Here is a 288,358-nt window from a genome sequence, read left to right on the forward strand (position 1 = left end):
TGCCACCTTCTATTCCTTGTCCTCCTGAATACAGCTTGTATTTTCTTGTGTCAGGAGGCATTGGAACCCAGACAAAGAACAAAATCCTCACCCTGATAAGTTTAAGGGAAATCTTACCATTGACTTGAATGACACAAAGATTTGATACAGAATTTCTAAGGCCTTGTGTAAAAAACAAAAAGATGGATCAGTTTCCTTCAGCTGGTAAAACTGCCCTGTATGGAAACAGGTGGTTTTTTAGTTAGAATAACTTGGAGGGATTTATATTAAAGTGATGCCAATGTGTTTCAGTCCTATAACTAGAGACGAATGTGGACAAATGACAGCGCCACTAGAAGCCTTTTAACTGAGCTAGCTCAACATCCTTCTAAAGTAAAGTAAAACTGCTTAGGTGACCTTACAAATGAAACTGAAAATATCTGGTACACCACTGCTACAGCACATACTGAAAGCTGATCAATAGTTCTGAGCGGGAGAAATCCTGTTCAGCTCCAGTGGGAATGAAAAGACATTGGGAGAAAAAAAACATGGATCTTGATGAAGTTCTGGTTATGGGGAATTTTCCAGGTAGGGACACAACCCCAGAAACATTTGTTTTAATGTTTTACCTCATTCAGTTATGCCAGCAGTGGATAGCTAAGGCTACCCAGGCAAAGTGCTACAGAAGCACCTTCCCCAGGCGATGGCAACACAAGCTCCCACCAGCTAGCAATGCTTATTTCACCCTGCTCGTCAGTAGGGAAATCCTACTGCAGACCAGGTGCTGTAGATAGTTTCTGGATCTACCATTCTCTCTGTATAGCCTTTTCTGCACCACTGTTGCAGGGGCAGAACAATGGCAGCTACTGTTAACCATTCGTGCATCGAGGTCACAGTGTGAGACTTGTGAATACACTGGAAAAGACACAAATAACCAGTGCAACCAGTGCAGAAGTGTTATTTTAAAATCTAATCTGCTTTGCTCTAATTGCTTCCTCTCCTCCTTTTACACCCTATTCCATGTTACTGCTACTGCAAATATGTTTATGTATAACAAACCTCTTCTGTTTCATTACCACTTGGGAGGCTTACTTTCTGCGGTACTATAGAAATGATCCTCAACCAAATCTGAGCTGGTTTTGCAGCAAGGTACATTAAAAGGGCATTGGATCAGAAGTCCACCCAATAAAAAACTACAGCACAATGTTTATTAACAGTAGCAAATAGTTTCCCACAAACCAACCCACAGAATTTTACTCACATCAGGAAGTCCGTTTCAGAAAATGCTGCCACATATTCCACAAAATACCTCTCAAGAGTTACTGAAAGAGTTGGATTTTTTTTTTTTGTCAGGGATGCATGCTAGAAGGGGATTTCATTTTAAACAGATTTGTGCTTCTGAAAGACTCTGAGAAAGAGCAATATTCACTGTAACAGAGTGATGGCTGTTTTCCATGACACAATGGAAACTTTATTATCGGTTCTTGCCAGCACAAGATTTTTGACAGTGAAATCAGTGTATCTGTAATAATAATGCATTGAAAAAGGCAATAGAATTTGTAAATGCTCTAGTGGGAAAAAGATATATCTTTGGAACGTAAAGTATCTGGGAAGTTCTGTGTTTATTGAACAGCCCTCACTGAAATACCAACCCCAGCATGAGTTATTTGAGAGTCGTGTATAAGGAAAGATTGCTGAGGAGAGAGCTGTGCATGTTCAGTGAATGGCACATCTGGATCCTGGTCTTGAATCCATTTATCTGAAAACTATGAGTGGAAAAAGAAACTGCTGCAAACTCTTCCTTAGTCGATGTACAACATTTCTCTGCCTTTCTAGGACTCCCCATGATTTTCTTCTACATTATTTATTGGTGATACAAAACAGTTTCTCTGATAAAGGTACAGAAATACACACAGTGGTCAGATCTATAACAGACCACTCAAAACTGATCACACATGTGCAATACAAGTCTGAGTCTGTCTGTAATCAGGAAGTCAAACTCCATCTACGCATTAATTTTTATTTTTTTTTTCTGAGATATCTTTTGCCATCAGAGGTAGTATTTTCCCAGACCTGAAGGTGGAACTCTTGTTCCTTTGATGATTGTTACATGAGTGACATGGCATTTTGCATTGTCATTTTTTCCTTGAGGAAATTTGGACTTCTCTGAAGTCACTGCTGGGTTGTCTGGGAGACCACATTAGCAGTGGTAGTAGAACTGGACAGTCAGGCATGAACGTTGTGTTCACAATGAAATGTGCCAGGAGCTCTTCAGATATTGACTGCTAGAACTCAGATAAACTCTCCAACCCTTTCTTTTTGGGAATATCCTTGGGATCCTATTCCTTCTTTTGCTGCTGTGTATGTAGACTTCTTGGTCTTCTTCTGAAGTCATCAAGTTTAAGGAAAAGAAAGACTGAGTATAATATCATAATGGTACCACCTCCATATCAGACCACACAGAACCTCTGCCAATGCATTCTGCATCAAAATTGCAGCTGTGTATGCTTGAGCTACAGTATACCTCAAAAAAAAATCTCAGTTTCATAAACTGAAAATTCTGTACTGTTTCAAAACAGATTCATAGACAATTTAATCCTACAGCCAATTAAGATATGCCATATTTCTAATATATATTTATATATATGTATATATATTTAGTTTTGCTTCTTTTGTAGTTTTCTGAAAGCCAACACTGCCTCTACTCCTCAAGTATCTCTAACCCAGACAAGTACTAGTATGCTTATGGCAAACATACCTCTCCACCTGCATTGGATTGTGCTTTTTAAATATCTCACATTAACACCCGTTTTCCACACCTTTCATAACTTTCTTCTGGACTCTTCCCAATATTTAACATCCTGTTGAAGTGTAAGTGCCCAAACATTGAATGCATTATTTTGATAATGGTTTTATTAGTTCTATAAACAAGAGTAGTGCCCATTCCAGTTGTATTTGATGTTCTTCTGGTTTTGCTATAGCATATGCCTAGCAAAAGCTTTGTTCTGAAAGCTCATGTGCAGCTGAAAATGTACCATAATGTCCAGGTCCTCTTTAGCCCTGCCTCATGGCAGTCATCCTCCCTCAGACTCCAGGTGTGGCTTTGAGGCTTTATCTTGAATGTACAACCTCCACTTTGACTGTCTTCAGAGGAGTACTTTTACAAGAGAGATCTTACAAAGCAATTCAAAGGAGTTTATTTAAGTGATCTGTCCTTATCTTTATTTACAACAGCAAAGTAATGATTCAGTATTTTTGTCTAGGTCACTTCTAGGCCAAGAATAACACCATCCAAAAAACAAACTTCTGACACATCTTCAGTTACAATTCCTTCTTTTCAGAACTGTCAGTGAATCACTTACTGTGAGCTATGCAGATAGTGCAGGGGGGCTGGACTAGCTGATCACCAGAGTGTTATCAATATTCTAGCCAATTTTGGTTTAAAGTATAAATTTTATTAAACACGATAGCAGAGGTTCCTCCCAAACCTAATGGCTCTGTCATTCTGTATTCCAAGAATCTAAATTCTACCCTCTTTCAGCTTAAATACATTCCCCCTTATCCCATTGCTATATGTCTTTGTAAAAGGTCCCTTTACAGATTTCCTGTAGGCCCCCTCTAGGTACTGGAAGCCTGCCATAAGGTCACCCCAGAGCCTTCTCTTCTCCAGGCTGAACAAGCCCAACTCTCTCTGCCTGTTTTCATAGGAGAGGTGCTCCAGCCCCTCTGATCATCTTCGTGGCCTCCTCTGGACTTGCTCAAGCAGGTCCATGTCCTTCTTATGTTGGGGGCCCCAGAGCTCAGGTGCAGGACCTTGCTGTTAGAAACAGTGAAGGTTACAGAGGGGAAAAAGAAGCCTCACTGCCACAGGCTGGTCAGTGTTTGTCCTTTACACATCGATGCCCTTTATCCCCAGGGCCTCACCTAACAATTTGGTATTGCCTACATTATGTGTCAAGGCAAGCAAAATGTTGGTAGCAGGGAGGACCTTAACAGAAGTTCTTTAAATGATGGTGGGAACATTTGACCCTCCTTTAGAAGACGAAATCTAACTTTTCACCCCCGAAGACCCCTTATCCCAGACACCAGGTACTCCCCCCCTGCCCAAGTCAGCCTCTTCTTCTCTTCCTCTCCCTCCTCCCCTTCCCGCCCCTCACCGAGAGTCACGGAGGGAAATAAACATGAGTCAAACCGCCCCGAGCGCGGCGGCTGTGTGCGGCGGGCGGGGGTTGGGCCGCTTCCCGCTGAGGGGAAGCCCTGCTCGCCGGCTACCGCACAGCGTCCCGCGGTCGTCGTCCCGGCCGCTGCCGCCACACGGTGAGAGGCCGCGGGCGGTCGCGGGGGACGGGAGCACACGCGGGCGGGGACTGGAGCAGCAGGGAACGGAGGGAGCGGGCAACTGGCAGGGCGGGCAGCAGGGCTTGGTGGCTGCCGGGCCGCCACCGGTGGCCGCCCGGCTGATTTCGCTTTCGCTTCTCCCGTCGGGGAGGCGAGAGGGGCGCCCGGGCCTGGCGGGCGACCGGCGTACCCTGGACTTTGTTACTGTGGACGTGACCGCCGGTAGGAACCCACAGCGCGGCCCGTGGCGGCGAGCGGAGCGCCGGTTCCTTGTCCCGGGCTCCGGCCTCTCAGCAAGGGCCGCGGCGGGGCCGCCGCCGGCTCACCTCGGCCTTGCGGGCCGCGGCAGGGTCCTCATGGCGCTGACAGGCCCGCGTCCCTCGGCCGAGGGCTGGCTGGCGCGGTGGTGGTGGTGGTGGTGGTGGGGTCGCTCCGCTCCCCGGTCCTGCTTGGGGAGGGTGGCTTCTCTCCCGCCCGGCGCCTGGGCGCCCGGGGCCGGTGAGCTCGGCGCGGTGGCTGGTGCTGTCCCGGCCGTGTGGGTGCCCCCGAGAGCGGCTGGGGGCGTCGGTCTGATCATGGGGAGGCCCAGGCTGAGGTGCCACCGGAGGGCTGACCCGAACCAGAACCTGACACACCGGCTTGGGTTATTCTTTCTCCTTAGTAAAAGCACAGTGTGAGGAGTTGTTTAGCCCAGCATTCCCCAAGCTTTTTAAATTGTAAGTCAGGAAAAAGAAACTAGAAACTAGTACAGTCCACTTGAAATCTTGATATAAGACTTAAAACCTTTATTATTCTTATGTGTCTACTCTGTGCACACACCCTTTGCTTTTCAGGGGAGAGACAGTGGAAGGGCAGGCCTCCATAACCTTCTCGTTGCTGGAGTGAGACCAGAGGCATAATTCAGTAATATAGAAGAATTGCTATTAGGGCTCTGATTGCGGGTTGAACTGTGTTGCAGCCACTTGATTGCAGGTGTCAGTCTGCTACATACTCATTCCACCGGTTCAGGTTTGTTCAGACAATGTTGATGTGTCAGTCATTAGGTATTTTCTGCCCTCCTGCAGCTGGTTTAAACGTATAATACCAACACAAAATGCCTGTCGTATGCTCTGGTTTCTCAAAGTGCAGTTGTGTGCTCCTGCCTTGGCTGGATCAACTTTGTCTTGCTGGGTGATCCCCAGCACACAGATCTGCTAGGAGCCACAGCCTGCTACCTACAGCTGCTAATTCTGTTTCTGAGCCCCGATGTGCAGTTTTTCATCCTACTGAGTAGTTTCATGTCACTTTGCATACACACTAGGGCTGGTGACAGCACCTTATTTCAGCCTAACAAAACTGTTTTCCTTTGGTTCCTCTTACAGCTAAAGGAGAAAGAGTAATTCAGACCCAAAGCACAGTTTGGCTGTAGCCTGCCACAGGAGCATGCTCCTCACTAACTACAGACCTCGGCCAAGTGAGCAATAGTAAATATTCAGTCACTGCAATTTTCGGGCCAGTACTACTCTAAGAAGTGTTTCACAATATGTTAGTGAGAAACCTATTCTAAGCCTACATTCTAGCACCCATATTCTGATTTTATTTACAAGGAGAAAAGGAAAAAGCTTTTTTGCCTTACAGCCGTTAAAAACAAGGCATCTATGTTGGAAGTACTTTTTCTAGTGTTAGTGCTTGTCTAAAGTGTTGTAAGTGAATTGAAATAAAAAATACATGTTGCATCGTGTTTCCCTGGGCAAGCACAACTCTTCAGGTTTATTTTTCATTTTTCCCACCTTATTTGAATGGAGGATACTCAGCAGTTTAACCAGCGTTCATGAGTATTACCTTTGATGTGCATTAACAGCATTTACTGAAATTTATAACAAGCTACAATTTAAATTTTGATGGACTACAACTACGTGACTATGTGCTTTCTTCTCACCACTACGTAGTAAGTGGAGACTTTGTGTTAGTGTCTGAATTAAATTAAACTCACAGTTCACCATTTTGAATTGGATGCCCTAAGATTCGTTTAAACCTTAGAATTATTTGATATTTGAAACAATGAAATAAGATAGTACAGGCTGGTTGGACCTCAAAAACTGAAAGAGGATGTGATTTGTTTTTGAAGAATTTTGTTTGCTTTACGTCCCCATTTATTTGTTAAAGCAAAGGTCCAAATAGTGGAACTCCTCATATTATTTTGCTCTGTTGCTTACTAACGAGAGCATGTGGACTAATCCTTTATGGAAAATACATTTAAATAATTTCAAGGACACGGGGTGAACAAACTGGATAAGGGTAGTAAGAATCAGGTTATTTTCATATCAAGTGCAAATGTCAGGTTAGTGGCATTCTTATATGCTAATTTTACTTCACAATTACAGTTTCAGTTTGGGGCCAGTCTCCGTAAGGCATAAATAATTAGGAAGGGAGAGATAGATAATTTTTATAACTATCTATCTAATACTTTGGTAATGCTGCTAAAGTATGCTTTGGATAGGTCTTCTGTTTTTAATAACACAGTTGACAGGAAATTATTCTGCATCTGCATCTTCATCTCTTCTGGATGAGTGTTACTTCTGTCACTGAAATATAATTGAATTTTGGTGCATGAATTTTGAGTATTAAGTTGATAGTATTTTACTTAGAAGATAACCTCTAACAGGCCTGTACCATCAGCATTTAAAAAGACCGATTTCTTTGTTTTTTCCACAATGCCACAATTTCTTTGTTTTTCCAAAGTACCTTGCACACTGAATATAGTCAAGGACAGCTAACTATAAATGGTTTCGTCTAACTTTTTTAGTTACCTAGTTGACAACACACTTCATCCACTGTTGGTGCCTCTTCATCCCTCCAGTAGACCAGTGCCAATGAGATGGCATATGATAGTGGTGCACTCCGTGTAAATTTCCGCCACATGGGTTGTGTACATTTGACTTCATCTGGATCTATGGATGCATTCCTGGCATCCAGCCTATGATAGATCACCTCTAGAATGGCTAATTCCCTCAGGTACTGGAGGCCTTTCTCAATGGTGGCCCACTTGCCTGGCTGATGTAGAACATCGTCTTCATAGGGATACCTTTCCTTCACAGCTGCCAAGAGCCGCTTCCAAAGGCTGAGGACTCGTTTCTCTTTTGCAATTGCTCTGTCAATTCCCCCTTCCCTAGCAAGTGATCCCAGCATTTTGGCTTGCAGACCTTCTAGTTTGTAAATGTCGGCCCCCTTGTCCCAGCACCGGAGCAACCAGGTGATAATGTGCTCACCTGGAAGACGGGTGAAATCTTTTCGCATATTCCGCAACTCAGTCAGTGACAGGAATTGAGAAGTCTCGTCCTCCTCGTCCTCCTCGTCTTCCTCATCTTCCTCGTCTTCCTCGTCTTCCTCGTCTTCCTCGTCTTCCTCTTGTTCAGATGTTGCCCCCTCTAGTAATGGCATTAAGTCTTCATCTTCCCTCACTACACGAGTTGCTTTTTTTTTGCATCTCCTCCTGATTATAGAGGCAACTGATGCTAGCACGGATTGGTCCTTTGGTTCAGCTGCAGTGCCTTCTGCTGGCGTTGGAGTGGCTGCAGTGTCTTTCGGTGGGGTTGCAGTCGCCGCAGTGTCTTTCGGTGGGGTTGGAGTGATTTCTGGGGATGGAGCAGTCGTGTTGTCTGTTGCTTTGCCATCAGATCCAGAGACATCTCTTTCCTGCTCCTTACAGAGCAGGGCTCTGTAGGCATAGGCCAAGCCCCAGCACGTTGCAGTGATTTGTTCCTCTCTGGTATTGCCAGGACGACAGCACACCTCGTTTAAGTGTTCTACTAATTTTTCTGGATTTTGCAGTTGTTCAGCAGTGAAGTTCCAATGCACAGGAGGGGCCAACTGGCTTAAGTGCTTGCCCATACAATACCACACACCCTGCCACTCATGACTGTCCAGTCTCGGGGAAGATCTCTTGGTGGTATTCTTAGATAGCTGTTTAACCTTAGACAAGACCTGAGCCTGACCCTGCTTAGCTTCTGAGATTGGACAAGATCGAGTGCTTTCAGGGTGGCGTGGCCATGGGTAAAACATACGCAGCAACAAGCTGATCCCCAGCACAAGCAGCAGGCAGGTTTCAAGGGTACTCAGAAGACATCCAAAACCTTTAAAATTCTCAAATGCCATTGTAAATAGCCTAGTGGGGGAGTGGGAGGTGCGAGAGAATATCTCCTTCGTAGGTTGGCCCCCTGTGGGGGGGAAAAAAGAAGTGTAATTATTAATTCCATTACATGCCTCCCAAAGTATAGAGGTGATGGCCATGCTGAGAATGCATACCAGATCAGTTTCATGATCAATAATTCTATTGTATCACAAGCCATTATCATAAAGTACAGTGAAACAATGACCTTAGTTCAGGCCCCAAAACTGATAAACACTAAAACAGCAAGTACTGGCTGTAAGTAAGGTACTACATGCTGAAACTCCGAGATCAAGTGCAACAACTATGACAGCAAATAAGTCAACATTGTGATGAGTGATTGTTAATCTGAAACAACGAATGCTTGTCACAAATATGATTAGACACACTCTGGTCAGATCTGTCGTTATCTCAACCCTTCATGCCCCACTGTTGTGGTTTAAGCCCAGATGGTAACTCAGAATCACGCAGCTGCTAGCTCACCCCACCTTTTTCCTCCCCTTGCTCCTGGAGGGACGAAAGAATGTAACTCCCACGGGTTGAGATAAGAGCGGTCCAGTAACTAAGGTATAACACAAAACTTCTACTGCTACCACCAATAATAATAATAATGATAAGGGAAATAACAAGGGGAGAGAATACAAAACTAAAAAGGGAAGGGGAAAGAAAACAGCAAACAAAAGTGATGCACAATGCAATTGCTCACCCTCTGCTGACCGATATCCAGCCCGACCTGAGCACCGAACTGAGCCTTCCGGGTGACACCCACCAGTTTATATACTGAGCATGACGTGCTGTGGTATGAAATATCCCTTTGGCTAGTTTGGGTCAGGTGTCCTGTCTCTGCTTCTTCCCGTCCTCCCATGCCGCTCCTCACTGGCAGAGCATGAGACTGAGAAGTCCTTGATCAGGCTAAGTGCTACTGAGCAACAGCTAAAACATTGGTGTGTTATCAGTATTGTTCTCAGACTAAAGCCAAAACACAGCACTGCAGCAGCTACTAGGAAGGAGAAAAATAACTGAGAGCTGAATGCAGGACATCTTCTTAAGCTAAAGCTGAGAACAGGTTTTTTTTTTCACTTACTTGAGGAGAGTATTTAATAGTCTGGACAGGGCTGCTACTCAGAGGCATCTTGACAACATGGAGAAATGAGCTGATAGGAACTTCATAAATTCCAGCAAAGGCAACAAGAAACTGCTGCAGCTGGGATGGAATTGCCTGATGACTGGGACAGGCTGTGGGAAGACTTGATGGAGAGCAGCTGTGTAGAAAAGGACCTGTGTGTTGTAGTGGACCACATGTTGAATATGAGCCTGACTGTGTTGTTGCAGAGAAGGACAACTGCATTATGTTTTATGCATTTGCAAATGTGGCTGAGGGACAGTAGGTTGACAAAGTGACTTTTCCCTTCCATTTGGCACCTGTGAGACTGGCAAGGCAGTTAGGGGGCTGGAATACATGATATTCAAGGAGAAACAGAGGTGGTTTGTTCAGCTTTAAGGTGATGGAAGGTGACATCTTACTGCTGTGGGGGGAGAAGGTATAGAGCCAGGCTTCTCTTGGGGGTGCGTGACAATGGGATGAGAGGCAGTGGACACATGGTGGTTTAGCTACAAGGAAGGTATTTTTGGTTTTGATTTGGGTTTGTTCTTAACCTGGAGAATAGTCAAACAAAGAAGGAAGGGTCTAGTGAGTGTGTGGAGCACGCATCCATGGAGGTGTTGGAACTTGACTGGACAAGGGCCTGTGCAACCACATCGAATGCAGCTGGTACTGGATGGCCTGTGAAAATCACTCTCAACTGAAACTGTCATGTTATTCTGTGATTACTCAAAACCCAGGCATTATAGCTCTAGAAATTGAAGTTATGCTTAGGAAAACACAAACCAAATAAAGTATTCAAGAAACCTTAGATTTCCTTGAAATTGTATCTGGAATGAACATATGGTGACAAAAACTTGTGATGTTAATTTTATTTACATATTATATGAACTTAAAAAAAGTAAGACCTTGCATATTTTCTTACTGGTAATATATGGCTTAGAATTTTTGTTACAAAAGCTACTGTACTGTTTGAGAGAACATGAAGCAGGAGACCTGATGAGAATATGAGGAGTTTTTGTATTTTTTTCTTAGTTTCTCACACTTACTGTGCAGTGAATTTTAAGCAGTAGTGCCTTAAAGAGGTTTGTAGACATTGTCATGAAAGGTAGTTTACTGTCTGGGAATTTTTCAGTAGAAGAAAATGACTATCCAGAGCCCTGCATGCAACCAAATCTTTGAATTTAAAACTGTTGTTTACTCAGATCACCTACTCAAGACATGGCTGTTGGTCATATTAACTCTGCTTCCACTGTGGTCCAGTTTATGTGTCATCTGAACTGCCACTTTTGACTTATCAATCTCTAGGTGTCATTAAAGATTTGTGACAAACTTAAGACTTAGCTTAATCTCTGCTGTATTTGTTCAAAGACAGAATGAGCTGTGGGTTTCTGTGAGTTCATGTGCGGTAAGTTTAAAGAATTTGTGTCATTGCTTGTTCAAGGTGATTCAGTGTTAAAGAAGAGCAAGACATGGCTACTCAGTATCTTTAAGGAACCATTTTTTGATTAATTCTAGCTCATAAACTAGTGGATTAGTGTATAAGCTGTCAGGAGATGAAATGTGTGTTCTAAGAGGAGGTACTGCAGTTTGGAGTATGCTGCTTTTTATCTTTTGCTCATAGCAAAAAGAGTCTGTTCTAGGCTGAGAATGAGGTTCAATTTTGAGATACAAGTGGCTCTTTCAAAAGTGTTAGGGACTGTAGTGACCAAGGTGTAATAGAAGAACCAATGTATTTTTTTATCATCTTGCATGTAAGCTACTGTTTTTAGACTGGTGGAAAGAGCAAATCAATACAAAGGGATTAAAGTTCTTTTTACATAGTGAAAAATGCAAGGCTACCCACTGCATGTTTGCTTGAAGGTCTGAAAAAAGAACTATTAATATTAAATGCTTTTGGTTAGAATGGGATTTGTAAGACTGCTTGATAGTATGTCATTATATTTTGAAGCAGGGATGATTTAGCAGTGGCTGGAAAGTCAGTTGATGAAATGATGCTTTCAAAAAGTAAAAGGTGTGTCAGTGAAACCCTAAAGATTGACTTCCCCTAACTTGGTCTACTCTCACTAAATACTCAGTTTTCCACAATTTTCAGTCTTTTTGCTGGGTGGGATTGATAAAGGAGAAGACTCTTCTATTAGCATTCTGTTCTTCAGAAAAAATACAATGTTGTTTTATTTGCAGTTGTGTGGGGAAAGGTGAGTAATCTGGAATTGTTTTCCTGTTTTCCTCTAGAAACAAAGATTCCCTTTGCCAGAAGTGCTTTCAGCATTCTTACTGGCCTGATGGAACATGCTTACCCCTTGGATCCTTTGAAGGTAAGTGAGATTTGTGCATATCCTCCTTCCAGCCTACAGGTGAGGGCTGTGACTGAACTTTGAGGGGTTCAGAGACCTAGTGCCAATCAGCTGGTGTCTGCCTTCAAATTCTTTCTGCCTGCAGGAATCACATGTCTCAGAAAAACTTGAACACTTTCCCCTGTGCTTTCACACCATAGATTGAAGCAAGAAAAATAATTAATTTGAAGTTTTTTCCAAAGGCTTCCATCTATCATTATGCTGCAAAGCATATTTGTGTCTGCCTTAATTTATTAGCTTTTTTTTGTTGATGTAAAGTTTCATCTATGAAAATGATCCCCAAAGCCTGCAAATGAATGGAAATAATACATTTAAATGCAAATACAGTGTCCAGATTTTAAGTAGTTAATACTGCAAAGACTGATTTACCTTATTTGGCTTTCTTTTTAAAAAATATGCTAAAATACTACATTTTTGTAATCCTGTAATTAATGTATTTTTTTAGGGCTTTCTACCCTGGTGAAAGTACACTGAGCAAGTGTTGACTTGAGAGCTGCTTTTAGGATGTCTGAAGATGATGAAAAAGTTAAACTTCGTCGAATTGAACCTGCCATTCAGAAATTCATTAAAGTGGCAATTCCAACAGATTTGGAAAGGTTAAGAAAACACCAAATAAATATTGAGAAGGTTAGTGTTCGTCTTTTACTAATACAGTTATTTTTACAATATAGAAGCAATCATGCTGGAAGATTATATAGAGAGATTTCAATGAGAAGTTGATTATGAAATGCTTTAATTCTAATTTAGCTAAAAATGAAACCTGTATTGTCTGGTAATTTAGTGTATACAAGGGCCTTTATGTTTATAGTAACTAGTTAGTCTACAGAGTGAGAAAGAGAAACATTACTATTTTGTGCTAAGAAGTTGTTGTAAGGAAAGCAGCCCAATAGGCTTGCTTTATTTTTTAAGTCACAGTGGTTTGCTGCCAACTGTTCTGGTAGTTTACTGTGAATACCTATCTTTTTCTCAATATATTTTAAACGGAATTGGGAGAAATAGATTTAATTATTTAAGTAAATAGAAATAGAATTGTATCAAAATTGTAGCATGTGTATATGCTTCTTGTTGACAATAGCTCACAGTTGGCAGTGAAACTGAATACGCTTCTGTCGTGGTTTAAGCCCGGCCAGTAACTCAGAACCACGCAGCAGTTCACTCACTCCCCCACTTCCTCTTGTCAGCTCCTGGAGAGATGGGGAGGAGAATTGAAAGAATGTAACTCCTACGAGTTGAGATAAGAACAGTCCAGTAACTAAGGTATAACACAAACCACTGCTGCTACCACCAATAATAATAGTGGTAAGGGAAATAATAAAGGGAGAGAATATAAAACTAGAAGGGATAAAGGAAAATAATAACCAATAAGCACAAGTGATGCACAATACAATTGCTCAACAACCCCCAAACAACACCCAGCCTGACCCAAGCAGGGATCTGCCCCTTCCAGTTAACTCTTTCCAGTTTATATATGGGCATGATATGCTGTGGTGTGGAATACCCATTTGGGTCAGGTGTCCTGTCTCTGTTCCCCTCTGGCTTCTTGTGCCCCTCCTCACTGCAGAGCATGAGACTGAAAAGTCCTTGATCGGAGTAAGCATTACTTAGCAACAACTCAGAACATAAGTGTTATCAGTGTTCTCAGGCTAAACTCAAAAACACAGCACTGCACCAGCTACTAAGGAGAAAAATTACTGCTATAGCTGAACCCGGAACAGTTTCCAAGTTAAATTCTTGCATAGACTGTGGCAGTGCCTGTACTGCTAAAATAAAAGTGCCCAGGACAGTTGTCTGGCATGAAATGCCCAATGTCCGTATTATTGAATCCTCATATTCTGCAAGACAGGGTGGCTGCGTTCACATTGCTAATGGGGAATAGCCTCTGTTCTAAGTCCTTAGCTATTCTCAGGAATTTTCTCTGTGAGAGATCTGTTTATCATGGCCAGGGTCAGTTCTGACATTTTAACAGCACAGATGACCAGATTTCAGACTTGAAACATTTTCAGTCCATGTTTATTGGTATAGATGTAGCCTGTGGAAACAGAAAAATTGGTTTGTTGAGGAAAGTGGTAAGGGATTTACTGAAACAGGTGGCACACATAAAAAGCAGGAAGAAAGTGATTCAGAAACAGACAGTCATAATATCAATGTAGTGATGGAAGTTTTGAAATCACCATACAGGACATATCTGTCACCACAGAAGAATCAGTGACAGTGAGTGCCTGTTGTTCTGTTCAGTTCTGCACATGATTCTGAAAAACATTACATGGTATTAATTTGATTAGGCTTATTCACAATGTGTAAAATCAAGTGTATATGTAAATCTGGATGGTGTAGGACAACCGTCTACATTTTTTGGCACCTTGTGAAGGAAGGAAGTGTAAGAAAATAGGTAAACATGATTTGGATTTCCTAAAAGTTATGGTCCGAAGGGTGTGTGGGTGTGTATTGTTGAAACTGTTTTGCACTTTGCTGCTGTCATTCGTTCACAACTTCTGCCATAACTTTACTGTAACTTCAGTAAGTGGGTAACCTTTTGGATGAGATTTTCCATGCCGGGTTTTTGCCTCAAGTAGTTTGGGGCTGTGGGAGGAGGAAAATAAATCCATGTATTTTTTTCTGAGAACGCAGTCAGGAAATAATGTGTTGTTCAAGTGATAGATATTTCTTTTAGTAAGAAATGCTTAGTCTAAGTGTTAGTGATTGATAGCTTAGAGATAATTCCTTTTCAAAGAACACACTGACGTTGTGTTGGAACACTTGAGATGTTTCTGTGCTGTCGTCTTTATCTGGGCTGTACGTTTTGCTGTGCCTCTAAAAATCTGCTGTTCTTTTGGCCAAGAGGTATGATTCTGAAAAAAAACAAGTGGTTTACAAGTGCTCAGTAGATACTGGTTGAATTCTGCCAGCTGAAGATTGTTAAATCTTCTTGGTAAAAACACCAAGACATGCTCTTGTACTTAGAAATTAGCAGAACTCATTCCTGGAGTTGCTAATTTGATTGGTCCTGAATCTGAGAATGGAAACAGGGAGGTGAGTTTTCTGTGTTCCCACTGTTTCTTCCTCTTACTCTCACTTACTTGTGTGCAAGAGGAAACTCTTCCTTACTCAAGTAAATAAAGGGTAAAGAGTTGGGTGGGAGGAGCTTGTGAGTAAGTACCTCAGATGGAAGGTGAAAGTGCAGAATGGTGTCTGACCATGGGACAAGAATAAAACTGGGATAGAGAAAGACTTGGGGCTGCAAGGTCTAATGGAGGGAAATAATCATTTGACTCTTTCCTGGTGAGGGTTAAGGATACAATAAGGATATGAATTGCAATATTCACCAACTGAAAAGTATATTCTTTGCCTGAAGCAATAACTTCTAAATGAGATGATCTAATTTTTTTTTTTCAGTCACAGCATGTTATTTACTCTTTTATTATTACATATTTGTATAATTCATTACCTAAATGCCAGCTGATTCAGCAGTATTTTTGCCTTGGAATCAGCCAATTTGCAGCAGCCCTGTTCTGTAGTAGCCAGGAGTGGCTTTTTGTTCTCCAGCTCTTTCCACAAAGAGCAGTTAATTGACTTATTTTGCGTTGTAGCTAGAGTACCGAGGAGTCAGTATTACACCTACAGTTGCCCTGGAGCGGTGGGCAGCCTCCAGGAAACAGTGTGTACGTCTCGCAGTGTGCATGGACCATACCTAGCAGGGGCTATAGAGATAGCAAACTATCAAGTTTATGCCCTTAAGGGCAACTGGTGAAGAATAATGTGAAATAGGACAGGGTTCACAGGAGCCTAGAGGAGAGCATCATAATAATAGCTTTTCCATGCAGGCTCTTTGGTTCAAATAGAGGCAGTCTTGGTAGCTAGGTTGTTCCCTTCTTTCTCTAACCAGAAGTTGCACAACTGCTCGTGGAGGCAATATGCATTTGCTGTGATCTACCAAGAGGGATTTCTTGGTTGCAGAAAGGTAGAGTTTTTGGTCCATAGTTGTCTTATGTTAAAATTATATTTAAAATTGCATCTTCAGGGCAGCACTCCAGTTAACACCAACAGCATCAATGAGTGTGGAGCAGTGAGGTGTACCATTCTTCAGAGTGTTGAGGAAGGCATCCAGAAATAAAGGCATGTAGTAATAAATACCCACAAAAGGGTGGCATAAAAAAAAAGCTACTGTCTTGCGTGAGAGGAACAAACTGATGGTCACTGGAAAAAGCTAGTCTGTTGAGCAGGAGCTGACCTGCCAGTGCAGAGTAGGAAGTGATTAGCAAGGGCACATTAGTGATACACAAATGGTTTTATTGCACACTGAAGGTAAAGAAAAGCTTTTGATGTGTGTAAGGTAGTAGTTAGGGAGAGACAACTGAGGAATAGGCATAAGAGTTACACTGCTTGTATTTTTTTCCCAGTAGTGTAACTTTGTACCATAGATTCTTTGCTAAGTATTGTCCATATATGTAAAACCTCTCTCATTTATGTTATATAAACACCTTATCAAGAGTCTTCAAAAGGCATTGGGTGCTGCAATGAGAAACAGAGACATGATCAGTTATTAACCTGTCTAGTACTTATCCAGTGTGAGACATGATTTTGGGAACTGCTGTTTTGCAGAACCTGGTGGTTACTCTTTGATCCTGCTGGAAATCTTCTACCTAATTAAACAAAGAATGATTAAAGCTGTGTCTAGCCAGATAGTGTTGCCATGGTGCCAGGAAAGGGGCGAAATACGTCCATTTAAGTCAGCCACGTGTTGGACAACTGAAATCTTTATTGGCCCAGCATCTCATTTGCATCAGGCATTCCTGTTTTGCTGACAGAAAAGGAGATCATTGCAAGGATGGTTTTCTGTGTTTTAAAGAACATGTGGAAAATATTAGCACTCAAGATAAAATGAGTCTTTAGGTTAGTTCTGATCTAACACTTTGTTTAAAGCATTGTCAGAGAAACTCATGCTTAGCCAGAGTTTAATTATGGGCAGTACAGACTGTAGTGTTTCTGTAGTGGTGCTCAGTGACACCAAATACCAAGATGCTTTTACTGAGTAGTTGAATTTTATATTTTGAATGTAAATTTGATGCAATCTAAAAGTATCTGGTTTGGACATATCTTGAGATTTTCAGGTTCTTGGTGGTACCAGTGTGAATGATGCGTTCAGTCAACATCATAAAATTTGCATATCAGAAAAATCTGTAAGTAATTGTAAATATAGTTCTTAAAGTGTCAACAGTGCTTCCTCTAGATCACTTTTATGAAAGCAAGAAGTGGTAACAACAGCTAATATAGATTTGTCTTTGTGAATTCAGAATGCTGTTAAAAATTGCTGCATCTCTAGACAGTGTAAATCCTGGCAGGTTTGATATTTGAATTATTAATTCAAAGAAATATTAGAAGCAAGTAACTATGAATAAAACCTGTAAATAAACAATTGGTAACTATACCAGAAAGTATTGAAGACTTCAGAATTTCTCTGTGTTGATAAAAAATAGAAGACGCAAACATTTATGAGAAGCAATACATTTGAGTATAAAATAGTACCTAAATGTCTGATTTTTACAAAGTCCACACTCAGTGTAATCTTAAAATTTTAAAGCTTCTATTGCTTTTTTTCTTTTTTTAAAATAATTTTCTGTCTTGAAGAACTATACATATTCCAAAATTTACTGTATTGGTAGGTTTATGAGACAGTAAGAATAGAAATATGGCAATGGGAATTTGAAATCTGTCTCTAGATAATTTTAGATTATCAGAACACTAGCAGTGGTTTAGTTGAAATGCTTCCATGATAATTTGTATTTTATATCTTTTACATGCATTTTAGCTATAACAAATGTGTTACAGTACTGAGCTGTCAGCATCAGTGCCTTAAATGGTGCTCTCTAAAATACTTTTTGTAAAATTAACTTTCAGCCATGTAAACCAAACATCCCAGAGATAAAAGGATAATTTTGTAAAATCTCATCCTGTTTATTTTACAGGCTACTTTTAAGCAAAAAACACTAATTATGTCAAATTGCTTAGAGCAGCAACATTATTTACTTATGATGAAGCCAATATCTCTAACCTCATTTCATGAATATTGATTTAAACCTTTGGTTCCAGAGATAGTCCAAACAATTAATCTACTAAATCACTGTTTGAAGAAACTATAAAATCAATATATAATGAAATTTGACCTTGAGTACACCTGTTCAGAGAAAGTGGCTACCATAAATCCATTGTCATTGCTTCTCAACTATTTGAGTGTCCAACTTTTGTACAACATTTTCTGAAGACTTAAAAATTACATTCTTAAAATAATCATTTCTCTATACTTGGTTTGTTTTTTTTTTTTCTTTCCATGTTTCCCCCAGAGGTTTTTTTGTTTTCTAAAGCACATTCCATGGATTGAATGGCCTTTCACTCCCAAAGAGGGAATAAGATGTATGCTTATCCAAAAGAGCTACAACTTTGTTAGCTTCTGTTAGGTGAAAGCAATTGTCATCATACTACAGGAAGGAAGGGTTTTGGCACGCTGCCCTAAACTTCTTTGGTGATATACAACAATCCTTAAAAAGAAGTACTGTAAGACATGGCATCCTTATCTCTGTTGCTTTCAGTTTTAACTTCATTTCCTGTGATTACACCATGGTTAAAGGATGTTGTCCAAAATACCTTTGTCTGGGGACCATTGTTGTGGTGGGAAGATATGTGAAAGTGACACAAAATGAGAAATTAAGGTATCTGAATCTTACTGCAGTCCTCATCAGAGTGTATACATTCATAAAAGGCATTTACTGTAGAGCTTTTAGAAATGCAGGTGAGCTCTACCTGCTGCAGATATTAATGCAGAGGATTTTATGAAAAGCTGTGAGTTTTCTTCATGTACACTGGATACTTTCAAGGAGAAATGGAAGGGATCCAAAGCATAAGCGTGAAGGTTTCTTTCTAAACAGACCTCTCGAAAGAGAATGGGACAAAGAGGAAAATAGATAGAGTGTCTAAGAGTAACCTTGGGTTTTGTATTTCTGATGTGGAATACAAACTATTTGGCTGTAGCACAATTATGATTAAATATCAAATCTTGGAACCACAGTTGTTGGGCTGGAAGGTACCTTTAAAGACCACCTAGTCCAGCCTCTCTGGCATGGCAGGGTCACCTTCCACTAGACCAGGTTGCTTAGAGCCCCATACAACTTGGCCTTGAACACTGCCAGGGATGAGGCAGCCGCAACACCTCTGGGCAACCTGTTCCAGTGCCTCACCACCCTCATCATGAAAAAAATAACTCGTATACAGTCTGAACTTACCCTCTTTCAGTTTAAAAGTGTTGCCCTTTCTCCTATCACTACAGGCCTTAGAAAAAGAATATTTCTTCTAAGCCGCTTTTATATTTTGAAAGGCTGCAGTAAGGTCTCCTCAGAACCTTCTCTTCTCCAGGCTGAACAACCCCAAGTCTCTCAGCTTTTCTTGACAGGACAGGTGTTCCAGCCTCTGATCATTTTTGTGGCCATTCTCTGGACCTGCTCTAACAGGTTCAGATTCCATAGGTGATTTTATTTCATGGACGTCCCTTAGCTTTACATGTACTTGTTAATGATAAATAATGCCAATACCATCTCTTCTCAAGGTTTGCTATCCGAGTCCCACAGGATGAACATTGCATAGAAGTATGGCATACTGTATGCTGGATGACAAAAAGAAGTCAATAAGGAGGAATTATCCGGCCACATAAATGTCAGTGCTCTGGGTGTATTAAGTCATTGGATTCTCTGAGGTCATCAATAGCATACTAGGGATTTTTAAGCAAAGTAATAAAACTTCTAAATATATAAAGTACATAAATGTGCTGAGCATTTCTAGTAGAAATTATAAATAGCAGTAAAGGTTTCCTGAGGAATTCTTCTTGTTCTTGACTGGAAAACAGGTTTCTTTATTACACAGTATGTGGACAATGTATTAGTCAGTTGAAATTGAAAAGGTTGTTTTTCCCCAAACCTCTTCTGTTCCAAACTCAGAAATTCCTGTTTGAGTACACTTTCGGGGATTACAGAATTAGAAGATCTAATGCTGGTACAGATTTTTTTGTCCATTTTATTTTAAAGAACAATGGCAGTAATTTTAATGGCATAATAATTTATGCAAAATCTGATAATTTTGTAGAAAAATCACTTTGATGTGACTTCATTGAACAGTAAAACTTTTCCGTAGCACAACAAAATCCTAACATAAAAGGACTTTTTTTTTTTCTCTGAAAAGAAGAAGTGACTTCAGATTTCTCATTGTCTTTTAGAAAGCTGAGTAATTTGTGATCCTTGTTGCAGTGGCCTCTAAAATGTTTAATAGAATTAAGGAAAAATGTAGGCTGTAGATAAAGTATTTTGTTGGCAAGAAAGCATTTTAAGAAAATCAGGAATTAAACTTTATGTAAAAATACCTTACAGATCATGGTAGCAGTTTTGTCTTGTTATTTAAACAATTCATAAGAATGTTCTCATAATTTCTAGAATAGTAAATGCAATCTTTAATGGTTTAAGCACATATTCAGGAATCATGGCTTCTACTTACATTATTTTACTATAATTTTTCACGATAATGTCTCTGTTATTTATATCAACTGGCAATAGAATGGATTGATTTATTTTGATGATGGAAAGGTTTATTTCTAATGATAAGCAGTTTTTTGCAAAACCTGCTTTCTGCTAATGGAGTTATTACCCTGATCTCTGTCCCATGGAAAGTGCTGTCTGGGTAGTTGAAGTTAGTAGAGCCTCATGCAGGTGCCACATCTGGCTTGATGGTTCTCCTAACTGTGTTTATACCTGTGTAGGAATGGTAAGTGTAAATACAGACAGTAGTGTTGCATAATGACTGCCATTTTCATCGTAAATAATATCAGAAACCTTGTTGTGCTGCTTATCAGCTATTCCATTCCTTTTTCCACCTTCTGCCCTTCGTTTTACTGACCACCAAGTGATTTATCCCACAGGACTATCCGGATGCTGCAATATGTCTCTGTTGTTAAAAGCTGATGCTGAAACCCTGGTTATTTGCAATTCAGTAAAATACATTGTACAAAATTATTCACAACATACATTGCCCTTTACCTCTCTAATTTTGCAGTGGAAATGCCTATGATTCAGCTTCTTTAATGTCAATCTTGGAAAATTAAAGTGATTATTTATTAAAGGTACCTTTTTCCTGCATAGCCGGTTGGTAAAAATAACTATTATATAGAGTGTTTTCCTTTATTTTAGTATCAGAGATGCAGGCTCTGGGACAGATTGCACGAAGAACACATTAACGCAGGACGAACAGTTCAGGTAAGGGTATTAAAATTACTTGTGAGATTAATGGAATTAAATCACATAGATGGTACTGGTTGCCTCAGGGATGGATCTTCACAGAGACATATATTTGACAGCTAGATTTGACAAGTACAAGGTGTTGCTTTAGTTCACGTAAAAGGTAGGGATTTCCTCATTGTGTCCTTTCAGGCAAATACAGTCAGAAATGTTTCAGGATTCTTGAATAAACAAAAGTTTGGAGACTGGTCTTTTGAAACTGTCCTCTTACATTATTAAATTAGAAGACAGGAACTGCAATAAGGAATGATGTTAATTTTAAAGCATAGTTTTAGACCAACCACATAACATCTGGGCTACTGCTTTGGTGTGCAAATATCTTAGATGCATAGTATCATCAAAGGAGGAAATACCAGATGCATTCGTCAACATGGCATCATCCCAGTGACTTCATGCATAGTCACCCATAACAGAACATACTGGGAATCTTACATCCTTTTCTGAAAAAAATGCAGGTGTTGATGAAAACAGTGCAAAAGCTAATGTCAGACATCAACTTTCACACTGCTGAATGGCACACAGCTGAAGAAAATTATCAATAGAAAACCCTGCAGAGACCACATCTGCACTGTAAAGTTTGCTGATGCATATAACATCTGTGATTATATAGCAGATATAGCAAGACAGGTTATAACATGTGGTACTGGCAAAGTCTGCGGACAGCAGGAGAGGCATTTTTTGTTGTTTTCATAGATGTTGTTCGGAGGAGGGACATGACTTTGTCACTAGAACAAACCTTTAGTGACTGCATCTGTATTTCAGAATTCTGATACTGTAAGTTCCTGTGTTTGTTGCAATGCCTTATTAACTCCTGTGGGAAATTAGACCAGACTGAAAATAAAAAACCCCCAACCCAGGCCTCAGAAAGAACTTAATCCTGATTGAGCAAAGATATTAGACAGGGGGCAGAACTGGAGTTTGGTGTCTTTTTTTTAGGAATGGAAGGTGCTAATGAGCTTTTTTAGTGTAGGTGTTAGGAAGTTAAATAAGAAATCCACTTGATATTTCTCTTATTTGGAAGTTTGAATGTTTGGGGGGTTTTATTTTTTCACCAAGTATCGTTGAAGTTTGAATATCATTTTATTCTTAATATAGAAAGAGTCTTCCAAAGGTGGAAGTCCTGCTAAAGCAATGGCATTCCAACAGGTGTGGTGTTGTAAGCATGTGTTTGCTTACAAATGCTTATGTCTGTGCTCTAATCTGTTTTCACATCCAAGTGATGCAAAATGCCTCTCGTGGAACTCTTTGTTATCAGAATAATTTGTTTAGCAAGAAAATATCTGTCACTAATTAGAGAAAAAGTAGTCATGTTGAAGATGATGTTTTAAAATGTTAAGTGCTTTGGTAAAAAAACCTCGTATTTGTCTATTTCTGTTTGTCTTGAACCTCAAGCCTGCCATTTTCTCTTTCAGCCCAAATAAATTTTCTCACATTTTCTTAATGCTTATTGCTTTTAGATCTGGATACAAGTTATGCCTTAAAGTGGTTCACATTCTGATACTCAGAGATCAGAATAAGAATCTGGGTCCATGGAAGAAGAGTAGATTAGCTCTTTGTTTTAATTAAATAGTTAGGAGTCTGGAGTACTTGATAATAAATTATATGACATGTAGAATGTGTTTGCTGTAAGCTGTTTAAATGTTTACCAATGGACTTGTGATCTGTTTGTTTGCTAAGAAATCAGATTAATTATTGTGATACCAAATGTTCTCTGCAGCACACACTTTGCTCTCAGAATTAGATGTTGTAAAAATACATTAGGAATCCCTAAGTCAATATTGACCCAAGGCATCCGCCACAGGTTTTAGACAAATATATGCGCAGCCACTCTACATTTAATCCATGTGCACATAATTAGCCCTTTTTCTGAATTTTCAGTTTACCCAGAATAATTACTTCTGTTGTACTTTTGATGATGGTCAAAATGACAGTAGAAGTATAGATGAGCATAAATGTATACCACTTTTTTATAGTGACTGGAGCCACATTAAAGACTGCTAAAAAGGAAGGAGAAGAAGCCAGGGAAATCTTTGCATAGGGCATGATGAGACCCTTTCAGAAATACTGAGAAAATTGTTCTGTATACCATGTATTAGTTTTCACAAATGTGCTCTTGTAGATTCTCATTTTTAGGGATGGTCCATATTTTCCTTAAAATGTTAGGGCCTGAATAAATATGCAATTTTTCTAGGCTTTGCCCACATAGATGCTGACTGTACCGTAAAATTAGTTAATTATTGCAAGATTTAAGAACATTTCAATGAAATGGCAGGATTTTGTTGTAACACCTAAGGTCTGCCCTGATCATATTCATAGTGAGAGGAAGAAAAATGCTGCAGTTACTCCAGAGGATATGGGGCATTGAACAAAAAAAAAGGAGTAGTGTATGGATGAATGATTTTGCTTTAGTCTATGTTCAGGCCGCAGAAGTAGGCTGCTCTGCAAAACATACCCGGGCAGATAGTGTCTCCACTCTGTTGCTCCAGCCTGCAAAGTTACTTGAAAAATGGTAATCTATTTTTTATCTTTTTCACTTTTACAATTTCCATTTCAGGTGAAAATGGTTTACAAGTAGAAGATGGTTTTCAGGCAGCTCTCATTTGCATAAATCTTCAAAGCTTAGTTGTATGGCTCGTGCCTTCTGTACTGTCTTTAAAGTTATGCAGTCTTCAAATTAAGTATCTTTCTGGAATCCTATGCAGATACACTGGGAGAGCATAAGAAGCAGGGAAGACGAGTTTGTTGCTGCAGGAGATCGTTTATGGTATCAGTGAAGCATCATGTAAAATGAGCTCACTACTGCAGCCTGTGGCCATCTGTAGGGTAAACGTATCTTTAAATTCAGGAGTTTGTTTGACCTATGCCAAGAAATTTGTTACATGTATCCTTCATTACATTACTTTGAACAAAGTCTAGAGAAGGTAAATGAAGGCAACATTACATTTGCACAGCTAAGCTACTTCAATGCTTCCTTAAAAATCATATTTACGTTTGAGAGGATTTAAGGTGGTGGGTTTCGTTTACGGCGTGATTTACATCTTAATGTAAAACAATGGAGGGAGAATTGATAGCGATTAACACACAGAAGACAGGAGTTAGGGACTGATTTGTTGGATTTGACAGATCCTGTGTCATCTATGTATTATTTCAGCATAAAGAGTTCAAAGTGAAAACTATTGGAAAATGGTAATAAACCAAGAAGAAAGAAAAAGAGAATGATAGTGGCAGAGATTGAGTGTGATAATGGCATGATCACCATGATTCAGTTAGCCTTTTAAGACCAGGTTAGATAAACAACTGTCAGAAATAAGATAGAGATGGCAGATCGTGCTTTGAAGGAATGATCTCCCAGGGTTTTTGTCAGCTTTATTTTCCTACAGTTTTTGTGAGAAAGCCTTTTGAAACAAAGACTGTTATGTGGTTTTGGAAGTTAACACATGAAAACTGCAAATATTATGAAGAAAAAATCTATGTCTTTTGGGCTGAATTTGGTGAGTTTGAAACTCAGGAATTCCCCTAACTGAAAACAGAATTTTGTGTTACCTTCCTCTCTAAGTAAGCTTGATTTTAGAAGTGGAAACAGTTGGGAAGAAGGTGATACACTTTTATGCTCTACCCAGAAATTAAACTCTATCCCATTAAAATGATTGTGAGATGAAGTCACAGTCATTTGCATATCCATAACATTTATCATGTTACACCCTGGTGAGCTCCTATGATGTGTCTTCCTCACAGCAGGGCTTAGCTTTCTTGCTAGGCTGAATCTGTTTAGCTTCTTTTTCATTGACAGTAAATGGAACAAGAGTATTCTTGCCAAGACCACAAAAGAAGAGGTGGTAAAATTACATTTCGCCAGATAGGCAAATATAGAATCATAGAATAGTTTGGGTTGGAAAGGACCTTCAAAGGTCATCTAGTCCAACCCCCAGTATATTATCAGATCTCATCTGATTTCTCCATTGTCTTCCTCACAAATAATTCTCTCTGATCAGCAAGCTAACAATGAACAGTGAAAGTGAGGATCAGATCGAGCCATTCCTAGGGTGAGTAGTTCGTATCTCTTGAAGCTTCTGCTCAGGGTTTTTGCAATCCCCAGCAGCAAGTTGGTGCCTGTGTTGGTCACTGCACAGTAACAGTCTTTGTTATACTCATGCGTTGGGTACACTGATAATTGCTGCAGCTGCAGTGGTGCAGCTCTCTAGCAGAGCTGTGTTTTAACTCAATTTCAGCTAGGAGATTTTCCTTTTTTATTTGAAGAAGCTGCTTTGAAGCATTATTAGCTCATCCCAAACTCACTATTGTTACTGTTTCACAACATGGTTTTGTTTGGTTTGTCTTTTTTTGTTCCCATTACGGCTAAAGACAGGATAATAATAATAATTCTGTTCCCTGAAACAAAACAGCAGGATCAGCTTCATTGAGTCTCCTGCATATAATTCTCACAAAGTAGATAATGAAATGTTGTGTCTAGATAGTCCCGTTTTGTCTTTAAATGAAACTCCAAGATTTTATAAACTGAGAATTTTGGCATGTGGTGGGCTACGACAGAGATGACATTCTCCTTTTATCAGTACTTTTGGGCAGACCATGGGAGGAAGATACAAGAAGAGCAGAGTACATTAATATGAGAAATGTATGAGGAAAAGTATTGGATACCATGTTTCTAGTCCAGCTCAATATCTAATTTTTTGTATCTCCCTCTTTATTGTTAATCAGTGACTTAAATAGTGCAGCCTAGAATGACGAGTAGTACATAGCGTACAACAGAATATACTTAGTAATTTGACAAATGAATTTTACAAATCAGTAGTTCTTTCTTTGATTGCCAAATATGTATCATGCAGTGTTATCTCAATTTGTTGTGGAATTAATTTCCCTTTTCTCTGCTTATATTTCTACTGTCTTTTTCATACATAAAAAAATACTTCTAGTGTATACAGTTCTTGCTTTTCCAGGTAAGCAATGTTGCCATTCTAAGGCATTACCTGTACCTGGTTTGTATTATTGAAGAAAACCTTTCTGTTTCCAATGACTCACTGATGTCAATCCATTCTCTTGTTCTGTTGTGAGAAGAATACCCAAACCAACTGGTAAACAGTGCAAGAAGTAATATAATTTATAATATCACCTTATAATGTAATGCAATTAATATTATTTTTATTACTGTCTTTTTTTTTATAATAAGATGAAATCTCTGTCCTAAAATGCTAAGTGGTATAATTTAAACTATAAATTTCTTTGTTTGTAGAAAAAGAGAAGTTGTGTTCATTTTTAGATTTTTAAAAGCCTAGGCAATAAGAAAGAGACTATTTTTGCTGCAGACAGAAATTTATCTCACAGGAGATGCCTGCACACAGACTCTTCTTGCTAGTTGTAAATAGTTTGTATCTTCTCCAAACTCTTGTAACTAAAGAAATCTTTCTGGTTTATTATATTTGACATTCCAGTCAAATATATTTGATTTTCTTATGGAAAAAGAATATAAATATTGGGGGAAAGGTAATTTTTATCCCCTGTCCCTGAAGTTGTCTTAGTTGTCTTTATCTATGGATAAATTAGTTTGCCAGAGAGAATAATAGGTAACATCTGTTCCTTGATCTTTGGTTCTTATGCTTCTGGGACAGATAGCTTAGTTTCTCTTACGGGAAGTAGTCCAAAAAGACTCAACAGCATGTCCCAGTGATGCCTCACTGCACTGTTTAGGGGCTGCTGTGTTGAGAGCTGCCTTCCCCATTTATGTTTTGTTATAGATAGCGAACTGAGAGAACTCACAAGCACCAGCAAATACTAAAAATACAACAGTCTTAGTGACCGGTTATGAGGTAATGGCACATCCAAGTGAGAAGTGCTTGAAAGTGCAGATGCCTTCCCTTGCGGACAGTGTTGAGCTCTGGTTGAGGTGACTAAATCACTGTCTCGCCCAGTATCACTGTTGGCTACAGGACTGTCATCTGCCTTAGGAGGAATGAGAAAGAGGAAGATCATTTTCTTGGAAGGGATCATCTTTAGGTTGGGCTATCTTAAGTGAGGACAAACTCCCTCTCTGCAGAGCACTGTATCTTTTGTAGAGTGACTGTTTTGCAAGAGCATCAAAAAAAGACCAGGGAATAGCATGGGGACACAAGATAACAGAGCCTGGAAGACCCAGGATGGATTCAAGAAGAGAATTCACTGTTATCAGAGGCATGGGCTTTTACAGCATTTGGGGACCTCTTTGACAGGCAAATGAGCTGCAGTCAAACAACGCAGTCTGGAAAAGGGATGTAGAGGAGAGGTTGTTTAAAACCTGGGACTTGAGGGTTGGTTTTTTTTGTGTCTTAGTTTATTAAAACTTAGCACTTTAAATGAACATTTAAACATACCGAGTTGGTAGTTGCTTCCTAACCACTGAAAGTGTCTGGTGCTCTTACATAGTAAGCTACAAAATAAGTCTTTAAAATGGTTACAGCAACTCCGCTCCAATATGAGAGAAATGGAGAAACTCTGCTTGCGAGTCCGGAAGGAAGACATCCTGGTGTTGCAGAGAATGATAAATCCCGTTAAAGAGGAAGCTTCACTTGCCATAAAAGACTTCCTGCAGCTCCATTCTCAATCTGCAGAAGAACTTAAAAGGCAACTCGAAGGACAGGAGGATGCTTCTTTAACCAGATCTGCAACTGTAGGAGGAGGTAGGAGAATTTGATTTCTTTATCTATTATATGTATATTGTTGAATCCAGTCTGCCTTTTATTTGACGAGATATAAATGAAGTAAACAAATGAGATTTCAGTTGAATAATAGTTAATCAAGAAACAGATTGCTTTTCCTACACCTCACTTTTCTCAAGACCTGTGACTGAGTTTTGATAAGTGGAGAATTGCCTTCGATGACAAAGATCCTGTAGCCTTGGATCTTGAAATAGAAGACTGTTCATAGGTAGCAGATTAGCTGATCACACTTAATCATGTGTGAATAATCATTTAGGCCATTTTCACTGAATTAGTGCTTGCAACATCAAGAAGAAAACAATTTTTATATGACAGACAGTATAATAAGCCACTGCTGAAATATGTGGAAAAGAGGAGCAAGTCTCTCTATAAAGGAGAAGGTCTCTTCCTGTAGCATTTTAATTTGGCAGCTGACAGAAAAGCAGAAAACAGTATAAATCCATTTAAATAAAAGGTCTTGGAAACATGCTATAACATGCTACAGGTCAGCGTGTTTGCTGTTCTTCCGTCCTTTCTGTACAATTGTCCTTCATTCCTTGTTCTACCATTCTGTCTTCAGGGGAAGCCCTTACTATGCTGTGGTACTGGCCAGTGTTCTCTGCTATGAGAAAGTTGATACAGCAGGATTAAATCCTTCCACATAACAGTAGTTAGTTTGATTGCTGCAGTAGCAGCGTTGTTTAAATTTGTTTGAAGATTTCATGTGTCTTAACATCAAAATAGTATTTTCAGTCCATGACATTGTAGAAGAACCTGCCATCAAATTTGATTTCATGACCCTTCCTGTTGCTACATAAGGAACTACAAGAACTCTTTCAAAGTGTGATTAGCAAGCTAGTGAGTCTAACAGTCAAACAGGGAGAAAAGTAGATTTGAAAACTGGGCTTGCTTTCAAGAATGTCATGTGCAGTAGCATCAGAAAGACTTAAGAAGTCAAGATACATCAAATAAAGAACCATAGAATGGTTTGGATTGGAAGGGACTTTTGAAGACCATCTAATTTGACAAATCTGTAGATAGCTCATCTGAGAGGAGCTCATTGTTCTCAGTTTTATACTCAAGGTTTTAGATGTTTATGGACTGAATACCAGGTATTCAGTGACCCCCTTCATCAATACTAGTCACTGCTTTCAGGCTCTTTGTGAGCTCTTCTCTCTTATGATGAGAACTAAATTTAAAATATCTCTTCTTTTTTGGTAACATTCTGCAGTTGTTCTCAGTGCATTCCAGTATCTCATTGGAAAGGCCTTGTCCCAGCTTACTGCTTTTCTCATAGCTACATAGGTGGTAAATGGGAACTAGAGTTTAAATTCAAAGAACAGGCCTGCTTTTTTAATCTGAAACACCATTAACATATGGAGGACATTGAACTTGACAGTACTTCTGAAAGACAAGAAATTGATCAGAAAGATTGGGATGAGAAGAACAGAAAAATATTACTGGAATGACACACTCCTGTAAGTCTGCTCAAGAATATGGAAATTATTCACCCCATTTAAAGTGGAATACACAGACAGCCAGACAAGTAAATGCAATGAAACAGGTATTTTTTCTTCAAGTTTGCCAGCCCATGAAAGCAGCCCTGTTGAATTGCTAACACAGATGCTATATATTGCCTGTTCTTTTGTGCTTTGAGGCTGCAGTCCTGAAAGCAAATCTTGGCTGCTGATCTTAATCAAAGGAGCTTCAGCATGCCCATTCTTTGTAGCATGTTGCTTCCCACCTGGTAGAGAAGGAAGGAGTTTACAAATTCAAATCGCCCATTTAGAAGGCATGTCAGTGATATTATGTAGTCCCTTCCCCGCCTCACCACCCGTGGCTGAGGTCCAATAGAATAGGAATTTAATTGCATTTTAAACAAATATTAACAAAAGGTGAGACTTGACTCTTAAAAATCTTTTAAGCAACATATTGAATCTTCCAGAGCTTTAGATTTTTATCTTGAGTGTAATGAGGTGCGAAGCTGCTCTATGAAATCTGTTTTGTATTACTGCATTTCTGGGGAGATGCTGTAAATGAAGTGTTGGAGCCACTTCCATTCTCTAGTTCTATTAAAATTGGTTAGACCTGATAAGACGTGAACTTGTGAATATAAATTTCTTACTCATGCTTTCAGCCCAAGTGTGACTTCACCTTCTCTTACCCTTCCTGTTCTTTACCTTAGTATCTTGAAGCGAGTAAAGAATTTTCTTGAGACTTTTTTTCCCCACTAATTTTTAGTTATTAGGAAATGGTAACAGTGTAAACCTACTTAAGAGTTTTCAGTTCTCTTGAATGTGTGTCATTCAGAACTTCAGCATCAGTTATGTACTTCGGAGGATGTGCTTTTCTACAGTAGGTCAACAAAGATTGTTAAGGACAGACCGGAGTAGGGAAGACAATTTGTGAAGAGGCCATTTTGCTTAGTGAGCTTTTTTCCTGCTTTTGTATTTTGAATATTTTAATTTCAAGCAACTTAGCATGCATGTGAGTGATTAGGGAAGAGTGTGTTCTTCTTGGCAGAAGAAACTTGATTTTGAAATAGGATTGTAAGGATTTAAATGGAATAAAATACTCAAACCCCATGTTAAGCGTCAGAACATTTAGCAGAATTGGTTTCTCCAAAAATGGACACATTTGGATCTATGAATTATTCTGCTGAAAAGGGAAAAGCAACATTTGAGGACTGAGTCTATAACATTAATTAATCTGACGGTATAAATCAGAAATATGTTGTGGAAGAACAGGTGATGATTGTAGGAGGTGAAGGGCCTTCCATGTCTGGATTCTTAAAGGAAAAGGGGTAGAAATAATTAGAAAGAAAATCCCAAAATAAAACCCCAAATCACTTACTCCATTGCTGTTACTCTGCTGCTCTGCTGACTTAGTAGCTACAGCTGAACATCAGCTTCATTGATGTTAGACTTGTATTGATCTGAGAGTAGGAAGATTAGATTCTTAATGTATTTTGAGGTACTGGGATAAAAATGTTCAGAAATGGACAAATGGTTATGAAAATGTGTCATTTTTATTTTATCTTAAATTAATTCCATGAATAAGCATGCATTATTACTGTTTTTTAAATAAATATGATTATTTTTATTTGGTTTCCATTGTACGTATCTGTTGTAGTAACAGTTATAGAATATTATTACAGTACCTTGGCACATTCACTGTTTCTAAGGATTTTAATACAATATTTACACTTTAGTATTGTTAGACATGTCTAACCAGCCTTCCCCAGGTTAAGCTTTCTCTTAATACTGCTCTCCCAGGGAAGGAAACATTGGTGACCTACTAAAGCAGCCATTTTCCTTCAGAAACTGAAGTTGTTTAAATTAACACGTTCTTTGTTTACACACATACATTCTCCAGTCTGCCTTTCACACTCTCAAGCTATTCCCAAATCCTTGCTATGACAAGCCAAACTTGTTTGTTGTTATTCTTTATTACCACTTAATATCTTGCCTGTAATCACTCACATGTCCATTATATCCATAGTGGGTCGAGATCAGGATCTTTAACTGGAGAAGGTATGTGTGTGACTATTTATTGTATCTGCTCTCCCCCACGACACCTAGCTCTCTCTCTTTCCCCGTTTTTTAACACCATACTTCCTCCTAATGTCCTCTGCATCCAGTCCAGGTGATTTAGAAAGGAAGATATTTGAGAATACCTCCTTTGTACTGCTGAGCTGCAAGTGTTTGTCATCCTCACAGCACTGTTACCTAGCTGGATCCAGCACCGAATGCTGGGCAGTGTGTTACTTGGTTTTCACTGCTTTGAAAGATTTTTCCTCCAGCTTCTTTTAGTCCCAAATGGCTGAAAATCAAACTGGTAGGATCCTAATCACAAAATGAGTAACTGTCTGTTCAGTTTTGAAGTTCTTGTGTGTTGTATGTAAATGAAAAGCTTTTTGTTCCAGGCTCAGTTTTCCTATCTTGAGTGAAACAAAAGTAACTGACCTTAAATTCAGGACTATAATTTTAATGTTATTCTCAGAACTAATTGTGAAAGTGGGCTGATAGGAATTAATCCATTTCTTCAGCAATAACTTCCTTCTCAGAAAGTGTCTATTGCTGTAAGACTTTTCCCTATATGACCATTTTCAGGGATGTCACTTGGCTTGAATTAGTTAAGTATCAATTTATTCTTGAGAAACACTAAGAGTGAGAAACTTCGCACATCACCTGCATTCTGATTCAGTGCACTTATTTATAAGCTTCATGTTTCTCATTCAGAAACTTTACATAGCACAGACATGAAGGACGGCTCCCAGAGTTTAATCCAGATCTACTCCCCCCTTCCTGAAATACCTCAGCGAGAAAATGCAGCTGAGTCCTGGGAAACTTTAGAAGAGGTATGTTGGAACTCCCATACTGCCACGTTGATGCTCTTGGTCTTATTGCAAAATAACAGTTGGGTGTTTTTAATTGTAGGGCTTGATTGAGCTTAGCCAGTTGGTGACTGACTTCTCTCTCTTAGTCAACGTAAGTATTAATTTTGCATTCTATCCTAGATGGAGTCTTGTACAAAAGGACTGTCAATGAGTAATCCTAATGGGACTAAAGAAAAGATGAGCAATACTTGTGCCCATAGTCTGAACTCAGACTGAGCTGGTATCACCTGGTCAAAGTGACAGAATAGCAGAATAACTGAAACAGCTGAATTTATTCAGTCCAGTATTCAGGACTACAAAATCCTAGTCACTGTTAAGAACTTCAGGAAAATGCCAGGAGAGGCAGAGCTGTTTTCCCTTCAGTGTGCCAAGATGCCTGCACAAAGGTGCTATCTTTGCTACTTGGGACCTATGGTAGATACACCTATAGTTTCCATGCTGGTACATTAGATATTTTCCAGAGTTGTAGGTATTTACATCAATGTTGACATCAAATTGTCTAGCATTAGGGTGAAATGTTTTCTTTTGATTTTCAAGTGCCAACAGAAGAGGAATGTTCAAAAGCATTAGTTTAAGCCCTCAGCTCCTCCTTCCCTATATTAATGACTCATTGCAAAAGTTTTATTTGTGGCTCTCCTGTTGATTCAGGCTCTGTCAAAATAGTTTTATGAGGAGGCAACATTCTTTCATTTCAGCAGTAGTGCTGGTAATTGTGCCTAAGCTGTCGTCACTGGAGCACCTATCGATGTTGTGGCCAGTGCCCTTGGACACAAGCTAAACCTTCCCAGAAGCCCTACAGTGCTGATCGGGAGACTTGTACCCAGGTCCCATTTGTTTTTACCATTTCTAATTGTAATGGGGCTGACAGCCTTCACTGCACAGGGTGGGTGTTTCTCAGGTACTTCTCACTTAATCAGTACTAGAAAATTCTGAAGTTCCCCTCACTTTCATCCTGCCCTTTCTGTGCTCTCACAAAGCTGCCAAAAGGTCTTCATCATCCATACTGCCTTCCCAATGTTTAGTTCTTCCTGTGCCATGGGGAATTTAAATCCACAATTCTTATCTCCCAGTGGAGTTCTTTAATCTTCTGACAGTTGGGTTAGTTGAGATAAACCAGTTTTTAGCCTTTCTGCTGAGTATGTGCTGCTTCATGTATACAAACACCTCCCACCCCTAAGATTCATTAGGCTGGAGAGGGGCTGCAGAAATTGTTACTCAGTAGCCTAAATGTTAGCAGTTATAGCTAAAAAGGGGGACTTCCTGTTCCCAAGACTTTCTGGATTTTACATCTTACTGTCATTCGATATAATAGCAAGCATCTGATGTGTGTGGATTGGATTGTAGAGGAAGATACCAGTTCCCGTATTAGAAAGTGGGAAAAGAGTTCAGAATGCCTTTTCTTTTAAGCTGAACATTAGCCATCTCCTTATTTTGTGACACAGAACAGCCTGGGTACTGCTGAGATTAAAATAAGAACAAACCAACCCACAAACCCCTTTATCTTCTGCTCCACTGTTCTCTGAGGGGAGACTGCAGGGGAATTTGACTGCATTTGGAGAAAAGGAATGTGTTTTTAAGTCAGTACAGTGCAGAGCAACATCAAGTGTATTTTCAGTACTGTCACTACTCAATTTGTAAAGTTAAGTCAGCATTTTATACTGTCATAATTAAACACATATTTAGATTTCTTTGTGCAGCTCTGTGTGTTGGAGTTGGAACATGAAACTCAGCAGGAAGCAAAAAGGCTACTTGGTTTTATTTTTCCTTCTGGAATGTGAGCTCATCTATTCACAGAAAAGATTTGGAAATCATATGTTTGGGGTTTTTTTTCCCCCTCTAACTGCAGCAACACATTGTATAATACCCACCCCCTATTATTACTTAATTGTTAAGATATTTTTGAAGTAGTTTGTAGTTTCAGCACAGTTCATCAGATGCTATTAATGAACCACCATGAAGGCTGCACGGCTGTGGTGTGTAGCAGATGAAAAGCGGCTGTGGGGCCCTGATTACAGGCATTAAAATGGTGTGTATTGGCTCACTGCTGCTTCTCAGCAGGTTTCCTCACTCATAATTCCTTTGCATCTAGGCTCAGCAGGAGAAGATTGACAGGATTGAAGACCATGTCAACAGTGCTGCTGTGAATGTTGAAGAGGGAACCAAAAACTTGAGGAAGGTAGGGATCTGCTCCTGCTGGTGAATCAATGGTACTCTGCCTCCCAGCAATCCTTGGTATTAACCCAATTGATCTGCCGTCTTGAATGCTGAGGGAGCCAGCAATTAAGGAAATAAGGAAGAAATGACCCACAGGTAGCAGGGAAAAAAATAAATCAATCTCTCTTGTAATTTTCTATCACATCCAGGCTACCAAATACAATTTTCTTTTTTTTTTTTTTATGCTGTTCTGATGCTACTTTGGTTTATCGGCAAAGATGAGCACAGTCAGTGATTGGCTCATAAGAATCAAACAAGTATAAAATGACAGGCTGATGATAACATGCAATTTCACTCCCATTCTATGCAGATGTCAGTGATAGTTGCAAATAAGCCACAAACCTAGATTCAGGCATGTTACTGAAAAATCTGATCTTTTGCTCAGCTTCTTGTTTGATTTAATGATGGAGATCAGGAAATAAATCATAAAATGCTTTGGGTTGGAAGGGACCTTAAAGCTCATCCAGTTCCAACCCCCTGCCATGGGCAGGGACACCTTCCAATAGACCAGGTTGCTCAAAGCCTCGTCCAACCTAGCCTTGAACATTGGCAGGGATGGAGCAGCCACAACTTCTCTGGACAACCTGTTGCAATATGTGCATCATCAGCCAGATCCATGTAAAAGGGTCCTGTTCACATCTGTGTACATACATGAGACAGCTCAATTTTGACTCGGGTTTAGTACATTGTCATCCATGTGGGACAGTTGGTCACCTCTTTTGAAATATTAATTTGTAAAGTTTATTTATCACTGCATTCAAGTCATTGCCAAGAGCAATGAGGGGGAAAAGCACATCACCACAGGCAAGAATTCTAACTCTTTTGTGTTTGTCTCTTTTTTCTCTCCCTTTACAGGCTGCAAAATACAAGCTGGCAGCTCTGCCCGTGGCAGGTGCAGTCATTGGTGGAGTGGTGGGGGGTCCGATTGGTCTCCTTGCAGGGTTCAAAGTGGCAGGAATTGCAGCTGCAGTTGGTGGTGGGATTTTGGGTTTCACAGGTGGAAAATTGATACAGAGAAGAAAACAAAAAATGCTGGAGCAGGTCTCTTCCAGCTGTCCAGAGCTTTCTCACCAAAGTGCCAAAAAATCCAGCTGAAATCCAGCTTCATTGCTAGGAACGGAAGTGTGGTAGCCATGCTAATGACAGACTTGCAGCCTTACACTTTAAATACAAGGCTGAGCAGCGTGAATTTTGACAACAGTACTGTTACTTTGGGGGGGGGTGTGAAACAGTAACACCAGAATTTCTCTTTTCAGATGTGGCAACATCAGTCCTTTGAAAAGTACATTGTTAACTCTTCATTATGAAATCCTTAGGTGAGCTCTATGCACAGCTGTAGTGATAGCCAATGGGTGCTTCATGCCAAATTTGCACAAAGTGTCTTGCAGACAACAAGAGATATCTGGAAAAATCTAATGCTCTCCTGTGAAAGCCACCCAAGAGCTGGAACTTTTACTGCAGTGCTCCAAAGAAAAGGAAATAAGCTCCATCTATCCTTCATGGTCAGAGTACTTTAAATTTACTTTCATTTATCTGGATTCCCAAACTCCTCCTGTGTATACCCACAGGATATGACTGCCTATGCCTTCCAGTAGGCACAGGGATGCAGTAGCTGCCATAAGAAGAGGGGAAAATGGTGGGTGAGCAATGTGGAAAAAACCTTATGTATATCCCACATCTGCCTCCATCAGCCAAATCGCATCAGCATTACAAGCAGCTTTTCTCCTTTTTCAGGTACCTTTTAATTTATAAACTCATCTTGTTTAAAGTGTAGTTAAGAATTAATCAGTCCAAGGAGCAACTGTGCTGGGGAATAATAATTTTCCATGGCTGTTCAACTCCTTGGCTTGTCCTGAGAATACCAGACAGGATGAAGGGCTGAGCTCTGGCTTTCTGAGCCTGAAGCTGCACCTTACACAGCACTTACTGCTAGATGTTGCCCTTGCTTCTCATCTCCCATCAGTGACAGTGCTGTGGTGAGAGAACTAAATAGCTTTCCTGCCTGCTGGAGCCAGGCCTGCTCCCTTAGTAGTTTTCATTATCCCTCAAGGGCAGCATTAGCCACCAGGTCACAGCCTGGTGCTGCAGCATCGAGGCCTTTTAAGTGGTGCCAGCGTCAGCTGCCAGCCTCAGGGGATGGCTGTGTAAACCAGAGTAAGTAAACCATCCTTGTGTGGGTCTGAATCACACCTCTTGTATCCCCTTCAGTTCCAAAACTTGTGCTTCTACCCGCACTGCAGAGTAGCTTCTTGTCCTTTAGGAACATGCTGTGGAGCCTGTGTGGGGTGAGATGGTGATAGCGCTTTTGCTAGGTTTTTATGGCGGGTGCCTGTTGTGCTTACCCTCCTTTTACTGCTTAAGAAGCCTTTTGCTTCCGAACCTTACAATGTTAAATATGGAAGTGTTAACATGGTTTTATTGACACATAATCTACTGTTCAGCACATGGTCCTACCTCTGTCCTTCAGCACAGTTCCCACACTACTGCTGCTACTGTTTGGGGAACAGGAACTGAGGTTGGGAAGCTGCTTTTTAACGATTTTAGCTTGTTCAGTTCATCCCTAATTTTATTAGGTGAACACTGAAGTCAGTGCTCAGTGATAAGTCTTCCCTGACAGGGAACACTGTCAAAGTAAGCGTGCTACAGCTATAGTTCCCTTTTGCAACCAGTACTTTGATATCATCATTGGGAATAAATGCCTCCTCATGACAGATGAAGGGGTTTTGAGCCTGGAGACATAAGCAACTGTTAGTTACAGCACAAACATCTTTTTTCTGAATGCTTCTTCCATGTTACTTTTAAAATGTGAATGAAATTGCTGTCAGTCAGAGCACTGTGTCTCTCTTAAGTGGGTCTGAGGCTCAGGGAAGCAACATGTGCAACACTAGTTTTCACAAGTAATCACAAACACTGTCAGAAGTGCATGTGTTAAAGCCACAGTGCCTACATCTGTAAAATCAGCTGGAGTGGAAAACATGACCTAAGTCAGTCAGCTCATTTGCTCCTGTCAGGCAAAAAGCACTTTTTTCTTTAAATGCATTGACTTTGTATGCAAACACATTTAATAAGCTTGTAACAATTTCATACTAAGGCTGTTCATTCCTTTGGTACGGCATTTTTGTATCTAAAGGAAGAAACTAAGAAGTATACTTCATCAGAAACTGTGGTTGATTCTTTGTATGATTTTCAAAAGCTTTGTCTGCTTTCCTACTGTACTCTTCAAAGCCTTGTGCAGTGAAATGACAGCAGCCACAGCAGAGACATCATGGACTCCACCTTCTCCCCCCAACTGGACTAATGCCAAGACAATCTGAATTCATAAACCTGAATTCCTGATGCAGCTTATACAAACTGAGCTTGGTATGCATTCATTGTATGAAACATCCAGCATAAAAACTATTCTTCCTCCTTGCATCTGTAAGGAAGCAACTTCAAAACATTGTGTATACACTTGAGACTCGAGACACTTAAATAAGCTCCGATTTTTAAAAACCTGGTGGGTTATTTACATATGTGAAGAAACATGGGTATCTGAGTAACCAAACTAGCAGCTGAAGTGCTAGGTACATTAGAAGAAATGTAAGATATACATGATTCTTTCAGCCCAAATAAAACTTTCTGCCTATGAGACTGGTTGTAGCATTTACTGAGAACATCGGGGTTTATTTCTTGTAAGCACCTAAAAGATTAATCCTTTACAAATGTTATTAAAATACCTCCATTACTAAGATCTAAGAATCCTAGACTGAGTTACCAAACATGCTTCAGCTATTGAAATACATTGACTGAAATGAACACAAATTCTTAAAATGTCGCATGCATCTGGTAACTCGTGCACATGTGCTAGCTCAGAATTGGACTCCTTAAATTCAACTAAAAATGGGTTTGTTCCACCCACCCAGGGGTAAGACATTTTTGACAATTTCCCATGAAAGCCATAACAAGTGTTGAAGGGAATGGCTAGCTCAGCACCAAATGGTTACAACCTTTGATGCAGCTGATCAGAGCTGAAGGGCTCAATTTAAAACACTTGTTTTTTTTTGGCAAACTCTTGGTATCATCAGGTACTCAAAAGCTCAAGCCCTGTTTCAACATCATGTTAGGTAGGCAAGCAGCCCCTAGACTTTAGCTGTTAACCTTCTGCCTGCAAATAGCAAATCACTTGCCAGTTGTACAACCAGGTCAGTGGTCATCAAGAACCCAGGAGAATCGAGTCCAACTCCCAAGAAATACACAGTGGAAGCACTTGAGTGTGTAACTGTCATAAAACTATTACATCTTATTGTCTAGTGCTGGGATGCCACAGCTCTGGGAACAAGTCTTTACCCAGAAAGGCAAACCTGGATTAAAGAAATGGCAGGGGAAGTCATTCATCTCTTTCACTGTCTAGCTGAAAAGCACCAGCGCTGGACTGTTGGGTATATGATGAGCTCATACCTCTCTCCAGAAAGAGAAGTTTAGACTTCTTCCACCAAACAGCATTTATAAATAAGAATCCCAATATAAAACAGGAACTCAGAGGAGCAAAATGAGTACTTGTAGGTATCATGCAGGAATTAACTAAAATCTCAGGTACCTGAACATACTCCAGTTGTTCTGTAGCACCCCCTGCAGATAGTAAGTGGCAGCCTTAAAACCATACCCTGCTCACATCTTTATACGTCAAGTGGAAGGTGGTATATGACTCTGCTGCCAAAACCATTTGATTTGGCACAAGATGGAGAACGGACCAGGAGAAGAGCCGGCTTTCAAGCACCAAATGTGCACTCTAAAATGCAGATTCACAAAACTAACAAAAAAGTACACCTGGAAACCAAATCTTGGAACACTGTTTTAGCTACCAATTCTGCGCTGCTCAGTTAGCTGTAGCTCAGTGGTGGCTGGTCCTAGCAACTCTCTCCTCAATCACTCCCTAGAAAGCTCATGTTCTGTTGCTGCAGCAGGATCTCTTGGGATCCACTTTTGCTCCAGCTGCACCAGACCAGGTCAGTCTTAAGTCAGTAATTGAATAGGTGGCATCTAGCTGAAAGGAAGAAGGAATCCTCAACTGTTAACTTGCTGAAGTAAAAATGAACGCAGTGGTCCACCTGTCCAAAAGGACAAGCTTGCTTCTAAGGACAATAAATTTTGGGGGCACAGCCCATGGACCTACACTCTCTGCAGTAAGTGTACTGTACAAAACTAATTTCATCTCCAAATTGCACATCAAATTAGATATTTTTTCCATGTTACAGTTTCTGTATGTTCATCTCACCAAACAGCCTGAAGATTCATTGAGAGAAGCCCATATTCAGGTATTATGCACACCAGAAGAGCCCACAGTAGTAATTCCTTCTTGAGCAGAACTCAAATAATTTGCAATAAATAAGGCACAAGCCAGACAAAAAGAACAACAGGAAAACATGCAATGGTTGGTTGGGAAGTCTGCCAGGAGGGCAGGGACCCAAATTACAAAACCCCAAACCAACCAAATCTTAACACACATACAGGGATTAACTGAAGACTGACAAAGCTAAGATGGCATTCCAGTCCATGCCTACTCTAAAGGGTTTCCAACATTCATATGCTTCTAACACAACTGTGTAGATAATATAACAACCTTGGTAATTCCAGGGACTTGGGCCAACACAGCCCTTTCATTCCAAGCACAGCCATTATCATTAAAGCTTCTCCTTTCCTTGCCTGGTATTTTAACAGTCAGAATCGTTAAACTACTTAGACATTTACACCCAGTAAAGCACCACACGAGATTCTGTAAAACTTTAATTTATTCCCCTCCCAAGTATCCAGAATAGAAGACCCTCTAAGTTGGAGGAAAATGTGACAAAGAAATAGATTACCAGGATAGCTGTTACCATGAAGAAGAAAAAGAAAGAAGCACATACTACCAAGGTTACACAGAAAACAACCCAAAAGTCCTATTTAATGGGATAGTGCAAGTTAACAGCATGTCTCTGGCAAGGATACCTTCATTTGGATTATAAAAGTTTTACAGAACAGAGTTAGATCAAGAGTCTGGCTGGGTCTCCGCTATTTACTATAGCATTAAGAGCATACTGGTTGAAAGATGCTGTACAGAGTGACCCACCAAACAAATGTATTTACAAGCCTGGGGAGAAAAAAATTTTTCAGTTTATTCAAAATAAAAATACACATAGAATTATGAAAATATAGGTTTACTATTTCCACCACACAGAAGTCAATGCTGCTGTCTGAAAGGCTTGCAAGATTATTTCAAGTTTTTAAAGTTCATCTTTTTCCCTCAATAAGGTGTACCTATGTTCACTGGGTGCCAGTTTCTGGAATGAGCTCTCTGGTGGGCTGCTTGCTAAATCCTGGATTGGCTGGAAAACAGAGCAAACAGTACAATTGTGTGTTAGACTCAGTTTAGTAATCAGTAACCCCCATTAAATGAACTTCTCGCATTAATTGTGGGACTGCATGATGGCCAGCAGTCTCACAACTCGGGTCTTCTTGGAAGGCACACTTTAAGTCCCAAGGAGGTGGAACACACACACATTCATTAATTAGGCACCATCAGTTCAGGATATTTCTCTTGTTGGCATATCTCAAAGGTTAAGGCCATCACACAAGTTCCTGTACAAGTGACCTAGAAGTTTTTCAACTGCACCCCACTGCATCTTTAAGTCTCTCTACCACTTGCTTTGAAAGTTTGAGTTTGTGTGCTTGCTTCTGAGATGCACCAGGGCAAACATCACTACAACATCACTGCTGACATCTTCTAGAACTTTTCTATGGAAACTGAAGAAAGAAACTAAACAAGGATGCAATTCAAGGGACAGAGATGACCTAAGACAGCACCCTCCAGTTTAGTGAAGGCCTTGCATATGGATACACATCTTCCACCAAGATGGCATGATGCCATATGGAGATGAAGAAGTGAACATTCCTGGTCTTGTGTGCATTTGTCAAGGCAGGATGGAGAGAAGCACAAGTCTGCAGCTCTAGGCATCCAGCCTGTGCCCAGACAGGCAGCAGGATCCAGGGACTCAGCAGGCTTCCCACCTCCTTGACCAAGCCTCCTCCACATTACAATTGCCTTTAGTGGCTCATCCTTATGCACGCCTGTCAGACCAACTGCCTGGCTACTCCTCAGTCTCCAGCCCTATTTCTGCATCTTCTGTTGGTCTGAATTCTGGTTGCTCCGAATTCTGGTTGCTCCATGATTTCCTGAGAAACACAGGGAGTTACCAGTTGAATGAGTTACTATGAGACAATTCAGCCCACAAGTTTTCAGGGCCAGTCATGACAACATTCAAAAGCAGTCATACTCCTGGCCCAGGGCAAGCCTCCAGGGCTTAAATGCTTTTAAATCTTTTGACTTTGAGCAGGGCAACACAGATTATCACACAAATGACCTGGAAAATGGGCTTGCAACCATAAATCATTTCTGTCCCCCACTCATGGGTTCTGGAACAGCTCAAGGCACCCCAACACCATGGCACCAGGTCTCCTGTGGGACTAACATGGCTCCTGGAGCCACAGCACGTAACTTAAAGTGCTTAAAAACAGTTATTTCTTTAGAGAGTGCCCGAGTTATGAGAAGATTGCCTGACAGGCTGTTAACATTTGCACTTATCAGCATGACACCAGATGTATGAGCTGAATGGTACATTGAGAAGATCAAGACAGAAGACTGGGCAGAGCAGAGGGAATCGGGGCTGGTAATGTCCTTTCTTTTCTGCCTCTTGGATTAAACTAAACACTGAGGTGCTACTGTGTTTTGTCTGGAGAAAGCTGTGTTGCAGAAGAGATCCCAGGAGCAACTTCTAGGTACGTAATTGTATAGCATGACGACCTTTGAGCACAACAGTGAGGAATCCTAACTGACAGATGCAGCTGTGACCACAATTAATGCCACTGGTTAACTGCATTAATAGAATAAGCCCTATTACTGCTCATCAGTCTTTTGTTGATGATCTAATAATCTGCCTCCTGCTTGGATTGGTGACTACAAGTAAATATGTAAAATATTCCATCAATTGATGTTTCCCCTTAGAAGCACCCCTCATAGCATGTCATATGGGAAATAATGCACCTATCATCAGTTTCTGCACAGAAACCACATGGGAACATAAGAGCAGCTCTATGAACTCAGAACAGTCAACTAGCCCAAGATCTTCCATTTCAGTGGAGAAAAATGCGTATTCTTACACTCTTGACCTCTTGCCTTATTTGAGGCAAACAGGCACCATACTTTCCCCTAATGCTCTCCCTGCTTTTAACCCAAGGAAGTTAAAGGAAGAACCAAGCAGAAGCGGCAACATTATGCTTCTATACACAGATTTTTCTTTCAGAAGAGTGAGGTTAAAAGTACACTCACGTTAGAAAGCACAGCTCTGACAAGGAGTAAAAAAAGGTCTTAGTAAATGGCCAAATTAAACGTACTTGGTTGTAACCTTACCTGACCGGGTGCTACATCAGTTGGATCAGGGCCATGATGAAACTCTCTATGCAATTTTCCAGAATGCAAGTCTAGTACAAATTGCTTCAGTTTACCTGGAACTCTGGAATAAATCCAACAGAAATATGCACATATTTATTACAAGTTAAACCCAAACACAGAAGGTTTAAAGCGCACTGTTTACAGTGGCCAACTTCTGTTTATCTAGCACACTATGCCCACTTTTAGGTGACTAACAGAGGACAGGAAGCCAAATAGTTTGTTAAGGTATCCTACCAGCTTCTTTTTCTTTCCACTGTCTCTTGAGAACACAGCAAGTATTTCATCTTTCCAATAACTCCCACAGAGTTGTACTAGCCGATAACTTCATTGTATACTCACTCCAGCTCCCCACTAACCGTAATGTAAGAGGGAACAGCAGGTTCCAAATGCACAGTTTACAGATACAAACGACAGTTGGGTAGCAGTATTGACAAAACATCTTTGAAAGGCTCTCTAGTGCCTGAGCAACTGCATATACACTAGAGATAAGCACTAAGAGGATATCAATGTAAAACTAATCTGAGATCATCTACTGTCACCCACAGCAAATGTGCTAAACTACAGCATCCAATTTTATTTGTGAAACATCAAATGGACTAAAAAGCTTAAAATGAAGAGTTGAACTAATAGGTATTAAAGATGAGATTAAAAACTATGATGTGAGCACTATGCATGCAATCAAAAGGTAATATACAAAGAGACAGATTTTATAGGGAATCATTCATCAGACCAATTATTACATTTAGGAAAGAGGGACAAAGTGTGGCCAGATGCACTATCAGCAGCATTTCAGATCATAGAAAACTCCATGGATAAAATGTAGTATAATACAGAGTCACAGGATATCACTATAGCAACATCTGTAACTAATCAGTGTTACAGTGATACTTTGAGGAGTCTCTTGCCTTCCTACCTAAGATCAGGAACTGGCACTGATGGAGAGAATGGAGTTCATTCCAACCCAGTTGCAGGGACAGCAGAACCCCTGCTCTGCCTTGGGCTCCTGCCCTGTTCTAGGTCAGGTACACTGCTGGATACATTCTCCTCCAATCTCTTGTCGTCTCCTAACACAGCAAGGGCATTCAGTGCCTACAGCCTCTTGTAGCTCAGCCAGTTCCTGCTGTAAAGCTACAATTGATCTGTCGAACCCTGCTATCACTTCCAACCTGGAACAGCAGAATGAGTAGGGCCAGGTGGCCAAAGTATAAGGACAAAATATTGGGGGGTGGTCTCATTCGCCTATGAAGTGGCTATTCTCCAAAAGCACGACTTCCCTAAGGAGAGAGGAAATCTTTTAGTGGGCAGTTCTGAAAGTCCAATATCCAAACCCTGTTGGTTGGTGGCAGCACTGACATTACAAAACGGGGCCACTTTGTGAAAGGGTCCAGAAAGCATACTGTAGTGGCAGAAATCACTGCAGGTAGATGAAAGGCTCAGAATTAAGACTTTACCTACTACTAAAACAAAATAACCAACAAACAAAACACCACCAAAATAAAAACCCAAACCACACACACACAAGAATATCACCCCAGGGTACCTCCCACTCCAATCTCTCCTTGTTTCCAAACTGTTAGGTATTTCTAAGTATCAGCTCCATCTCCTAGACTAGGCGTGAATGATAGTTTCATTAAGCAAATGTCTACAACCCTGATGTCTCTCTCATTTGCATGTAACAACTGGTATAAAAACAAGCAAGTAGCTGTTCTGATTCTGAAAGCCTTTCACAGAAACAGGATGTTTAAGAAATGTAACATGAAAGTCTAAACTAAACATCTCTATTACCCCTAAGAGATACTCATTTATTTTAGGGCCATTTCAAACGTGACAATAAAGATTGCTTTGAAAATGCAAATATCCGTCTATGGTTTTTTTTTTAAAGTGCTGGCATGTGTGGTGAACACGTTCTTCCAAATAGAAAAACAGTCACTACCAGCGTTTCAACATTCACAGCTTTAGATATTTGAAAAGCATTACTTGAGATAAATCAGAGATCACATTTTAAGAATAATCCTGTGGATAAATATGGGGAGAAGCAAGGTTTGAGCCCTCCTTCCAAACATCAACATTTCAGGTAGTGAAATGTCTCCTGCAATGGCAGAATTAGACATGGGGTTACATTCACGTTGCATGCTAAGTCTGAACTTCAAATCCTTGGCTTTGAAAAAAATGAAATACCCCGAGTTTTTGGAAGTATGAATGGGCAGAAACTCAAATCGCAAAGCCTAGGCATCTAGCCAGGAGTTAGCAAGCAGTGTATATGCAGGTACCTCCTTTGAGACAGAAACTGGAGATGAGCACAAAACCTGAAGACAGAGTGCTTGTCTCACGCCGAAAGCCCCTGAAGATAATGTTTACACATCTTCACTCCTCAACGGAGCCATGTGAGACAGAACATCTGCTTCCAAGGCAGTACAACATAAAGAGATAGACTGATGTAAAGAGGATTATCACAGTGGAATTTCATCTAAGCACCCTGATACTTCCCTCACTTATTTTTATCCAGATAACATGCCAATGATCCAAGCTGCACGTCAAAATTTTGGAAAACGCACACAACAAGGATTTCTCTTCTAGGTTTAGACTAATGCAGGAAGGCTGGAACTGCACTGCAGGAAAAACCAAATCAGCAGGCTGGGAATTCTTACATGGTGCATTTTACATAATCATAATCAATGCATAACATAGCACTTAAACATTCCATGTAGTATTTTAAACCTTTTAAAGTTAATTGCTGTACCTAGATCACTAAAAATACCAAGCCAGGCTCCAAATGCCTAACTACTGTGGAAAATAGAAAAACTCTGACATCAAGGAAGAGTGGCATCTAGAGATTTAATGCGAGATTTTCTTCTTGCATAAAGCAATGCAACTGCATTTGACCTCACACCAATTCATACTGCTTTAAGGCTTTAAACTGAATCATACATCGTCAGCCTTACTTAGCCCAGATTTATTCATCTTCCTACCATAGTACTGATTAAAATACGAGCACGTCTTTTCCTTTGTTCTTTTCCAATTAAAATGCACAAAAAAACATACTTACGACAAGTCACTGAAGTCCGGAAAGACATACATGTGCCTAAAGCTATCGATGGCAATAACAGGGCAGTCTGCTGGAGTCTTCTGAATGTGGAGAAGTGGGTGCCTGAATTTATCACAGTCAGCATGGAGGAAGTTTATTGTACCTTAAAATTGGGATCAGGCAAAAATCCATGTTAAGATTATTTTTAATTGACTATTTTGAAATCCTAATCACTTTCGTAACTATTACACAGGTGGATATTGGACAGGTACAACATGCAAAACCTGACAACAGATTGAAATAACTAATATCACCAAAATAACAGACTTTCTTCAAGTGGTTTTGCCCACAATCCAAACTAAAGTTTTGTTGAATGCCCTGTCAAGCTGCATTGTCATTTACACAAGAAGGATTTCTGAAATAGTTTCTTACTAATAAATTGTGTACCTATTTTAATCATTTCCAGAGCAGTTGGTCCTCACTGTCTGAAGTACATAAAGCCCTTCAGTCTCAAGAGCTTTAAAACTAGGATTCTGTTTGGCCTTTGCTTCTACTCTACTGAGTTGGCCTGAAAAAAATTACACTGGTAAAAAGAAGTAGGGGTTACTACAAACCTTTTTCACTTATTAACTGTCGTGCAACTTCCTGTTGGAATTTCTCTAAACTCTCCAAGTCATCTTTCATATGGAAAAGTATGAGAAAAGGAAGGCCTTCTTCTGTCAGTTCCTGCACACAAAGCAAACAACAGAACTCACTTGCTTAAGTGCCCTTAACAAACGATTCTAGCAATTTTCATATTCAGTGAGATCTCTACTTTAAACACAGCTGAAAAAAAACCCAGGACTAAAGGCCTTAACTGCTGACCCTTCATCTAAGGGTTATACAGTTAACCATGTTTCCTTCCTCTGTCATAATCAACAGATAAAACACAAAGGTATTTCATTACCCACATTTCAGTAAGGGATACACTTGCACTGGAATACTTGCTCAAAAGAAATAGCCCAATTCTGAGAAAACACATCATATTCATAGAGACAGCAATATGGCCTAAACAGCACAGCATTAAATGCTGTAAAAAGCTCAGGGTGTACTCTAGACCCAGTCCTTGGTTCATGCAGTAAGTTGGAGTTTTCTTAGCATAACACAATGAATAAGTATTTTTAAGTAACTCCATCCTAAAAATAGAAAGAGAGGGAAATAAGAAAGCTAACGACAGCTGCATCAGTTATGATGAAGTACTGTTCTTTGGCATTAAGTGCATCCTGACTTGTCATCTGTATAACACAGTTATTAAATGCACGGGCTAGTATATTACTACAATTGATAAAGAAACAAAACCCTTTATTAAACAGGCAAGCTTCAGTTCCTCACAGAAATGCATTCTTGCAGCCCAAGTTCTATTTAAGTATCTCTGTTCAGGGACAGCTGAACGTAGGAAAACCCTGAATAATTTATTCAGGATGTTTCCCAAACAAAATATGAACGACACGCATTTGCTTGCTTCAATAGTGATTTTTAGGCACCTTTGAATATCAGCTCAACTCACTACAACCCAACTGAAGAAACAACCATTTATAATCTAATCAATGCCTACAGTCTTGCCTATCTTTCATTTGCACAACTGGTGTAAGAAGGGTTGCCACTTCTTTGATTCTAGCCAGTGTCAGAATAAAATCTATGTTTTTGGATAAATATAGCACTCATTTGTTCTGCCACCAAACAGAAGAGATTCTTCAGTTATTTTTTATATGCAGTAGGTTGGAAGAAATGCTTTTCATCTGTACCAGGAGCCAGCCAGTTACACAGTGTACATGAAATGGCTGTCATTCTCCCTTTAATGAAGTCTTTCAGGTAAGTTGAAGCTTGTTTTTTTAACAGCAGATTGCAAAGACCCTCATAACTTCAGTGCTCTTGATGAAATCCACGCTTCCCAATCCATCCCTAAACCAATCACTACTCATATTTGCTCATTCTCAGTTTTACACACGTGAATTTGCCTGGATCTCAGCCTCCTCTCTTTCGTACCACTATGATCACGGTCTGTTTCCTCACTCGTTTCAGCAGGCACATTTCTAAAGGGAGAACCCTCAGGCAGATCTGGGTATTCCAGCTCCAAACTCCCCTTGTGTTTGCAAGCAGCTAAAAGGACAACTTCAGTGAGTTATAGTCACAAGATCAAGTACCCCTAGCAGGCTGTTAGGATGGCTGGCTTGAGAGCCTTCCTAATTGTGCCCTTAACTGGTTTCTATAAAGTACCTGCATTTGTTTGCTTTTCCATTCCAGCTTTCATAGCATGTCTTACTGATCAAGCCATGGCAAAGTAGAAGAGCTATTTCATTTGCTTTGGACTGCTCTATCAAAAGCTACCATCTCATTTGGCACTGAAAATATCCAAAGATCTTTTCCTTAGATTTGAGCTTCCAACTTCTGTATGTCTTTGAGAAGCTTTTCACCCTTTCAAAAATTTACAATTCAGCACCATTGTTAGACCACATGGTTCACTGCATTCATAGAACGTGGAACTAAACCAGCCTGATTACAGGTTAAACAGTGATTTCTCCTGAATGATATTACTGATCCCAACAGCCTTTTTTTGTCATGTAAAGAGACTGTCTCAAGAATGGACAGTCTTCTCAAGCAGAAGACCTTGCTTCAGAGTTCAGCTGCTATGTATTGTCTAAAGTCACAATGATGAACTGTTCAGATTAGGCATCTTGCTGGCTAGCTTGTCCATGACACCAGATAATGAAAGCAATAAAGAAAATGAGGGAAAACCCTACCTGTGGTTTACAGAGGCTAATTCTGATTTTAAAAATTAATTTAAAGTCTGTGGTAAAAGTTTTGTCTGTCCCATTTATACAGTATTCTAGTGCCATAAACACAGCTCAACAGTCACAGCACTTCATATTTTTACCCTTTAATATTGTGCAGTATGCATTAAGAGCCCATTTAAGTACTGTACCATTTCAGCAGGCAGAAGTACCTCAATTTTGGCATGTTTAATTTTGTTTGGGTACTGGCGGCACTGGAAGTTTTAAACAAATGTTGCTAGGCAAATCCTCACACTGGAGTTGTAAGTATGCGCCCAAGTAAACAGGAATCAAGGGTTGAGAGAACAACCAGAAAAACCACAACACAACACCACTGATAAACCTTGGCTTCTAAGGCTCGGGATCCAACTTCACCATGGGAAAAGTACATTTAAAATCCACTGCACACTGCTGAAGACATTAACATGTGGCATTGTTAAGATACTGAGTTGCAAATGAAGAACTAAAATTTGTTCAAATAACAGAACCTTCCAATAAAAATTGGTGGGGTTGATTAGAAGATGTACTTAAACCATTTTGTGCATCCTCTGTGTCGCGTACCCTGATGTGTTCTGTGTACCCAGAACAGCAGCGTTACGTACACTGAAGGCTCAGGATAAAAAAGTGTGCAAACTGAGAATGAATCATGACTGATCTTTTGGTTTTTAATCCAGTGTGGACAGCATGCTACAATCTATCAATTATGTACCTCACCTGGGTTTCTGGCAGATGCTGTGGATATGTACAAATACTCCTCCTGAGGTACTATAAACTTGCTGATTTTCTAAAGATTTTTTTCCTGTTGGTTATTTTTACAAAAACATTTGTAATATGAGTTGGAAATAGATGAAAGAGGAGTAAGTTACAAAAGAAAAGCTTGGAAAGAAAATAAGGATAGCAAGAAAAGAAGTATCTAAAAGATCGATCCCAAATTCCATCTCATGAATTACAGCTAAAAGAAGAAATGTGAAGGAAAGAGCATGTGAAGCTAAAAAGATTAAGAAGGTACCAGTGCTTAATCACAGACTGACACACTGCTGCCACCCCCCTAATCACATGGTTTTTTATGACAATTCCCAGAAGACTGGCAATTCCATAGCTGTTTCATATGCTTATTAGATAATGCTTTGGAACTGTTTTTCCTACTACTAACTTCAATATTAAATTTTAAAAACTAATTATAACAAAAGGATAGTTAACAACTATTTTACTCTTTCAAACTGTCATGGACATGCTGACACAGGTATTTTCTACCCTGACTGAAGCATTTTTCAAGGTCATTGTCCTGGGTTCAGCAGTAGCATAGTAGCTGGTGCAGTGCTGTGTTTTTGACTTTCAGCCCAGGAACAGCACTGATAACACTGATGTTTTTAGTTGCCACTCAGTAATGTTTACTCTGACCAAGGACTTGGTGATTCTCATGCTCTGCCAGGGACGAGGGGAAGCCAGGAGGAAGCAGAGACAGGACACCTGACCCAAACTGACCAAAGAGGTATTCCATACCACAGCATGTCATGCCCAGGATGTAAACTGGGGGCAGTTACCCGGAAGGGCGACATCACTGCCAGGGTTGGGCTGGGTATCAGTCAGCAGGTGGTGAGTGGGTGTGTTCTCTCCCCGTGTTATTTCCCTTATCATCATTATTATTATTGGTGGCAGCAGCAGTGGTTTGTGTTAAACCTTAGTTACTGGACTGTTCTTATCTCAACCCTCAACCCGTGGGAGTTACATTCTTTCGATTCTCTTCCCCATCCCTCCAGGAGCTGGGGGGAGGAAGTGGGGGAGTGCGTGAACAGCTGCGTGGTTCTGAGTTACCAGCTGGGCTTAAACCATGACAGTCATAATAGGCACAAAAGCACTTAAATAACATTTCTGTCTGGATCTTAATTCAATATTTAGTCATAACATCTATATAAACAATATATACTTACTTTAGATGAATAATACATTCTACTCAGGGTTTAACACCCCTATACATACTTATAGAATCATAGAACACAATCATAGAATAGTTTGGGTTGGAAAGAACCTTAAGATTATCAAGTTCCAACCCCCCTGCCACGGGTAGGGACACCTCACACTAAACCATGTCACCCAAGACTCCATCCAGCCTGGCCTTGAACACTGCCAGGGATGAAGCATTCACCACTTCTTTGGGCAACCTGCTCCAGTCACAGTAAAGAACTTCTTCCTTATATCTAACCTGAACTTCCCCTGTTTAAGTTTGAATCCATTACCCCTTGGTTCTGTCACTACAGTTCCTGATGAAAAGCCCCTCCCCAGCATCCCTATAGGTCCCCATCAGATACTGGAAGGCTGCTATGAGGTCTCCACGCTGCCTTCTCTTCTCCAGGCTGAACAGCCCCAACTTTCTCAGCCTGTCTTCATACGGGAGGTGCCCCAGCCCCCTGATCATCCTCTGAACTTGCTTACAGACACATACATTCCAACACAAATACATTCTTAGCATCTAAGTGTCCACACTCTATAATCTCTTACTTTGGAAGCGTACAAAGCTACTATAAATCTGCCTCTGGTGAGTTTCAAGTCTAACAAAAAAGCTCCAAAAGAATGAAGAGACATTACCTAATAGATAATTTCTGCCAAAAGCAAAGCATGTAGAAAGGCCTTCGGCATGGATTAGAGACCTTGAAAGAGATCATTTGGTTTTGAGAAAGAAACCCTAAAAACAGAATAGTAGAAAAATTTCTTACCTCCCCATTTTCAAATGTAATTTCTCGAACAAGTGGCACACATTTATCTTGTGTCCACGCATAAATCAAATCAAAATTGGTTAGTGAGCCTAAATACACCATATCTGGAGCATTTTCCTGTTGAAGAGAAAAACATACTGGCTGAGAAACAGTAAAAATGACTTTCCTACCTTCAAAGAAGATTACCTACGCAATAAAGCAACGGTGTCCATGTAAATACTGAAAGCCAATCTTATACCAATATTCAACCTTTGTGCATGCAGAATTTCTATTAACTATGTCACAGAAGTACAACAGGAAAATAAGTATTATGTGATTATTTATGCAGTCAGCTTCATTTTTTAACACAAATTAAGAAGAAATGAAAAGATACTTTGCTTCCAAATTTGGAATTCTTCTAATTTTATTATTAGATTATTACTAGGCTATTAAGACTTCTGTTCATTGAGAAATAGTATCTCTGTACTTGAAACTGGTATTTTATACTTGCTTTGCCAAAGAGATACGAATAAATAGTTTTCCTTGATTTGCTAGTGGTTTCAACTCTGATTTCAGCGTTTCCATCTCTAAACGTAATTACAATTTTGGTTAGCATGAAGCAAAGCACGACTTTGCAAGCTGCGGCCATGATTAAGCACATCTTAATTCAGAAACACCACATAAATTAGTTAACCTAATACATTCCAGTTTTGCAGAAAAAGGTTTGAAACTCCCCTCCCCCTGGTCTTTTTTTATCTATTTCTCATTTGCAAGCAACTCTTTCCATACCTTAAATTTGAGAAGGGAGCAGATTTTCAGATATGTTTCTAAAAAGCAATTCTTGCAGATTTTCTTCTCTACTGAATTTTTCAAGTAAAATTATGCATATGAAGAGTTTGTTAACATATGATTAATTGTACTAATTCCATTTCTTTTAATGAAGAGAACAGCTCTTAACCTTTGGGGGCTAGTGACAGGCAAGTGACAGAAAAATACTTAGTAACTGTCACTTGCTTTGAAAACCATGTAGTGCACCAGCTGATGAACTTCACAGATTAAGACTTTTACAGAACACAAAGTATCTACACACATAATGAGTTTAGTGTGTTTCTATGGGAAAAAAAAATACTTCTGGACACTGACATTTAAAATTACAGGTTTTATGCATTTAACTGTCAACAAACGAAATAAAGATCTCAAACATTTAGAAACACTAGTTTCTATGATCCTATTTCTCACACTACTTAGTGATGAAACAAAATTAAGATTTGAGATGCAGTAACATACCGAGTTATCTGAATATAGTCTCCATTTGTTCATGCTCACATATAGTGACAAAAAGCAGAATAAAATACATAGTTACACTTACCCCTGGTGGCTTGTAGATTACATTGTCTCCGCTAAATCTCTCTGCTTTTGAAATAGCCCTACAACAAACCAACCAGTAAGCATGTCTCGGTACAGACAAATGAAATAACTGAGATACCAAATACCATATTTTAGTCTGCTATCTTCTTTTACTTCAAAATTTGAGAAATAAAATCCTTGATCTTTAAAGTAAACTGTAAAGTGACTCCACAGAAACTTGGCCTGGCTAGATACAAGGGCATTAAGGAAGTCAGCAAGATTAGAATTGTGGACTAAAGGAATCAAAGTGCAAGTGATGAATGCTGGTACATTTTTGGGTAAGAGACCGTCAGAAAAATGTTAATGAAATTAACAGAATCATGTAATATGAAAAAAAATAATCTAAATTAAAAAAAACCACAAACACCTATTGTTAAAGAAGGAAAGTTGATTCTTGTTTAATTTACTCTTCCTGTGCCATGTTTACCCTAGAAAGTTACATCTTATCTACTCTGATAAAGAAGGGCTTTGAGGTGCTCTACCAGAACATGCAGTGAGCAAATGGATAGCAAATAAGCCCACACTGTCCATTTTACTCTCAGAAGAGGTCAAGAGAGCACAAGTCACAGCATGCATCTTCTAGCCATTGATGATATGGTATGCGTGTACTTTGAGAACACATGCAATTCCTCCTTGGTATTCAGTTCACTATGTCACCTTACTAAGTGTCTTTCCTGCCTCTGGAGTATTTTGCAATTCCTTAATCCCAATCATAACACAGTGCCCTGAAAGCTGCCAGGCTGTACCCTCAAAATTATCATCTCTTATTCAAACAAATGGGAACAGCTATGCATCCAACAGGAGACAGAAGATCTCAACAAAAATAAAGCCTTTCGCCAGCTTCAGATATGTAAAGAGGCCTGCCCTCTTCTCTCCCATTCCTTGCTGTTCCAACATAACTCATGTTGGTAAGACAGAGCTGACTGGCTGCATATGCCACAAAACAGTAAAATGAACTACGTGTTTTTCCTTTTAGCATAGGTTAACAGAAAGCATACCCAACCTCTGGTAAAAGTTAGCTAAAAAAAAACCACAGTTTGAAAAAAAAACACATAATTTAAAAAAAAAACCCACATAATGTTTTAAAAAAAACCCCATCATAATGCTTAACTCAAAGTCTTTCACTGCTTAAGAAGAAAGTGACGATATAAGAGCCACCTGCCTAACCACTGCTTGGTAAACCGATAATTTATAACAAAATGTGTGCCCTAGGGGTAAGCCTGTGGTGGACCCCCAAAGGTCCTCCACATCAGTAGCTGCAGTTGTTACTGATTTGCCTTCCCCACTCAAAGCTAACAAACTGGAAACACTTCAGTCTGCACTTTGTCTCTTCTCAAAGTGGTAACGTAGGTGAACATCTTGGAAGCACATAACCCTCCTGCCCCATTACTTGCTTGCTAACATGCAATTAAAACAGTTCCTAGATTAGTCACACTCTTTCATGAGCTACCTACAGTCCATCATAGCACCTTAAGAGAAAAAAATGTTTTTTTCTGCTGCTTGCTTTGGTTTTCTGCATTTGGCTTCCTATACTCCAGCTCAATGGCACAAGGCCATTCTCTTCCATGTCTACTAACATATACCCCTCTCCAGTTCTACTTTTAAAATCATAGAATAGTTTGGGTTGGAAAGGACCTTAAGATCATCTAGTTTCAACCCCTATAGCATGGGCAGGAACACCTCACACTAAACCCTGTCACTCAAGACTCTGTTCAACCCAGCCTTTAACACTGCCAGGGATGAAGCATTCACAACTCCTTTGGGCAACCCATTCTAGTGCCTCACCACCCTCACAGTAAGGAACTTCCTTATATCCAATCTAAAATTCCTCTGTTTAAATTTGAACCCGTTACCCCTTTTCCTACCACTACAGTCCCTAATGACCTCTAATAATCTCTTCATCAGTATCTCTCTTATCTCCTGCTTAGAAGTCTTCCTTCACTAATCTTGCTCTGCACTCACCTAAGATCTTAACAGAACTGTAAAGAACAGTTGATTTAAAAAACATTCTAAGCATCAAAATGATCTGCAACTAAGTACCATTTTAATACAGTTTAAAAATATGCTACTGCAAATACCTAAAGCCAGAATAATTTTTGCATAGCAGGGAACAGTTCTGTCTTGACAGATGTTGATGTAACTTCTTCCTGTTAAACTGATTGGTTTATTTTAGCTCACTAGAAGTTTGGACGTGACAGCTCACGTTACCTTGCATCTTCCAAACCAGATACCTGTTGAACTTTGTCCATAGCAAAACCAAAAGCCCCTCCCAGGGGCTGTTAGGATGCTCAATCAGAAGTGTTCAACTCATCAGTGTCAGCTCCCCATGAAACATTTTGATATATATATTTGGAAATAATCTGAATAGAAAATACTGCTATATAGTCAGCATCTCCCTCGGAAGTCTTTTCCCATATTATTTTTAGGAAGCTCAAGAGCCACAGCAACTCAGACATGAAAACATTTAGCTTCCAACGTCACTGTCTGGAAGGCCACACTGTCAAACACTGCCAGCTCCAGGCTAGAAAGGGGATGGGAGTCTGCAGAAGAGAATAATGACAAGCTTGCAATCTGTAGTTACATGGTCAGGTTACAAATAATTAAATTCTGATTTGTTCCATTATGCTTGCTTGCTCCTTATGCCTAGAGAAAAAACAAAAACCCAGAAAACCCACAGTAACTACCCCAAGAATGGTGTCTGTCAAACAAATGCTAACACTGAGTGGTGGGAGACTATTTCTTGTTATACATGGTCGACAAACATTAAATCAAAGATGAACAGACTCAAACAACAGAAGAGAGAATATTAAAGTACTGTTATCTTACTAAGGATTTTTTAAAAGCATTCTTGAAAAGAATGAAAAATCATAAGGGTGGTGCAAAAGTAATTTAAAATTCTAGTAACAACTCAGACTGGCTGCCCTGAGAATAAGCATGGATAAACAGATCAGAAAACATCTGAGATAATGGCCACTCTTTGGGGATAAGACTGACAGACCTACAGGCCACAGAATTACAAAATCTGTGTACAGATACATTGTTCTCTCACAGCCAAGGCTGCTTACACAGTCACAGAATACCTAACTAGGAACTGAAGGAAAGCCACACGTACTCCTGCACATTACAAATACTTCTCCCACTCCCAACACAAGGTCTTCTCCCCTGACATCAAGAGGAAATGAGCAAGTAAATACTGAATTGTTCTTTACAGGAAAAAAAAAAAAAAAAAAGGGAAATAAGAGGAGGAGGAAAAAAAACCCCACACTATAAAAAAAGAGGAAAAAAGCTACAAAAATTTATTTAAAGAAAAAAAATACGAGGTTAAAAACAAAGGAAATTTCTCATTCTGCTAAGATGATAACATTTTTATCAAAATGTTTTCTAACTCTTCTTACTTATTCTCCTTTCCCTTCAAAGTAGTAGATTTCTGGGACACAACTGTCTAGCACTACCCCCTAAAACCTTCCCAGTTACATTTATATTATATTGCCAGAGTGAAAAAAATAGAAATGAGGCAAAAAAAGAAAGTTGGATTTCACAGTAGACATTAAGGCTAGGAAGAGCCTTCTCCTCCTATCCTTTCTGTGTATTTAGCTGTTTAAGGTCTAATCTCTTCAGTTACGCTACACTGAAAGTATTAAATAAGTCCAATTATTAACAATGTATTAACATAATTTCAATAATGAAGTCATGCAACCAACAAAATTTAGAACTTACCCAAAGGCAGACAGGAATATGCAATCATCATGCAAAATATTCGCTACTCTTTCAAAGGTTCTGTAATTGTCAGTGTCCTTTTGCTCAAAATATCCAACAATATTTCTTCTGCTGCGCTGTAAAAACAAAGGTTAAATTATAACTTACCTCAAATTACCAGAAATCATTACTCCCTAAGGATATTCAATGCAGAGATGCCATTCATTCAACAGTCAATAACTGTGCAGAAGTAATTTCTTTTCCGCTTTCTCAATATTCAGAAGCATCCCTGTGAGTATTTTTTCCAGAGAGAAATACTAGAAGTGTCTTGTCAAACACAAGATACTCTTTTCAAATGATTAAAAGTAAAATAAAGTCATTTGGTAGTGAAGTTACCGTAACAAAATGTGGTTGAAAGTGATTATATTTGAATAATTTGAAATACTGGAAATGATCCAGTTTTCTATTCAGCTTAAAAATAAGCTCTCACAGTATTTCTTAATGGGAAAAAAAAAAAGTAAATATATTCTTCAAATACATTGTGTTTCACCACTCACCATTAAAAAAATAAATGTATATTTATCTAAAAGGAATAAAAATGGTAAGACTTACATCCAGAGAACTAATTTCCTCCATATCCTGGACCTCCCGAATAGGGTTACTCTTCTGCTGCCTTATATAATCTGCTATTGCTGTCACAGATCTCTGGCCCCTGTATTCTCTCTTCATCATCATTCCATTCCGAAAGAGTTTCAGGGTTGGGTATTTGCTTATCCTGTATCTCTGAGCTATATCCGCTAAAAAGAAATAAAGAAAACAAAACTAAACCCCTACAAATACAGAAAACCACTGAATATCTTACACATGTATATGTGTGCCCACAAGTGGAATCCCTGAACCAGTACTTCTATATCTTTAAACAATAACAAACTAATAAACCGCCCGTCCTCAAACAAACAAAAACCCAAACATACACACACTGCTACAGTGGAGAAAACAGACAGCAGCTACAGTATTCCTCACATGTACTGATCTTCATAAAAAATCATGACCAAAATCTGCAGTAAGCAAAGACTTGACTTGGTCAGCTATACTCATTTGGTACGCTTCCTGTTAACAACTGGGAAGTCCAATTTAAGAGCGTAACAGGAACATAAGAATCTCAAAAGCTTGCCAAATCTCAGTGACTTAATCCACCTGAGAAAACTTAAACTAAAATAGGCGCTGATTTTATTAAACTCGCTATGATTTTATCTCAGTTACATTGCTGGAAATATAACTGTTATGTCTCAAACTTTAGAGAACATGAACCCTGCAAAGTATTTCTTGAAACTGATGAAGGCCAGAAAACTTCTGTTACAGTTCTGAGCTGCTCAAGTTTTGAATAAACACAGATTTTCAGGTTTCTAAATGAAGGCAAATACCTTGCTGACCAACCAGCGTCAGCATTTCCTTCAAGGCTGGCCTTCATTCACATCTATACATGCAGCCCTGCCTTCTTCTAGACTTGTACCACACAGAACTTCATACAACAAAATAATGCGTAGCTGTGGTCATTCAGTGTAAGAGCACTAGCTATTTTCACCTTTATGTAACAGGTCAGTTATTTAAGTCCAAGTTATTTGTTCCCAACACTTGCAAATATAAAAGATGAAAAAAAAAATAAAAATGGAGAGAGGTTTTACAGTAAAATTAGAAAAGCAGTAAAGAAAGGCAAGCAGAAGCGATAAAGCCCAGTTTTCCATGAAACATGCATCCTGTACCCCTTATCTTCAAACACAACTCAGGCAATAATCTGGTTCTTTAATACACCCAGAGTACTTCAAGCATCCGTTTGTCCTTCTTCCACTTTGGTTAACCTCTGGGACATAGCAAGTTGCACCAGGTTCTGCAGCTAGCTCCCAGCAACACACTTGACATGGTGTCAGCTGAACATGGGACACAAGTGGGAAGTGGTTCATGGCATACCAAGCAGGATCATCAGCCCTAGGTTTTCACAGAAACCTTTTCTACAGCACAGGAACCGGGTTTGTTCACCTCCTATATCCAGCAATTGCTTTAATCAAATTTTGTAAGTACTTAATAGCTTTGAGCGCTCCTCCCCCTTTCTGTAGCTGAAGTTCAGCAAAAAGCCTCAAGGAGTTTTTATGAGGAAGGACTGGAGAAACGTGGTAACCAGATGCGTTTTAGATTCTTAGGGAAGTAAGACTAAGACCAAACAATAGAAACAAAGTGTCAAGTAGGACACAAGCACTTCCTTTTTGCTTTAGCTTTAATTATGATGCCCTCCTGCTCACTCCTCCCCTAGAAATGTATCTAGAAACAAAAAATCTCCCAGCCCCTATGAAAATGGTGTCTTTTATTACAGAGTCAGATGCAGTTTACCTAAGCCTCAATCATGCTTGTACCTAAATCCAACTAAATCCCAAAATATGAGCAATCTGCTCACTTTCCAGAGCTGCTTAATCCTTTGAGGTGACCCATTCCAGTCAACCACACCTGCCCTGTTTCCCTTTCTTCCTTTCTCTCTCAAGGAATGAGATGGTAAACCTCTACAGAGAGATTTATCTTTGGAGATAAAGAGACATTTCATACAGTCAACAGAGAGAGGAAGGCATTGAAAGTGTAGGCTGAATGCTGTTCCTTTTCACTGACTCCTTAGGAAGAAGTCAAAGGGTACACTTCAGGTGACCTGGATTGGCCCAAAGCAGGAAGGCCACCAAATGAGGGTCCATCAGCATATCTGGCACAGTACTGAACAGCATAAAAACTAATTCTTTGTGACAAGTACTTTCTTCTCAATTACATACTTAGCACAAAGCCAATTTGTTTCTTATCTTACACTTACTCTAGAGAATGGAGACAGAAGCCCTGTGAAAGCTCTTATTTAGAGTTAGCTGGCATAAGCAAACTGCTGATACTGAGCAGCTAACACACACTGCTCGGTTGCAAACCAAAATTAAAACCCTGTGCCACTGGAAGTAAGTCATTCCCCTATGGAACTGCACCTGTAACTGTCCTCCATCATATAAAATTCACCACCACTTTTGGACAAAATAAATCTGAATTCCCTGTTGCCTGGAAAACTCTCAAGTGAAACCATTGTAGTTTTAATTGCTGCTAAAACACAACTAATCTCTTGCAGCTTTAGTTATTGAAAAGAATCTTTGAACCAGCTACACAACTTAAACCAAAACCATGCATAACAAAGGAATAAGAACCAGGTCCACTCCACAAAAATGTTAACATCCCTCAAACCAGTAAGCTTAAAAGCTTCACCAGCTAAGCTCAGTTCCCAAAAAACTTTGCATCACTATGAAATACCACAGAAACCAGCCTATTAATTTTGACTAAGTAACGACTTGACCTTTTTCCTGAATATCCCAGAAGAATTTCTTAATACACTAACTACATTTAAAATTAAGGGCAAGACATTTTACATCCCTAATTCAGAGTAATTTTCTTTCAAATACATATAGATTTCTCAAGCGAAGATGCCAATATATTCAACACTAACAAGTACCAGATCAATACTGTTTCTTCCTTTAAATTCCATCCCTTCTTTGTTGAACTACCTAAGAGATGGCTAAGAAGGTAGTAAGTGTAGCAGGGGAGGAATCACATTATATTTGCTCAGCAGAAGACAACATCAGCAAACTGGGCATTTGCTCCCCTTCTCTCCTGTTGAGAGAAGGACCTTTGGTCGGATGGTATGTCAGTCTATCAAAACTTGACAGGGGTCTGATAAGAGACAAGGAACACTATATATAAAGGTTTCACAGGAACACCTTGAGATCAAAGACTGTTACTGCTACAGAACTCAACAGCAAGAGATCACCAAGACTATGCTTTTTTTTGTCTCACAGCACAGACTTTTCCTTCAGGTTATTTTTGCAATTATAGGAGGATACTCAGGCTGCAGAATGGGCATTGAGGGGGTCCTGAAGTTTCTCCACAATGGAGATTGCAGTCCCTAGGTATGTGGATTTCCATCTGGTGTTGAAGTTGCATTAAAAAAAATGGTAATAAAATGCCCACTGTCAAGACTGAATCCAAAACCTATTTCATAAATCAGAACTTGGATGCTCTTTACAAATTACATTGAGATTCCATGAATGCTAGTATTTGAACTAACACAGAGAGACGACAGTCCTACACAAGTAAGTATTTGAAAACCATCTTTTTATAAAATATAAAATGCAAGTACATGAAAAATTGTTTGAATTCATTCAAAAGTCAAATAGAGTAAACCTTAAATGCTTCATTAAGCCCTGGCATTTGATACAGGTAGATTTAGCACAAGCAGAGCAACTACAAAATTATATTCCTTTTAAAATTGGAAATACACAAAGCAAATACATGGAATATTGTTTGAACTCATTCATAGATCACATTATAGTAAATCTTAAATTAAATTTTAAAATATTTCCAGACATTCTTACTGCTCATTTTCTGATTAAAAGAGGTATTTGAAACAGATAAGGGTAACTGACCTAAAGGGACACCACCACCCCCCGCCCCAGTACCTACAACTTTATGTTTTCTTCAGGTACTAAGGTACCTAAAAGGAATAAACCTTGAGTTTGTATTTTGTCAAATTAATCATTCAATTACAAGCCTAGCATCTATGCTACCAGAATAGTTTCACACTTAAAGACAGGAAGCAACTGACATACTTCATCTTCTTGTCTTCTACAAATCAGAAGTTTCATGAAGAGCAACGACTGATGAATTCAGATGATTCTCTCCTCCCTGTTTTGCATGTGCACCTGATGGCAATCAACCATTTCTCAACTGCCCAGGCTATTTTCTACTATTCATTACACAAACTTCAGCAGGAATGTCTTCATAATCACTTGGTTCTCTTCATAGATGCACTGTATTGATACTTCTCTTGAACTACTGAAGAGAAAGCAAAGCTGCTGTCAGCCATTTCTTCTGTCCGAGTATCATGTGCTCCTCTCCTCAAAGGAATGCCAAACCCCATTTTTATCAAAAAATCACTTTCTCCCTCACTGTTGTCCAACACCTTCCATCTCAAAAATAACATTCCTTCAGCTGTGTATCTGAAGCTGGGACTACTGAATGAGTATTTTGCTTGCTCAAGATCAACGACATCTTTTGAAGCACCTCAGGCTAGCTGCCAGGGCACACTACAGATGATAAATGAAATCTGTCTTTAATAGGTATCTTTTTACTTTTTATCCAGCAAGCTTTTTTCTCTCAAGTTCACTTAAAAATGCTTTTTTACCTCCTACTTCCCTACACTACATTCATCTTATTGTTAAGTATTTCATAATACAGCAGTTAAACTACTCCTAACACACACAATCATAAGAACTGGGAATATTCATAGGGAGCAGAATTAAAGGAACTTGGGAGATCATCTAAACCAGCCATTCTATCCCAATGATTGCAATACTGGTGACTTGTTTGATGGACCAAAATAGGTGTAAGAAAAGCAATCAATGTGCTACATCAAATCTGACTACTAAGAAGCTGAGTAACAAGAAAATCTAGACTACCTTCTGCTGCAAAGGAACATTCACAACAGCCATGCCTGCTCTTAGCCGGGCCTCATCAGTAGGCATCCCATAACCTTTTCTGACAGACTAACAAAATAGCTCTCCTGAGGAGAGTCATCAGCAACCTCTACAAATCGCTTCCACTTTTTATTTTACACAAAGATAACTCTGAAAGAGTGGTAGTTCCTTCTCAGGCAAAGTGTCAGGAATGCAATGAAATCCTCCTGTTTGTTTATAGTTTCATTTATAGTTCATTTACAAACCTTCGAATTTGTTATCATACCATGTTATTTTGCTTACCAGAGGCACAGCAGCAATACAATCTAAGTAATTGTGAAGACTAACACTGGTACGCATTACAGGAATGGCAAGACCCAGAGAGATCAGCAGCTCATAGTAATGAGTGAGAATACCACTTATGGACATTTTGAAAGACAGAACAAACAACAGTTCCCTAAACAGTCTGACTAGCAAGCCACCTCTCAATACCCCAATAGGTGAGAATTTGTTTTCTGTTTGGAAGCACAAAGATTTAGTCAAACTATTATTTTTTAGCTCAGAAACCAAAGGAAATAATGGTTCAGCAGAATTAACCCCCCAGTATATACTTTAACTTAAAAGAATTCTTCATCACAACTCCTAATATTGAATTCATAGAAACTGTTCAAAATGTAAAGTTTCCTCCAGAAGCATGAGGAGTTCTATACTGCAATATTCGCTCAGACAAGAGAAACATAGGAAATCCACGGTACCAAGTGAGTTTCCAACATTGCTGCTTAACAAAAGAATACAGCAAAGCAAAAGAAAGCAAAACCAAACCAGACACACAAAACAAACACACCACCAAATCAAAACCTTCCTAATAATGCATATGCAGAAAGATCACTTACAATTTCATACAGAAGGTGACTTTTACTAGGTATTACACCCAGAATACTCAAACACATCAAAACCACAAAAGACTAACAGCAAACAATGTACTGGAACTTACAAAAACCTAAGTTATAAAAGGATGAGGTCTTGGAAATTGAAAGAGTACATGCTTCATCAGATTTACCTTTTTGTGTATGTTCCACACCAGCTTAAAAACAGCCTGATGACTTAACTTACATATTTCAGTTTTAATTATCTCCCACAGTATTATAAACAGGTGTAAAAGATATAACACATACAGAGGCTCAATATAGTGTTAACATTCAGATTTTGTACTTAATCACATTGGGGCCTATCACTTTCCAGGGGAAAAAAAAACAACCCATCTTTATATTGGCTATAAGAGCAGACAGAATGATGGTTTTGTCATTAAGCATCAAACATTTGGCAGTGCATCAATAATTCTCTTTAATTTGCTTTACCGTCAGAAGCTGGTGTGAGCTATTGGGCCCTGCAGTGTGCTTCAATAATAGTACATTAAATGGAAAGCATCTATGCCTGGCTGACCATTCTGAAAGCTGTTTTTGAGTGGCCTGAAATCAGCTATTTGGATTCCCTACAGAGTCTTGGTTTCAAAAAGAAACAGATCATTTGTAATGCAAATGATCCACCATCTCTAGAACATCATTCTAATAGTGAACGACTACTGGTATGAAATCTGCAGGCATTAATAAACCCCAAAATATTGGCATAAACCTTCTAGTGCTGGCAAAATATGTAAATACATACAAAAGATATGAAAGGAAATGGGGGGGGGGGGGAGAGGGAGGGGGAAAGACAGCAATAACTTTGACTCCAACATTTAGTAAACTGCAACAGCAGGGACAAGATGGCTAATATGGCAACATTCACCCTTTTACTAAAAAGCTGCTATTACACACACTAAAATCAAAGTTAAAATTCTTAAAACTTCAGGAAGTACCAATTAACTGTGTGCCACGAAATGTACCATTGCTTATAACCCAGCAAATAAACACTGGAAACTGAGAATGACATACAGCTTTGCTATTTTAACTCAAAAAGGCAATGCAAATTGGGGGAAAAGACTTGGTCTGTCATTATAGGATTTTATTTTTAACTCGTATTTTACAGATTCTCCAGAAGAAATCACACTCATCTGCTTCTTAAATTAAGGACACAGAGTAAGCACAGAGAACTCGTGACATTACACTAAAAAAGAACAAAGCTCTTGGCTGCCTCATACTACTTAGCCCACTATCCCCCTGGGAATAGGCCCAGGGGAAGGAAGACAATCTCTCTGTAGCATCTCCTTCTCCATCCGGGATTTAGCTCTCTGTAACAACCTCTGATGAGCTCAATTCAGTATGAGAAAACTAAGCAACAATATTTCAACTACTGGGGAGGGGGCAGTCTTCTTAGGCACATAACTACTAACACAAGAACATCTCATGGCTAAACACTGTCCATGCAGCAGCCCAGAGACTCTCCAAGTTATCCGAGCAACTAAAGCTGCAGCAAACAAAGTAAGGACTTCAGTTGGTCATGTATACCTTAACCATAAAACTCAACAATACAGACTGGTTTTACTATAGTCTTTTGTGAGAAATTTATAGGAAGTTTCATTATCAGTATCTTGACTCAATGAAAAGATGAGCCAATAACCATAGAAATCAAGTAAACAGAGTATGAACGTCCTTAATCTTCCCTCACCTTGAATCAAGTTAATCTGAGAAACTATCACTGATGAAAGTGATATACACAGAAGGACATACAAAAGTAATTTCAAGTATGTAGAAAGACTGGTTTAATAACCTGATACAAAGCCGATCAGAATGCATGCTCTACAATTATATTTATTTTCTACAATTGCAGAGATAGAGGGCAGTTTATTTGTGTAGATACTGCAACAGATCTCAGACAAAAAAATAGTCAGTAAGAAAACTTCAGCAAAGACTGTATCTCAGGCTTTGCTTTCAATATACCCCTCCAAAGGATTTCATTGCCTTACCTGAAAACAGAGTTTTAGCGATAACAAATTTGAATATTTAATGCTACGTTTTTGGTTAACATCTGCCCAGCACACACCATACAGACTGATGATTGGAGGCAGAAAAGAACATCGGGTGTGAAAAAGAAAGAAGCTGAAATGTAGTTAAGTACTTGAGATCTGGGAAGGTATTCCAGATATTTCAGGTATTCAAACCAACCACCAGAAAACCCAGTCATTTCCCCAACACATCTCTATGACTTCAATGTAGGAAGGCAGCTGAATGCTTCAAAGCTGCTCACATACCCTAGGGGGATACTGCCCAGCTGCTTTTCCAGCTGAGGCTATAAAGGGGGTCCTATATCCCAGTGATTCAAAGATTTAATCCCAGAGGCATTTAAATTTCCTGTGGTCACTAACTGGTCTTGTGGATCTTTAGGAGGGGATAAAATGGAATCTCCTTGGCCACTCCCAACAGTCTGAAGAATCAGTTTATTCTACATTTATGATACTGAGTTTAAGCGCTTGCTCCCTTAAAAGTTGCAGGGTTTTTTCATTTTGTGTTGGGTTTTGTTCATTTGTTTGGTTTTTATGTTTGAGAACTCTCTGAAGATCGAAAGACAGGTGCCCTTACTGTTGGGTAACTGTGTGCATGCATACAAAATAGAGCCCAAAATGGTGCCAGTGAAAAAAGCTTTTTTGTAACAGAGCACTAAAGCACAACTATTAGGTCAATGGTAAGTATCAGGGATATGCTGCAGATACAGACTAATAACCCTGCACAGTGATTCCTCAAATTTCCAACTGTGAATCTTCTTACAAATTAACATTTTGTGAAGCCCAAATATTATAATCAGTATTGATGAGAACTGAATTTCTGTCTGTTAATACTCTTTGGGAATCACAAGCCACTGTAAAGAAATTATGTCTGCAAATGCTGTTTTTCCAAAAGCATAAAACAATACAGCTCCTATACTATAAAAAGCAACATAATAAAAATCTTAGTGCTATCCATTTGTCTTTCAATGTGCAGCAGATGCTTCTTACATTTTACTTATTACGGGGTTAAAAAGCAATCTTAGGGATTAACACCAGCATTAAATGAGTAAATTCTGGCATATCATTTTCACATATTTCTGCGTACAAGGAAAACTCAAACAGGCAACCATTTATTGGCATATGTACAAATAGCACAGCAGAAAATCTCTGATCCCCTCCCGGCTGTGTGTTAAAGGCAATTTACTATGAATCCTAACTGGAAGGAAGGCCTGAGCAGAACATATTCTTGATGCTGACCATGGAAGATTACCCCTTCCTCTTCTTGGTTGTGAGGACCTGCACCATTTGTTGCACTAATGCTTCTTGACACCTCAACAAGCCAATTCAATTTATAATCCCAGGCCTTTCTTCCCCTGAACTGATAAAAATGTATGTTTATGGATTCAATGAGAAAGCCACACCAGAGATTGCCCTGAAAAAAATGGAAAGAAGTTCACTGATGTATACAAACAACTCTGGTCTAAATAATGGGAGGATAGCACACAAATACCTAAATCGGGATTTACTTACAATGCTGATCACAGTCTACTCTAGCAAAGACCACTTGATTCTTATCTGGATATTCTTCTTTAATTACGTTAGAAGCTTCCTCAAAAATAGGATGCAGCATTTGGCTGAAGCGGCACCTGTGGATAGACACAAAATTGTAACTTCAAAATAATAATTTGAACTATTTTAACTGATGACTTAGGGAATATTTTCATCTTTGACAGAAAAAGAAAAAAAGAAAGAAAGAAAAGCTATTGGAAAAGTACACCTACTTGTAATCATCCAACTAACTGGCTGGATAAAAAACGGTTCAAAAGTAACTTGAATAATTCATGTGGGGAAAAAAAAAAACCAAACATTCTAAAAGAATATATAGCTCAAGATGTGCCCCTCTGTATTATCTGTGCAAAAAAAACACCATTAATCAATTATAAGCCTTCAGGAAATATTCTATTCAGAAAGACTGTTCTTCATTTTTTCTACCTGAACTATCCCTGGGAAGTAATTTTAAAAATAAAGTAAATAAAGTTACTTGGATTGTTGAGATTCAAATATTCACCATTGCCTTCACGAAATATCACAGAAATAATTTTCTAAGGGTCAATAATAGATGCTAGAAGTATTGCTTCTTATATTATGGCTCAAGATTGGTAGAATTTGAACAGACTCCCATTACAACACTATGAACAAATAGAATCACATAGGTTCCATCTTCCACTCATGCCAGGTTTTGAAGCAAATCCTTTCTTTCTGCCCATGGAATAGGCTGTAGGATTGTAAAGATGCAAAGGCCCATTATTAATACATCCACATTTTATGTTCCATTCTTCTAAACACAAAACAAGTAGAAGATGGATAATAGCACCTGTAGAACTTACCGGAATGAGACCTCATAGAGTAGACTTGCAAGAAAGCCTGGACTGAAGCCCTGCTTAAACTTTACAGTGGTAGCCTGGGGATGCTGTTATGTCTACAACAGCAAGCATTCAAGTGAAAAGGCAGGTTTTGATTTCAAAGTACAAACAGGGCTTAAGGCCATTTTCTGAAAGACACCTGATTCTCGGCAGCACAACTGTATGCTACACATTTATGCGGCACGTGTATGTTACACATGGCTTCCTTATCCATCGTTCTTCTCCACCCTTACAGCAGTGTCTACAACAGTGAACTGATCTGTTTTCATTCAAAGGTGATGCTACATCATTGGTTGGCAGGGCACTATATTGAGAGGTTATTGCTGAATGCCTGCATGTAATGATCTTAACTAAGGCTGTAATTTTTTAAAACTATGGCCTATAATAATATGAATCAACTTGCAAGCATATGCTACTCTTTAAATTCAAAACAAACCTATTCTACAGAGGATATGAATAACAATGGAGACTTGCAGAAAGAGCTGTGCTAATAATGTTCTAAACCAGGACCCTTGTTACTTGGCTATATCAATTTTTAAAATATTAGTACCTTCCCTTTATCACAAAAATATCAGAACATGGAGTTTTTGCCTCCCCCAGTTTATTTACTGGAATATCCAAAAATGATCTTACAATGGCAACATAGGCCCTAGATTTCAGTGCATTAAATTTACTCTCAATGGGTTTGCTTTCTTTGGTTATCTCTAATAAAACTTTTGAAGTAGTCCCTGATCCACCAGGTATCTACAGATCACTAACTGAAAATAAGCACCTTAAAAGTTTCACTTCCTTATTCTAAAAGGCAGCCTTTATAGCATAATTCTGTACAGAACAAATAAGAAATTAGACCTAGTTTCTTACTTAACCAGTTATTCAGTTGTACTACCATTATAAACAAAGACATTTCAAATGAATACCTTGGTAAATCAATGCACTCTCTCTAAAGAACAACTCTTGGTCTAAATGTGCCTAGAAACAATTTAATCTGTGGCAGAAAATTAACAGAAGCAAATTAACTGAACATAAAATTTGTCTATAAAATGACAGATATATACAAAGGTTATTAAACTGATTTAGACTGATGTAATGTCTACCTTTATGCAAAGTTTAAATGAAGGCATTAAAAACATCTTTACTGAGAATGTCATTCTCTACAGAAAGACTGGGTATGAATTTTTCAAAATCACTTAAAAGAAAAAAACAACAAACAATTAAAATTAGCCTGCTACCAGATGAATTATCATGTAAAGCTCTGGATGCTTGCTATTTCTAGGCCACACAAACCTACAGTCTTAGATGTATAGTGGCATGTGAAAGAGGTGAAAGGAATCAGAAGTCTAACCACCTACATGACCTTTGATGCTGAAGGCCAACATTTTATGCTCACAGAGCAAAACAGCAGGGAGAGGAATATTTATAGTATAGTACTTTGGTTTATATATGGCTTTACGTTATAAAGCTATTTACAGTCAAGATTACTTGAATCAAGGACAAAATTATTTATTTTCTAACCTCATTTTCTATGCTAATTCGCATGTTAAATCTTATTTTTTTCAGGATACTTTCCTGATTTCTTTCTTGTTAAAGATTCTTTTAAAAATATTAATGGTGAAGCAGAAAAGAACATCTAAAAATTATTTCTTACATAATAAAAAAGGGTATGGTGCTTAAATGAGTTCGAGCAATATTATATGCAAGCTTAAAAACAATAATTTCAAGTAAATATTTCTCTCCAAGTATGTCTTTTACAGTGTTTAACCAATCTGGCCACAAATTCTTTCCCTTTCCAGTTCACAGAATTCATCACTCCATTATAACTTCTATTGTTCTCCACTTGGAAAGTCTTCCAGATTAGAGAAGGTACCAATTTTTAACGTAATTTCAAGTCTTTCATGGGTCACACATGCATGGGACCAACACAGAAGAAAACAGAAAAATGGGAGCATTTTAGACTATCCTATGTTAAGGAACAAAAAGTTAATGAACTATATCTTGCTCAGAGGAAAAACAAAAACAAAAGGAAAAAAAATCAGTTGCATAGCATGTTATTCCATACTACTCTAGAAGCCTTTTTCCTCTGATAGGAGCCCTGAACAAAACCGAAGATGGTAGAACAGAAGGCAAAGTAATCAGGACTTAAACCCGGGAAAGAACTAGCATGAAAGCAACATGCCACTGTATTTTCAATTAGAAAACTAGAGCCAAACATGACAGTTCTCAAAAAACAGATGTTTAAACATAGGAAAAAAAAACTTGCACAACTTACCAATCAGCATAAAAATTAACTAAAGCAACATCTGCATTGTCTGAGAGGAAAGAAAAAGAAAAAATCCAATGTCATATTGTGAGGCAAACTTCTCAGTGCCTTTATCTGAGGTTATAAAAATATGCACAAAACTATAAAAGCAAATATTTCTAGATTATTTAGCATACAGCTTAGTCTGGTTGCTAGAAAACTGTAGGGTAAATCTTATCTGAAATACAGCCTATATCAAATGGCAAGGTGATGAAAGAGGCCTTCAGTCATGTATTTTATTGACTTTATCAACATAATGGACATTAAAACTGTTAATATATTAAGGTGCTAAAACATGAAAGAACTAATAGTTACATGAGACAAAAGGTAATTTTGAATTTAAAATTAAGGCACTGAAAGTCAGAAGTTGCACTCTAGTATCTCTTTTGAGCAGAATCATGATTATGCTTAACTTGAGAAAAGCAGAGCTGAACAAGCAAGATACTTTAAGGCCCATCACCACGGGTTTCAGTTGTTGCTATTTTTGAGGGAACTTGTAAAACGAGCTACTGACAGCTTTTGGTTATGTAATCAAGTATTCCCATCTGCAAACAAGATGCCAGGTATTCTACTTAGACACTTCAAATCCGCATTGCAATGACAATGTACTAACTTAATACTTCTATGCTATTTGCAATTCATAAATTCAAATCTAGGGTATGCATATTCATTTACTAACATTGTAAGTTTCACACAGATAAGTGACTATAGAGAATATAAAAAGTTCAAAGTACTCACTTAAAATGTCATCTATATTTCCACTATCTAGACTTGTTATTTCACTTCTGGTTGGATTAAAAAGCCAAGACACCTAAAAAGAGAAAGCAAATCAGTAAGGCATGTAAAGTTCAAGCAATAAAATAGTAATGTATTTATGATTTTAAACACTGTGGTTCAAAAACTGGAGAAGAACAGTAAAAGAACTATAATTCAGTCAATGCATTTCAGATGACTAGGAATGAATGACTACAAATACACAAATAAACACTATTTACAGATATACTTTCACATTTAAAGCAAAATTAGCTATCTCTTCATTTAATTCTCTATTATCTTGGCAGAAATTTACAGATTTTGTACCTTTAAGAATAACTTATAAATTCACTCTGAAGAAAGGAATGAAACCTTATTTTAGCCACCCAACAATCTCACACAGCCCAGAAGTGTGTAGGCAGAGAGGTTTCACCCAGAGACAAGTAAATCCTTCTGACACTTGCAAGGCTTGTCTGGCTAAAAAAGTTTTCCATGAAGTTTTCCATTATTGCTCTTTCAGAAAACAGTTTCAGTACATCTAATTCAACTAGCTACAGTATTTTATTTCCTTCTATATTTTTATTTCACACTGCTTCAGTCCCTGCATATCAGACTATAAAAACTGAAACACCACATCAGCCAGATCATTTAATTAAAAGCAGCACATGTATCTCTTAATGCAACTATCACAGCAATATGCAGTTTTATGGAAGAGCTCTCTCATACTCACAGCATTGGGCCCAGCTCTTTTATCTCAAAATGCAGCAGGGAATAAGAGGGTAGAGGTGCTGTTCTGTCCCAGCGAGAGAGATACCAGCAAGTTACAACTTATTTATGCTATGAGACAGATAGGAATGCAAGTTTTTGAGCAGGACAATACAGATTTTGGACATGAATGTTTCCATCCTGAACAACATGGTCAGAAAGTCAGTTGGTTCTTCTCTATGGAGGGCTAGGGCTTAGATCAGACACTCTACCGAAATGCCTTCCAACACCATATTTTAAATGACCCTATGGTTCCTCAGCTAACAGAGATGGCAGGAAAGGAAAAGGAAGGTTTTCAGTAACAAACTGAAAGAAACACACAGGTCAAAGAGCTAGGCAGAGACCGAGATTCACAATGATACCTGAAGGATTAGTTCTTGCACTGAGATGTGGTGGCACGTGACATTCGCACTATCAATGTTCTACACACTATTGATGTTCCTGGAGACTTAGTCTACACCTGGCAGGTGCAAAGAAAATCTGCTTATGGTTAAAAAGACAGTGATGACAAAAAACACCAAGAAAAAACTTAACTGGAAGCATAAAGAGCATCCAAAGAATGCCACACAGAGCAGCTGGATAAAAGGGTCCAGTGATACAAGGGTCTCTGTTCTTATGGAAAAGCCCAAGCCCTATACTAAAGCCCCAGACCTATACTGAAACCATGACTACAAGCAGCAAGTTTCCAGGACACACTTGTCTTTGACACTGTTTATAATTAACAAAAGACTAATCCAATGCAAAACGTCAGTTTTCTAACATTGTTGTAAGTGTATATAAAATACTGGCCTAAAAAGAAAAAATAAAGCAGACAAACTAGATGCCTGCTTTCGTTAAGATCAGCTTCAAAAATTGTGGGAGACTTCTGCAGCAAGACAGTGTCAACAGCTCTTAAAACATCACTGTAAATGACACACAGCTCAGATTTGCAGCAATTATTTTCAATTTATGGATCACTAACCACTTTCCAGTGAAGATACTGATCCTCTCATCTTTTGCATACAGAGGCTGCTAGGTAGCATATATATTCCATCTTACATGACAGGCTGAGAACACACCAGCTGTTGTAATACAAAATACATACCAGTGCTTCTCACATGATAATTGGACTAGATACTGATCTTGCATGCAAGTCTAAGATCCGTGGTGGAGTGTGAACAGCCTTCATGTGGCACTTGAACTGTGAAACACAAATGTCTGAACCGTGGCTGTAAAATGACTACAGAGAAACAAAACTAACAATTGAGCTGTGAAGTCCATAGTCAAAACTGCTTAACAGGGTCTGCCAAAAAATATCCAATTGAGTAAGCCATCCAATGAGCCCATCACCAGAAACCAGTACTGGGGAAGCTCCTTTGAAGATGCTGGTGTTGCTGACTGGTGAGCAGCAAGAAGGGAGGACTCCACCTTCAGTCTTTGCAAAGAGAAGCTCAGGTTCTGTTCCACATCAGTTAGATATTCCCAGATGAGTGACACCTGATGGCAGTCAGCACAGATACCTCATCATCCCTTGGGAGGCGCATGGGATGACAACTTCCATAGTGTTGCTACAGGGAGGTGCTGATAGCAGTAGTTACATTTGTAATAAGGGTCAGTTAAGCATGTGAATGAGCCAGCATAGTTTGTTTGTACGCACCTGTTTTGTTGCAAGCGTTAGGATAAATAAAACTTCTGTACAATTGAAGCTGTAGTTATGATTAACAGTAACAGCTGGAATATTGCCTTAGGCAATAAATGGCACTGTAACACAACATTAACTTCACTGGCCCTCATCTGATCCTACCACAGACAACTTTGCAAACTCACATGAGTCCCAAGGCTTCAGCTGCCGTGCAAGGTCTCAAAAACCTCTGATCATACCCTTGAAGACCACAGAGTTATTTAACCTGCTTATAATCTTGGACAACGCTTGTTGACACAGAAAACCCACACAAGCCCCTAAAAAGCAGGAACTTTTTAGCCGCTTTTCACAGCTCTACATCAGCATTCATACTCAGAAAAAATTTCTGCAGCAGGTCCTATTTTCACAAGAGCTCAGCAGTTTGACTTGTCTACACAAACCAAATGGGCAAGATACGTTTCTTAAACCCACGTGGCTTTTCCTAATACAATTCTACAGTAGCCACACAAATCTTATCTAATAGGAAAAAAATACATAGATTAAACATAAAATAGATAAGCATATTATTTGCAATTAGGAAACAAGCCATATTATTCAGCAGATAAATGGATCAGGAACTGTAGTTGCATTTGTAGATTGCTACGATACACCTTAACTTGCAATGCAATTATTTAACTGCCAAATCAAAACACATTGGTTTACTAACCAATAAAACCCTCTACTAGGCTGTTCTATGTGCAAAAAAAAAGTAAACTAAGGCTAATACTTTTTTATAGCATGAATAAAATTTGATTGCTTTCTTAACTCTTATTGCGGAAAAATGTGGTGCAAGCTGCAAGTACTGAAACAAAGACCCAAACATCTTCATACACTGAAAGTTAAATTAAGCTGTATATCCTATTGCCCCTTTATGTTAAACAGTAGTGGAAAAATACTGAAACCAAGAACATCTTTTACCAAAAGTTGCACAAAACCCAAGCTAATCGAAATACCTTTTCCATTAGAAACATAAAAATTTCTATTTTGTCAAAATATATTCATAATCACTTTCTTAAACATTTTGCACTGACTAAAAATTGTGGGTGCTAAAGTCTTCGGTATAAGTACATAAACTCGAGGGGGGAGCATTCCTTGAAGAAATGTCAATAGATATGTGAGACTCACTTCAGCTGAAGCTTTTATAAAGGTATAATACCTGCAAGGAAGAAAACACATCTTTCTGACCCAGTAATTTTGCTGTCCCTTGAGATGCAAGAGGGCTTATGATATTACTAGTATTAATATTTAACGTGAAGGATTACAAATTCTGATTTGAATTGCTAAGAAGCTAAACTGTTTTGAGAATGTTTTCTGACCTTTGATGAGGCCTGTGCTTGATACCCAAGGGCAGAAAGCAAGACTTCTTTTTGAGGAAATAATTTTTGAATGTCAGCTACACATTTTATAACACAGGTATTGAACACATGTTCTTGAAAAACGTACTGGCTAAAAGGAAAAGTCTTCAGATTTTTTTACTGTTAAATGCAAACTTTGCATTCCACTAGCCTACATCAGAAGGACAAAGGGTAACTGTTAATATTTGTAACTGGGGAAAGAAAAAAAATCCAACTGACCTCACAAGACCACAAACTCACTGAAGAAAGCATCTAGCAAAAATAATTCAAAAGGAAAATGAGTTATGTAAGTACACCTGGAAACAATCCAGGTCGCTGCCTTTATATTGGGTAAGTTTAACTATGTTTTTATATGCGTACTTTTTAAATGCTAAAACTACGAAAATCAGAAGGTTAAAGTAAGTAGTTATGAAAGAAAAAATTAAAAAATATATAGTAGAATATTAAAATGCTGAATACTTGAGCACGAAATTGCGCAAGTTATATGAGCATGTTTACAATCTACTTACACTCATGGTAACACTACAGAAAAATGATAAGTATAGACTAAAACAAATAACGCAGAAAACTTTGTACATGTACAGAATGCCTTTCTGAGGTGAAAAAGTCAGGAATTGAACACTGCATTCACAAAGATAAAATTGAGCTCGTATGTGGGGAGGGAAGAGGAGTGGTGGCACACGCATTTTTACTCCTCTGGTCCTCAGAAACACTGTCAAATAAAACAAGAATTTATCAGCTCAGGTTCCCGGAAGTTTCTGAAGGCAACGCTGCTCATTATTCTACTGGTAAGTAACTGATCCAGTTTTGATCCTCACTTGAAGTTAGCATATGACTTAGCCATTTCTGCCAGGAGCCAGCACTAGTTGCTTCCAAGGAGTAGCTACAAATTAGCTGACATTTATTCTCATTTTTTCAGATGAAAGACCTCAAAGCATTGCCTGAAATGGACAGTGCCTGAACATTATCCTCCTCTGACATGTAGCACAAGGCTACACAAGCAGCCTTACACGAAACAAAATGCCTGGACAAACTCCATTGCATTCAGCCCCAATGGCAGACATCTGCCAGGCTTCTTATTCCTTTTCCAAAGAGGAATTTTATTCCTTTTCCAAAGAGAAATTAAAAGTGCACCCAATCTCATAATCTGCTAGCAGTGCTGCCATTCAATTGCCACTCCACACATCCAACTAAAGTCCACTGGTTATTCAGGAGATTTAGGTGAAACTTTTATCAACATTTTACTCCTACCAGTTAGTACTGCTAATTCTTTAATTGCTAAATGGTCTATAGGTTTAGTGGTATTTATTTTCCAATTTTATCATACTTTGCACACCACTTTCTTGCAGAAGAGTTTAACAGATTAACTGTTCACTACCTTAAAATTACACGAAAAGCAAAAAAAACAGGCCTTCTGCATTTCAGTTCTTCACGTCTTTATTTTTTTTAATTCACATAACAAAACAGAAGTCCTCACTTCCAAAGCAATTTATCTGAAGAATAGAGAAAATCTGTTCTTGGAACATTATGATTTTTAATTAGCACTACACCTGCAAGGCAGTCAAAAAGAACAGCCTTCATTTTCACCAGCTGAACTTTCCATTTACCTTTTTGTCCTGCTAGGAAATCCTAAAGGCACAAAACTAAACCATCATTCTCCTCTACCACAAAATCATTTTATGTTTGGCAACCAGCTCTAGCCTGCATCTAATCCAAATTGACATGTTGAAGTTACTACCTGAAGTCCTAGCCCCACAGGACTCTGCGGCTGACTTTCAGTCCCGAGTACCTTTTTCTTTATGCACGCTGCTAATCTGCTGCTGCTCTGAGGTCTGCATTAAACTCCTGGACAACAGGAAGCAGATGGGTTTACAGCCTGCTGTAGGATGATACAAATTGAAAGCAATCCCTAGAGACAGCAATGCCAAAGCTGACAGATACTGTAAGAGCCCCTGAAGTCTGGCTTCAGAACCATCAATCAGGAGCATCTCGCTGGCGGTGCTCCCAGAAGCCCTATAATGAACCATGAAGTTCAGAGCAAAGAGAGATAACAGTAAATAGAGAATGGTAGGGAAAAATAAAAAGAACATTACTGACTCTCTCAGTGAGAGCAGTTCAACTCTTAATTGTCACCACCTGATTCCAGACTGTGCCTGAACATTTTCATAATTCAGATTAACTGCTGCCATCCCTGTTGATTAAGGGGTTATTATAAGGGGCTCATTATAAGATTGAGATAAAACTATTAGTTTAACAGACCAACTAATGATCACTTCTGAAGTATATTTAAGTTTTCAGAGCAATTTTCTAAATTGGTACCAAAAAAGTCCTTTTCCTATTTTTCTGTAAGAGACATAACTTAAATTTAATCAGAGAAGTTAAGAACACACAAAGGAAGCTTCTGAAAATAGATTTAAGTATTCAGTTACTAACCTCAATGAGAAGAACTAAAATCTAGCTAAGCTGTAATATAGATAATATATGTAGCAGAAAAGTAAACTTACTACTTTAGCATTGACAAACATTTCAATTTTATAATGATTTAGCCAAACAGTGCTATAACTGCACAGAGCTAGGTAGAGAGACCACCATATTAAAACAGGTGACACGATTCTTTCCCCTCCACATGTCTCATCATCCCATTTTAAGTGTCTGACAGGAATACTTGCTGTAGGTACATTTATTATTAATACTGAAGAGCTTTTTGCCAATGAAAGTGTTGGAAACAAAACCATTCAAAGGCTGTCTCTGAAATGCCAAATTAAATTGATTTGACACTCCAAATCAGGGGACGAAAAAACCTCACAGCTAACAGTTCCTACAACTTAATACACAAGCAAAGGAGTTGCAGGATTGTCATGTATGACTGGTAACGATTCATAGCCACAGCAGTATCCCAATGGCCTGTTACCACAGCACTACAGGTTCCCAGAAAAAATGGTAAACTAACCTCTCAGCAATTTGTGAACTATTTTTACAAGACACAAGATGTTCATTCATAAAGTTCACTGCACAGATGAAAATTAAACCTCATCGCAACATGCAGTTCAATACACTGCATTTTTTCCATAAAGCTATTAGTAGCAGAACCACGCACTCAAACACAACTTTAGGCTTAAGTCTGGGCACAAACATATGGCTCACTGTCTTTTATAAAAATGTTTAAGCCAGTCAAAAAATCACGAGGTGTGGCTGAAACAAAATCCCCAGAGATACGACCTTTCATTTATTTTCACTTGAACTTTTTTAGTTATTTCTCTTGGTCTGAAGGAAAAAAGCAATCCCTAGTCAGGCTGTAAACAGGTATCTGAACAACTGTATTACTTCATGAATTATGCTTAGAGTGCTCTGCACCCTCAGAAACATGAACCTACCTGAAAGCTTGTTTGAGAGTTTTAAAGCCACAAAGTCAGCTCCCTCCCCAGGAAACCACTGGAAACTCTGAATCTTTACATATTTTATTTACCAAGCTTCCTCTCTTACACAAGCAGCTAGAATTCCCCTGAAAAAAAGGTGTACTTTGTGCAGCTTTACATGAAGTTAAAAACCAAAAAACAAAGCAAAACCCCAATCCAACACAACTACATGATCTGATCACTCTTTTCTTTTACGTATCTACCAACTGCTCTGATTATCTGGCCACACTGCCAGGATTCAATTTCAAGAAGTAATCAAGCACATAAAATAATCTCAAAACTTATTAGCAGCTGTTGCTGTATATGAAAACCAGCACCCTGAAGTTTTTGAACTTGTTAAAGCTGTGACCCACCAATACAAAAAAAAAAAAAAAAGCATAGCTTGGTCTTGTCAAGACTTTGGTAAGACTAGCACAGTAGAACAGTTTGCTGCCCCTTACCACTAAGTCAAGGAGCAAGGCCTGTTCTTTATTTTGGCCACTGCTATTACACATAAAACCCAATACCAAAAACACATAGAAAGTTTAAATCTTGTAGGTGTTATACTTGTAACTCCATTCCTCATGTCACAGATCATATATGTAACCTTGAATCGTAAATAATTTCTCAATATTCTCCGAGTTTGGTTCTCAAATGGTTCTCAAAGCCATTTTTTCTCTATAAGTATTTCGGAAATTATTTTGACGTGTATCAATAAATAAGAAATTTAGAGAAATTTCTTATAAATAGCTGAGACTAAATAGAAAGCTTATTAGGAACTGCATTTTGAGAGCCACATGGATCGTTACAGAATGCAATATACTACCTGCTACTCAGTATGTTCTTTCACAGGGTTTCCTGGGCCCTTTATTCTAGTCTTTACAAACAGGGCCACCTCCGGACAAGAAACGAGACTCAAGACTTTTTTATATTATACATATATTCATATGTATGTTTTATTCATTCTTGGACTAGGAATGGAAATGGATATTAAAATAAAGCCAAAATTTTTAAGGTATTCTTGTGGAAGAAATGGCCACAGAATTTAGAATCTCTCCTTCAAAGCATAACCTTAGGGCAAGAAACTGAAAGTAGATGTAGTCTTTTCACAATTTGAAGGATTGAACATATAAGTACATAAATTAATTTTCCATACCTAAATGCTCAACTTCAACACCTACTGACTTTTAGCCGCTTATTTTTTTTTGTTAACCATATAATCTGGTTGCAATACTGAATATATTTTCAATCTTCTGCTCTAAAATATCAAGTTATCTATCTCTCTCTCTCTTTGCGGTATCAAGCAAGGTGGGACAAGCCTGTTCCATTTCAATCTTTGAGGCTAGAACTTGTGTTAAAAATAGGTATGGATTATTGAAGCCTACTGCTGAAATACAAATGTAAGCGCTATCATAAACACAAACTGGCCCTCCATGACAGAAATACCCAAGAATCAGTTCAGATAAAATAGCAAGCAGGTGGCACAATGAAATTGCAGTACTGGGAGAAATCTGCATTTCACATCTTTATCAGCATTTATAGATGAAATACCACAACCCTGTAATTCCAGAGGTGCAAGACCCATGCTGCTTTTAAATATGCAGCTGAGGCATTGGGTTAAAAAAGAAAAAGGCAGTAAGAGTGATAACTGGACAAACAAAATACTTAAGTGAAAAACAAAGCTAGGGTCATTCTCCTCACCAAGCCCACCCAAAGGGAAGCAAAACATACTGGTTTAACTGCCACTCTAAAAACAACATAAGGGAATATAAGTGGACAAAGCAGTCTTTGGTAACATTGTTTCAATTGCCTATTTGTACTTTCCAATAACTAAAGCAGTTTGAAAGCACAGAAGCACAGCCAACTTGATTTGGCTCATCCTTATCTGATGCTGAAGGCAAGGATGATTAGAACTAAACAACTGAGCCACACTCCCAGCACAGAATGACAAACGTACAATTGTACAACAAATGTACAAACAATTAGCAGTTCAAGTTAAATTCTTATTTTACAGTTTTAGCATTACATAGTTAAACAGCCTACAATCTCAACAATTTCTTAATCTCTACAAGCCACACCCTGCAATCTCACACACAAATACACATGCAACCACCCCCATTTATTAACTTCAGACCTAGAACTATTAGCAAAAATATATTCCAGACCCTCCTTGTGCTATAAATTACTTTTTTCTTCCTTTAGCATGTTTAGGATGCCATATTTCCTCAGATTACCTCCAAATATTTCAGCAGGAGGTTGTTTTGTGCATCTGAAAATTACTACAGTACTTTGTGACACAGCCACCTGCAGCATATGAAGTGTTTGTCCATACATTAAAAACGTTTGAGATTCAGTCCTCTGCTGCTGCTCCTCCCTCTTTCTGAGGAATAAAAATGAGGAAGAACACCTTAGGATTTCAAAATTATAAACTTTCTAAAACATAGTGGGGTTTTGTTGCCTCAGCTTCCTATTTCCTTACAATAAGAACTCCAACCTGTAGAAAAAATCCATTTAAAACATCTTCTAAATTTAGTGACTTTCCTTTCTTCATCCCAGGAAAATGCGTGATGCAGACTCTACAAACTTTCATTGTATACATGCAAATTACCAATCATATATACTAAAGGTAACTGGCAATCCATTAGCTTATCTCTAACAACTGCTTTGCCTCAATTTTTAAGTTAGTATTTATTATTTGCTACCTTAAAATAACACATTAGAAGAGAAGGAATAAGATATTTCTAGTACTACTTCTTTGGAAAGATGAATCCACAGCTGCTTTCTAACTGAATTTCAACTGGGGGGGGAATAATATATTTACAATTAATCCATTGGCTATCCTCTACAGAAAAAACATTGATTAAAGCAATGCTGCCTGAAGAGAAAAATTCACCTTCGGGACCATAGCAGCATGCAGCTTGAAGAATGAGTTGCTAATTTCAGACTCTACAAAAGCTATTTTCTTTGTGCCCTAAACAGCTGCTAAAGGCCTGCACATATGCAGTCAATTTATCCTGGATAACTCTGGACAGCAGAAGAGTAAATAATGCAGAGGACAGGACACATGCCACAGATATTTTGAAATGCACAAAAGAACATGATACATAGATACCCAACGCTGGTTTACCTCCCACAAGGACTATTAACCAGCTTCAGGCTGACTCCCACAGAAATATTCAAGTACTCAAGACTGGTCCTAAAAATAATAGGAACACACTCACATGGTGCAGTGCTTGTACTGGTAGCAAGTATCAGACACACTGTCTCTGCAGTTAACTAGCTTACTGATCTCAACACAGCTTACTACTGCAACCAAAATCCTCAGCTTAAACCATAACAGTTATCACAGCTACGTATTTGCTTATTTTAAACTAACGTTTGCTAGCTACACAACACTAATTATATGTACATATTTGGACTGGTTTAGCAAAGTCTGCTGTCCTATGTTGACAGGAAAAACAAAAAAGCCTCTCCCCCCCTGCTGCAATTATACATTCTTAACCAAAGCAGTTTGAAATGTCATTCAAAGGTAATTCCTGAGAGGGCCAGAAACTGAGCTCCCTTCACTAATTAACGGACCATTAGTAGGAAAGAGCCCCTAATTGTTCACCCTCTGCACCACAGACTCTTAATTACCTTTGTGAAGCAACCAATTTTTCTTTCATTCTGTCCAAAATCCCAAGTGAACTGACTCAACAGGGAAAAGAAAAAAGATAAAATAGTATTTTCATACACACATTTATGAAAATTCATAATTTTTATGACTGGCAAAGAATTTAGGGTCTAAGTGTTTCCAGCAAGATTTATGAAAGAATTTCAGTAAACTATAAGAGACAGAAGTGATAGACAGTGACTAAAGGACAGAAAAGCTCTTCTTGGGATTAAAATGTAGACACATAACTGAAAAGCTTTCCCTTTGTGAAGCTTTTGAGAAAGTTAATTATATCATCACTTCATAATCACGACAGCTATGACAAACAGCAAAAACACTATCACAGCTGTTGTTTTCCTTTTCAAGACCATTGGAACAGGCACCTATTCCTTGCCTTTCAAAATACTTCCTTGCAGAGTTCCTAATGAACAAGTTCTCTCCATGTTTATGCCCAATTGCCACACGAATCCACTTGGAGACAAATGTAAGCTTTACTGCCAATTATCTTACAACAGAGATTAAATTGCTTTTCTTCTCGCCACTTTTCACAAATCTATAAAAACAAAACCCCAAAAAACCCTGAAATCCTTACAGACTATTTTTCTTTTTGGATGCACCTCAATGAAACACACATAGGCAACAATCACTGATGCCAGGCAAGAGGAGACACGCTGCTTGCAAGAAGTATGCCAACGAACTAGGTCATTTATTATTGTTTGTAGGGCTCTACCTACTGCTCAGGTTCCTGTTTCATGAACACCATTCAGGCTACAAAGCTTCAGTGATTTCAGAAATCGATGCCATGGAGAAGTACCCTCCCTTGAAACTGAATGCAGCAAACCATACACCCAGAGTCTCCCCGTGGGTTAACACATCCTTAATTTTGATCCCAAAGTGCAGCAGCTGGGAGACCCCAACACATAAAATGTGGTTACTCATGACTTCCAGAAAACAAGCCATTGGGACCTCCAGTGTTTCATTTCCTCACCACTGTTAATTTAACTTTCAGATACAGGTTACCAATGGTTTGGGCTCACACTTAACTTCCATCTATAATCTATACAATACTTATTTAATAGAAAACCATATCTTGCAGAATCCTGAAAAAAGGCAGCAGGAACTGAACACATTCAGGCCTTAATAACAAATCAGTTCACTCATAGAACATAGCTCTGAAAATCAAAAGGGCCCATGAGCACCCACTGATCTTCAAGGCACAAAACCAATCTGCTCCATCGTGCAGGAAGCAGGCATGGCAGAACACCTGCATGGGTTAACACAAAATTCCTTAATGTCGTGGTTTAAACCCAGTCAGGTAGCTTGTTCACTCACTCCCAGTGAGTGGTGCCGAGCTGACAACAATCAAGGTCCGTGTCCGTCTCCCCCCCCTGCCTCCCCGCACCGGGGCTCTCCCCTTCCCCGCTCCCGGAGGAACGGGGAGGAGGATCGAGAGAGTGCAACTCCTACGGGTTGAGACAAAAACAGTCCAGCAACAAATCACCACCGCTACTATCAGCTACAACAATGATAAGGGAAAATAACAAGGGAAGAGAATACGATACCACCGGCCAAGAGAAACGAGCTCCACCCGGAAACCCCTGTCCTTCCGGGTCACTCCCAGTTACCCCTCACCCCGGGCATGACGTGCTGTGGTATGGAATACCTCCCCGGCTAGCCCGGGTCAGGCGCCCCGTCTCTGCTTCCTCACAGCCTCCCCTCCTCCCTGGCAGAGCATGAGCCTCACAGAGTCCTTGGTCAGGGTAAACATCACTTAGCAACAACCGAGAACATCGGCTTCACCAACACTGTTCTCAAACTGGAAGTCAAAACACAGCACTGTACCAGTTAACACAAAGGAAAAACATGACTGCTACTGCGGAACCCAGGACATTATCCACCCCTTATTCCATACCATTCACGTCGTGCTCAGATCCCACATTTTTCAATACACCATCGCTCTCCCACATATATACATCCATATACATACAGACCAAGAGGAAAAATCATTTTCTTAGTGCATGGACCAATCCCTATAATGCTGCCGAGTCCATTCGGTCCATGATGTTCAAAGTTCATTCTCTGTTGGGATGATGGCTGGAGGGAAGTCAGGGCCAGTCGCTGGTGACCTGGAGACATCTAGTTGATGGGCTATAAAAGCATTACACAGCAGGCAACAGCATACAATTGAGTTCACTGGCTGTTTTCCCCTAAAATCAAATCCCCTTGAGGTATACATCGGACTTCCCCATCTTCCCGCATTACCCACCAAGTATATCCAGGTCCCTGAGCAAAAGCAATCCCACGAGTGGGTTTGCCTTTACCTGAAGCAGGAATTACCCAGACTGTCTTTCCCAGCAAATTCTTCATATGCACCACGGGAACTTTGTCCCCCTCTACAATATGTAACAGTTCTGACTGGGCTGGGCCAGCCCTGTTGGCAGATCCTCTGGTGTTGACCAACCAGGTGGCCTTTGGTAAGTGTGTATCCCAATGCTTGAAAGTTCCCCCACCCATCGCTCTCAGTGTAGTTTTTAACAGTCCATTGTACCGTTCGATTTTCCCAGAGGCTGGTGCATGGTAGGGGATGTGATATACCCACTCAATGCCATGCTCTTTGGCCCAAATATCTATAAGGTTATTCCGGAAATGAGTCCCATTGTCTGACTCAATTCTCTCTGGGGTGCCGTGTCGCCACAAAATTTGTTTCTCAAGGCCCAGGATGGTGTTCCGGGCAGTGGCATGGGGCACGGCGTATGTTTCCAGCCACCCGGTGGTTGCTTCCACCATGGTAAGCACATGGCGCTTGCCTTGGCGGGTTGGTGGCAGTGTGATATAGTCAATCTGCCAGGCCTCCCCATATTTATACTTCAACCATCGTCCTCCATACCAAAGAGGCTTTAACCGCTTGGCTTGTTTAATTGCAGCACATGTTTCACACTCATGAATAACCTGGGCAATAGTGTCCATTGTTAAGTCCACCCCTCGGTCACGGGCCCATCTATATGTTGCATCTCTGCCCTGATGGCCTGAAGTGTCATGGGCCCACCGGGCCAAAAATAATTCACCTTTACGTTGCCAATCTAAGTCCATCTGAGCCACTTCAATCTTAGCCGCTTTATCCACTTGTTGGTTGTTCTGGTGTTCCTCAGTGGCCCGACTCTTGGGTACATGGGCATCTACATGACGTACCTTCACCACCAGGTTCTGCACCCTGGCAGCAATATCTTTCCACAGTGCAGCAGCCCAGATGGGTTTACCTCTGCGTTGCCAGTTGCTCTGCTTCCACTGCTTCAACCACCCCCACAGGGCATTTGCCACCATCCATGAGTCAGTATAGAGATAAAGTACTGGCCACTTTTCTCGTTCAGCAATGTCCAGGGCCAGCTGGATGGCTTTCACCTCGGCAAACTGACTCGATTCACCCTCTCCGTCAGCAGTTTCTGCAACTTGTCGTCCAGGACTCCATACAGCTGCCTTCCATCTCCGATGTTTTCCCACAATACGGCAAGAGCCATCAGTAAACAAGGCATACTGCTTTTCACTTTCTGACAGTTTATTATATGGTGGGGCCTCTTCAGCGCGCATCACCTCCTCCTCTGGTGACATTCCGAAATCTTTGCCCTCTGGCCAGTCCATGATGACTTCTAGAATGCCTGGACGACTGGGATTTCCTATTCGAGTTCGTTGTGTAATTAGTGCAGCCCATTTACTCCATGTAGCATCGGTTGCATGATGTGTAGAGGAGACCCTGCCTTTGAACATCCAGCCCAGCACGGGCAGCCGGGGTGCCAGAAGGAGCTGTGCTTCAGTGCCAATCACTTCCGAAGCAGCTCGAACCCCTTCATAGGCTGCCAGTATTTCTTTCTCAGTTGGGGTATAGCTGGCCTCAGATCCTTTATATCCCCGACTCCAAAAGCCGAGGGGTCGACCTCGAGTCTCCCCTGGAGCTTTCTGCCAGAGGCTCCAGGTAGGACCGTTCTCCCCAGCTGCAGTGTACAGTACATTTTTTACATCTGGTCCGGTCCGGACTGGTCCAAGGGCTACTGCATGAACTATCTCGCGTTTAATTTGCTCAAAGGCTTGTTGCTGCTCAGGGCCCCATTTAAAATCATTCTTCTTCCGGGTCACATGATAGAGAGGGCTTACAATCGAACTGTAATTTGGGATGTGCATTCTCCAGAACCCCACTGCACCCAAGAAAGCTTGCGTTTCTTTCTTATTAGTTGGCGGAGACATTGCTGTTATCTTGTTGATCACATCTGTGGGGATCTGTCTACGTCCATCTTGCCATTTTATTCCCAAAAATTGAATCTCCTGTGCAGGTCCCTTGACCTTACTCCGTTTTATGGCAAAACCGGCTTTCAGCAGGATTTGGATTATTTTCCTCCCTTTCTCAAAGACTTCTTCCGCTGTATCGCCCCACACAATAATGTCATCAATGTATTGCAGGTGTTCTGGAGCTTGCCCCTGTTCCAGTGCAGTCTGGATCAGTCCATGGCAGATGGTAGGGCTGTGTTTCCACCCCTGGGGCAGTCGGTTCCAAGTGAACTGGACACCCCTCCAAGTAAAAGCAAACTGTGGCCTGCACTCTGCTGCCAAAGGGATTGAGAAAAATGCATTGGCAATATCAATCGTGGCATACCACTTGGCTGCCTTTGACTCTAGTTCATACTGAAGTTCTAGCATGTCCGGTACGGCAGCACTCAATGGTGGTGTGACTTCATTCAGGCCACGATAGTCTACTGTTAGTCTCCATTCTCCATTAGACTTTCGCACTGGCCATATGGGGCTATTGAAGGGTGAGCGGGTCCTGCTGATCACCCCCTGACTCTCCAGTCTACGGATCAGCTGATGGATGGGAATCAGGGAGTCTCGGTTGGTGCGATATTGCCGCCGGTGCACTGTTGTGGTCGCAATTGGCACTTGTTGTTCTTCAACTTTCAGCAACCCCACAGCAGAGGGATCTTCTGAGAGACCAGGCAAGGTGGACAGCTGCTCAATTTCCTCAGTCTCCAAAGCAGCAATACCAAAAGCCCACCGGTACCCTTTTGGGTCTTTGAAGTACCCTCTCTTGAGGTAGTCTATGCCGAGAATGCATGGAGCCTCTGGACCAGTCACAATAGGGTGCTTTTGCCATTCCCTCCCAGTCAGGCTGATTTCAGCCTCCAGCACAGTCAACTCTTGGGATCCTCCTGTTACTCCAGAAATATAGATGGGTTCCACCCCTTGACAGCTTGATGGCATCAGGGTACACTGTGCACCGGTATCTACTAGAGCCTTATACTTCTGTGGGACTGATGTGCCAGGCCATCTGATCCACACAGTCCAGTAAATCCGATTGTCCCCTACCTCCACCTGGCTGGAGGCAGGGCCCCTCTAACAGTCGTCACAGCATTGGACACTTAAGTCGTGTTGAAAGGGATTATTCTTCTTTATCACAGGAGCTGGAGTAAAATCAGCTCTTCCACTCCATCTGGGAAACTGATCACCAGAGACTGAAGCCGTAGCTCTCATGGGACGATCAGTCTTGGCCCTTGCTCCCCTCTTCAGTTCACTCACCCGTTCCTCCAAAGCTGAAGTAGGTTTTCCATCCCACTTTGTCATGTCTTCTCCGTGATCCAGCAGGTAAAACCATAGGGTACCCCGTGGCGTATACCTCCTGTATCTCCTCTCTTGAACAATAGGACGCCTTTTGTTAATAGCTGAGACGTGTGTTGGTACACGTGAGGAGCCGGATAAATCAGATAGATTGTCCTTCAATTGTTCGATGTCCTGGGACAGTTTTTTCACAGCTGAGATGATGGAAGGGGTGAGATTGTCTTCGAACTCTCGGAGTTTATGAACCATTTCATCCACTGTTAGTGGTACTATGTCATTCCAGGTTACTGTTGCCAATGAATGGGCATATGATGACGGTGCATTCCGTGTAAGTTTTCGCCACATGGGTCGTGTACATTCAACTTCATCTGGATCTATAGGTGTATCCCCGTTATTCGGCTTGATGTGATAGATCATCTCTACGATGGCCGATTCCCTCAGAGACTGGATGCCTTTGTCTATAGTATTCCACTTGGCCGAACGACTCGTAACATCGTCCTTGTACGGAAACCTTTCTTTCACAGCTGCCAAGAGCCTCCTCCAAAGGCTGAGGGACTTTTTCTCTCTTGCAATTGCTTTGTCAATTCCCCCTTCTCTAGCAAGTGATCCCAGCTGCTTGGCTTCTGTACCTTCTAGTTCGTGACCATCAGCCCCATTGTCCCAGCATCGGAGTAACCAGGTGATGATGTGCTCCCCTGGTTGACGGGTAAAATCTTTTCGCATATTCCGCAGCTCGGTTGAGGTCCGAGGTCGAGAAGTTACCTCTTCTTCTTCTTCTTCGTCATGTGATGATGACTCCTGATCAGATTCTGGACCGGGTGGTGAATTCATTGGTTCTTCATCTCGCTTCACCCTTTTTGCCTCCTTTTTGCTTGTTCTCTTGCGTACAGGGGCAACTGATATTGGTACGAATTGGTCCTCTGGTTTGGCTGCAGTGATTATCACTGTGGTTTGAGTAGCAACTGTACTTGTTACTGGGGGTGGTGTAGCTACTGTGCTTGTCACTGGGGCTGGTGTAGCTGCTGTACTTGTCACTGGGGCTGGTGTAGCTGCTGTACTTGTCACTGGGGCTGGTGTAGCTGCTGTGCTTGCCGGCTCTCCCACCGCCAGCTTCTCTTTTCCTGAGTCCAGCTCTTCCTCCTCTGCCTTGCTGGGAAATGCTGCGTGGTCTCCGGCATCCTCCTGGGGCTCGGCGGGCGGCTTCCGGGAAATGCTCTCGGCCGTCGCGGGGCTGGGCACGGCCGCGGGGCTCGGCTCGGCCGCGGGGCTCGGCTCCTCCGCCGTCTTCTCCCGCTGCTCGGCAGCCGCCTCCTTCTGCTCCTCGACCGCCCCGACCTCCTCCACCCGCAGCCGTCCCCTCGCGGCCTCCGGCCCCGCTCCCGCCGTCGCTTGGTGCCCGGGGCCGCTCTCCCGGGCCGCTTCAGCAGCCGCCGGCTCCCGGGGCCGCTCCCCCTCGGCTCCCCGCGGCCTCACGAAGATGGAGAGTAGGGCGAGGGCCAGGCCGGTGAAGAGCAGCCGGACGGCCAGGTACAAGTCCACGGCCACGTCCGTCCCGCCCTGCTGCTGGAGCCCGCCCGTATTACAAGCCATTGCCATAAAGCACAGTGAGACAAGAACCTTAGCCCAGGCCCCATACTTGATAAACACTATCCCAGCAAATACCGGCTCTACGTAAGTTACAACATTCTGAAGCTGTGAGATCAAGCAAAACAACTCTGAGACCCAATAAATCAGCATTGTGACAAGTGACTATTAATCTGGTTAGATCTGTCGTTATCTCAACCCTTCGTGCCCCACGTTGGGCGCCAAAAAGAACTGTCGTGGTTTAAACCCAGTCAGGTAGCTTGTTCACTCACTCCCAGTGAGTGGTGCCGAGCTGACAACAATCAAGGTCCGTGTCCGTCTCCCCCCCTGCCTCCCCGCACCGGGGCTCTCCCCTTCCCCGCTCCCGGAGGAACGGGGAGGAGGATCGAGAGAGTGCAACTCCTACGGGTTGAGACAAAAACAGTCCAGCAACAAATCACCACCGCTACTATCAGCTACAACAATGATAAGGGAAAATAACAAGGGAAGAGAATACGATACCACCGGCCAAGAGAAACGAGCTCCACCCGGAAACCCCTGTCCTTCCGGGTCACTCCCAGTTACCCCTCACCCCGGGCATGACGTGCTGTGGTATGGAATACCTCCCCGGCTAGCCCGGGTCAGGCGCCCCGTCTCTGCTTCCTCACAGCCTCCCCTCCTCCCTGGCAGAGCATGAGCCTCACAGAGTCCTTGGTCAGGGTAAACATCACTTAGCAACAACCGAGAACATCGGCTTCACCAACACTGTTCTCAAACTGGAAGTCAAAACACAGCACTGTACCAGTTAACACAAAGGAAAAACATGACTGCTACTGCGGAACCCAGGACACTTAATAAGTTCTTGCTTAAAAAAAGCACACAGAAGGTAGAGGTTAGAAAATACACACATAAATACTTGGTAGGACTATAGAAACCCAGCTTGAGCAGGCAGGATGAAATTAGAACAGCCCCCCCCCCCCAAGAGAAAAAAAAATTAAATACCTGAAACCCAGTAAATTAAGAAAAAGAAAAAAGTTTATCAAACCCCTAAAATTTTGGTTATGACCATTTTTAGGAGTTAGTAATATTAAATGCTCAAACAACCTAAATTTTGAAAAAGAATATTACGTATGCTTCTAGCAATGGTTTGCATACTTCTCATGAATAAAGATAGAGAGGAAAGAAGCACAGAGAACTCTCAGAAGGAAATCTGATCTCAGTTCCCTTCCTAATCCTCTACAATGCATCTACTCTACTCTTTCCCAGAGGAGCTGTCTCGAGTTTAGAGTTCTGGCAGAAAACATTCTTTAGGTTCTGACATCTATACCCTATATTGCTTTTGCTTACATTCCCAAACGTTACTATGGTTCCTCCTCTAAATCACTAGAGTCCTCTCTCAAATGGGATAGCAGGGAGGAGAGGTATTACTAATGCATCCAAAACCACTCCATTATTGAAGAACTTGAAAAAATACATATATATATAATATATACTTGAATGTATCTCTAGACTCTCTTGATATCTATATATTTATATAGACTCTCTTCAATATATATATTGAATATGTATATTCAATATATATCGAATATGTATATTCAAAATATATATTGAATATGTATATTCAAAATATATATTGAATATGTATATTCAAAATATATATTGAATATGTATATTCAAAATATATATTAAATATATGCTTGAATATATCTCTAGACTCTCTTGAGCTTTTGAAGTAGCTTTGGTATAAAATTCACAGTGCATTTGTACACTTGCTTTTCATGTGAGAACTCCCTCCTTTCAAGCAAAGGAAGTATCTGGAAACTATAAAAGTGAGGCTTACATAAGAACCTGCAATGGGAACAATTGCTCCTCCTGAATATTAGCATATAAGCCTTAAGTCTTTCAAAAGAAATGTGATTAAAACACAAGGGATAACTTTTGGGCATGTATAAGAACAACCAGTGGTAGTTCTGCTTTCCCAAGATAGCAGCATGAGGACCAGCATTTTGCGTAAGCAAGCTGTCCTTCCAAAAAAGCCAAAAACAGATTATGGAGGAGAACAGCAAGTCTGTCAAAAGAAAAGTCAAGGAGTGTGTCACCACAGAATTCTTCAACTGCCAGCAACAAGATTTCTGATATCCTACTGTCAATAACTCATATTTTTCAGCATTGTCCAAGTTTTCTGTTTGAAGAATCAGTACAGTTTCTCCTCTCTTCCCTCCTGAGCACTCCAAACAGAAACTTGCCCAACACATGGCATAGCAAGAAGAATGCAACTCTTCATAGCAATGGTATAAGCTTCCCCCACTCCTCACCCCCCAGCCTAGAGAAAGATCCTCAGTTAACTACTGTTTCACTCTTTAGAGGTCATGACAGACAACGGACAACTCTGAAATGCCATGCTACTCTCACAGGCAATCTCTTTCATTGTATAAGGTTCAGTGGCCTAAAATTTGCCTGTATCTACAATCTCTGACTAATGCTCAAATGCAGATGATTTAACTTTTGAGCAGGATTCCAGGCTATAAAACTTGATACATACACAGAAAGAGGCAAATGCACACAAATATGCTCTCTACATAAAATATACAGAGTTCAATTTCTCTTTGACAACTTACTATTAACTACATCATTAAAAATTAAGATAAAACAAATTTTATTTCATGTTACTTTCATTATTTGGGTACTTGGTGTCATATTAACCAGACATGACAGGCAGTGGTAGTAGAAAAAGAAAAAAAATATTATCCTACAGTATTTTCCCAATGAAGAGTTTAATAGGGAATTCAAAAGTTTATTGACTACTGCCTCTTCTAAGTCAGTACTCCTAAAAGCTGCAATTACATCACTACGTATGTAGTATTTTGAAAGCTTCACTAAAAATATTAAACATAATAGTGCAAGATCAACTGTAACACTAAATATTATCTTGTCAATGATAAATTGCATTATAGGGAAGAGCATACAATCAACAGTAGGCTAACAAATCATAAACTGAACATACACCAGGCTTCAGTAATAACCCCAAGCAAAGAGAAAAGAGAAACTACTGCTTTATTAGATAAGTAGTTAAGCTTTGACTCAGAAAACACTCCAACATTTCACATCCTCAGAATACAAGAGGATAACTATACTCTTCCAAAAGGTGTTGCCAAATATATTAAGAAATAGGTGTTCTCAGTGTGCCCACAACACCTTTTCAAACAAGCCATAAGGAAAAGCTATAGTAGTGGCTTTTTGAAACCTAACAAACCTCCACAGCTCAAAGTGCAACAATCGGGAATTCCTTTTACAGTTGTTTGAGGAGAAAAAGAAAAGAAAAAGAAAAGAAAAAAACACCCACAGAGGATTTCCTCCTTTTTTTCCTTTGCTATCAGTTGGTGATTCCTCTCTACACGTCTATTGCTTAGGAACACTGCACATGAGCCTAAGAGTGAAGCACTGAGCACTATGAAAAATGTCTCTCTAAATGTATTTCAAGCATACGCAGAAGTAGCACGTGCAACAGAGTATCTTGTTCTGGAATTTCCTCTATAGGCAAAATATACACATCTGCAAGTAGAGGCAAACATACAGAATGACTGGTTAGAGCAAAACCAAAGAACCACACCTTGCCTTAGAGGAGAATGTGATTATTCACTGTCCTGTCAGCATTTATTCTACTGTCTTGGATTCATCTTAAAGATCTGTCCTACCCAGTATTAAGAAATATACCGACAGGGCAGAAACATCTTAATCTACAAGTACAAAGTGACACACAACATTATTACATACCTCTTACTCCAGTCTTGCAATCAGCTGTACACAATTCTCTACAGCCTCCACTCAGTTCCAGTGTTGCAGAGGCAGGGATCATGTCAGCCCGTGCTTCCCTCATCCTCTCTCCAGCCCCTTTTCATCTTTCAGAAGTCCAGTACAATGCTAGCACATGAGTTTGAAAAGTTGGAAGGGAAAAGAGTTGTGCTGGGACTGCTAGGTACCCCTGTAATGTTTTGTGCTACAGTCTCCAATCCTCAGTGACACCAGATAGAAAAGTATTAAAGCAAAACCCAAAGCCCTCTAAAATTTTAGTCAGCTCCTACTGTTAAACTTCTTTAGACAAAATAACTTATGTTGGCATAATGTTGTACCTTTTCTTCCTTTTGCAGCACTTTAAGTCCTCATGTAGAAAAGAAACATACTTATCCAAAAGTCTGAAAACAAAAATATTTTTTTAGCTTCATAGTTATTACTAAGCAAGACCTTCTTAGTAAGCTATTTTCACACCTACATACTGTATTCTGTTTTGGGAACCACCAAAATAACACTAATAAGCTCACTTATCCATGAAATAGGCCAACTGCCGTGCTCAAAGAGTCTCTGCTAGATGGCACATACTTTGGATGAAAAGCAGAAGGCTCTCCTAAACCTTACCAACTAGATAAAGGTTACGCTGCTCTTAAGCATTCATGGATGTTGGTAATAAGAAAAAGTTACCAGAATTTTAAAGCTTATTTGGTACACTTCACCAGATTATCTGAATGCCACAAGGAATCAAACACCAGACTTTGTAGGAGGTATTCAGCTGTTTTAAAGAAAAAGGATCCCCTCCCAGTCTGCTGAAGACAACTTTTCCAAAACTCTTAACAAATTCTCTAAAAGGAATGATTCACTGATTTGATCCAAGTATACAACTAGGCGCCTTACAACACAGGGCCACATCTGATACAGCTGAAGAGCTACACAGATAACATTATACATCATTGTATTAAACGCCCCCAAACAAACAAACAACTCTGATCTGTATTCTTAATGTTTTATATATATGGCTCTTTTTAATCCCATTAGAAATAGGTTTAAACGACTCACACAGAAAGAAACAGCAACTCAAACATGGGGAAGCTTCAGACGTTAGCCATTTCCTGGTTTTCAGCTGGCAAATATAGAACTGATGCATACTAAATTTGCATTGATCAACTGTACCATGAAGAAAGAAAAATGCTTTCACTAACTCACATCCACTTTTTCAAACTTGTACTTGCCCATTTAAATGGCATTTTAAAAGAGTATGCTCTGATTTTTTTCATTGGAGTCTGTACTAAGTGAAAGCCAGCCTAGTACATCAGCAACAGAGTTTTAATGCACACACAGATCTGGCTGGAAAATACTAGGTTCTTCACTTTAGTCTCTCATACAGTGAGCTAACACACTATAAATAGTCATAAACTTGTGTTATTTTCAAACTCTACCAATCACATATATTTACTAACCTTAAAACTACAGAAAGTTTGTAATAATTTAACCAGAGTTTACCCAGGCAGAAGTGCACATTTTAAAGGGATAACAAGTACTTGTTCTGTTTATTAAGTAATTCTCACATTTCTGACTATTTCATTCATTAATAGCGATATTACTATGTACTTCCCTTTGGATTTCCAAAGCTCTGTCTACCTTCATCTCCAATTATTTATGTTCTCACTAATTTTATTCTTCCATATATTTAAAATAGATTAAATTCATTAGCATCTTAATCCCAAATCCCATTAAACTTACTCACACAAGACCCCTGTAGCTCTGCAAGACGCTTAAGCTATGAAAAGCTGAGACTGTCCCAATGCAACTCTGTAAAAGTATGAATCACTAAATCTGCCTGTTTAAAAAAGAAACAGATGAAGTGCCACACAGACAACTTATCTCCACAAAACACAAACATCAGTGATTGCATTTGTGTACGTGCAAGGCCAGAAGGTGGCTTAAGTCATGCATGTAATGCCAGCCTAAAGAAAAAAAAAATAGCTGTAGCGCTGTAGCCTGACAACTAAAGATAAATCTGACGCCTGTGCAAGACAGCTCGGGAAGTTTTCCCAGCTCCTGCCGCCGAGCTGAGCTGGGGTTACCTCACCGCAGGCGTGCTCCCAGGAAGGACGCATAGGCAGCCCCGTCCTCGCTCGGCCACGGGAGCCCGCTCCCCTCTATTTAAGGGCAGCGGCACTGAAACACAGGCGACAAGCGGACTTCGGGGAGGCACAGTTCAGGCAGCGCTCTCCCGGCCCACTCCCTCCCCTCGCTTCCCCTCTCTGGCTCCTGAAGAGGGGAAGCACGACACTGGCCTCCACCATGCAAGCACCAAGGCGAGACCCCATCGCCTGCCAGGCCAATGCCCCGAGCCGGCTCCTGAGCCTCGGCCCACAGAGCGTCAGGCCCGGCCCCACCCCGCCGCCGGCCCGTTCCGGGTCCGCAGCCTATCAGCCTCAGCCACAACACCGCGCTCCGCCAACCGGGGCCGCTCCCGCAACCGCCGCTCGCCTCCCCCATCCCCCCCGTTCCCCGCCGAGCAGGTGCTGGCGGAGCTGCCCCGTCCCCCGGCGAGGCGAAGGCCACAACCCGGTTCCAGACACGTTCCCGGTGCGCACAAGCAGGGCGAGCAGGATAACTCTGGCGGCTGGGGGGGGGAAGAGCCCCACGGTCCATCGGCCACCCCCAGGCCGCCCAGCCCAGGCCGATGCTCCCACCGGCACAACCGGGCGGGAGAGCAGTGGGGAATCGACGCGGTGCCGGTTAGCTCACCAGGAGGAGGAGGAGGCAGCCAGGGTCAGGCAGGAGCGGGAAGATGGCGGGTCTCATGGTAGATCGGGCGCCCGGGAGGGGGGAGAAACGCGGCTCCCACTCTCCACGGCGACTCCTCACTTCCCCCGTCGCCAGGAAACACCCGGCCAAGTTCCACCGCGGAGGCCCGAGCTGCCCGCCTCCACTGCTCACTTCCGGGTTCCCGCGCCTCACGGGGGACGCCGGGAACTGTAGTTCCAGCCGCCTACCGCCTGGTCCGGTCACGGCGCCCGGGATGGGAGGGGAGGGGAAGGGATGGGATGAGATGGGATGGAGCGATCCCAGAACGCACCGGGGCTGCCCGCGCATGCAGCCCGGCCCCGCCCGGCCTCTGAGGGGTGGGACCTGGTGGCGGCGCGATGAGAAGGCGGGTGGGGTCGAGGTGAGTTACGGAGCGCATCTGAGAGGGGAGGGAAAGAGGGAGGCGGCGGCTCCTCTCACAGCTCAGGCGAGGCAGGGTTAACCCTTTCCTCCTTGATGGCCTGGGTGTCCTGTGGCACCGCAGCCTCTTCCGCTCTCGATCAGATGCTGGGTGCTTGTTACTGGTCCCCGTAGCCCGCGCTGGAGGAAGAAGAAGGTGTCCCTGCCGGCCCTCACAGCGGTGGCGGGAAGCGTTCGACAGCCCTTGCTGCTGAGGCGGCGGGGCCCGGGCGGGTTTGGAAAGTTGTTCGCGTTTCGTTTGGCGCCTTTGGGTCTCGCCTTGGCCCGTCAGCCGACGGGGCTGGGGGGAACGGCACTGGCTCTGGGGAGGACGAGGAGTTATGAAAGCTGCTTTCTGTGCGTAAGGCGAGGAGCGTAGCCTGAGTAAGAGAGCAGAGCGGCTGGGGGAGAGGGAGGTTCCAGCTGGAAAATAGGGTTAAAACGGAACGTCATCATTCAGTTTATATTCGACGCTTCAGCAGATTTGTGCGCTTTGTCACTTCCTCAGTTCTAAGTACTAAAAAGAAAGAACGCCTAAAATTCAGTGTTTCCTCTTCCAATAAAACTTCGCACCTTTGAGAGGTTTCAGAGCTGTCTCAAAAGGATCATGGAAAGCCGCGCTGTGTGTTCTTCACGTTTCCACTATGTACACAAGCGAAGGGGGTGAAATGGGGCGTAACGCCATTTAAAAAATCCTTCACATCAACTTTTTGCAAGTCAAACTCAATTTGGTGTCAGAGAAAGCCTTATGGGCTCAGACTTCATGTGTGACACTGCAAAAATCATTTGGCCTGTCAGTTTTGAGCTGAAAACGCCACTATATGTAGTGTATATATATGTGTGTGTGTATACACAAATCATGTAAATTTTTTGTAGTCTGAATTTTGACCTTAGCTTTTATCAGATCTGCTTGTATCTACCTTAAGAACCTGTGCTCTTCAATCTGTAGAATAGCCTGTCTTCTGAATTAATTCACAATTGAAAAATACTATTTCATAGCAGTCATTCTTTACTTGGAAATTGTATCAGTAAGATTTGACAGAGTGATCTTGTTTAAATTTTAACAACCGAGTTTTGCTGAATAGAAAAATGATGTAATTCTGATTATCTATATAATGCAAAGTAAACTTATCACAGTTTAGTATGACATTTCACACGCCTTGAAAGAGCTCTTGGTGTACTCATGGCTGTCCCTTCATTTCAGGTGACTTGACAAAGCTAATCTTCTTCTCTATGTTACCTTAAGGAAGAAAAAGTGAATTATTTACTTGCTTCCAATAATTCAGTGCATATTGCAGATAATGTCATTTATGTCACTTTTTATAAGCAGATCTTCTAGTTATCTATTGTTTTTTTCATCCCTTATGAATAAATGCCTCATTTTTTGATAATGAGAATCTTTATTAAAAAAGTCTTCCAGATACCAGTTCATCTGCTTGTCATATGCATGAGAGAAGTATCTGAGGGAAGTTACGTATTTTACTTTTAGAGTGCCTCATAATATTTCAGAATGTCCCTGCTGCAGAATTAGCTCTTTCAAATGAGTTATGATACTGTCCTGAGAATTGCTGTAGAAGCAATTGGTTGCTTCTCTCACTATGTGATTACTGACACTGTGTGGATGTGGTTCTTGTTTTCATCTGGAAATTACGAACATCTTTTGTTATTAATTCTCTTCTGTAAGCAGTCAGTTTTATGTAATTGTTGCTGTAGTTGGGATGCTTCTGGTGCTTTACTAAGTTTTTCAGTATTTGCTGAATTTTATGCTGCTGCCCCTGGATGGTTTATATTCTAGTTTGTTTGCAGAAGGGTAAAATGTACAAAAAAACGTAGCAAAAGATATCAGTGATAATTTTGTGGAATAAAATCAGTATCTCAAAATTGCAGTAAGTGAAATATTCCACTCAATAATGTAGAGTCCTAATGGCTTTCTTGTACCCAGAGGAAGCTTTTGTGGGAAAGGTGAAGTTAAATAAGTTAAAGACAAGATGTACTCCTGTATGCCAAATGCATGTTAAACTCATAATTTGTATGATAGATCTATCATAGATCTATCTCTGTGACCTTTTCTCTTCTTTTTTTTTACTCTTGTTCTTATTCCAGTTGAGTATTGTCGTTTCCTTTATATAGGAGGCAAATTTCTATGGCTGTAGGAGTAACTAAGCAGAAAAAAATTAATGGTTAAGTAGGGGGAAGAACTGTGACTCCTTGTAACTGACACTCAGTTTCATGTTGCCCCTTTTGGTTTCTCCAGATTTGCCTGAATTAGAAATGCCTCATCTGCTTTTATGCAGTATAATGTAGAGGAGGTAACAGAAGTCATAAACTATACTGCTAGGTCGGAGAAAAAGTTTGGCTTTCAATGAAACATCTCAGTTATACATCCAAAAAAGTCAAAAAGGCAGTTTTGTTGGAGTAGCAGAGGATACTTGGGAAGCAGAGAATGATGCAAGTGTTTTGAATGATGTGGATATTCTTTATTCTCCTTAAAAGAAAACAATGATTATAGGTAGCACTTGGAATGTTTGAAGGGCTGTTACGCTGAGATGAAAACATTCATGCTTTAAGTCTTAAAGTGTCTTTGGACTTGCTGGGCTTGCGTAAGCTCTGTTCATCCTCCATTGTCACGTCTGCACCTGCGTTTCTTTGGCTTTCTTAAGCACCAAGTCAAGTTGAGCTGTTCTGTAATTTGTCATGGTGTATGATGGCACCATGCCTTATGTGGCTCTAAGAATGGAAATGTTGTTAACCTCTTATCACATTAGGCTCTTTGAACTCCTTTCTCTTCTCTGCTTTTGGAAGTCAACAAAGCCATGAATCCATTAATGACACATTTCAGATTATGGGAAGGATCACATACTTGTGTGGTAAAACAAGTGTGTCAAAAAATGTTCGATCGCTTTTCTGAAACATAGAGAGGTTCACCAAACTCACTAAGGATGGAGGTATTTATGGCTTCCAAGAGAGGTTGAACGTCATAGTTTTCATACTATTCTGAGGCTCATGAAGAGGAGGAGAGTGGTGGGGTAGGATCGCATTGTTCCATAGGTTTCAGATGACCAGAAATGATTCCAGAGGAGATTAAAGATTAAATGATTAAAGAGGAGAAAATACTTTCATAAAGTTATGTGAGGAGCTTGCCCTCATGCTTTTGTGCAAGCACGGAGTACACCAGTGCTGGTGTAGAATCAACTATCTGTTGTGCTCTAATAACTGGTCACTTCAGACAGGTGGAGATGCCATACATGCTTGGTGTTGGCAAGTTGTTTGTTGGGTGACTAGGATAATTTCAGAAATAATGTTATAGGGGTGTCTGGAACAAAAGTTCGGTTTAGGGAAATTGCTTGCTTTGTGAAAATGTAGTGAGCCATTGCATGTTTCCATAACACGTGTTCTCTGAGGTGTGATAAAGTTAGGCAATACCATAGTTACTCCTGGTTCTGAAGTAACTCAGAGACAGCAAAGGGAGATCTGTAAACACAAGCAAGGAAACGTTCCAGTAGTGAGGAATTCTAGTTTTTTTACTTAAAGCAACTAGCATCTCATGCCTTTCTAGTCACACCATTACTAGTTTGTGTAGGGGAGAGAGGTTGGAAGGTAAGGTATATTTCTTAAAACACAGTGGACCTGCTTTCATGGCTCATGAAAGCTTAACTGGACAGAGTTCAGAGAAGGAGTGTTCAGTGATGTATTTAAACGTTGGAAAAAGTGGCACAGGGTGCACTTGGCTGTCTGAGGACAAGATGAAAAGGCAGTTATTTAGACACGAGTGTGTTAAAAGCTTTGTCCGTTGTTACCATGTGGTATACTTTAGCCAGTGTCTGAGATATACCTGAGTGTTCCTTGCAGAGTGAATGCAGTATATTGATGTGGTGTTGAGCAGGTTTGCACAGCCACATGGTTCTCTATTTGTGTTTATTCCAGGGATGTGTGTATTCCATATTTGTGTTTATTCCATGATATGGACTGATACCATGATTGTGCAGATGTTCTTTGAGTGAGTGATTAGATTAACCATGAAGTGTCCTGATTGATTTTCTTATCAGCTCTGTAAGGAAGTTTGGAACTTATGAAGAAGAGTCTACAACTATATTAAAGTATTAAATTGTATTTGATTTTTTTGTTATTATTGTTTGCAGGTAAAGGCCTTTGCTTTTATTACTTGATGCTTAAATATCTGCTGTAGAAATTTACACTTTCTTTTACATAAAAGTGAATTCTTTTTGGTATTTTAAAAACATTTTCCCCCAACGTTGATATAACTGCATCTGCAGTTATCTTAATAACAACAGATGGCTGTAGTGATATATGAGATTTATAGAACAGATAAAGCAAAGATGGTTGACAATAGCAATTGAAGCAAAATAGCTTCCTCTTGCTGATTTCCAAATGTGCCATGATATAAATGTGGGATACAACAAAACGAGTATATTTAAATTAACATTGAACAGAAGACTAGGTGAAACATCCCCAGAATTAAGTACACAGCCTCAGTGATACCGCCTGTTTTTTGTTTTGTTTTTTTTATCTGGTGTATGCAATTATTGTTTGCTTACCTCAGATTGTTTTCCGTTCCAAATATGAAGTATAAGGAGAGTTGAAAGTTGAAGTTTTAAGTATTTGATACTTTTGGAGAAAATGAACAAGTTTTCAGGTGTGCAGGCCTTTTTCATTTCTAAATTAGTGTGTGGCCCTGAGCTGATGATCATTATGAAGATCATGAGGCAGCTCAGCAAAGGTAGCAGTTCTGTTTCAGAACAGGCTAGGAAGGCAACTTCAGTGGTAGACATGATTTAGGAAAGAAATGAGAATGCCATTATACCACTGTATAAATCCATGTTTTACCCACATCTTGAATAACCAGTGGAGTTTTCTTTCTGTCCCAAAGGGGTTGGAACAGAACTGTCAAAAGTCCCCAAAAAAGGGCAATTAAAAGTCACACATACAAAAAAAAAAGTATTCTATTTTGCTGTTTTGTTTTTTTTTTTTTTAGGACTGAATTCCTGTAAAAAATGGTGGTGCAGATCTGACCTGTGGTAACACCTTGAAAGAGTATGAATATTTCAGCAAACTGCCTCTTCAGTGGCTCCTCGTTAGCATCTGAAGTGCATGCTGCTGCTGTTAATGGAGATAAGAATGCCCTCCAAAAGCTAATAGCAGGTAAATGTTTTTATTATACATGTGTTTGGATTCCTTCAGAACTGAAGCATTTTGGTTTTGACTTCCTGCTCTGATCTTGTCTTGGTTTTGGGTGGGATAGAGTTGATTTTCTTCCTAGTAGCTGGTGCAGTGCTGTGGGTTTTACCCTTTTCCAGTTCTCCTCCCCATCACACTGGTGCAGCAGAGAGAGAAAGTGAGCAGCTGCATGGGTTAGCCATGATACATCTTTAAAATATGTTTTCATTTTTTGATTATGTATTTCTAGAATAAACGTAGTCCTGAAAATATGGCTGATTTTTCTTACTTTTTATTACCCATTGCTTTTGATTCGTGCTTCTGCATGGAATAAAATGGAGAGTTGGTAAGTGATGACAACCAGAAGAGTTGTTCAGCACTCCTGTTTCAGGGAATTTCTGGAGAAGTGCTTTGGGCTGAAATATTTTGCCTGCAAACCCTTGGGTTTGGAATTGCTTTTGTATAAACTTATTTTACAGATCATTTATTATGGTTAATGAAGTCTCATCACTGTGTAGTGTGTATTTGTTAATTTCACAGCCAAAAGATGTATTTTGAAAACACAAAGGAACAAATACTTATGTGTACTGGTATATCTTGTCAAATACACCACAAAACAGCCATTAGAACCAGATAAGGAGATCACTATTCTTTTAGTGGTATCATGCAGCAACAATATAAAAATGCTGCATTTTTACCTGAGAAAGAAAACTGCATAATCCTTGCAGCCTTTGCTATAATAACAGCATTTGGCTTTTCTGCTTTGTCAAGTTTTGACAGGATATGAGACAGACTTTACTTTTGCCAGAGCAGGACCAAAAAAATCATTGCCTAGCAGAAGAAGAATGCATCAGAGTAATATTTTTAGCTGTTTACCAGGCACTGTTGAAAGTAGGACTTCATGCCAGAAGTAAATTGAGCAATTGGTGTTACTCACTGAACTTCATGACTGCACTTAGCAGCATCATCAAATTCAGGATAGTACTTCATTCAGCTTTATGTCGAATTCAGGACAGTACTTCAGCTTTATGTGTGTGTTATTCTAGCACAAGTCCAAGCTCTGCATCTTGATTATGTATCTAGAGATATATGCAGTAACATAAAGTCCCACTTTCTCATTCTTTCAGGGAGGGCCTTCTACCTCTAAATCTGTTGTTACTTCCTCTTTGAGTTTTCCCTACTCAGATATTATTGTAGGAGAGGGGTATAGAGGCTGGTTAAACAGTCTCTTAGAGCAGCCCCTCTAATCTGTTTGGTGCTCGTGTTTGGTGATTGTTTCGTTTCCCATCTGTAGCTGGATGGAGCCTGTGTGATTTTAGACAAACATATACATTGTATTTGCATATAATTCATGAGTATGGATGCATATGCAATCTGCTGCCCAAAAGCCTGTGATTTTAAAGGAGCAGGTGTTTCAAATAATACAGTGTGTTCTGGGTACTGTGTTACTTCTGACATCCTGTGCTAATAAGAGCAGAAATAGACAGAATCAAAGGTAAATAGAAAATTTATATAGAGAAAGAGGGCTTTGGAACAAAGTATCTCTGAATGATAACCACTGCTGATGCTTAATTACAGGACTTTCTGTACAGCCTATGGGTTAAATACCATAGAGTAAGATATATGTAAAGTGCTTATTGTATAACCAGTGCTCTGACAAAAGTGTGCTAATTGTTTGCATTGCATGAGTTGTGTGGTACTGTATCACATTGTTTTAGAACAAAGCATTTATTGTTAGGTTGAAATGTAAAACATTGATGGCTTCACTATATATATAACCTTTTAACTACTTTTTCTAATAGTAGAAGAAAGACTGATCTTGAAACTGCATCCAGTTTGCATTGAAATTTTAATATTCTGAAAGTCTAGCAAACGTTTTTACAAGTTAGGAAAATAAAAAAAAATCGTACTCCCTTGTTCAACTCTTAAGTTACATTTTGAATTATTACCTAATGGCCATGCAAATAATTTTAAAAGTTACAATTTTCTATATACTGCTTTTTAATGCACTTAGTAAATATTACAACTTGTCATACAAGTTGAAGTTGCATAGAAATCCAAAACAAGCATACATGTTTTTCTACGTACATGGAAGTCTTAAAAAAATTAGTAAAACTAGGATGTCATGTTTTAAATGATGCTGTTGATCATATGATGAGAATGTAAGATTTGTGGAGGGGAAAGTGTCAGTGTGGACAATGTTTGTTTCTGTATGCTTCCTATTCTGATATCTGTGGAAGCAATGTAATTGGGGGTATTGATACACATCTAAAAACCAAAGGAGAAAACAAATCTTGAATACAAATAAGATTAAGAAATGGCCATATAAATCAAGCTTAAACATCAACAATCCCCCCCCGCCCCAAAAAAAAAGAACCAAACCAAAACCCCAACAACATAAAAAAAAAGTATTTTTGCATTAATATGTATTTTTTATGTAAATATGTATTTTTATATAAATCTAGACATTTACAGGTCTAGATAAGAACTTACAGTAGTAACATTTTATTACTGTCCATCTGACCAGATGGTGGTGTGCATGACATGCTAAGGGAGATCAGAGTCTGAATTGACAGGAAACAGTTTTCATGAAGTTTACTTTTATATGCTTTGGGTGAATGGCTGTTGAGGACATGATCCTGAAAGTAAATTGTTAGAAATCATTAATGGGCTGGCAATGAAAATTCCAATGAATCCAGAACAGAAGCAGCCTTTGAGTTGCTCTTTGACTGCTGTGTGTAGTACCCGAATTAGTGTTACTAAATGAGATTTCCTAACTCTTGACCAGAGTATACATAATAAGCAACAGCAGCCAGCTGTACTCTGAAAATGGTGAAGGACATTAAGATCAAAAAATCTAAAGATGAGTCTAAAGAGTAAACTCCTTGCATGAAGTGTGAAGCAAATACAAAAGCACTTAACAAAAGAAATAGTTTAGGATAGTGTGCAGGTGGATATTAAAAAGCAAAAAGATGTTATTGAAAAAACAGCCTGAGGAAGGTGGATGCAGGTTAGAAGTAATTTTCTAGTGGCATAAAAATTAGCTAGAAAGCTTGTGGGTTGTCAAGGTGGAGGGGCAGTCAAGGAAGACAAGGCCATGGGTGAAGAACAAAAAGAATTCTTCTATATTTGTATTCACAGGAGAGTTCACAAAGGTTTCTGAGCTGTTTGTTACAGAGCAGAAAGCTTTTTCTCAATGCAAATCATAATTTCTAAGTAAGGGAAGGTGTTGCAGAATGAATCATGAGAACAATGTGCTGTTCATTCAACAGTTTTAAAGGAACTCTGAGATGGAGTGAGCAAGCAAATGCTTGCTCTAACTCGCAGTGTCCTGATATACAGTGTTTTTTGTGAGAGACTTGGTTGGTAGGGAATGAACTTTGGTTCTTGATATTCCCCTTGATTCACATTTAATCTGCTTGACTCTTCTGCTGGGTGAATCAATAGGACTTATAGTAAAGAATAAAATTACTAGATATTTAGATAACTATGCTATATGCTGGGGGAGAGTGAAGATTGTGTTTGTAAAGGAGAAGCATGCTTCTGCTGGAGATCTTTTGAAGCAACAACAAACATGCAGACAGGGGAATATTAAAAAAAAAAAAAAACCACAAAAAAAAGAAAAAAAAACCAAAAAAAAACAAACTCAAAAAAAACCTTACCTGTTAAAATTCAATGTTTCTTGAGTAATTGCAGACAACACTGCTACGTGGGAGATAGATTTAGTCGGGATGTGTAGTCAGTGGATACCCATGAATTTGTAGGTGCTAGTTTCTATGTGGTAACATAACAGAAATAAGAAACTTTGTAATGAAGGGTGCATACTGCTTTGTTTGGAGAAGTTTTTTGACTGTGAATAGGAATACAATGTTTTGATTTTTTTTAATAGGACCTCAGACTTCTTATTTAGCTTAATTGCTGCATTACTAACCTTACCAATTCAAGAAAACTGAAAGTATTGCAGTAGTTTCCATACTGCAAGGCACTATGAAGTAAATAATGGTATTGATGTAATATTGACATGTTTATGCTTTTTAAGCAAACATTGCTGTGAGTAGGCTTCGAAGCTTGTTTTAGTTACAGTATTTACAGGTTTCAGAAGGACTCTTTGGTAATGTGCTGTTGCTGGTTTTTAAAGTATTCTTTGCAGCCGTGATCTGTATAACTATTTTAAAATTACATAAATTATGCCACTGCAGAATGTTACTGGTGCTAATATTTGTGGAACTCATGTTTTCTGAATGTACTTTTTTTCTGTAAATATATTTGGAAATGTCCTGTAAAAGTCAGTAAAAACTGGTTGAAAAGTAGTAACTTTATCTTATACTTCATTATTTTGATCACCTTACCTGTGTAAGGTAGACAGGTATGGTACACAACACCTTTTAATTTATAATAAGATACCTTTTTAATAAAAAAGTATTACTTTTAGTTAGATACTCATAGACTTAACTGGTTTGTGTGATTTTGTTTTTTTAAAGGCAACTCTGAGCTGAAAGATAAAGAAGACCAGTTTGGAAGAACTCCGCTTATGTACTGTGTATTGGCTGACAGGCTGGACTGTGCAGAGGCACTGCTGAAGGCTGGAGCTGATGTTAATAGAGCTGATCGTAGCAGAAGAACCGCTCTCCATCTTGCTGCTCAAAAGGTAATTACATTACAAGTGCTCAGCTGTTGTATAAACTTGTTGCATTCACAACAAGTATGATGTGGTTTGCCCCTGTCTGGATGCAGGTGCCCACCAAAGCTCCTCTATCTCTCCCTTCCTCATCTTGATGGGGAGAGAAAATAGGACAAAAAGCTTGTTGGTCAAGATAAGGAGGGAGATCGCTCACCAGTTACCACCATGAAAAAAACAAACTTGCCTTGGGGAAATAGTTTAACTTACCTCCAATCAAATCAGTGTAGGATAATGAGAAATAAAATCTTAAAACCCAAAATTCTGTACCCCCTCCCCTTGCATGACACAGGAAGACAGGGAGATGTTTCAGTCATTGTAGGCAGAAGGCCATGTAGAAGTTATTTTTTTTCTTCTCGGGTTTATCTTCTGTTCCACTATTAAAGGCAGAATGTTTTGGTCTCTCTCGTTAAACGGAAAGGTCTCCCAAGAAATTTTGAAAGGGTGTACACTCCTTAAAAAAGGAGAGGTCACAGAATCATAGACTGGTTTGGTTTGGAAGGGATCTTAAACACCATCCAGTTTCAACTCCCTGCCATGGGCAGGGACGCCTTCAATTAGACCCCGTCCAGCCTGGTCATGAACGCTTCCATGGATGGGGCATCCACAACGTCTCTGGGCAAGCTGTGCCAGTGTTCCACCACCCCCACAATAAAGAATTTCTTCCTAATGTGTAATCTAAATCTCCCCTCTATCAGCTTAAAACCATTTCCCCTTGTCATGTCACTACATGTTCTTATGAAAAGTTCCTCTCCAGTGTTCTTATAGGCCCCCTTTAGGTACTGGAAGGCTGCTATAAGGTCTCCCTGGAGCCTTCTCCAGGCTGAACAAGCCCAAAACTCTGTCAGCCTTCATAAGGAGAGGTGCTCCAGCCTTCTGATCATCAGGTCAAGCCATTAACTTCAGAAAAATTTAAACAGTTAAACAAGAAGACCACAAAAGCCCAAACCCACCAGAAAATGATACAAATTACTTCAGGAATGCACCTGTAAATGTTGCCATAAGAGTTTCAGAGGCAAGTTGTGACTCCATGAACACAGATATGATTCACTGGGAACTGAAACAGTGACTGATTGCAACAGAAGTAAAATCATTAACATAATTTGCCAGTGACTTCACACTGCAGAATTATATTCCTGTGTGTATACGAATCATGTAAGTTGGTAAAACTTAAATTATTGTGAAATGACCATGCTGTGGAGACAGATAGAAATACTAGGATTGCAGTTTAACTACAGACATTTTCACTTGTAAGCATTCTGGTAGCAATTGCTTCTAGCCTTAAGCTGCAACTTGCTTAAACACCCACATATCATACTTATGAACAGATATGTTTCTACATACCCAAATTACCTGTATATGGGTTGGTAATATGGGTTATATATGTATATGGGTTTTGTTTTTTTTTTTTATTAAGTCATTCCAGTTTTATATAAGGAAAAATATAGGCCTGCCTCTTTCGGAGTTTCTCACAGAGGATGCTCACTTACTAGCAGTCTTTTTCCTCTGGGGAAGTAACAGTCTCTATGAATACCCTGAGCATAGCCTCTTGTGTTAATAGGGACAGAAGAAAAAATTCAATTAGCATTGTTGGATGCTAATAATATACACTTAAAATAATCTATCAGGTTGCTCAACGATCAGGAGAATATTATTTTTGGCTTTAGGAAGATTAATATTCCCCAGTGGGAAGCATTAAATATTCTGTGCTTATATTAATTCTTTGCTGACACAGTTCTTGATAAATAACAGCACATCCAGGATGCAGTTAGGGATTCTGTGGAAAGTAGATGGGTATATTTTAACAATCTTTAATTGTAATATTTTTGTAATTGTAATTGTAATTTTTCTTTTAAAATGGTTTTTCCTGTATACTCACCAGTAAACGTAAGTGTAAAGTAAGAGGTAAGAAAAGACAATCTCTGGAAAGCATAAGACATGGCAAAATATTAGAAACAGAAGGTAGTCTTTAAGTTCACTTATGAAAGCTTGTTCCCAAGTCTTACCTAATGAGTACAATTAAGGTAGTCCAACAGTCCCAAAAACAGAATGTTATTTTCCCCTTTTTGTCCTAGTAAAAGATGTTTGTATTAAACGCTCCTGAATAAAACTTGCCTGGGAGCAAGCGTATACAGTTTTTCCCTCAGTACTTTTTTCAGGATGTAGTTCCTGGAGCTATAGTCTCTCAAATCATTCATAAGGCATTGTTTGAACTGAGCAAATGAAAGAGCAAATATGCTTCTGCTTCTAACTTTGTTTCTCAGTCTACATAATGAAAATAAATCATGGAGCCTTTCAGAGACTGTGGTGAGAACTGCTGTTCTTTATTCCCTGGGCTGCTAACCTTTTGTGACGTTTCCCCTTATGTGAGAGCTCATACTGAGTAATAATAATTCTGTGCCTATAGGTTCATGAAGTGTGAATGAACTTTACGTTCATTCTGTCATACTTTCATGTGAACATACAATTTGACTCAATGTGAAAAATATGAACAAACCAAGGTAGGAAACAGGAATGCTGGCTGCCCAGCCAGAAAAGGTGATTTTTTTTTTTTTTTTTTATACCCAAGACTATTGTTTCTATTTAATTGAGCCACAGGCAACAACTTTTGTTTTGTGTAAACAACTTTGTTTACTTTCCTGAACAAAGGATTCTCTCTAGTGAACGCAGCCTGAAGATGCTCAAGGGCAGAAGGCACAGTTTCTCATATGTGATTTGTAGGCGTATTACATTACACATACAGATAAACTGATCTAGCTACCAAGGGGTTGTTCCTACTTATGGCCTTTCCCTGACCCCTTCTCACAACTGCGGAGCTGCTCACTGTGTTAACAGAAAATGAACTCTACAAAATAGCAATTCATTTTCTTCCCATTTAGTAGAAATCCTCATGCTCCCAAATGCTTTTCACTACTGGTTGTGCTGATACTACTGCTGATCTATGCTGTAAGTCTTACTGGAATGGTTAAAAATAAGTACAGGAAAAGTTGAGGAAGACAAAACTCACATTGTTATAGAGATCTGATTTACAGTCTAGCCTCCTAGAAAGTTGTGCTGTTACTGCTGAGGAAGAATAATAAAGCATCCAGAGACTTTGCAGGGCTGAACTTCCTAAATGAACTCTGACATAATGAAAAATATTCTTAAAACCTCAGATAAGAATTTAGCAGCTTTCCATTTGATTTGAGGACGGACAAGGGAGGCCTTTTGCAGGTTGTTTTGTGTGTGATGAAAGCAGCTGTGGCTTTCAGGATGTTGTATGTCTCAAATTCTACTTCAGACTGTTCCTTAGATTTCGTGAATACTTCCATTTGCCTCTGCATTAACCTGGCTTGATCAGTGAGCAAAATATTCAAGTATGAAGAGATGATCTTGAAATCGAAGTATTGGTCTCCTCTTGTGAAACTCAGCAGTCCATTGTAGCTCCAGAGCATCTTAAATTTCACTGTTTCTCCCCTGAAATGTACAAGGTGGCTTGGAACATGCTTATACACAAAAAAGTACTACAAGATAGAAGCATCTTGTGGAGACCAGTGTTAGTTAACCTTTTTTACATGTAGCTAGAGAGAGAAATGATTGTTCTGAAAAGGTTCTGGGAAATCAAGCAACATTATAGAATCATAGAGTAGTTAGGGTTGGAAAGGACCTTAAGATCATCAAGTTCCAGCCCCCCTGCCATGGGCAGGGACACCTCACACTAAACCATGTCACCCAAGGCTCTCTCCAGCCTGGCCTTGAACACTGCCAGGGATGAAGTATTCACAACATCCTTGGGCAACCCATTCCAGTGCCTCATCACCCTCACAGTAAAGAACTTCTTCCTTATATCCAGTCTAAACTTCCCCTGTTTAAGTTTTAACCCATTAGCCCTTGTCCTGTCACTACAGTCCCTAATGAAGAGGCCCTCCCCAGCATCCCTGTAGGCCCCCTTCAGATACTGGAAGGCTGCTAGGAGGTCTCCACGCAGCTTCTCTTCTCCAGGCTGAAGAGCCCCAACTTTCTCAGCCTGTCTTCGTACAGGAGGTGCTCCAGTCCCCTTATCATCCTCGTGGCCTCCTCTGGACTTGTTCCAACAGTCCCATGTCCTTTTGATGTCAGGCCAACACACGAATGCTTCTGTCCCTTTCAAAGCCGAGTCCCCTACTACTACGACCCGCCGCTTTTTCCTGGCAGCACCAGTGGAGATCTTCTTTCCCAGTGCCCTAGCCGGCTGTTCATGGTACGAGTGTGCTTCCTCATCAGCCCCCTGAAGGGGCAGCAAAGCAGTAACAGATTTAGGAGGAAGCCCCTTGCTTTTAATTGTCCTCTTCCTCCTTTTTTTGTCGTTCTTTTTTGTGACTATTTCCCAGCTCGCTGGGTGAGCGGCCTCCTTCTTTCCTCCACGAGCTACAGGGGACGCTTGAGGCCCCTGCACGGTTTGGGCCAGGAGCAAGCATTCCTGCTTCCTCTCAGCTTCCCTGACATCTTGCAGCCTATGAATAGCATCCCGCAGCTCAGCCCCTGCTGCAGGAGAACCTGCACCAGGGAGCGCTGAGTGCAGCCCTGCCCACTGTGCACCGTCCCCTCACCAGACCAGTGCAGGCACTCTCTACACCCCGAGCTTTGCACTGCAGCCTCCCCTCTCATCGGCTCTGTCTGGGTGCCAATGCTGGCCACCGCCGGGGCAGCGCTCCCAGACCGGTCCCTGCTCCTGAGGCGAGCGCTCGCCTGCCCGCACAAACGGCCTCGACCCCCCCCTGACCGCTCGCGATCCCTGAGGCAGGTTTGTAACCAATCAGGGCTGGTGCCACTCCTCCTGGCTCCGCCCCCTGTGAATCCCTGCTCGCCTCAGCGGGGCTGCCGGCTCCTGTCGAGCGCTCGACGCTCACCTCAGTGGCTCTCGCCGCTCTGAGTTGAGGCTTCTGGACGCTGATCTCCCCCCGCTCCGGTGTTGAAGGGTCCTCTCTCGAGCTGCTCACCTCAGCTACTGACCCAAAAAGGACCCAAGGCATGTTTTCCCTTCCTCCATGCCCCCGTTTTGCGGCTGCGCCTGCACGTCCTTCACACTGCTACCAGCAGTGTTCCGTTACCCTGACTGGTAGCTGCTAGTTCAAGGTGGGCTGGTGAACAGGGCTTTTGGTTCCAGTCTGTGGCCAGTCTGGGCTCTAGCAGTGAGCCTGCAACCAGGGATGCTCTGAGGAAGAGATAGGAGACGGTAAGCCAAGTTTATTTGCTCTTATTTCACTTGGGTGCTTTCCCTCTTTCCCCACCACGTTGCTGGCAAAGGTACCCGTTACCCCTTGTCCTATCACTACAGTCCCTAGCGAAGACTCCCTCCCCAGCATCCCTATGGCCCCCCTTCAGATACTGTAAGGCTTCTAGGAGGTCTCCATGCAGCCTTATCTTTTCCAGGCTGAACAGTCTCAACTTTCTCAGCCTGTCTTCACACGGGAGGTGCTCCAGTCCCCTGATCATCCTCATGGCCCTCCCCTGGACTTGTTCCAACAGTTCCATGTCCTTTTTATGTTGAGGACATCAGAACTGTACACAATACTCCAGGTGAAGTCTCACAAGTGCAGAGCAGAGGGGCAGGATCACCTCCTTCCACCTGCTGGTCACACTCCTTTTGATGCAGCCCAGGATATGGTTGGCTTTCTGGGTTGTGAGCACGCACTGCTGGCTCATGTTGATTTTCTCATCAACCAACACCCCCAGGTCCTTCTCTGCAGGGCTGCTCTGAATCTCTTCTCTGCCCAACCTGTAGCTGTGCCTGGGATTGCCTCGACCCAGGTGTAGGACCTTGCACTTGGCTTGGTTAAACTTCATAAGGATGGCATCAGCCCACCTTACAAGCGTGTCAAGGTGCTTCTGGGTGGAATTCCTTCTCTCCAGTGTATCGACCGAACCACACAGCTTGGTGTCATCGGCAAACCTGCTGGGGGCTCACTCAATCCCACTGTCCATGTCACCGACAAAGATGTTGAACAAGGCCAGTCCCAATGCCAATCCCTGAGGGACACCACTTGTTACTAGTCTTCAACTGGATATTGAGCCCTTGACCACAACTCTTTGTGTGTGGCCATCCAGCCAGTTCTTTATCCACTGAGTGGTCCACCTATTAAATTGATATCTCTCCAATTTAGAGACAAGGATGTCATGTGGGACAGTGTCGAATGCTTTGCACAAGTCCAGGTGGACAACATCAACTGCTCTGCCCCTGTCCATCAGTTCCGTAGCCCCATCATAGAAGGCCAGCAAATTGGTCAGGTAGGATTTGCCCTTAGTGAAGCCATGCTGGCTGTCACCAAGCACCTTGTTATTTTTCATGTGCCTTAGCATGCCTTCCAGGAGAATCTGCTCCAAGATTTTGCCAGGCACAGAGGCGAGACTGAATGGTCTGTAGTTCCGGGGGTCATCCATTAGATATTATGGGAATGAGCACAACACTGACACATATTTTTTTACTTCAGAAATTCTGGGTCTTGATTGATTAGTTCATCAGAGATGTGAATTAGAGGGAAGGCTTTCCAAGTCAATTATAGTAGATGTTACAGAGTAGCATCACTGAAACAGAAAGCTTGACCACAGTTTTGTTTGCATGGAGAGCTTGATTTGTTCACTACTTTGCAGGACGAATGTGATTCTCTTATTTTCAGGCAATACATTTTCAGCTTACACACTTTTGTCATGCCTTGTAACAAAGTTAGAACATGCACATTGTTCGTTGCTCATTAAGCGTTAAGTCACCAAAGTCATCTAGTATCCAGCAGTCATCTGTCTCTACCATCAAACTGTGAATTAAAATCCAGCCAGTTCTTATGGCTGCAGAAGGTGAAACTGTGGGAATACTGTTCTGCAAGTCAGATTTTGGTTCACAGCAAATACTAAGGCATCTGAATCTTATTTCTCAGTGCTTTTATGTTAGTATGAAATCATGTTTTAAAACGTTATGCAAAAATTTACATGCCAAAGTAGTTCTTTTGGCTTCAAGTTCAAGATCAGAATTTCTGAATAGCTAAAGATCAGGCTCTGTCTCTATACAGACTGTACTCATAAATATAATATCAATATCTATATGCTCTGGCACATGTAAAAGTGACTTTTACATTATTTTAGTAACTACTGGTTACTAAGCTTACTTACTCTAATAAAACATGTTTGAATATATTGCTTGCAAATTGTGGCTACCTCCCTGAATATAACTGCTTCCCAGCAGTGATTTTGAGCATCAAAGGAATTACAGCATGGCTAAACAAAAATTGTAATGTCTGTTATTGTCTTTAGGTAGGATTGGATTGAGAAACAAAACAAATAAAGCTGGCTGAGGCATTAAAATGCCAAACTATAAATATTTGACGGGTTTTCTCTATAGCCTGCTGTAGACAGAATGCTTCTATCTACTTCTGAAACACTTTTTTTCCCTGAATTTAGAATAGTAGCTGAAAGTGGATGAGGGAGGTTTAATAAGAAGTTTTGCAGCAGGAACTATTGCAAGAGTATTTAGACAAATACAGCATAGCAGAGTGTATTTGTGTGGAAAAAGATGGACTAAGTATAGTGCCATCTCTTTTACATGCAGCTCAATTGGTGATCTGCAGTTGCCTGGGGCAGTTGATGACTAGTAGCCATCGTTGTAGCATTCATATTTTGAGGGACTTTGTTTTAATTGTAAGATTTGAAAACCTAAGTAGCACAAAGAATAAATACGTCAAAGATCTATTTGTATGTGTATGTGAAGATGAATTGATTAGCTCTTGCTGTGTATAAAGGATGTTGAGGTATGATTCTCAGGGAGGCCCATCTCCTGAAACACAACTTGGAAAACATACTGCAATATCATTTCTTATTCTCACCTGTAATGGTGGGAAAGATTCACTCTTTTCAGGAATAGTTATCATAAATCAAATATTATAAATAAGTCTTGCAGAAGAAAACTCAGGAATAATAATAGGGGAGATAACTCATTGGATTAATAAGTCTAATACTTATATAAAGACATTTACAGATTTTACTGATATGATTAAACATTAAGAAGAATATTTTTTTTCCCTACTTGGCACCAGCTAGTTCTCTAGTATAACATTGGGCTTTTAGCCACCATTAAAGATTAAAAAAGAAAAAATAAAAGCTCTTAAAATAATAGAAGTTGAGAAAAGCCGAAATGAGAATATTTTTAATGAACTAGGTAAAGCCAAATTGGGAGAATGTATTCCATTCCTCTATAAACAAGGTGTATGTTAAAAGGAAGATAATCTGCTAAATAAGTAGTAGTGAGTATAACCTAGGGTAAGGAGGAGGTTTACAATATAAACACTAAGGGGATTTTCAATGCTGGGAAACCTGAACAGCTCCCAAGAGCGCTGTGGACTTGCTGGTGCAGAAATGTCTTTGTGTGAGTTAAGAGTTGGAGTGAGTTTGGAACGAGTTTGCTCAGTTCTTCCTGGTGCAGAGGGTTGGGCCACATGTGCCACTGCAGGACTCCTTTATCACAGGTGCTTCTGTGGGGGCTCAAGATTAGGAGTTTTGAACTAGTCTCACTTTGGGAAAAACAGAATTGTATTAAGAATGGGGTTTTATCACTATAAAAATGAAAATACATCTGCTAGATGGTGCACTGCATTATTTGAAAATATTTATCTCCTCTTTGCAGCGATTATTTATTATTATATTTAGAATACATTTTAGAGCAGGATGGTAATAATTTAAATTTATTCCTAGTAATATTATATACAATTTCAACTTTCCTGTGATATGGTTTGCTTGAGTTTTGTGAGACCCAACTTACCTAAATGGTCCTGTAAGTTCTTTGGGCAGTGGTAATCTTAAGAGATCTGTTTGCCAAACTGTTAATTTAAACATACATGTTTTCTGATAATACTGTACTGAAATGCCTATCTTTCTAAGAGTTTAATCATCTATGTGATTGAAAGGATTAATAAATACATGTTCATCCCCGAGAGGTTTTGTAAACTTAAGAAGCTAAAAGTCTGAGGACAAACACTGCACAATTTGCTAATTTTTTTTTTACTGAATATATCTTTTTATAGTGCTTAGATTTTTTTTTTTAACAGTATGTTGTACTTGCATGTAGTTTCCTATATCTGTATGAACTAGGTGTTACACAGGAAATTTTCCTCAGTTAAACTGTAGATTTTCCCAAAGTAGAGTATCAGATATTCATGTCTTACATCTTCTTTAACTAAAGAAGCTTTTATTTAAGTTTTAATGTATTTTGATGTAATGCTATTTTATCATTAGTAAGTAATTTCAGAACTGTAGGAATGCCTTGCTAGAAAATACATTATTTTTGGCATAGTTGAGAAATCAGCTGATTTATTGTGACAAGGCAATGCTAACTACTTCTAACTGTTTCAAGAACTTGTGTATTTTTACTCATATTATTCTTGTGATTCCACGATCTTAACAACATTCATGTGATTGTGGTGTTTGATTTTGTTGGGGTTATTTTTTACATTCGGTTCCTGCTGCTTGTATTAAACAGCCTCAGTTCAGGGACAGTGTCTCTGCTCTCACTGTTAATGTTTTTGGGTAGTGCCACTGTAAAATTCCATGTTGTTGCTGCTTTTCAGTTTGCCTTAAAGTGATGCGACTTGGGAGGTCTGTTTTACTAGATACTGCATATTGTCCTAGAAACAGACTTTTTCTTGAGAAATAATGGAAGAAAATTTATAATGATAAATTCAAATGCTGTAGTCCTGGTTTATATCTAAACTAAAAAGAAAGGACAATTTCATAGATATTACATGGAATCACAACCATAACCTTTTTCCATCGTGTAGCTTGGTATTGGGGTTCCTTTTGTAATGATGCAGATCCTTGGCTGATAAGAGCAGTTCAAGCTTGGTTTTCTGGGGTTAATTTTCCCAGAGTTTCTGCCTGGGTTTGCGAAGAGCTCTGTACAAAGGGAGTCAGTACAGCCTAGTGGAGAGCAGAGTCATGAGCATTTGCATCTCTGGAATGTTTTTATTGACAAACGGTAGTCTGCTATTGACATTTGTGTCCCTTGATGATACTTCTATCCTAGCTTATCTTTGCTGGTCAAATGCCTTAATTGTTCTGGCCTTTAATTCAGTCAAAGTTGGAGCACGAGTGGAAGCGAAAAGGGAAGGAACAGGTCTAACAGAGCATCAAGCTTGAGCTGTGAAGCTGCTGGCAACGATCAACCTGTCATAATGTTATGATTTGTTCATTTTTATACCATTTATTAGCCTTTACTTGTTGTGCCATTTGGCCTCCAGGGCAGATAAAGTGCTGTCTAATTTGGTAGGTTTGCTTCTGTCAGAGTGGCCTCCACAGAGAAGGTGTTAGCTGTAGTGACAAATAATCAATAGCTGTCGTTGTCATGAGGAACGTGAGTAGTTGGGCCTTTCATCTGGAGGATTAGAGGTCTAATTGGATTGAGAATAGGGAGGGTGAGCTGTTGGGTAACCCTGTCAGCTATGTTAAGCTGTCAAATGTCAGCCTTCCTGAAAGGAAGAAGGGATGGTTAGCTTTCAGAAACAAGGAAGAAGACATATGAAAGCTTTTTAAAAGGTAATAGATAGAAAAGTAGAATAGGCTAACGTATGCTTTAGCCCCCTCTTGTTTAATTATACATCTCTCCAGTTAATGAGGATGTGTGGTGTGTGCTCTCTCCATATCTCTCTCTCTCACACACACGGAGGCAGACAGACTGTGTGGAACAGATTTGGCAGCGTGATAGCAAATCACACTGGTTCTATGTTTTGAGAAAAGCCATTTAACTACTCAGAAGGGGAATATAAATGCAAAGGATTATGACATAGGAGAGGAAAAATATCCACCAGTGGAGGGAATCACTTAGCAGAAGCTGTAAAGAAATGGCATATTTTATTTTAAGATTTCATTGTAAAGATTTGGCAGTCCAATAGTACCAGTGTTTTCTGAAATATAGGCAGTTGTTTCAGTGTTGCTGTAAGAAGAACAAGTACTATGATCCAGTCCTGCATTGCTCTCTAAAATTGTCAGATTAATTTTGTCTATATTTTCTTACTGTTGCTTTTGATCTTTTGCTCTCTGCCTGTTTTGTGGAAAAAGATTTGTGTTGTTCTAAAGAAGTTAAATCCAGTAAAAGAGCCATTATGCTAGTAGAACAAATAATTATTTCACATTACTGTCTCAGAACGTTTGCAGTACTAGAATAAATAATAGGACTAGATTTGCAAGGAGGATTTGTTTGTTTATAAGATTACTAAAATAGTGGGGGCTTATTTGTCATCTTATTTTGTCACTCTTTTCAAAGCAAGTCTTGGCTGTAACCATACGTGTATATCTTTTCTTTAACACATTTCCCTGATATCTATAGTACTTGGCCAAAGTTGCCAATATAACTGGCCACCTTTTACTAGCACTCCTGCAGCGCCTTTTTTCTCAGGGTGCATCAGCAACTGCTGATGACCTTGATGTAGCAAAATTTTGAGGGGGGGAAGGCCCTTTCTATTCACTAATTAAGCAAAAGAAAATTTTATATTTTGTAGATTTTTTAAATCTCATAGATGAGTTTTTCAGGGTTCAATCAGTTGTTTTAAACTAGTGGGTGTTTCAGTTTGAATTGTTTCCCCTGCTGCTCCCCTCCCTTCTGCACCACCAATGGCCATTTGGACTCATGACATTGTATTTACTGATGGTCTGCTGTAAATACTGGCAAACCTATGCTTATTCTCACATTTATCTTTGTAGGTTAGGACAATGGTGAAAGTATTTCAGAAGCAGAAATCTTGAATGGATTGTCTGTTACCGTGTTTCAATGGCTTAAGTGTCAGAAAGGACAACCATTTTCACCTTTGAGATTGACTTCCATGCTCTCAAGTACCCATCTTTGTGTGAGAGTCTGATTCATGGGGCTTGAATACTTTTTGCTTTTGCAATTAGTTATTCTGTCAGGTATCGTACCTCTGTCATATTTTTTCTCATAATCCAGTTCTCCTGCCTCATCTTTTTGTCTATTCTGTTTCATTGCTTCCCCAGTTCTGACTTTATGATCTTGGTACTTATTTTTGACTCTGTATAATCTGACTTAATCACATTTAACCTTCTGATGTGAGCTACAGGAAGGACAGGTGAAGAACTAGTATCATGCTAGTGCTTCTCTTGAGCAGTCTTGATCTCAAGCATTTGAAATTTCATTAAAAATAAGACATCTCCAACTGAAGTGATTTTCTAAAAGATTTTGAAAATATGGATCAAGTGTAAGCCTTGGTGGCAGAACATGGAGAGACTATGTTTGTGTTATGTTTCTCAGTGAAAAGGAGCTAATTCTGCACAGCATATGGAATGATATCTTAAATATCTTACAGCCAGCTGGTAGAATTACTTTATTTTCATGTATCAAATTCACGCTTGTACTTTTGTGAGTAAAATTTGAAAGAACTTCTGGGCTGATGACTTACCCATTGTTACTTTTTCTGATATTTTCTAAGTTCTCTTCCGAAGCAATAACTCTTCAAGCTACTGTAAATTAATAAAACATTTTGTATTAGTTTATGAAGAGTATCAGTGAACAAGGATGAGAAGGTGAAGTGATTCTGTCCTAAAAAAAATTCTAAACTGAGGACTTAAAGTAATGGTGCAGAACTTCAACTCAGAGACTTTGTTGGGAAGATGGCCTAGAACTGAGCAGGATGAAGACATGCAGGACAATCAGGCAAAATTTTGCCTGGCAAAGGCAAGTACTTTGTGCAGTCACAAGCAGTGATTTTTCTACAGAACTTTATTCCACATTGCTTGATGTTTGGCTGTTTTAAGTTGACTTAGTTTTCCTGGTTTTCAACTGCTAGCTCTTTTGTACATACTGTTGTCAAATGGCTGTCCCCTCTTCTATTTGGCTTTGTTCAAAGGAGAATTGAATTTTTCTCTAGCATTTGAACTTAAGGTTGCATCTTAAAAATGGGATTCTTTTTAAGTATGGTACTTGCTATACTTCGAGTGTTACGGTTCAGATATGAACAGGTTTGTTTCACTTATTGCTGTGCCTTTAGCATGTTTAGCATTGTGGCATCCCTCTGTACACAAGAGACTTGCCCAGCTCTTCCCCAAGGCCGCTGATGTCTGCTGCCAAGTCTATACCTTAAAAATACCTTTACAGGCAAAGACATTTCCCTGTTTGAGTGTCCTTTCTAAAACATCATTCTTGTATTAATTGCCCCCCTGCAGCTGACCTCATGACTGATCTTCAGTGGTTTCAAAAAGGAATATTTTCGTTGGGACTGAGAAACCACTTAATTTTTTGTGCCCAGATCTGGCACTAACAAATTAAAAGAGGACTGTCACTGGTATTAGATCATCAGTTTGGGTTAGTTCAGCTTTGTGAGCCGTTTGGTGATTTTTGTTTGAATGAGGTGACTTTCTCAGGTATTCTGTAGTAAAAAGTGAAGGTATTTGTTTTCACTGATTATAAATGTTATTCTAATTTTAAGTGAATTAGTTTTGTGTTAAATGTTTCCACATGCACTTCAATAAATATAGTACCAGCAATAGATCATTTTGAAACAGGACACCTTTCTGCTGAATTCTCCAGAAATCTTCTATCAGGTGTCTGACACGTCCTTAATCTGATGCTCAGGCTTGTCATTTGAATCAATAGTATACTAGATAGGATGTCTTCAGCATGCAAGGCAATTGCTATAGAAGGTATTTGAAAAATAAATTCAGATCTCATGGCCAGCCACAAACTCCAAGAGCACTAATCTTTCATTTGTCTCTCTCTTTGTCTGTAAATGCTTGGTTAAATTGTTGATTAAAGAGAATTAGGTGAATCACCTCAAGTCAAAATGGGTATGTATAAACTAAATAAGCAAAGTCTGTTGTTTCCGGGAAAGCAACAGCCAGGGTCAGAATTTCATAAACTAAAAAAAATAATTTAACTAATTAATTTATTAAAATTACCACCTTTTTTTTTTGTTTCTTTTAGAGAAGTTTGGAGCCCTTCTTTGTTACTTTTTTTTTTCAATTAACGAAGAATGAAGAATTAGTGAATAATGCTACCTTTTTTTATTAATGAGGAATGATTTCTACTGAAATATTAAGTGATTTATGCTATGAATATTATCTGTATATGTTCAGTGTTATGGTGGAAACACTTAAAACATAAACATATATATACACATAGGATATGCTCTTTCAATGTTCTGTTAGTGCAGTATAGATTTGGGAAGACTTTAAGAAACACCAAGCCTGAATTGTAATTTTAACTGCCTGTAGTCTGATCAAAGAGAAATAAATCTCCTTTTATTATTCCTAGGATGTAGTTTGAGTAGCTTACTAAAGGCTTTATTTGCCAGTGCTATGAATAAATTCCAACTTCATTTTAAATCTCAAATATCACTGTAGTGTCTATAGAAGTTGTAAAATAGTACAATTTATAAAAGTAGCTGCAAGTGTCTCAATTATTACTATCAAGTATTTAAAGCAAGGGTAAACTTACCTTTATTGTAAGGTTATTTTCATTACAGGCTGTCTGTCTACTTCTGTAATAGTTCTGGAAACTTCACTGTGGCTGGAGAACTTTTCTGATTGATAGAACAGAATTTGGTATGTAGTTTATGTAGTTTATGTAGTTTAATTATTTCACACAGTGGTTTGTTATAGGGCTTAAGATGTTTGAAATACAGTTAAATCATAGAATCAACTATGTTGGAAAAGCACTTTAAGATCATCAAGTCCAACCCTTACCCTGGGACTGCCAAGTCCACTGGTAAACCGTATCACTAAGGGCCTCATCTACACGGTTTTTTAATACTTCAAGGCATGATGATTCCGCCACTGCAATTAAAAGATGGATTTATTTTCAGATAAAATAGCAGCTAAAATCAGAACAAAAAATTCTGGGAAGGTATGCTCAAAAATGAATACGTATGCAATGTTTTCATTTGGAAAGAATTGTTGCTTCCAGCAGTCTGTAAGGATATTTCCATGCACAAGCATGTAGAGAGGTGCAATTAAGAAGTCCAAGGCAATAATGATACAGTACTGGTCAGAGTACTGTCAAGACCTTTGAAATCACAGTGGTTTTTGAAATGTTTGTTTTTTTTTAAACTTAGTCTTTGATTATTCTTGAAGAGGTGGGCAGTGATCCTGTAAATATGGATGATGTGTCTCAGGTTTTTCATAAATCCCTAGAGGTTGTGTACTGTGAGTACTTCTGCATGAATGACTTCGGAAGGACACTATAGGAAAACAAGTTCAGTAACAGTAGAAGAGATCAACTGGAAATGAGAATGCTAATTGCATTTTTGTCCTTGAAGAGGTTTCTTTTTTTTATATAAGAGCCATTAATTTCTATAGGTAGACTATAAAATTTAGAGCTGAAGAGCTGAGAAGACTACACAGAAACAGCATGTCCAGACCATAAATAAATGAAATCAAATATGAGGTCAATGGGCACAAACACCTATTTTCCTTCAACTTATGCTGGGAAACAGTGTTACCTTGGCTTTTACAGCTCTGGTCAGTTGTCTTCTCTATTGTATTCTTTGACTGTATGCCAGTTGGTAGTTCTGTCTGTTCCTATGGAAACCTGGATACTAAGCCAGTTTTGCAAGAGGCTTTAGGGAAAAGTGATCCAAGTTCAGACACCTCCTTGCTTTCAGTCAAAATGTCTGATAGTCAGAACTGGCCTCAAATCGTACTGATGCTCTTGGCTGATGTGTTGCCTAAGCAGCTTTGCCAGACAGATGAACACGTTCAGAAGTAAGGTTTAGTAAATAAGGTCTCTATTCAGCTGTCTGAGCGTTTCTCTCCAGTTGAGTGTTTTACTTTCAAGTCAAGGATGCTGCTAACAAAGTTGCTAAAAGGGTACTTTGTAAGATTGAACCCAATGTAAAAATCAGCGATGTTTTTGCCATGGTTGACTTGAAAGGATTAGAAAACTTCACACATTTAAATCCACGAGTGGTTTGTTAGAAGACATAGCATCATCTGTGTCCACACAGAGGTAATAAATTACAGATTTTTTTGTTTCCAAAGCTATTGTTCAGTGGATAATTGATACGGGTTGTGTTTAAAACAATAATCCCGAAGATTTTCTTTTACTTACTTTTATTTTTCAGTTAAATTTTTAATTAAGGAGTTAACTGCTTAGTTTTGCTCGAATTAAAACTACCTAAATACTTGATTTCAAGTTTTCTTGAATTAAACTGGTAGCTGAAGTTGTTCTAGAGTTGGAAGAAATACTGTTCTGAATAAATACTAGTCTAACTCACTATAATTAATTTACACAGGGTACCAACCTCCCCAAAGGTTGAGGGGAATATTTTGTAAGTGCTTAGTTTGTTCCCTAAAAACCTACTAAAACTGGCAGATATTGGTGGCATTAAGTCCTTCATTAGCTCCATGCCATTCCAAGTTGTTTCTGATGTTCTGAGGACATATTTCCTCTCAAGGGGATATTAATAGATGAAACAACCTCTACAGAAACCATGCCACAGCCTTTTTTTTTTTTTCTTTAAATTGCCAAACTTATGAAAATTCTTGGGTTTTGGTCATTTGTGACCAAGTTGATCTGTCAGGTGAAGCATCCTCTCTTCAGCATCTACTTGCTGCAAAAAGAGAGTGTATGCTTGTGTATGCAGTAAGTTTATTTTAAGATTGATCAAAGATCAAAGACAGTTTCTACTCTGAACATAAGCAGGTTAAAATCTGTTGCCATTGTTGTTTTAAAGGGAAAGCTCATGGAGATGTTTATCTTTTGAAAGCTTTGCTAGCAGTTAAGGAGTTGAAGGTTTTTGGCTTTCACTGCATCTTGAAAGCATCTGACAGCAAAGAGCTGTTCTCAACTTCAGCTGTAGCATCTCTGCTAATCCATTGGCAGAGCGTGCTGATGTAGTGCAAAGTGGCTTGCATGGGTTTTAAGCTAAAATCTAAATGACTTTCATGTCGTTCATATTTTACCTCAGTCAGTGCCTGAGTGCACGGTACAGTTTCTTGTTTGTCATTTATGGATTTATATTGACTGTAGAAACTCATATGTCACGACTATAAATTATGTGTTTTGGACATCAGCAACGAGTAAATTTTAATTCCAATTTTTAACAAGTCCTGAGTTTAAAAGGTTTGATATCTAAATCTGACTGTTAAAAAATCATAGCAATCTATTTAACTTTTTTTGTTATCTTAGAATAAGAGCTAAGATATTTGGGGCAGAATGCGCTTCTCTGGAAAAGGAGATCAGTGGCCTGGTATGCTAGATTTCCATGCACCTTTCCTGTTCTAATTCTGCCCCACACTGGGTCTAAACTGAAGGAAGAGTGTACATGAATAAATACATAGGTAATAACCTATGATGCAGTTTGGTTTTCTGCTCTCAAACTGTTGTTATGCATCCAGCTATACTTTCTTGAATATTATTTATGAATTTAAAAAGGAAAATTGAAACTTGAGTAATATTTAAAGACAGTAAAAGTATAATCACTGCCCATACTACAATTGGTATAGCACTAGAAAAGCAGACTTGTTTTATGTTTGCAGTTAATTCAACTCTATTTGTGGTGTCCTGTATGGGAAAGAGTAAAATTAACTGAATTATATATTATATTCCTCTGAAGAGGAGTTATTGATTGTTAAATAGTCTCTCTTTTCACAAAAGAATACTGAGAAAACTGTGCTAAAACGTTTTACATAAGTGCTGCTTAATAATGAATATATTTCAAAAATCAAATTTTAATAAGCTAATAAATTATTAAACTATGGTGGGATGAATAATTATCAGATCTCTGAAATCCCTACTGTCATGGATGGTGGAGTTGCTGCACTGTTACTCCTTCTCTGTTGTCTTCAAACATACCCCTTTAAACAGGCTGACCTTCATGCTTCTGATTTTTGTGGGGCCTTTTATTTTACCACTTGCCTGCAATCAGAAGATTTTCTAGAAATAAATTCAATAATTGTCTTTTTTAAGCCTGTATGAAATATTTATTGTAGTGCTAGATGGAAAATTGCAAGTTAAATGGGAAATTAGGACACAAAATGATAATGAACTGAAAACAAATACAGTTGAAATATGAACTGTAAAACCAGGAGGAATATATTACAGTTTCTCACAGTTGCACTTGAATCTAGTATTAATATTTTTCATTAACAAAATTAGTACTTTTTCTAAGGATACTACAGAGTGACACAAGATTAGATGTTATTGTCAGTCAGTAGTCAGGATTCATACCAGAAGTATGACAATATTGAAAGTAATTGAAGTGGTTAGAAATACGATAGTCAAAAATCGGGGGGAGGGGAGGAAACAATTTATGCTTGTATGGATTATTAATTTGTTAATTGAAAATGACTGAGAAGGACATCAATGTGCTAAGTTATCGGAGAATGCATGTAATTGATAAGAGAAATGCAGGTTTTGGTGTATCTGACAAGATATTTGCGCTAGCAATAGACAAGTATCATTGCCGTTCAGTAGGTTGCTTAGTGGGACCTCTTCTGGTACTCTGTAATCTCTTGTGTTCAAATCCTGTGCTCAAAACAAGTGAGTTCAAGATAGAATAAGTGCAGAGACCTAATAATATTCTGGGGGTTTGTAGTGTTTATCCTTTGTTACTGCAATAAAAAGAGCAATGCTTGTGTAGATTTTAAAACCTGCACTGTACTTTCATGGGTGGAAAGAATGAAGTGTGTGCGTATCTTAGAGCAAGCAAAACCTAAAAACACAGCCCAAACCTGAAAAATATGGAGGGGAAAAAGTTCAAAACACCATAATTCCACTTAAATGAAATCTCTATGAATTTTTTTAAAAGGATTAGATGCCCTTACTCCCTGTGGTGCTGGAGGCTCAACCAACCTGATTGCCTTCTATGATGGGACAACTGGCTGGATTGGTGAGGGGAGAGCAGTGCATGTTGTCTACCTGGACTTAATCAAGACTTACAACACTGTCTCCCATGACATCCTCATAGGCAAGCTCAGGAACTGTGGGCTGCACTAGTGGGTGGTGAGGTGGATTGAGAACTGGATGAATGGCAGGTCTCTGAGGGTTGTGGTCAGTGGCACAGTCTGGTTGGAGACCTGTGACTGGTGGTGTCCTCCCTAGTTAGTCCCTGTAACTAGGGGTGTCCCCAGGACAAGAAACAGTGGGTATAAACTAAAGCACAGGAAGTTCCACCCGAACATGAGGAAGAACTTCTTTACTGGGAGGGTCACTGGGCATTGGAATAGTTGCCCAGAGAGGCTGTGAACTCACCTTCCCTGGCGAAACTCCAGAGCTGTCTGGACACAATCCTGAGTAATGTGCTTTAGGTGACCCTTCTTGAGCAGGGAGGTTGGACTAGATGAACTTCGGTGGTCCCTTTTAACCTCCAACATTCTGTGATTGGATTTAGTAACCTAGAGAATCAGTTTTAACCTTCAGTTCTAATTTGTGATTTATCTGTAAATATTTCTAAGACTTCCTATTCTACTGGAAGTATATGCCCTGACTACATCTCCAGTGCTCTGACTGTTGGCAATGAAGAGCCCTTAAGAAATATCTCTTTTGTAAGGATCACTTATAAATTGCTTTATGTTCTTTTGGTCTGTCTGTTCCTAGTACTGGGAAAGTAGGTGTGTAAATTTGAATTGTAGCCAGAGTAGCATCTTCACGGTTTAACAGGCTTGGCATTCTTTCTAATGAGCCCTGCTGTGTTTACTGTGAGGTTATATAGAGATGCTAGGCTGCCTTTTTCTTAGTGCTCTAGCAGCCCTCGCACTCAACTAAATCTTCACAAACCTGGTGGAGGTATTCTGAAAACCAAGTGTAGCTGTGCTGTAACAGTCAATCAATAGTCAGCTTATGTGAGCTACATTATAAATTACTACAAATCAGTCTTTCAAGTCATGTTAAATATTTCACATGGGTTAAAATTGCTATGCCTCTTGAAAATGCAGTCTCAGCAATGAATAGGGAAGTAAGCAGTTTTTTCTGTATGTTTTGCCTCCTCTTAACCAGCTGATGACAAGGTGTTGAAAGCCTATCAATGGATGTGCTTTTGATGCTTGGAGGAGGTGCACATATTCCTCTGATGCTTACCCTTACCTTGTGCAGCTCGGTTTCTCCCTTTATAAAATGGCATTATATTTATCTACATATGTAGTATGTTTTTCAAATCCAAAAATGAGAAGCGCAGCCTCAGAGGTATATCCACACTACAGGATAGAGAAGAAGTTTAGTTAGATTTAGTACATAGTTATGTAATGACCAAGTTAACTCACAAAGACATAAGTGGGATGAAAAGGTCTGTTGCACATCACCAGAATGTTTCTAGAACCCAGGTGAACTTGTCAAAGCAAACTCTGAAATGTATAAACATTTGGTATGCAAAATACTTAAGTGTCGTTCATCATTATGTACCCAGGAGAATTGTATTTGAGATTCTGCAAAATATTCCTAGTTGTTGGTGTGTAATGAATGTCAGTCTGGACTATAGAGAAACTGATATGCTGTCATTCACTTAGGATTTGGATTAAATAGTTCTATTGCCCACCTCCTTCAATCCTTCCATTTTCTTCGAGAACCACAGCTGGTAAGGGAGAGGGGTATTGATTTACTTGCGCTTTAGCCATATATAATGGAAGTAATATAAGGAGAAAAAATATTAACAGATTAAGAGGGCTGGTTCCTGTTCTATTAAGAAGTGTACTTGTCTACTGTCTTTTGGTGTTATCTTTAGTTTGGAAAAGTGTTAGGACCTTTATCTATTTAACAACTATCCAAGAGACATATATGATGAAACTTCGTTTCAATATATGTACACTTGGTGTTAAGATGATAATGACTCTTCCATTTCAGATGGCATTTTATTTTACATAACTACAGTCAGGTTTTTACATTTCTGTATTTTATATGATGCTACTTTGAATTGTCCCAATTGTCTCAATTGCTGTTACACTTTGTCTTTCATTTCACAGAAAGAAAATTTGATGCATTTTACAGGAACTGTACTCCATTTCTTTTCAATTCAGTATCAGAAAAACATTAGATTTTAGCCAACTAAGAGGAGAGGAAGTAAGATGTCATTAGTAAGCATTAATTGCCTTTGTTCTTTTATCTCCTGGTAGCTGAGCAGTGATGCCAGCTGCCATTGCTGGCATTGCTATGTTTCTACCAAATGTAAGAGAGCACTCTACGTGGCCTCTCTGCTGGCAAGTTAAGCTGTTCGGGTTGCAGAGGGATCATGCATGATATCTCACAGCTGAGGAGAGAATAACCTGTCACTTGTTAAGGAGGTTAACACTTGTATATGCTAAGAAATTTCTGGAAGAATTTTGCATACATGAAGACTAAAACCTTTCACAAGAAGCAGGATTAACTACAGCAATTTTTTTTTAGCTCTGTGTTAGTCTAAGATTCAGGCTTTAACAGTGTGTCGTGGAATGTATTACATTATCTACATGTATTGAAAAGGTAAATTAAAAAAAAAACATTAACAATTCTGAATCTTTCTTATAATGCTAGATATCATGTGAGGAACAGCAATGCCAAATCCTCTTTTTCATTTTGAGTGTTGAAATATTTACACAGCTGTATTTTTATGATAGTGTTTTCTATGTTAGGTTGGTTGGTCTGTTCTGCTACCTGTTACTGGAGAGCCAGCTAGTTGAGGTGGGTAACATTCAACCTTCCCAACAGTAATAAGAAAATATGTTCCAGTACAATTGAACTGGTTTGAACAGTGAACCAGTAGGAATGTGTGTCTGCCTATTTGTTTGGGGGAAGGCTGAAACCTGTCCCAAAAGGGCCTTAGATGCTAGAGTGGCTTTTTCAGTGATGATGGAATCCTTCTGTTTTTCTATAAACATATGCCAATGTTATTCAGCCACATACCGAATCTCCTGTTGTCCATCAGTTTGCTAGGGAAGGACTGCTACTGATCCAGGGAAAGGAAGAAGAAACATTCTTTCCTCTAATCTTCCTAATCCTGAGTGAAGGTACCATGGGTCAAGTTCTGATTAAGTGTTTGAAACAGAGGCACAAGGCAACTGGGCAACTCAGAGCAAGACTGTGCCAGCCTGTATAGAGTGGCATGATGTGAAGTGTCAGGCTAATGTTTTTGGAGCTTTAGTAATGCAACCATTGCTAATTTCAGTATCAGCCTACAGTTAGAATCGTAACAATACCGTTATCAGTACAGAACTTGTTTTTTCTTTAGTTTTTCACTTACGTGACTGTATGGGGTGGATTGACATTGGCATACTCCCAGTTGCCCACCCTCAACAGGCCAGGAAGAGAAAATAGACTGAAAAGCTGCTTCAGGTGGATGGAGAAATAAACACATTGTCTTGTAGGCCCAGAAATGCATAGGAAAGGGTTTACTAGCAATTTTCTACTGGAACCTGCTTCTGGCAGTAGAGTCATATTGAAAATATTAGGCACTCTGAGTGAATTTGCAATTTTGGGGTAAGTTTTTCAATTTCAGGAATAATCTGAATTCTGGCAAATTTGTTTATTCCAACTAACATGTTTCTCCCGTCCTCTTTTCTCTGTTGAAACACTGAGGAAAAGAAAGTTCTTCTGACTGCTCAGCAGTCAAGTGTAGGGTCCAGAACTTTCTTCACAGTCACTCCTTGATGGCAGAGCAATGATTGCTTATTGAACTGTCTCTCTACTAAAAATATGTTATACTCTATTGTGGTTAGTATATGTGGCTGAAATTTTGAAATAGCAGAAGTATCTCTTTTGATTATGCTGAAGCTAGTTGTCAGCTGTTCTCTAAAACTGCCGTAGTTTGCATACACAGTTAAGGCTTTTGGCTAAAAATAATTTTAATAGAATATAAAACAATCTTAAGAATCAGCATTGGAGTAGTAAATTTTGGCTACCAGGAATTGAGTTTTCTGTACCAGTATTTAATCCTGTTTGCTCATAATGTTTTCACAGTATAACAGAATCATTTTAGAGACTATTGATGTTGAGACCATGGGCTGATGCAAAGCTGCCCAGGAGTGTTTAAGCAAATTGAGTGCCTTTTCTATGGGAAAAAAACAGCAAACTCAAAGACTTGTTATGTACAAGAATTTTATAAAAATGAAGGAATTTGGTTAGTAACTGCTTTTCAGATTAGTGAAACCTAAATTAAATCTGCCTTCAAGACATGTTGATATACTGCGTGTTTACAAACTTAAGCAGTAGTCAATTGAAGGTGGGACATTTTTCCTTTGTCACTAATAGGGATGGTATTATTTTCTAACAAGTGAAAGGAACACAGCAACATTCACGCTGTTACTAAAGAAAAGAACAGCAATCAGAAGTAAGAGCATGAGTGAGATCATTGCAAGTAATCTAAGCACAGGTGTTTTTCTGTGGTGGTGTTTAAAAAAAAATCTTAAATTATTTGGAAGAAACAGAATCTTTTGTGTTTCAGAATAAGTGGATTTGTTACAGATTGATTTCCTAAGGAGAGGAATTGGTTGGTGGCTAAGCATGCAACAGAATGATATAGTAGTAACTGGTGGAAAAATGTGTAACAGCATAAATAAAATAAAGTATAGGGAAAGAAACTCTAATAATAAAAATGCATGTTTCCTTAGCTTTATGTATTTTTTAACTTTGACTCTTCAGCTGAATTAATTTCAGAAAACACAATACACTTGTAAATCTTCTAATAAGTAACCATCAACAAGAGAAAATAAATTTTTTACTTTCATGTGTATGCATGCGTATTGAGCATGAAATACTGAAAACAAACCAAATACATTATCCTCTGTGATGGAGAAGAACAGTTATATTTCTTCCAAGACTAATATTCTCTCAAGTTATTTAATGTTGTCTTCCCCCATTCTTAATTCCCAACCTCATTGTGATACATTGCAATTTTTTGCTTTTTTTTTTGATGAATTTTGCAAATTCTTGTATCTACCTATAAAATATCATGGCAATAATGAGGAGTTTTCTCATCCCTAATTTATTTATTCTCATTCCCAAATTTATCACATATTGATTTTGAGTGTGTTCTACATGGATTAGTAGTTGTTCAGGCTTACGCTGTTCTGCCTCTGTACTTCAGTGTATGCCTTGATGCATGCCTGTGTATTAAAGGGGCAAAATCCTAAGGTTATATTTTCCCTGACGCCTAGCAGAAGAAAGAGAATTAGTCACTACTTGCTGTGGATGCTGTTGAACAACGCAGTAGCTATGCTGTCACTAGCAAGGGAAATTTGCGTTTTCAGGCAGGTTTGTGGTAAGGTTTTTGGCAGACTTTTCTTGTAGGCTTTCATTGAAGAGCAAGAACCGATGACAATAAATTGTAGAAGCAGGAAGAGGTTATTTTGACTGAGCTCATTCATGATTTGCTTTCCCTGCTTTTTGTATTTTAAAATAAAATGGGGGGGGGAGAAATTGCATTAATTTATTTTAGGCATACTTGGTGAAATCCATTCTGCCCACATCATAGCTCAACTCTTCCATTTTTATGAGACAAAGAACAAAACAGTAATGTATGCAAAATTTGCCCTTCCAATGTTTATGGCTGCTATGAAAAAGAAAACTAGAATATGTTTATGCCCTGGCACTGGATACCATGGGGGACTCTGGAATCCTTTGGCCTATCTCCACCATACAGTTCTGCTGACAGTGATTCTCAGTTCTGAGTCTTACGATATGCAGAAGTGCCCCCATTCATTGGCACTGTTTATACTTGTCTACATAGTTACCAATTTTTATTGTTTTTCCAAAGACAGCCTAAAGGCATTGAGTTAACATACAGGATTTATAAAAGAATCGTTGCAGACTAAAAGGTGTTAATTTGCAGGTAGTTCCATAAGCAAAAGAATCCAAAGACATGACTTCTATTGATTGGGGTATCACCTTTCCTGCATATATTGTCTTCATCAAATGGTACAGCTTTTCCCTGAGTGGGGGGAATTGTTTTCATTATATTTATGGGTAACTGATACTTTATTTAAATTGTCAATATGTGAAATTGGCAAAAAATCTAATATTTTTGGAAACACTGGGGACAGTGAGCAAAACTGGGAGACAGCACACTCATTTTAGGAAAGGTTAAAAGTTACAGTGTGAAAAGTATAGGGATGTTTAAAACATGATCACACAAGCTAGATCCAGAAGTTTTGCTTTAAGGAGTTATTGCTCCAGCTGTTGCTGGTCCTTGGTTGAAATTTAACTGCTGAAGGTGGTTTGAAAAACCCAGCAGACTTTGTATTGAAGTGGAACCAGCAAAGTATCACAAGTAACATCTCTGACATATAGACAATAACCTCCAAGCAAGGGGCAATAGCAAGTTAAGGGTGGCTTTAGATTAAATCACTACAGCTTCTGCATTATTGCATGATTATATCTGTAATTTTTGACTGGCTTCATCAGTTATTTCTGAAATAAAACCAGATTATTTCCTTTGGGATCCACCCTCAGTCAGTAGTCATGGGAGCATTTCCACAGTATTTCTTCTGAAAACCTACTAAGTCCAGAGTGTTAAGTATTTTAAACATGTTGCAAACCTAGCTATCCCATCCATTTATCATGCATACAGTAGATCAAAATTCATATACAGTTCCCAATTTAAAAATGTAAGAAACTATCAGTTTTCTACGTATTTCCTGCTCATTCAGATAAGTACATTATATCTCTCTGAATCATTCCTTGTTATTTTTCTTACTTTCATTTTGAAAATTGTGATCTTTCTTTGTATTTAGTTTTATTTCTCATCTGATAACTGTTTACCTTGCTGAAACCAGCATGTAATGGTCGTATTTCAGTTTTCACATGATGTTTATTGAGGTTAAATTCTCAAAAAACTCTGACAATATTGCAGAATTTTGGATATTACTGAACCCTGCCTTACACAGTCTGGTAATGGAAGAAATGTATCTTATACCAAATAACAAAACAAGAGTTAATGTTTTTTTAACAAAAAATCTTTATTAGCTGTTTTCAAAGCTTGTCCCTTGTTTAGTGGAGATTTTTTAGGCACTGTAATAATACAATACTAAATATATCTAAACAGTATCATTGTTTGGTTTGATAAACTGGAATTTATCTATTTATTTATTTACTTGATCCAGGGAAATTACCGCTTCATGAAGCTTTTACTGGCTCGTAGAGGGAACTGGATGCAGAAGGATTTAGAGGATATGACACCATTACATTTAACTACACGTCACAAAAGCCCAAAATGTTTAGCTTTGTTGCTAAAGCATATGGCACCTGGAGAAGTGGATACCCAGGACAGAAACAAGGTAAAAAAAATGCTTATTTTAAGACAACATTTGTAACAACTTTAGAAATTGGTGTTACATGAAGCAGTTGTGTGTGATTTTTTTTTTTCTGTCATAACAAACTTTTTCTGAGTCTTCAAAATAGTGGCCAGCGCTGGTGTTACAATGATCGCATCTCTCACTCCTGTTCCTCGATGGAAGAGGGATGAAAGGTGGAGAAAATAGGTTCAAAAAACTCATGAGCTGAGATAATGCACTGGGATAAAGACAAGAAGATTGGTTACTTGTTACTGTCATGGGCTAAACTGACTCAGCTTAAACAAAATGAGTTTTATCTGATGCCAATTAAAATAGTTTTGCATATTGAGAAACAGACAAAATTTAGAACACCTTCAAACCACCACTACCCCTTTTTTCCTGGCTCAATTTTAGTCCTCCACTTCCATCCTCAAGGACAGTCCAAAGGTAAAAGTATCTACCCTTAGACTAAGTCTGTCAGGGTGACCGTCTTTTTTTCTGTATCTCTGTAATTAAAAAGGGACAATTTTTAGAGTCCCCTAGTCATACATGACTTTTTTACCTGGGATAGAATGTGATGCCATTTATCAGTAAGATTTTCTAAGAGGGTCAATAAAAAGTACCAAGTTATTGTTGTTATTATTGTATTAAAATGGACCTATTGGCAACAGAAGGTCTGCTCTCAATGCATATGCACTGTTGCTTCCATGAATGTATCATTTAGTGAGAGGGATGTGATGATGAAGTTGATCTGGCATGAGACATTCATTTGAAGCAGACCACCTGTTAGCCACTTTATTTTGTGAAACTGCCGACTTCCTCAGGAAAAAATGTAATCTTACTGTCTGCAGAGCTTTACATTACTACCTTCTTAGTATAAAGGCCTTCAGACTAATTTTCTGTATCGGTATTGACAACAGTTGCTTGAAAGGCCAGGAAATCTCGAACTGACTTTCCAGGTATATCATATAATACATATGTTGTCATGACTTGTGTCATGTCCCTTTGCAAAGTGAAGTCATGCTCTACCACATCAATAAAATAACCAGGCTGCTTCAGATGTTTGTTAAAAAGGACTAGCATTAAAATGACCATGCAGAAGAGATGTCAGATCTTAGAAGGAAAGTGATACAATTCTGAAAAGAGCTGATTTACTGTTACTTTTTATGCAGAGGGGTACTGCCAGTCCACAGTAATAGCACACTAACCCATTTTAAAAGAGGAAAGTTATTTAGCATATAGTAATTGTATTCTTTTTTAGGTGCTCAAATTAGGGTAGTTCTTAAGTTGGAGTGCTTAGCAATGCTTGCTTTAAAACTGATATGAAGTGGTTGCCTCTGTTAACATTATTAGTAGAGTATGAAGAGACATAGGATTTTCAGGCAGTCCAGACTGACATTCTAGGTAAAGCATTTCTTGTGTTTCCACATATGTTTTGAACTAAACAGATTGATCCTTCTTGATGGCATGCTTGTTGTGTGTCCTGTTTCGGAGATGATCACATTGCCTTTAGTAGACGCATCTTTAGTAATTATTGCAGACCTATTAATCTGGAAATATCTGGTTTAAATTTTGTCTGCTTGAGCAGTTTGTGTATTCTGAAATCTGAAAGAGACTTCTTTCAAAGATCCCAGAGATAGGAATGTTCTCTAAGGCAATTTTTTCCTGCAAGGATATGGTAACAAAATGTGGGACACTGAATGTGGATAGCAAAAGGAAAACCAAAAAGCAATTATGTAACTACCACTGGCAAAGTAGGTATGGTGTGGAGTGGAACTGGAACTGTTACTGTTGCTGGAGGCTTTTTGAGGGTTGGGCAGGTAGGTCCCTTGAAGTTTATAAGTGATCTTGGAGCTGGTGAGAAAACTCTCCCCACCAGCCTCTAATCTGTCACTGATTCAAATAGGAGTGTCCTGATGAAGTGTATTTGGAACCGCTGATAACCAGTGTACCGGCTTGACAAGGCTGGTGTTGGGTTTCCATTCTATCACAAGAGGTCACAGTAAGAGAAGGAGGCTGGACTCCTAGTGATGTAACTGCTTAAACTCTGAAACCCTTATCTGATTTTATCATCTAGGAAGCAGGATAAGACAGCTGCAAGCCCAGTTCCCAACAAATGAATCTTCTGTCCTCTCTGGACAATGGAGTTGAACCAGCCTGTGGCCTAGCACTCAGCTGTTTGCCTTCCAGGATATTCTAACATGTATCATGGAAACCCTGGCTATAATTACAATAGTCATTCTGGAGAGGTCATGCTGACTTCCTGACCATGTTAATTAATTGACAAAGGTAAATGGAAACCAGCCAAAACCTTTTAGGAACCTTGCCTGTTGTTTAGCAGATTTCCAAGGCAGTATTAAGGCATTGCCAGATCTCCCACAAAATGCAGAGCACTTTTATTCCATTTTGTGTCATGAGTAGTCACAGTAACAAAGGTGGAATTCAGGTTGATTAAAGGCGGTCTCAGGGACAGAGTCCAACAAGTTTGACCCTGTTAGGCACAAAGTTTTTTAGTTTCCGTTACTGCAACTTGCACATCAAGATTGTCAACTGTAATTCCTGAACGCGAGGGAGGTCTTTCACTTCCATGTAGGCAACTGGCTGAAAAGCAGATGTAGGTGAGAGAAGCCAGTAAACCAAGGCTACGTTGGCCTCCCGTTAATCAGAAGTTTTTGTTTTCACTGCAACTGTCAGTTTCTAGAAATACTTATTAGCTCTGCTTAAGAAATAGTATTTGTTAACTTACTGCAAATTTCTACTGCTAGAAGTTTTTTTCAGTTCAAATCCTGACAGGCTGTGATGGTTTGAACATGCTTTATGGTGCTATGCTGTATGTTGTTGTATGTGGTGTCAGCTGTCAGACCTTTCCTTGAAGCCCCTGCAGTTATGTCTTAGAATGAGCTCTTTTCCAGAAAACTACCAAGTAGACAAAAAAGTTGTGCTATCATATTATCTCACCATGGTACTAAACTAACAGCTTAAAGAAACAAACACAAAAAATGGGCTCCTTTTTGCCTTCTTCCTTTACAGAGATGTTAGGGATACCATAGTGAACTCATACGTTCTATCTCACTGTTCAAGGATGTTAATCCAGGGTATTGTAGGTTTATACACAGATGTCCTGCAGCAGTGCAGCAGTTATTTTCTGTTTTCAAATCAAAATAATTTGTAGGGATCAGGGGAGAAGAGAGGTGGGAAATAAAATTCATTCTGTATCTTACAACACCCTGTTACTTGGCAGTTGAGATAGATGTGCCTGATAAATGAAATGCTTGTTAATGTACCAACATTTTGCTGTTTAAAGGAACCCCACACATTGGTTTATTCACGTAATTATGAACACTGATAATGCCCATAAAAAGCCACTGGTAGTCAGGAATTGAAGAGAGATCTGCAAAGGGTTAACCTCAGAAAGAGAGAGTTCAGGGGTGATCTTACCAATGTGCATAATGGGAGGCAGTAAAGAAGATGGAGCCAGACTCTTCTGATTGGTCTCCAGTGAAAGACGAGAGGGCACAGGTTAAAATAGAATAAATTGTGTTTAAACCTGAGAAAATATTTTTTTTACTGTGAGGGAGGTCAAACACTAGAACAGGTTATCCAGAGGGGTTGTGGAGTCTCTGTGAAGATAACTAGAAATCTGACTGGACATTATCCTGATCAACCTGTTCTAGTTGACCCTGCTTTGGGCAGAGGAGTTGGACTAGGTGATCTTCTCTTTCATTCTGTAAAAACATAATTAAATCATATTTCAGGTTCTAACCAACTTTAACTTTCATCTTATACTCATTTTTCATCATGTTTGTAAAACTTGTGAATATTGTGTTCCAGCAAACTGCACTGCATTGGAGTGCCTACTACAATAACCCTGAGCATGTGAAACTTCTCATAAAACATGATTCAAATATTGGAATCCCTGATATTGAAGGAAAAATCCCACTTCACTGGGCAGCGAACAACAAGGACCCTAGTGCAATTCACACAGTGAAGTGTATTCTGGTAAGAAAGCCTATTATATATGTAACACTTTCTGTATTTATTACTGTACTCTGATAGAAGTCTATTTTTTTCTCTTGAAATTTCTTATTTTAGTCCACTGACTCCTTGATAATGAAATCATTTGCTTTTCCTAATCTCCAGAATTTTCTAAGAAATCATCTTAAATATTCTTGCTGTCTTGAGAGGGTTTTTCTTGAGTTCTGTGGGTGAATATCTTTGCTCTAACTTATGGATTATATATATACTGTCTTAATTAGTTTGATGTAACTATTCATTTTGGAGATAAGGAATGGAGGAAGGGGTTGCAAGTTCTAGTTAAAATGGCCAGTTGTATTACTCATCTTGGTTGCATCTTGCACACTGATTTCTTTCTTGTGTGGCTTTTCTTCATCATTTGAAAGTTTATTTCTAGTTAACTGTACTGAAAAGTCTTATTTGGTCCTTCAAGTCAGAATTCTGGGAAGTATTTGCTCAATTACCAGTCTGCCTATGATCAGTTTATTGAGAGACTTTCCAAATATTTTTGTGTACAGACTTAATATTTTTTTCTTGATGGCATATTTTCTCTCTCTTCAGTATTTCAGTTTCATTTTATACACTGACAGTTCTAATGAAATCACATGTTCAGCTTGATCTTTATGTTGATTTTTATTCTGTGGAAATCTCTGAACTTCACTAACATGGAAAGATGCAGAAGTTTCAATTGAATTTTTCTCTCATGTTACAACAATCTCTCTATATCTTTGTCTTTCAGAAGTAGGCAGATATTGATTGTAAGCCAACTACAATGACTTACACATCAGTTTGCCTGATTAGCTTGCAAGTTGTGAACTTGTGTGGCATATAAATATCTGTTTTGCTTTTCTCCAAATCACATTGATAATTTTACAATTACTGATAGTTTTCTAGTATGAAAATAGTTTTTGAGAAGTTTCTGGTGTTAAGGTTTTGGGGGGGGGGAGGGTTACTACTTTTGCTTATTCAAGATACTTGCAATTTGGACTGAGTTGTGAAATAATTTGTCACAAACAGAATTTTGTCACAAAGTTTCAGTTTGTATATACCATGTACTTTTCTGCCACACTAGAGAAAAAAATCTGCTGAAAAGTAGGTAAGGATTGCAGTATTCAAATACAGACTTTTTCAAATGTTACATAGTCCAGGTAAATGGTTTTAAAAGTTGTGGTTGGTTGACCCCAGCCAACAGTGTAACTTCTGCACAGCCACTCGCTCACTTCCCTCTTGCAACACTGGAAGAAAATAGGAAGAAGGCAAGAAGACTTGTGGATGAAGATAATGGCAGTTTAGTTTGCAAAGTAAAAGCTGTGTGCAAGAAAGGGAATTTATTCACTACTTTCCATCAGTAGACAGATGTTAGCCACTCACAGGAGAGCAGATAAAGAGCTTCAGCACTCTTAATTGTTGTTTGGGAAGACAAATGTTGTAGCCATGAGCATCCCCCAGAGATTTTTTTTCTTATGAGAATGATGTTATATGGTATGGAATATTGCTTGGGTCTGTTTTGATCATCTGTCCTAGCTGTGTCCCCTCACAGTCTCTCACCCACTCCCAGCCTACTTGCTGGTGGGAGCAGGGGAGCAGGACAGGACAGGGCAGGGCATGAAAAAGAGAAATCTTTGATGCTGTGCAAGCTCTATTCAGTAACAGCCAAAATAATGGATGTCTTATCAACAGTTGTAATCACAAAGCCCAGCACCATACCTGCTGCTGCAAGGAAAATTAACTCCATCCCAGCCATGTACTAAGAAGGTGAAAAATGTGTGTCTCCTTACTGAGGGTGTTCTTGAAGATTCTGTTTGAGTAACACAGGATCATGATCATGTCCATTTTTTTTTGTTTGTTTTTGATGATTTTTTTTTAATCTGACAGTTAAAAGAGTGTATTCTTTATTCCATCTAGTTTTTTTCATGCATGAACAAAATTTATATATTCCAAATTATATTTCATATAGTTATAACTATATATGCTTATTGATGGAGTGAGATAATAGCAAGTTTAAATGAAAAAGCAATTTAGCTTACAGAATATGCTGTAAAAGATGATGATACAGAAACATTATCAGTCTGTTGTTGAGTATAAATATACCTTTTGGTGGTGGTGATGATGCCTCTGAGTTTAATCCTTCAGTAAGATCTTATCTCCAAACCAAAGTGTTTTTCTTACTTGTCTTGATAGATGTCTACCTAGCAGAGTTCACAATCTTCCCCTCCTTTCTTAGCTACTTTTTTTTTCCATATTACCCAGTTCCTGATCTGTTGCCCAAGTATCATCTTTTATTTTCATTCCTCTTTAGGTCTTCACATCCAGGTTAACTTTATAGTTTTTCACATCCTTTCTGTATGATATTTCTAACATACATACCCATACAGTTAAAATTTTGGTCATCTTGTGTCTTAATTCACATAACTGCATTTCTAAGTTCATGAGAATATTGTCCAGTAGTGATAGCAGTACCTTTGCCTACAACTCTGTGTCATTGTTGCCTCTCCATTTTTTCAATTACCTCCAACACAAACCATTTGTCTTTGCTTTCATGATAAAGTGCTATAAGCAGTAAGCTATATGCTGTTGCTCAGATAGCAGTCAGACATGGATAATCTACCTCAGGTCAATCTGCACTGGCAACCTCTGTTGTCTGCTAAGTTACAAAAAACAACACTGCTGTTGTTTCTCTCATGTTATGTTTAAAACCCTGGAAGAATTGCCCACAAAATTATTTTTCTCTAGTGTCCTACTGAGAATTCTCTGGTGCTGCTTTACAAAAATTTGACAAAAGTTAAGCTGTTGGTTTTATTAAGACCACAGGCTATGATACTGAAAAATACTCTTGTTTTTCCATGCTTTGCCATCTGGATGTGTCCATTTGTTGTCTCCTGTTTATAAATTCATAAAATTAAGGGTCGTCTTTCTGTTTGATGTTTGTTAGCCCATTGGAATTGCCAAAATAATAATGAAAAGAGCTCAGCTGAATGTTGAACAAATAGGTTGGGTTTGCAGAGGTGACAGTCACACACAAATTTATTGTATCTAATAGTGAAATCCATGAAATACAGCAAAAATGGAAATCATGACATATTTGGAGAGTAAACATGTGAAGTAGAGGGAAACTCTAATCTGGAGAACCTCTCATGGTCAACTTCCTTTTCCACCTTTCCAGATTCAGCAATGCTTGGTTACATGAAAACGTTGGGAAGATGTAAGGAGAAAAGAACAGAATAAGGTTCCATTAATATGATGGAAGCAACTGCTTAGTACTCTCTGTCTATTTTGTATCTCTTCTCTTTATTTATTCTTCATGGTAAGAGACATGATATTTATTTATACAACACTTTCCATATTGCCTACAATTCCATTGTTCTAGTTACCACAGAAAAAATGTGTAGATTCTTTCTTCTGTGTATTGTGCTAAAAATATTAATATAGTATGACAGTTTAGTTATAGCTAGTTAGACACCAAAACCACTTAAAATCTAAAGGAATTATGCTCTTTAATAGGCAGAAAAAGGTTTAGAAAATTTTAGTTAAAGTGGCCAAAATTTCAGAACACGTGTACTTTTACAGTAGAATATAAGCAGTAGAAGTAGTAGCTTTGTCATTAAAAGATTCTTTATCGTTTTGCAAAAATAACAGTTTGGTTATGAGGAGATGTTCTGAGCAACATCAGTGTCTTTGAGACAGGAGTTTTAGGAATCATGTGTTTAATATGTTGTTGTGCTTTTAATAAAATTACCTGTCCAGATTACATCAGTAAATTGCAGGTGAAGTGAAGAAGTATTTATTTCCTTGTTTGTGCATTTTTTTCCAAACAGGTTTTCCAGTGGTTGAGTTGGAATTTCAGTAATAACTTCTGTGCATATCATCATTCATTTTTAGTCATTCTGAAAAAGTGATTCTCATAAAGATCCCTTCCAAATTTTTGTAGTCGGCTCTTTACTCCCCCTGCTGAGCTCTTTGGAGACATGGAGTAAGCATACTATCAGTTAGCTTTCTTTTGAGAATTATTAAAGCTAGGGAAGACAAAACTTTTCACTGTAATGACTCAGATAAATGCTTTTGAATGCTTATTCAAAGAACTTTTTTTCATGCTTTGATTATTGTGGTTTGTGCATGTAACAATGTTAAATTTACAGTTGTAGTCAAAAGATTCATATTTATTGTTTTTTTCTGGTTTTAATAGATTATCTGTTGTTGTACTACTGGCTAGATAGATATAATAATGACCTACAGTATGTTTCAAGTATATTAATTTTTTCTTCAGTGAAACATAGCTAGCTGCTAAAATCTAAAATTGGTGCATTTTTTTATATGTGAGGCAATTTAATTAGCATTTGCATACAGTGTGCAAAGTATGTGAGGTTTTAACTTTAGAAAACTTACATTAATCAACTATTAGAGGTTTAAATTGACACTGTTAGACAATGAGAATCAATGATTTGGGGTATTGCAGATTGAAGTTACTACTGCAGTATTAATTTAGCCATATTGTACTTAGGAAATACAGTTAAATGTATTTATGTTTTTATCTATTAAATAGAACATACAGAATGTACAACCCTGGTCAATTAATATTTGTATAGAAACCATAACTGTAATTTCCTGGCTTTCTGCTTCTTCATTTATCATTCTCAATGTTAGATGTTTGTTTTCTATGTAACAGTTACTGCATTTCAAATAATGCAAATACAGGTGATTTTATGGCCTGTATACCTTGTGAAAGTCAAAATTTCACTAAGTTTAATGAGAAAGGGATCAGGAACTTGCTTTAACTGTTAACAAGTTGCACTGATTACAATCTCTGTCTTCCTTCATAAGTATATTTTAAGATGCAGTGTGGCTCTGTATTTTCAGGAGGATTCTTGTCAGTTTTCATGATTTGAAATCCACTCTAGTGTTAGAAGTTAAGTATCTCAGGACTACATTCCTTTTTTCTTTTGCACAGGGTTCCTACAACTAAATTGCTGGAGATATACTCCCTAGAGTTTATTTAAGCTCCTGTTTCAACATTCTGCTTCTGCTCTAGATGATTGGTTTCCTGCATTCTGAGTTTCTATTGTTTTATTGTTTACCATATTCTTTAGATGCATCTCTTTTTTCAGGAAAGTGAAATTTAAAGTTTGTATTTCATGGCCTTTATGCCTTTATGATATTTGCCATTTGGAGATCTCTGCAATGCTAAGATGATATTCTTTTATTTGCACGTGTTCTTTTGCCAGAGAAAGAAAGACATGAAGAGAAACCTGTCTAGAAAAAAGTTGATGAGACAGGAAATTATCATAATATGAAACTATATAGCTAGGAGCCTATGTGAAAGTAATTTATTTTTTAAGAAAATGTGATTAAATGTCAAATTATATCTGTTAATGGCTATGTTATGCGATCAAATGACTAATCACAATACTTTAAAAGATTTTTATATTCAAAATTAAGCCCATTACAAGTAGATGCATTCATTAGAAGTGCTCCTTAACTTACTTCTGTCAGCTAGAGGCATTGACAAGTCCTTTAGAAATACTGATAGTTACATGGTTTAAAAATACTAGAAAAATATTATGATGAAAGCCATAAGATGAACTTGTCTGAAAAGGGGAGTACCCTAGGAGAAAAAATATGAAGATATATGTGTTGTGTTCAACTTAGAAAATCAATTAAGAAGATCTAATTATTTCCACAAGAGTCTGAATTAGTCTTTTAAAGATCTGTGCAAGGAGCCACTTGCACAACAGTGATAGAACTACAGGGTATGTACTGAAAATTAGGTCTGTACAGTAATTTAAGAATAAAATTTCATAAGAAATACTTGAAAATAGCTTGTACTGTGACAAAAGTCTTTGGTTGTAGAGCTATATTGTACCAAACAAGGACAGTTTATCTCTTTATTATAAGACACATGCACAAAAAAAAACTGTAAAGAGTATACAGCTTTTTCTTCAACTTAATTTTTTTTTTTTTTTTTTTTTAAGGAAGCTGCACCTACAGAATCTCTGCTTAACTGGCAAGATTATGAAGGACGAACTCCTCTTCATTTTGCTGTTGCTGATGGGAATGTAGCAGTTGTTGATGTCCTGACCTCTTACGAAGGCTGCAATGTGACATCTTATGACAACTTGTTTCGAACTCCCCTTCACTGGGCAGCCTTACTTGGTAAACTGGACAGTGCTAAAGTTATAGAATCACAGAATGGTTTTGGTTGGAAGGGACCTTAAAGATCATCTAGTTCTAAACCCCTGCCGTTGTCAGGAACATGTTCCACTAGATCAAGTTGCTCAAAGCACCGTCCAACCTGGCCTTGAACACTGCCAGGAATGGGGCAGCCACAACTTCTCTGGGCAACCTGTGCCAGTGCCTCACCACCCTCACAGTGAAGAATTTCTTCCTTAATGTCTAATCTTAATCTACCCTTGTTCAGTTGAAAGTCATTCCCCCTTGTCCTTGTAAAAAGTCCCTCCCCAGCTTCTTGTCAGCCTTCTTTAGGTACTGAAAGGCTGCTCTAAGGTCTCCCCTGGGCCTTCTCTTCTCCAGGCTGAAAAGCCCAACTCTTTCAACTTGTCCTCATAGGAGAGGTGCTCCAGCCCTCTGACTATCTTCGTGGCTCTCCTCTGGACTCAGTCTAGCAGTTCCATGTCCTTACGATGACTCCTGTTGGGGTCTCTTGAGTGTGGATTTACAGGGAAAGAATCACCTACCTCAACCTGCTGGCCACACTCCTTTTGATGCAGCCCAGCACACGGTTGGCTTTCTGGGCTGCGAGTGTACACTACTGACTCGCATTGAGCTTGTCAACCAACACCCCCAAGTCGTTCTCCTCAGAGCTGCTCTCAATCCATTCTTCACCCACCGGGTATTTGTATAATTTATAATTAATTGACTGTGGTGTTTAATCTGTCTGTCTGTTTTTTATTTAATTCCAGCCTGGCATTATGCGACTAATCTCTTAGTACAATAATAGTTTCTGCTAGGCCACAATTAGAAGTTTGTGTGTCGACTGGGTTTTTTTAAGCTTCAAATTCTCCAAAGCATTGTAAAGTACGTTACTTCCGTAGGCTATATGTGCTCATGATTTTCAGGCAATTAGAGCATACTGAGATGTTCTTGCATGTGTGACTTTATTTTTAGGTAAAAAAAACAAAACAAGTGGTACTTGAGAGCAGTAGTGTCTGAAGTGGAGTATGCACATCCCAGTGTGTATGCAAGACAGTCCATTGGAGTGCCTAAAGAAAATATCAGAACTTCTGTTTATATTATTTTTATCAGAAAAATAAGCAAACTTTACAAATGTTTAATATATGGATTGATACCAGCACACTCACTGGTGCATGTGTAAGATAGCCATAGGGTTTGCGAGGTGCCTGAGGGAAGTGAGTGCTTCATGATGTGAAGGGCTTGGCAGTGGCATCATCAGTCATTTCTTTGCTTTCAGCTTATTGTAATGTATTGCAGTTTATGTGTATCCAGTTAAGTGGATTTATGTATTGTATTATCTAGTTTTACCTAAATACCCTTCACAAAATAGACAAGTGACTTAAAAAGATTCCCAAAAAGAAACCACAAGTGAACAACCCAAGTTGCCAGCACAAGTGAACAAGAAAATGGCAGACCTGGCGCTTCTACTCCTACTACAAGCTCTCTGTCAGACACATTATGACAGTCTAATCAGATCTGACAGGAAGTTTTATTCAGATTAAGTTTTTTTCTGTTCAGATTGCTATCCAGAGACTTAGAGGCTGTGTAAATTACATATGTGAATTTTGCATGGTTGGGTTTTACAGGTTACAAAACTGCATCTGTGCGAAACGGGTAAAACCCTGATAAAATATAAATAATCTAAATACAGGGAAATGCAACTCAAAACAACAGGCACAAAAATAAAATTATTTGGAAAATTAATGTCCTATTTTTCATTCTCCTGTGTGCAGGAGGAAAAAAAAATAACCACCATGTACCACCATGGATAAAAAGAAAGAATCTTCAAACACTTTCTTTTTTAACAGGCTTCATCCCCATGACCCTTTGGGACTCTGTAGACAAAGAACGCCAATAAAAGAATCAAATTGCTCACTGGAGCGAGTTACTGTAACTCCGGTGACAATATACATGTAGTTTGATTATGTTTATTTAAAGGAAAAAAAAAAAAAGAGTGTGCTCAGATTTGCATTTGCATTCAAGGAGGGATATTGAATTTTTACGGAGAAATGGTGAAACATTTAAAGTGTCATAGGATCGTTCTTCCAAAGAAATAGTCATTATCACTTGGTTCAGTCCAAGAAGCAAAATTTATTGGTTTTTTTTGAAATTGATTGTATTTAAGAGAGAAGTTTTGTCTCTTGGAAAAATGGATTGTCTAATCAATGTGGAATAACGGGGGAAGATGTGCCAGGACCTCTAGAGTCCTTTGTGAACTTGATGAGGTCTCTAGGTGGCAAAGCCCATGGGGAACTTCTGATCAGTAAATCATGATTAATTTTCAGGGTTCTGTTTTTAGGTTAGATACTGAGTGCTCTACCTAGACCTCAAAGTCTGTTCATTTTCTTTTGGTTTGTTTTTTTTTTTTTTTTTTTGTTGTTTGTAGTTGTTGTTGGTTTATGTTTTGTTTTTCTTTTAATAGGGAAGTGTTTAACTTCAGGATTCAATACCTATGTGGTTTTATTATATTATTTCAGGTCATGCACAGATTGTCCATCTCTTATTAGAAAGAAATAAGTTTGGAACTATCCCATCTGATAGTCAAGGTGCAACACCCCTACATTATGCAGCACAGAGCAACTTTGCTGTAAGTATCACATACCCTAATGTGAAGTAAATATATTTCGCTGAAATACTTGCAAGGTAGCAAACTGTTTGAGTTGTTTCCTATAAACCCAGTGTTGTCTGCACAAGCTTATTCAGCGTTTTCCTATGTTATGTGATACAAATGTGGTTAATTTCAAACTATCAAAACCACATTTTAAAAACCTCAATTGCTGTAAAAAGAAAGACCCTTTGGTCTGTATATTTTCACCAGAACACGCAACAATCATTTAGGTACTTCAGTAGAAAGCAGAATGGCACCTACTATTTTATAGTGCTTTCACTTTTTAAGGCTCATTATAGCAAAATCTGTAAGTATCTAGAGTAAGATCACCCGTATGGGGAATTGCAGAGCTGCTTCAGTACCAGTCAAACCAGTCTTGTCTTCAAAGTGATTAACTTATGAGCCGTTGTCTCTCAAAGCAGAGTACCTGTTGTCACAGTTCTCCATGAAAAGGAGATGTTTTGAAAAGTTTTTTTTTAAATTTTTTAATATTTTTAAGATATTTTAAAAGGCAGACAACAAAGAAAATTGGTTTCTCAGACTAAATTCTTATATTTTCCTAGAATTGAGATTTTTTTTCCAAAGCTAAGTAGAAAACTCACCAGTTTAATGATTGCTGGTCATAGATGCTATTCAAGGAGTAGTTCTCAAGCACTGGAACTTACAAAGGCTTTTTTCGTGCTGCTCTGCCTCTCATAGTTGAGTTATGCTATGCATAACACTGGAACAGGCTGCCCAGGGAGGTTGTGGAGTCTCCTTCCCTGGAGACATTCAAAACCCACCTGGACACATTCCTGTGTAACATTATCTAGGTGTTCCTGCTCCGGCAGGGGGATTGGACTAGATGATCTTTCGAGGTCCCTTCCAATCTCTAGCATACTGTGATACTGTGATACTGTGATATGCATAGTAAGCTGAGGACTTGCATCTAAATTTTGTTATTCATAACCATTTACAAAAAGGGTTGTTTAGTGCCTAATTAATGTAGCTATGAAGCACATATTGCAGCATTTTCTTAACAGGAGTACTGATTTGGATCTTTCTTGCATACCCACGTGTTAATTTCTGTAAGACAAGTAATATTCCGATGCCCTTGGAATCATTCAAGTGAACAAATCCAGAAGTACTATTGAAAGAGAAAACTGACCAATGTATATTAATGCCACAGCTGTCAACTTCTTTTTCCTTGTGAGAGTGAGTTTTGGAGTTTTAATGGGGATTTTTCTGAAGTTGTCTTAGAAAGATCAAACAAATATTTTTTATATTGAACCTTTTATTGGAGCATATCTCTGTATATAATTTACACCTTTTTAGGGATTTTTTTAATTGATGCTGATTATTTCCCATTATGTGGTATGCACAGTTTAAGTCTGACTCACATGCCTAAAATTCTGATTTTTAAAAGCCCTTCTTTCTAGTTTGAGTCAGACTCATGGGAAAGACAGAATGTTTTTATTTAAAATCTGGTGATTATTTCCACATGCTTTTCTTATTTTTTTTTTTTTCTATATTGTTACATTCCTAAAAATGATTTTTCATGCTGGCTTTCTTTCTCTGGGCTTGATTCAGCTGTATGAAATATCTTCATTATGTTGCTACCTTTTGATCCTACAAGCCAACCAAACTACGATATCATTTAGGATTTTGTGGGGAAATAGAGTAGGTGATGGAATCAGACATTCTTTATAATCTTGTGAACTTACAATGAACATAGTGTTTCCCATCCTACATGAAGAATCAGGCAAGAGAGTCTCATTTGCATCTGCAGGCTTTTTTTAGCTGGTGATGTATCCAAAAGCCCCTGTTTATGTGTGCTCAAATTATGTCTCTGGCTGCTCTCTTTTCTTACTACTCTGATTGTTTCTGAGCATCACTAATTGCTTTTTTTTTTCTCAGTTACATACAAATCCTTGAGTAATTCCCACCACTGCATTCCATGTACATAGTCAAATAACGGAGTGGAGATACATCCATGTTTGTTTTGGCAGTAGCATTGATATATTTATTGTTTGAGAGTCAAATTGTTCTCTTCAGTCTACCCAAGTTTGCATAGGCAGTTTCTCAGTTAAAATGTGATGTTTCTTAGTCCCTAACAAGAAAAAGAAAGTTGTTCTTTTGTGTTTATTATAAATATTTGCTTTGCTTTCAGTTTTTCCTTAGCTCGATATCTTATTCTTTGCTCTGTTTTTTCTGTGGTTTACTTACTCAAATATGACATTTTAGGTGTTTAAAGACTGAGGAGACTTAGCCAGCACTTATTTATATGAGGAACTTGTTCACTAAGACTAACTTATCCCAAATTATTACCTAAGGAAAAGTATTTTTCAGAGTTTCTTAATAGTACAGAATGAAATGATCCATATTTACCTCTCTCCTTTACTGTTGTTTTTCAGCTTTATTGTTTTTGTTTTCTCCAGTTGTTTAATAGAAATAAAATACATGTATTTTTTTCATGACAGAATACATGTAGAATTAAACTGATTAATACTTCTGGTTTTCGATTTCTTAACCATCCTGTTCTACTTTATTTTCATTTTGTTTTCAAATTGTGATAACTTTATTTTTGAAAATAAATCACTGTGGGATTTTCTTTCACTTTCTCCCATTAAAAACTCTAGAAAGAAAGAGTGATTGAAAGAAATCTTGCTAAATCTTAGTGGAAAAATAAAATTACTTATTTATGTTTTTAGGGTGTGTACCTTAGTATTGAAAAGGTCCAGTCTTCATACATCTTTTCACTTGCAGCGTTTCAAGTAGTGCAGAGTACTGGTAGGGTGCTGAGTTGCTGGCCTAATGAGTAGCCATTTGTGTCTGAGGGATAGTGATGGTCAGTGTGAGTACACAAAGCTATATACACATGCTGGTTTGTTTGGAAGGCTTAATGTTTCCATTCCTCATTATTTCTGGCTGGACCTTTTTACAGTAAACGGGTAGTTAAGACGAGACTATTAGATAATTCAGACTTTATACCCAAATTCATGAAGCTGTTAGTATCTTAGATCACATTGATGTGAGGGAGAAATTTCCTGTTTCTTTCAAGGGATGAAATAAAAAATAGTAGTTAAAATAAAAATCCAAACTAGTCAGTAGGACTTGGACATTTAAACACCTTTGTGATTATAAGGATTTGATTCCTTAGAGCCAAGGAGTTCTCATCCTATCCAGAGCAGTGATAGCAATATTTTTGGGTCACACAGGGCAAAGGATAAAATAATGTTTATACCAAAATAGAAAAATAAAACAATGAAACCCACTTTTTTTCAGCTTTTGTTGGCAAGCCTATCAGTGGCTCTTAAGAGATGTTTACCAGCTGTTAACTACACAGCCTTTGTAGGGCATTAGACAGAAAAGGGAAAAACTTCCCCTAGTTCTTTTTCTAACAGTTGTGATTTCCTTTTCCTTCCCTTTCTGTGTGGCTTACTAAGAATTGAACAGCAGGTTAAACAAGTGGGCTAAGAGCTTCATCTGAATACAGCATTTGAAGAAGTAATTATTTTGCCTTGATTTAAATTTTAGATATTTTAGTGTAGCAGTTATAGTGGAAAACCTGGACTCTGATGTAAAGATTTTCTTTAAAAGAGAACATTTAAAAATTATTTTGATATTTCAGCAATTTGTAATATGTTGATATTATTAAATATAGGAAATATAGCTCTGTTGCCTCCAAAGTACATTATTATTATTATTATTGTTATTATTATTATTATTATTATTTAGTTTAGCAAACCAAAATATTTGTATGTGCAGTCATATTTAGAACTGGAGCAAAAGAATGTGTCAGGAGAACCATTATTTTAGCATCATAGTATTAGAGTAATGCTTTGATAAGCTGATAATATTTTTCCCATTACTTTCCTTGCAGTGACTGCAGTGTCTTTTACTTCCTTACGATGAACACATGGTATCTGACACTAAAGAGAAAAAAGTATGAAATAAAGTCATAGTTAAGCATGCATTATATCACTGATGAGGAAAACAGCATAGCAGACAATACAGTCCTCCTGTTGAGCTATTACTCTGTATAAGCATAAAAAGGAAAAATGAAGCTTTGATTTGCTTCATCAACAGCTAAATGAGAACAATAGTTTCTTGTTACAGATTCCTTTCAATGTTAATTTTGATATGTCTTTTCAGGAAACAGTTGAAGTATTTTTGAAACATCCTTCTGTAAAAGATGACTCAGATCTTGAGGGAAGAACATCCTTCATGTGGGCAGCTGGCAAAGGCAGTGATGATGTCATTAGGACTATGCTGACTTTAAAATTGGATATTGATATCAATATGACAGACAAATATGCTGGCACAGGTAAGATGTTTTACAGAAACAGGATGTTTTAAGTTAATGTGATTTCCACTGAATAAAAAACATTGTTAGAAACCATATTAATCTCTTCTGGATCTCTACCTTCATCCTAAAAATATTTCTGCATTAGTTTCATTATGTGTGTAAGTCGCTTCTTTGCTTTTTGGTGGGAAAGAAATAAACCAGTTAATTTGAAACATAGCAAGAAGAAATGTATCCCTATGCTCCTATTTAGTTAGACCTGTAATCATTGGAAAGGAAGAGCTGTCCGGTATTTTGGAGAATAAAATTAAATATAATTGTATAAAAAGCCCTTTCTGAAAATGCCTGTTAAAAAATGTATTTGTAAATAAATAAATACTTTGAAACAATATAGAGCAAACTAACTAGTGAAGTGACTAAATTATTGTAATGAGAATCATAGGTACCATAGTTATTTATAAAGGTAGTGTCATTATATTAGATTAGAGCTATTGCACTTCTGTTGTCCAGATGAGATTAAATTTGATATCTTCCAAATTTATTATCCCATTACCTGCTCTAAGGAAAAGATAGGTGTGCAGTGCAGTGCTTCAGAATTCAAGGTCATGAAACTCAAAACTTCCTGTAGCAACTGTGAATTTATCTTCTTTAATTTATTAAAGTTGTAAGAATTTCTGGTAGAAATATTGTACCTATGTAATACTTTCAACAAAAACAGAGTGACGGTTCTGCCAGAGACAAGTGTTGAAGGATATGCAACAGTGTTGGAAACACAGGTAAAAGTAGGGGAGCTGTATGATATGCTGATATCTGAATAAAAACCACACGAATGTGGATATACTGGGCATAAATTGGAGGGGTTTGGTAGCAGGGGTCTGCAAGAGTAAACTCTGAGGTTATGAACCACCCTATGCCAGTCACAGCCAGGTCACAAATTTAGAAGTTAACTGCAGAAACAAATACTTAGGTATAATAAGAAGTAAGGTGATAGCCAAGCTGCTAGAGCACACACCCATGAATAATACAGTAGAGGGCATTTCTCCTGTAAAGAAAACTGTTATTTTGAAGAAACAAGAATGTATATTTCAGTGTTTGTTTATATAAATTTTACTACATTTGTTTTAAGTATACTGAGCATTATCTTTTGGCTGGACATACACCCAAACTAGCCTAAGGTGCATGCTTAGATTTAGGAAACTTGCAGCGTATATCTACCCCAACCAAAAAACAAGAATACAAGTTTAACGACTTTTCTCTTTTCAGACCACACTTCAAATAACATACAAATGGTAAAGAAACACAATGTCTGGGTTGCATTGTTCAGGATTTGAAAGATAGTATGTATGAATATTACTTTCATATGGTGGATCTTTACACCAAAAGCCAAGTACAGTTACCATAAAATTCTATTTAACTATCTAAATTCTTGCTTTCATTACAAATTAACACACAAAAATACCATTTTTTCCAAGTTATGATAGTTTGTAATTCTTGAGGTTAAAAAAGTGCAACAAATAAAATCTCAATCTTCATGTCTGATGGTTTTACAGGCTACATACTCTTCAGGTTTAGTCTTATTTTGTCTTTTATCAGTTCCCTTTTAAATACCTCACAGTATTGTTTTCAGAACTTAAGGTGCTGTAATGTAGTCACTGTGCAAAACCTCCTCGCAAAGGGTTTTCTTCTTTGCACAGTATCACATACTGTGTTTCTGAAATTACTCAGGTGTAGATTTCATGCTTGAATGATTCAGGTGGTTGGGTTTATTATCTTTCAGTCTTAAACCTTTCATAGCAGTGATGTGTAATCACCTTTTAATCTTGATTTTCTTGTAGGGCTTTTAATCCAAGGAAATGAATGGATTTTTCATTACTTGAAACTGCTCTGGTACAGAACACACTAATAGTCTTAAAGTGGGGACCTATGCTTTTCATCGCCTGCTGTCAAGCAGTCTGAACTTTACCATTGTGCAAGCATGTGCAGTATCATGGGCTTTATTATAGTGAGCTGTAAAACTTGAAGCCCACCAGTAAATCACTCTCTGATTTCAGACCTGGCTTGTTTTTTGTTTTTTTTTTTCCCAAAGGTTCTTAATCATTTCCAAGTTTTGGTGAGGGAAAAAGTGTTGTATTCCGACGGGAAACTATGCATTAATAGAAAATAGCATAGATGCCACCCTGCCTGGGATACAGTTGCTGCGGAGAGTTCAAGGTTGTGTTTTTCTGACTTGTGTGTGCCAACTCAGTTAAGCTCAGTTATAATGTTGCGTTAACACAGCCTTTTGCATTTACTTAAAAAGAGCAAGCTCTCCATTCAGCTCTGCTAGAACATGGAGACTCTCTGTATTGTGTAGGAGAATGACACCAAGGGAAAGGAATTTCCTTCTTCTCCGAGATCAGCACTGCAGGAGCATTACAGGGGCAGCTTTATAGTTCTGCCGTCACTGCGTACAATGGAGAGGGCTCTGTCTGTCGGCTGAACAAAGGGCCTATTGTGACCAGCTGGCTGAAGAATCTCTTCAGTCACCGTGACTCCATCACAGAAAATTTGGCTTACAAGAAAATATTGAGCACAAAGTGCGAAACAAGATGCCTGCGTCAGAATGAGTGATGGGGGGAAGAACCGGCCAAGCTGACACAGCAGCTCTTTTTCTATTGCATTGTTATACACACCCCATGTGTCATCTGATGGAGTGGTTTACTGCCTTTGGTTTCATAAAAAATGCAGTTACAGAAAACAGAACCTAGAGTTTACTGTGAGGCCAGACCATGAAAACCAGGCACATCCAAATTTACGGCATGGCAGGGAGTCTCATTCTTGTCAAATTTCTACTGATAGCCACCCACTTGCATCACTACTGCAGATCTTGCTGCTTACAGATGTTTTTCATTAGTGTGATAAGTGCCCCTATGCTTTTTAACTGGATATATAACAGTTAAACATCAGTGTCATCTTAAAGGCATGATTTCAATTATTAAGGCAGCACTTCTCCACATGTCTCTGGCTGTGACCCCAGTTCTTGTAGGAAGTACCTCATTTGTCTGGATCACAATTCCAGGTACTATCACTAATTTTGAGAATGTGTGTTTTAAGGCAACACACTTCAGCTGGTTTTGATTCATGGACAGTGTGAACAACCTGTGCATTTTAGTAGTGCCTGTGTAACAGCTTATGCTGGGTTACTGTTTCAGAGGCTGTGTGAGGCTGATACCATTAGCTGGCAAATACAGAAAGCCTGTTTTGATATTCTGGACATGGTTCAAGAAGCAATTCCTTCTAGCATTGGCCTTCATGGTGTGCCTTTCTGTATAATGCCTCTGCTTCATTCTGACCCTGCCTATTTTAACATTAAACAAGTAGAGGCATGTAGTTACTGTTTACAGCCTCACATTTTGCTTGCTTAAGCAGGCTGAATTCTCAGCAAAGATTGATTTTTGTGAAATTTCATGGGGAAATTTGGATTCACTTTACTAAGTACACATATATGAATTGCATTGTTGTGTATTTTTATTCTGAATTATTTTGATTTTGTCATCTGTGAAATACTCTACACATAAGGCAGTATGAGAATGTAGATGATCGGATTCAATTGCTGACTACAGGAAATAATCCAAAGCATTTTAAAATCAAATTGTAAGTGAAGTCACCAATATATGTGTCCTCCATGGGTCTGAAATCTCATTGGTGTGTGTAATCCTCCTTTCCTCAAGAAAGAACCATGTACTGGTCAGACTGGCATTTCAACGTTTTCCTCAACTCCAGCTGACAGATGCTGTGTGATGCAATAATAACAACTTCAGTTGTAGGACACCACATCTTTGCCTCTGAGGTCTAAAGTATCTAAAATAGCTTTGTGTTATTTGTTGGTTTGGACTCATTGAAGTCTGGAAGTGACTGAGTCCAAACCAACAAATAACACAGAGCTACTTTAGATACTTTAGACTTCAGAGATAAAGTTATGAGAGGGCAAAGAAAACTATGGAAGAGTAGGAGTCTGCAGAATCAACTTGCATAGTTTTTATACAAAAAGGATTCATAAATTGTAGGGAAGAGACAAAATGCAGTATCTGGTTTTCCATCATCTGTTTCTTTTTCCTGAAGAAAAAAAAAGGAGCTACAGATACTGTGCGAGATGTGATGGCCTTGCTACATAATTTTGTGTAAAATTTTCTCTAAGTAATTCTGAAAACAGAAAAAAAGGGGGTGGGGCAGGAACAGCTGAAGCTATTGCTGAACCCAGGACATTAGTACTCTGCAGTTAGCTTCAATTGAGACAGCTTTGCTTATTTTAGAGAAATAAGAAAGGTATTTTTAGGAGAACATTAAATAATGAAAGCTTCCTTTCACTAGCAGTGAGCAGTTTCATCTTCATCAGGGTGATGTAAGAAATGACACAGAAGAGAGATAAAAGTAGGTCATGTTATGTTCTCTAAATCAGAAGCTGCTAACCTTCCACAAATCCTCTTTGTAAGCCACTCTTGGTGGTTTTAAAGTTAAAATGCATATTCGTGTAAGTCAGACACATGTTTCAGGGCTGGCAGTTCTGCTTATTGCTTATAAGGCAAGAAAATATGGTTAGTGATCCCTTGTTACAATTCTTCACTTTCGTGTGGTTGCAAAACACCTTTTCTACCAAAATGCTTGAAATTAATTTTGACTATTCTGGTTGTGAATATCCAGAGCTAATGGCATTGTGACTTGTTTTTCCTACTGCTTTATTCTTTCAGCCTTACATGCTGCTGCCCTTTCTGGCCATGTCAGCACAGTGAAATTGCTGTTGGAACATAATGCACAGGTGGATGCTTTGGATGTCATGAAACACACTCCGCTTTTCCGAGCCTGTGAGATGGGACACAAAGAAGTGATACAAACACTCATTAGAGGTCAGCTGTTAGGAATTTACAAACCTGTTCAGAATTCTGGTGCTACTTTCTGTGGGACTGAAAAATAAACTGTAGCTAAGCAAGAGACAGGGGTAGAAAATTACTTCCCTAAAGCAGGTTTTGTCTCTAAGTACCCTTTATGAAACAATGCTATAAAAGATTATCAGAGTGTTATGCAAAAAGGCTTGAAGTGTTAAAATATAAAACTCAAAGTTGGGATGGTTCTTTTCACAGCTCTTTTCTGCTCCAGCCTTTTCAAGTACATTCTAGTGTCTCAGACTGCCTCTTCCCCTAGCAAGTCATTGTTTTTCTGTCCTTTTTTTTTTTTTTCTCTCCAGTAAACAAAACCAAATTAAGCTTTCTTCTGTTTCATGAGAAAGCATTTTTAGGCTTCTTTGAAGACTTTTTGACCATTTAAATGAATCTTTCATTTTTTTTTAATGAAGGTAGTCATCAAAAAACCTTAGTCATTCCCTGGAAACATTCAAGGTCAGACTGGACAGCCCTAGTTGAACTACCTAATCTAGTTGAAGATGTCCCTACTCATTGCAGGGGGTTGGACTAGATGGCCTTAAAAGGTCTCTTCCAACTCAATTATATGATTTTAGAATTAATGTTTTCCTCTGGTTGCTTTTTATAGGTGGTATTTTATTTGTAGGCAAAAATAAGATTTAACAATATACACAGTTTGAGATAATTGTAGGAACTCTGCTGAAGTGTAAGAAGTATAGTGAAAGAACAGGGGCATCTTAGATGCAAAATAATGTCATTTTAGCTTCACAGAAATGTTCTGAGTAGCTGGAAGCAGTCTTCCTCCTCCCTCAGAATATTATCCCATTTAAGGACAGTTGAAGTATCCAGTCTAATAAGATACAAGTTTTCTATCCACCAACCTTTCTTGCTGAAAAGCTTCACTGGGCATATTTTAACCCCTTGTTGAGCTCTTCCTCTCACCCCCTGTGCCATTTAGCTTATGTAGATGAAAGAATTTCGATTATCAGAATCTGAGTTATATTTAATTACATGTTTTATGATACAGACAGTTGTTGCTGGTGGATTCTAGTTTTTGTATTACTGGAATTCTGTTTTGCATGGAGTTTTTTCGTCTTACAAGTACATGTAAAGAAATTAATTATCTGCATGGAAGAGTCTTGGCATGCTTGAATTTAAAAAAATCAAGCATTTTTCAAAAGCCATTCTTACACTGTATTTTGTCTGTTTTATAGACTTAAAATTTTTCATCTGAAGTCTAATCTTCAGAAGTGATTTTATAGATAATAGTTTCACTGAAAATTAATATAGGCTAGTTTTTTTCAAGGACATTTGACAGATCTGAAGATTCTAAAGCATCAGAGATGATGCTCAGAAGCTTGTAAGGAAGTTCGACGCCTGACCCTTACTGAAACTATGTTTGATTTTAAGTTTTAAGATTTGAGTAACAAAGTTGGAAGTTACTTTCAGAAATCTTTCTCTGAATTGTCAGTTTACCAGATAAGTTTAGTTGAACATAACTTAATTATTTTCTTTGCATTCAAAAGCATTTTCTTTTTATGTTCAAAAATGTATTTGTTGTTACAGGAGGAGCAAGAGTAGATTTGGTTGACCAAGATGGCCATTCGCCCCTTCACTGGGCAGCCCTGGGAGGAAATGCTGATGTGTGCCAAATCTTGATAGAAAATAAAATCAACCCTAACGTACAGGATTATGCAGGTAGAACACCTCTGCAGTGTGCTGCTTACGGAGGCTACATTAACTGCATGGTAGTCTTGCTGGAAAACAACGCAGATCCAAATATTCAGGATAAAGAGGTATGTTGTTATTTACTAAGCTGTTTAATTAACTTTAGGATAACCATAAATAAAAACATTTTGCTTTTCTTCATGGTAATTCTCTTTTCTGGGACATAGAAGCATCTTTGCTGCTGTTTGTCATAAAAGGAAATACATCCAAAAGGAAATACATCCTGTTGTAATTTTCCTTATGGCTTCACTTCTGAAGTCTTGAATGAAAAGAAGAATTTTAATATGCAGCAGGAATTTAAGATTCATATTTTTGCATCTCACTTTTGACTTTTCCTTATCAAAATGTGAGCTTATGAGGAATCAGTCATTTGATTTCTTAATTTCTATTGTTCCTTATTAACAGCTGATGTGGGAATGTGATTTTATACCCTGCAGTGTGTTTCTTCAGCATGGAGATAAAGGAAGTAAGATATTACCAGTAAAACTGCACAAGAACTGCTTCCATTACTTATCCACATAAGTATCCACATAGGTATCACTCTTTCAGGAGAAAAAAAACCAACGCTGATTAGTGTACGTGCTCTTTTGTGCCATTATTCAAGCAGTAAATGAAATTAGGAACCAGAATAATTGTGCAACATATAACAGATTTCTTTGTTATATGACATAATTTCTCAGAAGTCGGTAGAACTTTATCAGTCAAAATAATTTCACCCAATTTGTTAAACTTTTCTGTAGCTATTCATTGTAAGGCATGGATAATTCCAGGTAATGGAGAAGGATTTTTTTATCATGAGATCTACAGAGCATGCTGAGGTGATTTTGCTGCCAGCTGTGTATGGCATCAACTTGAGTACAGCTAAGCACACCAGCTCCACCTCTTCCACACAACACAGCAGCATGCTCTTCAGCCCTTGGGGCTCGAGGGGCAGCTTGCTAGCACTGAACTCAGAATGTCTTCATGTTCTTCTGCGGTACCACACCTTATTTCCTGCATTTGAAGTTCAGAAAAGCAAGATGCAGACAGGAGATATGGCCTGAAAGTGAAGTGAAATATCTATGTTTTGTTGATATTAACAGAACTTGAGGTAATCATCTTGTGGTTCTGTGATCCCAGTCCCAAGAGTGGTTACGTATGACCTGACTTATCAAGTGCAGCTTGAGAGTTGGACTTGCTTCATGTGAGAGAAACTAGACGTGTGAAATCAAGCTCGTTTTGAAAGCACAGCTGGAGCCATTTTCTCCTTAAGCTTCATCTGATTTTGAATTCTGTAGTAATTATTTTAGTTTTGTCACAGTATTTTGGAGCAGCTTAGAAAACAGTCTGAACTACAAGACTTGATGAGAGCTGCTTTAGACCTAGGTGGCATAGATGCAGAGAAACTGGCTCTAGAGCTAGTCTCCTAATCATGTTTTTCAGCTGCTTTATGTGGAAGAGCACGAGTGTCGTAATCTTGGGTTTTTTTTAAAAAAAAGATTACTTAATTTTTAAGTGTTGTATTCTTTTATTTTAACGGGAAAGTTTATTTAGAAGAATCACTTTGTCCTTCATGTCCAGAAAAGCATTGAATTACAGTATGATTTACAACTTTTATTGTGGCATGATGGAGTTTGGGGACAACATTTATTGTTGTTCTGCTGTGTTGTTTACAGGGAAGAACTGCTTTGCACTGGCTCTGTAACAATGGCTACCTTGATGCTATAAAGTTGCTGCTTGGTTTTGATGCTTTCCCTAATCATATGGAGAACAGCGAGGAGAGGTATTGCTTGTCTGATTGCATTATTTTGTAATTTAAAGTGCTGCGTACTGGTTTAAATGTTAAGTGTTCAGATATTACTAGAAAATCAGAATCTTGTGTCTAAAAGGAGTGCTGCAGTCTTCATTGTAAGCAGCTTTTCTAATGTGAAAATCTCTAAGTAAGACATTTCAACTTCAACTGTGTACACTTTCAAACCTTGAACTTAGATTTCTATGAGTATTTACTCATTCTAGTCTTGTTTGAAATATTAAAGATCTTTCTAAGATATATAAAGTTGACAGTGGATATGTGCAGAGAAAAGATGGATAAGGCATTTCTGCTGGTTTGGAGTAGACTGGAATTTTTCTATTTGGTAGGAATATAGTGAGGAGAAAGAAAACGTGAGAAATGTTACATTTTAAAATAGTAATTACAGATTACCTGGTGGTGAACTGTATGCTGAAGGCCTAGGTTTTTTTTAAAAAGAAGTCCTCCTATAATCATAAAGAGACAGTACATTTGCATCTCTTTTCTTTGTCTTTCATTGACATATAAATAATAGTTTTTTAAAAGTGATTTTGATTGTGGAGTTCAAATTAGTCACCTGACTGTGAAGGTAATTACTATTAGCAGAAATGTATAATGCCTTTTTTACAGTAGATGAACCCCTCATAATTATAAATAAAATTATGATCAGTATATGAATGTGAATATTTCAGTATATAAATGTGAATATTTCAACATTTTAAGCATTTTAAATAACTCAAGGATTTTAAACCCTTATATTTTAGTGCTAAATTTGAGTCTTCCATACTTATCCCAGTTTTAATTGCTTTCTTCCCTCATCATTTCTGTTTTGTTCTCTACTCTAAACCACTGAGATCTCTCTTCCTTTTCTATTCTTGTTTTTTTTTATTGAGAAACACAAACGAAAGTATAAGTAGTTCCTAATTATGTAGTGTCAATGGTCTCTTTAGTTATTTTTGATAGAAAATTAAATAAATAGTTGTAATTAAATTACTTTTCATAAGTAAGATTAAAGGCCACTATTTTGCCAGAAAGGAGGCTGCTATTTTCTTCACTTTGTACAAATGTTCTAATGACGTTCAAATGTCAGGGAAAAGACCTTAGCTGTGGTTTTACTGTAGTCATCCAGTTAGTATCTGTTTTTGTTTCCCTTATGGCATTAATATATATTTTTACGTATAAATTTACATTATTCAAGATATAACTAGCAGTATTCCAAATGTCAGTCCTTAAGCACTATTTCATGTGCAGAACAAAACAGATCCCAAATATTTCTAGATGAAAGAATTTTTAAATAGAATAAATGTATATATATTGTATGTCAGAAATGCACAGTTGACTTTTAATAAGCATCTACAAATTCTTGTTTTATTTTTAAGAGATTGGAAGCTTGGAAAATGGAAAAATCAAGATGAGTGTTGTAAGAGAGTAAAAATAACCTCATATATATGGTTCATCTGTAATTTAAGGAAATTGGTTTTTAATCAGTAACAATTTCACCAGATAGTAAAGTTTTTCAAGTGTAACTATAGAAAGAAGCTTCCCTTCTTCACTTTCTTAGAGTGCAACATGAAATACCAGTTCAAAATTCCAACATAGTAGTTAAAACTAAATAGTTTTCGGAAAAGATGGAGCTGAGATTGCATCTAGGATTTTAAGCAGCCCACTTGCTTGCAGGTACACAATCAAGTGCCAGTCCGTAGAGTGGTAGGTTTGTTGTTCTTGGCAAATTTATTTCATAATCCAACTTGACATCCAGGGCGCATGACAGGCTAGCTGCTGCTTGACCAACTACGTGCTAAATTACGTATATAACAGCTGTTGGCTGATGTCTTCTTTGCATGTTTTCCTGTCAACCAAGCTTGATTAAAAAGCTGTCTGCTTTAGAGATAACCAGTGGAAAAGAAAATTCATAACAGGCTTTGAACTGAGGCAGCAGAGAAATGGCTCATTGTAAAGAGCACATGTGAGCAGCCCTGAATGGGAGGTGTCCAGTCATACAAACCCGTACTCAGATTTGATTTGAGTAACTTTTTTGCTTTCAGAGTTAGCTACAATGGGGTTAGAGAATCTACATTTAAAAATACAGTCTTTATAAGTGATAAATGCTCCATCCCTGGCAGTGTTCAAGGCCAGGCTGGACAGAGTCTCAGGTGACATGGTCTAGTGTGAGATGTCCCTGCCCATGGCAGGGGGGTTGGAACTCGATGATCTTAAGGTCCTTTCCAGCCCTAACTGTTCTATGATTCTGTGACTGGGATCAGTAATATAATACATTGTCTTGGCACACACATGCTGAGTAACATGTGGGTAAAGTTTATTTTAGTATCTTTTGTGTCTTTAATTAAAATTTTCAAAACCGGTTATAATTTTAAAATGTGGTTTTCTGAAAGGGTGTCCCTTCTGAAGCTCCCATTCTTCAGTTATCAAAAATCTGTATCTCTTTAAATGCTATCAGCAGCACACCTTGACATACAAATCTTCATGTTATGTCATTGCCTTTATTCCTGCAGACACTTTAGTTCAGATACTGTTAATCCTTCCATCAAATCATTGCTGCGTGGCAAGTCCAATTCTGCTTTCTGTCTGGTTTTCTTTGCTTACCAGCATTGTGTCCTAGCAAGTTACCATCAAGAGGAGCCCTAATTTTCACAGTCGCATGCATTGACACTTGCTATTTAATAGTCTTGTATTATTTGGTCTCGGTTATGGTTTGTGAATGATGATTTTCAGTCAGTAAATGTCTTTGCCTAATGTTTCAGTGTTGGTGAGGGAGGTATGTAAATTTTTTTTCCTGTGGTGACAATGGGAAATTTGGGAATTATTTTTAAAAGGGGTTAGGCATCTTTGACACTATTAAAAACCAAAGTATTTAATATTTTTAGCACCTGTATCCATTTGAAAACAGACATAAGTCTTCCTAGTGGTCTTTCTGCTTGGTCAGTCATACTGTCCTTAGTCTTTCTTATAGAAGCTAAGCCAGATTTGACAGTAAATCTCTAGAACTGAAATTCATATAGGAGTAACACAAAAAATGTTTTAACTTGCATTTTGTTTAGTTTATATTTCTCTATGAGAACCTCAATAACACCTTTGTAAGACTGCTTGCCTAAAGCAGTTAATGCTATGTATTGGGCTTTGGAGGATTTTGATCCAATATAGCATGTAGTCTGCCTCCTCCCCTCCCCACTTTTTATATTAGGAGACTAAAGTACGTCTTAAAAATAGTCACAATGTGTAGAATGAGTAAGACAGGAAAAAAGTATTAAAAATTTAGTAAAACAGCCTGTGTTAAACAGATGAAGACGGATTCAAAAACCATTGTTTAATCTGTCTTCATACAAGAAGGTCCCTTATTATGAAATGTGGATTAAGTAAATGCACATTATGGTTAGAATGCTACTTCAATGATAATAGTTGTGGGTTTGTCTTGTTTTGCTTGTTTTCTAGATACACTCCACTTGATTATGCCTTGCTTGGTGAACACCATGAAGTGATTCAGTTCATGTTAGAACATGGGGCTCTGTCTATAGCTGCCATACAGGATATTGCTGCTTTCAAAATTCAAGCTGTCTACAAAGGATACAAAGTTAGAAAGGCTTTTCAAGAGAGGAAGAATCTTCTAATGAAACATGAACAGCTGAGAAAAGATGCTGCTGCCAAGTAAGTCTGAGACTTGAAATCTACTCTGGCAAATAGATATTTGTCATGAGTTTGTGTATATCAGTGTATGATTTTGTCTGTTACTCATCATCAGCTCTTATTCCTTTGAGTAAAATTCATGAAACTGTAGATGATAGATGGCGTATAATGGATTTTTTTTCCATACACCTATAGATGGAAATTATTTTCCAGATAATCCCATATTAAATAATAAGCTTTATATATTATAGAAGAACAGGGCAAAATATCAAAAGCTGAGAAATTAGCAAGTTAGCATCCACAAATCTTTACTTGATATTTTGTATGGTGATAAAAAGGCTTGGAAAACATTTGTCACTCTAAGGTAATGGAAATAATTATTGACCTATGAAGTATTTTATATTAATTTTGACAAGAAATTAATAATTAAATGAAGGAAAAAAAAAAAAAGAACAAGCAAGAAAAGCCCGGTTTAATAAGGCTTACCTTACTGTTTCACATGAGAGGTTGTGCTTTGCTAGCAAACTGAACTCCTGGATTTTATTTTCAACTTCTGTTTTGGCAGTATCATTCTCTGCACTTACAATTTCTGCTCTTGAATTAGAGAGTTACCATGAAATCATTGTATTAGATTCTAGATAACTAACATACACAATTGAAATAGTTACTTGTAAGAGTGTAGGTTCTGACTGAGTTTCTACCCTGTTTACATGAGCTGATAGTAGTAAAGTGGTGAAATTCTAAAATCAGAAGGTACATAAATGATCATCAAAATACTTCAGTTGCTCTGGTTTTATCCTTCAAGAATATTATATGAAGAAGAACAAATTAGCACCTGGTTTCTCATGATGAAATCTGATTCCAGAATAAAAAAACATAATCTGAAAATATTTCTGCATTATTTTGTAGTATTATTTCTGTAGAGAGGTCAAGTGAATAAGCACACAGCATAATCATTGCACCTAGAGATCTTTTTGTTGCATTTGTCTGTCATAGACAAAGTCAGCTTCACTGTGCTCTATTTCAATTTTTTGTATCTTGATGTTCTGCCTAACTGTCCAGTTTGACCTTCATTGGGTTTGAGTGCTACTACTGTACTGTTCAGTAGTTTTTAATGCCCAGAAAGAACCAAAACTAGAAATCTCATCTGAGTAACTGCTTGAAGAGTCTTTAGATGCTAAAGTTGTAACTTGCAGCCCTCCTACTATTTGTCTTTTTTGCTGAAGTCAGTAGAATTCAAACTCATGCATGGAGAAGCTGCCTTTGAAAATATCCCCAATATCTTATGTGTTTCTTTTTAGTTTGGAAAACTCTGTTTCTTGCTGTGTGGTCACAACTGACTACCAAATGAGGTAGCTTTATTCTTTATGATGACAGTAATTTGTAAAAGAATCTGTGCTACCCATTTAGAAGGTAAAATGAAGAAGGATTGCCTCATGGAAATTTGGAGGTGTTTTTACAATTATTTTCCTCTGTGAGTTTCTGATGTACTTTCTGAAACTTACTAAGCTGTTGTTATTTGTTTGAAAACAATAGAAACAAAGTCTGTGTACCAAATACCATAAAAATAGAATTAAAATACAATTGGAGTGTACAAGCAAATCAAGTTGTCACATAACAAATTTTATTTAATTGCAGTTTTATGATCTGTAATAAACTGAAGGGACATTATGTTGTCATCATTCTGCGTACCCATCTGTGCGTTCCACAGCTAAAATTGGCCAGGGTGTTGCTACATACAAAAACCTAATATCCCTACTGATGTTTAAAAATCTGCTCTCCAGATAAAAGTAGAAGATATGTGGGAATCCAGAATGCTGGTGAACTCCTAGATTGAGCACCCCCCACACACACTATTTCAGTGCATGTATTTAAAACTTGCTTTGTAATATGTTAGAGAGACTCACTGATATAAATCATTCCTAAGTCTGCATGGATTTAATCTGTTGGGCTTTCTTCCTTAACGAAAAGTCAACCAACATCACATACCTGTATTATTTTCTGGTAAAGTTACATTGACTGTGTTAAATGCTTGTGAAATATTTCTATACAAACATATTCACCCATGTTAAACAAACCTGTGTCAAAGAAATGGTAATTTATAAAATGAAGCTTGATTCAGAGCAAAACAGCATGCACACTATTATGTCATTGAGCAAACAGACATATCAGGAGACCGATTTGGGTAAGCAGGGGAGCCATGATAGAGCTCAGATGCAAAAGGGCAGTATACAGAAGGTGAAAGCAGGGATGGGCTGCAAAGGAAAAATGTGAAAACATTGCTTGGGCATGTAGGGATGGTGTCAGAAAAGCCAAAACTCAAATGGAGTTGAGGCTTTGAAGGGATGTCACAGGAAATAAGGTGAGCTTCTGCCCCTACATTAATATTAAAAGGTGAGCAAAGAAAATGTGGACCTGTTGCTTGAATGGTGCAAATGACTTAGTGACAACAGACAGGTATGGCAGAAATACTCAATGCTTTCTTTTTCTCAGTCTTCACCAAGAATGTCTCCTAGGCCTCTGGGCTTAGGGAAGTGGTTCAAGGAGAAGAGCTGTCTGCTGTAAATCAGGATTAAGTCAGGGATCACTTGAGAGAACTCAGCCCAGACAAGTCCATGGAACCAGATGGGTTGCATCCAGCCGAGCTGAGAGAACTAACGGATGTCCTTAAAAGGCCACTTTCCAACATCTTTGAAAGGTCACAGAAGCCAGGGAAGGGTCCTCAATGACTGGAGGAAAGCAGATGTTGCACCCAACTTCAAAAAGGGCCAAAACACACATCTTGTAAAAGGAAGAGCAAAGAAAGGGTTGCTCCATGACTGATACTAAGAAGTCTGAAGTGTTCTGTCTTTTTTGTTTCAGTCTTTGTTAAATGTCAAATGATGCCCATTAGCAAGTGAAATCACACTAGTAACAAACGGCAGCAATGCAGGATAAAATACTGAAACAGTTTAGAGATTAGTGGGTGAGTGAGGTGCTTTCAGATCAGCTTAGCCTGAGAAAGCTCATCGTGAGTTGTTTAGAAAATTGGGCGATATAATCTTAAAATGGTTACCCTTAAAAACTTTAGGAGGACTGATGGGATTGGAGAATCAAGGGCCAGTTAAAGCAGCTTGCCCAGGACCATGTCCAGTCATGTTTTGAGTGTCTATGCAAATGGAGACTCCACAACCTCTGTAGGCAACCTGTTCCAGTGTTTGACCACCCTCACAGTAAAAAAAATGTGTTTTCTTGTGTTCAGGTAGGATTTAATGAATTTTAATTTATGCTTACTGCCTGCTATGGGTGATATTGAGAACAGTCTGGCTCCACGTTCTTCGTTCCCTCTCATCAGATGATACTTATAGACATAGATGAGATTCCCCTCAGAGCCTTCTCTTGTCCAAGCTGAATAGTCCCAGCCTTCTCAGCCTCTTCTCATACGAAAGATGCTCCAGTTCCTTAGGGTGGAAAACATCAAAATGCAGAAGACTGTAAGCATATTGAAGACTAAATTAGAAATATGAATGGTGTTAAAATACATATGAGAAATGATTGAGGAAAAAACAGGTAGCTAGGTAAGGACAACGGAGTGCTCTACACGTTTGGGAAGATCAATCAACACAGGAATACTGGTCAGAAACTGTCTCTTAGTATTTTTATTAAGAATTATCTGTTAAAGATCGTAGTGGATCACAAGCTGAATGTGTCGTGATTCAAAAGTGTTATGCTTCTAAAAACAAGCATCATGCTAAATCGTATAGCCGAAGGCAGCTGTTTATCCAGCATGAAATATAACTCCTCTTGGTCCAGATAAAGCTTCAGCAATAGTAGGACCATACCTGGAGATCTATTTTCAGTTACAATTTTTGAAGTAACTGTTTCTTGCAAGGACAACTTCAAAAATGCTCTCCAGGCACGTGGAGATGTTCTAAATTTAAAACAGAGTAGATAGATACAGAAAGCACAGTGTTCTTAACAGAATAGAAGAGGTTGTCTTCCTTTTAGCAGGATCAAAATTCAGAGCATCTCTGTGTCTTCACAAGTGCGTGAGGCTGAAACTGTTCCTTTCCATCTGCTAAAGTCTCAGTTTCGATTCTCTCACTTTTGTAATGAAATACAAATTTATGACCATTCAGAACAAAATCCTGTTGCAATTATAGTGGAAAATGTTGGGCTGCCAGGTCTGTTATCACTATCAAGCTGTAGTTGTCTAATTTGAGAGCCCAGATTTGGATCTTGTTGTATGGCTAGAACCTCCCAAAAATGAATGAGAACCCTTAAAACAGGAATTTTTCTCCTCCTTCTCCATCAAACCTAGTCTCTCAAGTCAGACAACAACAAAACTTGGAAATTTTCATTTGAAAGGTATGTTTCATTGTGACACAAACTGAATTTCTGAGTAAATAAAAAACACAAGGGGAGGTTCGTAAGTATTCAGGAATCTGTTAATTGACTAAGCTGTTGTGTGACAATTACCATGATAGGCTATGAATAGGGAGCTTTGAAATCCCTTCCATTTATTATTTCTTCAGTATAATCTGAAAAACCAGCACACAAGGAAGACCTTTTTATAAGAAAAATCCCCTTTTGCTTCTTGTGAATTTCTGGTCCTGTGTCATTTCAATAACTTTACAGTCGGTGTGTCACTGAAGTTACTGTTTTGAGTTAATCTGCTCATCCTAAGAGTCAGGTCACTCTGGGCTGATTGTGTATTGCACAGCGCGTCTCACACTTTCTTTTCGAATACCCTACTGGAGCATACTGGTAACAGGCTGCTTGATTCTTGTAGGAAAAGACTATTCTGTGAATAGTAAGATCTGATTCATCAGCTCAAATGGCAGAGTAATGGCAGTGAGATCCATACTGTACACAATCCAGACATCCCCATGTAGCCCAGTTGTGGAATGCTGACATTATTTGAAACTAGCCACGTTTTTCCATGCCAGAGGGAATACTGAACCTCAGGCTGCTGGGAGAGTATATTTTAGATCAGTTAACAGCTTTTCAGGTGCAAAGTTCGATCAGCTGATTCTGCAGAGCGTACTTCGTAAGATAGTACTGACAGATAAAGTTAAGCCTTCTCCCTGGCAGCTCACGCTGAAATGACATATACTGGCATTGATACAACTCACAGGAACTGAGGATGGCATGCTGCATAACTAACCTGTCATATGCTGTGCTGTGAGCTAATGTGTCAACAGTCTGCAAACTGTGTTATAGCGTTGGAAGCAAGTTAAAATACCAGGCAGCGACATGATACGACATTTATCACCTGTCCATTCCAACAGGAAAAATGTCACTTCATCTTACAACCAGTGCTTAATTTGCAAAACTAAGTTCAGTGGTAGGTAGGTAACGTTTGCTATGTGCTATTGCGTTTATTCTGCTTTGTAGGAGAAGAATTTAAAAGCTAAAGTGCAATGATATCTCACTGTATTTAAAAATAGGCTGTAAAACTTCATTCAAGAGATGCGGCTTTCCTAACCTTGTCCAAAATTCTTCTTTTTATCTACACTATTTAAGGGATGCATGACTTCTTTCATTTTGAAAACCAAATATCGTAATTGTAATGGCATACTACGGGCACACAAGTTTTTAATTCACATCTCATACTTTCAGTATTTATCATTTGTATAATGTATAATCTGTTTATATGCATTAAGTTATCTGCCAATGATAAATACATAGTAGCAAGTTAGTATCAGTAGCTAGTTTGAAATTGGTTTATAATTATCTGAATTAATTATGACACAGATAAGTATGAAAAATAATTTTCAAAGAGATGTCTTTTACTGGTTTTCTGGTTTTCACATACAGTGCATTGCATAACTACGTATATGAAAGCATTGTTCATTACTAATGAAAAACATAGTTATTAGTATCATATTGCTTGTCTTCTGTCACCTTTTCAAAATCCTGCTTTAAGCTTTTGTATATTTATAAAAACACTAAATTTCATTGTTTTCAATAAGGGAGTGCTGTAAAATCAGCTTAAACCACTGCAAACTGAACAGGCAGCTGCCTAATAAGGACTTAAGCTTCATTAGGCTGTAGCTGCAGGTCAGTTGTTACTTCAGATCAAGTTAAGACACTTCAATACAACAGGTGTCCCTTTCTCACAAAAAAGGTGTTATCCTCAGGGTTTTGTTGTGGCAGTGTCAAGTTTCTAGAAAGCAATGTGTTCAAGTTAGATACATGCTCCCAAGATTTTGTCTTTGGAATTCTTATGGTATTGACTATAATTACAGGAAACGTGAAGAGGAAAGTAAAAGAAAAGAGGCCAAGCTACAGAATGGGATGCAGAACGTGGAAGAAAACAGGCTTCGAGTACAACAGAATGCTGTAAATCGAGAGAAGACTACCAGCAACTCACAGTTACCTAACAAACCCATTGATACACAGAGTAAGAGATCTCTGTCCCTCAGTGGTTCACAAATTCAACTAGGGAGAAACAGTAGAGGTTCACCTAAAGCTTGTCACAACAAAGGAACACCAAAGGAGAGTTGCCTGTCAGCCAAGCCTCAGAGTGAAGGTCATAAAATCAGGAAAGGTTTGTAAGCTTTTTAAATTGTCCTGATTATCCTTCTTGTCCCTGTGTGGGGTGTTTTATGCACAGGACTTGTTTCATCTTTCTAGCATTTCTTATTCTTTCATCATTTAAGCAATTCATATATGGTAGGAGTAAGATACAGATTCTTTTTATTGTGTGTGTTCAGTCATCTTAAGTAGTCAAAAATGCCAGTATATACAGTGTCTTTTAAATACCTAAAATATGTGAGAACAGGCTGTTGGGAGTTCTATTAGTTGTATTGTTAGGAGAAAATGAGATTAAAGATATTTTGGCATATCTATGGGATACTTGAAGAGTGCTAATGGAGAAATGGTAATTCTTGTTTTTAAATGAGGTTGAAATGAGGATAAAATTGTTCTAAGTGACATCTCTAGCGTACAGAGGGAGCTGTTCAGTCTGCTTCATTCTCCATGTCAGGGTTCTCCTATGATTAGTCTCTGAAGTCCCCTTGTTGAGAACACTCTAGGGTATTTTTTGAGAAGTGAAACTGTTTTTAGAAATTGTGCTATGAAGCAGTGTGTCAAAGGTGCCCTGCTGCACTCTTGTATTCTGTCTTTAAATGCATCATCAATTTATCGTCATTTCTTGTTATTTTTGTGAGATAGTGAACATAATGAGGAAAAATTGATAAGTATGGAAAAAAGGGAAATGGGAAAGAGAGATCTGGGGAGGTTTACAACAGTGAAGGGCAGGAAGAAAAGAAGGAGAAGTACAAAGAAGCTATAAAAGAGGAACAAGCAGCCTTTTCTTTTACTGACTCCATGTATCCATTCTTAGCCAGAATCTTCCACTGATTATGACAATGGAAACTTGCATCAGTCAGACTCTCACTGGTTCTGGACCAAATACAATAGTTTTGCAGAGAGAATGACCTGAGGAAGTAGGTAGTATGTAGTCCATGGGAAACAGGGGCTATAGAGTCAAACTGACTACAGAGATCAGGACAGAATTTGCCAAATTTTCTGTAAAGGATTCTATTATTGATACTTGTATTTGGAAAACTGCATTTATGTTCAGTTGGGTACGCTACCCTTTACAGTAACCTAGGGAATTCAAACCAGCAGCAAATGCCACCAGCGTCTAGCTTGGACTTTTGATTGAAGGCTGCCCTGAAGATGGAGATTTCCTGATGTAGCTATGCCAGAATAATTTTTCCATGGTGATGGTTCTGCAAGTAAAATTTTAAAATCATATAGGCTATTGCCTGGAGGTTTTTTTATTTTCAATATGTCTTTAAAAGCAGAATATAATTTCTGCAAGCAGTAGAATTTTAAGTAGAAAATTCTTTCTGTTATTTACTATCTTTCTTCACCATGTTGGATGTGACAGCAAAACTCTTCTTCTGAAATACATGTCTACTTCTCCTACAAGACCAGTTTACTTTCAGATTGTAAAGAAAGGCCCCTCTTGCCCAGTCCAAAAAGCCTATGTTTGAAATAAAATACTATGCCATTTTTAGGCATGCATTCTCTTTTTGCTATTGAAATGATGCCAAAAAAGCTGATGCAGCAAGGATCAAATCATGAAGTTCTTTAATCAGTTCTCATTAAGTGTTTTAATCAGTCCTCTTGTGACCAAAAATTTAATGGATTTCATTGGACATTTTATTGGAATTAAATATAAATTTAGATCCTGTGGGCTGTGGAAACTATGATTTAATTGGTGGGGTTTTCAGATCTGTTCTTCACAGAGAAATCCTCTTTCCTATTTATGTTATCTCATTTGCCTTAGCTGTAGTACAAACAGGTAAGTTCTTTTTTTTTGTGCTCTGTACTTGCTATTGCTTGGTCTTTCTATCTAAGAAAGTTTCTATCAACCTTAAAAGATGAGCTAGAACACTTAAATCATAGGCTTTTTCCATTATCGAGTTACCCAGTTGTTCAGGTTGAGAAGTTTTGCACATACTACTTCACTGTGTTAATGGTTAAAGTAAAAAAGCTTTCTACATGGTGCACGTGCAAACCAGGCAGCAGGTGTTGGTGAATTCAGAATGACAAGGCTTTTCTTTTAAAGCTGTGTCCTTTTTCCTTGTTGAGAGAACAACAGTGCTGTAAACTTCGTATGTTTGAGCTGACTGTCAGCCCTATGCCCGTTTTATTGATGGCACTGGCAGTTTCTGATTTGGCTTCTCTAGGAGTTGGATTATGCCCTCGGAAATCTTGGCATCAGAAGGCACATTGATTTTAAATTGTCTATTCCCCAGGTGTAATGCAAGAGAGAGTGAATTTCCTTCTCCATTCTGAGCAGTTACAACAATAGCTCAATATAGGAAAGAAAAAAATAATTACATTAATAATAGATTAAAATAATAGATTAGTTTTTTTCCCGTCCCAGAACATAGAGGGCTATCTACACATATGCTAATCATGTGTAAGTTAGAGTAGCCTTTCAGCCCACACTGACCTGTCACTATGATAAATCTTCTTTGTTGGAGACATCATTGATGATAATCTTTAGTTTCCTTTGTATAATCTGATAACGTGCCATATTGTGTTACCCAGTCAAAAGTATCCTGTCAGGCTGCAGTGGGGATAAATATAGCATGGTTTCTCCAGGTTTTGGATGATCCAGCAGATTTTCTGTGATTCTGGTATATCAGAGGTCTCTTTCTCTTCTTTTTTCTGTCTTACCTACCCCTGAACAACCATTCTGTCTGTTACGTTTCATCCTGCCTGGCCTGTTTTCTCATTCTCCTGTTAGTTTCCAAACAAAATGGAAGGTGTATGGTAGATGGGAGATTTTCAGTTTTGGACTGAAGTCTGGCTTCCGAATCATCCTCGCAAGGGCATTTAGAGGCGCTTATCTCACAGCAGCAAGGGAGAAATGGGAAGGACTGCCTAGTTTCATTTAGGATGTCAAGTACCGAGAAGCCAAGCAGTCTGGGTTTCCTGGGTCAGTGGGTTACCCAGTCTGTCACCACATGCCAGGATACAGGGTGGCTAGAGCAGAACTTCAGCAAATAAGCTTGAAACAGTGACAGTCTGTCACGGTATCTGCACTGGAATGAGCAGATGTGTTCATAGGGCTGCATTCCTGCACCACACTGTGAGCTGGTTTCTTTGGAGAACACCAGTATATTCAGGTAGGTGAAGAAACAGTTTTTCCCTGTGAACATTTTTTAGGCATCTAAGTCAAATGCATTGTAAGAAAGAAAAATACTTTGAGAACCAAAAGCAAATTAAGAAGTTTGGGACTGCACTGTTACAGGCAATCAGGTCCGCTCCTGATTCTTCCTGCTCACGTGTTTTTTCATTTTAGTAAATCCCAGTGTGCCTCAAAGGTAACTCAGCAAAAAGGGAAATAGAGAAAAAAACTACGTTTTGTTGGTTCAAAGGCTGAATGTTGGTTTCCATTTCTCTGTCTAAAGATTCACTGAGGAAACACACCAAAAGCAAGTCAAGTTGTGTCCATTTCCATTGTGACAAAGCAAAAGAGGAAACAAAAGTTGAAGTGAAACATCAGGTCACAGCTGCTACAGAACTGGATGGAGAAAAGCACAAATTGCACACTGTTGACACAACGGGTGCTTGTGTTCGGAGGAGCAGAAGGCATACTGCTGCTGCTTGTAGGACTGCCAGTGTTGGGGAAAAGCTAAGAGATCAAAGTCAGCCTTCATCTGGCAGCAGGGACCATTGTGAAGGAACGGCTGTGTTCTTCTGCAATGTCAGCTGTACTGGTGGAGTTGCGAGAAACTCGAAGCAATGTGAAGCTTCTTCCAAAAGCAAAAGGCATCAGCAGAAATGCAGAAATAAAGAGGTAAATGGTGAACGATGTTCACCAGCTGGCTCTAGTAGACCAGGAAGTGCCAAAACAGTATTTGTAAACACCAGAAATGACAGTGTGCATGCTGTAGAACAAACTATGGCAAATAACGAGTTAGCAAAAAAGGCCTCCCCTTTATTGTCTGCTAAGGCAGAACGTATGGGAGCTGTGCCAAGAAACCCAGCAGCGTGTTCTGCTCCTGATGACAGTTTGAACTTGGAAAATACAGGCATAATTGGATCCAGGAATGCAGATGATCAATCATGTTCTGTCGCATGGCAAAGTACAAATATTGAACTGATCCCTTTAGAGATTCGAATGCAGATTATAGAAAAAGAAAGAAAAAGAAAAGAGCTGTTTCGGAAGAAGAACTATGCTGCTACAGTCATCCAGAGGACATGGAGAAGGTAAGACTGCTGTTTCAGTAGCTAGAGAAGAGTAAGATGTAAAGTAAGTTAGCTTGTTGGCAAAGTGCTTTTATTTGGTCCTTTTGCTTACATTACCGGTGCTAAATAATGAATTTAATAATCTTTCACCAAACAAGTGAAAGCAGGTTTCAGTCGCCTGGAATTACATTAGTAAGCTCATAAAAAGAACAAGGTAAGTGATGACTTTTAATCATTGAGAAGTTATGAAACTTCTGTTTCAAGCACTGATATTTCTTCAGAGAGTGCAGATCAGAATTTGCCTAAGCCTGGAGTTCACTGCTCTTGTGTTCATTAGGAAACTTGCACATGGAGGGATACAGGGTTTTTCCTGAAAAGGTTTTTGTAGCCAGATCCTTCACCACCATTTACTGACACACTTGAAATTGTATTCTGACCTGACTTTCAACTGGGCAACCAAACTACAAAAGGTTTGGAAGCTTTGGAAGTTCATTGCCAAAACTTGAAGCTAACTTGAGTAACTTGATTGAGCAGGAATGACTGAAGAGGCAGACAGGAGAGAGTGAGATGTCCCAGCATTTGCTTTCCACAGCATTGTCCTGCTTTCATGCATGCTCTTTGTTTGCTATCTGTTCATCCAGCTCTGGGGTCCCCAGGACAAGAAAGACATGGACCTGTTGGAGCAACTCCAGAGAAGGGCCGTGAAAATGGTCAGAGAGCCGGAACATCTCTGCTATGAAAACAGGCTGAGTATGCTTGTTCAGCCTAAAGATAGAAAGCACAGGGGGGACCTGATTGTGCCTCCCTTGAAAGAGGGCTTATAAGAAAGATGGAATAAGACTTTTTCCCAAGGCTTGTAGTGACAGGACAAGGGGGGACAGTTTTAAACTGGCAGACGGTAGGGTTAGATTGGACATAAAGGAGGAAGTCTTTTCATGATGAGGGTGGTGAGGCACTGATACAGGTTGCCTGGAGAAGATGGGGCTGCCTGATCCCTGGCAGTGTTCAAGGCCAGGTTGGATGGGGCTTGGAGCAACCTGGTTTAGTGGAAGGTGTCCCTGCCTATGGCAGGGGGTCGGAACTAAATGGTCTCTAAAGGTCCCCAAACCATTCTGTGGTTCTGTGCTTGTGCCCCATTACTTATACCCACACTGACCTGCAAAGCAAAGCAGCCACTTGTTTTCCCAGTGATCCACCACTTCTGCCTTCAACCCTCTCTGCTGCTTCCAGACACTATGCAAGCAGCTCAGTGCTGGCAGTGTTTTCGTTGGCCTTTTCTCATGTAGATGCCAATTTCTTGTCTTATGTGTTAAGGTCTTTTTAGATACCAAAAGCTACAGTCAGGAGTAGGTTAGGAGAGTATATCCATAAGTGATACTGTTGCTTCTGAAGGCTATGCTGTTTTCACTGAACAGCAAATTAAAATCCCCATAGAGGAGTAGACACATACCATATCTCTCAGTCAAAGCGTCAAAATATGTAGTGAGTGCCTGTGCAAATTGCCTCACAAGATCTGGGATCTAAAACCCTGTATTGAGCTAGCTTGCCTGTATAGAAATCTTTGTATTCCATTTACAGTTTTGACTAAAGATTGTGGATAGATCTTTCTGAACTATCCATCTGCTGGAACAGCAGTGGTGCTTTCTATCACTGAGCATGCACTCACAGCACTTCAGAAATTATGGGGATTAAAGATTGTTTAAATGACATTTGCTATTGTGAGAATTAATAAAGAAAAATAAACATACTTGCTCTGTTTGCAAAACTCCTATCACAGTATGCTAGAGATTGGAAGGGACCTCAGAAGATCATCTAGTCCAATCCCATGTTCTATAGTATATAGAACATTAACATGGATCATAGATCTGCAAGACTGCAGGAGAGGTTAGTTTGGCTGTTCCTCCACTGCCATCTTGTTACATCTGTGGACAACGTACTGTTGCTAGACCTTTGCTGGAGTTCATCACATTTGCAGTGATATTAGAATGCATTTATTTCAGTGAATGTTTTGATGCAGAATGCAGAACAGTTTGATTGGCAGCAGTGCTGAGGTGAGGGCACACCACTGTTGTGAAGAGCTGTGCTTCCCTCCTGTCTTCTCTCTCCCAGGCCCACCAGTTCTGCTGTCTCTTCTGCTTACGCTTTAAGCTCAGCGTGAACTTTATTGCGTGAGTGTTTTGAAACCCACATGGATGATGGGAGCTGTGAAATCAGACCAGATTTCCTCCTCCCAATTTCCATGCTGTTATCGCATCAGTAGTTTTTATTTTTAAAAAGAAGATATTTCTGCTTCTCCCTCTGAAGCACAGTTCGTGTACATTTTTGCTATATTTTAGGATATGGATCCCAAGTCTGATGGTGGCATCTGCCTGCCAAGAAGTCATGGTTAAGCGTTTCCAGCTAGCTCACCCAGCATGTGCTGACTGTTACTATGATGTCAGTTATTCTGACTCTCCCTCTGAAATACCTGTTTTCCCACCCACTGTACACTGAATTATAGTTCTTACGCAGGTACTTACAGTGTGACTGTGGGTCCCACCCAGTCCTGTGTTTGTCTTTCAGGTCCAGGCTGGCACAGGTAAATAGCATGTACTTGTAGACAGCAATAGAATTACACATTGTTAATGTGTAATTCTGCATTAGAAACATGTAGAGGTACATGCTTGTGTTCTGGCATTTCTCTTAATTAGGATTAAATACATTTGTCTCACTGCAAATTTTATAGTCATGATTTACTTCTTGAAAGTTTATTGAGAGCTGTGGTGAGCTGTAACACAATGGTACTGCTCTGCTTAAGTGTATGAAACTTGCCTTTCTTGGGAAAATGTTTCAATTCCCACAGTCCACACACTTTATAAATGTAGTCCTCAAAAGCCTGTGTTTAGGTGTGTGGATTGCCAAAGGTTAATTGTTTCTCCTGCTCACTGAGCCTTACACATTCTGTGTCTAGCTTGCTCTCATGGGGGACACTGAGGCCTGTACCATTCTCCAGAGTCCACAGTGAGTTGACAGAAGCTGGAAGTAAGTTGGTTGCTGTTACGTTGCTCTCCTGTGGGAGTCATGCTATATTTTCTTGATGTTACTGCTATATGCATACTTTGAGCAGCAGTGGGTTTTAAGATTAGAGCTTCTATAACAATGAATCTGAGTACCATTTGCCAGCTTTGCCACTCTGCACATGTATTCCACATATCTGCTGTGCAGTAGTTTTATTGACTAAGCACTGGCTGTTTTGTTAAGGCCCCACATCAGATTCATAAAGCATCAAACTTGGAGCCACTCTTCTTTTTTCTCACTAGGGTCAGAACAATCAGTTACAGGAGAGCTGAATTCTGAGAATGTGCCCATGCTCTAAAGATAACTGCCTACGTCATCTTGGTGTCAGAGCCTCGCAGTTGTTTTCTCGTTGCTAAAAACTACGAGAAGTTCTTCACAAACATGAAATTACAGCTGGGTGCAAAGGTGGAGTGCCTGTGACTGGGTCACTTCACCTATCAGCAAAGGCTTCTGGCAGCAATTACTGAATTCCAAGAGAACAGCTTAGTAGTCTTTTCTGCTCAAGTATAGAACAGTTCCCCAATTGTTTTTCCTGCAGCAGTAGTCACGTAACCCATCCCTAGCTCCAGTTACGTTAGCAAGTCACTGTAACTGTGCCCCCCTTCACTTTCTCTTCCTCTCTTACCCCATTGAGCAGTTCTAATTGACGTGTTGCTTACCCAAACTGGATCCTTTTTTTCCCTTCTGTCTTAATAACGCTTCTGTTCTGAATCCATACAGTACTTTGCAGCTCACAGGCACTACAGGCCTTTATTGGTAAGCTGCAGTTGTTGCGTACTTTAACGAGCCGTATAACAGGACATGCCTGAATTCTGAAGCTCCACTAAATTAAGATTGAATATATTTGTCTCACCCAGCAAGTTTCACTGAGGGAATTTACTAAGCTTATTGAAAGTTTCAAATTACTGGGGCTCTGAGCATTATCATCCCCCTTTGGCATTCTGTTGCACTTTTATGTGCTCATTTTTCTATATACGGCTGGTGGTTCGTTTGAAGTGTACAGTTTTTGTTGGCTTGTATATTTACACATTTCGTATCTGGTTGTGCTGCCTTTTGTTTTAACTGAGAACTTGTTGCAGATGGAGCAAGAGAACAAAATCACCTCGTTCTCCCTCCTTCCTCATTCCTTCTAATGCGGCATCCAGTAGAAGCCTTTTCAAATGCCAGAGGGGATGATGCCCAATGTGTTTTGGCCAGTTACCCAACACTTACTTACAATTAATATTTTACAAGTGTTACTACTCCATGTTCATCTATGGCAGGTTTGTCCTGGGGAGATCCAGAGTTAATTGCTAGGCCAGTTAATGGACTCGCGAGTGTGAAATGCCAGTATCTGATTTAATACTTGTATCTGATTCAAGACAAAAAGCCAAACAACTCCTGGTCGCTGGTGCCATTAGGCATCAAAGTGGGAAGAAGGACAGATCATCTACTGCTGCCACGTGGAACAGGGCTGGGACTGTGTAAGATCAAAGCAGCCATGGCAAGGCTGGGTTGGGAGACAGAGCCTTTGAAGGGAAGGGGGAAAAGCAAAACTAGATTGCTGAAGAGATGAGGGGAGCACCTTTGGAGGAGGGAGGGAAAGCATCTCAGGTTTCCATAGAGGAAATGTGCAGTTGAACCTGTAAGTAGATCTGGTTTGTCTCTTGCACTGACTGACTGAGCAAGTGGTAAAGCACATGGGAAAATTTGGTGTTACAGTTGAAATGAGAAAACGGTATTGTATTGATTATACTCATAAATATGTATAGGTCTTGTCTTCTCCATGCTTTCTCTAAAGCAGTTGATACACTGATGTTGAGGTGCTGTAACTTTGGATACCTGTAATGCCAGATCTTTATTAACTGTGTGAATAACAGCTGTATCCAGAATTGAACCCAGCTCCTGCTTTTGCTTCTGAGCAAACATTTCTCATCCAAATGACTTCGCACATCAGTGGGAGTTCTGTTTTCCCAGTTAGCTCATGTAATCTACCATGTGAACTGATGTGTGGAAAGCACCAAAGTTAAAACAGGTCACCTAAAACAAGTGCTCTTCTCTTTTCTGCTTTCTAGTTACCAGCTAAGACAGGAGTTGTTCCAGCTTCTTAGTGCTAATCGGCAGTGCAAAGAAGATGAAGACAAATGGAGACAAGAGACAGCTGCCTTCTTCATTCGGGTTGCCTGGAAGAAACAGCTGAACCATAGCCTTCTGAAATCAGCTCCTTCATGTAAAAACCTGAAACCTGTAAATAAAACCGGCTCGGCCATAAAACCCAGCAAGCAGTCCATCCTGAAGCAGATATATGGTAACTTTGTCTTCACTCTGTTTTAAATAGCTACACTTTTATAACAGTGTATTCTTCCGTACACTCCTTACCTCATTGTTAGGGATTTCACGTATTTATTACAATTAGTCTGAATCTTGGGTGTCCTGGGTAATTGTGTGTCTGTTGCAGACTGAAAGAAAGAAACCCTCTGTGATTTAAACTGGCTGCTGCTAAAGCTGTTTGAATCACCACATAGCGTTACTCCAGCATGGGTCTTGAGCAACCAAACAATTCTTTTGCCAGAGCTGTTACACTGGGGACAGCTGGCTCAATCGATCCATAGTGGCTGTCTGGAGCATGGTTTAAGCATGATTTTAAGCTTTATGGGGTTTATACTGTTTTTTAAATATTTCCATTTGAAGACTATGGTCTTGCTCCATGTTCATAACTTCCTTGTTTCAAGAGAACTGGTCTTTATTGGAAGAGCAAGATCAGCTTTTACGGTAGCACTGCACTATGCCTGAATGTGCATGGTGCAAAGGACTCCATCTTGCAGAAAGGGTAGCAGGAAAGCATTGATTTAAACCTTGAGTTTGCTTACAGTGTGGATCACTGATGAAGTAAGGATGTGCTAACTGTAGGTACTTTACTGGGTAGTAAGTTACTTCTGTCTTGGCTCTGTAGTTTAGATGGCCAAAAAAAAAGATTACATAAATAAATAAAGCTAATTTTATTTAACTTTTTTTTTTATTTACTAGCAACTGCAAGATGTATTTTTTAGTTAAAGTTCAATTGTGGTTGTCACAATTTTCTATCATAGAGAACATCCCCTGAGTTTCCTTATCATAAATGAGACTGATTTTAGAACAAAGCGATGTTGTAGCCTACTTAATAGTTTCTAGCTATACATAACATCGTCTTTATGTGATTAAACATGGAGCTGTTTTTATTGCTTGTTAAAGGACGTTCTCAGGAAGGCAAAGCGTATCAGCCAACACGACCTCCTTCCAAGCTGAAGCTTTCTGATGTACAGCTGGTCTCAGGTAGGACACCTACATTTTAAGAATACTTTAATGTTGTATGCGTGTGAGATTGGTTTCATCTTGGAAAAGCAAAAATAATTGCTCAAGAACTGGGATCTCATGTCAAAGTATGTAACTGCTGCCAAGCTGTTAAGATTGCATGCTTTTTCTTTCACTACTGCTGGATTTACGTGAGCACTGCACTTTCATCCTTGTGTTGAATCATGTATATGAAAACCTGTCTTTATTGGGCTGCTACTAGGAAAGACCTTAACAGAATGGACTTGCAGAGTGACAAGCCAGGTAGCATTCACCTCTGGTTAAGATTACTTACAGCACAAATATTTACTAATCTTATAGAAGAGGTGGACTGCTACATGTGCCAAGAATTTACACACCTGGCTGTTAGAAATACCTGGTTTAGTGCATAGATGAAAACTTGAAAATCCAAAGTTATTGATCTGGTCTCTGCCCTTCCTTTTAAAATGGTGTAACTGGGTGTCTGTGCTGTGCACAGAGCCTCAATTACTGCATAACTTTGACTTTCATAAGTTGTAAAGCTTTAGCAAAACCATGCATTTATTTCCTGCTTAACTCAGAAGCCATAGAGTCATTGCCAGGTCTTCCTTAGGAAAGCCTTAGTTCTGCCTGCCACTGAAATTTTGGGTATGTATCTGGTCTTGGGGCAGTGGGGCTGGCACAACCAGGACTGTCAAGCTGTGCAGACAGACAGGAGATCTACACCATGTACAACAGAATAGCACCAAAGGATGGCGAGTGTGAAAATATTATCAAGGTCATTAAAAGGCTGGAACTATCATGCATGTGGCATTAATAGGCAGCTACCTAAAACTGAAGAGTACATGGCCACCTCTCCTACTACTTCTTTACAAAATGCCATTTTTAAGAGTGTAATTACACTTATTAGGGTATGGGAGCTATAGTAACATTAGCACTTCATCACATGAAGGCCCACTTGGCCTTCATGGTTGTATCACAGCTAGTTCAGAGGCAGGCCATGGGTAACTAGCAACAAAGGAGATGCTTCAAGGAAACAGTAGTTCAGGTAGTTTGCAAAGGGCTGTAAAATACATTTTCTCCTTTACTAATTTAACAAAGCTCTGAAGTCAGAAGGCAATCCAACATTGACTTAGCCTTGTTTGTTACAAGTGTAGGGAGTTTCTGCCTCACTATGAGACGGTGGCTTTTTTCTTCCAGTTTGAAAACTGTTTTAATTAAGCATCACAACCAGGCAGGTGTTTGGTTGCCACCTCTTCATGCAGATAAGAATCTAAATTTTAGAAGAGCTTTAGCAAATAATGCTTCTTTTCGTTCAGGTTCTTGGGACAACATCTCCCTGTCTCCTGAAATAAAAAGGCTTTCTTCTGAGGTTTGAGTGTCCTTTGCTTTCATAACTTGGTGACGAATAGGATAGTGATAGGAACTCTGCCCAGTTCCTTTAGAACACTACCTACTTTCATTCACCTAATAGGAGCTCGGGGAACTTTAGCCCTTAAAGACAATAACATGTTTTTCATCTGACCGCCTTTGTGCATGACAACATGACGCTTGTTGGAAAAGTTCAGAGCTGTCAGTGGTGAATGCCAGATACTCCGTGCCTGACGTAGGTGCCTGGAGTAGGTCAGAATGGACTGTTCAGTCTCATTCTCTCTCTTGCAGAAGGTACAGCTGGGAAGGTGAAGACTGGCTGTCAGCCCTGGTTTGAATGTTCATATAGCTAGTGGGAAAAGTGTGCCGCAACACATATGTAACAGGGACAGACACCAAACTCCATGACCTTTCTGGCATAAGCAGACCCAGCACTTTGGAGGGGAGGACATGCAGAAGGTGCACAAAGGAAATGTACAAATAAGTCGGGGGGGGGAGGGGCGGCAGAAGGAGACAAGCAGAAAAGGGGTGTGCAAATAGGGACAGAATTGTTACAATTAGCTCGTTTTGGACCCTGAAAGTTGTTCCTTTTTAAACATCATTTTATTAAATCGGTGCCTTTTGTCAGTTCAGTAAATGGCATTTAAAGAAGTGCTCTGCAGCAGGCTAGACAGCTAAGTCTAGGGTTTTTTTTTGTTTCACTGTGAACATTAAAGTGTGTGTAGAGTTGTAAAGGAGGAGGCTTTGCAATTCTTTGCATCAGAAAGACGTTCTTAGAGCGTGCTGGGCGCGCCCCTCAATGAAATGCTCAGATTTGCACTTTGGCGGGACCCTGACTGGAAAGGGATAAAGCACCAAAATGTTTGCATCCCACCTCCACAAAACTGGGGAAGGAGAACACACACAGTATTACGCACATTAAATGAAAACACTGAGTGAGTCCAGATATTCAGCCAGGATCAGAACTGAAGAGAAGGGTCAGCTAGCATTCATTTTTGGTTCTAGTAATTCAGAGCTTTAGCCCTAGACCAATTTCCCATACCTTCTAGAAATGACCCAGGACCTAATGTGGTTAAATACTGCTCAACAAAAAAAAATCCCTTGCTGCTCTTCAGCAAGCTCAGCCAAGAGCATTGTGTTAGTGACTGAGCCATCAGCCAGGAAACCCTCCTTCATTTATGCGGGTAAATCTCATGTTGCTTTCAGTTATTATAGGCTGCTCTGAACACCCGCAGTAGGATTCTACGTAAGCTGTACCAAGCGCCACAGAAAATAAACTCCACTTACAGATAATCAACAGCAAGATGCCAGGACAAATGCATCTGTCCCAGCCCTGCCAGTGTTCAAGACGAGGATGGAGCAATCTGGTCTAGTGTGAGGTGTCCCTGCCCATGGCAGGGGGGTTGGAACTAGATGACGTTTAAGGTCCCTTCCAACCCAAACCATTTGATGGAGTCTATGATTCTTCTCCTGGTGCACTCACTGTTTCTGAGATCTAGAACACTGTGTAGATTAAACTGCTTTGTACCCACTAGAGCTTCTCACCAAACCCGTTTTGTTCTTTTTCAGTAAACAACCTACAGTGTGTTAATTTGCTGGAGAACATGGGGAAGTCAAAACAATTTTCATACAACATGAGGCCAACCACAGCTGCAAAACCAAAAAACACAAGACTCAAGCACTAAGCAAAGCTGAATGTTTGGAATTTTAAAAAGCATATTCCAGTACAACCATTACCTTTCATCATGTGCAAGTCATCTACAACATATTAAACTTGAACTTGCTGTTTTGTATTATCCCAGCATTACAGGCCACACAGACATCTAAGGAGTTGGGACTCATTTTGAGTACAAATCAGTTTTTAAATGCAACTGTTATTTATTTACTGACAGGATGAAATCTGAATTGCATTGGGAAACAGAAACTGAAGTGCTGAGCCCAGCTCTACAGAGGAACTGCAGGGGCTCCCAAAGTCTTCCACTGCCAAAAAATAATTTTGAATGTGTTCATCAAACACAGTTTCAAAGGAGAGGGAAACTGTACTGAAGAAGTAACAGTTCTGAAAGACAAGCACAGAAGAACAGTCTTCATTCTCCACTTTGGTACTGAAGACACAATCATTTCTCAGCTAGCTATGGATTTGGAAGGAAAAGTAGAGATGTCGACAAAAAACAGTATATAAATGGCTTTCCACAGCCTATAGGAATTGTTAGGGTGATATTTTCTATCACTGAGATTATCACCAGTTTTTTCTATATCAGTAACTGGTTTTATACCTGCACAGAAAGATGGTTTATGAAAAGCAAGAAAAGATGGGACGTATTCTACAAGAAACCTTGTTCTTGTAATAGCTTTGGAGCTGCCAGCATACAGTATTTACCTTGCACAAAGTATTTAAAACTAGGAGCTGAGCACTAATAAAATGATGTTACTCTGGTTTCCATGTAAATTGTTTTCTGTCTTGTCTTCTAGCTGGCATTACAGAATTCTAATCAATTAATACAGTGTTTTGAAGTAACAAGATGAGTGAAGTCAACGTAAGTCTGTTTTGCTGCAAGCGCTTAAATGTTGAGGGGACTGGATCTTCTTTCACTCCCCTCACTGTGGACAGTGCATCTACTAAACTAGCTTCCAGCAGCAGCATCTGCTTGCTGGAAAAGAAAGGCAGCAGAGGGGCGCAGTTCTCTGGAAAATTTTTATTCTGTTTCACTTACAAAAAAATGGACAAGCTTTGTTCCAACATCTCCCATTCAAAACTAAATAGAAGTAAATGCTTTACAGTAAATGCAGTTCGACCTCTTTTAATACACGGTGTTGACAGGGCCGGGCCCCTGGGGATGAGAAGCAAGGTAGATGTTGAAACAGTAATGGAGGTCTGTCAGCCACTGCTCTTGAACTTCTCCACTCTTCAGGGTCTAGAAGGAAGGGGAAAGAAGGTAAAACTCCAAGTCACCACCAGCACATGCAAAGCCTGGCTTTGTACAGTTAGTGAGGTGTACTGTGCAGGGTACAAGATGGCCTTGTCCACCTGCACACGGCCACCTTACTCTCATTTATACATTTCAACAAGGTATGTCTGGTAAAGCTGAAATTATGAAGTGTTACTACTCAGTTATGAAGTGTGTGAATTACACCAGCTGCCACTTCCTTACCTGTAATTACAGTGGCTTCCTTACTTCCTTACCCCAATCCTGCAATTTATACTCAACTGAAATGCAAATGAGGTTCTACTACAGCAGGAGAGCTCAGACCCCCAGTCTGTAAGAGAACTGTTGCCAACAGACCAGTGTAGCCCACAGCGCTGTCATTCACTCTCCTCAGCATTGTAAGTGGTTAAAAAAGCCCCACTGCCACCACACACAACCCACCTGCAGTGGGACATCACAAGAACATTTTCAGCACTAAAGGAAACCAACCCCCTCAGTCTCTGGTACAGACCTTGCACCTACTCTTACATCTGCTTTCACCACCAGTGAGGTTATGTTTTTCTTTCAAAAGCTACTAATGAATACCCATGGCTCACTTATTCAAACCTGTGGGATGTACAAACTCTCCGCACTCAAACTCACAAGAGCTTTGTGCAAAGACAGTTTCAGATGTTTTTTCTGAAGAGAGAAGGGACTGGAACAGTCCCCAAACCAGCAGGATGCAGCAGACACAGGAATAGATGCGCTGGGGTTTGCAGTATTTGAAAGGAAATATATTTTACACTATATATATTTAAGGGAGTTTGTCTGATTTAATAACATCTTTGTACACCTACGTATCCTTGCTCCCATCATCAGAGAAAACTAGCTCCTTGTTTTGGGACAGCTCACTCTCAGATGGGCCGGGCAGGTAAGCTACTCCCAGTCAGTTTGTTAGGAAGGTATCTGCTTTCCCAGGCCCTGGGCTGGGCACAAGCTAAACTTCATAACAGCCTTTGTCTGTGCAATGAGCACAGGAGCTCAGACAGCCTTCTACACAGCCCAGGCTCCTAAGGCAGACAGAAGACAATCATAATGTGTGTTCTGCTAAACATCTGTTCCGGCCTTTGCAAGAATTATTACACATAAACATCAGGTGTGTAGTCTCTGAGAAACAATGAAGTTTCCTACCATGATGTCCTTGATAATCTGTTGCACCAGGAATTCATTTGTGATCATATGGCTCCTGAGCTGACCATGTTGCATGAGTAAGCGAAGCAACTGAGCAACCACGGGCAGCTCTTCCCGACAGATCCTGCTCACTTGCAGGCTCTGCAGCATCAGCCTCAGCAAGCGCGGCAGAAGTGCTAACGCAGAAATACATGATCCCCACAGCATATCCCTGGCAGCGAGAGAGAACAAAGGGTTAAACCACTGAGGACAGGTATTCCTTTCAAGCGTGTCTCTGTGAGCTCGCCTCACAGCTGTACAAGGGTACAGCTGAGCACAGGAGGTTCCATGTGAACATCAGGAACAATTTCTTTACTGTGAGAGTGACAGAGCACTGGAACAGGTTGTCCAGGGGGTTTGTGGAATCTCCTACGTTGGAGATATTCAAGGCCCGCCTGGACAAGTTCCTGTGTGATGTACTCTAGGTTACCCTGCTCTTGCAGGAGGGTTGGACTAGATGATCTTTTGAGGTCCCTGCCAACCCTTGGGATTCTGTGATTCTGTGAAGGGCGCTGCTCTCAATTCAGTTGTGCCAACTGCCTTCACCAATATTAGCACCCAAGCAGAGGATTTGTACCAGGAAATGCTAAACTTGAAAACATCCCAAAATCATGGACAGCAGTGAGACAAACTGGAGGCCTTGCCCCGGAGCTACAAATGTTACTGAAGCTCTTGCACAGTGGAACTGCTGCTTGGTGCAGCTGGGAAGATGGTTTTGTTTCAGGCTCTGTTCAGGTACACCCCAGTGCTTATTTAACACTCATGAGAAATCACACAACTGAACCAGGCATGTGTGATCTGTAGGTCATTAAACACCATCAGTGAAGGAGGACTCCGGCTTTAAAAACTGGTCTTACATTTTAAGTAAGCTTTGAACAACGCTGCTGTGTATGGAACAAGTTAGAGGAAAAACCTGAAGTTTAAACTGTTTAAAGACATTTCTGTTATACAGGTAAATAAGCTTACTTAAGTCTGCTAGCTGTAGCTTTGGGGGTTTTAAATCAAATGGATTTGTGGTCTACAAAGCAGACTACAACCTCAGAAGTTGTCTTAAAACTGAAATATGCAGTCAGTTAAGAGCACAAGTTTACAAAACCAAATCCTCTGCATGTTGCTTTTCAATGTACTAATGAAACTAAAGGCTAAAGCTAACGATTAGAAAGGTGTATATTTATACCTTAAAGTCAGGATGTCCTGACATCTACCTAGAACAACCTGAGGTGAAACCTCCTTCGGTTGATGTTTTAAATAATTCCAGCTAACTCTGCAGCCTTTTCTCTTAAATCCGAGTACCGTTTTGAAGCAAGCAAAAAAGAGATGGCAAAAAACCCTGCAAGGATGGGAGGAGATGTCCTTTCATTTTACACCTCTGAATACTTGTGGGCATAATGCAGAGATCACAAAAGCAGCGTTACCTTTTCTGTAAGTGTTCTGCATCCTCTTTGTCTAAAGTGAGTAGGAAGTACAGAAGACTGTAACAACAAGAGGCTAAGAACTTGTGCAGGGTTTCACTCAGGATGCAAGCTTGATCCAAGAGCTTATTTATGGCACACAGAACAGATCCAGCTGTGCTATCGGGTATTACAACCAATCCAACCTGTATTAAAACAAACAAAATGACCCCCACATTCATCACTTTATACACAAGGGGTTTTGCTGGTTAGGATGGAGCCCGGCTTTCCTGGAGATGGCTCAACCGCTGCATGCCCATAGGAAGAAGTGAATGAATTCCTCACTTTGCTTAGCTTGCACTCACAGCTTTTTCTTTACCTATTAACTATGTCTTTACGTTAATCCATGAGTTTTCTCACTTATACTTTTCCAGTTCTCTTTCCCATCCTGTTGGAGGGAGTCAGCAAGCAGCTGCATGGAGCTTAGTTGTTGGCTGGGGTTAAACAACAACAGTATCATCAGTTCTAAGAGACAGAAGATAAAGAACAATGATGGGTTCAGACTTTTAAATACTTCCAATATAAGACTAGGTATTTCAATGCCACAAGTGCAGATCACTGTCCCAGGCTGACCCTGCACCAGCCAGCTGCAGGAGGAGAAGGACGGCATTCCTGTGTGACAGAACACGGACTGCAACTGTCACCGAGAACCTGCTGAATGCTACAGGACACTCAAACACTAAATAATAAATCAAATAAAGATGTTCCTGACAAACCACACACAGGAAGTTATGACAGTGAGCAGATGGATGTCTGCATACAAAGAAGCATCCTGAAGATCGAATCAGCCAACACTGCTGAAGAAAACTGCCAGCCAGCGAGTCTGGGAGATGATGTGAACAAAGACATTTCAATTTATATAAATCAGGTACAGATGGGACTGCTCAAGTTCCCACAGAGGATGTTGCCTTTCTTCCCTCTGAGGTGTCATCATCCAGTTAGAGCCCTTGGGCAGCAATCCCATCAACTGTAAAAAGCCACTTAACTGCTTGCTCTCAGAACAGTGTAGTAGAACACAGAAGCTGATCCGTAGGCTGTGATTTAAGTCAACACTCGCCCTCAAAAATCCTGACTGCAGTTAAAGCTAAGTCCCTCTCCATGGAAGCTTTGCTGTAGTGGTTTTTCAGAACGGCTCCGTACAGGGAGCTGCAGGCACCTGTTAGCTCCAGAACCATCATGACAAGAGGACAGACAGGACTCCCCCTCAGCAGGCAGCATCACAGGTAACTGCAAATTCTGTTACACAGCTCTGGCTTTGCCATCCCCACCCTCAGTGTTTAGAATCAGGAGAAGACAGACTGTGAAACCCATCCAAGGCTGCTAGTTGCTCTTTCATAAACCAAAGCCTTTCATTTAGGGCTGACCCAGCTTGAGAACAAGCTGAACTATTCACAGATCAGAGCAAAAGAAATTCATCTAAGTTTGGATACTGACAGTTATGAGATACCCTTTAAAACTCTGCTAATCTTGTCAAAAACTTTTGCAAATGCTGAAATTATACACAAAGTATATGGATAAGTGTATTTGGGGAGAGACTGCTACAACACTGATCACATGAAAGTGATAGAAAAGACAAAATGGTACTTACCAGGTATTTACAGATGCCAGTCTGGAGAATGTCAAAACACTGACTCTGTGAAGGTATAGTGGACAAGCTGTGACAGATCATCTGTTTTAATAAAACAAAGTTATATTTAAGCACTCTAAATGCAACCAGCAATCATTCACTGTGTTGTCATACTTTGCTGACAGACCTAAATACCTATGGGGACGCACAGCAGCTTTGTCTCAAAACACTCTTATACACTGTAAAGAGTCAGTAACATTGCCAACATAAATTGTTCCGTGTTTAAGGAGATGACAGCTTATACCATTAGCTTGTTTGTTAGTGCCTTTCTTCATTTTACCTATGTGCTAGAAGGAGAAGGCCAAAAATATTCTATCCAGCTACAGCACCACACCAAGCCTCCATGTGCCTTTCCTTGGAGCTGAAGAACTGCAGAAAATAACTTCACAAGTAACTTTATCAAGCATGAAACAATCGCAGTGAAACAGGACAGAAAAATAACAAAGAAGAAAGTAGCAAAGATCCATTTCTGACTTCTTTTTCTCTACACTGCCAAGAACATCCCATTCAAAGATGATACAAAATGTAATACTACAGAGGGAGATCGTGTTTTATGAGCTGCCAAAAACTGGTGCTTGTATAACCATCAGCCACTAGCAAACTGTAATAGCTGCCCAGGGGCATGATGGGAAGAGGGCTTTAAGAAACAAAACAAAAACAATACCCAAGACTCAGATCTTCTTTTCTTGGTAAAAAAAATACCCAGGCCAGAATGGCAGGGCAGGAAAAGAGTTGTCCAAGACCCCAAAAATTGCTGTATGGCTCCTAGATAGGATAGAGAAACACGAGCTCTAGCAGCTCTGCTAGCAAGCTGTACTACAGTCCTCAGCAGATGGCTTTCTCAATTCCTCTTCCCATCTCTTCCAATAATTTGTGAACGAGTCAGAGAGCCTGGATGACCTCCCTCTGTTCACATTCCCTGTTTATCCCACCAGAGTGTCAGCTGAAGCCTCTGGAAAGCAACATGCACAGTGTGTGTGTTAGACCATGAGCAGTCGTGGTGTCCTCCTAAGGAGAAGGAAGATGGAAGAATCAATACACGAGGAATAAAACCTTCTACTTGTGCTTAATGGAACCGGAAAGAGAACAGCAAGAGCTGGCATTTGAGGCAGGGAAGAATTTAAGATAATGGCAAATAATAAGCTTATTTTTGATACTGTACCTCTATTTAATAATGAAATAATATTGCTGTAACTGTATACTCCATCCTATATCTCGTAGTGCTGCTGTATGCTGCACTTTGAAAATGATAAAATAGTATGAACTCTAGAATATTCCCAAGAAAAGCACTCAAAGCATCTGCATGTTTGCAGTGTTGAGGAATGAAGTCAAGCTGAGGCAGAGGTTACTGCTGGGGACTGTCACGTCAAGGACAACCTGACACCAATGTGACCTAGTATTTTAATGAGCAACACTTAATACAGAAGTTAAGGCTACACTGATGAAACCTGTCAGCTGACAGAGCAGAGCTGAGAAACCCTGCCAAGATGGGAGGACTGGACTAACCTATAGAAAAGATCACATGGGTTTGACGAGTAACATACAGAACCAATTCAGTGAATCAAAAGCAGGAGGTCACACGCTTGGAGACTCATGGAAACCTGTGCATGTAGCTAGGCGGCTTAACGGTTGAAACATGAACAGCTGGCCACAAGGTGGTGACGAAACAACCATGGAACGGGTAAAATGTCACCTTAGGATGGAAAACCAATCACAATGGGAGTTACCAGACAGAACACCGATCGCCTGTTCAACACTACTGCATAAGACCCTCCCTAGACTGTTTCATTTCTGTCCTACTGTGCAAAACCAGGAGTCACTCAGTTTCAAGACAGGTAAATTCAAACTGAACAGGCATAGAAAAAATGCACAAAGAACAGAAACTCTGTTGTACAGGTGTCAACGGAAAGAACTTAACCTACCGAGGCTGGCACAACTGTATCTGAGAAGAGATATTATCATCACCTACAACTGCAACAAAGAGGTGAAAACCACTGCAGGAGAACAGACATAACCAACCAGCAACAAAAAATAATGATGATCACAACTGGCTAGGAATGCAGATGAGGGGGAAATTAGGAAGGATGGACACAAAAGGGGAAAAGCAGGAGATATTTGTTGCTCATAAAATAGAGGTTAGGAAGTTTATAAACGGGGTATATGCCATGTGCTTGTGAGCACACGACACTAGGCACAATATACTAGAGATCCCTTCTGATTCAACACATACTCACAAGAGGTCAACAAATTAAAGACATTGAAGGCAAACCCACCAGGCCAACCCAGCAAACTAAGGTTTCATCATTAACAAAACCATCATTACTATTTCACCCTCAGGACTATGTCCTAGAACAGGCCTACCAGTCCACCAAGGTTCTCCTTGAAATGAGAAGTCGTAGGAGCATCTCATAACAGGTACAATTCACTGACACTCAGGCTCTCCCAGAACTGGCAAGGAAAAACAGGGATCGCACCATTGGAGAACAGCACACTTGCTTAGAAGGGCTGTGGTAAAGTGCAAGTTAATTTTTCAAGCTTTCAGATCTTTCTGACCCCCAAAATAGCAGAACCATTGCCTACAACCAGTTCTATTTTCCTACAATTAAGTGGGAGTGGCAATCCTTTTCAATTCCATAAATTAAATCCTGCTTGAAATGGTTTTCATTACAAATGCCTGTTATAAAAAGTGAAACTGAAACGTTATTAGACATGGAAATGAAAAGCAAAGAAAACTTAATTATCACATGAAAATTAGTATTTTTCCTGACAATTCATTTTCCTGAGGCAAGGGTTTGCATGATGTTTAATTTCCATAATAAAATGTCACAGCTGATTCATTACTTTACATTTGATTAGCATTTATCACATTTTTGGTGCATTCGTAGATTAGTTTTGGACCAAAGCCAGAGTGTAGTTTTGTTTCAGAGTCTTCCTGAAGTGAATGGACAGAGAACAAGCACTGCTGATTGTAGGTGGTTTATATCTTTTGGAGACAAGTCTAACAGGTTTGGTTTAGGTTTAGAGGGGTTGGGTCTTTGGGGTTGTTATCACCTTAATTTTGTTGATGTTCACTTGAATAAATTCAGCCAAAGAAAAGCATTCTCTTAAAAACACAGGGATTACCTATCAGTGTTATGCAGCAAATACTACAGGCTATGTTATCCACTGTCAATTATTCAAACCAAACCTTATTGATCAGACAAGCCCAACAACCCATCCTAGCACTGAGCCACACAACTGTAACAGCAGGTTCTCTACTAGGGCTTCAGGAAATCATTACTACACAGGTCTCCCTGCCTGCCCTACTGAAGACATACTTCAACAGTAGCCAGATAAAACGCGAATAAAACCCAAAAGGCTGGGAAGGCAGCCCAGGAGCATTCCCTGGGGCTTTCTGGAGATACTGAAACCACGGAGTATTTTAATCTAGTCTAGTTAAAAGCATTTTTACTGCTGAGAACCAACCTAACTGAATATTAGTCTCCTACGTTGGAGATATTCAAGGCCCGCCTGGACAAGTTCCTGTGTGATGTACTCTAGGTTACCCTGCTCTTGCAGGAGGGTTGGACTAGATGATCTTTTGAGGTCCCTGCCAACCCTTAGGATTCTGTGAATATTAATCCAAACAGGCTTTCCTCAGCTGTAACATACAACCAGAGGAATCCATCAGTTTTAAACTGCTTATCTGTAAGATGTTCTCAACTCCAAATGGTGGAGTTGGGGTGACCCGAGGAAGCCAAGGTCTCAGTCTGTGCTCTCGTGGCAACAGGAACACACACAAATGATGAAGCAAGAGTAACGTTTTGCCATTATTTAACTGTTCTCACTCCCTAAATCACTCAATGCTTCCTCCCCATATCGTGACAGAATTTTGACTCGAAAAGCTTCGAGGGAAATATTCTACCAGTAACTCTCCAGGGAAACCCTGCACATTATTTCAAACTTCATCATGCCGCAAAGTACTCTTTTTCAAAGAAAAATACTCACCTTGCTCTGAAGACACACACAAGTGTGAGGACAGAGCAAGCAGGAAAGATAACGGATCAAGTATTTTAGGAAGCCACTCAGTGGAGTCCAACCAAAGACAGCTCTGACTCCAAGAGAAGGGACTTTCTTAAACAAGTAAGTTGGCACCCACCAGACACTACACCCTAACTTTACATTTTTCAATGCGCATCCACATCCACCTCAAACACAGGTAAGTGAAATGTAACAGGCTGTTCGCAGTCAATTCTAAATCCCTTGTGAAATAAATGACTGTTTTGAGCAGGACTCTACCCAGCGTAACATGTTCCTGCAGAGCGTAGAAAACGAGAAGTTTTCAGGTGATGGGGCAGGCAATGAAGCTTGCCGTCTGAAGCTGGGCCAGCTTCCCCCGAAGCACCCTCGCTTATCAGACACTACTCCCTTGACAGGTGCTGCTTCTCTTTCTGAAATAAATTGATTTGACAGGGCAATATTAACAGTGCCCTGAGTTGTTGAGAAAGCTGCGTACAAGAGATCTTTGTTCATCTGCCTTGGCTAAGCTCACAGGGGCGGATGTGAAAGGTATTCCTGATTCAGTGACTCCAGAAAAAAAAACAAGAAAACAACAACACAGAAAACCCCACATGAAACCCACACACAGCAACAATAAACCAAACCAAAATCTAGGTTAAGTAAAAAAGCAAGACAGAGGAACAGAGTCTGCAAAAGAACATTACAGAGGTCGGAAACAGGGGGGCAAAAAACCCCATGAGTCTTACTTTACATTCAGGGCAGCAAGACTGGAAGACAGAAACTTGATTAAGACTTACAAATGCTTAAGAACATATATCGTGTCCTGCATCGTGATGGAGGATGCATTTCTAAAGACTTAGAAGGATTACAAAACACACTTAATGCCCAATTACTGGCTCGGAAACAGGGTAATTGCAGCATACAGACTTATCTTGCAATTGCTGAACTGTGCTGATTGCCTATCTGCAGGCTCCTTGGCTGTAGCACGCAGCCTGATGTTACACCTGTACTGAGAGTCAACTAAACCAAGTGAAGTTATCTTTGTTTGCTCCTGGACACACACAGGAGTGGTAATCACCACTGCTCACCTCCCGTGCAACAATCTGATCATGTGTTTAAACCCGAGTTGCAGCAAGATTTAGTGCCGAGGGTAGAGAACCACGTGCTAGAGACAATCCTAGAGTCTAACTAAGCAACAAGATTTTCTGAAAACATTATTCTTTTGTCTGCAAAATCCAATATAATGCTCAACAGCGAATGTGCTATCAGGGAGCAAAGCAAGCTGTACCTGAGAAACAGCAAAGGCCTGGTTCTCAGAGCCACCTTACAAAATTCAAACAAAGGACGCCATAAAATATCTTTGCTACCCAAGCAGCTTTTGTTTCATCCTCTGCAGCCATAAGAAGCCCTTCTTTCACAGCTCTGCAGCTTCCTTACAGCTATGAAGTATCACCACCCATGCAGATGCCTCCTCATCAGACCATGTGCAGGAGAATGCATCTCGCGTACAAGTCTCCAAATTCACCTGCATGCCTGCTGCCCAAATAAAAAAGGCTTGAAAACACAGAAACCTGCACACTTAGGAAGCTAACTTTTGTCCCACAAAGCCTGTCTTTTTGAGCAAATTTAGTTTAGCTATCAGAAGCCAAAACCTGAATATACAGCATAACGTACAGTAACTGTGGAGATGTTAATTCACATCTGTTACACACAGTGACATGTGAGCTCCCAGCTATGTCACAAGATACATAAGGTACACTGGAAGATCAGGTTAGGTTTCTTGGGAGTTTGTGTTTTGGTGTTTAGGTTTTCTTAGGTTGTTTGGGGTTTTTTTGGTTTGGGTTTGAGGCGTTTTTTTTTGTGGGGTGGAGGTGGTGTCATTCAATTCTTTATTTTTTATGTCTTAAGAAAATGATGGAAGAGATCTTTGAAAGTGAGCCTCATTCATTTTAGGAGGAATTAAATGACATAATTTCTCTTCTGTTTCTTTGAGATTTGCACTGTTTTTCAAGAAAAAATATTCTCATTTCGAAACATGAAGCTTGGATACAAGGTGGTTTTACGAAACACTGACAGGTTTATAGAGTTTTTTAATCCTCCTTCGAGGTTAACAATTACAGCATGGTTCTCATTTAGGAAGGATACTATTTACCCTCAGGTGCTTTTTCTCCCCAGTGTAAATCTAACCTGGAAATCTCAATAAAGACAAGTTGAAATCTTACAGGAACTTCAACTCAACAACTAAGGTTTTAGAATTTAGTAGGTTGTGGAAGTGTTAATCTCTGCTTGAAGTTAAGCTACAGCACTGCAACACCACTTCTTCCTTCTCAAGGCAAACGTCTTTGAAAGACTCTTAATTTACATACACTCACTTGTGATCTTTATTGATGTGTTGTAATTTTTCATAGCACATCACTGCAGATACAGCTTTTCCAAGCCTATTTCACTTAGAAGACTTCTCAGGTTTTGACACAAATTAAGGCATTACATGTATCCCAAGGTTTTAGAATTCAAGACTGCTTTTAAAAGCAGCTAACCTTCCCTAGTGCTTGCTCTTATACCTTCAGTTTCTGAGGAGTATTTTATTGCTTCAGGTTACCTATACACTCAGTATAACTCCAGGATCTTGACTTAGAGCAGAACCTTCAAATTATCATTTGCTTTCCCCCTCCAAGATGTTCAAGCATCACACACATCAAATATTACAACAGAAATTATCATGTATACATGGTTGCCTTGTTAAACTGTTCATTTCTGTCGGCGCTATTTCACTCGATACTAGCCGAGCAATTCAATTACAGGGGAGTGAACAATATTACCAACAAACACTATAGGCACAGTTAAAATGAGCGAAGGCTAAAGCCTCTTCCCTAAGGCTGCAACCATTTATTCTGGAGCCCCATTTATTTCAGCTACAGGGGTGTGATTTTAAATAATTGGCTTTAATAAGGCAGAAGTCATTTTAAGTAGAAGTTGCTCAAAAAAAAGAAACCAGGCTTTCCACATTTAACATATCTTTTAGACAAAATATGAAGATTAACTTCTACAGCTACACAAAACAGCATTTAAAGGGACACTTAAGCATTGCTCCTTAAGTACAAATCACCAGTATCTAAAAGCTTCCACAAAACAACTCCAAACATGGCTTCAGATTTACCACTATCCAGACAAAAACCAAAATTACATCAAAACAGCTTTTGTTATAAAGCACATAACAGCATTAATACCCATCAGAAAAGCATGTTTGGCCTTTTCAACAATTATGGTTAGCCATGTGCTACCACACCAAATGCACTAGTTACATGAACACTCCTGAAGTCCAAAATGCTACTTGAAAATGCCTCAACTTATCTTTACATAACTAGCTCTTTCTCCAGAGGCACACCTTTCTTCTCTGGCATGCATACATTATACAATAATATTCCCTCTATTCATTACGACAAGAAATACACACCACTCACTGCACAGTATAGCTAGCTAGCGACAGAAAGCTGGGACTGCCTTCCTCTGGGTTTGAAAATAAAGCCAAGCAGCAAGTAATAAAGCCAACAAACTATGGCCTCCTAGAGTTATGGCTGCGACCCTTCATCCCTTGCCCTTCTTCAGCACCATAACCCCAGCTACTCTGGCCCCATAAACCCCCTGACAACCCAGTTCAGAGTGATGCCCATTCAGGCTGGACAGCTGGCTGCTGCCAAGCAGGATGCAGAAACAGAGTTAAGAACTGCCTTGTGCTAATCTAGAGGGTTTTTCTTCTATGTGCTTCTTTTCATAGCGCTTACAGGCAATGAGTATTTGCAACTTTATTCTTTTAGCAGAGAGCCAAAAACTAGCCAGTGGTTTAAACAGAACTAGCGGTGGAAGAGAAGAAAGAGGAAGATAGATGGAATAATAAGAATCTGATCACAAGCCTCATTTATTCCTAGGAAACGAGGCTGTCAAATCCTAATTCCATCAGTTCCTTATTTATTTTCATTTACAAGAAAATATTTTTCCATTACAATGAAACCCTGTATTACAACTACTCGATGAGAACTCTCATGAAAGAGCAATTAAAGCAGAGGTCTGGACGCTACCAGCTCTGCAGCCAACAGAGGGCTGCTCTCTCACCACTAGGGATTTTTAAGTACTACAAATACTTTGCTTAACATTACAGCATCACCATAAACATCCTCATCCCGTAAGGAAAAGCATGAAAGATTCAACATACAGAAGCTGCACCACTCAGTTCCACCAAAAGCATGACTAATTCAAGCTGGGTTTTATGATTTCCTGTAGCACTTCTTTATTTAAAAGAAAGAATTTTCACCCACAGCTAAAAATAGCCTGATTTCAAAATTGTGACACACCTTGAACTTGCAAGAAAGTGGTTTCCAAACGTACCTCCCTCAAACTCAATGCACACAGGTAGAGCCATCATATCACACTGTCTTTCAAGACATCCTAAAAGATCTTGATCTGTCGGCAATTTTCTTCTCCTCAGAGGCTGCTGCTCTGAGTTTCGGGGGGTTTGTTGCTGTTCAGTTTATTTTCTTTTGAGAGAAGAGGTGCCTGCGGAACACCCAGCAGAAACTACCTGCTCTACTAGAAGTATTCCTGTGAAATTTCTGACTGCCTCCAGTACTGATCTCTACATTACTAGCAACTTGCTTCCAACTGGACTTTGCACTACCGATCACAACCCTTTGGCCTGGCCATTCAGGCAGCTTTCAATCCACTTCCCTATTTATGTTTGTCAGCATGCTGACAAGGATGTTACATGATACAGTATCAAAAACCTTACCCAAGTCAAGATAAACTGCTCTCACAAGCTAGTCACCTTGCTGCAGAAGGCTAGCAGGTTGGTTGAGCACAATCTGCCCTTGATAAATCCTTGCTGATTATTCCTGATCATATGCTAGGTGCATCTGAAAAAGTTTCTAGTGAACTGGGTCGTATCTCCAACTATGAACATGCTTGTGAGGAGAAGCCTCCAATCTCCTTCTCAACCTTAGAGGTAAGGAGCAGTCCAAAACTCCCTTTTGTTAGGAGTATAAAAAATGAGATGGGCCTAGAAGGTCTCAGCAGTCTTCAGATCTTTGACATGTGGGATTATTGTTCCTATTTTCCCTTTCACAATCTTAGTCTCCAGAAAAGACTTCAGGCTCATAACTGCAGAAGTAATGCAATGCTTAGAGGATGTCCAAATGCTCTTTCACTACTAACCAGGCATACCCAGCTTTTTGCTTAATGTCTGCCATCCAGTTCTGCAAACCTGAGAGAGCACCTTGGGTCTTTCCCAAGAAAAGGTACTTTAACAAAAGCAAGTTTCAAATTTCTGAAAATACTGACTCTCCTTCATGTCACCAAAACACTGGAAAGATTGTGGTAGGAGAAGTAAACCAAACTTGCAACCAGGAACCAAAGGCACAAACAAGCTATCTACAATCAAACTACTTCACTGCCACTAAGTGAATTCACATGGGAGTTTCTAATCCCAGTAAATTTGTATTAAATAAGCACCAGAAGTTATTCTGAATAATCACCAATGCCAAAATTATTCTAAATAATCACCAATGCCATTACTTCCAAGTTAAAATCTCATTTAATGCAAGCGCTTTTCAATTAACAGTGGGATTTCTTCTCAAAAAGCTCTTTATGGTTAGTAATTTTACAATTAATGTACTTTTAAAAGCCAAAACATATTGCTGGTCTTAATCTTATTAGTATTTCAGAATTTTCCACCAAAACTTTTACCCATTTTTCCATGAGGATTGTTTTTCATACATGTCTGAACACTCCCCTTTAGAAGCAGCTTCCTTCAAATATTATCTGATGGCTGTAGAATAACACTGGCTGTTTGATGGCCATTACATTTTTCATTCTTTTTGCAACTCAGCTCACAGCAAGATTTAGGCATCTGTGGAAAAGGGATGGAGAGCACTCCCAGTTTGTATGCTGTCATTTAGAATTAGTGTTGATGTATTACCTCTGTCACAGCCCAGTGGTGTAAAAACTGGTCCAGGTCAGTTAGGTAAAGACGGACAGGTGAAAGCTGTGACTGGCTAATGTGTGGTTTTCCTCTAATGCCCTGGAGACTAGTCAACTCCTCTCTTGAAAACCCTAGAGAAAAAGAAGCAGTACAACAGTATCACAAAACAAGCCAAGCACTGTTCTACTTCAACAGCATCGCTGACAAACACTGTCTTTTAAATTATGTCTATATAACACTTTTTCATGAAAAAAGTTTTGCTTGGTATTTTAAATTAAGTATATCAAGATACAAAGTCTAGCTTCTGAAAGAACACAAGTATTCGAAAAAAATCAGTGGCATAATGTTGTATAAAAACTGTAAGAGGCTAATTTTATGTTATTTTCAATGTATGCATCTTTAATACATACATACATATATATATGCAAGACAGTATAACACAAGACAGTTCACCACATCCTCACAATAACTCAGTAACCTTCTAACATAACCACAGGGTTACAAAAAAACCACTTAGTTTGGCTAATTATTTCTAGCCAGGTATTGAATGCTGTAGTAAAACAGGACTACTGCTCCAAAACAGACACTTTGGGTTTGCTTTCATTTTCTCAGTTACCACTAAAGCACTCTCTTCACTGCTTTTAGGAAAAAAAGCCTTAATTTTTGAAAGCAAAGTAGCTGAACATTATGAGTGACTGGGGTGATGAAGAAAAGACACTTGCTTTTTTCCACAGGAGAAACTGCTGGAAGATATTTCTCAGCAATATTATGTCATTTTAACCACTGTAATTTCCCAAAGTTGCATCACCACAGAGTACAACTATTTTTATATCTGAGTCAGAATATAGTAGCAGAAGTAATTCTGCTCACATGCTGGCCTTGGGCAGCTCACTTCAACGTATTACTTTATTCCGATGGAATGTTTTTAATAGCGTGAGCATATCCACAGGAAGTCCCAGAGGCACTCTTTTGTATTGTTACGAGTCAATAAAAGGCGTTTACCTAAAGCTAGAGAAAAAATTGTGTCAAATGCTGAATTTAGGTTTTCCTTATACTTGCTATGAAAAGCTGCTAGAATGAAGAAAAAAAGTATGCAAATATTCAGCCCAAATGGCAAAGTGTAAAAATAGGGTGCCAAAAATCAGACCAAGAGAAAAAAAAAGGGTATCTCACATCAAAAATACATAGCAAGATTAGAATTACTTTCAAGAAGTACTTACTACACCATTTATTTTACATTAAATCCAGTAATTCACTATCAAAACAGATTTCAGTTTGTTAATTCTGAATTATGACATTCACATGGATTACCTATAAGGGTTGAAAACAAGAAGCTGAAATAGTCCACATCATTCACTGAATTATCCTGCACTTGGCACTTCCAGCCTGCAAAGGATGATCTACACAAAACCAATAGCAGACAGTTTATTAAAAACCATATAATTAAGAATTCACAACCTAGCTGCACAATACAATCAATTAGCATGACTAAACTGTTAATTTTAGCATTGCTGTTTCTAACTGCTGCTCCTAGAACAGCATTTTAAACAGCTTCAAACCCAGAACTTGCTCTTTTCAAGACAAGTGATAACTGAACTTTGTAACCCTACATGGGCTTAGGTTGTTAAGTTGATTAAATTAGTGAGATACCGACTTTTCAGAAACACTAGTATAACCTTTAATATAGTGACAACAGCCAATACACCGTAAATTACATTAGTTTCATTTTCCTTATCTGGTGGAAGTCATTACATTACAAAGCTGGGCTGTATTTTTCATTATGTCCACTACTTTTAATACGGCTCTTCACATGAACAAGAGATCCCATTTAAAAACAGTCTCAGCATTTATTTCAGAGTAGCTAAAGCTGTTAAACAGAACTAAATGAAAAACTTGCTTTGAGATTTGTAACACAAAAAGGAGCAATATGCAAAGACAAGAGCAAACCACCCATTACCAAAGCTGCCTGACACTTCCCTTGCTAGGAGCAAGCTGTAAGAAATGGAGCATTCTGTTTCTCAAATTAGAAGCAGTGGGAACTAGAAGCAAATAGACACTGCTGACCACCTAACAGCAGTGTCTTGCCTGTGTATTGGTGTAGAACCAGGAGAAAGCCAGGAGCTGGGAACAAGTACACCTCACACATACTTCCCTCAAAAGGCTGCAGTTCAGAACTACATCCCATTACGCAAAATGCATAATATTCAGGTTTACTTACATGCTGCCCTTGGCACTTGCACTGCAGACTATGGATCTTTGGTGTAAGAGTGCTGCTGTCTGCTCTTACAATCTTGCAAAACTTCAGAGCTTATGAATGCAATTTTCCAAGCCAGCTATCTGCCTCAGATCAGTTTTTCCCCAATTCCTCTCCACCAACAGCCAAAATGGCTTAGCTCATGGGTAACAAAATTCTGGAAAGCTTGTTTAGCAGAAAATTTTTTACAGCTCCATATTTTGGGAGCAAAAAAATAAAATAAAAAAAAAAAAAATCAAATTTGGAATACCTTGTGTCAGGCACATAAATTTTGCCACCCCATGAAAATCCATCCACAATATTTCAGCATCCACAATAATGACAGCTAGAGTATGCACATGTCTGGAGCTACTCGAAAGAAAAAAGAAAAAGTATTTCAGAATTCCTTTAAATTAAAGGAATTAAAAAAAAAAAAAAAATCAGGACTTAATCAGACTATCATGTGGAATAATTAATTCCAAGGGGGAGAGGGGAAGAACAAAGGAGGGCTTTATTAAATAAAGCTCCCACTTCACACTGTATCTTTAATGGCAAATCCTTATTTCCAGGCATATTTCAGATGACCCAGCGACTTTGCAGCGCAGGCAGCTCTGCACAGTCCCTTCCAGTTTCCAGGAGGCCTTCAGTCCTCCTCGAGGCCGGCCTCACTGCTTCCTTTTCTTAATCTGTATTTTTTCTCCATTCATAAGGCTGCCACTTGGCTACTGACATTGAGTTTTCCAGAAACTAATCCCTTGGCCATGCACATTAGTCTTCTTCCAGGAGAAGGGAGACTTTCTTCTCTCCTTCTAAGGAGGTTGCAGTCTGATTCATTACAGCATCAAAGAGATCTCATACATAACTAAATCAGCAAGAGGTCTTGCAACCTATTTCCCCACATAAGGTGAGTATTCACAAAAGAATCACATCCATATACCTCGGGCAGGAAGACACATAACACGGAAACAACTTGCAACAAGCCCAAGCTCAAGGAGTAGGGACTTGCAAGACAAAGCTTGCCAGAATCTGATTTAAAATAGTAAGATATAAAAATATTTTCCATGCAACAGTTGGCACACGTGTCAAATTCCTAATAGGACCAGTGGATCCAAGAACTTAACATGAACTCAGGAAGACCAAGACCAATGTCCTTCTAATATTATAAATACAAGCAGAACAGTTTTACAGCACAGAAGTTTGTTTAAATACCAGTCTAATGAGTTATCAATGCCTCACTTACCTGAGAATACAAACGCCTGTAAGCTGTAAAGCTGCTCAATTTTGAGGTTCACGTTAAAGGAAATCAGACATAAAAAACACAAAGCAAAAGCTTAATTCTAGAACAGATCCTAAGGTACTACAAATTCATTCTAAATTATTTCAGAATTTTTACTTACTATATTAAGACTACCACGGATGATTAAGAACCATGTGCACTTTAAAAATATGTTTTCAAGATACTTGTAAATTACATGTTAGACAGTTAACTAAAAAGTATCTGATTTACAGGTGGAGAAGAGGTGATAAGTATATTATAACCTCCCTTTTTTGAATAAATTTTTACTGACAAAGGGAACCTGTTATCAAATTGCATGTGAGCGAGACCTCTCCAGTCAGCTAGTCCAAACCCACATTAACTATGATGAATTACATGTTGTCATTTCCATAAGGTTACCTGCTCTCCATGAAAGCCTCTCTACTGAGGTACTTCAGAACTGCACCTTTAGGTAACCTGCTCTGCACGCCAAATGGCATTGAAAGAAAAGCTGAATCTAATTAACTTAAAAATCACTGCTTCTCTTGCCATTAGCATAGCAAATTATTTCTCAGTCACCGCAACTGGCAATGCGTTCCTTTTGTCACTTGCTGCTAACTTTTAACTCCAGCCAGACCTCACTGCTTTTGTTCACACTGTTGTTGTTTCCAGGTTGGGCTATATCACACAGTTGCAAAACAAAACAACAGCAGTTCGCACAAGTGGTTATTTCTCAGCCACAGACTATTATCTTTGTGCGTTCTGACCTAAACTAGCTACCAACTGATTTCTGGTTCGGGTTTAGAGTGCTGGTTTTGACCTACATGGCCATAAGGTGTCTCTGGGTAATTTAAGGGTCTCTGGTAGAAGAACTCTGACTTACCTTGCTGGGAATAATTTCCAAAACTATCCTTCAACCTTCCTCCTGTAAAACACACTGCTCACGCTCCACCTCAGAGAGCAACACACCTACTGAGCACTGCAAATTCATTGGAATTTGGGTTGCAATTTTGAGTTTGTTGTTATCAAATTTTAAAAAGCATAAGGAACCTCAGCTCCCCACAAACACACGAGTTCTGCTTTTAAGTATTTTCGAAACAGAAGAAGAAAAAGCAAATGCAAGATTCACAGTTCTTCTGAGGCACTGATACTACTACCCTTGTGTTCATAAATGCAAAGGTTACAGAACTCAAGAAGTGTAAGATCAAGGGTCTGGGGTTTCTGTTTAAGGAAACTAAAATCCAATTCTTTCACCTTCCACGAAAGCGCTTCCACCACCATAACAGATAACATTCTAGCACAGGATGTTCCTAAAGCTTTACAGGATTATATTAACCTTTGCAAGAGAACAGCCTGAGAAACCGAACTTAAGATTGTGGCAGGTGACCCTAATTTTAAATTTATTTTATCAACCATGGATCAGATTTCAACCAAGGCCTCCCACAATTGTTTCTTTAACACAAGGTTAAAAAAAAAAAAAAAATCATTCTAAAAGGAGTTTCCCCTCTGTCTGTTCCACTGATACTTCTGTTCCACACAGAGCAGGTAAATATTCATAAGCACAACCACCAGCTGATTCACCCATTTCCTGAAAAACCCCCTAACTGCATTCCAGGCCTCAACTCCGTGAGAATTTAATACAATGAATACAATTTATTTATATCTTATTAAATTAAGTACACCTCCTCAGAATAGTACAGTGACCAAGTCACTCTGTTAGGAAATAAGAAATCAACCTCCCCTTCAGATGAAGGCAGCGTACAGAGACTTTCTACATTCTCAGCAAGTGCTTTAACTACTAAGATACTACTAACAAATTGTTTTCCAAAGACATCAGGAGCAGAAAGCTTTCCCGGACCCTGCACACCCAGCAGTGGCAAATGTGATGATGTATTTTGGGGGAGGGGGCTGGTTTTTGCTTTTAAAGCCCCACATAACTAAAGTCTGTTACTCTAATGCCCGCACTAGGCAAATTATTACACACTGTAACAATACATGAAACTAGCTGACACAGGAGTAGTACCTTACATCAAGAGATAACTGGTTTAAAGGCAGGATAGGGCAGGTAGAACTAACTCATACAGTGGAAAGCAGACGTCACTGGAGATTCACAAGATCTGTGCTGGCACTGTACAGCCTATTCAGGAACAACCCAGAAAGAGAGATGACAAAGTCCACTAACAACATCCACAATATTCAGTAAACCAAAGTAGTTCGTATAGCAGCATGCAGCTAGCTAATCAAGTCAATTCTTTTTTTTTCCTTGCCAAAGCTACAGTCGGAAGATTACAAACCACCACCTTCCAAGATGCACATTCTGTTGTTCTGCAGCTCATCAGGATACACCTGAGCAACTCTTTCTGCCTATCCAGGAGATCAGTTAAGGCCTGGGAAATATAAGCAGCAGAGTGGTAGTGCTACAGTAGCTAGAATAACTACACTGCAAACAAGGATCATAATGAAGTTGTTTCCACCACACGAAGCAGGGATCAGTTTTTCTACACAGTCTAGGACCACCAATATGTATGTCAATACCCTATGAACTCCTGTATGAACACGAGTGAGGAGAAGGATTTATACCACAAGTGTTTACTTGTGAATCTACCCCTGTCATCAATCAGCCACTGTGCTGAACAACAGTCTTTCCTGATACATTCCCATGTTCTGATTCTCAGGAACTGTGTGTGTACATACAATTACATTAAAAGGAGCAAAACCTCATGCAAGTACTATACTAGTACTGTCACACCTTTATAGAAGAAAAATAGAAAACATTTTCCCTCAGGGTAAGCATGTACTTGCACTATTGTAAAACACATTCTTTAAAAATGCTAAAAAGCCCTGTGCCAGTATTTATCTCAGCTTTGGCATAGTTTATTCTTGTTTAGCTTTAATGAAAAATAATTTCTGTCAAACTGAAATGCAACTGCTTGCAACTGCAATAAAGTATGAAGTCAGCCTTCCACATTAACTTCATCAAATCAGTTTGTGTTACACTGTTAACAAGGATCACCACTCTCAGTTTTCATACTAGCTCTTGAAGAGACAGGAAACCAATACTGTCACAAACTGATGCTGAAATCGCTTAAAAAAAATAATTTGAATAATTCTCTAGCCCTGTACCCACCTCATCATTCACACCAACTTAGCTCCACGTAGCACAGGTCCTGAACCTAAACTCCGAGAGCACGTGAGGAGTTTTTATCTTCCTTTTCCTTTAAAAGGTTACCATATGTAGGCAATGGTTTGTTAGTGTGAGGGGTTTCTTGTTTTAACTTTCATTATCTCTTTTGAAGGATCAAATGTTTCCATTTGAAATACAAAAAATACAACAAACATCTGCAAGGAATTACCAGGGATTTGGGGAAAAAAATACGAGCCCTATTTTAAGAAAACAACAATTTGAGCTATGTGTTGTTAAAGTAAGCCCGTCAGCTACTCATTTGCTCCATGGCTGCAAAGGTTGTCTGAAGAAAAGAACTGCTTACACATTATAAAGGAGAGAACAAATCGGAAGAAACATTCACTAATGAGCAAAAGACTTTTACTGACTGGTGCAATTGTAAGTGCAGCAACATAATTCTTTTCCCCTGGGTTAGGAATATCAAACCACAAACCACCACCTGGGGACAGACTTAAAGGGCTGTGTCCTTAAACACAAGCTTAGCCTTCTCCCAAGTCCTAGACCTTTACATAACAGTGAGAAAGGAAAAGGAAATTTGCTGGCCAGATGCAGACAAAGGAATGCACTATAACCCATCCCACGATCCAATTCTTAAGAACTATGGATCCCCCTTCTGACCTTGCAGCAAGGAAAAAAAATTAACCTTTTGCCCTTCATCATCAGGAGCACCCAGTCAGGGGAATGCCGGCATTCTGGAAGCACACTCTTCTTTTTAGATTATATCCAGTAGTGCCTTAAGCATTTTTGTTACCTTTTTAATGCTTTCCTCTTCCCTTTTTGTTTCTAAATTGAGGGGGTGTGAAAATACAACCAGGAAAAGCACTTCATGGTGAATACAGACCTTACTACTCTTGAATTTTCCTCAGCAACCCATTTATAATTACTATACCTTACTATATATGTATGTCTTTCACAGAATCATAGAATAGTTAGGGTTGGAAAGGACCTTAAAATCATCTACTTCCAATGTGGCAGGGACACCTCACACTAAACCATATCACCCAAGGTTCTGTCCCACCTGGCCTTGAACACTGCCAGGGATGGAGCATTCACAACTTCCCTGGGCAACCCATTCCAGTGCCTCACCACCCTCACAGTAAAAAACTTCTTCCTTATGTCCAATCTAAACTTCCCCTGTTTTAAGTTTTAACCCCTTACTCCTTGTATCACTACACTCCCTAACAAAGAGTCCCTCTCCAGCATCCCTATAGGCCTCCTTCAGATACTGGAAGGCTGCTGTGAGGTCAATAACAGGTTAACATATCCTCTGCAGGTTTTGTCTATCTTGAAATTCTTTTTGGGAATATGATGTTTTTCTTTTTCTTGCCTATAACACATTCAGAAAGTCTTCAATGAAGTAGTACATAGGCTTTTCGTTACATACATTTTGCTTTCTCACTGTGCCTCCTCAAGCTATACTGTCAAAGACTGCGGATCACAACTAGGATGAATAAATAAAAGTAGTATTTACCTATAAAGGAAATAGCTATGGAAAATTTTAAACTTTATTATGACCCTGAAACATCTCCGAGCAGTATATTTAGAGTCACAGAATTTTACACCTTATACCAAACGGACATTAATTGTCTGTTCCAGCTCTTCCTAAGCACTACATTCTCAAGGACAGCAGGAACAAACAAACATGCCTGGCTGCATGATCAGACATCAGCCGAGTTCCCTTATTATTGTCTGGAAAGTCCCTATCTCTTAAGAGTCCATTTACAGTTATGACAAGCAGAATGCAAGCTACCCCAAGAGCTCTCAAACCTGTGAAGCCTTGGAACTCCCACACAATTTATGTCTTGCTGTGAGAGAGCACTCAGCTTTCATTTATATGGTCCTCACCCTTCTCCGTTTCTACAACAACAGCAACAACAACTCTTTGCAAGACTCCAGCAGGGAAAGTGCCCCACAAGAGTAAGAAATGGCTGTTTGAAGCCATTGGAGAGCTCATTTATGGAGACCCTACTTCAAGAGAGAAATGCCATAAATTAACTCCCATTGTTTTTTATCTAGGCAGCGAAATATTATCTGTCCACTTTTCTATTACAATGAAGTAATTTCCAGCCACACTGTTCCAATGGATAAAAAGGTCTAAAATCGCAACTGTTGTGCATTAATAAGGCACATAAATTGAATTTAAGTAATTATGCTGAAAAAGAGCACATAAGCAAATTGCATTTATGCAAGTACACTGAATAGGTTTTCCTTATTTGTACCTCAAGACATATTATGAGAACTTCACCCATAAAGTCACCAATCTAACTTCCCAGTTTATATATTTGATCACAATTCTCAATCTGCATTTCTTAATCCATATTTTATAGAAGAGAATACATCACAGGATGTACTCAGATTATATATTAATCATCTGATGCACCCTACTTTATGCAAAAGGGAAGGAAAAACCCCAAAACTGCATTTGCAAGAAAACCCACTATTCAATCACCTCAAAGCCATTAAGAAGTAGCAACCAAAACTACTGAGCATGACAAGCGATGCTCCTCTGCAACTGTTACAGTACAAACTTTGTCACGTAAGCACCAGATTTCCCTTTTGTAAGGTAAAAAAGACAACCTACCACATACAAAAAGGGTGAGTTCACAACATTTAATACATTTCCATATTTGACAAAAAGATTTGCCTCAAAGCCAGTCTTCCAAAGGGGACTCAAAAGAAAAAAAAAATAAGCATGTGCCTTGCTAGTTCTTTAGAACCCATTCTGAAGTAGCCCTGTGCCCTAAAAGTACAGAAAGCAGGGTGTAGAGGGATTATACTCTCTATACCAGGCATTAGAGGAGAACAGCAGGGAACTTAGGTCAGGACAACAACTTGTGTCCCTCAGTTTCACCTGAAACTCACTAGCTGTAGATGTCCCAGCTACCCAAACAGCAACATCTGTTCACTGGCACAGAGATCAATTATTGTAAATCTGGCCATGTTCATACCAGTATCCAAAATGGGGTACCTGCATTCCAGCTTTCTTTTCAGAACAGCCCTTGGCCTGTGCTAATTGGTAAAGCTTTAGTGAGTACAGACCAAACCATGGTGGGAACCACCCTAATAATTTAACAGCCTCTCTCAGGCTCAGAAGCCTTCCCTTTATACATCTGAAAATAGTGTCAACATCATCTTCATTCTCAGCATAGAGTCCACCATGGCTCACTTAATGGGCTCCTGCAGACCACATGGCTATTCACGTGATCATTGCAAAGATAAGAAGTAGGAACCACTGAATGTCTTCAAAATTCATTTCTAATCTACAAAAAATTCTGAAAGTTAACATGCAAAAATTACAATTTAATGTTACCACCCGATATCATCACAGGGCTGTGGTTTAAGCCATCTGGATACATTTACTATCTACTTCCACAGTTTACACACACACAAAAAGCTACGAGTTCATTGAGGTTATAATGATTGTTCCTGGAATTGAAACAGTCTTATCATCCATATGCACTCTAATCAAACCCAGCTTAAAGTAGCTTCTCCCTGGCATATATGGGTATGTACGTGCATTCTCAAATGCATGTAAAAACGTACATGCTCCGCCAGTCAAGAATAATGCAGAAATAAAGGCTTTTAGGGATACTGAGAACAAGTACCGCATACAGCAGTGAGCCTCTGATGCTCCTGACTGAATGCAATCTATTTAAAGCATTACAGATAAGCAGGTGGCATAGAAGAAAAGAAATTTATGAAAACTCCCTCCATACCAAACAGAACATGAATGTATTGGAAGAAAAACAGTGCCATCTACTGACAACATCAGTTTGACTCATAAATGACGTCTCCCCACAGACTGATTTCTATCGGTTTCTCTGTGCAAAACAATCAGCATCTAATAAAGAAAGTGCCCCATGAACCAGACTGTGACACAGAACAAACAAGATGTGAAATTATATACATCTTGTTACAGTACCATTCATTTCAAAACCTTGGACGTTTAACTCAGCATCAGAAGAGTCGTAAATGACTACCAGAAGTTACCTAGTCCCCCTTCTTCCAAGACTTACTTCCATTCTTCCATCTACTTCCATTCATGATATACTTTTGTTCAACCTGGTTTTAGGCACCTCCAGTATATTATACAGTAATATAAGGTATATTACTGCATATATAATATATAGATATTATATTTATATATATATTATTATATATAAACATACTTAATATATTTATACCCCCTTCCTACACAGCCTATTGCAGTACATATCTCTACTTTAGGAAATTTTGCTAGTACTCAAACCAAGCATTTTCTGACATCAAGGAAAACTGTATTTATAATTCTATATTTATAGCCCTGCTAAAACTGCATTCTCCCATTCATTTTTCAACAGCCTTTTACACACATGGTTCCCCTTTCTTTCCAGCCTTATTTGCCTTAACAATACCTATTTGTCAATTATCCCCCATTATCACAATTTACTATCGTTTTTTTTTTGTCTCCTCTCCTTTAAACTCAATCCAGTTTGCCCACATCATTATCCACAAAACTGGACACAGTAATCCAGCTTGGCTTTTCTGATAAGAGATGCAAAATTAGTTCATGTATCCTGTGTGCAATGACAGGCTACGAAACTCGTAAAGCTGAGCTAAGGTTCATATCTAGAAAACCTACTAATGTCTCCTTAACTGTACAATTTCTTTTCCAAGGAAAAAGATGTATCAGATTCTATTATTCTTGAGAAATTAATCTTGTTACTTATTTCCCTAACTATGTATGCTTAAGTTGCCAAAGCAACTTTTTTCTGGACATCCCCCTCAGCAGCTACTAGCGTTTCTGACTTCATCTCAATTCTCTGATTTTTTAAGCTACCCTAGGGTAAAGGTTTTAGGATTAAAAAAGTCCATGGTCATGCCAATAAGGGGAAAAGAAAAAAATCGTTCACAAAACAAATTTCACCTATGTATTAAGAAACTGAGCCACAGCTAAAAAAAAAACGTATCGCAGATAAGCCATTTAAAACTTCTACAAGTTTAAGTTTGCTATAAAGGTGAAAGTGTTTTTCAGTACTGTTGCATTCACTTTGCCTGTAAAAGACTCATTTTAATCTTGCCAGGGATTTGCAATATTTTCAGATGTGTTTCTAAAGAAGACTGATCAAATTCCTGTGTTTAACACTGATCCCTCTCAATGAGGTGGTACAGTGTTATCAAAGAAAAACAACACCTAATCAAGAGAAACATCCCTTTTCCAAGTTTCACCACAACTTGCAGTCTCCCAGAAAAAAAAAGATTGTTAGGGCTTAGCAACACAAGAAACTGCACTAGCATAACTGCATTAGCACTTTTTCTTCATCTAGTTATTTTAGGTTGACTTCCTGGGTAGATAATCCACAATCTTTTAATCCAATTTAGTTTAAAATCTGTTCCAAATGCTATAAATTAAAATACTTTCTTTGCACCTCTGAAAAATAAGAAGTTACTGCTCCTCCTCTGTTGTCAGGATGTAACACACTTTTCTTAGGAACACTGCTCTCCAGCTGCCTCTTGTATCTTCTGCCAGAAAGATCAAATGCCTACAACCCACCTGCAGCTTTCTCACAATCTTTAGAAAACAGTTATGCTATTACTATAAAAACCTCCCACACCGAAAATTTGCTAAGATCTAACAACAAAATAAGTTCCTGTGTGCTTCTTACCGACTTCAGTTCTCACAATGACTGTCTCTGACTTGGGTATAGTTTGCTGCTGAATTTCCAGTATATGGCAGAAAACTTTTCTTTCTTAAAAATAAAATTTGAGATCCACCTTCCCAAACCTAGAATTTTATTTTTATAGTGGCATTGCATTACATATGGGATATTATGAATTTCCGTCACCATCATTTCATATGTTAATCATCTTACTCAGACATTATACAGTCAATATGTCTGTATACATGATATATACAGCAAATACAGGTCTGTATTTGACAGTGCACTGTGTTGTATCATATTTAAATAAAAAAATCAGTTCCAGTAAACCTTAAAAAAATCAATTTAAGCATAATCCATATAAGATTAATTCCTACTTATTTATCCAAGATTCAACAATATCAAGCAATGGAAAAAATCATGTATACTTCTTCCAGAAGCAGCAAAGCAAAGCACTCTTGTGAAATCACAGCAAGCCCTCCACTCATTTCAGTGAACAGTGACCTCTCTCCCTGAATTCAGATGAAAACTTAATGGCCTTTCAAGCTAGGACAAAACCAACATGAGTGTGAATAATTTCTAAGAAGACACTTGCCTAGCAACTATGATATGGCTGTTTAAGTGCAGTAATTAGGGCTGGACAAGGGCCTTGAACAACCTGGCTTAGTGGGAGGTGTCCCTGCCCATAGCAGGGGTGTTGGAACTGGATGATCTTAAGGTCCTTTCCAACTCAAACCATTCTGTGATTCTATGGATTAGAGGGAAAGCAAGTTTTAAAAATCTGAAAGCAAGCAGAACATGAGAATACATTTGGGCTGGTTAGTTTCCACTATCAACAGTGTCACATCAAAGTATTTACAAGAAAAAGCTGCAGTCTGGGGCAGCAGAAAACCCACCAGTGATGCCCAGTGGGTGGAGGGTGCTCAATACAATGCAGCCTTCCATGTAACTGATCCGGTTTTATTAACGGGACAGGGAGGGGGTACTGGTTGGGTTATTTTGCAGCGCAAACTGCAGCGCGTCGCCGTACCTCATGCGCAGGATCCCGATGAGCGTGGCGGCCAGTTCGGAGGACATCCTGCCCATGATACAGCAGCGGCTGAGGCCGGCGAGCAGGCTGGCGGGCAGGCAGGGCAGGAAGTACACGAGCTGCACCAGCCGCCGCTGCGCCTCGGCCGGCAGCAGCACCAGCGTGCCCTCCAGCGGATCTGCCGGCACACACACAGTCAAAAGCTAAACACACAAACTGCTGCCATTCCCAACACTTCCACAGCATCAGCGCCTCATGCAATGCACCACCACCATCCCTCTTCTTTTCTAGCTATTCTTGTTTAGTTAAGAACCTACAGCCCTTGCTGAAGGGAGGAGAATATAACACTGGGGGGGGGAAGGGATGATGAAATGGGATAAAAAAGAAAAACCCAAGGAGAATCAATACTGCCAAAAGCAGCTTTCACAAAACCTGAAGCTTCTTAGTCTATCAGATTGAAGTCCCACTAACCTGAAGATTTTTTCCAGCATTTAGGAAATGACACACATAGTTTTATCCTTTATTAACCTGCATATATATAACCAATTAACAAGGGAGATTTAAGTTGGATATAAGAAAGAAATTCTTCACTATAATGGTGGTGAGGCACTGGCACAGGTTGCCCAGAGAAGCTGTGGCTGCCCCATCCCTGGCAATGTTCAAAGCCAGGTTGGATGGGGCTTGGAGCAACCTGGTCTAGTGGAAGGTGTTCCTGCCCATGGCAGGGGGGTTGGAACTGGATGATCTTAAGGTCCTTTCCAACCCAAAACATTCTGTGATTTAAGATTAACCTTTATTATAAGGGACTGACCCAATCTCCACCCCTGCCCCACATGCACAGACTTTACATTCACCTAGGAGAGAAACACCAGTATTTTCCACCTAGTGCAACTTCCCTGCCAAGCAACAGACAACACTCATCATGCTGCAGCATAAAAGTTTACCATATATTTGAGCAGCAGTGGCTTGTAAACTTTGTAGTAATTCCTTGTTTGAACGAGAAGCAGCAGAATGAATGATATCAATCAGCTGATTCGAAAGCTCAGGGTTTCTCAAGCCAAGCAGAGCGAGTTGCTGAGGTAAGCCAGCCAACCAACGAGACAAAACTTTACTTCGACTTCTAAAAAGAGAAGGAAAATTAGTTGGGGGGTGGGGGTAGTAGGGTGGTGGACACACAAACAAAACAACAAAGCCCCCTGAAACTTACTCCTTCCAGTCTTGACTAACTTGGCTTTAGTATCAGATACAATTCAATTACAATAAATTGCAATACTCTGATTTGCCAAGAGTATTTCACCGGAAAATCTGAGCACACTGGTGTGCTACGACTTTTACATCAGAAATATTTATTTGATCCATAGGTTTTCGCACTGCATATTTTCAACTCTTTCAGAAACTGTTTGCCTGAAATCACTGTATGCTGGCAAAGCAACATTCCCATTTATAATTAGTTTTATTAGCTTGTATTTCAGGAGTTATGAGTCAGGCCAAAAAGCTATGACACTACTACGTCCTCAATACTGCTTAACCCCCCAATTAAGCTAGTTTGCTTTCACTAGACTTTCAGATTCAGTTCTACCTTTGCTGATGTCTTGCTTCTCAATTCAGACACTCTTAAAGCAGAATGAAAACTGCAACTGGGTCACAGCACAAAGCTTATTACTGAAGTGTAGTGTCAGACACTCTCCCTTGTCCATGCAGCTGTCTGTCATTTGTCAAAGAGGGCTATCACGATGGTAAAGCATGATTTGCTTTTATATACATGCTAGTTTGTCCCTGATTACCCACAGGTCCTTTACATGTTTACATACTAATTCCAAGCAATGGGCTGCATGATCTTCCCAGGGACCAGGTGAGGCTTATCAGCCTGAAATTCCCCAGATTCCCTTCAAACTGGGTTAACAGCAGTCTTTTCTCTTTATCATGTCCCTGCTCATTGCAAGGGGGTCAGACTATATGTCCTTTGAAGGTCGCTTCCAACCCAAACTATTGTATTCTGTGATTTTCCCAGTCATGCAGGACCTCCTGCAGCCACCATGTTTTTTCATGGATGACAAACAACAGCCTCACTTTCATGAGACAACTTTCTCCACCACCTCAGGTATATCCCTGCGTATCTATCTGGCCCAAGGATTTGACTACATTCAGCTGAGCAGATTTCTTCACTTGCTAAATTTAAGAGTTTTTTTTACTTAAGATCTTGCTTGTTTCTGCTGCAACATCTAGCTCACTATTGACACTACCTAGAGCCTCAAGCAAGCACAACTGAAGTGTTTTAACCGATTCAAACATGACTGAGAGAAATCCATAGCTTAGGTTGCCCCTGCAGCTCTTACAATTTGGTCTTTCTTGGGCATGAGTAACTACAACTTAATGAAGTATCAAATGATCTTATTCAAAGATTACAATACTTCCATGTATCTCCTGCTACAGCTTAGTATCTTAAAAGTTACATTGCCTTTTTTTAACTCCCAACCTTAGTTCACAGGCAGGCATGTACAAGTAGAAATATCAATCACAGGATTGTTTGCAACTGCCTGCCTGAATTTTACATTCAAAAAAAGGTCCTGTTCGTTGCTAAGTGCACCAATTTTTGTTTTGTACAAATGCATGTCTTCCACCATCCCCTCAGGTGATCCATTTCTTCCAATTTATTTTCAGGTAATGCTTTTTGCTTTGTGTGCCAGTCATTCTTGATAATATGAAGTTTAGCTTAGTGGGAACTCTGAGGAACTGTGGTTAAGTAGCCTTTCTCCAGTTACACCACTCCCACTGTTCCCTCTTATGTGCTATATCCCATTGCACACACTCGTATTCTTTTAAGTGAGATGCCACCTTTCATACCAAATTCATGACCTGCATTATCTGTCTTTAAAGGTAATAGTCAAAGTCCTTACTATCTGCATTTTCACACACCATTTCTCCCCAGGTTCTGGAATAAGATTTACCTAATCCTCCTCTTTTGCATGCATTTGACAGCATTCAACTCAGTTTTGTTTACAGCACTGTTGCTTCCACATCTGAGGACTTTGACCACCCCTTGTGTTTGACACAAATTATAGTAATCTTTATAAATAATATCTTGTCTGACTTTTCAATATCAAAGGACATCCTGAATTCATCCTAATTTCAGATGCACTTCTTTCCTTATCCTATAGTGTGACGGTTAAGAAGCTTTGGCTATTTTCATATCCTACAAAAAATTCAGCTTGACATTTAGGAATTGCTATCCCTAATCTGCTTGTCAGAAAACCAGGAATGAAACAAGTTTGCTTATCAATTCCTTTTTTTCCCATCTTCTGCAAGCACTGTTTACCAGGAACACCCCCTAAAAGCTGGTTAGGAAACAGAAAAAAAAAAAACCTGGATGAGCTCCTCCCTTGCCTAAGACAAATTTTCATTTGTATTTATGACCTGATCCTCCAGACCTCCTTTTCCCATTCCAATCAACTGGCATCGTTCATACTTGAGGAACCTTCATGTAATTAGCTTTTTTTCTTTCCTTTAAACATCTTTGATGCTGAGCTTCAAAACTTGACAACCTCCACTAGAGGTCTGCTTTTATTTACCCTTTCTAGCTTAAACTGAAACAATCTTCAAGACCAATCTTATCTTTCATGGGCCACAGTATCTATGACACCCAGGCTTCTCAAGGCAAGTATTATTTATAAACAAGAAGCATTTCACCAGCTTATACAAAAGGGATGATTATATGAATGAAGCTGCTTACTGTAAATGAAGTTCAAAGGAGGTCTTTGAAGGTGTCAACAACAGTAGCATAATGATAAAAATTATTTCATTTTCAAAAGACCCAATAAAATCTCTCACCAAAAACTTTTTAAAGGAAACTAAATATCCATGATGTGAGAGGGAAGGGCCTTGCACAGAGAGATTAATTGTGCTGAGCAGCAGAAAAAGCCTGGACAAGAGAGAACTGAAGTGGGTGAGTTGGAGGTGGACTCAGAGGTCCTAAATCACTTGATATGCAAATGGTAATTTGATAGGAATAAAATGCTTGCTTTCTCTTCCCACACAACGGGGTGCCAGTATCAAATGAAGCTGTCTTCAGACACCTGAGATTTATTGCTCCTTGACAGAGGATGCTGCAGTTGCTCTTGATTTAGACCAGTCTAAGGAATAACCAGAAAAGCTCATGAAAAAGACATCCGCTGCGTGATAAACACAAAGAAGCTCTGCACAGTGAGGAAGTACAGGCTTCAAATTGTTGGAAGATTAGAGTACTCAGCAAAAGGAATTCTTCCCTTCTTTCTATAGCATCTGACACAGGTTGGTGCTGAAAGCAGGCTGTGATACCTTTCTAAGCCTCTGCCAGTATATATGTAGGCGTGTGTGTAGTGATCAGGGGTGTCAGATACACCACACACACACACACACACACACACACACACAGAGTATGCATACATTCATGCAGTGACCATGTATGTGTGTGTAGTGATTAGAGGTGAAGATAATTAACATCAAGACCCAAATATTAATTCTGAATCTTGTAATAAATCAGTTTTCTTTCACAGGACAATAACAGGCCAAAACCTCCTACCCAGCATCTGAATCAGATACACCTAAAAGATAAACAGCTCCACCTAAAAGTCCCTGGAAAACATTCCAACCTGAATTCTGTTCCTCTTAAACTGCTCTTGACAAGCTTCTGAGGAAAAAATAAACATGAAATGAGGAGAGCAGTCACGGGAGGGCTGAAGGGGCTATGACATCAAGCTGAACAGAACAACACGAACGTCAGGATCTACTGTGTAGTTCACATCTTGATAAAAGAAACAATCAAAACCAAACCCACTTGCTGCTAAAAGAAATGGATCAGTAGAGTATGTCGTCTTAAAACGTCTTGTTGGACATAAGTGCAATTATCCTTTTGGCAAAGAATTTGTGTGATTGAATTCTTCTGTTACTAAAAATGACACAATTCCAGGTAGAATACCCAGAGAAACAAGAAGAAAACTATTGCTATTTGTGATTTCTATCTAAAGATAGAAAGTTAAAGCTTTCTAGTTAGTTAGATGATGACATGAAACTAGATGCTCAAGACTTACAGTTAAGTGCAGACAACAGTGGCTATGTAACCTCAGGGAAATTAGTATGACAAAGATCTCTGTTTCACTGTGGGTGTGAAGAGGAGGAAAATGGGATATTCCCAAGCCGCCTTCCTGTCTTTCAAATTCCCTATAGTTTTACAATGTTCTTAGAGTAGTGTTAGATATTTCAGGCTGTAGATCTAATTACATCTACTCTGGCATTACCACAACATAAGATTTAAAAAAGCAAATGAGTTGCAGAAGAGAATGCTGGTAGATACCAGTACTTCTAGGGGCCCTGAGGTTTGAAGGTTTTATCTAGTAGCAGAAACAGGTATCATGGGTATGATCTCACGTCTTTCTGCAGTTTCCAAGTGAGGTAGGCTTGATGCAGCCTGGTGTCTGTTTAAGGATTTTACATAGGTGGAACCAATGATTTAGCTGAAAAATACTGCCTGGAAGAGTTGAGACTGGGAAACCATCTGGACAAATTACACTTTTTTTATTGTAAGGTAACAGCAATATAGAGAGTAAGCAATACAGACAGTAACCCAAAAGGAGAAGAATATTTTCTTAAACCTAGTCTTTTTAGAACCATGCATCCAAAACAACAGAAGAATACTTTTCTTAAAGAAAGTACAAAAGTCTAGAGAGACACGACCAGAACTACCAAATGCACTAAGCTAAATGTCCATAACTTGGGCTGAAGTAAAGGAAATGCTCTATGGCTACAGCTATACAATCTTGACACATCTACTGACTACCACACAGCCAGTAACAACGAGCTTGCAGCAGTTTATTATAAGTTAAATTTTAAACTATTAAGATCTATTTGGTATTTACATTAATAATAAGGTAATACACATCTTCATCTCACAGTGAACCTAAACTTTCAAATTTCAGTGACAGTTCCAAAACAGATTCAGAATGAAGTTTCATAACATCTACATCAAAATTCAGTATTCTATCTTCTGAAATAAAGATACTATATTGAAATGAAAGAATAAGAAAATGTTTTTTACCTGATTCTTTGAGTCCTCAAATCTTCTTTTTGGTAAACTCTGCTGAAAAACTTTAGAAGCAATGTACGAACTGGAAAGAGGAGATTCCTCTGCTGGTAGAGTGTATATACTGCTTTGATCAAGGGCTCTGTTGCCACTAGGAAAAAAAAAACAAACAACATAAAAATCTGAAGTAGTGCTACTTAATCTCCTTGTTTTATACAAACACATAGACGAGTTATAATTTGTATCTCTACAACTATCAACATTTAACTCCATGGGAAGTACTAAATGTTATAAAACAAGTGCCAGGGAGATCTATTGTAATGGTTCATTTTTTCTTTTGTATTGTCCCCTGAAGAAGACATAACCTCTCAGGCCTTTAATCTCAATGTCAGGTAGGTTTTAAACAAATTGAAGTTATATTTTTTAGTATGTAGCATCTTTTGTAGTATCATTTAACACAATTCAGTTCAGAATTCCTACCGCACTATAAAAAAGCGTCAAGGAAGGAAGCTTTTCTTCCACAGTAATGGTTGAGGTGGGAAGGGATCTCTGGAGGTCATCTGGTCCAACACCCCTGCTGAAGCAGGATCAGCTAGATTTGGCTGTCAGGACCATGTTCAGACAGTTTCTGATTATCTTCAACAATGGAGATTCTACAACCCCCCCCGGGCAACCTGTGCCAGTGCTCTGTCATGCTAAACAGTGGAAACGGTGCTCCTGATATTTGGACACCATTTCCAAACATAAGCAGAAACTGTGTTTCAATTTCTGCTCATTGCCTCTTGTCCTGTCACTGGGCATCACCAAAAAAAACCTGGCTCCCTTTTCTTTACACCATTCCTTAAGGTATTTATATAAATTGATAAGAAGCCCCCTTGAGCCTTCGCTTCTCCAGGTTGGACAGTCTCAGCACACTGAGCCTCTCCTCACAGGACAGAGGCTCCAGTGCCTTCATCATCATCATGGCCCTTGACTGGACTCTCTCCAGTATGCCCACACCCCTCTTGTACTGGGGAGACCAAAACTGGACACAGTACTCCAGGTGATGCCTCACCAGTGCAGAACAGAGGGGAGGATCACCTCCCTCAACCTGCTGACAACACGCCTCCTAATGCATCCCAGGACACAATTGGCTGCCTTTGCCGCAAGGAACAGACATATTCCCAGTTAAAATCGATTTGGAAGGAGACACAGCTAACTGCCAAAGTATATTCGAGGAATGTTAGACAACTTTTCATCTTACAACACCAACAGTGAAACCTGCTGCTAAAACACAATGCATTTTCTATAAACTCTACTTGGCTATGTGGCTGTGGAATCCACTTCTACCACACTGCTAAGACACAACAGACCCCTGGCACCTTTAGATCTACTGAAAAATTCCTTTCTTAAAGTCCTACATCCATCACTTAACAAACATGTCAACCAAGGTCTTACCTGCAACATAACCAACACACTGCACTGGTCCTGCAAGTCACAACTGGAAATGTGTTTTCTCTTGGAAAAGGATTCAAATAGAACAGCTTGGAAAATACCATACAGCAGCTTCCATCAGAACTATCTTGCCATTCCATGTAATCAGAGAACTAGAATGGTCATCTGACAGTACTTAAAGGGAGCCTACCAGCTATATTAATGATTTTAAATAAGGATTGAAATATTCAAGTATCATGCACCTCTACATCATAATAATTATTTTCTTCAGTGCAGAAAACTAATCTTCCCATTTATAACACATTAAGTAGTAAAACTAGAAAACAGTTCCACAAATATATTAACACTGTGTATATCAACAGTACAAATCTAACAGCATTCCTAAAAATCAAGCAGTTTTCAATGCTACACGCAGGGATATGACCAAGAAATTCAATTTACACCTACAGACAAAATACATTACGATGTAACAACTGAGGATGTAAGATGGCGTGACCTGAAAATGCAATAAATCAAGCTCTTTGTCAGTGCATAATTTTGCTTCTCAGAAACTACTCATATCTTACCTTTGTTTTGCTGTATTTGCATTAGTCTCCAAGTCACACCAAGCAATCTGTTCACCTGCTTGCTAGTCAGCTTGCTACCATCCTGAAGAGTATCTGTCACAAATTTCCTTATCATGTTCAGCCAACCAGAATCCATCTGAAGTGTTGAAGTGCTTGCTAGTGAAACCATTATGTCACACAAAGTTAAGTTCAGTAAAAGATGGTCTACGCTGTTTGAGGATGTCACACAATACTTGTTTCTAATAGAGAAGAGAGGGAGAAAAGTGAGATTTCAGAAAAAATATTTGTGCTTTTTACTATATGCTACTTTGGCAGAAATTATACTATGTATTAAAAAAATCCTGTTAAAGTTTTAAAGCCTTCACATTTGACAACTGAGTGCTTGAAATTTTTTGTTCTGCCACTAAGGAAGCCCCAAAACACCATGCCAGGTTTCCAAGTGCAGGCCTTTAACCTAATATATTGATAAGCAAGGAAAACAAAAGCAACATTTTCATGGCATGAAACTAAGTTTCTAAAAGTCTTGAAATAAGAGTCAAGACAACAAAAAAAAAATAAAAATCACAAATTCACAAATTATTTTTCCTGCATTTATCCAACAACATAGTTATTTTGAAGTGCAAAAATGGGACAAAACATAGCAGTAGAATGAAGAAGGATCAACAGAAGTACAGGTAGTCAGGATATCATCTGTAAAACAAGAAAGATGGTTGCATTTGCCTTGCCTAACTACCAGTTCTGGTATTTTCAAGAAAGGGTGTTCAGGTCAAAACCTGGAAAAGCAAAACACATTCTGGCTTATAAATTTAATGGGTAAGACTTGGCTGAAATGAAAGCATTTAAGGAGCTACTGTATTTCTGACCTATCTGCCCTTCCAGGAAGGGAAAATGCAACAGTAAAAGCATCAGGTGGTATTTCAGCCTCAAGTATACTTGCACCATGGTAGACCCACAGTATAGAAAAAGAGGTGGTTCTACCACTACAGCTCAATCTACAGCGGCACAGTCTGCAAACATGTGAAACACAGACAGAAGTTGATATCCCTTGTACAAACACCAGTGTTCTACATCAGCTGCAGTGGCACAGCATAGCTCCAGAACAGACTTTACAGTCTCACACCCAGGAGCTGAGAAAGGCGGACAACCTGCTACTGGCCTGTACCAGAACAAAATTACTGACCACATTCTGTCAGCTTAATAGTGAAGAAACATGCGAGTGTTTAGCTTTTCCTGCTTCAGTACTGGTTTGCCACAAAGGATAAGTACAATGTGTCCCATCCTCCCTCCTAGGTGTATTTATCCAGCCCTGTAATACAACTAGAACAGAGTAATGGGGGTGAGAGGGGGCAAAGTTTTACCTATGTTTTGACATATTTCACCAGTCAGCTGAAGAAAACATGCAGAAATGTGAAACTAGACAGACTAACACAAATCGCCATTTTAGCAATATGCAAATTCCAGATCAAGCAGTCAGTAAAATACTTTGATTTCTCTAGGACAGCATTTTTATTTCTATCACAGGCTATTCAGATGACTTCCTATACAATACCTTAACAAAAAACAACCAAATCTTTATTTTTACCCTTTGCATGAGTCTTTCTTCTTGTGCTTTGCTGTTTCTTGTAAAGAGTAAGGAAAATGACGCATGAAGTGGTGTTTGAAATCAACAAGGTAATTCATTCGGAGCCATAAATCCTGTCAAGGAAAGCAGATGACAGTCAGAAAACATGGTGGCAAGTGAAACACACTGATGCAATCATCTTTCAAAATCCATTACTGGAATCAAAGAAAAACAGGAACTTTATCTTCTGTTTGAAGTGTTCATATATATATTTGCTTTTAGACATAAATGTAAAGTCCTGTGCACAGACCTCCAGGTTCATAAAACAAGGGAGTAAAATTGTAAGTCAAAGTTGAGCAATAACATTTAATCCAGACCGGACCAGTGTATTTTCTTGGCAAGTACTAATATGGATATATGTAATATTAAACCAAGCCAGTTACAGATGTGAATTGAAGGTGCTTTTATATTGATTTTTTCAGGGTACTTAACATCAAAGGGAATTTCTTGATTTACTTTACTGACTGTCCTGAAGTTTCCATTAAGATGCATTCTGACACTGCTTTCACCTTTCCCCATCATTACTGTACTTGCTGTTCAAAGCCCACTGACAAAATGTTTTCCAGTAGAAAGGCCATCCTCATACAAAAAGGGACTATTTTCAACATTTGAAAATACTTTTACTTTGTGGGTTAGCAGAAACTCACAGTTTCCATTACACAAATTGTCCCACAGAGCTCATCACAAAAAAGGTCCTGAATTGCTATCACACTGGTCAGGCAGAATCATCTTTTTGATATTCAAGTATTAAGTACAGAGGATGACCATTAAACTATCTCAAAGAATAGCAGGTTCCCACTAAGCATATTCAGAATGGTTTTCCAAGGTGTCTGTAATAACCACTATGTCCTGTAACCCTAGGGGCACAAAGCTTCCATTTTCAAACTCAGGCATTTGAATTCATTATATATAAAAAAGTGACTATACAGGAAAAAGCAAAACTGTTTATCTTACAGAAAACACAACATGCCAGAAAAAAGACTGCATGGGAATCTGATAATTTTTCCCCCCAGAACATCCTGAGGTCATAATGCAATTGCGTGTACATAAATCCGCTCATAGCTTGACACGAGCACTCCTTCCATGTGACCAAAATGCAGACATCCTATGGCTAAGGGCAGCAGCTCTGCAGTACCACAAGGAAAAAGGCTAGGGGCAGTAGGCCATAGGTATTTACCTTGCCAACTGCCTGTTTCCAAGAGGCCCTCTGGAAAAGTTGAAGAGGAAAAAGGGGAAGAGTGTGTTTTGCTCATACACACTGAATCCACCCCTAAGACTGTGTATGTTGGGTAACTCTGGTCTAATGGAATGTTTCCACAAACGTTTATCACTCACTCCATGCACAGATTTTGTATACCGAATGGACCTACAGTTCTATATAAAGGTAAAACAAAGAGCTGTCAAGACATTCCTTTCAACTACTCTCAACAGCCAAAATAGAAAGCGTGCTTCTTTCTCAACTTGCAAAATCTCTGGAAGAGCACCAGATTAAACAAATTATTTATCAAAGACAGACAAAACAATGAGAACATTTTCCAAAAATCTTCCTGAGGTTTTGATTCAATGTTTTCTCATACTACCAACCATGACACAAAAACACAGGTTGCACCAAGCAATTACATGACTGACCTCATACCACTGTTAGCCCCTACCTCTCCAAGGGTTTAGGGTTTGTTCATTTTCAAGGATTTAAGGTTTGTTCATTTCCCCCCTTGCACCCATAAAACACACAAAACCAAGGAACAAGCATTCTACACTTCACCAAATTTATATTCTAGAGGTTATCTGGGAGATAAAATGCTCCCTTTCTCCAATGTCACTTTCAGTTCCAAAAGCTTTTGTGCTGCATGCAGTCTGTCAAGGATTCCCAGAGACTCCTGCTGAACTGACTGCTCAGTTCAAGAGATGCTTTTCTAGATTAAAGAGACCTGTCAAAAATCCAAACTCAAACTCCACTCAAAACCTAGGCTTTCTCTCTTAATGAAATATTTCCACTGTTTCCAATCACCAAATCATTAGATTCCAATCAAAACAAAATGAACTGTCACCATTATGCCACGGATCACTTCTCCCTTACCATTTTGTATGTTTCATCATGTCGCTTTGTGAGTTTCCACAATAAATGTATTATACTAAGCACTTGCTGCATAAGCTGCTGAGAGTCTGATTCCAAGAGGTTTCCAAGAATGGGAGCTGATTGTGCAGGAGATGCTTCAATCCAGCACTCAATCAGTAATGGAATTATTATCTCAATAAAACCTTTTAGGTTTTCAGCCGAGGACAGGCCTTTTTCTGCACTGTCCATTACACCTGTCAGAGACCTAAATAATAAAAGCAAAAAAAAAGGAAGAAAAAGATAAATATCATACCTTTAAAGAACAGATTAGAGTAACAACACTTTCCTGCTTTCTGAAGAACAGCAAAAATTACTTTTTAAATATATTAAACATTCGCTTGCTTTCTTGCTAGGTATTTCAGTCAGGACAAAAGGGAGTTCAAACCACCTACAACAAACCTGCTCCCGAATCTCCCTGCAAGTTTGTGTACTTCTGTAATAACTCCTCAGATTTCATTATTTCTTTCCCCGCTTTTTTATGTAAAGCCTATAAAGTGGAGAAACACGATTTGCATTATTGCATCACCTTCCACCAACAGATCAAATTCACTGTACTCAGGCACAACAAAATGAAAAAGCTTTAAGCTCTCTGAAGCAAAATAATGAAACTGACTACAAAGTACTGTGAAATGCATGAGGTTTATTACAGCTAATAACTACCTCCAGCTATAATAAACATACTGGGTTTCATATTAATAGGAAAAAATATAACTTGGTTTATATGTTTAATTATAATGCTCTGGAGAGAAACTAGCTGGAAAAGTATTAAAATTATCTGATATGAAGTTACATAAAAGTTATAAAAACATGAGGAGATATAGTTTAAATCAAAACAACATCTCCCAGAAAGCAAGAAAAACAAGGACTTCCCCCCAGCACTTAATTTGTGTTTCAAAAGGGATTATTAGAACAAATCACCGAATCCTACTCCTGGATAAGTCAGGCAATTTTAAAATGAAGATTCTTCAAAGAAAATAAAAACTCTGAATAACTATTTTTAATTTTAAACAATACAGAGATGTTAAAAAACAAAAAAAAAAGGCAAAAATGATTTCAACTGATGATTTCTGACATTATTTTCCATTATGATTTTCGGTATTTTCCATGATTATTTTGCTTTCTAACTCACAGCAATGAATACCCATCATAATTCTAACTTTCTAATATACATAAAATCGGTACATTGAACCTAGTCATCTAAAGAAAGAGCAGACAAACCCCATCTTCCAGTTACAACCACAGTGAATTCTAAAGCATCACTTGAGACCTCGCTTGGATTACTGTGTGCAGTTCTGGTGTCCTCAACATAAAAAGGACATGGAACTGTTGGAACAAGTCCAGAGGAGGGCCATGAGGATGATCAGGGGACTGGAGCACCTCCCGTATGAAGACAGGCTGAGGAAGTTGGGGCTGTTCAGCCTGGAGAAGAGAAGGCTGCGTGGAGACCTCATAGCAGCCTTCCAGTATCTGAAGGGGGCCTGTAAGGATGCTGGGGAGGGACTCTTCATTAGGGACTGTAGTGACAGGACGAGGGGTAACGGGTTAAAACTTAAACAGGGGAAGTTTAGATTGGACATAAGAAAGAACAATCACAGGGATAAATAAAATCTGTTCAACACTAAGAAAGTATTACTGTAAACTTCATTATGCATTTGATCAGTGCAATATCCTTAGCAATACAGATTCACTGGAACTGGGAGGGTTTGATGCCAAATAACATGTTAATCTTTTTGTCCCACATCTGTTATTTGTTAATGGTAAGGCAGCTCTCAGAAACACTCCAAAACATATTAACTTCATATGGCATGAAATACTAATGAGGGGAGCTGCCAAGGTATTTGTGTGCCCCTTAAACTGTCATTTCTCTTTAAAATGACAATGTTTTTATAAAGCAGGAACAAGAAAGAAAAAAAAAACAAAACACAAAACAACTGTGTAATGTATTTGCCATTTGATAGCAAGAGGACAACAGGAATTCAGCAAACGGAAGTCAAGGAAGTGTAAAAGTGTGAAACAGAAAATAAGGAAACAACTTTCTGCTGCTTAAAATAGGAAAAGTCATCGGAAATCAGGAAGTTTTTATGGCTCAGAGTCTCAGATGGGTTACTGGCCTCCTTTTTTGTGTGCACTGACAGCTGCAGCAAAGAAACAGTACAGAAAGTGAAAGGTATTTTTCATTTCTATCCGATGCATGGGTCATGCCATATACATATTTATTCACTGTGCTCTGTCTTCCATCTTGGTGTCTCAAGCCATCTTCACTTTTCTCTCCAGCTTCATTTTGTCCTTTCTCAGCAGAAACAGAAGCTCTACCATTTCTCTTCAGCACCACCACTTCCACTCAAAGAAAATACCACACACCTTGATATCACCACATGCAAGTTGTGAAGGTTTCCATTTTTCCACACCTGAAATGAGTCTGATGAAAAAAGCAGCACAGTCAGCACATAAAGCAGAGGATACACGCTAGTAATCTCCTAATTCATTGTAATCTTTAATTCACACACAGCAGGAAGACCTAGCACACAAAAGAAACTAATCAAGTCTTAAGATTCGCGTTGCTGAATCATCCAGCATTCCAGGCTCAGAAGCTTCACTTTTTACTAAACATTAATACCACAATTCTGAAAACCCCTCTCCATAACTGCAAGGTTATCAACAAGGTGCCATCCCAACTCAATGAATTTGCCAGATTAAAAAGATATGGGAACTTTAAAAATTTTGTATATTATTAGTGGTGTGTGAAAGTCTACTTTTTGAAGAACAAAGCTGAAACCTACTTTCAATATTAGTGATCAGGCCAACAATACACACCACAATTATTTACAGTTTGGTCAATTCATTGTCTATAGTTAGGACTTGACTATTAATACATTGAGTTCTTTAAACAAAACCACACACACTGAGATTTTGGAAGCACTAAAGAAGCACTGCAGATGCTTTGCACCTCTTATTAGAGGTAATTTCTGTCCTTGCAGTAGTGGTCACATCATAGGCCTGGGAATGCCTATAAAAGGCCACAGCAAAGGCAGAACAAAGTACCTCCAAATTATCAGAAAAGATTTCAGTGGTGGATACAAAAAACCACCACAGTAACTTCCACTCTTAGAATTTTGCAGACATCCACTTAAAAAAGCTGTACTGGTCCTTTGTCCAAAATGTATTCATCAAAAATCTGTGCAAATACAATAAAATGAGAACATTTTAGTACCTTTTGCAGATGCCCATTCTCTTTTCATTCTTCCGTTCTGCTTTCATCAGTTTGCTTTGCCAGTCTCGCCTTGGATTCTAGCAATGCCTCCTTCTAATCTTCTGTCTCCTCCTCATGCTTGCAAATGCCTTTCTTAAGTATTTATAACCACAAGTGGATCATGACGTTTCACCAAAATCTAGCTCCTCAGAAAAGCAGAATCCAGTTCCGGTGACACCAGATGTAAAGTTTAGTTTCCTAGATCTTGGATACAATGCATCTTCAGATATTACAGGGCATGGTACATCACACACTGAATATCATTCAGGGCACAATACAAAAATCCTCTGATATATGGTGGTACACAATGGTGTGCTTCTGACTGCAGAGATGAAGTCCATAGGACTATTTTATACCCAGCACTGAACCTTTCCCTCTGCTTCAGGTGGGCTTCACAGGTCTTAGCTGCCAACTAGAATTTTACCTGCAGCAGATACTGATGGTCATGACTGAACTCTTACGCTATATTAACAACCACTTCCATGACAATAAACTGCACCTTTTTACTTAGCTTAATGTAAATTTCCTATACTTACCACAAATAATATGCTATATACTCAGAGAAAGCTTTGTAGAATGGGAATGGATTTGTGCATTTGTGTGTCTCCATGACAGAGATGGAAACTACCTGATAATTCAGGCCAACACCTGTGGTATCGAAAGAGAACACCTCTTCTTCTGCACTTCATTCATTTGAAGATACAAGCTGGACATAGCAACGGACTAGGCAGTGGGGTTTACACCCTTTTCTGCCACTGACCTCCTAGATAAGGTGTATAAAGCAATTACACTAAACTTATTCAGTCTCCCCACAGCAGTAAAACAAGGATCATGGTTTCTCATAAAACCACCTTAATATCTGTAGATTAGAAGTGCTTGTGTAATAACTAAACAGTTTCTGTTTTTCAAGTAGTCATTCCAGGTCTCCCACCAGCAGGTATGCAACATCTACAGAAATGAATATACATGAGGATGCCAATGTTTGTACTGTAAAGTGGGGTGGGAGATTCCCTTCTAGTCTGAAGAGTGGGTGAATTAGAAAGGAGGAAGAGAAATAAAGATGGTTAATTATTTCTCCCTTAACTTCAGCTCACATCTATGTAGCATACCACAAAAGAACACACAAACTTTCCTGTGTCTAAGCGCACTCTATTTTCTTCCATATTCATCAACACGCTTCAGACATCTTTTATCCATAGTAAAGATATAAACCAGTGAATTGATTAAATATATAGAATCAAACTCAAGAGAACTCACACAGCCTGACACATCTTACCATGCCATCCTTTTAAAAAGGAGCTACATTTGAAGAAAAGAGACTCCTAAACTTATGACAAGACTCTTGAGGGTAGAAGTACAAAATTCCATAAAACTCATTATCACAATGTAAGAAACTAGCTTATGTTTAAAGAAATCTGTCTGCTTGCCCCCCGGTCTATTTGATATCCTGCAACAACCTGTAGTCATCAGTTTGCGTTCCAAAAGAACCCACTAGAGTTGGTCTTCCAAAATTATTATGAATAGCGTAAAATACAGCTTTTATTTCATAATGGGGAAGTTCATCATATACACACAGCACAGTTATCTGGTGACTTATTTCCACATTTTAAAACCACTGCAGTAAGACTGTAAATTACACTAAATGCCCTAAATATGGCTAAGGGACAATCCCACAATAAAATTGTTGTCTTCAACAGCAACAAAAGACAGTTTAACACTGTGGTCACAGAGTTGACATTAATTCCCAAACTAGTTAACATTTTCTCACCTCAGTCTAAATGACGAGTTGATCTTTGGTCGTAAGCCACCATTTTCAAACAGTTGTATACACTGCTGATTATTTGCATGGACCTTCCAATTTATACAGATTGGGTTCCTCACAGAACGAGGGCTGTCCTTTTGTTCTTGAAGCCCTTCATCCTCTCTTTCACTGGAGCCATCTACTACTGCTTGGAGAAACTTCTTAAGCCTGGTAAGTACATTTAACCTCCACTGCTGAGAGGTTACTCTGCGATTGGGGTTAACAGAGAGCATCCAAGAAAGTTTCTCTCGGCTTTTCAGTCTTTTTGACAGTTGCTGGTGAGAAATTAGCTCTACAAAATTCTTCAACAATATACTGCTGCGGTCTGTGAGAAGTGCTGGGTATGCTTCCAGTAAAATGTCCAAGACTTTCAATGAATCTTCCTGAATTCCCTCACTGATATGAGTCATGGCACTGGAGAGATGGGCACTTACCAAAGGAAAAAATGGAGCAATCTGTTCCGCTCTTATTTTTGAAGCCAAGAATTGCAGCAGGTGAACAGCTGCTCCTCTGACACCAGAATCCTTGTCTGTAAACACAGCTGCCACCTCACTTACTATATTTGAAAGGTGTGCATCAATTACAAATGGATACTGAGATAGGAGATCTTTGAGCCCAAGAAGTGCACTATGTTTAACCCCAGGACTATAGTGATGCATCTGTGAAAGCAGATCCTAAAAGGAAAGAAACACATTACTGCTTTAAGCAATTTAAATTTCCTCACTTACTTCCAGCACTTTTTTCTTAAACACTCAAAAATATAGAATTAATTCTGATGACATGCTGCTGTTAATAACAGCATAACATGCTCAGAACAAACATAATGTTAAAGCATAACAATAAACAAATCATCAAAATTCAATGACAAACAAGATACCATGACCTGTCCTTCAGGTAATTAGAAACTCCTCATTCTTAAGTTTATGCACAACCCTACTGACTTTACAGAGAAATGACCAAAAATAAGACCTCTCACACTTGTTCTCAAAAGTAGAACTATGAAATCTCAGTCTCAGCAGCTTTTTTCAGTTTGAGGAGAGAGCTGCAAGACAGAAGACAATGCACACAAAGGGAAGTACAACCACCATCAAAAGAAATACAAGGTTTTTTAAAAGCAATCTCAGGAAGTCTCCTTAAGTTATGACCCAAGACTTTCAAAAACTAAATGTTAATCTCAGATACTCAAATCAGCATGCAACTTTAGCTTTTGCACTGCAGAAAAGCTTTCCTCTGCATTACACACTAGTCCAACAATTTGATTCATTTAATTCAGGGATCAGATTATTGCCAAGGACAAAGGGGCTGTACTCAGATACTGCTGGGTTGTTTTTTCTTAAAATAAGTATTTTTTTCTAAACTCTAGGAAGCATAGCAAACCTTAATAAATAACAAGTAATTTTCTATCATCTCAGAACAGAATGTCACAGTGTACCTTTATGTTAAGTTTTCTATTTTGCGTAGGAAGCGCTCCATCTTCTTTGAGCTGCTCAGGAATTTGTATGGCCTTTGTTTTGAAGGTAGTATCAGTTGCATTCTCTAGTCTTGGCTTTTTTTTCCCAACTTTTAATTTCACTTTCTGGAAATCTTCTTGATGTTTCCTTTTTTTAGTCATTCTGATTCTCTGCAAAAAAGATATTTGGAATTTTAACTTGATTAAATATATAATAAATGAATACTTTTTCCATCAAAGAGCAGCAACTTCCTAATGAAGGCTACTGGTTTAATGTTGTTTCTTATGCATAACTAGCATCTGCTCCCAAGAGAAGATGCTAGGCTACACAGACATGGAGACTGATTCAGTGTGGCTGTTTGTCTAGTGTCCAGAAAACCCTCTGCTGCTCCTTTGGTTGTCTTTCCTCTGAGAACTACTTTACTGAAAAAGATCACCAAAGTATCTCCGTCTTCCACTGCTTTGTTTCACTAAATTGCTGGGTTTGTTTTGGTTTTAAAAGTTCCTGCCAATAAATCAACTTTTTACACAGTTGACTAATCAAGCCAAAAGAACTCAGTGAACTGTTTCATTTAATGTACATTGTTTACCAGCTCAATCATTAATAGCATACACTCTGCCCAGGTAAATTCACGGGTTTAATCAGGCCTTCGCTTACAACAGAGTATGCAAGAATCAAGAAAACTTCCAGTACACACTGAAAAGTCCAGTCTGTGTGTTAAAAAAAAAGAAACAGCAAGAAGGGAAGGGGAAGGAAGGGTGTTAAATGGTCACATATAGAGTAGAAAGAGAAAAATTAAGTCATATTTAACAAGGCGTAAGAAGTAAGGCAGCATGATTAGCTATGCTTACAAGTCATACATACATACTTAGATGTACGATAACCGAAACAAACTAAAACCCACACTTCAGTTTCTGAATGATCTTTTGGCTTTGATATCTGTACTGATAAAAGTACTCTTAATTCTACCAGATTAGAAAAAAAAAACAACAAACCCAACAACCCAACACACAGAAAACAAAACCAAACACTACACCACAGGTTGCTTTAATCTTCTTTCTCTCGATTTCTGCACTTCTAAATTCATTCATAACAAGACTCCAGAAGCTGATGTCACAACACTCAACATCACGTATAAATTGCACCTAGATTTCTGTTAAGACAGACCAAGAATCCATCCATGGTCTGGTGACTCCCAGAAGTGGGTGCATAGATTACTTACTACTTAAAAAAGGGAAACAGGGAGACAAGCACAAAGCCACTAATTATGATGGTTCAAGTTCAACATCTCACGACTCTATAATGGTAGCAGGCATTGAGCTGGAAATCCCAACACTTCCAGACAGTCCATGCTGTCAGGTACATAAACTTTAGTTCTCTCAAACTACCCTTGGGGCAATCACGTTTTGCACATTCTTTATATCTGAACTACACACAAAGAATTGTGAACACAATGCTCACATTTTTAAGACCAAACTAACTAAAAAAGCCCAAACACATACAAAACAACACAGCTGACTAAACCCAGGAATTTCTAAATAAACATCCAAACAATGGTTCTTTCGTGGTGGATACCACTCTAGAAAACAGAATTCTAGAGCTGATTTTCCCAATGGGCTTCAAACTCTAAATTTTTGCTGAATTACAGTATTTCATACACATATAATGACAATAATCATTAAAGAATGTTTTAAATCCAATTATCATGTTCTATCCTTTTTAAGAGCATTTAAACTGATTATACAAACATTTGACTGCAACTTAATTTTTGCTTTTCACATGCTAACTTCAAACAATTACATGAAAGACTACTCTAACTGAAGTATAAAGCTAGCTTAAGTAACCTCTCAACTGAAAGGCTTTTTAAAAACCTCCCATTGTGGTGCCAGAATAGAAAGGTCCTTTAGTGTCCAACTGTGACAACTACAGTTTTACAAGCTTCTGATTTTTACCAAATGCAACTTTTAGGAAAGAATTACAACAAGGCTTTCACTACTTGACTGCAATGCATACAGAAATAGCTAAAAGCTTTTGACACAAATGTGATTGCCCCTTTCCAAGCTTGCCTTAATGGAGGTATTTAGGAAGCCTCACTCCACAAGATTAAATGTTTGGCTTCCCATTGTCATTAAGAACTTTACAATGCAGGTGCACACACACCTGGACCAAGTAAACTAAGTTCTTTTGAAGGAAGAGGTTTATAAAGTATACTTTCTCCTACTAAATAAAACAAAGCAGCACAGTTTACCTTGCACTACATATCTTGGAAATGATTTACTGGAAATCTAAGCACATCCATTTCCAATTCACAGGTACCATGCCAAACTAGAGAAAATGACTGCAAAACCAAAGCCACCAGAACACCACAGGACTATGCAATAAGACATTAAGCAAAACAGTATACAGCTTATGAATTTATGTACACATTTCAATGAGAGGTCTTGCTGAAACAACCGCCTTTTGACTCCAGCTGTACTTTCAGCTGGCTCTCCTCCAACAGGACTAAGCTAAGTGCACCCAACTGCTTTACGCGCCAATACAGTTTCACAGTCCAAAGCATTAGAGTAACCTCAAATCAATATCGGCTTCCTTTAACATACACAGCACTTCTCAAGAGCTACTTCAGATGTCAGTCAGCCAGCCTCGCCTCAGGCTTAGGGAAACAAGAAGGGACCAAAAAGAGCAGCTGCTTCACCTGTAACTTAGTCCCTCGCAGCTCTGAGGCAGTATCCTCAGGGAATCCTGCTACCAGCATAATTACAAGCTCAAGCAACCAGGAAAATCCTGAGGAACCAGACGCCAAGGTACATGCGCTAACTGCTCTAACCTGATCAGGTTAGGTCAGGTTAGATGATCTAACCTGATCATCTATGCGCTAACTGCTCTAACCTGATCAAAGCTTTCCACCTGGGCGAGCTCTCTCCCAGCAAAGGGGATACTTGAGTATCGCAGTTGACTTTACGCGGCTCTCGCGCTGGACAGCACATCCCCAGCCACCACAACACCCCGTCACCACACACCTCCCCGCGAACGCCATACCCCAAAGCCAAAGCGCTGCTGAAGCGGCGGCGCCGGCTCCTCCCGCAGCTCTATGCCGTTAAACCTCCTCCCTCGCCGTCCCGGGACATCTTTCGGCGTCTCCGCTCTACACTCGCCCTGTGAGGCGTTTAAATAAGGCGCGTTAGTGCCCGCCCGGCGCTGTGACTGCCGGCGGAAAGGCCGCGAGCTCGGCTCCCGGGAGTCCCTCCGCCGCGGCGGGGAAGGGCCAAGGAGCGGCAAGAGCAGCAGCTGAGGGAAGCAGCCGAGCACCCGCACGGACCCCCAGGCGAGGTGGGGCAGAAGCGGCGGCACACGAAGCCCGCGGCCGGGGAAGCCGAGGCCTCCGGTTTCCCGGGACCGGCACGCCCGCGGCTGCGCTCACGCTTTCCCGCCGCCCTGCGCAGGAGCGTACAGGAAGGGGGTGGGTCACACAAAAGGCGGCCGTTCGCAAGGGGCAGGGCGAGCCCGCCGGACCCCGGGCCGCGACCGCGGGCAGGACCGGACCGGACGGGACCCGAACGGGCGCCTTTCCCCCCCGCCCCGCCCCGCACAGCCGCGACGCCGGCTACTCACCAACCACGCGGCAGCGAGAGCCCCCTTCCGCCCCCGAGAGCCTGCCCGGAAACGACCGCCCACGTGAGCGGCAGCACCAGCGAGCGCCCCCCCGCGGGAAGGAGCGCCCTTCCTTCCGCTCTGCCCGCCCGCTCCGCCGGGACCCCGGCGATGGCGCCATCTGCAGTGGCGGCGAGCAGGAGCGGCGGCGAGGCGCGGTAACGGGGCAGCAGCACAGAAACACGGTGACAGAACGGTTTGGGCTGGAAGAGACCTTTAAAGATCATCTGGTTCCAACCCCCTGCCATGGGCAGGGACGCCTTGCACTACGATCAGGTACCTGGCCTTGAACGCTGCCAGCGATAGGACATTTACCCGCCCTCTGGGCAACCTGTGTCAGTGCCTCACCACCCCCATTGTAAAATTTCTTCCTCATACTTAGTCTGAATCTCCCCTCTCTTTTAGTTTAAAGCCATTACCCTTCATCCTATAGCAACAGGCACTGCTATAAAGTGTCCCCATCTGTCTCATGAGCTGAGGAAGCTTATTGTTTGGACTGGAGAATACATGGATACTCATGGGTCTGACTTCACAGTAGTCTTTAAATGCATACTTCTACCATCAGACCTTTCAGGGATGTCTCACTTTGGGTTTGTGAACTAAAACACTCAGATTACTGTCATGCTTGAAACTCCAGCTTCCCTCAAGCTGTTTTCTGTGTTCAAATCACACAGGAGATTAAGTACTGATTGCCGAGTTTGGGGTTAGATACGACAACCAGGACTGTACATTTCCCTTATGGAAAACCAACCCTTAAATCCTTGCTGCAGCAGAGACTGCTCTCCAGTCTGACAGAGCTCTGCCAAAAAAAAATGTTTGCTAAGAACAAGCTCTGATCTATGGTTAGTGCCAGAGGAAGGGTGGTGCCACCTTTGGTTTTCCTTGGAGAACTGATATTCAAGCTCTCTGCTTAGCTTATAGGATTGGGTAGGAATTATAACACAAAATGACCTTGATCTACTCACAATTAAGAGACTTACTCAGAAAAGACTGAAATACATGCAAGTATTGAGAGAAGCTAAGGTAGAGAGTACATTAGGATTTACATCTGATGTTAAATTAATCTTCGTAAGTAAGAGAACAAGCAACTGTTTACAGAGCTGGAAAGGGCTTAGAAGAGAGAATTTCAATGCAGAGCCAGCATCAGCATTTCAGGTTTCACGTTTCACACACAGCATCAAAGCACTGGGCACACTGCACAATTTTGCACAGCGACATGCTGATCAAGCTCGCTGATGCTTCAAAAGGGGTGGTGGGTCCCTAAGGCAGGACACAACGCAGCTCCAGAAGGCACAGGAAGCAGCAACCCAAGAGAAGGATGTTTCCACACTTGTCCGGAACAGAGATCATCACAATTTACACCAGAAAGTAACTCTTCTGCTACACACCCAAAACTTTTCATATCCAATCAATTCGCCTTTGAATACCCTTCTTTCCACTTTCTGCTTTCTTAGAGAAGTTCCACATTTCTGTTACAAACCACCTCCCCAAAGCTCTCTGATCTCTTGAGTAAAACCTGTATAACTAAGGCAAAGCTAAAAGAAAGATTAACTTTCTCTTGCTTTAATTTTTCTTGCTAGTGCGTAAGTTCAAATTCTGTTAACTCTCCAGTTACCCCAGGTGTCTGCCTTGCTGCTCCTGGGAAAGAGAAAATTATAGAATTACCAGGTTGAAAGGGACCTCAAGGATCATTTGGTCCAACCTTTCTTGGCAAATCATGACAGAGTAGATGTCCCAACAGCCTGTCCAGCAGAATCTTAAAAGGACCTTAAAGATCACCTAGTTGCAACCCCTCTGCCATGGGCAGAGACACCTTCCGCTAGACCAGGTTGCTCAAAGCCCTGTCAGACCTGGCCTTGAACACTTTTGGAGCAAACATACAGTTGCCCATTAGTATAAGATTATACCAAGCCATCACAAAACACAGGCAACTACAAGAACAAAATGCTATAATTTTCTTGCAGCTTCTATTTGCACCAGGGGAAAAAAAAAAAAAAAATCAAGGGGAAAATACTTGTACAACTGGATAGATTGTGTTGGACTATGTTCTCCAAAAACATTTCCAGAAGCACAGGTTTTATGATTTTTGTGCTGTTTTCTCTGCTGCCTTTGAGAAGTACAGCAGCACTGTGCAGCATCCCATTCAAATCCCATTTAAATCAGTGTGCTTCAGACATTCAGAGGTCTTTCCATTTGCAGCCTGCTCCTCCTGCACTCAAGGAAAAACAAAAAATCCAACCTCCAATTCAAGTAATTTCAACTTAATTTCATTTCCACTAGGAATGATTCCACAGTAGGAGGGGGAAAGCAGCTGTCCCAGAGATGGCCGTTTACAACAGCAGAACATTCTGATATTATTAATTAACAATGTTCTGCATTTTGAAAGCACAAAAAAATAAGCTGTTTCTATTTTTATTTTCTGCGTGACAGGAACAGAACTTAGAATTTCTTCCCAACTGAAAGATCTTTTTTTTACTGATCATCTTCATTAAGCAGGCACTAACATTGTTCGTGTTATAGAGTACATGAGGTGTAAGAGCTCTGTTTCCGTCTCTGCTTCTGACAAGAACATAATTAGAAGCATTCTAGAAATTCTACACAATCTCTTAAAACAGTGTTTTGTGGTTTAGTTTCTTTGTCAGTAAACTGTTTTCATTCCTGTATCTGTCCGTACATAAAACTAACCAGTTTTCTTGCTGCTGTGTTACCTTATTTTGATGGCATCTTCCATTCCACGATATGAAGATGAGAAACCATCAGGATGAGGGCTCTCAATTCCATCCAGAACTCCAAAATAAAAAGCAAGTTAACATTAAAAAGTTCATTTACCATCTGGCCCCAGCATGTCTATACGATACTAGCATTTGGCTGTGAAGCTGAAGAGCTTTAATTAGAACCACTGAATGCTACTCAACATCACAAGCAGGAAGCAAATTTTAATTACACAATCTAAATTTAAAAAATTACTTTTTTTCCCCTGAAGCACACTAATTTGTAACCATCCAAAAGATTTATCATCCTGCAGAAGCAGTAGTCATTAATACACAGACCTTTACATCCAGTCAAAACACTACTACTTTAGTTGGAAAAAATTTCACATTAAAAGAGCCAGAATTGAAGAACAGTATAAGCCAGCTTTCGTTTTATTCTGGTAGGATTCATGACTGGTGGGATAAGAGAAGACAAAAGATACTTTGGCTGCCATGTCAGTGCCTCATAACCATCGTCAGGTTAGAGCTCCTGGGACATATCCCTGAATTTGGAAGCTCAGCCAACTTCTGTTGACTTTGATAAAGCTTCTAATTATCTAGGCTCCTTAAACTGGCTGTAATCCAGCACTTCTCAACTCATAGCTAGGCTGACAGCACTGACTTTATATTAATCTTTATTTAAAGGAAATATGTGGAGACCTATTCCTAATTCTTATATGGAAGAGAATTTTTGATTACAAAAGCTTTTGAGTCAGGCCTACCAGCCACAGGGAATAATTTCTGAGTATTTGTTGTAGGATGACTTGGTACTGCTGACTGCAGTATTACGTTCTGCTAATAACTTTGGTAACCCACAATAAGAAGAGATCAGACTGTCAATGCACAGTATTTAATGACATTGTGAAAAACAACAGTTACCCATTTTAGAAGAATGTTTTAACATAGCAAGAAAGCACATGAACTTTACCTTTCCAAAATACAGAAATTTCAGCTATACGGAGAAATAAATTAAGAAAAATCTCAAAATTGAGTTATTAATTAAAATAACACTGTGCAAAATAAATTTGAACATAGCAAAATTAGCTACATTGAGTCCACATTAAGTACAAAATGCAAACTTAGACAAAGTAAACATTGCTATATTAACTGTATTACTGTCACTCTGTGTTGCCGTTGCTTGGTCTTCTCAGAGTTCCACTTCCAGTCAGGATCCATATAACATTTGGAATATCAATTCCTTAGTTAAAACCAAACAAACAGAACTGATAAATAAGTGGGGTTATGATAAAATGTGTTTTAAAGCAAAAGTTATACTGAAATACTTAGATGCTGACATGAGTTTGGATACTGTAACTGTTAAGAATCAGAATGTGCCTGGAAACTGTATATTGCTAGAAATGGCTGTACTGGTTCAGTGAAAGGGCCTGTCTCACAGTCAGCCAGTTCCCTTAAAGCCTCTGATTACCTATCAAAACCTTTCTGGAATTCCAAACAGAATTCCAATATATGGACTGGATCATCTTCATCTGACTCATTTCAAACAATTCCAGAAAGCCTGTAAGGAAGGTTTTCTTACCACAAAATCCACATTTATTCCCCACCAACCACTCTAAGCAGATCATGTTTTTCCAGGTGTCCACTAATTCCTACCTCATTTTTCTAATCAGTTTCTATTCACCTATCCAATAGCAGCTGGCAGTTACAAAAATCACCTGGAATCCTGTACTGGTTTTGGCTGGGATGGAGATAACATTCTTCACAGCAGGTGTGTGGTGCTGTGTTTTGGATTTCTGGCCAAAACAGTGCTGATAACACACCAATGTTTTGGTTGTCAAAGGTGCTTGCAAAGCATCAAGGCTTTTTCTGCTTCTCACTCTGCCCTCCCACAATGAATAGGCTGGGAATGCGAAAAAGACTGGTAGGGGACACAGCAGGGACAAATGATCAAGAGGATATTCCATACACCATGCTCAGCCATAAAAAACTGGGGATACAAGTAGGTGGAGTTGGCTTCTTAGGTGGTTGTTGGTCAGCGACTGGCTGAGCCTCTGCCTAAGGCTCAAAGTGCTGAGCAATTGTTTTGCATCACTTGTTCTCCCCTCTCCCCCCCTTTCCCTTAATTGTCATTGTAGTGACCAATGAGTTTTCTCACTTTTGTTCTTCTTATTTTCTAACCTGTCCAGCTGCAGGAAGGTAAGAGCAGCAAGCAAGCAGCTGTGCTCAACACACAGCAAAACCTTAATTTTTTTTTATATATATGCATATATATATATATACACACACGAGAGAATCACATTTGCCACCCACAGATTTACAGGTTCCAAATGAAGCTTTATGGGAGAAATCACTACTATCAGTACTTTGACCTCTTCTTCTGGAGGTCCCTAGGACCAGGTGTTGCTCATGAAGGTGCTGTAAAAGTTTGCTACTTCCATGGTTTTATGGTGTCAGTTATTCCAGAACTTGCATTCCAAATAGATGCTATGCTGTGCTGTGTGCACACGCAGATGCCCAAGGAGAGGATATGATATGGATTGCAGTCTCTCCAGTTTCTTGCACAGTGAGCACTCAGGCAAATAATACCTTAAGCTTCTGTACAATGTACCCATCTTCAGTGTCCTTTTCACCCTGATGATTGTAAATGCACTCTGAGAAGCTTAGAAACATACACAGGAAGCTACTGGAGAAAGGGCAGTAGTTAACTGAAGATGTGAAAAGATTTAATAGCTGAAACTTACTGGAAACTTGCAAGGAGAAGAAAGACTACTTGTCTCTGACGCATTATTATTTCTATGTTACTGTACAATTCCTTCAGGAATCAGTGTATAAATTTCTTTGCTGCTGGCATTCCCACAACTCATGTTTCACCAGTTATATCACAAACAGAAGATTCTGTTTTTTTCTAATATATGCTTGATTTTAGTTTACTCTCACTATGTAAATGATACTATGCACAAATGAGAAAAGAATTTTTAAAGAAACCGAGCAATTACTAACACCTTCATGGAAGGCAGCCATTTTGAATTCCCATTCCTAAACTGGATCCTGCAAAAGCTAAGGGGAAGAAAAACTCCAACTCTCCTTAATACCTCAAAGTTCTTTGACCCATATACTCCTTAATATTTCACAGACTAACAAAATTGTTATCTATATTTTTCTATACACGTTTGTGTGTATGCATGTATAAGCGAATTACCTCTGAAAGCTGGATTTGCTGCTGCTATTTTGTGTACAGTAGTGGTAACTTCCTCAATATTCATCTCTTACACTGTTCAAAAATTCAGCAGTGATGTTGTCCTCATATGCCATTTCTGAAAAGCCAGTTGAAAAGTTTTGAGCTTTGTCTTCTTCATTTACTGATAAGGGCTGCCTAGCTGATCGGCTGCTTGAATAGTCTTAAGAGAAATATTGTTGTTCAGTAAGAGAAGATTCTGGGGAGGTTTCATTACTTATTTCTCTAAATAAGGCTTTTCAAAACAAGCATTTCCAGTCTGGCACAGCTACATTGCTGGTAAGGTTCACATCTGACTTTGCTACAACTGAGAGTCAGGAATGCTTTCCATTTACAGAAAATCCTGGAGAAAAAGGGTGGGGAGGTGGGTGAAAACTATTATCCTCATGCCTACAAAAAGGAACTAAAAATTCCAAGTCTCACATATTGCAAGTCATTGCAAATTTTTGTTACAAGCATGGTATTAACTGAGGTTTTCAAAAGCTCAATTTCCAGGATAAAAAAAGAAAATTGACACTGCACAGAAAGAAAAAAGAATAGCATTACGGGTATCTTACCTCTCCAATCATACGATTGTACTTCCTATACTTGAGGAAAATACCTATTTGTTTATATCAAAAAGGAAGTGGCCTCAAAGAAATACAAGATTCTTTGAAAAATTAATCAGAAGTACCAACACCAAGTAGCTGCAATTTTCAGGTATTAAACAGGTATTGATCAGACTAGACCTGTACTAAGCTTCTTTCCACCAAGAAGGGAAAGAAATGGTGGTGTGGGGATGAGCTTTGGGGTAAAAAAGCCCCCCAAAACCAAAAAAAACAAACCCACTGACACTTTGAAAGCCTCATTAGAAACAGTTGCCTCTGGACAGAAGAAATTCAGAGTTGATACTAATTCAATTCCTCCCTAAATCCGACAGCTAAGTAGGATGAATGTTTTTGAATAGTCTGCCCTTTCTAACATTTGCAGTGGTTGGGAAAAACAAACCCAAAACGATTCATTTATTCTACTTGACCCTGGTTTTATTCTGCTCTTAAGCTCTGCTTTCAGACAAGCAGGAAAAAAAGGCTTACTAAAACCTATGCAAGGTTCAGTGTTGAGATTAAAGCACATGCAAGATTGCAAAGCTAACATTACCTGTGTCAGAGTCACTAATATCTGCTGAAGTCAGGTCAGACTGTTCTGTGGAATATTCCAATGCTGCTTCTCCATTATGTTCAGTATCCAAGAGGTCCTATGAGTTTGGAAAAAAAACTGTGTTCCAAATTTCAGCAAGACAAGCTCTTGAAATGATGAGCTACTACATTTCTAATGATCACGAACCAAATAAAGACCAGTATTTCCACCAAATCTGAAAATAAAGTATTTCTTTGAAAATCATAAACCTGGTAATGAACTTCTATGTATACACTGCTCACAGTATGTCTCTGCATCTGAAAAAGCACTGTATTAAGGCCAAGAAGTGACACTTTATAGAGCTTAATTCTCAACCTGTCAGATCTAAAAAGGAAGTATTTTACACTCAGAATAAAAGATTTAGTTAAAGAATTACCAGCTGAATGATAACAGTTTAGAATACAAAAAAAAAAAAACACAAACAACAAACAACAAAAAAAAAAACAAAACCAAAACACCCCAACAATGTGGGAAAAACATTTTATTTTTCTACAACTAGCAGGCTTCTTTCCATATGAATAAACCAGCAAAATCCTAGATGGAAAAAACAACAGGAATAACATGAAAGTAAGCTTAACGGGGAAGTAAAAAGCAGTACATGAGAACTAAGGCATGGAGTAAGTACTACTTTTGGGGCAGAAAGAAAACAATCAAGCAAAGATGGAATATGGGGAACAAAGATAAACTTTATAACAAATCCTGAACTAAGAAATGTTCTTGAAGACAAAAGAACTATAAACCAGTGGTTCGTTTTTTTTTTTCTTGAAGTGTCACCTCTCTGATTCTCTCCAGCTTGTTGGCTGGTCCTTACCCTCATTTGGCATTTTCCACCTCAGCTTTTTATCTACTTTTTTACTTAAATGGTAAGCTTTAACAGCAGAAGTAGTTGTTGTGGTCAATGAGAAGTCTCTTCAACTCTGACAATTCTGCAAGAAATGCTGGGAGGGATAAGGAACAATGTTTCCTATGACAAAAATGTTGAATAGATCACCAACATGAGGAAAGTTCCTCCCATCCCTGTTGACAACGGGGGAATGAGCAAACAGTAATTCCAGGAATGGAAACTGCAGAGATTATGTTATAACCAAATGTGAACTGGAGGAATAGGGAACCTAGGTGGCAACCCTTGCAGTGGGGAAAAACTTGTTTTCTAATAGCGGAGGAAGAAAGAAACCTTAAACGGAACAGTTCAAAGAGTAGGATCAACAATTGTATTAAAAAGATGCTTGATTATGTGGTGAATGAAGTGAAGGCTGGGAATGGAAATGAGATACAGAACAAGAGTGTCAGGGAGGTCAGCAGAGATGAGAAGAGCTGGAGTTAGAATTGAAAAGGGACAAAAGTAGCAGAAGAACTTAGATGTAAGGAAAACTATGGGGAGAAGAAACAAGAAGATTTTTAGCTTCTATTAAAAAAGAAAACCTAAAAACAAAAGCAAGCACATTTGAACAGAAAGCATTAAGACTCCTCAACAGAAAAGCTTACGTTTATCCTATCATCACTCCAAAAATTCGAGTATTTAATGGGCAAAACTTACAATACAGTCTTAACAGCAATTTTAATTAAACTATCTGTAATAGTAAAAATGCATAATCACAGAAACCTAAGAAATCTACAGATTAGTAGAACAAAACCAAACCAAAATCCACTTTACTTTGTTCGATGCAGCCTGCTGATGATATTCCACCAGTGCATCTGTAAGTCTGTGTAACTTTTAGGATAAATGAAGCATCATCTTCATTCAGTATCTCAAAACTTTGCTAGGAAAACAAAACAGCACAGAATGTATTTTTCAAGTATCACCATGTACAAACAAAACCTGCAGAAACCTCATTTTTTTATGTCTCTATCTACAAAGCAGATACAGCTTTTACTTTTAATCCCATAAACTAGGGTTAGGGAGGTGGAATGGAAGAGGATATTCACAAAGGAAACTGCAGCTACCCAATATATTCCTTTGAAGAGGAACAACCCAAGAATATGCCTGGAAATCCCTACAGTAAAATGCTTTTCCTTATGTAAGGGAAGTACCTATTCCCAAGATACCCAATACCTGCATATAAATGAAACTGTACAACTTCCCTGAGGCAATAAAGCTATAACCCATTTCTCTGGAAAGGAGCAAAAAGACAGAACACTGCTGAATTTAAAAATATATGACCCTGTGCCTTGCCTTATACTGAACCTTTTTCTTCTCAAAATGCCTAAGGAAAAAGCAGTCTTTGAAACTCTGAAGCTCTAGTAGGGGAAAAAGTTGTAGAACCAACAGCCCTCACAGAGAGTACTATATGCATCATCCTCTTGCCTATACTAACAAAGTTCTGCTGAAAACACTTCCACTGGGCACAACATAACAGAACTACAGGTCTGTCCTACCAATTCAAAGTCTTCTGGATTAGAAACAAACACTTTCCAACACTCTAGACAATAGAAAAAAGTAATTAAAAGCTATAATTAAGTTTATATGTAACAACGTAACAAGGATTATATTCTTAACACTATTAGTATTTATCGCTCCTGGATCACACAACTTATATTTAAATAAGATTTTGTCAAAAACTAGGTGGAAAAAGATGATTAAACTTGGGTAAGGATATCTTTGCTATCAGGTAATAAAAGAAATACAATTATTTTAATGACAAAGCTGGACATACTGATTTTCACACATAAAAAAGCATACAGCATAGATAATTATTGAACAAGTGGAATTATTCCAAGATATGAACAGCAAGTCCAAAACAAGATACTTGTAATATCACTTCCCACTGCATAAGAAACTTGTTGCATCCAGTAACAGAAACACATAATGTAGCTTTAAAAAAAAAAAAAAAAAGCTGACAATAAAATACCTCAGCTCTGTTTGTATATTGGCATTTTGCACTCCAGGTAACAATCCCACTTTTGGGACAACATTGTGAATCCTGCCATCTGACAAAACATGTTGTTAGATTAACAGACTGCCTACATTTTGGCTTTTGTTAACTGCTACATTGTAAATTTAGTAATTCTGTGATTATTCCTCCACCCCACACCCCCCCCCCCCCCCCAAATACATTGCAAGATTTAACACTCACCAAATAACTCAATAGTTCTTGACTAGTGAATTCTTCAGGATTTGCCATAAGTTCTTGCTGTTCAATTAAAAAAAAAAAGTTCAGAGATCTATTATGTGCAGTAATTATAACTAAAATTAAGCAGTAATTATTATTATGGTTATTCTAGATTCTTGCTCTAATTAAATTCTGTGTGCTTCTATGAAATTTGTACATGTGTTTTCGTGACAAAGAAGGAACTTGTTCTTGACAGTTTTGCTTAGTAACTTGCAGCTAATTTACTGTCAATAATGTTAGTTTGAATAAGCAAAAGCAAACATGATGCCAATCATACAGAAAAGTAATTATTTCCCCAACTATTTGTAAACTGGAGCAACCCATTAATGGGAAAACATTACTTCAATTTCCTCATTGTCTTCCTGCAATAGTTTAGTGGTCTCATACCTTAAGATAGAATGAATAAATAAAAAAGCATACAGTTGGTTGAGCTAAATAATCAGTCAATAACTGATTATCAGTTTAAATTCCTGCCGCACTACTACAGTAGTTCTGACACACCCTCAAAGGTTACATATTATTTCCTTGCAAAAATCCTAGTGGTCCCAGATATCATTGTAAAAATTATCTATAAGGTTTGGGGATTTTTTAGCATGATTAGCTAGCATATAAATTCTAAAACCCAGAATTAAGAAAAAAGTTTGACACTGGTAGTAGAAGCTGTAAGCTTTTGGTAAATTTCCACTTTTATCGGGTAGCAGCAAACAAGCAAAAGGTGTTAGCCCTCCATGTCTGGGAGAGATAGTACTGATTAAAAGTTAAGAAACATTTTAAGAGAATGTTATTATAGCAAATCCAAAGAACTAATTGTTGGAACAAAAATCTTTAGGTTGATGTGTGTACTTCCCTTACTCAATGCTTCCCCGTGGTTCCTTGTGCTGCACAAAGATGATTGGTGTTGGGAGATATCGCCCTCACACAAAGGCTGATAGTTTTAACTAAATTCACAATACTGTTATTTCTAAAGATGTTTACAAGCAGCAAGCACAGTTTCACCAGTTTAGGACTGCACACAATACTTGTTATTGTTCCTCCACAAAATCTTTTGTAAAGACAGACTCCAATTGTTACAGCTATTTACTGATTATCTTTTCCCTCTAAAATCAGTTCACATACCACCCTAATTATCTGAAATGAACCCATAACAGAGGGGTTTTTAAACCACGCTGGAACATTCTTTTTGAACTTGCAATACATGAGGATTATACCTTAAGGATACACAGTTAAATATAAAAACTAGTTGCATCTAGAGCAAAATCTGAGGTCACTTTACATGTACGTTTTCTGCTGAGGAGTTTGCAGCTAAGCACAATTTCAGAGGACAAACATTTTACTATTATACACTTTTTCCTCACAGCATACCCTTGCAAATCCAATGTAGACAGTTACCATCTACAACATTTTCCTTTGATTAAATTTAAAGGGGTTTTGGGGGGTAGACTTTTTGTTTGCTTACTTTTCTGAGTTGTAGTCTTTGCTGCCCTCTTCATCCATGTTGCCTTTGCTGCTTTCAATATCTCTATTAAGTTCAAACTTCTCATCTGGTTTTGCCTGTTCTGACTTTTTTCCTGCTTCTCTTGAACATTCCTTCCATCTAAAACAATAAAACCAGTATATTTAGTAATGGTTTTCCAATACTTTAAAGTATTCTTTTTTCTATGATTCTGTGTTTCTATGAAACACTGGGATTATCCTTTTCTCTGCCACAGGCACCCCATCTGCACATTGTGCAAATTCACATTCTATAGAAAAACATATTTATAGAAGCGATAAACAGGCACAGAGTAAATAATTGATGCATTAGTGAAAGTTTAAAAAAAATGAATAAAAAAATGCACTCTCCTACCTAGAATAGGGTCTGGCATTCTTCCATCCTTTACTTTACAGCCTTTTTTTTCTTCATTACTAAGTGATGTATCCACATGCTGAACTTTAGCTTTTGAAGGGCTGTCATCTGCATCAGGATCCAAAAATATGCTTGAAATGTAGCACAATGGACATTACCTTGGTAGAGCAGTGGTCTAAAACTGCACTTCAGTTTCAACTAATTCTTTCTGTGCACTGTTAGTTACAAGCATTTAGAATAAATTTATAAGCATTATTATGGGGGAGCATATTAAATATGAACTAACCATTAATAACAAAGTTTTAAATATTTGATACCCTTGCACAATTGCACACATAAATTTCTTAAAAGATGTCAATATTAAAAATACATTAACATAATTTGCACATAAATATGCACATAATGCAAATATAAAATATTGCACATAACTAAGTGCAAAATTAGACACAGCAACCAAGAAGTAAGTCAAGAAACATAATTTGAATAGGATTTCACATTTCAAAACAGTTTGCTAGGTTCCAAATTTATATTCTTCCTCTTCAGGGTATGACACTGCTAATTTAGATCATTATAGAAGTAATCTTCCTATAACTTCTATTGAGCTATTGTAAGACCTTATTTATATACTAATATACACTAGAATTAAGTACATTAGTTTTAATTCAAACCATTTTTCATGCAGGTCTGAGAACGAGAGTCTTCTAGCAATTTTTAGCCGTTTCCTAAAATAGCACACAATTGTACTGACTGTACATCTGGATGACACTGTACTATGATAAGTTTTGAAAGGTCAAACTGAGTGGAGAAGTCTCACAGATAATGCTTTAAGAATTCTGTCTGGCTTTCTGGAGCGCAAATTAAATACACACACAGAGTTCCAACCTGCTTTTTTTGTCCAGTTTACCAATACACTCATGAGTATTTGGCACTGTAGGGACTATGGCAGTTACTAGATTAAAAAAAGCATTGGTAAAGGATCCCGAGAATGGAAAGAGGGAGACAGAACAAAGCCATATAAACCAGATGTCTTCAGTTACACTGCCTGTGGAAGAACTTCTTCATCCATCAGATTTTCAATTTAAGCTGTACAAAATGCAGCTTAGAATATAAGCACATACAATTACTGACCAAATCTTTCAACTTACCATTAAATCAAGCTGATTTAGATCAAAGGGAATTTACCCAAATTAGAAACGTACAATTTACATCCCACTGAGCACACTTACATTCTTGCCATCTCCTCCTCATTACTGGAGCATCTGTAACAATCTAAAAATAAAACCCATTTATGTTAGTTATTTTACGGATAAAATTATTCCATCTGTATTTCATCAGAGTTAAATGTTTATATTTTTAAGGATATATGACCAGCAGGTTAAACACGTGTCAATCCCTGAATGGATATTTGACAAGTCAGTAAGTCAGTTGCTACTATTAAGTTGCTGTTAGAGCTAATAAAAAAAACCAACAAAACCTCAAATAGCTGGTTTCAGAAAATATATCAGTGAAATTAGATCACATAATGCATAATCTATTTAAAAGCTCCTTAAATCGAGGATGGATTTGCTATGGATGCAGTGAAACATCCCAGAAAAACAAAACTGTCTACAAAACAGCATAGAAATAATGAATTCCATCTACATGAAGATAAATCTCAAGTAAAATATACAGTCTTGAGTCAAGAAGAACTGATTTAAGCAGATCAAAAGAAAAAGTTGTTGCCAATACTCAGATTTGGTTTTCTTTTTAAGCAGGGGTTAAAAATGAAGAATATGCAGACTGAATTTGATGATCTGAAATCTCTCCCTTCAAGAGCATTCGTTCTAGAAGACAGACTTGATCTTCCAACATTCCCATACTTCTTTTTTTTTTTTTTTAATCGAAAGAGAGTAGGATCAGCACAGGCTCTTATCCTTCAGCCTCACTGTGACAGTATATGGGTCTTCTTTCAGATAAGCATGACATAGTGAGCTTCAACACAGTAACATTGTGAACTCTGTGTTGAAACAAGACATAGCCAATGCACATTAAGAGACCATGCCATGAAACATTGCTTAACAAGCAGGATGTTGTCAGACACTGAAATTGATGGAGAAAACAAATTTGATGTATACCATAAGGAACACTAAGCCCCTGAGTAAGCTTATGAATCAGAGTGGTAAGGTACACCTCAATAACAAACTTTGCCATCCTGTCCAGATAAAAGGTGGTAAACATTTCTAAATACTTTTGTGGGGTAAACATCAACAGAAAAAATTATGAAGATGTATTCAAAAGAACATGCTTCTACGTGTGGTGCTCCTGTGATCCCATGCCATTGCTGATAACCTCACATCCTTCTGCAAATTCCCACACTTCCCTCTGGACTAACACAATTTTTACCTGTTTTTTCTGAGAATTGCCATAGGCTGTTAACAAAGCACAAACTAATTCCAAAAAGTCATAAAGGTGGTTTCCTAGCAACAATGAAACAAGTTATTTTATGCACGCACACAGAGCTGTGGGTAAAATATTAATATGGATATTTTGTATTATTTTTGTACTCTAGAGTCATATTTCTGTAGACACAGGCAGCATGAGTATTATTTCAAACAAGAGAAATACTTAATGATGGCAGTGACCAATGAAAAATTGTTTCCAAAATAATCCTGGAAGAATTACGACAATTAAAAGCACTTGTAATAAAGATTTAAAAAGCAAGATTTTCCTACCATCCAAAGCACATATGCCCACCATAACAGAAATTACTTTCTTTATGTTCTCAGTAAATATAAAACTGGAATTCTTAATTCTGGAATTCTTAAAGAAAGGTACCTTTATTTGTTTTCGTCCTTCTTTCTTCTCAATTGTTAATGCAAGGTGCTTAACTTTTCTGTTCAGTTCGGAGCCTTTACCCTTAACTTCACCAGGTTCTGCTATCTCAGGATAATGTTGTTTCTAGAAAATAAAGAAATGCAAATCCTGAAGTCACACTTTATCCTACACAATTCTTTCCAGATCTAGCACAGCTAATGATGATGAGAGATAAATCAACTTTTACATATACATAGCAGAACTTACTAAAGTGATTATGTATAGAGTCACAGAACAATTTAGTGGACTGAAGCCAAATATCCTGCTCAAAGCAGGGTTGACACTGAATGCTGAACTGGTTGCACAGGGCTTTGTCCACCTGGGTCTTAAAAACCTCTGAATACAGCAATTCCCCATCTCTCTGGGCAACCTGCTCCAATGTCTGGCTGCCCTCACAGTGAAAAAGAACTTTATGTCAAGTAGGAAACTCAGACTTATGTTCCTGCCAAGAACCTGATTTTGCCTTCATAGCAACTTCCCCTGAGGGCTACCGTTAGTCCCCCTGAGGTGTTTTCTTCTCAAGGCTGAACAAGCCAAATTACCTTAGCCTCTCCTCACAGTGCAAGAGCTTCAGCCCCCAGACTATCTTGGCAGCTCTCCACTGAACTCACCTAACTTCATCAATAGCTTTCTAGCCTGCCATAGCACAAAACTAGACACAATATTCTAAATATGGCCTAACTAAGAGCAGGGAAATAATAAATTCCTTTGACCTACTGGCTATACCCTTGTTAGCACAGCTCAGATTGCTATTAGCCTTCCTTGATGTCAAGCCACTCTACTTGTGTTTAGCTTGTTATCTGCCAGGACCCCCAGCTCCTTTCCAGCAAACAAATTCCAGCCATTTTGTGTCCTGTCTTTCCCACTGGCTAGGGTTAATCCATCCCAAGTGCATGCCTTAAAAGTTATCCTTGTTGAATTATTCTGTTTTATAGTACTTAAGAATATAGCAGAGATGCAGTTAAAAATCATGAGATTCAGAACTGCAGGAAGCAGTTCAAAAAACCCTAAAAGAAATACAAGAACTGAGAACATCAAAATTCAGCATATACATCGGAAGTAATGACCAGAAGCACCATGTTTACAAAGCATCATTGCAGACCCATTGCAGTAGATCTGATAAGATTAGCTCTAAAACCACCTAAAAAAAAAAATTAATTTTATGTAATCCCACATTATTATCTATAAATCAGTCTTCGTGGTCTAAAGTCACATAACAAAACCCCTCCAAAATGAAACACACTCCTGAGTGGAACCTTTGGCCTAGAGAAAATATGCTGAGAAACTCACATTCAAGTGAACCCGTGGCTCATAGATGGCCCCACATCACAAAAGTCAGCTACTGAGAAACATTATCCCCGCCCCAATCCTATTTTCACTCTTCTTTATAGCATTTTGTTTGCAAATACTCTTTTTAAGTATTATCACAAAATACTGCTGCAGATAAAAAATACAGTGAACATAAATGAATTCCCAATGACCTACTGTCCTGGGTCCTATCCTTAAACCATGACACCTACTAAGGTCTAGATATCACTTGTAACATTGTACCTCAAAACATTTTATTTCTTCCAATTTCTTTTTTCTTACCATAATCAGGAAGTTTCACAGGTATTTTCACTTGCTCCCCTGAGCCATTAACTAAATAAAAAAAAAACAGAAGTGGAAATTAAATTATAAGTACAGAAACCAATTTGGTATGATGGATTTTTTTTTAAAGCAAAGTTTGAGCTTTCGTTGACACAAGAAGAATAAGCTACATTTAGTTTTGAATGTGCTATGAGATGTTCAAAAAACAGACTAAAGACATTTACACCAAACAGTAGCAAAGGTATTTAATGTCAGGCAATTTGACGAAGCAGGCAGAGAGGAAGACCAATCAAGACACTAGTTATCACACAACACAGATTCCAACACACATCACAAAATTATATTATTAAACAGTGGTTTAAATTGAAAGTAATTCTGGCTGCAATATAGTTTATACAGAAGATGACCTGCAACAAGGGGAAAACCTGACTCATTCACTACTGCACAAATGTCTTTTATTCTATAATGAACAAAGTTTAATTTCATAAATTTCAGGGCTACTTTAATCCAGTACATTGCAGCAATTTAGTTTAAATCCAATGAACTTGAGGTACTTAAACTGCTGGCCCATACACTGCCCATCAGGGGACTTGACACAGCCTAGAACCCTGCTGCCTTTTGAAAAAGGTTAGCAGTTACCCCTCTCCAGTCAAATACCTTTTTCTATCCACACACAGCATATGATACAGCTGGGGATGGAGAACCTTGAGATATTTAAATCTTAAAGGTCTCTAGGGTCTTGAATTCTTTAAGGTTTCTCAAAAGTTTAATTAAGGTGATTTGTAGTATTGTAATTTTGCATACCTCTTATCATATTATTGATAGATTTCTGTAGGATTAGGTAGTTATGTCATTAAAGGACACTAGACAGGTCTTAAAGCACAAGTCTCCAGAAAGCCTTTTTCTTGTTTGTTTCATGAACTCCTACATTGGGGCAGGGAGAAAGGCACATGTACAGAACAGAGCAGGAAGAAAAAAAATCTTGTACTTACCAATGCCATGAGCTTTCAGTGCTTCTTCAACCTAAATTATCAAGTTATCATCCAACAAAGAAGACAGACACTTAAAGAGTCAAAAACTAACAATGCAAACATTTTATCATTTATAAAATAAATGAGATTAGCACCAGCACCACAGATCAGTTCACACAATTAGATAATTACATGAAACTTGAAAGAAGCATGCAACATTTTTCCTAGATTGCCTACAGTTTCAGGAAGTCCATTCTGTATTTATTAACTGCCACATATTCTCATGTATTGTATTTACTAATCCAGAATGAGACACAAAGTTGTAACATTTTCTGATGTACAAAACTAAGTTCTAGTTTATTGCAGTAAACAATAAAGTAACAAAACTAGGTAAGTATCTGAAATTGCATGCTTTAACACTACATTAAAGGTTAGATTTCAAACACATATTCTATTGTTAAATAAATCTGTAAAATCTGACAAAAGTTGTATTCAAAAACGGATCTTACCGCCTTGTGTTTGAATCCTAAGAAGTGAGTCTGCAAGTTTAATGCAGAAGCACACCAGATTTTGCAAACCTAGGATAAAAAGAAGTATTTCTAGCACTGCACAAAAGCAACAGAAAAAAATACCTCTAATGTCAAACCAAAACAAATCTGCTATAGACATGTCAGTATACGTAAATTTGAAAAAGTACTGTTTCTCCAAAGACAAAACTAAAGCAGCTTCTAGAACTTTTCTCTATAAGGCTCCAAGACAGTGGAATGAAAAGGAATCTCCACATCACACAAAAATCTCAGAGTCTCCAGAACCCTGTGGCTCTCTTATAGCATATTTTTGTGTTGATAAGTAAAAATAGATCCAAGATCTTCCTCACACACTATCAACCAAATCTGAACCAGGGGCTCAGTATCATTGTGACACACCAGTACACCGGCCTGCGATGAGCCAGTTCTCCTTAGTGCTGCATCCATTCTCACACACTTACTCTGATTAGTTTGGGGCCTGCCTCACTCACATGCATGTGAAGTTTTCTAATCACAGATGGTTTATGCGTGGGCTGGCTCAGAACAGGAGCAGATTAGGTTTAAATTTATGTGAATGAACAAAGGCAGCCCAAATATTTTCTCCTCCTCTAAAAACACCCCAAGATGCTAAAAAGCAACAGTGATAAACCCAGGAACATAAATTAGGATATTAACTCTTTCTCTGACCAGAAGCTGCAGTTTAATCTTCTACTTTAAAATAACACCTTTATTTAGAAACATAATAGTAACATTAATTTCCATTTAGTAAGTTAGTTCCTGGCACACATCCAAGTAAAACATGACCAAAAAAGCAAAGTGAGATCAATTCTAGTGCTATTTATCAATTTCACTCAAGGAAAATAATAATAATAATAGTAATAAAGTTCACACTTGATTTAGTCGAACTTTGTTCTACCAAAATTACTTGGTATTAGTTACAATTTTCAGTGAGGAATACTTAACATTGCAGTAAAAGGAGTTTACTTGCTTCTTTATCTCAGCATTAGTGTCCATATTTGATCTTTAGATGATGAGGCAACCCTAGGAAAATAGAAAAAAGAATTGCAAGCTATTGTTTTAACTTCAGAAAACCATTCATATTCTTGCTCCACCTATTTAAGGGTCATGTCTATGCCAATTTTAATTTGTGCCTCGCTTGCAGTTGCATTTAATGTTTAAATCTCCAGGCCAACGATCATATTTTTAATTTAGAGGAAAAATACAACACGGAAGAAACAATCTTCTCCCAGAGTTTCCCTCAGGGAAGACAAAGCCACCAGAAGATTACACAAGTCCCAAAACAAAACTATTTGGAACTATTTCAAGCTTCCCCTTTCTTTCCTGGGATTGAAAGGCGCGGAGCATGGGCTGGAACAGATGACATACAGCCAGGCATGCAGAGCCCAAAGTGCGCCTTTGGAAAAGGAACACGACGTGGGCTGTGAAGAAAAGTACGCTCCCACCCTGGAGTGGGGCAGGGTCGGGGGGGAAGAAGGGCAAAGCGAATACAAGCGAATGAAGGCCCGCGAATACAAGCGCTGAAGAAGCGCCTCGGCCCCTGTCCCATCCTTGGAGCTGGCCCAGCACGCCGCCCGCAGCGGCCTTACCGATCCCGCCAGATCTGCCGGTGAGGGGACGAGCACCTGCTCGGGCAAGGAACCGAGGAGAAGATAGGGGCCGTCGCTGCACCCTGCTCACCCCAGCCCTGCAGCGGGCAGCAGCCGGATGGAGCCGGCACCCAGCGGCCACCGCTGCTCCCCCTCACGCCGCCACCGCACCGGCCTCTTACCGCCAGCCCGCGACTCCCCGCTCCTCCTCAGGCACCCGCGGAGGTGAGGGGCTGAGGGGCAGCCCGCACGGCCACCCGCCGCCAAGGTCCCCAACCACCACCACCGCCGCCGCCGGCAGCGGGGCCCGGGGCGTACCGGGCGGGCAGGAACTGCGTCACGCACGGCGCGGAAGGGACGCGAGAGCCCAGGCCCCGGGGACGGGACGGCAACGAGAACCGGGAGCTCAGAGGGAAGGAGGGGACGCGGGAGCCACCCCTCAGCGCAGCACCCACGACCCGCCTCCATCAGCCCCATGTGCCACTGGGGGCGCTGGCGCTCACGCTCCGGCGGGCACTGTCGGAGGTAAAGCCCGAGCTGGCGTCTTCTGCCTCCCCACCGGGACGGGCGCGGTGAGAGATCCCCACCCGCTCCGCACTCGGAGGTGTGGGGTGCCGCGCTAGCGACGTGCGGCCCGGGAGCTCCGCCCGCGGGCCGCGTCAGGTGCAAACGGGGCTGCCCACCCCCTTCCTGGCGGCTGGCGGGTGATCGCACATCGCTCCCCAGAGCACGCACACCACACCAGGCACACACCCCGCGGGCCAGCCCCTCTGCACCTGGGGGCACAGGGTCTCCCGGGGCCTTTCCTTCCCGCGGCACGGCGGGAGAGGCCGGTGCTGCACCGCCTGTGCTCTGGAGAGGCGGAAATCCATCGCGGGGTTTGCGGGGAGCTGAAGGAGCGCCAGCGACCTGCCGGCGAGGAGGTGAGGCAGGCAGGCCCGGCCGCCAGCGGGGGGAGGAGAGGAGGGAAGCTGAACCGAGCCGATCCGAGACGGCGGTAGCAGCTCTCGGCGGCGCTTTGTTCGGAGCACGGAGAAGGCGGGTGCTGCAGGGTGGGGTTGTCCCCGCTCCGCGGTCGCCGGGAGTCAGCGCGGCCGCCGGCCGTTCCCCTGCCGCGGCAGATGTCCCTGAGCCCGCGCCGCAGCCTGCATGCCCGCCCTGGGAGGAGCGGCCGCCTTTGTGGAGCCGGGACCTGCTTTGCTTTCTCGTTCAGGAGGAGCTAGCGAGGAAACAGAACCCAGCTCGAGTTAATGTGGGAGAAGTTCGGGTGCAGGAGAGTCTGGTAGGATTCCTGTTTATGCCTATTTTTGATCAATTTCAGACAGTCGTTGCAAATAACAACCTGCGTCCATTACCTTTCTCTGCACAAACTGCTTTGGATGCCCTCCATAGGTAGCGGGATGACCGGCTTAAAATATAGCTACGTGCGTGTGTATGTAATATAATATTATACGTACCTTTAAAAAATACATTTGCCTGTGTATGTCCGTGAAATTTGCCGGGAGAAATTAAAGCGAACTACTGTTATTTTTTTACCAATAGATTATTTTGTTCATTTGCTGGATGATGCATGGTAACTATTAATTTATGTTAAAACGGAGGGAGTGGAAAACATCCAAAGAGGTTTGGGGGGGGGGGGGGGGGGTGCGTTATCTGATTATATGTAACACAATTGCCATATAGATCCCATTCATACTTGTAATATGCACCTAATTACCTAGTGATTTCAAGTCTCGAGGTAGACAGGGTCAGGCCTGGAATGCTCTGATGGAAGCTCTGTGAGGAAAACCTAACATTTGAGGAGGGAGAACACTGTTTACTGCTGGTTCTAGCATTCAAATGAAATATAAACCTGTTGTTGTGACTGGTTTGGGTCACTGCATTTCCATGTCTTTTTTCCACCCTCAAACACTGGATGTAAAGGGCAGAATTATGATTTTTAGTGCTGTTAACTACTGACTATGCTTAAAGTTTCATCTGTAGTTTAACTTAGATAAATAAATCTTTTTTGTTTTTTTTTCTCAATCCTTAACTAATTCTTGTACTAATCCTTTTGCCTTTGGTAAATTAATTCTGCTTTCATACCATAAGTCACCACAGTTTGCTAGCAAACTGTTTTCTCTGGGTTCAGTTAGTGTGAACTTCACATTTAGGTTAAGTCTTCCATCATAACTTCACATTTCTTATACCTAAACAATACTTCAGGGACTAAAAATGCTCACACATGCCCATCTGAAGTGATTTGTTTTTTCCCCCTACACGGACTTCTTTGCACTGGTTTGAGTTTAGGTGCATGTTTAGGTGTGTGCAAGCAAAATAATACATATATATAACGCAGCTATGAGCATCTGCTCTGCTTCACTTGTGTAATCTTTTTTTCCAAGATATTTTTCCAGCAGACCACAGCACATCCCTTATAGTCGTTAAAAGAAGAATGCCACACAACATTTCAAAGTAAAAATAAGAAGTTGAGAGATATTATTGTTATTTTAAAGCAGTAAGAGTTTGTGTGAGAGAGCAAGTACTATGGACAGTGATTTGTTATAAGGCAAGTTGTGAATTGAGCTATGCCAGGAGAAGACATCTGGGGTAAAGTACTTTCTTACTGTGCATATCTTAGAGCTTGGGCACCTGTAAGAGTGGGAGAAGCCTCCCATTCTTTATTTTTTAGAATTTACTACACAACTGTTCTCATGTGCCTACACATTCCCAAATCAATCTCGTTTCCTGCATAACTGGTAGACACTGAGCTTTCATTTCAGCACAGCTTCCTACATACTGAATTATATCCTGGGCATATGTCATGGAAGGATCTTTTAGCCTTAAAATGGAAATTGTTTCGGCTTAGAATCATAAAATGGTTTGGGTTAGAAAGGACTTTAAGATAGAATCATAGAACAGTTAGGGTTGGAAAGGACCTTAAGATCATCTAGTTCCAGCCCCCCTGTCATGGGCAGGGACACCTCACACTAAACCATGTCACCCAAGACTCAGTCCAACCTAGCCTTGAACACCACCAGGGATGGGGTGTTCACAACATCCTTTGGCAACCCATTCCACTGCCTCACCACCCTTACAGTAAATAACTTCTTCCTTATATCTAACCTGAACGTCCCCTCTTTTAGTTAAAACCCATTTCCCCCTTGTCCTGTTGCTACAGTCCCTGATGAAGAGTCCCTCCCCAGCATCCTTATAGGCCCCATTCAGATACTGGAAGGCTGCTGTGAGGTCTCCATACAGCCTTCTCTTCTCCAGGCTGAACAGCCCCAACTTTCTCAGTCTATCTTCATACGAGAGGTGCTCCAGCTCCCTGATCATCCTCATGGCTCTTCTCTGGACTTGTTCCAACAGTTCCATGTCCTTTTTATGTTGAGGACACCAGAACTGCACACAGTACTCCAAGTGAGGTCTCATGAGAGCAGAGTAAAGGGGCAGGATCACCTCCTTTGACCTGCTGGTCACGCTCCTTTTAATGCAGCCCAGGATACGGTTGGCTTTCTGGGCTGCAAGTGCACACTGCCGGCTCATGTTCATTTTCTCATCAACCAGCACCTCCAAGTCCTTCTCTGCAGGGCTGCTCTGAATCTCTTCTCTGTCCAACCTGTAGCTGTGCCTGGGATTGCTCCGACCCAGCTGTAGGACCTTGCACTTGGCATGGTTAAACTTCATGAGGTTGGCATCAGCCCACCTCATAAGCGTGTCAAGGTCCCTCTGGATGGCATTCCTTCCCTCCAGTGTATTGACTGAACCACACAGCTTGGTGTCATTGGCAAACTTGCTGAGGGAGCACTCAATCCCACTGTCCCATGTCACCGACAAAGTCGTTGAACAAGACCAGTCTCAATGCCAATCCCTGAGGGACACCACTCGTTACTGGTCTCCAGCTGGACACTGAGCCATTGACCACAACTCTTTGTGTGCAGCCATCCAGCCAGTTCTTTATCCACCGAGTGGTCCATCCATCAAATTGATGTCTCTCCAATTTAGAGACAAGGATGTTGTGTGGGACAGTGTTGAACGCTTTACACAAGTCCAGGTAGATGACATCAACTGCTCTACCCCTGGCCGTCAGTTCTGTAGCCCCATCATAGGCCACCAAATTGGTCAGGCAGGATTTCCCCTTAGTGAAGCCATGCTGGCTGTCACCAAGCACCTTGTTGTTTTTCATGTGCCTTAACACGCCTTCCAGGAGAATGCTCCAAGACCCTGCCCTGCACAGAGGTGAGTGTGGTCTGTGGCTCCCTGACTGCAGCGCCTCACCTTTGCCCGCTCTGCTCCCTGTGCTCTGGGCCGCTCAAGCTCCATGGGCCGCATTTTACCCTCTCAGGGCGGTGCCGTCCCTCCTGGCACGGCCCCCTGTGAGTCCCTGCTTGCCTCGGCGGAGCTGCCGGCACCTGGGCAAGGCTCATGGAGGGCTCGAGGCTCCCTTGGTGGCTCTCACTGCTCGGAAGTGAGGCTCCTGGAAGCAGTGTTTTCCCTCTCTCTGGGATTGAAGTCTCCTCTCTGGAGACACTCACCTCGGCAAATGACCCAGGTGAGTAGCTTTATGAGAGCCTTTTCTCATATTCTGCATAGGAGAAGGTGATTGATATGTATAAAGAGAAAGAGGTGAATATAAATACATGGTGGTGTTTTGCTGCAGCTTCTCAGTATTCTAAGTTCGCTGGCATCTCAGAGTGCTTTCTGTGCACCAGTTGAGAATGGGCTTAATGTATTGAAGCAAGCAGGCTAAGCATGTAAGAGCTTGAAAAACATCTTCAAGAACTCATTTCTTCTGTGTAGTAAGTGCATTAAACTGCTTTCACTTGTTCTTGAGTTCTTTTATGCATCCTAGGTCAGAGTCCTGGCTTTTTCGTGGAAAAGACACATGTGCAGTGTTGTATGTGTAGGAAAAATAATAGGAATGTAGGGGAAGGAAAGACTGATATATTGTATTCTTCTCAGAGTAGGATCTACGTTTCTTTTCTTAAATGTACAGTATTTAAGCTTATGAATTGGGATCTTAGATGATACCTGTCAGGGTCCAATTGGAGAAAACTGCAGTGCCAGACCCTGTTTCAGTTCATGTTCCCAAGAGTGAAATTAAGACTTAAACAAGGTCAAGTACTGTAATTGTTGAGTTGGTTTGTTGCGAAAAGACAATTATTATAAAAAAGGGAAATTATTGTGATAAAGGGGATAGTGATAGGACAGATTGGAAAAAGGATGGAAATGAAGCAAGAATTTGGGGTGCAGAGAGAGTCACCACTGTGGATTCAGCAGTGTTCCAGGGCACCGTTGTCGTATCTGGTGGGAGTTCTGCAGGGTTTGTAGTCGCTGTTGGAGCAAAGTGTCCCCAGAGAGTCTGTAGTAGTCTTTGGAGGTGGGTGTCCTCATGGAGGTATCCTTCCAGAGTCATCTTCATGGCAATGGCTCCTCTTCGTAATTACCTTTTGCCCCTTTTATAATGAGTTGGGGGGGAGTACCTCTCTTCTTCATGTCATATATTACATGTTTCTGGTGGACGAGTTCCCTTGGTCTTGCAGCCAGCTCTTCAACTGCATGTTGTGTGGGATAATGGACAATTCTTCACACCAATGGACAAGGGTCTTAGCTCTTTCCCACTCATCCCTCAGGCAATGGATGGTGGAGTCCCATTTCAGCTCCTCACACCCTTCTCCCACGTAATGGACTTATCTCAACTCCTCCCACCCATCTCTGAGACAATGGATTGGTGGAATTCCATCTCAGCTTCTCATACCAATCTTTGAGACAATGGAAAGTGGAGTCTGATTTCAGATCAGTCTCTCATTATACCACAGTAAAAAATAATAGCAATAAATGATAATGTGGTATGAAAGTGATACTTAAGGGTTTGGTGTGGCTCCATCCATGAAAGATGAGCTTTTCTCCTAGTACATAGGTTGTAAATATATATGAATTCATATTTGGAAATGCTTTAAATATTTACTGGTATCACTTGATCTCTGCCAGTCTGCTTAACTAAATATTTAGCACCTCAAATCCAGAATTCCCAGTATGGTTGTTGATTTGGAGAAAACTCCAGGAACAAACTCTCCAACAAAGTTTCAAGTTGACAAGCAGGTATTCTTTATTGCGGCGCCGGAAAGCATGGGAGATAGCTCCTCCTAACGTGTATCACCGTATATCTACACAGGCCATCCTTATATAGTCACTGGGCCGACATACATATTCATGAGGCTACACATGAATTACATCATCTTCCAGAAAGTTTCCTGCATGCACAAAAATGTGATGGTGGTCTTTGAGGGCCGTTTACTTCTTCCAACAGTCTTCATAACTTCTGTCAGTCTTTGAAGCACCGGCTTAATTAACATTACAGACATAGCAATCATCCCATCCTTCTACTTATGGTTAATTTAACTGCTCCCATCCTGGACATCTGCTAGTCCCAGATGCTCCCCATCCCCAGGTCCTGTTTTTCTATTCTGCTTTTCTTACACTTTTTGTACTAAGGGTCCTAAGGACTGAAAACTATGTCAACTACCTTCAAGCACTGCAGTTATTTTCCATTACAAAGCCATCAAACTTACCATTACTTAGAACTGATTACATTTTGTGCTTTTATGCCTCCTTGTCTCATTGTTTACCTTTTTGAACTTAGTCTCCAAAGTTCTTGAAAATGTGTTTTTCTTCTAATTAAAGGTATTTTTCTGCGCACAAACGTGATGATTTTTGGTCTTAGATTCTCACCCTTTTTCAAAGCTAGAAATAAGATTTACATGCATCAGCAGAAGGCAGAATCAGCCATTTCTGATTGCATGGAGTCTCTGATCCTGTTTTTTCAGGGTCATAAGCTGTTGAACCTTATGACTTGCTGGTGGGACTGCTTTCCATCCTGTTTGTCAGTGAAACCTGTTAAGACAGGTTGAACCATCAATATTTAGTCAAAAAAAAAATCGTTTCAGCAGCTGTCCAAAGCATCTCAATGGTTTGAAATGGTACAATAAGTACATTTACCATACAATGGTGAAATAGATTAGTAAATAGAGTCTATTTCGTTATAGGTCTCTCCTATTTTGCATGTTTTGGGAGCTATTTCATTGAGCAAAGTTCCTGGTTTTCATCATCTCCTGCTAGGATGTCCATTTTCTGACTTTTTGGCTAGCTTGAAAATTTATTTTTCTATTTAAGGACTTTCTGAAGCAGATGTTCTCTTCTGTTAGACCTAGACATTATAATGATTGGTATGTGCGACTTTCAAGTTTTTTACATACACTTATTTTGTTCTGTGATATTATAGGTGTTTAAGAATTCCTGTCACCAATATGTGGGGTGATTAAGTTTTCACAGAGGATAATAAATAACTTGATATAGTGTGATGGAGGAAATGCTTGATCAGAGAGCCAATTCCTTCCACAGGGACCCAGCTCTTTTCCTTCTTCCAGCTTTTTCTTTCTTGTAAGAAAATAAGCAAGCTGTTCTATGAACAGTGCAGATAATAAACTCTGGTTTTCTATGAATCTTTCCCTTTGCCCCTAAATCCTGTCTGCTGATCCCAGCTCTCCCATATCCTCATGACACCTGCTTTTGGAAGAGACAACAGAACTGTGACTAGCCAGGAACTGCACAGGTGCTGCTGTCTGGTCAGTACATGGTCACTGGTGATTACCTAGTTGAGCAGTGGCAGAAAGTACAAACTTAGTGTTTGCTGCTTTTTCAGTAGGGGTCAACTTAGCTACTGCTACTGACTTAACATAATTAATGTAAACTCGGACTATTACTTATTTCTATTCACTTTGTTACAGTTTTGCTATTCTGGACTTTGTCCTCCTGCCTCTTCTATTCTTTGACTCCTTTGTGTTGCTGGGGTTTGTCACATGTTATGGGCTACTTGAGAAAGCTTCTGTTCTGATATGTCAGAGTTGGGTTCTCATTTTGATGTCAGCTTGTCTGTTAGCTTTCTTTGTAAATATAAGTAGTCACTTTCACAGAAGCGAGTGGAAATAACTAAGTATCAAGACATTTGGAGGAAAGGAGTTACAAGGATGGTATGAAGAGAGTGATAGTGCAGTGCAGTTAAGTAAAAACTAATATTGGAGGAAATTTCATAGCGGTATCTATTGCATCTTCAAGTAATGTTGTGAGGGAAGTAGTGGAAACAATGGGCAAAATACATTTTGGGAAGATTCTTTTTGGGGAGTCCTAGACTGTGAGCATTATGGTCCAGTTACCACTTATGTTTCATCTCTGAGTTTTATGATTAAAACCAGAAGAAATATGACCTGAGATAGCTTTGCTTTTCCCCATTTTCTACATAATTATCCACAAGTTTCTGTACAAAATGTGAGTCATTTGGGATACACAGTTATAGTAGGATGGAATGGGGAAAGAATTGTGGAAAGATAGAATAAAAGCTACATTTTACAGCACAATCATATGTTAATAATTCAAGGAAGCACTCCTTTTTTTTTTTATTTTTTCCTAAGAATTTCCAGATATCATCTACCCTTTTCTTACTGACTGAGTAAGTCTGGGACTTACGCAGTTGTTAACATGGTGTAAGTAATATGGAAGTGGCTGTATTGAGTGAGGCCAGAACTCTTTTTAGCCTGGTTGTTCATTCCAGAGAGGGACCAGCAGTGCAAGCATAAGGAAGAGTGCCACACACTGAGTCAGCAGTGAAGGGCGAAGGACCTGTACCTTCAGAGTGGTTAGTTTCTGTAATTAATTCATGTCTCGCAACCAGTCAAGATCCTGCTGCCCATTGCATGTCAGTCACGGAGGCCTGAGCAGAAGGGAGAACCAAACCAACAGGAGACTTTAAAAATAGAACTTCCTACTATCATTTCTCATACAACTTTCAAGTACTGTGGAGGGAGGGGAGAAGTTATATGCAGTCAGCAAGGGCAGAAGAGGGTCCTTTCTGTACTAAAGGAAACACACACATGCTGAAGGTGGCTTCAGACTTAAACCTGAGGCTATAAAGTGATGGATTTCAGAACTTGTTCTACAATTCAGGGCTTTGAGAACTCTGGGTGTAACAAAGTGCAATGAGCAGGAACACAAGTTATTAAAAAGAAGTTACTAATTAAATTGGATACTGTGTATTTGGTATCAAGATAAATTGTAACAAAGAAGAAGATTCTCATTATGGTATATTCTTGACTGTGTAGCTTCTAAAATGGTAATAGAAAATAGCTTATAATTACACTATGTCTTACCTAAATATTTCGTTATGTTCTCTAGAACTACTCACAAGCTATTCTAGAAAATGAGTGTGTTAGAAGCAGAAGCTATGTTTAGGTGTTATTTGTTGAAACACAGTTTCCTGATATTGTAACCAGTCTAATTTGTTTGTTTTTTGCTTTCAACCTTGTCTTCATAGGATTTTTGGCTTCTTGGAGAAACAATAGAAAATGCAAAACGAAATAATAAAGCCTGCTAAATACTTCTCAGAAGTGGAGAAGAGTGTGCTGCTTGCATTAGTTGAAAAATACAAATATGTGCTTGAGTGTAAAAAAAGTGATGCAAGAACTATTGCTCTGAAGCAACGTACCTGGCAAGCACTAGCTCATGAATATAATTCGCAGCCCAGTGTATCACTGCGAGACTTCAAACAGTTAAAGAAATGCTGGGAAAATATCAAGGCACGGACAAAAAAGATAATGGCACATGAAAGGCGGGAGAAGGTAAAAAGAAGTGTTAGTCCACTTATAAGTTCTCACATCATAGGGAAAGAGAAGATTGCCAGCATAATGCCTGAGCAAATGTACTTTTTGCAGAGCCCACCAGAAGATTCTGAATATCAGCCTGATGCTTCTAGTCAAGGTATAAATGTTACTGTAATGTTGCAAGTAGTATTGTTTTCTATGTGATTTTTGCCATGGATTTGCTTTCAGCAGTCTAATCTCTCCACTTAGCTGCAACTGCTGGTTATAGAAGAGTAATTTCAGAGCTATGATATTACAAGGCTGTGTATTTCCCTAGGCCCCCAGGAGTTAAAGTGAGGTTTTACTCAATTCTTTTTCATCAGTTTTTGACATACAGAATCAACTAGGTTGGAAATGACCTTTAAGATCAAGCCCAACCATTCCCCCAGCACTGCCAAGGCTGCCACTAAACCGTGTCACTACGGGCCTTATCTACACAGGTTTTTGAACACAGCCTGTTCCAATGCCTGAACACCCTTTCCAGTAAAGAAATTTTCCCTAATATCCAATCTTAAACCTCCCCCAGCACAGCTTGAGGCCGTTACCTCTTATTCTATCACTTGTTATTTGGGAGAAGAGACTCACCACCACCTTACTGCAGCCTCCTTTCAGGTAGTTGTAGAGGGCGATAGTCCTCCCTGAGCCTTCTCCAGACTAAACAACCCCCGTTCCTTCAGCCGCTCCTCATCAGACTTGCACTGCATCTCCCTTTGACGGGGAAGCAACAAAGGACCACCCGACTCCGGTATTTCCTTGCACCCAGGGAAGCGAGAAGCCCGCCCGCTCCAGGCGGCGTGGTGGGGGCTCTCTGCGCCCCTCAGGCAGACAGGACTGTGGTACTCACGGGGCAGCCAGGATGAGCTGCGCCACAGCTGGGACGCCGCCGTCCGTCTGCTGGGTATAGTGGGTGAGGTATGGTGCCGAGCCGGTCCGCCTTTAGAGCAGGCATGCCGGCATCACGGGGCCCCGCTCCTGCCCAGCTCCACCAGCAGCCCGCCGGCCGCACCGCACAGCCTCACCTGCATCGAGGGCAGGTGAATGATACACACTGAGCTCCCTGTAGATCTTCCTTCCTTTGTTTTCCAGGACTTTTAGAATACGTAGAGCCGTATTTCACACTGCAGTCCACATTGGAGAATGGCCTTTCTACAAAAGGTCAGCACTACATTCTTTGCTTGGCAAGCACACAGAGAAGGAATAATCCAAAACCAGAAAGGGAGGGTGGCTACAGTGGTTTCTCACAAACTTTATTATGTCAGGATCACACACAGAAGACTGTTTTTGCTCAAAAGACAGCAGTAACTACATTGGTAGATAACTTTCTTATAACATCCCTTTCCTATAGTATTTACTATAAGTAGCCATCAGGATTTGTAAAGGAATGTATTTTGAGACCCTTACTGGCAATTGTAACTTTTTTATTCCTTGAGTTGTTTCTTTTATTTCAGAAGAATTGGTAGAACTGTCACAAAGTTAGAAAAGTGTCATTTTTTCCTAAAAATATTCACCACTGTGTTTGCAACGTGTGCGGTAGTGATAAGGAAGGAATAAGTAGTATTCTTCCTCATGTTCCCTCAGCCTCTTGCTATTCGTGTTGATACAGTTCTTTACCTGACACTCAGATCTTTCGTAAAAGATCTGAGTCACTCACAGATTTAGCTTAAACAGCTGCCTTAAGCTTCAGCTCCAGGCTCAGCCACTTAAATTTAGGCGTTCACTTATAAATGTCTGTGTTCACTTTAGTATTCTGAGCTCCTGTTACAGCCATGGGTGGAGGTCTGTCAACAGAGTCCGGAGTGGTTCAGTCAGACCACTGTGCCCTTAATATTCTGTAACAGAATGCAGTGACTCCTGTACTATGGCACAGAAGCACTAAGTTTAGATGCATACACTACTAACTATGCTATCACAGGCTTGTGTTTCCTGAGGGAGGAGGAATACTAAAATGCTTTTTTCCTCTTCTGTTTTGCAGAGTCATTTGTTGTCTCAAATAGAGAACTTTGTGATGAAGACAAAGAGCTGGTACATTTCCCAGTATGTGAAGGTACCTCCCAATCTGAGCCTTCGTGTTCTGATGTCAGAATAGCAGCAGATAAGAACTACAGAAGTAAAGCATCTCAGGAAAGTGCTCTGAAAAAGATGCATGAGGAAGAACATCATCAGCAAATGTCAATTTTGCAACTACAGTTAATCCAAATGAATGAAGTTCATGTGGCAAAAATACAGCAAATAGAAAGAGAGTGTGAGATGGCTGAAGAAGAACACAGGATAAAAATGGAAGTGCTAAATAAAAAGAAAATGTATTGGGAGAGAAAACTGCAGACCATCACAAAAGAATGGCCTGTATCATCTTTTAACAGACCCTTTCCTAATTCACCTTAGAACATAGGCAGAGTCAGTCTGATTGAGCACATTAATGAGTAATGCACACTGGAAAGAGGGTTTTTTAATGTGAATGTACAGTGAGTGACAGGATAGCTGCCTGGCTGATAGTGAGCACACTTTGACTCTTAATGTTTAGAGAAACAGTGGTAGAGTCCACCAAGGGGAAAACTAAATTGTTCATTTGTAGGTAGTTCTGATTTGTTTAACTGTCAGACATGCACAGTGTTCTAAAATGTCAACAGATTTTCCCCTCTCAGAATACCATAACATACTTTTGAAATTTAAGGTACTCTAGGTATGCTTACGTTGGGTGTTCCTGAGAAAATGTAACAGCTTTAAACATGAGGTTATAATGTTTATTTTGTTTTCTATCTCTTCCTGTCTACCATTTCCCAAACAAAGACAAAGGTTGGAGTTGCTCTCTGCTATTGAGACAAAAGATGATTGACAGATATTGGCTGGATTGTTATGCTGGGGCTTAGGAAAAAAAAAAACAACAAACTAGTTAATACACTTCATAACTTATTCTTCCTAGAAGATGTGAAAATGAAGTAAGTAGCAAAAGGACCACTGAGCTCTTTGCTTATGAAGAACAGTAGATTTTCGATCTGGCTGGCTGATTGAGAGAATGGTTGTAGACTGGCCCTCCAGCCTTGACCCGTAAGAAGTTGGAAAGAAGGTGACTTCTTCCTCAGAAGCCATTGTGCTTGTCCTTTCTTTTCCAGGCCCATCCTGTATTCAAGTAGAATACCAAACTAGGAGTCTCCTGCTGCTGCTAGTGCTGTGTGCTTTCCACCTGGAGTCATTCTGAGAACAAGAGCTTTTTAACAATTCATAAAGCTCTTCAAATGTAGTGAACCAGCCAGTCCATTGACAAAGTCTCCCTCTGTCTCCCTTTGCAGTACTTGGTGGCATAGCAGCTTCCTTGAGTATTCCAACCTCTCTCTAGCTGGAAGAAAAGACTAAGACTCTCCCTCTTTTCCGTCACATGGGGTGGGAAGCAGTTCAAGGGAATCATTCCTGTTTTGGAGCACTGTTCTGTTTTGTTCTGTTCTGCTTGTTAGTGCTGTGTTTCTTGCCTTTGCTGTCAGTGAGGGATGATAGACATAGAATCATAGAATAGTTAGGGTTGGAAAGGACCTTGAGATCATCTAGTTCCAACCCCCTGCCGTTGACAGTGACACCACACAGTAAACCATGTCACCCAAGACACCATCCAGCTTGGCCTTGAACACTGCCAACGATGGAGCGTTCACAGCTTCCTTGGGCAACCCATTCCAGTGCCTCACCACCCTCACAGTAAAGAACTTCTTCCCTGTATCTAACCTGTACTTCCCCTGTTTAAGTTTAAACCCATTCCCCTTTGTCCTAGCACTATAGTCCCTAATGAAGAGTCCCTCCCCAGCATCCCTATAGGCCCCCTTCAGATACTGGAAGGCTGCTATGAGGTCATGCAGCCTTCTTTTCTCCAGGCTGACCAGCCCTAACTTTCTCAGCCTGTCTTCATATAGGAGGTGCTCCAGCCCCCTGATCATCTTCGTGGCCCTCCTCTGGACTTGCTCCAGCAGTTCTGTGTCCTTCTTATGTTGGAGGCACCAGAACTGCACGCGGTTTGCAAGTGGTGTCTCACAAGAGCAGAGTAGAGGGGCAGAATCACCTCCTTCGACCTGCTGGTCACGCGCCTTTTGATGCAGCCCAGGATACGGTTGGCTTTCTGGGCTGCAAGCACACACTGAAGCCAGTTCATGTTCATTTTCTCATCAACCAACACCCCCAAGTCCTTCTCCACAGGGCTGCTCTGAATCTCTTCTCTGCCCACCCTGTAGCTGTGCCTGGGATTGCTCCGACCCAGATGTAGAACCTTGCACTTGACTTGGTTGAACTTCATGAGGTTGGCATTGGCCCACCTCTCAAGCCTGTCAAGGCTCCTTTGGTTGGACCCTACATGATTGATACGAAAACATTCACATGTAAGTCCCCACAAAGTTTGGGGGCCCAGAATAGTAGATGATAGGAAAGCACAAATAAAGATAATCCTTCCCCAGACAATCATTTAGTCTAGAGGAGCAAGGGTTAAGAAAACATGAAATACAGAACTCCCCAAAGATTTGTAAGAAATTCTGATGTGCAAAAAGCTGTTTTACAGGAAGATGTACAACAACCATTTGAAGCAGTGAGAAAAATGAACAAAAGTGTTAATTGAAAAACCTGAGTATCCCATTATTCAATAAAGTATTTTCAAATCATGATTCATGTGAGCAAGTCCATACCGTAAGCAACATATTCAGATTGGAGCATATTACAAAGCATTTATTCGCAATTACACTCCCATCTTTTCCCTGGATGTTCTTTCTGATGGAGTGAGTTTCTTTTGGTATTGGGGTTTGGGTTTGGGTTGGGTTTTTTCCTCCTGTGTTTCTTTTTTGAACTGCTTTCCCTGCTGGTGATTCATCTTTGCAAGCACTGCCGTTATCAACCGCAGTACTCACTGTGGTTGACACTGTTGGAGGGTTGTTCCCTTCAACATACACCAGCAATTGCAATGATTTATTACAACTTCTTTTATATGACAGAGAAAAAAATTCATGGAGCTGCAGCAAGATGAGAAAAATAGGCCATGTATGAAACCTGAAGACAGATCTTTTTGACAGCAAACTCAGTTTTCTTATAAACTGGCTGCATGAAGGAAGCACAGGACTTCCAAAGCAGGATGTCATTATGGACACTTTTTTCCTGCTGAATGGAAACACTGTTGGAAGGTATAGTAACAGCAGAGGCAAATAAAAAGAAGTAAACTGGAGTGAGGACCTTTTTGTTCTGAAGTTGCATTCTGTGGTCTGGAAGATGAGTCAGTTGTTTGAGTGGTTATGACAATTGTTGAAGCACCATCCAGAAAAAAAGGAAAGACATTTGTCTTAACTAATGATGGAATTCCTTCCACACTGCTTCTAAGTGAAAGTAATTTGAAGCTATGAGATTGAAACCATCAATGTTGAGCTGTCAAAAACTGATGAACGGAGACAATTTCAGCACTGTGAAGAGAGCAAAAACAGAGACTGTGTGGGTCCAGATAGCTCTCTGAGAAGGTATGAAATAGTCCAGGGAGAATCTCATTAGGTGTGAGATAAAGGTAGTTTTGACTCCTAGAAGTTACTCATAAAAGATTGTTTTATTTTTTTATTGAAAAATAATTTTTAATGTGCATGTTTTCAGACTGTACTAAGTGGACAATGCCTTGCATTTTGGTATATATTCTTATTCTGAGACCAAAAGTTACAGTTCTTAGGCTGAACAACAGACCCTTTTAATTCAGCTTCTATTTGAAAGAAAGAAGATCACAGGAGGAAAATCAGAGCCAAGATGAAGACATGAAAGAAAGAATGATCAGTACATAAGTAAAGGAAGAATGGGAATGTCACACCTAAAACAAACAATACAAGATGCTTTTGTGGTACAGGTGATGGATGACTTACCAGTGACACAGGTTTTTGCTTTCCCATCTGCGGTTGACTTTTGTTTGCTGTAAGGTTGGGTGATAGACACAGAAAAATGTAAAAGATCAACAAGATGAAGTAATGTGTCTCCTTGACAGGTTTCAACTTCTCCATCTAGAGGCTTTACAAAATGATTGGTGTGGTAGAATTTAAATGACTTGAGAAATGTGGCTTTTACCATTTATTATTTTTGCAATTATTTTCACCAGTATTAAGATTCATCTTTCCTTTTGTTTGACTTTTCTTATATGTAATATAGCCATCTCAGACAGTATGTCCATTTGTTCCTCTCCCTGTTTTCTAGCTTACGTCATTCAAATACTTTCACATAATTGTGTTTTCCTGTTAACTATTTTCCCACAGATAAAATACAGCAGTACTTTAAGAAGAACATGCCTGTTCTTCTTCTCTGGACTTGTTATACAAGTTGTTGGCAAGAATGAACTTAAAAGATGGACTGGGCAAAATGATCCCTGCTTAAGTCTGTATGAAAAATATATACCAGACATGTGGTGGCCATTGTTCTCAGCCTCTATGTGTTTATAAAGAGAAACTATCACCTTCTAGGCAAGGTGTGGGAAATTCCTTTATGCTTCCCAAATTGACATGTGCCTGGCTCCAAGTGTTGTCTCTCCTTGGAGATCATCTAACTTGTTATCTGGTATAATCTTTCGTATTGATTTCTTCACTCCTGTATTTCTTGCTTCTGTCAGTGTTTACCCCCTTTTTTGAACCAGCAATATGAGCAGGGAATTTCAGGCAGAGCTATGTGTTTTGCTCTTTCCTTTCTCTTGCCCAGAATGCCTATATCACAGTATTTGAGCATGAAATGGGTGCTCTTCAGTCATCATCTTCCCCTTCCACAGAAAGTGTGGTTAGTTAGCCTTTTCTACACAGCTGCCCATACGTTCTGGACTCAGTGCACAGACTAGGAAATGTATTAGAGGAGTTCGAAGAAAGGTTAATATAGAGGAAGGTCTATATAGGGAAAAGCACTTTCTCTGTTCCATCTCCATGTAATTCTGGGAGGATAGCCTGTGACCACAAAGTCATACATCAGGACCAGAGCTAATTTATAAATCCTTGGGGTTCTGCAGAGGTTACATTTGGGGTTTCTTAATGACAAAGTTCCTTCTTTCTATGTAGTCGAAGAGTTTCAGTGTAAGATTTGCGCGCACATTTCCTCAAATTGACACAGAAATAACACATCCAATCCTGCAATCTATTACCCTACTTCTTTCAGTGCCCAGACTGCTCTATCACAGGAGCAAGAGATCTTGCTGCTTGCCGTAAAGCCTCTCTGTGGTGCTCCTTCCTACACTGCAGAGATGTGTTTAGGCAGGGCTGAAAGAGCCAGCCATTGCTCAGAGTAGCAGTCCTCACAGGGCAGGTGAAGTTGGTGTGGCCAGAGAAAGAAGGGTGGTTCAGGGCTACCCTTTTCTGAGTTATATCACACATAGTGCAGCTGAGGACGTTGTCCTGAGTCTTGTTTGATAATCATTTATCTTTGTGTGTTTCCAATACCAAATTTTAGCAGTCTCCCAAGGATCTGTATGATTACATAGGTGTTTTTTAATATTATTCTGCAGACTTTTGTTTCTGCTGGTTATTGTTAGGGTGCCTTTTACAATGTGTCCTCTTCTTCTTCCCCACTTGCATTATAATGCTGCCAGTTTAATTCTGGATTGATATGGTCACAGTCTACAGGTTATACATAGTCTGTACAACTCCACGTTCATGCAGTATCACATTTTCAGGTATTTTTTTCTTGAGGACATTGAAACTGCTACACATTTCTATACTGTTACTTGGTGGGTAGGGGAATTACAAGTGAATCTTAAAATAACATTTTGCACAAGTAGTCCTATGATTTCATACTTTGAGCCGGCTTGTTCGAAGCTGGTTTTGTAAGACTGACGCATCTTAGTTGTTTTCATAATTGCCTGTTTTTTCACTTTATTTTTGTTTCTTTGCAAAGCAGCTGACTCTAAACCCACACATCATCACTCTTCCTGAACTCTGTCTCTAGTTAGATATTCAAAAATGTTTCCGTGCAAATTAGGTATTAATGTGTACTAAAATTAATACATCCAGGCTAATGAAATAAACCAAGTAATGAGATGATAGGATAATATGCAGTGACTGTTAATTTAATCTAATAAACTTTACAGAGGACAGCTCTGTACATTTGTTTAAAAGAAACAATTTGTTACCATATACAAGAATAGGATAATTACATATTTTTACAGTGAAAGCAAGCAGCAATCTCTGTTTCCAGTATCCCAGTATCTGTGCTGCTGATTTACAAGGGATTTTGTGTCTTAGATATCTTTTAATTTTTATTTTTTGTTTGGTAATGGAATTACTTAAAACAGTTTGATTCTCTTCTATGTAAAGAAAGTGCACATAGAAATGAGGACAGGTTTCTGGGCCTAAACCGAGAGCAATAAAATAGAAACATCCTAGCTGTGGCTCTGAATATTTTACTATTCTGATGGTGAAGGGATTGAGCATCCCACAACATCATCAGTCACGTTAATAACACTGAAAAAACTGAAAAAGCTGGTGTGGTTTTCAGAGCAAGTCAGAAGTGAAGACAGCTCTTAGCTGTCCCAAGAAGTCATGTATGGCAAACAATTCCCCCACATGGTATTCACTTTCCCTGAATACTCCTTCCTTTGAAACACATCTATCATACCTTTCACAGCTCCAAGTGCCTGACAATAAGAAAAGTAGCTGTGTCAAGCAGGAATACTGCCATTTATTAGACCTCACTCTTTATTACACTGAAGTTGGACAATTATCTGAGACTGCATTATCCAGACACACATGCTATGCACTGAGGAAAGGCACGTGAAATTCGTCCAGCACATAGTGGCCAAATGCCGTAGGCTGCACAACAAGGAAAAAGAAAAGGTTTTCCACCACGTGTCTGGGGGTTATAAAACTCTTACATTCATGAGGGCATGTGGATGCATCTAAGTGGATGGTCAACCTCTTCAGCAGTAAGAATCAAAAAGTATTTTTGCTCAATTTTCTAGTTCATCCTAGTCTGGATTTCCCAATATATCAAAACAGCCGCAAGACAAAAACAACAGGGAAAATAAATAAATAAATAAGCAGCCAAAATAGCTAGAAACAATCTGTTGCCTTCCTGATGAAGAGCTGACTAGATAAAAAGCTACACTATATGTATCTATATATATTTAAATCTAGGGAAATAACTCTTAACAGAAATAAAGCAGGATAGATTTTTAGATTGTCCCTATTTAATTTATGTGGGTTACAGAGCTTTTTTAATGTTGATTGAGATTGTTTTCCTTTTGTTAGTCCAGCTGCAGAATAGTTGTGTGATTCAGTTTCTGAAAAAAAAATGTTAGAGCACCTCATTAATCAAATTTGTTTGGCAAGAGAGTAGAAGTAGGTTTGTATTTAGCACAACTTGAGATTGATTGTACTCCACAAGTCTTCAGATATTTCTTCTCAGATATAACAGGCTGGTTTTGGACAGCCCTGAATCTGGAACTAGCATTATACACCAATTTAGTACTAATTCGTTATTTATATGGCACTAACAAGGTGACTTCTAAGCTTCTCAAGCTATATTATTTGGTCACATACAAATCCCTTCCCCTTTCTTAGAATTATGCCTTGAAATTGTGTACTAAGCCACAAATGGACCAGCTGAATCACCCATATAAATTCCTGTTGCACATTCTGTATTACAGAATAATGCAGGGAAGAAAGCTCCTGTTCCTGTTTGATTGTGGAATTTTGAAGTTTTGACGTGTTACTCTCACTAAAGCTTTGCTAAAATTTGTTTTGTGTTCCCACAGAACCGCCCTTCAACCCATTGAGCTGTGTGGCTCTATAGCTTTTGGATACCAAGCCTATGGACTGTAAAAGTTGGAATTGATACACACACGATAAATACTATTTATTTGAAATAGATCTTGTAAATGCTCTCGCATACTGAGACTCTGAAAAGTCCAAATTAGGGAGGTGATGTGATGGATTTGGTATTTAAACTGGGCAGGGATTTTGGCAGGCTGGGAGTTATCAGTGCTGACCTAGTAAGAGAGGTTCAGCCTCTGCTTAAGAAATAATAATGTCCAATCCAAATATTGCCTCACCTCCAAGTTTCCATCTAAAATGAAGTGTAATGAGAAGTCCTTGCCAAATAAAGCATCATTAGTTTCTAAAATGCACTTGTTTTGCTTTCAGTTACTGGCTTGCATGAATGTTTTGAGGCTAGACTGGGCTTTATCTTGCACTCTGTTGGTGGCTGATAGCATTTGAAGAACACTTCCCATACTGATTCTGTCCTGTTTTTCTTGAATGCAATATTCCTACTTGGATGTGCTGAGCCGTGTGGTGATGCCAGCTGGACCACGGTGAGGGTCTCACCTTCTCAAGTTGTCTAGCACTGACTCGTTGCAACTTTTCCAATTTCAAAATCAGTGGTGGTGGATGAATTTGAATAAAAACTGAGGGGCTTTGGCCAGTGGGAACAACCGTCATTGCTAACTGTGTCACTGAGGTGCCTTGTCATACTGATAAGGTGACAAATTTAGAGGTATAATCACTGAACGACTGCAATAGTACTTTGTCTTAACCAATTACAACATTGTCTTCTGGGGTGAATCTTGCTTTTACTCCTCTTGCAAACATACATTTATTGCTTACTTCCAGTTTATACTTCCACCACCCCACGGGCTTGAGAGATAGGTGTGAGTCTCTGTTCTCATTCTGCTCCAAGTACCACAGCTACCAACACACTTCTGTAAATCCAGCATGACTGCACTGTCAGGGTGCCAGCCTGTGAAAATCACGCATGAGAAAAGACTGGCTTAAACTTAAGCCCTTCAGTTACACACAGCACAGATATAGGTGGCTCAAGCCTTATCACACATCAAACTCAAGCACACATCCTATCATGACTTAAAACACAAGCATGGACATAGTAACAGCAGTGGAATACTTCGGAAATCTATAAAAATTACTTTGGGAGTAAGAAATTGATTTAATTGTTATACATTAAAATCTTCCAAATTATGGACCAGGTTAAAATTATGCGCTGTCAGTGCTGAGCTACCAAGAGCAATAGATTAACACAGGTTAAGCCTGACAGATTCAGTTCTTGGTTAGGATTTGGTTAACTGGTGCTGTTATATCACACAGGCATGCTCTCACCTTTGTTTCTCATAAAATCTTTGCTGCTTCCATCAAATTAGTTCACATTCTTAATTAAAAAAAGTAAAGCTAACTATGTTAATCCATCCCCGGTTAGATATATACATAAATTCAACCAAACTAATACAGAGATATTCCATTCTATTCTACTTTCCAAAGAACTAGAAAGCATAGCCCTAATCATACCTTTCTTTTTGTGGTTGTGTTTCTGAACTTCCAGACACAAGATGTACAATCTGTTTTACCACCAACTAGCATCCAGCAGCACAAACGTAGTTACAGGGCCTGTTTTTCAGAGGTACTGACCCACTGTCTTCAGCAGGGGTTGTGGCAAGTCAAGACTTTGGGGTCAAAATGGGCTCTAGGAACCATGGATGGGATTTTTAACAAGGCACGTTGGTTACACTTTCCAATCCCACCAATTTCCAGGGAGTACTGGAGCCACACTTCCCTTGGGTATCTGTGGTATTTCCAACCTATGCAACTAGGAGGGAAAATATTAGATTTTGCTCATCAAGAGCAATCACATAATGGTTTTCTTTAACATCTTTTCTTCCTGTGATTTTTGAGTGACTCCTATTGCTAAGTGAGTAAGAAACTTTTGTTTCCAAAAATTCATGCAATTTAATAGAAATATTTTTACAATACCCAAGAAGCAAAACCACTTGAAGGCATAATTTGTTTCCAAATGTGTTATTGCCATCTCCGCTGGTACAACCATCTTTTAATGGCACATCATGTTGGCCATGTTTTGAGAAGTCTCACTGGCCAGGTTTTTAAAAGTCTTGTCTTTCCAATGGGAAAAAGTGACTTCCACTTAAATTTGGTAATGACCCAGGGTATTAATTGAGATTGTTCTGTGAGGTTCTCTCTCTATTATCACTTTTTCTTATACAGCGGAATCTTCCTTTATTTTGCAAGTATATTCTGCCCATACTGGAATTGCACCTGAATTCCTTTGGTCAGGGAGACTGCAAGGATCCTCTGAAAACTTCTGAAAGTGGTAATCTTTCCGTGTGTGTTCAGGGGGCTCAGGATTACTGCAGTCTAAGTGCAGAGGCACCGAACATTGGACCTCTAAAATATTGCCAGCACAAGAGCTTGAGAATCTCAAGGAGACACTTGGAGCTAGGAACCCCTCTTTGGCATTTTTGTATAAATGGTCAAATAATTAGGAATCCATTCTTTCTTTACACTGTGTTGTATTTGTTATGTGGCATTAGATTCTGTTGTATTTCAACAATATATAAATTTACATGGTGCTGTGTTTGTGCTTATAGTCAGCATCTACAATGGAACTACTAGTTCAGTACTGGGCTATTTATTATAAGATACTTGAAAATGTACACTCTCCTTCTGATATGAAATATTTTATTGGAGTATTTAGATGTTATCTCTCTTAGTCTTTGCCTTTTATTAGTGACAGTTTCTGGGTAATTGCACTAAAAACTGTACATTATTTAAGGTCCCCTTTTTAGCCAAATGGTAGCCTCTAGGCTTCTCTGATTTTCCTAGCATGGCATCAGCCTCAGTCATCTCACCCGTTGTAAAGTGTTGGATTAGTATTTTAGTGCCTCAAACACCACCAAAGCTGGTTCTGCCACACACACAAGTAGCTTCTGGAATTGCACCTTTAAGCAGGCCTTTTTTTTTTTTTTTTTGTTACTGTTGTTTTTAATTGATAAATAGTGCTTACATTATAGTTTGACTCTCTAAGGAGTTCACAGTTTGTCCAAGTCCTTAGTAATGTGACGAATGGGGTTTTTGTTATCTTTACTGTGTAGCTAAGTTTCATAGCAAATTCTTTGTTTTTTCTACAAAAACAGTGAGTAAAAGGAGACAAAAGTAGGGTCCTAAGATGCATACTTCCTGATGGTTGGAGATGTGTGAAATGCAACCAAAAATACCACTGGAGGAAGAGATTCAATAATTATCAAAGTGAGGGGAATCTACTGTATGTCTGGAACTCACAGCGTCTATAATAAGGATGACTAACTGTACGTTTTAGTGCCTTGTCTCTTGTAAAATGTTTAATCATCAATTCCTAAACATGAATAATTAATAATTTCTGAGAAAATGTATCTAAATATTGTTAATAGGAGCTGTGTATTCACAGAAAAGTCAATAAATCATCAACTATTGTTATGCATTAATTAGACGAGATTTTTAGCCTCCATTCTTTCAGTTGTTTTCAGATAGTGTCATATAATTTGCACAGAACTGTGCTATTTCTGTCTTTTAAACTAAACTCCACTCAACTGCACATAACAGAGAAACCTTTTCAGTTGTACTGTCAAATTTTGTGAGAGAAAGTGCTATTTGTGAGACCCATTGTACATATTCTCCACAGAGCTTTATATTCTGATTGATTAATGCTGCTACAGTCATAGGTTCCTCTGAAGTGTTCATCCTGTAGGTCTATTGAGTAAGTAAGGTTTGAACCTGAGTTAAGCACTAGTAGTTTGCTTCTGGACAGCCTCTGTGTCGTGGTTTAAACCCAGTCAGGTAATTCGTTCACTCACTTCCCCCCCCTTTTTCTTGCCCTCCCCCTGCTCTCGGAGGGACGGAGAGGGGAATCGAAAAGAATGCAACTCCCACAGGTTGAGATAAGAACAGTTTAGTAACTAAGGTATAACACAAATCACTACTGCTACCACCAATGATAATAATGATAAAGAAGATAACAAGGGAAGAGAATACATCATCTCACCACCAGCCGACCGATAACTCGCCCCCCCAGCCCGACCAAGCTCTGACCGATACCTCCTCCAACCCTGCAGTCTCCCAGCCCTTCCGGCTCACTCCCAGTTACATCCTGGGCATGACATGCTGTGGTATGGAATACCTCTTTGGTCAGTTTGGGTCAGGTGTCCTGTCTCTGCTTCCTCCTGGCTTCCCCTCCTCCCTGGCAGAGCATGAGCCTCACAAAGTCCTTGGCCAAACCAAAACATCGCTATCAGCTCTGTTCCCAAGCTGAAAGTCAAAACACTGCACTGCACCAGCTACCAAGAAGGAGAAACACGACTGCTACTGCTGAACCCAGGACACTCTGTCAGGCACTGATGAGCTATAAAAACAATTGGGTTCCTGTTAAAAGTATCTTAATGATACTGGTTCAGATTCTTTGTGGAATCTTTGCATAGAATATCTTTCAATGGATTTCTCTTGCATAAATCTGTCCAAGATCTTTCTGAACCTATGTAACCTATCAGTAAATGTGTTCCACAGCTGAGATATATGTAGAGTGAAGAAATACCTTCCTTTATTTGTCCTGAAGCCAATTTCTGTTGGTTTAGCTTGCTGCCCTATTTCTCCGTATAGAACATTGATTTAGAAGCTCATAGATCTTAAGAAGGGTTCAAATCAGATAAGGGTCAGAATAGCTCATTCAGTTGGTTTCCCTTACATCAACATAAGGTTGCTTTTTAATTGTTATAGAAAAATATCAGTTAATTTCTTCCAGTGCATTTGATCAGAAGTTAACAAATACTTTCATGACATCTGAAAGAAAAAAAGAAAGGGCAGCATAATTACATAGAAAAGTAGAGATGGAACTTCACTTTTATAGTTTTCAAGCAGCCACTTTTCATTTCAAAATAAGGTTGCTTCCTTTCTTTGCTAACTCATTTTCAATAGGAAAGAATAGTTCTACCAAGTTAAAAAAGCCTTTCTGCTAGATGGTTGCTTTTGACCAGCAGGATGCTCCTGAAATCATTTAATCTTCCTGAAGACTTCCAGAATGGGACCACAGGACAGTGGAAGATGTGTACCTGAAGGCTCCTGTCTGCAACTTCACTTTTACCACAGCTGATTCCTGCCCAGAAATGACAAGAATTATGATAAAAGAGGTAACTCACTGATAAAAAGCACATGCACATCAATAAACATTTCAGTCTAACATGATATATGAAAATTAAACAGTCCAAATTAAATGACCTAAAACCTGCTTAACTGACAGGCATAAAACTGCTTGAGAAGCAGTTGTTGGCCAAAGCTTTCTCTAGAGAAGTTACACAGGTATTGGTAGCAGGAATAATCTTGAAGGAAATGTACAAGTCATCACTCTCATTTACAGTTAGTACCAAGTTTGCCAAAAGGGTACTGATAAGGCAGAGACATGACATGGCCTGGCTTATTCTATGGGATGGGGCAGTTCACAAAAACACCTCAATGCAAACACAAATTTCTGTATTTGGAACTGAAGCAAAGAGGTCTAAAGGGAGGAGCAGTCACCCTCAGCAGTGGTGCTTCTGGATTACCAGGGCATGGGCTCCTGAGGGCATGCACCTGCAAAGAGGATTAAAGTGAAACAGGGATGGTGGCAAGAGATGAAAGTGATACCTCCCCATGTAGCCCTGGGGAATCCAACAGCAAAACACAGTTGGACCTCACGCCTATGCTTTACACCGATGTTAAAACTGAATAGGTAAGAGCGCTGATACGAGCCGTAAAGTGGTTTCTTGTACCAGCCATCTTAATGGGAGCAGTCTTTGGCCTATAAAAAAGAATTTGGTAAAGAGGCATGATCTGAGTGCATAACAATTCCCCTTAGGAGTACCAAAGGTGCAGAAGGGTGTTTTAATGGAGAAGAAAAGCGCTCTAGCAGAGTAAGCCTGAGATTTAGCAGTACAAACAGTAATGAGTGGTCAGCTGTTGGGAGAAGAACCACCACAGGTGACTACGGCTGGTGGCTAGGGCTGCTTCTCGCTTCGAGACCAGCTGCCCTTCTCGGCGGTGCTATAACTCAGTTACAGACTCGTTCAGAGGCAGCGGGTGGCAGAGGGCGAAACGCGGGCCCCGGGGGACGTGCAGGACAACGGGACACCTCGGGCCGCCCCGAGACCTGCCCGCGCCCTCCAGCGGGCGGCAGCCGCGAGCCGCGGGCCGGGGCCGCCGGGGGCAGTCGGCGCTGGGGCTCTCCCCAGCCAGCAGCCGCTTTCCCAAAGAGAGGGCTGCTCCTCCGTGAGGAGCGGGAGGGTCCCCGAGCTCGCCGGTCTCCGGGGAAGAGCGGGGCGGCTGCAAGTCCCCAGCGGGTAACCTCAGTACGAGCGGCCTGTTGCGCCCGCCTCGCCTCCCCGCCCCGCCGCCGGGAGCTGGGGAAGCCCCCCGGACCACCCCGGCACCGAGCTGTCTGCGGCGGGTGGCTTCAAAGCGGAGACGGGATGGTGGGGTGGAGCCCGAGGTGTTGATCCCTTGAGGATCAAGGCGCTGTCTCCTCAGGGGCCGGGGGCTTGCGGCTGAGGTGTGAGGAAGATGGCCGGCCCCTGTGAGTGTCCATGGTGGCCTGAGGCCCCGAGCAACGCTGGCCTGGTGTAGAGAACGGTACTTGTTTAAAATTACTTTCCTCGCGGGTGTTAGAAGTCAAGCCAACATCTTTATTTCGTTTCGGCCTAAGCCAGTGGGGCCTGGTTTATACTGAAGGAAAATCAATCACTTTCCTGGAGAAATCAGCATTACGTACGGCCTATATATAGCCCATTGTGCTTGGCTTAAGCCAAGTGAGAGTGAGCAAGGCTTTCAAAATCCTTTGACTACTCCCCCACCAGCCTAAATTCCAGACTTTTGCAGGTTTAACACAAATCCAGAGCAAGGGAAGCATGTTGCAGTTGAAATCCTCACATTTTTCAGCCTGTGGAAGTTTTCCCACTGGTACCAGGAAATCCTCGATGAGGGTCAGGGCATGTTCCAAACCCACAGGAGATTTTGTCAGACTCCTCTTTGTTTCCTCCACCGGAAAGAGAAATTCCCCAAATCTCCATTTCAGTCTGCTGTGCTCATTGCATTGCCTGGTCGGGGAAATTCTTGGAAGTCTTCAAGCTATTTGTTTTCTTAGGTTATGTCTGCACTAGGAAAATGGTTATAATTCAGTTGGTTGATAGTAGTTGCTGCCTTATAAGAAGTTAGTAGAGAGGGCAAGCTGTGAACATATGCTGTACCTAAGTGGGCTTTCTTTAAAATCCCTGGTTCTCTCGTACAGGTTTCTCCTCATCCAGCCAACGTGTATGAGAAATGCCCGGTACTAATTATCATTTTTAAAATCACACCATTTTGCCAATCCAGGCAAAGCCTCGGGGAAATTCTCCCAGATTTTGTTTATCCACACAGTGCATAAATCTTTTAACCACTCCATTTGCCTGAGGCCACATGGGGGTTACACACTGCACATAAGCAGGGGGAACATGCTGTAGCCTTAGGCAATCCGAATTGTTGAAAAAATTGTATGTAAACACTTATAAACAAGTTTTCAAGATCTCTATTAAATAAGCAATAAACTAATCCTTGTCATAGACAGATAGGCACCCATGTCTCAGCTGTTTAAGAGCAAATTGCGTAAGACATAGTGCCTGAAATACCTCGGTCTAAAAGCACCATCATTGTGTTCATGCGAAAATGAAAACAAAGACAACCAAAGACTGAGGAGGCTGATCAGCACAGATAGCACTAAAATACACACAAAAGAACTGAAGTTCTCATTTCTTGGTACCAATCACATTTGTTTCTGGTCTTCAAAGAAAGCATACCTGTACCTTGTCATATTGTTTTTACCTATTCAACTTCTAGGTGCTCTTGCCATGAATATTCTAAGTGACACCAGCTTAAATCACTGTTCAGAGACCCAAGAAATGGAATTATACTCTGAGAGCTCAGCCATGAGTAACTTTTTCCCACTCCCAAGCTTAGAGCTAAACGAAAGGGCTCTAGATGTACACATTTTCTGACCCAAGGAGAGAGGCCAAGGAAGAGAAAAAAATACAGCAACATATAAACTTGGAAAACCTGCTTAACTAATGGGAGAAATAGCCACGCATGGCTGGCAGTCATCCTGACCCAATCTTGATGCTCAGCACTATGCAGTTGGTAATATAACCATCCTGTCCCAGTTAGTAGCTGCACCCCACTTCCAGCTTATCATTCTGGCCTGGATGTGTACTGGTGTGCTGGGATCTAGTATTTAGGCTCCAGCAATGTTCCCATTCCAGGCAGTGGCCTCGGCACTGGCTGGTAGAGCAGCCACCACAGCCTGCCCCAGCCACTGCAGCCCACTCCCCTTTCTGCTTCCACATCCTCCCTGACTCTTTTGGGACATTACAGATCCAAGGGCACCACAAGTCTGTTTTCTTAGGAGATAAATGAATGGTGAGCAGGGTCCGCAGATAGTCTCTATAAGCAAAAGAAAGATGTCCATGGGCTCCTTCATCTCAAGCATCAAAGCCTGACAGGCACGTTTCCTTGGCCCTCTATCACTAAATACATCAACTGATGTGCACCCCACTCCGATCAGCTGCCCACATGGCCTTTCTGCTGGAGGGAGAAGGTCTGAGAGGGACTTGTCTCCCCGCTTGCAGGTGGCCACCACGAGTGACCCCCCTTTGCATCCTTTGGCCACAAGGATCTCATTAGAAATGGCATGGCAAAACCCACAGAGAGCATAAGCTAAACACAGAAATATGTTTTCACTTGCCAGTATACTTGTAATATACAAAAATTACAAGGAAATTCTAGACATGAGTGAGTCTATTCAGAAAGGAAATAGCCATGTATTGTACAGTAAACTAAACGAACAATAAACTGTTCTCTGCTGCTAGTCACTTTGGGGAAAATCAGAAGACTGCAATGGGCAGAAAAGAGGAACCTGTGTACTTTTGCTATCCAGGAACTTGTGCAAACTACAATGAGGTAAAATCTACAGATACTATCAGTTTCCTTCACTCTAACGGAAGAACCATCTACAAATATTTTCTGGATTCAACCTCCCCTCTTCCCCCCATTTTCTTTTTTATAAATAAAGCATATTTGTGCCAAAGCTGAAGAATGTGACAGAGCTCTATCACGAGTTCCAGAAGAGTTACTTGATATTTATTGATATTTATTGTATGACTGAAGAAACAGAATGTAAACAAGTAACTAAAGATTGCTGCCTGTCTGGGTAAGTCTGGAGCACTCCTGCTAGCCAGTAAGTTACTGTGTTCCACCAATTTTGCACTACCCTTGTCAGCAGAATAGCCAGGCTGTTTCTGGGCTATGTTAAGTAGAATCATAGAATAGTTAGGGTTGGAAAGGACCTTAAGATCATCAAGTTCCAACCTCCTACCATGGGCAGGGACACCTCACACTAGCCCATGTCACCCAAGGCTCTCTCCAGCCTGGCCTTAAGCACTGCCAGGGATGAAGCATTCACAACTTCCCTGGGCAGCCCATTCCAGTGCCTCACCACCCTAACAGTAAAGAATTTCTTCCTTATATCCAATCTAAACTTCCTCTGTTTAAGTTTTAACCTGTTACCCCTTGTCCTATCACTACAATCCCTAATGAAGACTCCCTCCCCAGCATCCCTATAGCCCCCCTTCAGATACTGGAAGGCTGCTATGAGGTCTCCAGGCTGAACAGCCCCAACTTTCTCAGCTTATTCTTCAGAAGTAATCCGATGAACATCATCAGCTTGAGTCTATCTGGGCTTGTTACCTTTGGCAAAGTTCCAGTGCTTTCTGGGCTTCTGTTTTGCACCGATACCTAGCAATCTGAAATCCCAGAAGGCTTATTAGCTCACTGCTTAACCAGGCAGACAGCATGCAGCACCCCCTGGACATTAATTGCTTTGGGATTCCCACGATAGCAGGGTAATGGAACTATGGCAGTGCAGCAATTGGTAGAGGCCATAAGGAAGGTAAGACATGTGGAGAGAGCCTGTGTCAGCTTTTGTCTCATGACATTTAGTAGCTTCAGAAAAATGCTCTGCTGCTGAAACACAGGGGTCAGTATATGTGGTGCAAATGCCCAGCAGCAGTCACATCTGTTTAGACAGAACCCATTAGCTCTGAATCAGTGTCAGTCCCATTGGGCCTCTGCTGACACCAGGAGAACTCCTTAGGTATCTCCCTCCTGCTCCCAAGTCCCTTGCTGTCCAGGAAGCTTACTTGTCCATATGCAGGCCCTCATCACTATCCAGAGGTGGTGTGAGTCTGATATTGTGCTCAAGATGACAAATCTTCCTGAGACCCACAGCTGTGGGAAACAGCCTGTGAAAACAGTCAGAGGTCCCTCAGGATCTGTGAATCTGAGCTCCCAGTCTCTATTGTTTAATAACTACTGCTAATGACAGATCAGCTCTGTCTTAGAAATGTTACAGCCATGACCACTAAAAGCAGGTCTAAACCAGTTCTGCTCTGCCTTCCTTCTTTTGCCATGAATCAGTACCTTCACCCAAAGAACGTACCAGTTGTCTAAGCAGGACGCACTTCCCATTCCACAAGAAAACTGGGGTCAGGATTTTCAAAACCTATGTAAACAACATACTTCACAGGATTGTCCCAGTTCTCCTCCCTTCCACCAGATATCGCCATAAGCTTCACTGCTCCACTGGCATCCCCCATATACTGTCCCAAAATGGCTGTCCCTGGACTTCATTCCTTTACACCATTTTTTTTGCAGAGGATATCTGTCCCAGAGGCCTGACAGCAATTCCTGCCCCTGAGAGGTTTGTCAGATCCACATAGGTATCAAATCTACAGCCACAACTGAAGGGCTCCTCCTTCGTCCTGTGGATTTGGGTTGATTCTTGGAGGAAGGATTGTGAAAGATACATTTCTGGAGTACCACCAGGCTCCACTCTCTTCTCCACTCTTTTTGATACATAGCAAAGCTATTGCAAAAAAAAACGCTGAGGATATTTGACTCTTTGACCACTGTACACAGCATTACTGTTGGCAATTACTGTTGGTAATACCTATGTTTTCATGATAAATTCCTTGCTTTTAGGTTTATGGAGTGTGTCAATGGTGCAACTAAAAAACCAAAGTAAACAAGAGGGACATCAGGCATCAGATGTAATGAATGCACTCAGCAATGAGAATGGTGTGTATCATACTGGATACCACAAAAACCACAGGAGAAGCATACTAATGGAAAGGCTGACGCACTTGTCACAGGAATAGCCTACATATCTTTCTCTCTTTATCTTCATTCCTTCTGACTACTAAGAAAGCCAGGCATAGACTTTTGACTTGGACAGAAAAAATAAGCAGGCTGACTCATCAAAGGACCCTCATGCAGCATAGTTCTGGATGGCTGAGGAAGAACCAGACAACGTGGGTAAAAAATGGTAGAAATTCTGTATTTTGAAAGTAAATTAATTAGTACCTAATTGTTCCTTAGCAAAACAAGGGGATACCAAGCTATAGTTAATGGAAATAAAAAGACGCTTTTAAAATATGATTCTGCAAAAAATCTATTGTAGTGACAAAAATATTTGACTTATGTCAAATATTATTTATTTTACTTATGTCAAATATTATTTTAGAGTGAGTATTCTAATTTTAAAAGAATTTTTATCATGTCTTTTCGGCAGAATCACAGATCACAAGAGATCACAGAAGGGTTGAGGTGGGAGGGGACCTCTGGAGGTCATCTGGGCCAAGCCCCCTGTTCAAGTAGGGTCACCTAGACCTGGTTGGTCAAGACCATGTCCAGGTGGCTTCCAAGCATCTCCAAGGATGGCGACTCCACAACACCCCTGGACAACCTGTGCCAGTGCTCTGTCACCCTTACAGTAAAAAAGTGTTTCCTTTTTCAGATGGGGTTCAGCTTCAGGTGTTCAGATGGGGCCTCCTGCGTTTCAGGTTGTGCCCATTGCTTCTTGTCCCATCCTTTGGCACTGCTGAAAAGAGCCTGGCTGTTCTTTGCACCCTCACTTGAGATATTTATATACATTGATAAGATCCCCCTTTTTTCATATATGTCTTCATTCCTTTGCCATATGAGATGCTTTGTATTATATAAATATAACCAAAGAAACACTGAATTTAAAAGCTAGAGAAGCTAACTTCAGAACTAAGTTCACAGAACATGTGTGAATGGCTATTAGATAAGATCAAAATCAATGAACGATGTGATGTCAATGATGATTCGTTTGTGCTTTAAAAATATTTGTCTTTAACTCAAATGCTATACTGGAAAAGAATAAAGAACTGATGCAGAAACTGAACACAATAGTGAAACTTGTAAGCCACTATAAGTCAGTGTATTAAGAAATTAATGCATCATATCAAAATGTGTAATCAATATATCAGGTGCCAGGTGTAGTTATTCCATTCTGCAAGTCACGTTTGTAAACACAGATATCCAGATTGTTTGGAGTTTTATTTTGGCACTCTTTCACCTTCTTAAAGCAGATAAAAGCTTTGCCTTTCTAGGGGTACAATCATTTTGACAAAAGAAACTCCTTCCAATTGCTAGTAAAAGAAAGTAGTGGAAAAAGCAAAATAGAAAAATACCTTTGCTATCACCTCTATTTTTCCAAAAGAAACATTCCTGGGAATTTCAGTGCTGCTGCTATTACTGAATATTTTAAGAGTCTGAAAAACATTGGTTGTATTTGGGCTGACAAAAAAAGCTGTAAACAAGGAAATATTTGGTGCATAAAAGTTCTGCTGACAAACGACTTGTGGCAGATGCCTTGGTCTTCCTGCATAGCAGGAAAAGTCTCTGCCCTGGGAGACAAGCCTGAAGAGTGGGACTAAGGAAACCCAGTGAACAGCCACACAGTTGTGCCTCAAAGCCTCTCCTTTGAGAGCAGGGGATGACTTCTGGAATGACACCACTCACATTCTTCCCACACTGTCTGTCAGGGTAGGACTAGTGGATAAGAGGCATGTGAAGAGAGCAGTCAAAGCCCCAGTGGTGACTCATAAATGACAATATTCTAGCTGGCATGCCAGAGGGACTACTTGGGATCATTCCTCATGTTTTGGTCTCTGTGCAGTGGGAGGAGACCTGCGCTGGAACTGACAGAGGAACAGTCCACTCCTTTTCCTAAGCAAAGATCAGAGCTATCTGTCCATCTTACTCCAGAACCAATCACAAGAGAGAAGTTGTCTACTGGAAAGGGAACGAGCTCTTTGCTACTTAAGACATCAGTTTCTACATGACACAAGCATTTGTGAAGAGGCTGGGAAAAATGCTATAGAGGAAAAACACCAAAACACCTGAAGAAGTTAGTTCAGCTGAGAAGCACGACACTCTTAGAGATGCTGGTAGAAGTCTGCAGGTTTCAATAGCTGGTTAATGCTATCTCTGCAGTGTGCCCAGAGACAGATCTCATTGTGTAGCTACAGTCTGAAGATAGGGGATGAGAATACATTAGAAGCCTTAAAGCTTCACCTTCTGCAATGCACAGTGAATGGTCCCTTTCCTGCTTTCCCTCTCCCAGACATCCTTAGTGGAGGTAAGATTACCAGATGGCAGCAGTGAGAAGTGCCAGTTACAGCCACAGTCTTTCTCCAAACTGGGAAATGAAGTCTTGAAGGTGGAAAACTTCCAAGTTGCTACAGAACACCACCAGAAATCACCATTGCTTCATTTTTTCTTCCTGCTGAGACTTGTCATCCTTAAAGCTATGGGGATTGCTATTGCACAAGGCTGGCACTCTCAAGGCAAGAAAAATTCCCGACCATGATGGCTTACACAATCTACAGAGCTCTTCACTGAAACATGGCTCAGGATATTCTAGTGCAGCTCCCCTACCCTAGACAGCTTTGTCAGGCTGTTTTAATTAATCTTGTCACTCTTTGGTGTACTAGACCCAGATACAATGAATCAACAGGAATTAACACAGAGCAGTGAGCAGATTGGGGCTGTCTAATTCAAAGGAGGATGATATATCTTACCCTGAAGAGTCTTTTCATGGGAGAAAAAATCATGGTTAGGTTATTCTGAATTTCTTGAAGGGAGGAAAATGACATGCAAAGTTGAGTTCTGGCTTGGGACAACCATGTACTTTGCCTTCTCTCCAAGGATTTGAGTGTAGCAGAAAGGGATGTTTTGGAAGTCTGCAAAGTATCCACTGGATAACTTTATAGCCCTTTATTAAAGTTAAGAGACTGCTAGTGAACTGAAGTGGTGCCTAGTTCTAAACACAATACTGCATGTAAAAAAGACCCCCAAAAGTGAACCCAAGTAGGGCAACAAGAGTGATCAGAGTTTTAGAAATAATGATGTCTGGCAAAAGACAGGAGGAGACTGGCTTTTTTCTGCTGTCCCCTCTTTTTTAGAAGAAACATTAAATCCTACATGTTAGGATGGAATGGTGATTACCCATTACTAGCCTCAGCTGGGAAAAGGACAAGAGTAAATGAACTTGCTTTGCAGAAAATAATAATCTTGGTAAAATATTTAATAGGCTATTGAAGCACTTGAATAGGATACCAAAGGAATTTCTGGAATCTCACTGGAACTATTCATTCTTCAGTTCAACGTCAGTCTGTCATCTGCCTGTGGTCTGCATACAACTGGTAATGTCTCAGTGCAGGGATGTGACCTGGAGAGGATAATCTCATTAGACTCCACACCTCACCTGTAGTGAGTGGGAGGATTCATCAGGAGGATACAGTGATATAGGATGGCCTTAAAGAAAACGGCTCTGATCACTCATCTTCTAAACAGCTTTGATTGCTTTCTTCCCAGGCCACCTTCCCTGACTCTTCTCCAAGCTTTTGCTGCTTTATTCCTTCTTATCTGTGGCCACCCAGGAAAGAAGGAAGACGATGAAATGTAAGAACCTTCTGCAAGCAGAAGTAAGTGATACATGTTATGGTCCAGGACCTTGGAAGGCAGTTGCACACTTTTGTCTGCAGCAGAGGAAGTTCAGGTATGGAATGAAACTGTCTCTTAACTGACATTCATGGCTGAACAAAATAAGCATGGCATGAAATGACATAATCATGAACTGCTCTTTTCAGATCTGTAGCACATTCCTTCTTCTGTCTTTGAGGTTTTGATAGTTATGTGCCTGCAACATCTGTCTCCCCATCACAGATGATGATTTCTCAGAAAAAGCAATGCAAAGGAAGGCAGGCATGGCTGTTTTCCTTTCCCTGATCAGTTAATTCTGGAGTAAAATGAGATGAGGAGCATCTCCCTTTCCTAGCTGGAGTACCTATTGGGGAGCAACTAGTAGATGGGTACAAGGGGTGCCACTTTCTCCTTTCAGTAGTGGGTCAGAAGTTGCTTAGCAGATTGGAGTTCTCTCCAATATTTATATACATATATTCCCTCTGTGTTAATATATATATCAGCACTTCTGAGCTTTCAGAGATGAAAGGTCACTCTGATACCATACTTCACTGGTGAACTGTGGAAATCCATCTTGTCATTCTAAGTGTTGGTAAAAAAAATGAGAATCTCAAATAAGATTGCTCAAATGACCTATAGTGAATTTTCTGGGAGCACATTTCTCCCAAGAGTTGCACAGAATAGCATTATAAGACAAAGACTAGAACAAAGATTAAAGCCAACATTGCTCGCTACCCCTCGCTAACTGTATCTGTCCTCAAATGTTACAAGAACATGAATAACATTAGCAGATGATGCTAGACTAGGAGAGGAAGAGAGAAATAGGATGCACCATATCATTTTATCTCTTAGTCAGAAATCTATTTCCTTGCTTCAGTTGCTTCAAATACATGAAAAGCACAAGTCGCTGTTACAATATTGTAACCACTTAGCATAAACTTTTCTTTCACTAGAAGCCTAAAACAAAAGCAGAGTCTGCATGTGGCTTTCTGTCTTTGAACCTACATGATGAGCCTTTCAAGAGTGCAGGCAAAAAACCAACATAAGCAAAAGCTCCGAAAATTCAAAACTAACAATCTAGTTTGCAAAAATAGCATTATTATGTGCTTCTCACCACTGGTATAAATCTGTGACTGCAATAGCAAGTTCTGCATCACCAACCAACTTTTTATGTAAACCATTTTGCCAAGCAATGATTAACTGTAAAAGGGACTGGATTCAATTTCCAGGCATACATGCCAAAATGCTTAAGAAAGATGCCTTGATCTCCTCACCCCCAAACTAGGAAAAATTGTCTGCACATCTGGGTATTCAGAAGCAAACAAAGACTCTCCATTTGCATAAAGTGATGCATAGAGGAGATCTAAGGAGAACTCCTGAGGAAAGGCAGTGCAAAGTTGTCAGAGTCTTGATGAATGGTAGATGAGCTTTCCCATATCACAATGGCTCTGGGAAGAGTCCTGATGTAGTTCTCTGACTCCTATGAAAGACAGAGGGAGCTAGCTACAAACTCTTCTCTGATTATGCCCCTAAGTATCCAGGACTGGAGTCCCCCTGCTGCCCAAGGTGATCTCTTGCCTCAGATACAAACCTGCTCCATCCATAGGTGCAATCACAGTAGTGTAGTCAACTTCTGGCTAGCTATTTTGTAAAGATCTGCTCTTCTGCAGATACCTCTTGCTTCAGGGTATGGCAGTGCTTGTTGCTGCTGTGTTCCATTGGAAGAATGGGAAGGGTGTGCAGAGAAATGTGAAGAATGATACTGCTCCTACGGTCAAAGTGAGAAGATGTTACTGTTCCACCTTAATGTTTTGGTACAGCCAAGTTTTTGCCTTGCTGCACTCCCACAGTCTAGGACAGTACAAACACACCCTGGCAAATACATCTAACTTTTTCAGCTAGTTCTGGTCATCATACTGCAACTGGTGCCTGCCTGTGGGGCAAAGTGGTGATGCAGACAGGCCTGTATCAGGGCAAAAGCTGATAAGCTTGGTGATACTGTAACGCTTGTGTAAAGCTGCAGATGTGGCATTACGGCATTGTATAAAGATCAAGGATTTGAAAGTGGGCAACAACAGCACTTGAGGCAAACAGCACTCTTGGCAAGACTCCCATCATGTTTCCCAGCTCTGAAATTGGACAGAATTGTTGGCATGGTACACTCATTCAGACCCACACATTCAGGCATGGCCAGCAGAAGAGAGGTTGATGACAGATGACAAGTGCCAAGGAAACAAGATTGATGACTTATTCTGACAGAGTTAACCAGATAGCTAAAGCCTGACAAGACTGAGCAGAAATGGACATGGCACCCCATCCTCTTGCTCCACCACCAGCCAGCCTCCTTCCCCTGAGAACACTTGCCCTGTCAACAGTGCTTCAGAGATGGTAAAAACCACTCTGTGCCTGAAGTTGGTATGCTGATTTCAGAGCTCCAAAGAGGTAGAAAATTTCCCTTAGCATTCCCTAAGGGAAACACTAGATGTCCCTTCTTACACTCGGGGGGCTTGCTTTTTTTTTTACTGGACTATCAGGATTAGCAAACTGGTGAAAATGACTGAATGTGACCCCTTGCCCAGCCTGCTATATCTCAGTCTGGTTTCCTTTGTGTCTGTGTCTCCTTCATTTCTGGGGGGTAAAAGGTCTGCCTCTTGTGGAAGGATAGCAGTCCAGTCAGCTCAAGTGGTGAGTATCTGGGAAAACAAGGGACAAGGCCATATTGGCCAGAGCTGGAGAAACAAGTGCAAAGGTCTAGTGCCATTCAGCTCAGCTGACCTGTCACATCAAAACGCTAAAGCTTTATTGGTTTTGATATAACGA

General features: G+C 39.6%; 5 protein-coding genes and 1 long non-coding RNA gene across 18 annotated transcripts in view; 4 read left to right on the top strand and 2 right to left on the bottom strand.

Annotated features, from left to right (window-relative positions):
* Positions 1 to 4,133: 4,133 nt before the first annotated feature.
* STX17 (syntaxin 17) lies at positions 4,134 to 36,353 on the top strand. The gene is made up of 9 exons (XM_062608939.1): positions 4,134 to 4,296; positions 11,802 to 11,884; positions 12,369 to 12,550; positions 21,145 to 21,210; positions 27,701 to 27,920; positions 32,180 to 32,298; positions 32,378 to 32,428; positions 34,427 to 34,513; positions 35,407 to 36,353. Exons 3-9 carry the CDS (start codon positions 12,428 to 12,430, stop codon positions 35,644 to 35,646), a joined length of 906 nt encoding a protein of 301 aa, XP_062464923.1. The 5' UTR covers positions 4,134 to 4,296; positions 11,802 to 11,884; positions 12,369 to 12,427; the 3' UTR covers positions 35,647 to 36,353.
* A 3,948-nt stretch (positions 36,354 to 40,301) lies between these two features.
* ERP44 (endoplasmic reticulum protein 44) lies at positions 40,302 to 95,234 on the bottom strand. 3 transcript variants are annotated; one of them, XM_062608936.1, is made up of 12 exons: positions 95,101 to 95,234; positions 70,552 to 70,624; positions 69,784 to 69,823; positions 66,625 to 66,740; positions 57,262 to 57,446; positions 56,671 to 56,786; positions 52,916 to 52,973; positions 51,568 to 51,684; positions 46,658 to 46,769; positions 46,065 to 46,206; positions 42,977 to 43,079; positions 40,302 to 40,895 (listed from the first exon to the last, which is right to left on the bottom strand). In XM_062608936.1, the coding sequence occupies exons 1-12, from the start codon at positions 95,155 to 95,157 to the stop codon at positions 40,794 to 40,796; spliced, it is 1,221 nt and encodes a 406-aa protein (XP_062464920.1). In that variant the 5' UTR covers positions 95,158 to 95,234; the 3' UTR covers positions 40,302 to 40,793. The 3 variants fall into 3 exon arrangements, with proteins under 3 accessions (XP_062464920.1, XP_062464921.1, XP_062464922.1); XM_062608937.1 differs by lacking the exon at positions 95,101 to 95,234 and adding an exon at positions 94,431 to 94,577; XM_062608938.1 differs by lacking the exon at positions 95,101 to 95,234 and adding an exon at positions 94,436 to 94,540.
* Positions 95,235 to 95,245: 11 nt separating this feature from the next.
* Positions 95,246 to 181,568, top strand: INVS (inversin). 4 transcript variants are annotated; one of them, XM_062608928.1, is made up of 18 exons: positions 95,246 to 95,359; positions 95,393 to 95,521; positions 100,553 to 100,719; positions 105,216 to 105,382; positions 131,420 to 131,593; positions 135,422 to 135,589; positions 141,571 to 141,751; positions 144,268 to 144,377; positions 148,533 to 148,704; positions 153,411 to 153,566; positions 155,145 to 155,374; positions 156,962 to 157,068; positions 160,525 to 160,737; positions 166,947 to 167,248; positions 170,637 to 171,438; positions 176,529 to 176,761; positions 177,685 to 177,765; positions 180,703 to 181,568. In XM_062608928.1, the coding sequence occupies exons 3-18, from the start codon at positions 100,614 to 100,616 to the stop codon at positions 180,816 to 180,818; spliced, it is 3,318 nt and encodes a 1,105-aa protein (XP_062464912.1). In that variant the 5' UTR covers positions 95,246 to 95,359; positions 95,393 to 95,521; positions 100,553 to 100,613; the 3' UTR covers positions 180,819 to 181,568. The 4 variants fall into 4 exon arrangements, with proteins under 4 accessions (XP_062464912.1, XP_062464913.1, XP_062464914.1 ...); XM_062608929.1 differs by lacking the exon at positions 180,703 to 181,568 and adding an exon at positions 179,425 to 180,696; XM_062608930.1 differs by lacking the exons at positions 176,529 to 176,761; positions 177,685 to 177,765; positions 180,703 to 181,568 and adding an exon at positions 174,717 to 175,481.
* Positions 181,569 to 181,810: 242 nt separating this feature from the next.
* Positions 181,811 to 231,644, bottom strand: TEX10 (testis expressed 10). Of its 3 annotated transcripts, none has more exons than XM_062608932.1 (16): positions 231,561 to 231,644; positions 230,992 to 231,102; positions 227,934 to 228,122; positions 226,469 to 227,175; positions 221,412 to 221,655; positions 219,296 to 219,408; positions 217,714 to 217,952; positions 215,729 to 215,864; positions 210,603 to 210,778; positions 209,659 to 209,836; positions 197,629 to 197,717; positions 196,315 to 196,448; positions 186,309 to 186,389; positions 184,685 to 184,866; positions 183,231 to 183,441; positions 181,811 to 182,048 (listed from the first exon to the last, which is right to left on the bottom strand). In XM_062608932.1, the coding sequence occupies exons 3-16, from the start codon at positions 228,111 to 228,113 to the stop codon at positions 181,935 to 181,937; spliced, it is 2,784 nt and encodes a 927-aa protein (XP_062464916.1). In that variant the 5' UTR covers positions 228,114 to 228,122; positions 230,992 to 231,102; positions 231,561 to 231,644; the 3' UTR covers positions 181,811 to 181,934. The 3 variants fall into 3 exon arrangements, with proteins under 3 accessions (XP_062464916.1, XP_062464918.1, XP_062464919.1); XM_062608934.1 differs by lacking the exon at positions 231,561 to 231,644 and adding an exon at positions 231,268 to 231,459; XM_062608935.1 differs by lacking the exons at positions 209,659 to 209,836; positions 210,603 to 210,778.
* A 19,932-nt stretch (positions 231,645 to 251,576) lies between these two features.
* On the top strand, positions 251,577 to 264,236 carry MSANTD3 (Myb/SANT DNA binding domain containing 3). Of its 6 annotated transcripts, XM_062608945.1 has the most exons (5): positions 251,577 to 252,149; positions 260,576 to 260,879; positions 260,973 to 261,018; positions 261,987 to 262,055; positions 262,873 to 264,236. In XM_062608945.1, the coding sequence occupies exons 2-5, from the start codon at positions 260,607 to 260,609 to the stop codon at positions 263,280 to 263,282; spliced, it is 798 nt and encodes a 265-aa protein (XP_062464929.1). In that variant the 5' UTR covers positions 251,577 to 252,149; positions 260,576 to 260,606; the 3' UTR covers positions 263,283 to 264,236. The 6 variants fall into 6 exon arrangements, with proteins under 6 accessions (XP_062464929.1, XP_062464924.1, XP_062464930.1 ...); XM_062608940.1 differs by having other exon boundaries at positions 251,578 to 252,149; positions 260,576 to 261,018; XM_062608946.1 differs by lacking the exon at positions 261,987 to 262,055 and having other exon boundaries at positions 251,587 to 252,149.
* Positions 264,237 to 277,087: 12,851 nt separating this feature from the next.
* LOC134158718 (uncharacterized) overlaps positions 277,088 to 288,358 on the top strand; it is a 12,469-nt gene continuing 1,198 nt past the window's right edge. The window contains exons 1-5 of the long non-coding RNA XR_009962878.1: positions 277,088 to 277,294; positions 279,559 to 279,649; positions 279,762 to 279,899; positions 281,729 to 281,824; positions 282,318 to 282,399. This is a non-coding gene — a long non-coding RNA (uncharacterized LOC134158718). The remainder of the gene's footprint in view (positions 277,295 to 279,558; positions 279,650 to 279,761; positions 279,900 to 281,728; positions 281,825 to 282,317; positions 282,400 to 288,358) is intronic.

The sequence above is a fragment of the Pezoporus occidentalis genome, unplaced genomic scaffold (genome assembly GCF_034315485.1).
Source record: "Pezoporus occidentalis ecotype Australia unplaced genomic scaffold, CSIRO_AGI_Poc_V1 ctg132, whole genome shotgun sequence".
Lineage (NCBI taxonomy): Eukaryota > Metazoa > Chordata > Aves > Psittaciformes > Psittacidae > Pezoporus > Pezoporus occidentalis.

Coding starts and splice junctions, on each gene's coding strand:
- STX17 (XM_062608939.1), top strand. CDS start 12,428: ATGTCTGAAGATGATGAAAAAGTTAAACTTCGTCGAATTGAACCTGCC. Junction 21,211..27,700: donor ACGCAGGACGAACAGTTCAG/GTAAGGGTATTA, acceptor AAATGGTTACAG/CAACTCCGCTCCAATATGAG. Junction 34,514..35,406: donor GAACCAAAAACTTGAGGAAG/GTAGGGATCTGC, acceptor CTCCCTTTACAG/GCTGCAAAATACAAGCTGGC.
- ERP44 (XM_062608936.1), bottom strand. CDS start 95,157: ATGAGACCCGCCATCTTCCCGCTCCTGCCTGACCCTGGCTGCCTCCTC. Junction 69,824..70,551: donor AAATATAGATGACATTTTAA/GTGAGTACTTTG, acceptor CTTTCCTCTCAG/ACAATGCAGATGTTGCTTTA. Junction 52,974..56,670: donor ATATTCCTGTCTGCCTTTGG/GTAAGTTCTAAA, acceptor GGTTTGTTGTAG/GGCTATTTCAAAAGCAGAGA.
- INVS (XM_062608928.1), top strand. CDS start 100,614: ATGAATATTTCAGCAAACTGCCTCTTCAGTGGCTCCTCGTTAGCATCT. Junction 155,375..156,961: donor CAAATATTCAGGATAAAGAG/GTATGTTGTTAT, acceptor TGTTGTTTACAG/GGAAGAACTGCTTTGCACTG. Junction 160,738..166,946: donor AGAAAAGATGCTGCTGCCAA/GTAAGTCTGAGA, acceptor CTATAATTACAG/GAAACGTGAAGAGGAAAGTA.
- TEX10 (XM_062608932.1), bottom strand. CDS start 228,113: ATGACTAAAAAAAGGAAACATCAAGAAGATTTCCAGAAAGTGAAATTA. Junction 210,779..215,728: donor TTGAGGACTCAAAGAATCAG/GTAAAAAACATT, acceptor TTCTCTTTTTAG/AAGTCGAAGTAAAGTTTTGT. Junction 196,449..197,628: donor CTTGTTTTCAACCCTTATAG/GTAATCCATGTG, acceptor CTTTTTCTCTAG/GGTTTTCAAGAGAGGAGTTG.
- MSANTD3 (XM_062608940.1), top strand. CDS start 260,607: ATGCAAAACGAAATAATAAAGCCTGCTAAATACTTCTCAGAAGTGGAG. Junction 261,019..261,986: donor GCCTGATGCTTCTAGTCAAG/GTATAAATGTTA, acceptor TTTGTTTTCCAG/GACTTTTAGAATACGTAGAG. Junction 262,056..262,872: donor GAATGGCCTTTCTACAAAAG/GTCAGCACTACA, acceptor TCTGTTTTGCAG/AGTCATTTGTTGTCTCAAAT.